This window comes from Alligator mississippiensis, chromosome 3 (assembly GCF_030867095.1).
Source record: "Alligator mississippiensis isolate rAllMis1 chromosome 3, rAllMis1, whole genome shotgun sequence".
In the NCBI taxonomy this organism is placed as follows: domain Eukaryota; kingdom Metazoa; phylum Chordata; order Crocodylia; family Alligatoridae; genus Alligator; species Alligator mississippiensis.
Window position 1 is genome coordinate 40,879,000 of NC_081826.1, and position 288,358 is coordinate 41,167,357.

Here is a 288,358-nt window from a genome sequence, read left to right on the forward strand (position 1 = left end):
TCCTCATCTCGAGAAACGGAGATGTGTAGGATTGGTAAGTCTTAAGCAGAAGGGGAGATGACTAATTTTATCTAGACCCCTGGGTTTTCTCTAGCTGAAAAGGTCAAATCTGCGTATGCTTGGCACACTTATGGGCACACGGTTAAGGCATGCCAATCCATAAGGACAGCAACACGTAAAGGAGCATTGCATCTGCCTGCCTTTGACTTCCTGGCCTGAATCACCAGCTCCCCATTTACAGCAGGGTCTAATAGGGGCAGCTTTGAGGAACAGCTTGGAGCAAGCCTCAGACTTACTCCTCTGGAGCTGCTGACTACTGCAGTTAAAGGGAGTGACAAAATAAAACTATTTAAAAGGATCAGGCTTATACCTTAAACCAATCAGAACATTTACTATCATACTTTGATTCTTTGATCAATATTTGTTTGTATTGCAGGACTGTCAAGAGGCCCCATCAAGTGGAGTTGTAAAAGGCGCTGTTTAAACACAGACATAGATGTGGTCCAGGTGATGAGGATGCTATACAATAAATGAGTTACACAAGGAGAGGGAAGAGCAGCCTATTGAAAGTAAGACACTAGGATGGATGGTCTAGACAGACAATCCTGCCTTGAGCAGGCGGTTGGTCTAGACTCTAGTTTAGATGACCTCCTGAGGTCTCTTTTAGGCCTACACTTCTGTGATTTTAGGATGACACAGTACATGAGTTGGAGACTCCAGAACATATTTTTTTAAATCCTAAAATCAGCAGTCTTGTGCACTGTCCAATCCAGTCATTGTTGCCCAAGTGAATTCCTCCGAGGCACCCTGTCAAGTGGGTGAGAGGATTGGAAGTGGGTAGCACACTCACAAATTACTGTAATTAAAGAGGGAGAATACGGGGATATTCTAGCCATAATACATAGCTTAGAAAAAAGGCATTTGTTGGAGAAACACACAGACAGGAATGGTGGAGCAGCACTGGATGCTGAATCCGGATTCAATATTCCTAGCCTTGAGCTACATGACCAGCCTGGGGGCCATAATAACTTCTATAGGCCAAGATCATTGCCACACCAGGGATGCTTTGCCTCATGTCATTCCCCACTTTGGCAAGCTACTTGTATGAGGCTTTCCCATCTCCCTTTAGTTTAAGGACTTCCAGAAACTATACATGTGCCCCAGTTCCTCCCAGCAAATGCCAGTGGAGCTGTGTGTCCTTTCCTTGGATATCTGTGCTTCTCATTCCCCTTCCCACCAGGCCATCCACGGTATTATTGGTCCTCCTCATTTCCCATCATGCTAGGTTTTCTGTGTCCTCTTATTTCCCCTTTGCAATTGTCCTTCATGCTTTACCATGTTCGGGATATAGGCCTTCTCCAAACACCCGGGTTTCCTTGCCAGGGGCACTGTGTATTCCCAATGTCCCTCACTCCTTTGTGCCTTATTCTCTCTTCCCTTTCCCACTCCCTTCAGATCAGAGTTTCCTTTTTTCCCAGCCCTAGAAGGGGTTGTGTACACCCCAATACCATTTTCATTTATTTTCTTTTCATCTAAGAGAGATGTTGTTCAGGGCATCTACATTTTAAAGTGCATAGGGAAGATGTCAGAGGTGACATGGAGCTGTTTTTATGTCAGGGGAGTTAATGGCTGCCATCAATCTGATTGCATTCTACAGACAAATACAGAAGTGGTTGAAGGTGCTAGATTACTAACTGGATATCAGGGGCTCTGCATGTCTCCTTCCTTGTTGTGCCCTCCACCTCCTCCAAAGCAATTGGGATCTGCTCCTTAGGAACATAGCAGTGGACATCTTAGGTCACCAAGTCCAATCTCCTGCCAAAGTCATTAACGAAAATATTAAATTGGACCCAAGATTAATCGCTGAAGAAACCTGCTAGTAACTGCTTGGTAGCTTGCTTCTTGCATCAATCTAGCACCATCTACCTTTGGTAAACTCCTGTTGCATTTTATCCTTTTTTTGTTTCCCTCCATATCTTTATTTTTTCCTTCAAGATTTTTTCTAACACCTTGTGTATCACTGATGTTACATTAATAGGCCTATAATTACTTAGATCTTTTTTTCTCCTTACAGACAAAAATGTAGATGCAAGATTTGCTCGTCTCTAGTCAGAAGGCACTACATCTGACTTGAAAGATTTATTTTAAAAAACCCAGACAACCCATTATTATAGCAGTGATTTCATATGCCAGTTCTGACAGAATTTTGGGATGCAGATTATTCAGTCTCTCTGATCTAAGAGCATTAAGCTCTTGGAATTTTGCTTCTACCTTAATTGTGGTAATTTCCATTTCCTTAACACTTGTTCTCATCACCTTTTCTGCCTTGGCCTCCAATTTCAAAATCACTGTCCTTACTGAAAAAAAGCAAAATATTCACCTAATTCTGGGGCTTCATCTTTAAGCATTACCTGACCTTCACTGCATAGCAATCCCATTTCTTTTATCCTTTATCTATTTTTATTTATACGGATGAAGAACCCTTTTGCTATTTGCTTTTCTGGCCTTTGCAAAGTCTAAGTCAGCTTGACTTGCCAATTTTCACATATTCCTGCATTTCTTGACCCTGCAAAAAAAGAGCTTTCTTTGATCAGTCTTTTTTTTCCATTTCTTGTAGGGGTTCTGCCTATTCTTAATATCCTTTTTAAATGAGTTTATGCAGTCTGTTAATTCAGAGCCTCTCTTTTACAGAATTTTCCTTGTGTTTGGAGTACAAACTCCAAATAAGTTCAGCAACTTTGGTGTAAAGAAATTCCAGTCTTTAAAACTCTTACAAAGAGTTTAGATTATAGATTTGTATGGGATGGTTTGGATAGAGATGATCCTGCCTCAGGCAGGGGGTTGGACTTGACCTCTGGAGCTCCCTTCCAGCCCTACTTCTCTATGATTCTATTATTTTAGTCCTCTTCCACATTCAACTCCCTGAGCTTCTTAAGTCTAGTGACTCTTACTAGCTGCTTCTCTTGAAAGTTTGCATTTTAAAATTATGAATTAAAGTTATAGGCCTCCTTTTTTAATCCTTCCATTTAATTTGAACTGAACTAACTCATAACCATTCAATCCAAGGTTATTCCTGTGAAAGCTGCCAATACATACCAAAACCAGATCTAAAATAGCATCACTTCTTTTTGTTGCAACGACTGCTGAAGAAAATTGTTGGCAAATGCATTCAGAAATTTCTGTGTCCTACCATTATTATTCTATTTGTTTTCTAACCTATATGATGCAGATTCAAAGCACTATTCCTATTTCTTTCTTACATACTGCTTTCCAAATTTAAATCTTACCCAGGTGGCCTATTCCAGGCAATATTTGGTACTCACTAGAACCTGTCTTGCCATCATTTCCCAACATGATTTTGATCCAAACAGAATTTGTTTCATCTAAGCCATCTATTTCTTTATAATCTAATCATATCATTAATGTACACTTACCTCTATTTCTATTTTTCCTGTGATACTGCAAGGTTGGGGTTGCCATGGAGACTGGCCTCAGCCATGCTGGCAGGGCACATGGCAGGGCAGGGGGCTGCTCTGGAGCCACTGGGATCTTGTGGTGGGGGCAGTTTTGTCAGGGCCGTGGCAAAGCCCCAGCTCGGGACCACGCTGTCAGTGCTGCAGGGAGCCAGGGCAGAGCCACAATATGCAGCCTGCATGTTCTGGGCAGACACATGTAGGCAGTAGATCGCAGCTCTGTCCCAGCTCATTGCAGCGGTGCCAGCATGGTCCTGAGCCAGGGCAGAGCCATGATCCGCTGCCTGCATGCCTCTGGCCAAAGCATGCAGGCTGCAGATTATGGCTCTGCCCTTGCCCCAACCAAGCTGCCCCCAGGGGGCTCCAGAGCAGCCCCCTGCCCTGCCCTGCACCCTGCCAGTGTGGCTGGGGCTGGTCTCTATGGCAACCCCAGCCTTGCACCATCACTACACAGGTGGGGCTGGGGTCTCCATGGAGGCCAGCCCCAGCCATGTGGGCAGGGCAGGTGGGAAATAGATTCCACTGCCTGCTGGATATGGCCCGCATGCCAGACTTTGCCCGCCCCTGTGATAGGCTGTTATCAAGTAACCCTTAACTCTGATGGAAAAACTGAGCTCCTGGATGGAGTACTATAAAGTACATTTGCCAATCCTTTGTTCTTTCTTGTGACACTTCTTTGAAACTTCTTGAGGTTTTCCATATTCTCCTTAAATTGTGGACACCAGAATGAGGTACAGTATTCCTATTGCTGTTTTAGCAAATAAAAAGGTAATATAACTCAGTTATCTACATATCGTCCAGTTACATTTGAGACATAATTCAGCCAGTTTTATATGGGTGCCAGGTTGTTTTGGACTTCTCGTTTCTTAATGAATAGCTCCATGTCCTGTCTCCAGCAGCCACTCCTGTGTAGAAATAAACCTGCCTCTGACATTGGAAAAGCATTGAACAGGGTATATTTAGAGATCTATCCACTGTTCATTATCCTCTTTGGCATCCATCATCATTGGTTTAGAGATGCCAGAGGAAACATCCCTGCCTGTTCTGTAGTCATATGTAGTTAATCTAATATTCTCTCTCAAGGCCCGTATAGTCTAATCATTTGATTATTCCCCAATCATTTCATTTTTAAGGGCAGGCAACCAAAGTATCAGGTCTCTGTTTTCTTCCAATCATATTGAAAATTATCTTATCCACAAGACAGAGCTTGTTGGAGAAAAACACATGTGAACAAAACCGATATTAATAACAGAATTGGTGTTACTCTCAGTTCACAGTAAAGACTGTCAAGTAGCAACAGAAGTCCAGAACCTGAGTAGCCTTCCTGATGGAGGAAAAGTCAGTAGTGCAGAGTCTGCATATTATTGTAAAGTTAACTTATTTTATTTTCATGGGAAAATAATCCCTGGAAGAGAAGTGGTCAGAGACATCTTTCAGGATCTCAACCAAACACTAATATCTGGTATCCAGATTAAGGCATTTATAAATTCCTAAATGGTTTGGTGTAGCATAGACCAGTAGTTTTCAACCTGTGGTCTTTGGACCCCTGGAGATCTGCAGAGTATTAATAAAGGGTCCATGAAAGATGACTATGGCCAATCAAAACTATATTAATACCTTCACTTACAATTCAAAAAGTTTTGCACCTCCAAACAAAATTCCCAAAGGGGTCTTCACCTCCATTTGAAATTTTTTAGGGGTCCACAAATGAAAAAAGTTTGAAAACCACTGGCATAGACTGTTAAAAAATAATCAATGAACAGGGCAATATTATATTTTTAAATGTGAAGAATATTAATCCCATGAAAAAGATGACTGGAGAAATGGTATCAGAACTATTTAAAATACTCCAAGATTGCCTGAAGCAAATGTTACACTGTTATGAGATACCTTAAATAAGGAGGTATGTTGTATTAGTAATGTAAAACAAGAAATAAACTATACACATTTTAAACTTGTTTTTCACACAGAAAGAGTCAGAACAGAAGCACAAAAAAGAGGAAAGGCCAAAGGCCTGCCTGAGCCTAGGTGGTCCTTTAGGTTAGAGTTTCAAAGCACACCAGCTTCTTTAGTCTACTGCACGCAAGGCTGAAGTAGCTAGCAACGTATCAAGACACCTTTGTCTCCCCAGCCTGAGTGGTCAGGCTCTCACCGATGGGGAATGCCTTCAGCAAGAATTCAGAGTGAGATTCAAATTCACACCTCTGGAATGTTTGAGGTTTAACTTTGAGAAGGAATATATTTTAGGGAAGTGCATTCCACCACCACACCCCTGCACAAAAACACAGAGTAAGTGTAATTATCAAGTATAAAAAGTGTGGTAACTCCTAGATATTCTTCTGCAATTGAAGTGAATGAAAGCAAATGAAAGCTGGTAACACTGTCACTCATTCTAATGAAATTGAAAGCATGTGAACACTGATATTTGTTATTACGAAAGATAAAATTACAGACCAAATGAAAACTCTTCTCCTTTAAAGAAAAAACAAATTGATTACATTTTTTTATCTATGATAACAACGAATGATAAGTTAGATACAAACCATCTGAAAGACATACAATTGGCATAAAATGATGGATGGATTCAAATATCATAAGCAGTGTTCTTTAAGCAGACATATTGCAGAATTCCCTCCACTTGTGATTCTACCCAGGTGCATGATGCCTGGATGGTAAGCCCGAGTTACTCAAAAGCAGTTTTGTCCTTCCCTTTTTCAAGCACCAGCTCTTATAGCCCTTCCTCTGACCTCTCAAGTAAGGTGAGTTGATCCAAGGTTAACCCCTCATTCACAGAATATGAAGACCTGGCCATGTGTTTGTCCAGACAAATAAAAGCTAAAGCTGTGTAGGAACATGTAAAAATGTCAATTAGGTGGAATCTAACCATTAGATTCCCAATGTTAAGAGTACTGAGTTTCAAACTGTAATATTTTGCAGGCTACTTTGTTTCTAAATTTGTTCATACTATCTTTGTAATACTTCACATTTTATATGAAGTATTATATTAAATATTTGACATTTTATATCACTTTATATGTTCAAATGTATAGATAGCTAATTAACAAAGAGAGAACTTATTATTAATACCAAGATTTGAATGGCAAGCTGAAGAGAAAGCAGCTAGGAGATGAGCAATGTTGTGTGTGTTTTATATTTTGAAAAGCTATAAGGAAAGAAAGTCTGAATTCTCAAACTGAAACAACATTCTTAGATGTTGTCTGGGCCCAGGCTCCTAAATGTCCACATCTTAAAGATAAATGTTTCCCAATTTAAAAAAAAGTATAGTTTGCAAATTAGTTTTAAAACAACAAAATGTTACATCAGCTACTGTCTTTTGCTAAAAGCAATCAAAGGCTTTCTGTTTATCAAAGGCAAAATGGTTTCACACAATACCAGGAAATTTAATTTGGCCTGTGCAACAGATAAAGTTAATATCTTTCGCTCTACTGCAGCAAAATAAATGAAACCAATCCCATTTCCTGATGGCTCTATAGCAAAAAGAATTCATGAATTGGCAGAAGATAAGCATTAGCAAGTCATTCTCTATCCCAATTCTATTTTCCTTAGATTTCTTGGTGCACCATCACCCATTCTGTCCAGCAGAGGGTAGCCACATTGAAAATCTTAATGTAGATCATGTGCTGGCATCCAGCAGTGATTTAATTACTACATTCAGTAATTAAATGATGAGATGACATGTTGTTAAAATGCTGGCAAATGCCTGGGGCTGTCCCTACAGTTGTGCTTCTACCATTACTATCATTGAGTTGAACCCCAAACTGGTGGTAACAACAACAACAATTTTAGAGGGAAAAATGTTGCAAAATTGAAAAGTTTGCTGTTGAATTATTTGTTTTGGAGTGAAGTGGAAAGGAATATCTGAAGGGTCAGTACTAGGATCCTTGATCTTTGCTACAAGCAAGACCAAAAGAAAGCCTTGGCTCAACATCCAAATGTATTCCCTAACCCATAAGAAAAATACCCTCCACCCTGTTTAGATTTATTAGCAGGATAAAATGAAGTGGATTTAGATATCCTTGTCTCTACTGGAACAAAGCCCTAACTCTTGGCCAAAGAGTTGTTTGTGCCCAAACCCTGCCATTCCTGACTAGTTAGTAGTTATTGGTGGATGGGAAATCTTACCAAAAGCTGCAAACCCATCTTTCTGCTGCAATTCTCTTTGCTCAGGCTGGCCTTACAGCTGTCTTTCACTGGCTAGCACACCACTCCTACTCTGGTCAACTACTCAGCCACTCCAGTTGCCTGATTTCTCTCTTTGCTGTTGTACCTGTTTCCTCAGATGCCACAGTTCATACCATATCAGCTAACCCTGCTCTGGTTACAAAGGTGAGACCTTTGATAATGTTCTGAATATTGACTCTTGAAAGGCTTTGATCCATTAAACACAAAACAAAACAAAAAAACCTGCACTTAACTTGTTCACTTAAAATAAATACCTGTTCTAGCTGATTGTCAAGGATCCAACGTATGCTTGCAGAACTGCCTTTCACTTTGAGGTAACTTTTTAGTCATTGGCTGAGTGACAATGGGGTTTTTTGCCCCTGCTGCTCCAAGATCCTATTCTACTGGAGGCAGACATAAGTTGCAGGCAGGAGGTCACATATCTCGCTTCCACACCCTGCTGAGTTATTCCTCTGAAAACTTGGCTGGACTGCAGAACCATTTTGGGTCAAATCCATGGGTGTGGAGACATCTTTTATAAGCACCATTTTTCTTCTCCAACAACACTAATCCTGCCTGATCAGAGCCAAATTTCCCTCTACACAGCTACAAATTTTTTTTTTTTTGTTTCTTGGGAGCTTTGAACTCAAAATAGTGCTGAAATATTCCCTTTATCTTAAATGTAGAAACTTTTTAAAGAATGTTGTATTACAATGTCTGATTGCAAATCCAAATTTTAATACATAAATATACATAACTGTGATGCATGTAAAGGATCTCCTTCAAAGTAGGAATATCATGGCTTGAATCTTTCATCAATACTGACCATGAGGCAGGAGTTTGCTGCTGGGTCTTAGGCAGTGGCTTAAGTCTTACAGTTGATAGGACCTAGGTGTCATGCATTTCAGTCCCAAAATTCTGCAACAGAACAAATGGTTTGCTCAAGGTTGTCAGAGAAAAAGAATTTAAAGGAATACACGTGCTTGCTTTGGTCTAATTATGGCAAAAGAGAAAGAAAGTATACAAACCAACCTGATTCCTATAATGCAGTCTTATCAATGCAAATATATTTTTGTGTCTTCCATAGGGGTATTTTTGTGTCTTCTACAATGGAATATCTCTGGGTGGGAGCAATAAGCCCTCATACATTCTGTCACCAATACCTTTTATCCTCTCTGTTTCCTCAACTCGGAAGTAACCACTTTCACTGCTTCACATGTAGAAATGACCGTACATTGTTCTGTTAATGTTGGTAAAAATATGTTAAAACTTTCTGTGCACTGTGCCAGATTAGCATTCTTCAAACAATGAATTTGTGCTTAAGAACATGTTTTAGAGGCATAAATTAGAAATTTATGAAATTAGAAATTTACCAACCAGAGCTTTTCCTAAAGGAATATCAACAAGTAGACCTAAAACTGTAGTTGTTAATAACTATTGCAGTATATTAGGAAAAAAAACCAGGAAGCAAAGGCATCTGTCATAATCAAGACACTATTAAAGTTTTTTTGCTTGCTGTCTACAATGGAATATCTCTGGGTGGGAGCAATAGTTGTCTCTGTTGTTTATGTGAATAAAGCAGGAATAATAGATCTGCAGTAAGAAAGGATCATACTTTAGATTTAGCAGGTGTAGAGTTAGAAGCCAGCCCTCTTTGATTTTTAAAAAAATCATAACATTTCAGCCCTGTCTCTACATATTTACACTTCTGGTAGAATCAGGTCCTAAATACTTAACTGGTAGTTCTGGCCCCATTTGTCTGATATTCCATAGTACTGTAGGTTTCTTTGCACTCTTCAATTACCGGGCTTAATTAGCAACAATCCTGACTAATACAGATTCATCTAAGAACATAATATGAAAAGCAGTCTGGAAAATATACTGCTGATTGTTGGGGGAAAAGCAAAGGGTATATTCAAATGGAAGGAAATACTTGGGAAAAGTACCATTAAGAGAAATTTTCAGTAAAACAGATGTGAACTTGCACAACATAAAGGGGGGAACATGCTGATTTGCTTTGAAACATTATATCTACAACATATGTTACAAAAGCATCAGATATGGTCCAGAGAGTTGACATCCTCTCTTTAGGAAACACCACTGAGGTGCAAAGTAGAAAATCCATATGTTTTTGGATATTAACCAACTGATTCAGTGCTATCTCTAATTTCCATTTTTGTATATGTAATGTTATAAGCCTATTATTCCTTTTTTGCATCTGTACATTGTGTTGCGAAGGAATGGGCACTGAATGCACAACACAAAAACTGCGGTCTTTATTATTTATTAACACCACACACCTGTCACTCTGATTGACAACACTGGGATTTGTGTGGATGATGTGCTAGTGAAGAGAAGCAAAAATAATTTCCATAAGCATGAAGAAACATTCCTTTTATTGTAGGGAGGTTGGTACACATAGTAGAGTCAGTGAGAAGTATGCACAATTGGCTTATTCTCAAAAAAGTCGAATGTTTACAAATTTCTAAAAATTAGCTGAGGGAAATAAAAATAATGGCCAGTCCAATCAGAAGTCTGGGCATACTATCCAAAGATTAGATTTAGTTCTGGAATTTAAATAGATATGAGGCCTATACTGAAACATATGAGAGTTACTGTGAAGAAAACAAAGGGAGTTTGCTACATTATCAGTGGACTGACTTCAGCACCTGGGCCACTCAAAGGTACTGTTTGGTCTGATCTTGGAGCGAGCAAGCAATGATGTAAAATACTGAGTGCCAGATTGGGAGCTGGCCTTGCACATGTATTTGGAATAGCAGTCTCTGGGAGCAAATCATCCAGACAGAGGCTGAGAGGACCAAGGCCTCCTGGCCCATACTCCGCATTAGCTCGTAGAGCAGTCAGTGCCCAGAGGAGAGAAATCTGTACTGTCTTCATGTATAGTGCAGAATTCCCATTCCAGGTCACCTCCAGGAGACACTGTGCCTGATGAGGGACAATTCCTTTTTGTGCTCCTCCGGTATCCGGTACAGCTCTGCATGACCCTTTACATACGGCTTTGTGCATGGTGCATTCTAGCCCCAACCTGTTCAGTCACCAAAAAACACAGGAGGTAACACTTGGGAAGAAATGAGAGGTAGAAATACATCCATTTATATCTCAGAGATGAGTAATTTCAAGTTAATCTTTTTAAAAATAGTACTTCCAACAAAAAGTTACCTGTGCAAGAGGCACTTCTGGGGAAAATGAGAGTACCTCACATACACATTCATAGCAGGGTCAGACTTAAATGGATAAATCCCATTAAAATGAATTCAAATGCTATCACTCATGTCATAAAAGGGAATCTAACATTCCCATATTGGTGCATAGAGGGTATGCACAAGAGGTATCTATTAAAGTGAGAGAAAGTTACGTGCATAAATTTCCTCTGGGCTAGGCAAATTTACACCAGAATCTGTATAACTTACTTCACACTCCAAAAAAACCCATTACCGCATTTACAGGTGCAATCCCAAGGAAAAACATTTACCTTTTCAATACCCAGGAGGCTTTTTTAGTCATGTGCCTTAAGAAGAACAAGTATTTCATAATCTCAACATTTTTGAGGTTCTTAGAAGGGAAAGGACTGTATAGGCAGGAAGGGCATATTATTAGAAGTGTGATAATTATTTTGTACAGAAGGGTGGTTACAAGATGGGACACAGCAGGTAGTAATTTTGAAGGCCTAGTCATTTTGCTTTCTCCTGCCCATTTCCTCCAGTTAAAGCCATTTCTCATTAATCTGATATATAAGAATAATATATAACCTCACTCCTGTTCCCTTAAATATAATTTCTTACAGCACACTATTTTAATCAGCTTTTTTTCTGGAACAGGAATAAAGTGGAATGCCACATTTTTTGGATTTACTTAGGGCACAACTGTAAAAACAAGTTATTGTAAGGTGAAAGGCAGAGGGGATTATCACACATCAGCTGCTTTACAGTAACTGTCCATGTGTATTCTCTTAACAGACAGTAAATGAAATCTAGCTCATACTTATTTACCATCAGTAAAAGGGGACTAGTCTTCTGCCAGCCAGCATTTACTTACACAAGCTGAGAGTGCACATAGGTAGTTACCAGGGAGCAGATGATATTCAGTAAAAACCTTTCCCTGTTTATATCTCAGAGTAACTTGTTTGCTTGTTTAATGATCTGGAAGCTTTATTGATAAAAACTAAATTTATACTCTGGACCTGATTTATACCCCAAAGTTCTAACTTCTGCAAATCAAAATATGATGAAAAAGGTTAATCTATGACTACTTAACATTAATCAAAAAGTTTCTGAAGCTAATTCCGCACACTATTTTAGTTTCAGTAAATTATTCAAACAATCTACAGTATTTTAAACATAATATCTATGTTTCAGTAAAACAGCAATACATAAACCTTAGAGGTTACATCCTGGAAGTTAAATAAACCTGCTATTGCTCAAATGTTTGACGGATAAAGCTATTGTTCTTAGGTACACTTCACACTCCTGCTTATGCTGACACATAAGGAGGTGGTGGTTCTTTAGCAGCTCCATTCAAAGGATCATCATAAGGCGGCAACAGCACCTGCGGAGGAAGAAGATTTTTTGTGATCTTGCTAAAAGGAACTTGGTGCCAAAATAATGACATGAACAAAATAGAAAACATCTCAAAGCTAATAGTTAGTAAACAAAACATTGCTGGTGAAATGTGCCTGCTACTGTGATTTCTTTTCGTGGTTACATTGTGAAGGACAAATCAATTTCTTATCAGCCAGAGTTTGAATTCAGCCATAATTTGCTCATACATGGTCAGAATTTGTACCGTGTGCCACTGACTGATTATGGTAGCTCTACAGAGCTATTAAAATTACCAAATTATGGTAGGTCTACAGAAATCCTCCCCACAAAAGGAATTAAATGCAGTGATTTGTCTAATTATGAGACACCTTGGATGCGTCTACATGTGCATTAATGTGCCATAATTACTGTGCATTAAATTTAGTACCTGTAAAAACAGGTACTAACTAGTGCTGTGTGAAGCTTCAGGTGCTAATTTGATTTGGAGGAGATTTGGCCCAATTCGGTGGTCAAATCTCCAAATCCAAATCAAATTAGGAGACCAGTGAAAAGGTCTGAATTGATTCGAAGCTCTCTAAGTTGATTCAGAAAAGATTCAAAGAGCTTTGGCGATTCAGGCAGTCCCCGCTTGCTGCAGCAGGGAGCTGGACCCCGACGCTGTGTTGGTAACTAGGGGGCGGGGGAGGGGGAGGCTGGAGGAGGGGGGATGGGACCATGAGGGGATCCCCTGCCTGGCCCCATCCCCTGCCTGCTCCCCCAGCCCCCCCACCCCTGAGTGCCTCCCGACCCCCACCTGCTATCCCAGACTCCCACATGGCTGCTCTGCCCGCCCCAGCTCCAGGCTCTTTAAAAAACAAAAAACAACCCCCCCCCTGGACTCACTGGCTGCTGCAATGGTCTTAGGGCTTCTAGGGGCTTGTGGCAGAGCCCCCCATGCAATGCGGGGCAATGGGGATCACCCCCTTGCCTGGCAGCAGCCAGTGAGTCAGGAATTTTTTTTCTTTTAAAAGGGCCAGTAGCTGGGCCAGATGGGACAGCCATGGAGGGAGCTGGGAGAGTGGGCGGGGGGCTTGTGGCAGAGCCTCCCATGCAGCATGGGGCAGTGGGGGGCAGCGGGGATTGCCCTCCTGCCTGGCAGCAGCCAGTGAATAGAAGCTTTAAAAAAAAAAAAAAAAAAAGAGCCAGGAGCTGGGAGAGGGGGTTGGGCAGCCATTAGGAGTGGGCATGGGGTGGGGCCAATTCAGAGATTCAGCTGATTCAGCGGTGGCAAATCAATTCGGGACAGTGATACGAATTGCCAAATCGATTCACTGTCCCCTGAATTGGCCGAATCCAAAGTGAATACTAGCCACTTCGCAAAGGCCTAGTACTAACTTAATGGGCAATAATTGGTGCACATCTTTTAAGTGATGCTAATGCATAGTAGACTAATTCTGCGCATTAATATGGCTTTTGCCGCAACGCACTAATGTGCAGTAGAATTTGTCTACTGTGCTGTTAGCGTTTCATGTAGATGCGCCCCCTTACTTCCTAGTAGAGTCCACAACCTAGAGTTAGATACCAAAGTGCCATATGCAGCATGAGATGAATTAGGCATCTAAAAATTTGGCACTATACAATGTAGATGTATTCTGACAAAAGATTGAGAAAGCCCCACTCTACTATGACCCTAGTGTGGTAGTTAAGATGTTGTCCTGTTTGGTGAGATATGAAAGTTGGAGTTCCCTAAGGCACAGGAAAGATTTTAACTCCATACCTCCCATATCTCAGGCAAGTAGTCTAACCCCTGGACTGACTGGTAAAATGGGGAGAGGCAACATCACCACCATATGGTACACCACAGGTGAAAAACCAGGGAAGTATTTGTGAATCTTGTCAAGGGTTCAGCATAAAATTGGTGCCCATTACTTAGTACTGTCAGGTCTTAGATGAAGAAAACATAGCTGCCTGCAGAATTAGGCAACAGCTGAAGGAGAGTGAAGGGGTAATGAGGACCTACACTTTTGACACAGGCACCTAAAGCAGGAGTAATGTGCCAATATCTGTGTGTTGCTCTAGCCTAGAATTTCAAGATCCTCAACTTCTGTTTAGAGAAAAAACAATAAAAACAATATTTATGTATTAAATTTCCTCAAATATAGCATATGCACATTGTGCTTGATTCACTAACAGAGTTACTATGTAAATATAGATGTGACTCTGTTAGGAATTACATGAGGAATAGTTGTCCAGGCATGATAAAATCTTGATATGTCAAGATGAACATATGTACACAAGGGAGGAAATTCTGATCCTTTTGAAGTCAGTGGGAATTTTGCCACTGGTGTCACTACAGCCAGGATTTCATTCATTATTCTTAAGGAAACCTTAAGGGAAACATTTCTGTAAACTTCCATGTAGGACTTCATCCAAAACATAGTGAAATCAAAGGGAATCCTTCTTTTGACTTGAGTAGATGTTGGATTGAGTCTTGTAGAGTAATTCCAAGAATGATTCGTATTATATATATGTAAACATGTACTCTTACATATGGGAGCACATGTGCACATGCCTCCATGTCTGTATTTGTTCAATTACAAAACAGATACACCAGCATCTTCAGTTCTGCACCAAAAAGAAACTCATTGTTCTTTAAAAAGGATATTATAACACGCTTGCCAAAAACTCCACTCTGGAGTTATTAATACCATATGTCTGTACTTGTACGTGCAATATACCATATAAACAGCAAGACAAGCACAAATTCCAGAAAGCATTTATCAAAGAAGCATTTAGTACTCTTGTCAGCAGTGTACAAACACAATTCTGGCAGAATATACAACTCATACTGAAATTATACACAACACACAGAACTTTAGGTAAATGTTATAATAAAATTGGATTTATGCTTTATTATAATTTCACCTCTTTAAACCATGCTTCACTACATCACACATCATAATTTATGCTAAAAGTCATTGGTCTTTCCACAGCTCTCAGCAACATTTTAATAGCATATATTGTAGTGAAGTCTTTTTGTTATAAGGGATACAAGAATTTTTTGGGGGGTGATATCTTTTATTGGACCTAACTGCTTGTTTGGAATAAGTTAGAAAAAGTTTTAAATGCAAGACATTCTTCATCAGGCTTTTGCATAATTCCTGGACCAACATAACTACAGTATCATACTAACAGTACCATGTTATTAGACATTTCATTTTTTTTCTCCAAAGTTACTACAGAGCATTTATTAGTCTATTGTAAAGCATTATCATTTGTAAATAAAACTGATTTACAATTCACACCATGAGTACATCAAGTATATCACGCAGGTTTCTAACCTGTGTACAGGACCTCCACCTGACACAGGAGGTACGTGGTCCCACTAGGGGGAATGCCATACTGGATCTGGTATTGGCAACGGGAGATGACATGGTAGCGGACCTCCAGATTGGTAGCCATCTGGGGGACAGTGATCACCTAATAATAGAATTCACCATAAGACGTCGAGTGGGTAAGGTAACTAGTAGGGTGAAAGTGCTAGACTTTAGGAAAGCTGATTTCAATGAACTCAGGCAATTAGTCAAGGACGCACTGCAGAGTAGGAGATTTGAAGAAATGGAAGCCCAAGAAGGGTGGCTGTGCCTTAAGGAAACGATCCTTTGGGCACAAAGCAAGACGATCCCCGAGCGAGGCAAAAGAGGGAAAGGGGCCAGGAGGCTTCCCTGGCTGACCAGAGAAATCCAGGGCAGCCTAAGGGCCAAAAGGGGAGCACATAAAAAGTGGAAACAGGGAGAGATCACCAAAGATGAATATACCTCCTCTGCTCGTGCTTGCAGGGAGGCAGTTAGACAGGCCAAAGCTACCATGGAGCTGAGGATGGCAACCCAAGTAAAAGACAACAAGAAATTGTTTTTTAGATATATAGGGAGTAAAAGGAAGGCCCAGGGAGGAATAGGACCCCTGCTAAATGGGCAGAAACAATTGGTGACAGACAGGGGGGACAAGGCTGAACTCCTCAACGGGTTCTTTGCCTCAGTGTTCCTAAGTGAGGAGCACGACAAGTCTCTCACTGGGGTTGTAGAAAGGCAGCAGTAAGGTGCCAGACTTCCATGAGTAGACCCTGAGATGGTGCAGAGGCGCTTGGAAGAACTGGATGCCTTTAAGTCGGCAGGCCTGGATGAGCTCCATCCGAGGGTGCTGAAGGCACTGGCCGGCATCATTGCAGAGCCACCGGCGGGAATATTTGAACGCTCGTGGTGCACGGGCCAAGTCCCGGAGGACTGGAAAAGGGCCAATGTGGTCCCCATTTTCAAAAAGGGGAGGAAGGAGGACCCGGGCAACTATAGGCCAGGCAGTCTCACCTCCATCCTTGGCAAAGTCTTTGAAAAAATTATCAAGGCTCACATTTGTGAGAGCCCGGCAGGAAAAATTATGCTGAGGGGAAACCAGCACGGGTTTGTAGCAGGCAGATCGTGCCTGACCAATCTAGTTTCTTTTTATGACCAGGTTACGAAATGCCTGGACACAGGAGGAGGGGTGGATGTTGTATACTTAGACTTCAGGAAGGCCTTTGATACGGTATCCCACCCCATACTGGTGAACAAGTTAAGAGGCTGTGACTTGGATGACTACACAGTCCGGTGGGTGGCGAATTGGCTGGAGGGTCGCACCCAGAGAGTCGTGGTGGATGGGTCGGTTTTGACCTGGAAGGGTGTGGGCAGTGGGGTCCCGCAGGGTTCGGTCCTTGGACCGATACTCTTTAATGTCTTCATCAGAGACTTGGACGAGGGAATCAAATGTACTCTGTCCAAGTTTGCAGATGACACAAAGCTATGGAGAGATGTAGACACGCCGGAGGGCAGGGAACAGCTGCAAGTAGATCTGGACAGGTTGGACAAGTGGGCAGAAAACAACAGGATGCAGTTCAACAAGGAGAAATGCAGGGTGCTGCACCTAGGGAGGAAAAATGTCCAGCACACCTACAGCCTAGGGAATGACCTGCTGGGTGGCACGGAAGTGGAAAGGGATCTTGGAGTCCTAGTGGACTCCAAGATGAACATGAGTCGGCAGTGTGATGAAGCCATCAAAAAAGCCAATGGCACTTTATTGTGCATCAGCAGATGCATGACAAATAGGTCCAAGGAGGTGATACTTCCCCTCTATTGGGCGCTGGTCAGACCGCAGTTGGAGTACTGCGTGCAATTCTGGGCGCCGCAATTCAAGAGGGATGCGGATAACCTGGAGAGGGTCCAGAGAAGGGCCACTCGTATGGTTAAGGGCCTGCAGTCCAAGCCCTACGAGGAGAGACTAGAGAAACTGGACCTTTTCAGCCTCCGCAAGAGAAGGTTGAGAGGCGACCTTGTGGCCACCTATAAGTTCATCACAGGGGCACAGAAGGGAATTGGTGAGTATTTATTCACCAAGGCGCCCCCGGGGGTTACAAGAAATAATGGCCACAAGCTAGCAGAGAGCAGATTTAGATTGGACATTAGGAAGAACTTCTTCACAGTTCGAGTGGCCAAGGTCTGGAATGGGCTCCCAAGGGAGGTGGTGCTCTCCCCTACCCTGGGGGTCTTCAAGAGGAGGTTGGATATGCATCTAGCTGGGGTCATCTAGACCCAGCACTCTTTCCTGCTTATGTAAGGGGTCGGACTCGATGATCTATTGAGGTCCCTTCTGATCCTAACATCTATGAATCTATGAATCTATGAATCTTGTGATGCATTAGCCTTTCTTTTTATTGTGCCCTCATACTGGCTAAGTTTCAAAATGCTGTCAATTGCAATGGATTTCAATCAGAAGAGTGCAGGAGATAGTGATGGGGAGTTTTTCATTCCTAAAGTTTCTTTCAGGAAACCAAAAAAGCAAGACAGGAGAAAGACTTTCAAATCATGCTGTAATCCTGTCCACTGCTAGGTATCCACTCTCTGGACCCCTTATGTAGGAGTGGACAACTGCCAATGATTTTCAGAAGATATGTTACCCCTTCATCCAGTTGTAGGAGGTTTGCAAAACTCCTGTTCAGAGGAGTCCTCAGCTAGCTTCCTAAATCTTGCTATGGAGATAGCTCCTGCTAAGACCTTTTAAAGTCTATGAGGGAGAAACAGATTTGGAAATACATTAAAAATCAATCTCAGGCTTGAAAGTGGGACAAATCTGGGCAAAAGCCTCCTCTGGACTCATGAGTGCACACAGAAAATTGTCAGTGTATCTGGGCTACAGACACTTTACCACCAGAGGTTAGTTATCTAAAAAGTAACTGATGAGCCATATTAACTGTGAGTCTACAAGGTTATTCTCTGTAGATTACTGGTTATTCAGAGGTCTCTGTCAGCGTGCCCATCCTGGGTACCTGCTTCTCCTGTAGCTCCCACAATTCCCGCCTGCCATGACTTGATCTAAATGCAAATTCTGGGGGAGGAAGAGTTGTTACACGCCGGTACCATGGTAAGGAACACGCTGGCCAGATCTTAGTCCAAAGTGCTTTATTATCATTAGCCTGTTATGCTCTCTCGGAACATCAGGCAAACAAAAAGAAGTTTGCCACGTGAGTCCTTGCCATCTGTCTCAAACGGTAAGGACTACTTGTTATCTTGATGATCAGTCGCTAGTTGCCTCGTTAGCAGCTGATTAACGCCGACACCGGGATTCCCCAGCTGTGGCTTGTGCCAGCATGCGAAGCGCGGATCAGTCACAGTTTTCCTTTTTACTTTCACTTTCTGTCTCCACGCTTCCCTTCACTCTCCGGTGAGGGATCGGGGTCCCATGCCTTCAGGGCAGGATCGGGTGCTCCCTCGCCCACTTTCTCTCTCTCTCTTTCCTTTTTTCTCTGACTTGGGGAATCCCGCCATGCTGTGCCCCGGAGCTGTGGGGTTTTCCGCGCTGCTGCTCCGTTTTTATGACTCACCACAGAGGCTGTCTTTCCAGGCAGGAAGCGACTCGTGGGGTATATCGATCCCCCAAAATCCCTTCGTCGTCTGAGAGTGAGTCCCTGTCTCCTGGACTCTCTCTGTATTTCTTGTCGCGGGGCTCCTCTCCTGCTTCTCTCAATCTGCAAGTGCCCAAAGGCAACTTTGGGAAATTTCCTCCCTCTATTTCTCTTTCTGGGTCCTCATTGGCTGCCTGGGGTATTACGTTCCCCATTTCCCGGATGTTCTAATCTCCAGCAGCTGCTACCCCATCTTAGTAACAGAGTCGCGGCTGCGACACTGTTACACACCTCCCCCTTCAGTTACGTAGTCCACCTGCTCTATAGATTTGGTGTCGTAATGATTTTTTTTTTCCAAGTCACCGAAACATCGTTGTATCAACTCGAGTGAGTCATTTCTTCCTCTGTGTTATCCCGTTGGTTTCATCTTCCATGTCTCTTGTTCCTGTTTGGAGATCCGAGCTGGGTGTATGATTTTCTGGTGTCCCGCTTGTTTGTTGCTGCATTCTTTTTTTTCTCTTCGGATCGTCTCCTGGACGTGATAGATCTACATTTCCACTCCTTCTCCCTGCTCGGTGTTCCACTGGAAAAAAAAAAAGGTTGTAAGGCCAACGACCACCTCATAAGCCTAGCATTACTTAATTTGGCTGTTCTTAACCACCGCAGGGGTGCATAATCTGTGATAAGCACAAACCTCCGTCCTAATAAATAATATTGGAATAATTCTATGGCCCACTGGACCGCTAGGCATTCCCTTTCTATAGTGGAGTATTGTGTCTCCACCGGTTTTAGTTTCCGGCTCGCAAAAGCTACTGGCCTCTCTATTCCTTGATCTTTCTGGAATAATATCACCCCCAGTGCTACTGCCGAGGCATCGGTCTGGAGGCAGAAGGTTTTCCTAAAATCCGGGGTGTATAGGACGGGATGTTGGCTCAAGGCTTCTTTTAAATGGTCAAAGGCTTGTATAGCCCCTGGATTCCAGGCTATCGCGTTTTGTCGTCCTTTCGTCAACTCGGTTAGAGGGGTTGCCTTCTCCGAAAAGTCCGGGATGAATCGTCGATAATAGTTGGCGAATCCCAGAAACAATCTAAGTTGTTTTAACGTTCTAGGAAGGGGTTGTCATTTTATGGCCGCCACTTTTTCTGTTACGGGTTTTATAGTTCCTTGGTCCACCATGAACCCCAGGTATTGTGTCTCTCGCTTCCCCAACGCACACTTTCACAGGTTTGCTGTCAGACCTGTCCGTCTTAGGCTGTCCAGTACTTGTCTTAAGTGTTTGCAGTGTGCCTCCCAGTTGGGGGAGAAGATAATAATATCGTCCATGTAAGCCGCGGCATATTCTTGGTGCGGAGCCAATAGGTGTTCCATGAGTCGTTGAAAGGATGCTGCTGCTCCATGTAATCCGAATGGCATTCTCCTAAATTGAAATAGCCCCCATGGGGTCCCAAACGCTGTCTTCTCTTTGTCCTCTTCCGCCATTGGGATCTGCCAGTAACCCTTTGTGAGGTCCAAGGTGGATATGAACCATGCCTGACCAATTTTCTCAACCATATCATCTACCTGGGGCATGGGGAATGCATCAAATCTTGCTACCTCATTTAGCTTGTGGTAATCCGCACACAGTCTGATAGATCCATCTGGTTTGGGTACCACTACTATCGGGCTTCTCCAGGGACTCTGGGACTCTTCAGTTATCCCTCTTTCCTTCATTTGATTAATCTCTTGGCGGACCACCGGCCATAAGTGGCATGGTAACCTCCGCCAATGATCCCTAATTATTCTTCTGGGAGGGGTGACAATGTGGTGATAGACTCCTTTTGCTTCCCCTGGCATCTCCTTAAACACATCTTGAAACTCCGTGATTAGGGCTTTCACCTCGGCCTGCTGGCATAGATCTAATTGGTCATCCACTTGGGGTGCCTCTGGCGTTCCCGTTAGGCGCCGTACTGTAGTAGCCTCTTCTTCTTCCTCCTGTCTCACCAACCATCCTTCCCCTCATTGCCATTTCCTCAGGAGGTTAATATGGTATATTTGCTTATGCCGCATAGGGTTGGTACATAGTACCTCATAGTTCACTGGCCCCATTCATGTGGTTACTTGAAAGGGTCCTTGCCATTGAGCTGTCAGTTTATGGGTACTATCGGGAAGTAGTACTACCACCCAATCCCCTATCTGTAACTCTCTCTCCACGGCCCTTGCATCGTACTGTTGCCGTTGTCTTCCTTGACTTTGGCTGAGATGTCTCTGGGCAGTCTCTAGCGCCTTCTGCAATCTTTCCCGGAACTCTCCTATCACCCGGTTTTGGGGGTCCTCCCTCAGTGTTTGAGTCCATCCTTCACATATTAGGTCGAGCAAGCCCTGTGGGCTATGTCCATAAACTAGTTCAAACGGGGCAAATCCCGTTGAGGCCTGAGGAGCCTCCCTTATGGCAAATAGCAAAGGGGGTAAAAGCGCGTCCCACTCACAAGCGTCCCCCTGAACGTATGCCTTAAGCATCTCCTTGAGTGTACGGTTAAACTGCTCGACTAACCCATCCGTTTGTGGGTGGTATACCGAAGTGCGTAATTGATCTATTTTTAGGACCTTGCACACCCCTTTCAGGATTTTCGACATAAAGTTTTTCCCTCGATTGGTTAGTATCTCACGGGGTATTCCCACCCAGGCTATCCATCGAAGTAGGGCTGTTACTATGGCTGGAGCCGTCACGGACCTTAGAGGGACCGCCTCCAGGAATCTTGTGGCATAATCTATGATTATTAAAATAAATTGGTATCCCGTCTTACTGTGTGAGAAAGGCCCAGCGATATCCAAGGCTATTCAATCAAATGGCCGGGCAATCAAGGGCATAGGGATCAGTGGCACTCGGGCTGGTCTTACCCCCCCCCCGGCATTCAGGACACTCCGCACAAAACTTCTCGGTCATTTAAAAAATTCCGGGCCAAAAGACCTGATGTTTGAGACTGGCCTCTGTCTTATCATGTCCCAGATGCCCCCCCAGGGGTAAGGTGTGGGCGACCTGTAGTAAGCCCTCCCAGTATCTTCGGGGTACCAGGACCTATGCTCTCTCGCCTCCCTCTTTTAGATTCTTCACTCTATAGAGCAGACCCCTCCTTACCTCATATCGTGGGTTCCGGGGGGGCTTTCGGTGCAGGTCCTGCTCCTCTCATGGCTTCTTCCTCCTGGGTTTTCCATAGATTCTGAAACAAGGGTTCTTGTTGTTGTTCTTGAGGGAAATTCCCCACTTCTATCAGCTGTTTGATATCTAACTCTTCCTCCTCATCCCCAAAGTAAAGTCCCCGGTGTTTCCTTTTCCTGGTCCTGGGGCTGTCTATCATATGCTGGTGGATTACCTCTCCCAGGTGAGGCCAATCCAACCCTAGCAGCATCGGGCAGGGGAGAGTCTTGGTTAGCCCCACCAAAATCTCCTCTGTTCTTCCCAATACGGAGAGCTCCAGCCTGCTCCTTGGGTAGGTATATACCGTCCCGTGCATACAGACCATGGAGACTGGTGTACTCGGGGCCCCTAAGTGTGGAGGTACCAAATTGCCACGTACCATAGACTGGGAGCATCCCGTGTCTATTATCGCCGGAATGATGGTATTGCCCATACGGACCTCCACCACAGGTTTATTCTTCTGGCCTGGCCCTTGATGTTGCCCGAAGCTGCAATCCATTTTTTCATCGTGTCCCTTGACCCGGGGAGACGAATCACGGGTAGTTCTGGGGCAAAACCGGGAGATGTGGCCCCTTTCTCCGCATCAATAGCAGATCACCTCCTAGGCATTCCCTGGGCGACCCTCCTTGCGGGTCGTCTCCACCCTTCTAAGCAGTGCTGCTAGGCTGTTTGTTTTATGTGTGGATGGTGGTCCTCCCCCTCTCTCTCTCTTGGGGTTCTTTCCTTCCCCTTCAGCTACCGTATAATCTTCCGCTAGATGGAGTGCCGCCTCCACTGTTTTCGGTTGATGGCGTCAAACCCATCTTTGGGTGTTGCCTGTAAGGTCCATCAGAAATTGTTCCAAGACTATCTTGTCTACTAGCTCCTTTACAGTGTGTTCCTCCGGCTGTAGCCACCACTCCGCGAGGTCCTGGAGCGTCTGTACTAGGAGCCGGGGCCGGCAGGATTCGAGCCCCTTCTTGGCCCTAAATTTGTTCCGGTTTGTTTCCGGCGAAATTTCCAGTACATAAAGGATGGCTATTTTCACCTTGGAACAGTCATGGGCCTCTGTTCAGTTAAGGGCTCGATAAGCCGCCTGCGCCAGACCAATCAGGAGTGGTCCCAGCTTAGCAGCCCAGCTCCCTGGATCCCACTTTGCAGCCATCGGTGCCTGCTCAAATGCCTCAAGGTAGGCTTCCACATCGTCCTCCCTTGTCATCCAGGGAAGTCCAGTTATGCCTCCTTCTCTCGACCCGAACATTTGTTGCTCCGCGAGTTTCTCACAGAGGTCTTGTTGTCTTGCCCACAGCTGTATCCAGGCCTCTGCCTCTTGAGTCCTAATCCTTATCATTTCCTCTAGCTGAGCCTGCTGGCCCTGTAGGAGGTGCAAGATGAGGCTATGAGCCTGCTGCCAATTTGTACGTTCTTGAGTGTCCATGGCGTCTGTTCGGTGCTCTGCGTTCCCGGCCAATGCACCACTTTGTCAGCATGCCCGTCCTGGGTACCTCCTTCTCTTGTAGCTCCCACAATTCCCACCTGCCACAACTGGATCTAAATGCAAATTCATAGATTCATAGATGTTAGGGTCAGAAGGGACCTCAATAGATTATCGAGTCCACCCCCTGCGTAGGCAGGAAAGAGTGCTGGGTCTAGATGACCCCAGCTAGATGCATATCCAACCTCCTCTTGAAGACCCCCAGGGTAGGGGAGAGCACCACCTCCCTTGGGAGCCTGTTCCAGACCTTGGCCACTCGAACTGTGAAGAAGTTCTTCCTAATGTCCAGTCTAAATCTGCTCTCTGCTAGCTTGTGGCCATTATTTCTTGTAACCCCCAGGGGCGCCTTGGTGAATAAAACCTCACCAATTCCCTTCTGTGCCTCCGTGATGAACTTATAGGCAGCCACAAGGTCGCCTCTCAACCTTCTCTTGCGGAGGCTAAAAAGGTCCAGGTTCTCTAGTCTCTCCTCGTAGGGCTTGGTCTGCAAGCCCTTAACCATATGAGTGGCCCTTCTCTGGACCCTCTCCAGGTTATCCGCATCTCTCTTGAAGTGCGGTGCCCAGAATTGCACACAGTACTCCAACTGCGGTCTGACCAGCGCCCGATAGAGGGGAAGTATCACCTCCTTGGATCTATTCGTCATGCATCTGCTGATGCACGATAAAGTGCCATTGGCTTTTCTGATGGCTTTCGTCACACTGCCGACTCATGTTCATCTTGGAGTCCACTAGGACTCCAAGATCCCTTTCCACTTCCGTGCCACCCAGCAGGTCATTCCCTAGGCTGTAGGTGTGCTGGACATTTTTCCTCCCTAGGTGCAGCACCCTACATTTCTCCTTGTTGAACTGCATTCTGTTGTTTTCTGCCCACTTGTCCAACCTGTCCAGGTCTGCTTGCAGCTGTTCCCTGCCCTGACGTGTCCACTTCTCCCCACAGTTTTGTGTCTTCTGCAAACTTGGACAGAGTACACTTCACTCCCTCGTCCAAGTCTCTGATGAAGACATTAAAGAGTATTGGTCCAAGGACCGAGCCCTGCGGGACCCCACTGCCCACACCCTTCCAGGTCAAAACCGATCCATCCACCACGACTCTCTGGGTGCAACCCTCTAGCCAATTCGCCACCCACTGGACTGTGTAGTCATCCAAGTCACAGCCTCATAACTTGTTCACCAGTATGGGGTGGGATACCGTATCGAAGGCCTTCCTGAAGTGTAAGTATACGACATCCACCCCTCCTCCTGTGTCCAGGCGTTTCGTAACCTGGTCATAAAAAGAGACTAGATTGGTCAGGCACGATCTGCCTGCTACGAACCCGTGCTGGTTTCCCCTCAGCATAATTTGTCCCACTGGGCTCTCGCAAATGTGAGCCTTGATAATTTTTTCAAAGATTTTGTCAAGGATGGAGGTGAGACTGAATGGTCTATAGTTGCCCGGGTTCTCCTTCCTCCCCTTCTTGAAAATGGGGACCACATTGGCCCTTTTCCAGTCCTCCGGGACTCGGCCCGTGTGCCACGAGCGTTCAAACATTCCTGCCAGTGGCTGTGCAATGATGTCGGCCAGTGCCTTCAGCACCCTCGGATGGAGCTCATCCGGGCCTGCTGACTTAAAGGCATCCAGTTCTTCCAAGTGACTCTGCACCATCTCAGGGTCTACGCATGGTAGTCTGCCGCCTTGCTGCTGCCTCTCTACAACCCCAATGAGAGACTTGTCGTGCCCCTCTCTTAGGAGCACTGAGGCAAAGAACTCGTTGAGGAGTTCAGCCTTGTCCCCCCGTCCATCACCAATTGCTTCTGCCCATTTAGTAGGGGTCCTGTTCCTCCCCGGGCCTTCCTTTTACTCCCTATATATCTAAAAAACAATTTCTTGTTGTCTTTTACTTGGGTTGCCATCCTCAGCTCCATGGTAGCTTTGGCCCGTCTAACTGCCTCCCTACAAGCGCGATCAGAGGAGGTATATTCGTCTTTGGTGATCTCTCCCTGTTTCCACTTTTTATGTGCTCCCCTTTTGGCCCTTAGGCTGCCCTGGATTTCTGTGGTCAGAAAGGATAGGCTGGCCCCTTTCCCTCTTTTTCCTCGCATCGGGATCATCTCCCTTTGTGCCCAAAGGATCATTTCCTTAAGGCACAGCCACCCTTCTTGGGTTCCCATTAATCCAAAACTCCTACTCTGCAGTGCGTCCTTGACTAAACTCCTGAGTTCATTGAAATCAGCTTTCCTAAAGTCTAGCACTTTCACCTTACTAGTCACCTTACCCACTCGCCGTCTTATGGTGAATTCTATTATTAGGTGATCACTGTCCCCCAGATGGCCACCGATCTGTAGGTCCCCTACCATGTCATCCCCCGTTGCCAATACCGGATCCAGTAAGGCATTCCCCCTAGTGGGACAGTGTACCTCCTGTGTCAGGTGGAGGTCCTGTATGCAGGATAGGAACCTGCGTGAACGGTGGGACTTTGCCGTCTGTGTCTCCCAGCAGATGTCTGGGTAGTTTAGGTCTGGGGGAGGAAGAGTTGTTACACGCCAGTACCGCAGTAAGGAACACGCTGGCCAGATCTTAGTCCAAAGTGCTTTATTATCATTAGCCTGTTATGCTCTCTCAGAACGTTAGGCAAAAAAAAAAAGGAGTTTGCCATGTGAGTTCTCGCCATCTGTCTCAAACGGTAAGGACTACTTTTTATCTTGATGATCAGTCGCTAATTGCCTCATTAGCAGCTGATTAACGCTGACACTGGGATTCCCCGGCTGCGGCTTGTGCCGGCATGCAAAGTGCGGCTCAGTTAGTTTTCCTTTTTACTTTCACTTTCTGTCTCCACGCCTCCCTTCACTCTCCGGTGAGGGATCGGGGTCTCGTGCCTTCAGGGCAGGATCGGGTGCTCCCTCACCCACTTTCTCTTTCTCTCTCTCTCTCTCTCTCTCTCTTTCCGTTTTTCTCCCGCTTGGGGAATACCGCCACGCTGTGCCCCGGAGCTGCGGGGTTTTCTGTGCTGCTGCTCCATTTTTATGACTCACCACAGAGGCTGTCTTTCCAGGTAGGAAGTGACCCGTGGGGCGTATTGATCCCCCAAAATCCCTTCATCATCTGAGAGTGAGTCCCTGTCTCCTGGACTCTCTCTGTATTTCTTGTCGCAGGGCTCCTCTCCCACTTCTCTCAATCTGTAAGTGCCCGAAGGCAACTTTGGGAAATTTCCTCCCTATTTATTTCTCTTTCTGGGTCCTCATTGGCTGCCTGGGGTATTACATTCCCCTTTTCTCGCATGTTCTAATCTCCGGCAGCTGCTACCCCATTTTAGTAACAGTCACGGCTGCGACGCTGTTACAGTCCCGATTGTGAAGGTGCATCACTGATCTGAACAGAATCAGTCAGTCATAGTCTACCTGAGTCTAGAAATCCCACAGGACCACCATCAGTAAGCCATGGCAGATTCTACGGCCAATGGCTCTGAAAGGAATGGTATGGTTAATGCTCATGTCCATCCAGGCACTTCTGACTCTTTTGTTCAATGACCAGGTACCTGTTTACAATTGGGTCAGCAGGTAGTTATTGTCAGCATGGGCTTGGACCATGGCTTGAAATTTTGCCTCTGGAACCAAAGAAAGACATCTTAGCTGTCTTGTCACCATGCCCATGAACAGAATAAAAAAACTAAAAATATGAGTAGCTCTAGCATCAGACAGCTGTAAAACTACAACCTTCATGTCCATTTGATAGTCAGATAGACAAAACAAATATGGGTAGGAAGTTATATACTGAAATAAGCAAAGAAAAATGAGGATAAGTATTATCTAGAGAAGAAACCAATGAGCAATACAGAATAGCTGAGTTACTCAACTTCTCAAAATAACTTAGTTAAATTTCCTCATTTGCAGAAGCACAAAAAAAGTCCTTTAAAGTCATTTCACTGTTTTGTGCCCAGTCACTCCAGCATGCAACAGTGCTTAAAGCCTGTTTAACAAAATCTTTAAGCTACCATTAATGTTTTAAATCGTTATCTATGCTACTAGCATTACTACACTATTAACTATGTCAAGCTACAAAAATAACAACATTGTGAAATTAGGGTAATTATAAGAATAAAATGCTATCTTCTTTTCAAAAAGCATCCCCTTTAACATCTGTCAAAGTTGCCACTGCACCATAAAAATCCTTCAGTTTTTCCTTAGTTATGCCAATTTAATTCAAAGGGAAAAAGTGATAACATTTGAAATATTGTAGTATTTACTAGTTACAAAACCTCAAAGAAAAAAAAGTCAGATTTTGGTCTCTATAGTTAAAATCAATTGATTTGTACCTGTATAGTGGAGATTAGAGTCTGACCCATAATATTTTAAGTCAGGTTTATCTACACATGCATTAAGGTGCTTTTTCTAATGCACATTAAATTTAGTACCTCCAATGTGAAGTACTAAAGAAATGTGCATTAGGCTGCCTTAATGCACATTAATGAATGCACATGGTTTTTAAGTGATGCTTAATGCGCAGTAGCCTATTTTACTGCACATTAGTGAAACTGCACTTTTTTATATGAAGCTTTAACAAGCAGTAAAATAGGCTACTGCACATTAAAGCACATGTGTAGATGTGCCCATCCTGGCACATCTTAATGGAAGCCGGTAAGTGAGTTGGACACAGTGCAGCTTAATTAAGAAATTCCTTATGACTTCCAGAGGTTACTAAACCAATACTGGACAGATGCTCTCTATTTATAACACCATGCGAGTATCTAAGAGAATGGTTAGGGATCCTGGTTTTCTCTGTTTAAAAAATACAGATTCTCTAATCAAAAACCCCGAAATCCACCTTTTTCCATGATTAAAATGAAACACCACTATGTCTATCTATTTATTTTCAACTGATACCAATATCAGTAAAATACTGCTTTCAACTGATTCCTATATCTATCTATTTATGAATCTAGATAGATAGATAGATAGATATAGGAATCAGTTGAAAGCAATATTTTATTGATATATTTACATTTAAAACAATTTGGAAGTCTACTAGTACATCAATCACTATAATAAAATAAATTCTAAACATCTATACATTTTGGGTTTTGATTTCGGGTTATCATGGAAAAATCAGAGGTCCCCCTGCCCCCTTCACTCACCAGCTGTAGCTGTCCCCCCACCCCCCAGCTGCTTTGTGGTACTGAGCAGCCCTGATATGCCAGTGCCCTGCCCATTCCATTGCCCCTCACTCCCCACCCACAGCCCCTCACCCTTTCCAGCCCTGTCAGAGGGGCCCCCCAGCTGCCAGGGCTATGGAGCCAGGGACCCAGGTCTGCAGCCCCCTGCCCCTTGCAGCAGTGCCCAAGCTCTGGCTACTGCCCGTGGAAGGTGGTTGCTGTGGTGGAGTGGAGCACAGAGCCTGGCTCCCTCTCCTCCATGGGTAGCACAGCCAGAGCAGATCCCACGGAGGGGGCTGAAGCAGATTGCCTACTGGGAGCTCGGGGCTCCCCGCCCTGCTGTCCTCCTCTAAGGACCTCTGCAGCCCAGCAGGCGGGACTCAGAGCAGCAGGGCAGAACAGGACCAGGTGGGGAAGCTCATTTGCACTGCCACAAGCCCTGTGCCACCATGGTGAGGTGTCCTCTGCCTGTCCAGCAGCAGCGAGAGGCACAACCCCATGTCACCATGCTCACTGCTGCTGGGCAGACAGAAGGCACGTTGCTACAGCAGTAAGGGGCTTGCAGTGGAGGCACTGAGCTTCCCCACCCCACTCTTCCCTGCCATACCAGGTTCCGCCCACTGGGATGCGAGGGCCCCTGAGGGAGGGCATTAGCGTGGGGAGCCTGAACCCACAGTGGGCAGCCTGCCATTGGTCCACCCAAAAATCTGGGGGACAGGTGCCTCCCATGTCTGCCCCAGGAGTGCATGTAGCAGCAGGGAGCCAGCCTCCTTCCTTCCACCCCCCCTGACATGCCACCCACAGCTCCGTCCTGCTCCCCATCTGAACCCTGCAGCTGTGTATTTTGGTCCCAGGCCCCAAACACCAAGCCCCATGCACTGCCCCAGCCCTGACCAACTCCCTCCCTCACTATGTAGGTCTCAATTCTCTGCCTCCCCTCCCCCTGGACTTAGCCTGGAGAACAGCTCCCCAAAGGTGTCTGACAGCCATGTGAATGTGTACACACACATGCACATGGCACCCCCTGCTGATCATGCTTCTCCCACTCCCCCCCCAGCCCCTTGCAGGCTGGAACTCTGCCAGCCTGCAAGGGGAAACCTACTGTTTCCCAAATTTTTCTCTTTAAAATAAGAAAATCCAGGTTTTATCCTGTTTTTCTGTGGAGAATGGAAAACCTGGATCCCTTATATTACCTATAGAAAACTCACTAAGGAAGATGAACACACAATGATACTGGAATAACACCTTCTCTGATCACCCACCCAGAATGAGCACTAAGGCTAGCTGTGTGATCGTTTGGGGCAAATCTTTTGGGCTTTCTTTGCCCCTTTATTGTAAAGTGAGTAAAATGTTTATTTAATTCTCACAGATGGTGGATGCTTAGAAATGTCTGTAAGATGCTTGAGAACCTCACATGAAAAAATACCACTAAATATAAATACAAAGTAGTATTCCAATTTAGTGAGCCCAGATTATCCCTATTTGCCGAGACACCGGCAACCCTCACCATTCGTGAGGGATACATTCCCATGATCCCTGCAAATGGCGAAATCTGCGGAATAGGGCACTGCATTTATGAATGCAGTCTGCATTCACGAACACAGTGCCCCCGGCGGCTACGGGGGTGTGGGGCATGGCGACGGTGGGAGCGCAGCAGTGACGGTGGGGGCGTGGCAGCAGGAGCCTGGCGGTGACAGTAGGAGCCCAGTGGCAGCAAGTGCAGAGCTCCCAACAAGCTCCAGTAAGTGTTTAAAGTGCATTTAAAATGCAGGTTTGGCATTTATGAATATTTGAAACCACAAACGCGGAACCCATAAATACTAAGGGTTTCCTGTACTAGGACATTACTAATGACATGGTGGGTGAATTTGGAAGACTGAATGAGTTTATATACGTGCTCCAAAAGTGCATGCATGTTGGGGGTGGGAGATGTGGTGCTTTAATTAGAGTGGCTCCAAGAGCTACCTAGAGCATCTCATGTATCAGAGTCTCCACCCTTAAAATGGTGGCGGGGGTGCTTTAACTAAAGCTTGTCGAACAAGCTTTAGTTAAAGTGCCCTGCCATTATGTTTAAGCATGGGGACGCTGATACACAAGATGTTGGAGTCTGCTGGTGTGCGATAATTACCATGCTCCAGCAGACTCAACTGAGTTTGCTCTAATGCGCTGTAATTACAGCGCATGGAGCAGCCTCACTGCTCATGTATAGGTGCCCTGAACATTCAAAGTTGTCCTAAAGGCTAAGTACAGACAGTCTAAAAGCCCCAGGCTGAATCAATTCAATCTTTGTAGGCTAGTCTAAGTTGTGTACATTGAACCAATAAGCAAGTGAATAGACACTCACTTCTTATTCTAGAAATGCAGCCACATGCCTGCAGTGGCTCAGGCCAGAAGCCAGGGGGTGCTGGATCACACCTCCCTGCTAGCCTGGAGCAGACAGCTTGGGCCAAGGCTAGCCCACCCATCCTGCAAGGGGAGGTGCAAAGCATCCTGGGATGCTCGGTGGCTGAGTTAACATGAATGTGAAGGAGATCTGGGACATAAGTTTAATAAATTGATTTAACCTAAATCAGTTCAGTCTGATACTACATCCACCCAGGTTTATCTTAACCAGCTTTGGCCATTTTGAAAGTGGTTTATGTGCACTGAACTTCTGTTGCGTTACAGATTTGAACCAGTTTCCAATCACTTTGACTGGTTTATGTGTAATTTCTGTCCCTAACCATAGCTGAAGCTGAATTCCTGCAAAAAACCTGATCTGAACTAAACAGCTCCGTACGGACTGAGCTTCACCCTGTGAAGCTAATAAGCTCTGTAAGTTTGACACAAATGACAAGATTTTAAAAGCAATCAGGTAGTTATGGAAAGCATTTAAATGGAAGCTGAGCTCTGGTCTCCATGTGATTGCCAGACCCCTTTGAGCAGTCTGGCCTAAATTCTAAGTTGTGGAGCTTCCTTCTGGCAGAGTCATTCTTGACTCTTGAAAACTCCTGATATATTTCTGAATGTCCTGACTTAACAGGAGGCAACCAAACTGTTTGGATAACTTGGATTCCACAGCATTTTATAAATCTATTTTTAATATAAACTGTATTACACAGTGCAACCTTCTATGGGAAAAATAATTCCATTAGTTCCTCATATGCCACTTCCTATTTTTCCTCCTCCTCTTTTTTGTGGGGATGCCAGATAACTGCCTTAAGTATTGTTTGCAGAGAACAGTAACAGAGGCAAATATTTATTATTCAGACTTTTTGGAATTAATCTTGGCCCAACACATACACTTGGGAATTGCATCACTACAGGGATCCTCCCACATCTATGCAGCTGTATGCACATTTACCTGAACTTCTAGTAGAAAATATTCCTCTTCCAACACACGTAATAACTCTCTTACGTTGGTGTATTTATTCCCAGTGAACATACAGAACTCCAGTTCTGTTCAGTTTCCAGTTCAGTTTTTAAGAACAAAATGTGCTCTGTGCAATATGGATAAGCTTAATAAAATGAACTAGCTCATATTTCCCATGACCTGGTTATGTTATAAATACAATATCTAATGAATTGCTTTATTCTTGCATCAGGGAATTGGTGGCTTGTCAGCCAATGCATTAGTTAGCTCATTTCTAAACTTTTTAGTCCATATCTAAACTTTTAAATAAGAGAATGCAACTTATGATGCAAAAATGAAGCTACAGATTAAAGACTGTCATTGAGTTGATTGCATTTTATTTGCTTTTCAGTTTTCCCTTTCTAAGAGATAGCACCTATTCTACCATCTGTCAAGAAATGTAGCTTTATATTCCCCTTGCTTGTAATATGTTTGATACACTGTGGGCACATCTACATGATACATTTAATGCATAGAAGACAAATTTTACTGCACGTTAGTACAGTGGGCAAAACCTGCACTAATGCACATTAACATCACTAAAAATCAGTAGCACTGATTACAATGCATTAAGTTTTGTACCTGTCAGTTTCATTGCATTAAATGAACATGTAGATGCACCCAGTTGGAGTTTTTCAAACAGATTAAATCAGACAGCATCATAAGATCCATAAAAGGTTTATAGTAAAAGAATTAAAACCACAGTTTTGACAAGTGATATAAATTAGAGTGAAACCAAATCTTCAGCATGAATTCCCAGGGGTCTGCCTAAAGACCTGAGTAGGACTCATGACTGGTTCCCACGGCTGGTAGTTTATTCTGTGACCAGACCTATGAATGATTTACATTTCAGCAAGTGAGCTTTGGAAAGAAGCCCCCTTCTTAGAACATAGTCCTTCCTGAGGTATTTGGGAGGAGCACATCTTTGGACTCAACTAGTAGGAGTCTGATCTCTTATTTATGAACTATCTTTATCTTGAGGAACATTTCTATTGTGTAGTAACCCCTGAATTTACTGCCAAAAATTCCAGCTGTGAACTAAATTTGAGACTATCACAGTACACACATCTACCTAAGCTCTTTTCAATACAAGTAGTAGCTGGAGGACCCAAACATGCATCAATTTATTATATTTAAAAAGTGACAACTGACAGAGCAGAGATTAGAAGACTGGAATTGGGAGTCATAATTTTTTGTTTTTGTTTTTCAGTTCTGGCCCTGTCACTAAATCACTACGAGTTTTTACAAGTCATCTGATTGTACTTCCGTTTATGTGTAAAACAAGTACAACATTTGCCTAACTGAAAAGGATGTTACAAAGCGTATAATAAAGTGTGTAATGCACTCTGGGATTACATGTACAATTTATTATTTCTTAAATAAGGCATCAAATTGTAGAAACATATTTATGAGCTAAAAACAATCTTGTAGGATACTTTTTATATTCCTGCAAACTTTAAGCTTCCTGTTAACAATGCAAGTTATAGATCACTTTTCTTCAACAACTACTGAAGTAGCCAAGTAATGTACAGGAAGTTTTAAATGGCACCAGGCAGCCTTGTGTGGATATGGTGGGAAGCACAAGAAAGGATAAAAGAACTTTCATCACTTTTACCACTCACATACAAAGTGCAAACCCTGCTCCTTTCCAATCAAGGTAAAGTCCCCTTTCATGCATACTGGTTTCTATAGCCAAAAAGGTAACATGTCCTGCATTTCACTCACTGGCTTTCACAGCTGGTTTCACCAGCAACAACCTTTGGCATGAATCTGAAGTTGGACTCAAACTTACACCTCTACAAATGTAGTGAGACACCATAATAGCTCAGCAGCTGTGCCCCCTCTTTGCTTTATCAGAAAGGCACAGGGAGCTGTAAAAAGTGAGTCAGTAGCCCGATGTAGAGAGGAAGGTGTGGTATACCCATCATAATACCAGTAAAATTGCTGCTGCTTTCATGCAGCCTAGAATGAGTTTTTAGTTTCATAGTCTGTAGGGTCAGAAGGGACCCTTACAGATCATCAAGTCCGGCCCCCTGCCATGGCAGGAAAGAGCACTGGGGTCAAACGACTCCAGCAAGGTGTTCATCCGTCTCCTCTTAAAGACCCCCAGGGTAGGAGCCAGCACCACTTCTCTTGGAAGTTGGTTCCAGATCCTAGCCTCCCTGACTGTGAAGCACCATGAATTCTGTTGGGAGTCTCTGACTGAATCTAGCCTTTTCTATGCAACTGTCAGGTGAACCTGCTTGACAAATGAAGGATGAAGAGCAAGCTTACATTTTTTATTCCTACCTTTCTTGTAGCTAGGCTTGGATAAGTTAGGCTGAAATTTGCCCCTCATCTGAGGACTTAAATAATGCACCATGCTTGTGCCAAACATTTTACCAGGAAAATTTCACCTTTACCAATTTTCTAGTTCAGTGAGGGATTAACTAGCTACCCTCTCTACTTTTAACAGGTTGGTTGCCAAATTTGCATATGTTGGAGAGGTGCAGTTTACATTTATTAATATGCAGGTTTATTAATTCCACATTTCTCTGGTCTCCTGTCATTCATCTGGCGAGAAACAAAAGAATTTCCTTCCACAGCTGTGGTGGAACTAGCAGCTATTAACAGCAACTGTAGTTACACTAAGCCAAATGCTGCAATGAAGCAAGCAGCTCAGGAGCAGCTCTAAAGGGAAGGTCATTACAATGACCACCTGCTTAACTCAGGACTTTCCCATTAACTCTCTTATAATTGTGTTCTTGACTATACAAACATTTTAAGACCACCCAGGGAAAATGGAAGATTTCTGCATGACTAACCAGCTCTATCATAAGCATTACTTCATGTGGCGTATAGTGCAAGCAGACAATAATTCACTCCTTGCAATTTTTTCCAGACAAGTTGGCAATGATTTTTCTCCACAAAGTCTATAATCACTGTTTCTGTGAGGGTACGGAGGGGGAGGAAATACAAAGTCTAGTATGGAAAAGCCTATATACAAGACTTTGTTTGGGTATCTTCATGAATTTTCAATAGTTAGTAGCACTGGTTGAAAATAGGGAATTTTGTTGCAATGGCATTTAAAAAAAAAATCCGTTTTGTCAACAGATTGTACTCTTTATACCAGCAATTCACAACCAAGCATCAGGGCAGCCTGGGGTGCCTTGAGATCCTTTCAGGGTGTCACACAATGTTAGCACTGTTATGTTTGCAAACATGATTCACAAGATAAACCCAAAGATTTCAAATAGAAATCAATAATTGTGGTCTTCTAGAGTTCTTGTAACGGAAAAACTGCTCTATTATTTTTCTGTAGACAAAAAAAGAGTGAAAGCTAAGAGCTCACATTTTCCAAGATGTACCTTGAGTCTACCTAGGAGTGTCTCAAGTCCAAAAAGGTTGAGAACCACTGTTTACACTAATCACCACATGGTAGCTGTATCCTTGGGAACTTTGTACAATGCTGAGCACATAATAATACAGCTAACTCTACTTATATGCTTAACTGCATAATACCGGGGTCCTCAACTTTTTGATCCCATGGGCCAGATAAGGGGTGCAGGGCCAGTCCATGAGCTGGCTTGGACCCCATGTACCAGGATTGGGCCCTGAGGCCCGATGCCTCCTCTGTCCACTGGTATCAGGCTCTGGGGACCCTGTGACAACTTTACCCAGTCTCATGTGCGAGGATCAGGCTCCAGGGACCCCATGACACTTCTGCCTGGTCCCATACGTGAGAATTGGGCTCTGGGGGTCCCATGCCACCGCTACCCAGCCCCACACACTGGACATGGCCCATTGGGAGCCCCATGGGTCAGAAGACAGTGCCAGGGACTGGTTCTGACCCATGGCCTGGAGGTTGAGCATCCCTGGCATAATACAATCCCAATCCCAATTTCTTGCCTATTGTTTATACTGTAACAAGTATCTTATCTGAATATCAGGTAAGTGCCTAAAACACTTATGAGTGTAGCATCTTTCAGCTTCACTGTCTGTTTGCAATATACCTGTACTCCGGTTAACTGCATAATATCTAGAACTGGGTGCATCTATATGTGAAATTAATGCAACACAAACTCTGGAACAGTTCAAGCCAGAGTAAACTGCTCCTGGGTGCAGTGTCTATGTGTGTGCCTGGGGGAGCAGCAATTTGAGGCAGGGCTGAGCAGGCCACTAGCTGGCTGGGCTGGCTGGTTGCAATTTATGACCCTGGTCTTCATCTACACGTATGTTTCAGCACAGGAAAGTACCCTTGTCGTAAGATAGTACTGTCCCCAACAGTACTATCCTATGAAGGAATTAATTAGTTTACTGCACCCTAATACTGCTGCACATGTAGACAGTGATGCTTTACTGAAGAGTTAATTAGTCTACTCTGCACAAGTCTCTAAAGCGCACATGTAGATACACCCACTAACTGTCTACTTTGTAACAAACTGTACTCTTTTTAACTTCCCCAGAAACAGTAAAGGTGTTCAGGGGCTACTCTTAGAAGCCTTCAGAATGATGAGAGTTTGTCCATTTTATGGCTTCTATCTCCCCTCATTTTCAGAGCATCCAATAGTAGCACCAAAATTGACTATTCCCCTGAAAAGGACAGGAACTAGTCAGTTTTGGGGCTGGTGGTAGCAGATAACTGACAATGCTGGAAACAATGCTCATTAGGTAGATAGCGCTGCTGTGCACTGAATGAGTATTGTTTACAGCATGTTTGGAAAAATGCACACTCTGTGCTACTACATAGCTTTTTTCAGTCCTAGGACTATATGCTTAAATGGAACTGTAGCAGGGAACCAGCTCTGGTTCCTGTTCTGGTCAATAAATGCTGTTGGGGCAGAGGCAGGGATCAAGCTTACCCCAAAGAAGCTGGGTTGAGCAGCCACCAGAGTGGCTGGAGGAGCTGTCCATGTGCGGTCCAGGGTGAAAGAGCAAGATCCCGGCAGCACACGGTCATGTGCAGGGGGAGCGAGCCCTCATTGGTCCAAGGGAATTCTAGCAGACTAGAAAGGAGTTGGCACACAGTTATCCTCAGAGAAGGGAATGCACAGTGGGCTGGGAATGTTGTGCACACCGCATAGACATACAGAGCCGGGACTCCCAGCTGCAGCATGAGAATCCAGTAAGATTGCTGTGGAATTCATCGAAAATTCATTGAGGAATTCATTGATAATTAATTGATCTTTTGTGAATCAAAGGGAGCCTGGTGATTTCACTAATAATTAATTAATCCCTTGTGGATTGAGTGAAACAGGGGGATTTGGGGATAACCAGTTGATCTTCTGTTATACAAAAAAGGGACTGTTGAATTCATTGATGAGAAATTGATATGCCATAAACCACAGGAGACAGTGAACTTGATGTTTGATTGAACTTCCATGGCATCGGGGAATAAAATAACTGGTGACCAGCCTTACCAACTAGACAGAGAATTAATCGAGGTACACTAAGAAAGGCTTGGGACTGCAGACTGAGTGGCAATTGCTGACGAAGGGGTTTAGAATCCCCAAGGTAAGGCTACAAATCTTGGCACCCAGCCAGGAGTGGTAAGGAACAGGGTGTAGCAGTGGAAAGAACCCTGCAAAGAAGATGCCCCTCAGAAGGAGCTCTGCTCTTCTCTAAACAACTAACCTCCCTTTGATTTTCTTAACAAGGCATGGCAGGTGAGAATGAAGGGAAGTGGAGGCAGAGACCTGGTACACTGAGACAAGAGAGGCAGTCCCTACCACACCCCCCTACAGGAATGTTCCTGTACTTCAGTATCAGAGATACATTAATAACCTTGCATGAAAGAAAGCAGCATACTAGTATACTACAAATTAACTTTCTTATACAAAATATGAAGAACTTGCCTGTATAAGTATTAGTCTTATACAGGACCACATTTTCAAAAGTCTCTCTTTGAGGGTCTAATTTGTAAGCCCTTAAATCAGTGATTCTTGATTAGGTGCTGTGGCATCCTGGGGTGCCTTGAGATTCTTTCAAGAGTGCTGCAAGGTGCAATGTAATGTTAGTACTATTACGTGGACAAACATCATTCACAAGATAAACTGAGAGATCTGAACTCCTTTGATTAATTTGAGTTCTTTGCAATAAAATAATTGCTTTATTATTTTTCTGTAGTCAAGAAAAACAGAAAAATAAGGGCAAGAATTTTTTGAGGTGCGCCTCGAGTCCTAAAAGGTTGAGAGCCATTGCCTTGAAGGGATCTGTAAGGCGGAGAGAAACTAATGCTCCTAAATCATTAGTCACTTATGAAAATGTAGGCAGTGGATTTTAACAGTTTTGGGACTAATCCTGTACCCACACTGAACACTCTGCCATCTCTTAGTAAATGTGAAAACCTGGATATCTTTATGGGAGAAATCTTGAATTATTGAGAAATAGGAAGTGACTAGAAAATTTGAAACTCTTAAGACAATAGCTTACTATTATTACTATTATTATTAGTAGTAGTAGTCATATTATTTCAGAGAATTGACAGAAAGCCCTACAAACAACAAACTTAATCCTGAACAAACCATGCGGAAAGAAAGGACATGAACTACTGAATTGTGGCTTTTCAGGAAAATGGAACGTGTGAAGAGAAAAATGCGGAAAATAACATTTACTCAAGTATAAAATGACCCTGTTATAAGATTACCCTCCCCCACAAATAATTAAGATTGTATGAATGGAAGATTTATACATTTGTTAAAATCTTCCCGGTATAGAATCTGCTTATTGGAAATTTGTCTTGATTTTGTCCCCCTCTCTCAGCTACAGCAGAAAAAATAAATCTAGGGGGTCAGGTAGTCGCTTTGCCTGCAGCCCCAACCCAAATTCTTTCGTCACTCCTTACTGTCAGACCCTGCTCTCCCAGAACATATGGAAGAGAGGGGCAAAATTTGTATACAGGTAAATTACTATAGGTACCCATAAATTTAGTTCATCCAGAATTGAGGCACTGTTTCTTTTTGAAACTGCTGCGAGTTTTAACACAGGTACTACATAAACATACTTTTAAGCACATGTTTATGCTTACTTATATATAGTACAAGGTACACATGATATTAATACAAAACCAAAAGACTCATGGATTCACTATATAATTTACTGGGGTGGGCCTCAGCAGAGCCAACAGTAGTTCAAGTCATGGTGACCCCACAGCTCAACACTGGTCAATATGTATGTGTGCTCCAGATACCCCCCAAAAATGATCCATGTACTAATTAGTCCCCCAACTCATGACTGGAACCTGGCATTCTTGTCACAAGTCCTGGCATGACTGGAACCTGGTCTGGCTTCACCTCATGGAGGGTGGGGCCAGTAATTGTATGCAACAGGCTGAGAGAGGGGGCAACAGAGGGATTCTGGGTGAACTTTTTTTTGTGGGGGGGGGGGGGCATTTGGTGATGTTTGCCAGATATTTAAGGCTGGTGAAGAAACAGGAATGATTAGAAATGGAAAAGAAAGGCACAGCTCAGCTGTGGGAGTGAAGAAGTAAAAGAAATGTATTCACTGTGGTAGCTCACCATGACTTGAAAAAGAGTCAGCAATGAGGGGTCTGTATGCAATGGACAGAAGAATATATTTTATTCAGATGGATTTAATTAATGTATTCTTGTGGTAGGTTCCCATCAGCACTGAAAGTCTGATTTATGCCTTAGAGGCAGAGGCAAAGGATCAATGGAGCATCAGGGTGTAAGGAGCAGAGGAGACAGACTTAAAGCAATGGCAGTGATGACAAGTGAGCATGAAGTGGAAAAATGAGTTGAGTGGAAAGGAATATTTGGAGAAAGATGGAGAGCAGATGAAGGAGGAGAATAAAGGAAGAAGAAGGTGACGCCAGGAGCAATGGCAGAGGCAGCAATGATGGAAGTGATGACACCAGAAGGAAGACAGGAACAGCAGGAGAAGGTACGTCAGGCGAGAAGCAGAGGATGGCACAAGCACAATGGCAGGCTGGCCCATCAGGAATGGCACAGTCGGAAAAACATGGAAGAGGCACCGAAAGAAGCTAGAGAGAAACGGAGGCTGTGGATAAAGGCAACTTTAACTGGTGATGGGAGGCACACAGAATTGATGATTTACAGATATGATTTCCTGGAAAAAGTACTGTTTGAGATTTTGGAGATGCAGGTGGAGCATCTCACTAACTTGATTGCTTTCTTGAACTGAAAGACTTGGGAACTGACTTACCACAATGGAGAAGGGTATGAGAACTTTTGGAAGAAATATGCAGAGAAACATGGGAGAGAGGAATTAAGAGGGAGAAAAGTTCATAGCAGGGGAAAAGTTGAGAGAAAGAGTGATTATAGGTTGAATGTACACAGATTTACTAGAGGACACAGAAGACACAGAAAGATGGATGGAAAAGTACATCCAAAGGGTCATGTCAGCAGAGAAAGTAAGGGACCAATATGGCATATGGATGGGGTCTTGGAGGGTATGAGTAGTGTTACAAGCAGATGAATTAAGCTCATCTGGCATGCTGCATCTCCTGCCCGTGATCCAGATCAGGGCATACCAGGGTCTTATAAAAGTACCACGGCAACCAAAATGGTGCAACAAATGCTGAAAGATAGGGCATCTGTCCGCATACTGTCCCCTCACAGTGTGCTACAGATGTGAAAGGATGGGGCATAGCGCAGCAGTGCCAGGAGTCCCTAAAATGCATTATTTGTAAGGGAGAGGGACATTTACATCATAGGTGCCCCAAAGTGTTCGCAAATATAGTCAAATCCCCTGAGGAATAGCAAAACCTGGAGAAGAGGGGTTGGACCACTGAGGTGGAAATGATGGAAGAAATCCAACAGGAGGGTGAAACAGAGAAGGAGGGGAGTGCAATTTCTGTGACTGAGGTAGCCTAGGAGGAGACAGGAGATGGAATGGCAGGGAAGGCAGGAACAGCAAACAGCTCAGATATGGAGGTGGGAGTAGGAAGAAAGAAGACACCCTACAGACAACAGAAGTGGAGATGGAGCAAAAGAAAGAACCAGAGAGACAGGCTAGGAAAAGAAAGAAAATGCAGGGCCTGAAGACCAGGAAGAAAAAACTTGGTATTAAAGGAGGTGAGTCATAGGAAGGGCCAGAGAGCAGTTTCCTGCCACTGTCACCTCTGGGCTCCAACCCAGAGTAGACACCCGAAGGTGGGAAGCGGTGGAGAAGCAGGAGTATGTAAGCCTTCCTAAATGTCAGAGCAATCCAGCAGCTTGCAAAGGCAACAGGAATGTGAGTGAGGGAGGAGGAGGAGTCAGCCACCTTGAGCAGTAGCACAGATGAACCTTAAAAGGGACAGGCACTCTTAGCTCAAAGCCAGCATGGAAAAGCCTTAAAGGGACAGGCACACACATTTTAAAACAAGCATAAATGGCATTGGCAATAGTTTTGCTTAATGTCAGGGGCATCTTACTCCGGCTTGCATCCAAAGATACTTCTCAAGTAAATCTCAGTATGTCATCCTCCCGCTGTACTCGGCCTTGGTGAGGCCACAGCTGGAGTACTGCATCCAATTCTGGGCTCCACAATTCAAGAGGGATGTGGAGAAGCTTGAGAAAGTCCACAGGAGAGCCACGCACATGATCAGAGGGCAAGAGAACAGGCCTTATGAAGAGAGGCTAAAATCCATGGGACTCTTCAGCCTGGAAAAGTGCAGGCTCAAGGGTGACCTGGTGGCAGCCTATAAGTATATAAGGGGTGTATATCAGGATCTGCGGGAATGCCTGTTCACCAGAGTGCCGCAGGGGATGGCAAGGTCAAACGGTCACAAACCCCTCCAACACCATTTTAGTCTGGACATAAGGAAAAACTTCTTTACTGTCCAAGCCCCCAAGGTCTGGAATAGACTCCCTCCAGAGGTGGTGCACGCACCTACTCTGGACTCTTTTAAGAAATGTTTGGACGCTTATCTTGTTGGGATCCTATGACCCCAGCTGACTTCCTGCCCATCGGACAGGGGGCTGGACTCGATGATCTTCCAAGGTCCCTTCCAGCCCTAACGTCTATGAAATCTGTGAAATCTTAACAAGGAAAAGATTGGAACATATTGAACCAGTGTTGAACCAAGTAAGGGCAAACATAATCTGTTTACAAGTATGTGGTATATGAGAGGTGAGGGATTCTAAACAGTTTGAGAAAAGGTGGAGATGGGGACCATCTTGATGGTCAGGGACAAATGGGAACAAAATGGCATGGGTCACAATATTATTCAAGAACCCAGAGCTGAGAGCAAAGCAGGTAGAAGAAATCACCAGTGGCAGATTGCAATGAATGATGCTATCAGTCAAGGGAATAGAATTAGAAATTTTCAATGTATATGGACCACCAGAGAGAGAAGGAAGGAATACATGGCTTAGAAAGTTAGCAGTTTATGTGGTTGGAGGAAGACTGCACATAATAGCAGGAGATTTCAACTGTATAATAAAAGTGGGTGACATAACAGGGGAAGGAGGAAATGGAGCTATAGGCAGCTTGTCCAGACTTAACAAATATAATAAAAGAAGAATTGCTAAGAGATATGTGGGCAGGGAAGAAAGTTTTCACTAGAATAGACCCCAGTGGAAAGAATCCGGAATTGACTTTGTGCTTGTATCAAAAGAATTAGGGATAAGGAAGAAAGAAACCATACATGCGGCGTTTAATGATCACATGATGCTGAAGGTGGATGTGAGTCTTGGGAAGAGCCCCATGAGATGGAAGGGACTATGGAAGTTAAATGTGCAGCTGTTACAAGATGAAGGGATATGTCAAGAGTACACAAGACAGTACGAGGGGTGGTGAACACTGAAGAAATATTTTGGGAGTACCAGAAAATGGTGGATGCTGGTAACAAAGAGGACAGGAAAATTCTTCAGGGACAAAGACTGAGGATGCACAGAGAAAAGGACAAAACAGCTAAGAGAGCTACAAAGAAAGATGCAGGAACTGCTATAGGAAGTTGTAGGAGGGAGACAGGTGCAAGAAAAGATAAAAGAAACAAGGCAAGAGTTAGAAACCTGGTTTAAAAGAAAGACACAAGAGAAAATTTTCTTAGCACAAGCACCTTGGGTGAGAGAAAACAAAGAGTGGTCCTGATACTTTTCGGCCAGAGTGAAGGCAGCAAAAGGAGAGCTTAAAGCAGTGTGGGAAGAAGGTGGTACATAGGTGAAAAAGCAGGAGAAGGTGTTGGAGGTGACAAGGAGATTTTATGAGCTACATCAGAAAAAGGAAACAGACAGAAATGATGAAAGATTTCTTGTAAGAGATTGAAGAGAAAATAGAGGAAGCAAAGAAGATGGAAGAAAAGATAAGCTTAAGGGAAGTAGAGAAGTGTTTAAAAAAATTTAAAACAGGGAAATCACCAGGAACAGATGGACTGCCTATGGAATTTTACAAGAAATTTTGGACATGGGTAGGAAAGGATACAGTGGAAGTGTTCAAAGAAATAGCAGAAACAGGAGAGGCAGGGAAAGATTTTACAAGAGGTGTTGTGATCTTACTCTTCAAGTAAAAGGAGAAGGAACTCCTAAAAAATTGGAGAATGATTACACTTCTTAATATGGACTATAAGTTAATGGCCATGGTGCTGGCTTTGAGGATTAGGAAAAACCTCCGGACAATAATACATGAAGACCAAGTATGCACAGTACCAGGTAGAAGGATCCCTGAAGCAATCAGAGTGATAATCAGAGATATGCTGCCCCATGTCCAAGAAAGGAAAACAAACACAGTTATAGCAAACCTTTATTTATAAAAAGCATATGACAGAGTGGATCATGATTATATATTCAAGGTGCTAGGAAAAATGGGGTTCCCAGACAAATGTATATGTTGGATAAGGTTACTGGATAGAGAAGCAGAGAGTCAGGTCCAAATTAATATGCATCTAAGCGGGGCCTTTAAAATCCATATGGGGTGAGACCAGGGTGACCTCTGTTGCCACTACTATTTGTACGCAGCATGGAACCATTAGCACAAAGAATAAGAAAAGACAAGGTCATAAGCAGAGAAAAGATATCGAGAGGGGCTGAGATAAAATGCATACTATACATGGATGATATAATGTAGTAATTAGAGATAGACCTTCAGTGGAAAGGGTGCTAAAGCATACATCAGAATATGGAGAAGCCATGGGACCTAACCTGAATACATAAAAAATTATTATAATGGGAGTGGGGAACTGGAGGCACTTGGAGAAGTTGGGCCTTTAATAAACAGAGAGAAATAAGAGTGCTAGGGGTCTTGATGGGCACAAAAGGAAAAGGTAATACTGCATAGGAAAAGGTGACGGCAAGGCTACTGCAAATACTCTGGTTATGGTCCAGAAGGACATTGTTTTTTGCCAGAAAAGTGGCAGCGTTTAAGGCTGTGTTACTGCTGAATATTCTATATACAGGAAATATATTCCCACAAACGTGGTAGCAGTTAGCAAAAATACAGAGGGGAATATGTGTTCTTTTCAAATGCCAAAAGAGAATGATTGGCTAGAGCTGAACTGTACAAAAGCAAGAGAGATGGGGCTACCAGACTTGGGATTGTTCATATACGCAAAATACGTAAGCACAATACACAAGGCAGTATCGGAGAAAGAGGGGAAAGCAGTGTGTACCACCTGATGTCATGCAGCTGCAATTTTGAAGGAATGGGGAGTACATTAGACCTCTTTGAAGAGCCTGTGGGTATGGCAACTGCTAATTCATTATGTCAGGATGGAAGGATTCATGCAGAGGTATAAAGTAGGGAAGGTAGGGCTGGAGGTCCTGAAGGATCATAAAAAATTGATGAAAATGGGAAGGAAGGTGGGAGGGAGGACAGGTACTAAGGTCCTCTGCGTGATTGTGGCAGCTAAAGATGATGGTGACAGGGATACAGATATGTGGGTGAGGTTATTGTAACGGGAATGAGAATGGTGTAATTGTAAAGATACGGTTTGGACTGTTGAGTGAACCATATCAGTCATGAGCCAGATTCATATATGTGTGTGTGTGTGTGTGTGTGTGTGTGTGTGTGTGTGTGTGTGTGTGTGTGTGTGTGTGTGTGTGTGTGTGTGTGAGAGATTTATTTTTGCCAAAAGAGTATGTTTACCCCATATGATCCATGTGTTTTATAGTAATGTTCAGTTGGCTGCATTTAATCAACTTCATAGTTCGTTTCTAACTCTGAGCACATGCTGCTTTTGGCAGCAGTTTAGTGATAGACAATATATTTAATGAATTTTCATTGTATACAAATGTAAGATGAGGGCTTCCCCCCATGATGATTGGATTAAAAAACCTTGTCTTTTATTTGAGTAAATCAGTAAGTGCAGTGCTATGAAGAAGAGCACCTATTAGATACTGATCATGGGGTTGATATCCCCAAGATTCTGTTGGAAAAGTTCAGCTCAAGGTATACAAAAGGGCTGAAATGCCTTACACATATTGAACAATTGTGTGATATTGAATGAAGCTCCTAATATGTCCACAGGTACAAAAGACCTTTGCATTATTCCTCATAGTAATACATGCACAACAAATACTTCGTTGCAGAGTCTCTTGCATACTTCTCATCCCAACAAAAAGAAAAAGAAACTGGGTCACTTTATCTGAAGGAGTTTGGGCCCAGAGCAAGAAAAGTCTCAAAGAACACATAAGTTAAATTATGGCCAGAGAGTGATTGCCTCCAGAGAGTTTAAAACAAATCTTTTAAAGGGAGGCATTTGTTCCAAAAATAAAACATTCACATTTCCTAGTAAATTCGTCATGGGCCTGAAGCTTGTCTTCAGAGCTAAGTTACATTTGTTGATAAAAAAGAAATGTTTCTTTTGTTTCATTCAAACATAAATTTGTTTTGAAAAAGGCTGTCTGAATATCACTGGTTAATAACTATTTGTTTAAGTGTTTCACGATTTGTTATCCATCAAGTAAATCCCAAGAAACCTCCCTCACAACATGGACAGGAAACATTTTAATGTTTATATGTATGCATTTCCATTAGAAACCATGCTAGAATGATTACAGATTAACTGGAAGCAGCACAGCCTAAAGATAATTTATAACCCAAGAAATGAGTGAAGAGGCCTGAACTGTGCAAAGTATCCTGTGCAGATGAGGGCTGCTATGTTTGTTTATCTTTGACAAAACTCACCATTTGTTCAAGCCACTATAAGGTCAATGTTAAGAAAATACCACAAGGCTTATGGATGTGTGTCACAAGAGGTATTAGCAACAAGAAATAAACACAATTTCCTCAACATTCTAGGCACACCCTTAAGCATATATATTACAAGGAGGCAGCAATATTTTTAGGGTCAGGTGATGGCCATTCTTGTGTAGGAGGAAACTTGGATTCAGGAAGCTATTTCCCTAGTCCCCCCTGAACACCCTTACAGAAATTGCCAGGATAATTTTGTGCTTACTCTGTATGCGAAGGGTAGATGGAGAATGCCATTGAAGCCTGAAGTGAAGTGTGCCATGGTCCCCTTGCTGTCATGCTGAACTGCCACCAGGAATGAAGGAACTGAATGCTGTATGCTTAAGAAAGGAACATGTGTATGTGCTCATTCAGCCTCCTCAGAGACCTCTTGCCTGTCTGCCTCCAGCAAAGGGTCACTTGAAAATGTACTTCCTCAACCCATCTCACATTGAGTGTTTTTTTTTTCTTTTTTCCAAAGGCTGTACTTGACCATAAGCCCCTTGCAAGTATTTAATGACAGATTTTGCTTAACTCTAATTAGTACTCATACCTAATCCATGTAGCCCTCTTCATTATTACATATTTATATCCTGCTCATGCTCAACCAACGCAAGGACTTAAAAACAGCCTGTAAGTAATTAGGTACTGGGATGGCTGAATCATTTAATTGGAGTGATATGTTACAGGATTACTGCTATCATGTGTGCCATTACATAATACAATGTAGAATGCCATTTCTTGTTAAATCTTTAATGGTTGTACAAACACCTGAAATGGCTTCCTTCTTTTCTTTATAGTTTCTGTTATGCTCCAGTTAACTTGTAACTGCATCTGGGCTATATCACTGCCGTCCATTTGCAATGACCTTTATCTTACATAAAGGGCCATTTTCTTTGTGTGTGCACAGTATTTTTTTTAAAAAATCGTATGAAATCTTAAGCACCACAGGCTTTTAATATTATACTAGCCAACTGCTCATCAAGAATGATGGGGAGATGGGATGGGACAGAGGCCTTTGTCCCTTCCCCCCTCGGGCCAGGGCTGGGGCCTGGGCTGCTCCCCACCTTCCCCACTGCCGCTTTGGGCTGGGGGCCAGGGCTGGGACCTGGGCCATTTCCTACCTTTCCCTGCTACTTTGGGCTGGGGCCAGGCCTACTCCCCAACTCCTCGGGCTGGGCTGTTCTGCACCCACCCCCACCGCTCCAGGCCGGGGTCGGGTTTGGGGCTGTTCTCCCCCTCCCCTGTTCCCTGCCAGCTGTTGTTGGGGGGGAGGGGCACCGGCCCCTGGCTCCAAGGAGCAGACCCGGGGGGGGGAGGCCAGTGCACTCCAGTCCTCATCGTCACCCTCTGCCTTCCCTCTGGCCCCTCAGTCCCCACTGTCATGCCAGTGCTCCACTGTCTGTCCCTGTCTGTGTAGGGCACTCTGATTGGCTGCTGGTTCTCCCCATCATTGTGCTGAACACTGGTGTAGAACAAACTCAAATGAAATAATGCCACATATTGAATCATCAGCAGCAAAATTCTTCCTCAAAGTTATGCCTAATGTCATTTCTGCCCCTGCTTGGTTTGTGATAGGAAGTTCAGGGAGACAGACTGTAGGAATTCAAGTGCACCATCTCCTGGCACTGCTCAGACAATGTGATTTAAGACCGACTTGCAGGGCATCTATATACATGGGGCTGGGGTCTGGTGCGTTTGGACCCCAACATTGAAGCCATGTCCATGGACCACATTGGCAGTGGCTGGCATGGAAGAGACTGGCTGGTGCTAGCACCAGTGCTGGTGCTGGGAGTGCTGGCACGGGAAACTGGATTCCCCTCTTCCACATCCCCTCACCTCTGCACTTCGGCCTCCCTAACTTTGTTGACCAGCACCTGTGTCCAGTGATCAAGGGTTTTGGGGCTGCCAGTGCACATGCTCCCCTTCACCCTTGGGTCGCACATGCCCACCATCATGTGGACTGTACTGGACCACAAGGCATCCGGCCATCTCTGATGCCCTCCTTCAGCCACCTCACAAGTGCCTGCACATCTGGTGACAGTGGCCTGTCCCAGCCAGGAACATTGATCCCCTGGAACTTCTCCATTTGGTTCTCCAGTTCCCTCACTAGGGGGATCACCTGGCTGAGGAGGGCATCTCCAGTGCCAAGGGTCTTGGTGGCCTTGAGGAAGGGCTTGAGAACCACCAACATCTGGGAGATGGTACCCCATTCAGCTCTGTTCAGGGGGGTGCTGATCCCTATCTCCCCAAACAAGGCCATCTCATGGATGGCCTTCTGTTGCTCCACCAGCCTCTTAAGCATCAGATATGTGGAGTTCCACTGAATCTCCGCATCCTGTATGATTCTGTGCTGTGGGATGCTGAGCTCTGCCCATTTCTCCCGCAGCATCTTGTCCCCCTTGATGCTGCGGTGGAAGCAGCCCGTCACCTTCCTGCATTTCAAAATCAGCTGGCTTGTAGCAGTACTAGTGGTGGCGCTGTCACTGGCAGCCCTGTCCCCCTCCAAGGCATCCCTCACTATTAGGTGCAGCCTGTGTGCCACACAGCAGATGCCAACAAAGGTGGCATCACAGACAGACTTCACCATATTGGCCCCGTTGTCAGTGACCATGAACCCGTGGGTGAGCTCGGCCTGCCCAATGAGCCACCCCTGCACCATGCAGTTCATGGCCCCCATGATTTCCCTTGCCGTGTGGGACTCATCCAGCACCTCAGCTTGCAGTAGAGCCCACTGATGGCCTGACTAATTGCACCAGTGCCCCGTGAGGAGAGGTAGGCGTGATCGCCACCCTGGCTGCTCCAGATGTTGGAGGTGAAGTGCAAGGCTACCTGCGGCCCTGCCTTGCATAGCTCCTCCCTCAAGTACTCCCTGCATGCCTGATACAGGGAGGGCACCACCGCCCTGCTAAAGATGGTGCATGCGGGCACTTTGTAAAATGGGGCCAGAAGTGCTACAAACTGCTTGAACCCTGGTTGCTCAAATAGGGAGAAGGACTGGCTATCCAGAGCAAGCATCTCCCCAATGCTCTGGGTGATCTTGCATACCTTGGGACCATGCCCCGCTTTCTGTCCTCTTTTCTCCTGCTGGTCCAGGGTGGCCTGCCTCTGCTTTCAGGATATGGGGGCTTTGGAGCGAGCGGGGAACTTCCCTTTTGGCACACTCGCACTGGTGCCAGACTTAGCAGCAGGAAGAAGGGCAAGGAGGTGGTGCCTCCTCACATGCAGCAACATGGCCATGGTGGAGAAGTGTCTCAAGTCCTTGCCATGGCTCATGTGCCTCCAGCAGTGCTGGCAGATGGCAAACCTGGGATCATCTGCCACCCCAAAATGATCCCACACTACACTATTCCCCTGCTTCTGGGGTGAGGGCGAGGATCCTGCCTTTTCCCCCTTCTCAGCAGGCTGAGGCTGAACAGCAGGAGGAGCTGCCTCAGCTCAGCCACTTGCCTCCACAACCTCAGCCTCCTCTGAGGTGCTGCTTTTCGGAGGAGACCTGGGTCTAGGGGAAACACGAGGGGTGTGGAGCACTAACTCTGATTCCCCCTCAGTCCTCAGAGTTGCCTGAGCCAGATCCAGCTCCTCCTCTGGCAGTGGAAGGCTCACACCGACAGCTGAAATTGGGGTGGAAGAGGCAGTGATTCCACTGCTGGTGCCCACTTCTGGACTGAGCGGAGGTGGTGCAGGTGCAGGGACATTAGGTGCAGACACTGCTCCCACCGCCTTGTTTCCACTGGCAGCACTGATGTCATGGCTGCTCGGGAATAGAATGCATCTGCGTTTGGGACGGGGGGGGGAGGGGGGGGGGCTTGCAGCTCTAGCTCTCTCCTTACCCCCTCTCCCTCCCCTGCCAGAAGACCTGACACCTGCCTTTCCAGCATGCTTCATATTGACCTTTCCTGTGCTATCTGGTGTTGTGCTGTGAATGAAATTATCTGTGTGTGTTCCTATGTCTCAATATATTATCTGTGCCTCGCTCTTTTGTAAATATCTGTCTGTCTTCTTCTGCTGTAATTTTTTTTCTATATTCTGGGTCTCTGTGTATGCGCATGTGTGTGTGCATGCAAGCAAGCAATCTGTGCCTCCCTGCACAGTGATAGATAACACTGGCTGGGAAAACACAACTGTCTTTTTGCAAAGCTTCCTAAACAAGTTCCCAAAAAAATAATTCAAAGAAATAAATTGAATTGTAATACTATTAATAATTGAATTGAATAGCTAAGCTAAACTAAGCTAAGTTAAGCTAAATCCTAACCACTCCTTTATAACGCAAAAAAGCAGCAGGCAGGTCTCAGTAGCAGCGTTCCTCTCTCTCACAGCTGCTGACAGGGAATGAGCTGCAAAAGGCACAGAAGGGCTGGAAACAGGGGCTTTTATACTTTTTTGAGTCCCACCCCACAGACGCTGCCATTGGAAAGGTAGCCAGGGAGAAATCCTTCTCCCTGGCTACCTATAAACGTCAGTCTTCCCACCCCCACTTCTACTCTCTGTCCCTCTCCCCTCCCTCTTCTAATTCCCTCAAAGTGGCCAAAGCAGGTCCGGAGCATCTGAAGCGGGTCCAAAGCACTTTGGATGCCCCTGACCTGCTCCAGACACCACTGCTTGTATCCTGATTCAATCCGGAAGTGTTGCTTCAGACGCTGGATCATCTGAAGCGGGTCCGGATCCGAAACAGGATCCAAAGCCTTGCACAGCCCTACTAATTAGCACACTCCAGCAGACTCTGCTTTGACATGTGCTAATTAGCACGTGTTGGAGCAGAGGTCCATCCATCACATGTGTAGGTGTCCACAGTGCCCACACCCAAAGGTAAAAAGTCAGGTTGAGTGTTTCCATCCATCTAATCCTTGACAACAAGGATACATATTCAATGGATTTCTTTAACCCCTTGGAATTCTAATTCAATTAATTTTTCAGAGACAACAGAACAACATCTATGAAATGTTAACTAATCAATTCTGTTAGAAAAGACCATTTAAAGGAACACTATTATTTTATCAACAATAAAGCTTTCTTTTCCTATGTTGTGACACACTCAATAACTGAGACAAAAAGGATTTGAAAGACTTAATTTACTTGTCACAATTTTATGCCTCTTGTCTGCTTTTTTATTTTCCTGATAATGAGAACAATCAGAACATTTCCACAAGGATTGTGGGTTAGGTTACATGGAGGTCAAGGAGAAAGGGATTTGGTGGTAGGGGTCTGCTACAGACCCCCACACCAAGGGGAAGAACTAGATTTGGGGCTCCTGAGGCAGCTCTCGGAGACCATAAAAACTAGGGAGGCGGTAGTCACGGGGGACCTAAACTACCCAGACATCTGCTGGGAGACGCAGACAGCAAAGTCCCACCGTTCACGCAGGTTCCTATCCTGTGTACAGGACCTCCATCTGACACAGGAGGTACATGGTCCCACTAGGGGGAATGCCTTACTGGACCTGGTACTGGCAACGGGGGATGACATGGTAGGGGACCTACAGATCGGTGGTCACCTGGGGGACAGTGATCACCAAATAATAGAATTCACCATAAGACATCAAGTGGGTAAGGTAACTAGTAGGGTGAAAGTGCTAGACTTTAGGAAAGCTGACTTCAATGAACTCAGGCGTTCAGTCAAGGATGCACTGCAGAGTAAGAGTTTTAAAGAGTTGGGAGCCCAAGAAGGGTGGCTGTGCCTTAAGGAAATGATCCTTCGGGCACAGAGGGAGACGATCCCGATGTGGGGAAAAAGGGGGAAAGGGGCCAAGAGGCTTCCTTGGCTGACCAGAGAAATCCAGAGCAGTCTATGGGCTAAAAGGGGGGCATATAAAAAGTGGAAACGGGAAGAGATTACTAAAGAGGAGTATACCTCCTCTGCTTGCGCTTGTAGGGAGGCAGTTAGACAGGCCAAAGCTACCATGGAGCTGAGGATGGCATCCCAAGTTAAGGATAACAAAAAATTGTTTTTTAGATATATAGGGAGTAAAAGGAAAGCCCAGGGTGGAATAGGACCCCTACTAGATGGGCATAAGCAATTGGTGATGGACAGGGGGGACAAGGCTGAACTCCTCAATGAGTTCTTTGCCTCAGTGTTCCTAAGCGAGGGGCAAGACAAATCTCTCATTGGGATGGTAGAGAGGCAGCAGCAAGGCACCAGACTACCAAGCGTAGACCCTGAGATGGTGCGGAGTCACTTGGAAGAACTGGATGCGTTCAAGTCGGCAGGCCCAGATGAGCTCCATCCGAGGGTACTGAAGGCACTGGCTGACGTCATTGCGCAGCCACTGGCAGGAATATTTGAACACTCATGGCGCATGGGCCAGGTCCCAGAGGACTGGAAAAGGGCCAATGTGGTCCCCATTTTCAAGAAGGGGAGGAAGGAGGACCCAGGCAACAATAGGCCAGGCAGTCTCACCTCCATCCTAGGCAAAGTCTTTGAAAAAATTATCAAGGCTCACATTTGCGAGAGCCCGGCAGGAAAAATTATGCTGAGGGGAAACCAGCACGGGTTCGTAGCAGGTAGATCATGCCTGACTAATCTAGTCTCTTTTCATGACCAGGTTACAAAACACCTGGACGCAGGAGTAGGGGTGGATGTCGTTTACTTAGACTTCAGGAAGGCCTTCAATACGGTATCCCACCCCATACTGGTGAACAAGTTAAGAGGCTGTGGCTTGGATGACTACACGGTCCGGTGGGTGGTGAATTGGCTAGAGGGTCGTACCCAGAGAGTCGTAGTCGATGGGTTGGTATCCACCTGGAAGGGTGTGGGCAGTGGGGTCCCGCAGGGCTCGGTCCTTCGAGCGATACTCTTCAACGTCTTCATCAGCGACTTGGAGGAGGGAGTGAAGTGTACTCTGTCCAAGTTTGCAGATGACACAAAACTGTGGGGAGAAGTGGACATGCCGGAGGGCAGGGAACAACTACAAGCAGACCTGGACAGGTTGGACAAGTGGGCAGAAAACAACAGAATGCAATTCAACAAGGAGAAACGCAAAGTGCTGCACCTAGGGAGGAAAAATGTCCAGCATACCTACTGCCTAGGAAATAACCTGCTTGGTGGCACGGAAGCGGAAAGGGATCTTGGAGTCCTAGTGGACTCCAAGATGAACATGAGTCGGCAGTGTGACAAAGTCATCAGAAAAGCTAATGGCACTTTATCGTGCATCAGCAGATGCATGACGAACAGAACCAAGGAGGTGATACTTCCCCTCTATCGGGCGCTGGTCAGAACGCAGTTGGAATACTGCGTGCAATTTTGGGCGCTGCACTTCAAGAGGGATGTGGATAACCTGGAGAGGGTCCAGAGAAGGGCCACTCGTATGGTTAAGGGCTTGCAGACCAAGCCCTACGAGGAGAGACTAGGGCACCCAGACCTCTTCAGCCTCTGGAAGAGAAGGTTGAGAGGCGACCTTGTGGCTGACTATAAGTTCATCACGGGGGCACAGAAGGGAATCGGTGAGGATTTATTCACGAAGGCACCCCTGGGGGTTACAAGAAATAATGGCCACAAGCTAGCAGAGAGCAGATTTAGACTGGACATTAGGAAGAACTTCTTCACAGTTCGAGTGGCCAAGGTCTGGAACGGGCTCCCAAGGGAGGTGGTGCTCTCCCCTACCCTGGGGGTCTTCAAGAGGAGGTTAGATGGGTATCTAGCTGGGGTCATCTAAACCCAGCACTCTTTCCTGCCTATGCAGGGGGTGGACTTGATGATCTATTGAGGTCCCTTCTGACCCTAACATCTATGAATCTATGAATTAACATTTACTAATGAGAGAACATTTTGTAGAAAAACTCTCCATTGGTCTACTTACATTACACCAATCTAGTAGTCATGTCTTGGATTCACTTACAAAGAATGAAATGAGTACTAAATACCACACACAAGAATGTTAATATGGGAGAAGGAAGGACAGTCAAAGGGCTCGGGCACTAGTTTGGAATGCAGGAGAACTGGCTTCAATACTGTACTCTACTATAGACTTTTTTTAGGACTAAGCAAAATTACTGTGCCACTTAGCCTCTCTATCCTCAGTCCTACATCTGTAAAAATGGGAATAAACAATACTTCCCTTCCTCACAAGGGTTTTGTAAAGATAAAGATTATGAGGTGGATACTATACTAATAGGGACTGCAGAAGTACTAAGGATACATTTGTCAACTTTTGAGCTGACTGATGTGTTGTATTTAATGCAGGATTTATAGAATTTCATTTGATGACTGGGACTTAAATTTTTGTCCAACTCAGGTGGTAAATTCAGGACATAACATTTTCTTGCTCCTTTCCTTTAAAATTTAGGGATAAATAATCTGAATAAAAAAAGACAGTACTGAAAACTGAAATCCTGTTTCCTCGAAGCACTGATTCCACCATTCTACTTGCACTTCATGCCAACATGCTTACCGCAGTGTCATTTGTAGTAATGTATACCAGCACATCAGAGTTGTTTCTGCCATTAATGTACCGGTAACAGTTCCACACACAGCTAATCAGGTAACCCTGAAAAGAAAAGAGAGCTAGTTATTGCTTAAATAAATTAAGCAACGTACATTTTTCTACAATCAACCCTATTTTGGTGCAAAACCCTGACTTCTGATTGCCTGAGACACATTATTAAGCCAATCAGAACAAAAGAATAAGAAAAACTGCTGAAAGTTACATGGAAGAAAAAAGGGGGAAAGTTTATACAAATATTAAAAATAAGGTACAAACAGTCAAAAGATCACTTTTACTTAAAAATAGATTAGCGGCTTCTGTCTATTGTGCTACTCTGACAAAAATGGTCACTTTCCCTACACACTTACATTTCTTGTCAGAAAAGGCAATGTCAGAAAAGCAGTGCAAATGATGTATTTAAAATTGGGAATGTTCTTATTTGCCTAAATCACTTGTGAGATGAAGTTGCCAAGACAGGAGGCAAAGAAGGAGAGGTCAGCACATGGGATACATGTATATCATGCTGATCAGGGCCATTTACAGGAACTGGAATAATTTTACATTAAAAATAGAAGAATAAGGACATGACCCTGAGAGGAAGTAGAGCAGCAGACCTTCCACTTATCACAATTAACTACCTTAAAATGGTCACAAAGGGGTTACTTCATTGATCTGATATCTTCACTTGAGGTGAATAATCCTGGGAGCCTCTGTTGGACAAAATGCTATTCAACTTAGGGAAAGGCACAACAACTTAGCTCCAATTTAGTTACCATATACTATTTCAATATTAAGGTGCAGTCATATTGAAACATAAAACATTTAGCATAAGCAAAGAATGTTTATGCTGCTTCAAATTTGTTCAGGGGTTTTAACCTATGCATATATTTACATTTTGTTTAGTATGACAACACTCTCATGATAACTCAATGATAATGGAATCCTGGCCCCATTAGGTGTCCTGGCTGTTGTGCTTTGGGTTTTTTAAGCTGAGGATAACTTATTGCCTTCTAAAGGGGAAGCGAGAGCAATTTTTTTAGTTAAGAAAATACAGGGAAATATTCATAGACCAGTAAGCATAGGACCAGTGACTGGAAGGCAGTGGTTAGGAGAAAGGATGACTGATAAAGCAAGAACTGGTCCCTTTTCTGCTTGCACTGTTTGCCTTTCATTGGCTAGGTTGGGAAGACCTGACTGGGGAGACAGTAGGAAGCACAAAAGCCAACTCTCTCTCCAGAAATTTAAGATACCAAAGTGCTACTAGCCATCTGTTTTTTTCTTTTAGTAGGTTCCATAAACCTACATAGCAGCTCTTGCAAACACAAGGAATTGAAATTAAAATGCCAGTGCTCATTTGGTTTAGCACACAAGTCATTATTAGTAAGTCAGATTTTTGTGACTCATTTACAATAATGACCTTTCAAAAGCCTCTTATCTCTTTCACCCACCCGACCTTCTTGCTTATAGCTGTCATACAGGAACTCTGTTTTTCAGGATGCTGCATGTTGGACTCATGGGATAAGAATGGGTTGGGTTTTTTTTCCCCCCCCCCACTGAAAAATTTATGGAGGGGTGCCTCAAATCCAATTAAGGGTGCCTTGGGTCCAAAAAGGTTGAGAACCACTGTTGAAGACTCTCCCGCCAGGGTGATAATATCTTGCTTTGCTCACTCATAGAAACGTATTAGGAGCTGTTACTCAGTGGGTGAGGTCCACCATATCTCCATAATAAAGGAATTGGCAACTAGTGCAGAACCAGCAATTGGATAATGAAATGCTAATTTGTGTTCATTTGAAAATAAAGGAATATCATATAATTTTGCTGGCCAAGACATGCTCTTGGCCTGTTGACCATGAGTAGGGACCTACCTAAATTGTGGTGGAAGTTCATGGCACAGTGGTGCCTTTAATCTTACTCTTTTCACTGCCCCCGTCCCCTCCCCCCTACTACTGAGTGGCTGAGAGGCAATTTATGCCATTGTGGTGGGGGGGAGAAGAGAGGAGCCATGTGGCAAAAATTGCGAGATGAAAGATACCACTGTGCCAGAAACTTTCATCACCATTTAAATAGGTCCCAAAACATGAGTAATGGAAACTCATTTTGCTTGACATGCACTGAAAGGACCAGCATCTTTTCTTTAAACTTGTCCTTCAGGCCTATTTCATATTTATGTACATGCATTGTTACATTAAGTCACTGACCTATTTACCAGTTCATTTTTTTCCCAAAAGCTTGGACTGAGCATTCATCCATGTACTGAGTCAGTTCTCCTGCACTGGAAGTTAAAATAGCCTGAGAAGTTCTCAAGCTTCCATTAAGACAGCTGGGTATTGTCAGGGGAAGCCTTGACCATGCCCATACCTGCAGTATGGAAGGGTGAAACTTAAAACAGTGGCTGCCTATACATGTACTCAGAGGTGGGAGAGGGGCATTTTAGAGTGGTCCCCAGGCAGCCACTCTAATTAAAATGCTATAGTGTCATGTGTATTAAGCCCCTGCATGTTTAAAAATGGCTGCAGGATGTTTTATCTAAACCTCATTTGACGAGGTTTAGTTAAAGCACACCACAGCCATTTTTAAATGCATGGGGGCTTAATATATGATACGCTGTGCTGATGCTGCAGCGTTCTAATTAGAATGAAGAGCAGGCTCAATTAATTGAGTCTGCTCCAGTATGTTCTAATTAGAATGCCAACTAACACGTGTAGAAGAAGTCATCCTCCCACTTTACCTGGTCTTGGTGAGGCTGCAGCTGGAGTACTTCATCCAGTTCTGGGCTCCACACATTAATCTTGGTATATGATCATCCAATAACAAAAATCTGCATTCTCTGGTAAAGGCATTGCCCATATTTTCTCTTCTGTTCATATTATTGTTTTACATATTTGCCACGGCACGGGGTCCTCTGAGATGGCCATGATCTCCCCAAGACCCCCTTCCTGTGCCAAGCTGGCCCCAAGAGCACCCTCACTTCTCACCCGCCACATCTTTGATGGAGAATAAATATATGGGAGGCTGCCTTATGTCCTCTTGGACATGGTTTGTTGTAATATCTGACCCCGTGGACTCCCAGACCCTTTAAGGGTTCCGCTTTGCAATGGGTGCTTCGGGGCACCCTAGCCTTATGGGCTATGCGTGGCTTCAACCACCCCTTTACCATACCCCAAGCCTCGCAGATGGAATTTATGTTGTTCAGTCAGGGCCTTGTTATAATGTGGCCCCCTTCTCCTCTCTGGGCCCTGCATTGCTCTGGTCTCACCCTGCGCCCTCTCTGGCACTCGCCAATGCTGCCCCCTCTCTGGGGCTCTTCACTGTCCCCTCTGTGGGGTTTCTATCGCCGCCCCTTCTCTGGGGCCTCTCCAAAATGCTGCCCCCTTCTCTGGAGCCTCTCCAAAATGCTGCCCCTTTCTCTGGGGCTCACCATACTTGCACTGGGGTTTCTCACCAACGCCCCCTCTCTGGAGCTTCTCAACTGCCCCCTTCTCTAGGGCTGGGGTCAGTGCACCCTGAATGCTGCACCCTCGCTGGCACTGGGTCCATACTGCTGTGGGTCCCCTATGAGGTTTCCGCCAACCCCTAATAGCCTCACCCAAACCACCAGTTTTAAACAGTAGACAAAACACAAACCCCTCCGCTATAACAAACTGAAGCCGCCCGGCTATAACCACGTTACTCAAAACACCCCAGGGATGCTCCATCCTTTACCTGGCTTGGGGCTGTACCTGCGGTCAGGCCTCTCCTCTCAGCTTTGCTCAGGGAGAGCTCCTTCCTCCCTGGCTGCTGGCAGGGAATTGCTAGCCTGGCCTCAGCCCTGGAGTTTGTGCGTGTCAGGCCCTGCCCCTCTCTGTCAGCTGACCGCTGGCAGGTGTGGGCACTAACTACTCTGGTTGCCCTGGTGATCAACAGCTGGGCTCCTTACTCACTGCTAGGGCTCTTTCCCTAGCAGTTTCCCCTCTTTAGGAGCAGGGCACCTAAGTGCTCTACAACAATATTATTATTGTACTATGTAAAGCAATGTGAACAGAAGAGAAAACATGGGCAATGCCTTTACCAGAAAATACATAAATTCATCTATGATACCAGATGTCCTCCTTTGTCTAGATGAGAATTTCCAGCATTTTATGGTATATAGAGCTCTTTTCATTTTTGGATAGATAAAATGCATGGAATTTTGATCAATTTTACTTCCTTCCATTACAGGAGACTCCATTATAGCGGGGGTGGGAAAAATGGTGGATCCATTTCCTGGCAGGCCCTGCTTGCGTTGCTATGGCCAGTTTCCATGGAGACCCCCCCAGTAGCCGCAGTGCCATGACAGCATGGGGCCAGGATTTCCATGGAGACCAGCCCCAGCAGTGCTGGCATGGCACATGGCTGGGCTGGGAGCTGCTCCAGTGACAGCATGGTCTGGAGCCGGGGAAAAGCTGAGATCCGCTGCCTGCCTATGCATTATAGTACGATAGCATGTAAAACACCCAGAAGCTACTAGAGGATCCAAATGAAAGTTGAAGGTTTCAGATTACTTGAGTGGTTGTCTTCCTGCCTTTCCCCATGTTTGCAAAGTACAAAGGAACAACAGCATTAAAGGTGATACTTCCTATCTCAATTGATCCTCTAAAATGAATTTGTTTTGTGTGTAGCACCACCCATATTAAAAGTTTCACAGTTGCCAAATATTTTTTCAGTGACTTAAGTAATTTTGTTTCCTACTTGCATCCATATGAGTTCAGCTCCTCCTATGGTGACATTTACTAGGTGATGGTGTTTCAATGCCCTTCTTTACTTCTAATAGTAGTAGGAGGAGAGAAGAGCTTAGAAATGTTTTACATACAGTACCTTTCAGTTTCAATACATAAATGGGGTAACATCTGTTATGTCTATCAGAATGATACATAGTGTGATGCATTTGATACTAGCCAACTTTCTTTTCATTTAGCAGGTTCCATAAATCTGCAGAGCAAATCTTCTGCAAACTCAAGGAATTTAAATTAAAATGCCAGTGCTAACCAGATTTTAGTATGTATCTCACTGTTAATGAGTCATATTTTTATGACTCATTCACACTAATGGTGTGTTGCTAGAATGAACATTAAAGGAAATGAGTTTCTGTAATAATGCCAAATCCAGAGGCATTAAATAGGGTAAGAAAAGACATTAATTGATCTCAACCTTGCTAGCCAGTTATACTCTTGGAAAAAATATACATTGGCATGTTAAAAAAGAATAACTTGCTCACCACTAATTTCATATCTTTAGGTCACTTTTTTCTAGTGGGCATGCAATTAAACCTCTCAGAAAACATATGAAAATGAACTATCATAAATATTATAAATTACCATGACATGATCCCCATAGTTCATACTAAGAAAATATCAGTAATGTCATTTGATATAGTTGCTACATTTATACACATTGATCAATGTACACTAAAATCAAACATTTCAGTATGCACACACAAGAGGTAGTGACAAATTAGGATGTCTTCCCATCACATGTGAAAAATGAATACCTCAGCTAACAGTCATCTTAAGGGTATTAAATATATACCCTTGTGTTTCCCTCTTTTGTTTTGATTTTTAAAGCAGCTGCAATTAACTAATGAGTCCCACCCTCTCTTTCCTTACTCTCAAACTCAAGTTGTTTGTAAGTGACATCCCAGCTGTCACACTACCTTTTTGGCCTTCATTACCTCAACAGAATAGAACTGCTCTTCATTAAAAGGGTGAGGACTATTATGAAGATATGGCATATCTAGGAGACAGATGTTGTATACAAGTATGCTTACCTTGAAAGCCAAGATAATACTTATAAAGAGAAGAATAATCACAACTAGACAAGTAGGATTCACTGACATAATCTCTTCCTTGTAGGGAAAATTGGCAGGCTGCAGAAGAAAAAAAACCACATTACAAATAAAGCTCCAGAATCATTAATGTGCTCTTCAATTAATAGCTTATGAGAAGGACACCCATTATATCTAATAGCTCTTTGGCCCAGTACTCCATTTCTGGCACATCTGAATAAACTGTGTTATAATTACAAAGGATATTTTTGTATTACAAAAGAAAAAAATCAAATTGTTCTATGGACATGAACGTTTCCAGTAAAGAGAAAACTAGAGGTCTGGGTTTTGGGTTGTTTTACTGTTATTGTATTCTTTGTTTCTTTTGTCATCTCTGACAATAATAAAGTTTTGCCAAATACGGTAAAGCAATCAGTACACAGCTTGCCATTCAGTTCAAGCAAGGAAAAATTGTTAGCATTATATAATACATGGACTGGTGGCAAGAATATAAAAGTGTAGGGCTCAGAAAATGTGGCTCTAACACGAACTTCCTTTGTGACCCATAACTTAACCACTCTGTGACCCAGTAATCCCATCCAGAAGACAAGAGATAAATAACACTTTTTCTACTTCACAGGTGGAGTGTTGTCAGGCTTTCTTAAGTCACATTTGTAAGACATATAGGCACTTTTATATATGCTCCGGGGATGTGGGGGGACAGCACTGTAATTAGTGTGGCTACAAGTGTGGCTCTAATTAAAGTGCCACTGTGTCCCCTGTATCAGCGTCCCCATGTTTAATAAAGGTGGCAGGGATGCTTGAACTAAAGCTCATTCAACAGGCTTTAGTTCAAGTGCCCCCACCACCATTTTTAAGTGTGGGGATGCTGATATACAAGACACAGGAGGCTGCTGGAGCGCAGCAATTGCCACACTCCAGCAGACTCAATTAAATCGCATCTGCTCTGATGTGCTGGAATTCCAGCACATAGGTGCCCTTATAAAGTTACTAGGATAAAAGGAGTTTTATTTGCCAAGTTATTTTAAAATAATAATTAAACCCCCAGTGGAAACCCTTTGTAAAGAAATATTTTCAAACTGAAGTACTGAAATGAATTGCAAATCTTGCTGGAATCTGTCTTCAAGAGAGAACCTCACTGTAAAGTAATTTCATCGTAAAATGTGGCTTAAACCTTTTCTTGTACACAAAAGTTTTCAAAATTCTTTTTCGGTTAATAATATTATTATTATTATTATTATTATGGAAAGAACTATTTTTACTTCCTTAAGGCATGAAAATGAACCAAACTGCCAGTTGCATTGGTGTATATCCAGAGTAACCCCCTGCTGTTACTTAAAGTCAGCCCCTAGCTCAGCAATTTCTTTTTTAACAGCTGCTGTAAGAAATGTTCTTTGGTATTTCCATAAACTGTTCTGAATACTTAAGATCCCCAGCTGGTGTAACTAACTGAAGATATATGTTACATAAGCATATTTTCTGGTCCTTGGTAGAAATGTTTTTGTTCTTGCCTTGAATTTTATGGCTGACATTTTAATAATTTTTTCATTATAAATTTACTGGGCTTTGAAGGAATACAATGAGAGAGCTGAAATTCACTAATTTCTGCCTGCGGAAAATTTATTAGTGATTTTGCACAGTATCTTTATCATTGGCACAGCTGATACAGTTACCCAAAGACCAAGAAAGCCAGAACTGTGTTGAAAAAAGACATGAAAAACAAACATATTCTTTAAGAAATGCAGCTGTAGAACCACTTATTTTTTAGATGGACCAGTTAATTGTTAGGTTGATGTTCAGCAGCCAGTAAAGAGCAGTTACAGTAACATATCCTGCATATAATTTCCATTAACCTAGTGGTAAAAATTAAAACTACTTTGTAAACAGAATGAAGACTCAGACTGACACAGGTCATGTTAAACTAGTGATTCTCAAACTGAGGTACCTTCAGATCCTTTCAAGGGTGCCACAGAATGCCACAAAACGTTAGCACTATTAATGTTCAGCGTAAACCCAGGGATTTCAAATAGGAATCCCTAATGTTGAAAGCATTCGGACCTGTTGTGCTCCGAGTTCTTTGCAGCAGAAGAATTAGTCTTGTATTTTTCTATAGTCGAAAATCATGTGAAAACTAAGATCTAACACAAGGTTTGGCAAACCCCAACATGGCACGTGAGGCCATTTTCCTCAGCACACCACAGCTGGCCCGGGCTCTGCACAGCTGCTGCTGGCTATGGAGCCCAGGCTGCATTGCCCCAGGCTTCTACCTGCGTCCAGAAGCACGCGTCCAACCACCACTACCATGGAGTGGGTGCTGGGGCTGTTGAGCCCAGCACAACTGTTTGCAGCCTCTTGGCTGCAGTCAGCCCCAACTCTGGGCAGCTGCAGCAGGCAGTAGGCAGGCTGCAAACAGCTGTGTTGGGCTCCGCAGCCCAGGCACTGGCTCCGTGGTGGTGCCACACACCTCAGGACAAATGGTGGGGGGAGGGACCAGGGTTGTGCTGTCCCAGGCCTCTTTCCAGCCATGCACTTGGAGGCGCTTGTGTAGCCACTGCTGCCATGAAGCTGGTGCCGTGGCTACAGAGCTCCGTGCAATTGTTTGCAGCCTCCCACGAGCCCAGGCTCTGGGCAGCTGTAGGAAGTGGTGGGCAAGCTGCAAACAGCTGCACTGGGCTCTGGAGCCCTGGCACAGGCTCCATGGTGATGGTGGGTGCATGCGTGAAAAACAGCGCACTGCAGGGAACAGGGCAAAACAGCTCCTCTCCCACTGTCTGCCTGAAGGCGTGTGCAGCCACCACCAGCAATAAGGATTGGGCCCTTCTGGCATGCCAAGTTGAGGCCTGGGTGGAAGCTGGAGTGCTTTTGGTACTCAGGCCAAAAACGCTGCTAACCCCACAGCTAACATTTTTCCAAGGGGTGTCTTGAGTCTAGAGAAGGGTGCCTTCAGTCTATCAGTGGGAGGGTGTGCCTCAAGTCTAAAAATGGGTGAGAACCAACCACTGTGTTAGTCTCTAATATCTGAGCAAAGTCACTGTTCTAAGACTGGACATATATCAATTCAGTATCTTGGTTATGGCCTAATGGCATATTTCCAGACTTCAGCTGAGCTGGCATTCACTTCTGCGGGGGTGGGGAGAAAAATGAGAGAAAGGGAAACAGCCAATAAAGTTCCCACCAAGTAAAAGAGCAGGAACATCTGCCAGAGCCATAAACAGTTAGCTTGCTAACTTCAGCAGCAGCAGGTGCTGGTGAGCAGGTCACAACTTGCCCCTCAGCATTACAAGCAATAGGAATTTCAGATAATATAGGAATAACCCAGCCAACATCAAGTAGTATAAAATTCAGTATTTTGCCAGGATCAAGCGCTAGTGAAATTGCTACTGAGTGGCCAGGGTTTTAGATGACACTTTTCTGGAGTGTTGACTCTACAGCCTCAACAGACTGGGCTGGGTCTCCTTCTGCATAGACTCAAGCCACATGCTGATACTTAAATTTGAGCTCGACAGCTGCAGCACTGTGCAGTCAGATCCTTGTCAACTCCTCATGATTAGTGTGAAAACTGAACTCATACTCCCTCTTCAGGGTTTTCCAAGCTACTGTGTGAGGAAAAGGGTTTCTGGAAGTTGATAGCACAAGGTCATGATGTCCATTTGAAAGAAAGACAGTTTTTTGTAACAAGGCAGTGACCTAATTAGCACCAATATCTCCATGTGTTAAAGGTAGGCACAGGGAGAGATTTTATATACTTTTAAGGAAACTATTCTCAGCCAGAAGTGACACTAATGCTGTATGTTATGCCAGTAATATGTGGAAGGACTGAAGTAATGTATGATATGAGAATAAAGGGCTATATCTTGGTGCAAAGCAAGGAAACAAAATAGCAGCATTATGAGACTCAAAGATTTCAAAGAGACTTTGCTTTTTCAGGATGACAGAAAGCCTAAGCAAACAGATGTCCATACCTCTTCAGTGGTAAAAAAATCTGCGTTGCTTTTGTGCTGTAGTTCTCTTTGTATTATGGGGGGGAAAGTGTTGGCAGTCCAGAGCTGCCTGTGTTCTTCAGCACATCTAATGTTTGGAATATAGTGTGATAACGATATGCTGCAAAATGCTGGTTCTCTGCAAAAGGCATGCCCCAAAATGGGGCACAGGAACACGTTATGCGTGCCCAAGCAGTCTCCTACTGGGGGATTTCTGGGGCATGCCTCTGCAACCAGGGGGATCCAGTTTCCCATTTGCAGTTGTCCCACAGGATTGGGCCCCTGAAGTCCGAGGACTGGCAGGAGCCTGACACTGCAGGACAATGGAAGGCATCTGGGTCACCTACTGAGGCAGAGTAGCTGTGCTGGGACATATCGTAGCACAGCTGTTCCCACTTCAAGGATGACATGTTTATAGACAGACTGAGTTTCTTTGGCTATCGCAACAATCAATCTTAGAACAGAGGGAAGCCAGCATGATCTTGCCTAAAATGCCAGTCTAGGTGAACCAGTGCAACCCCCCTCATGTGTTTACAGGTTACATTGGCACAGTGGAATTTGCCCCAGTGTAACAGGGCATGTCATTTTCACCCTACCACTCTGCACTGGTACATGTATCCCACTGGCTGAAATCCATTGTAGGAAAGTCCCAGGACACAAGTTTCAAAACAAGATGTTGGTGGATGTACAGCTGCTTGGACTAAAAAGTGGTTGTTATATAGAAAGTATTTGATTTGTCTACAGAAGTGTATCTGGGTGAGAACATATCAAGTCCATAATCTAAAATACAGGTGAACATCAATTTACAAGTGAATTTTATTCTAAAAATGTGTATGAACTTAAATGCATTTGATACAATAAGAAGTCCATATGTTAAAGCAGGGGCGGGCAATTATTTTGGGCAGAGGGCCGCTTAGTTTTGGCAAGCCATCGAGGGCCGCATGATAGTCAGCCAGGGGCAGATAAATATTAATTTTCTAAATTTTTTAGGGGTCCCACAGGCCAGATGGAATGGCCTGGCGGGCCGTGTTCAGCCCACAGGCCGCATTTGCCCACCCCTGTGTTAAAGCCATGATGCAAATGTTATTTATATAGTACCATGGACACTGAGTACTAACAGCACTATATAAATAATATTAATAATGAAAAGCTTTGGACTTTGTGCCAGCAAACTTTTAAATGTTTTACTATTCACTTTAAAACAACTTTCTTCCCCTTCTTCCAAATCTGTTTGTGTTTTATATTTTCTTCTCGATTTTAGAATTTAAAAATTCCATACTTAATATGGAGTGACTTCCTATAGAATGGCTATATACCTTGGAGTATAGAAGTCGTATATAATTTAACAGAAAACAGTAACATACAGGCAACCCTCGCTTAGCGTTATTTCGCTATAACACTCATTTTAAACTGATACCTGATTTCACTTAGCACTCAGAGAGTTTTGTTATAACGCTCGCAGTCACTATCTTGGGTCATTAAAAACACTTGTGGTCACCATCTTGGATTGTCAAATACTTTCGGTTTCACTTAACACTTGTTTCGCTTAACACTCAACTTTTCAGAAACCAATTAAGAGCGCTAAGTGGGGGTTGCCTGTATATGTCATTTCTAAGCCCATGCTTTGAATTTAGCAGATAATTATATCTTCAATTTAGGATCCTAGAAGATGGTTAAAAAACTATATAGAGATATTCTCTATACATTTTATACACTTTTAGAATAATTCTGATCTGTTTAATCCCTATTCCATTTTAGGGTTTTTACTTAAACATTTTTAATGAGAAAGGCTAACATAGCCTTAATTGAAATGACACAAAGCAACACCCTGATTAGTTTCACAGTAAAGCTATTTAAAACACTATTTGAAATACACTATTAAATGAGCTATAATATTTCCATACATTAATAAAAAACAAGCTTGTATCACTCTTTCTGAATTGCATGTTCATTATACATGCTTAGAGACCTACTCAAATTGAATTGCAATTTCATGGATTTTGAGGAAATCATGAAATCAGGCAATCAGGTGATCTCTGCAAAATCTGCAGGGGAAGAAAAAACAAGCAAACAATAAAAATTTACTAAAACTAAAATGCTGGCTCGGGACGGGGGGAGGGGGGGCAGCAGTCCTCCGGGTCACACAGTCCAGCATAAAGGGGGCTTCTGGCACTAAAGTAAGCAGGCAAGATGCCTGCCACCCCTGCCCCTCGTCGCTGATTGGCTGAGGAAACTGCCTGTTGTGTGGCCCCACCCCTCTCCACCAATCAGTGACGAGGGGCAGGGGCTGCATGATGGACAGCCCTCTCCACCAATCAGTGGTGGAGGACAGGGCCATCAGGGCCACTCAGCCAGAGGACCAGGGGAGAGGCTACCATGATAAGCCCATGAAAATGGCAGCTGGCCCTGCTATCTGCTTGCAAAATCAGGCAGAAAAGAGATATGCCTTAAATTAAACTCCTCTAGACCATTACTATTACTGGCAAAACAGCTACAGTATTTAATATAATTTGAAATATTTTCTATTATATAGTTATAGTGATGATGGTTAGGATACTGATGTAGATTAGAACCAGCATTTTGCAGCATATTGTTATCACACTATATTCCAAACATTAGAGGTGCTGTTTAATCTGCAATGCTTGTTTTATTATGCTGTGATGTTCTTGCATTTTTTGTCCCTTTTAAATGATATATTTTTCTACAAGTATGAGTTTTCACAGACACTTGAACGTATAAACATTTAATGCAGGTGATATAAGAAAACAGTAACCTATATATAGAAACATTGTTACACATTTCAGATAAATGGTACTAATAAAAAGTGTCCAGCTCCATTGTCCTTACATTAAATGGTGCTTTATTCTGTCCACAGTCCCACTGAAATTTTTTGGAACATATATAAGTCATGCCTACACTGTGTTGGACCATAGTAGGGAATATCACCCACCCACTTGTTCTGGGTATGCTGATCTTTTTTATTTTTATTTTTTTAAGAAGTCACATAGCTCCTTCTTATGTGCTTTAGGGCAGTTCTAGGGTGGCTATATGACATTTTTTGCATGTGGCACACGCAGAGCAGGAGTGAGTGATCCAAATATGTTCATGGCAGAACTCTTTTATACCATAGAATCATAGAAGTAGGGTCGGAAGGGACCTTGCAGATCTTCAGGTCTGACCCCCTGCCTGGGCAGGAAGAAAACTGGGCTCAAGTGATCCCAGCCAGGTAGGCATCAAGCCGCTTCTTAAACATCCCTAGGGTAGGAGCCAGCATCACTTCCCTTGGAAGCTGGTTCCAGATCCTAGCCGCCCTAACTGTGAAGTAGTTCTTATGGATGTCTAATCTAAACCTACTCTCCAACAACTTGTGGCCGTTATTCCTTGTTATACCGGGGGCACTAGGGGAAACAAGGTCTCCCTCAAACCCTTCTGGTCCCCCCTTGTGAATTTATAGATGGTCACCAGGTCCCCCCTCAGCCTTCTCTTGTGAAGGCTGAACAGGTTCAGGTCCCGTAGCCTCTCATTGTAGGGTCTGCCCTGCTGTCCCCGGATCATGCGGGTGGCCCTCCTCTGGACCCTCTCAATGTTGTCCACATCCCTCTTGAAGTGGGGTGCCCAGAACTGGACACAGTACTCCAGCTGTGGCCTGACCAGTGTCACATAGAGGGGGAGGATCACCTCCTTGGACCTACTTGAGATGCACCTGTGGATGCACGATAAGGTCCGGTTAGCCCTGCCAACCGTGACCTCGCATTGTCGGCCCATGTTCATCTTGGAGTCAGTGATGACTCCAAGATCCCTTTCTGCCTCCGTGCTCTCAAGAGGGGAGTTTCCCATCTTATAAGTGTGCTGCTGGTTACTACTGCCCAAGTACAGCACCCTGCACTAGTCAGTATTGAAACGCATTCTGTTTTTGTTAGCCCACCCCTGCAACCTATCCAGGTCTTTCTGCAGTCTTTCCCTCCCTACTAACGTGCCCACCTCTCTCCATATTTTGGTATCATCAGCAAATTTGAACAGGTTGCTTTTCACCCGCCGTCCAAATCGCTGATAAAGAAATTGAAGAGTGCGGGCCCAGGGACCGAGCCCTGGGGGACACCGCTGCCCACTTCCCCCCAGGTCGAATATGACCCGTCCACCACCACCCTCAGAGTACGACCCTTCAGCCAATTAGCAATCCATCTGACCATGTAGGCATCGATGCCACAGTTACCTAGTTTTTTAATGAGGATGGGGTGGTCGACAGTGTCAAAGGCCTTGCTGAAGTCCAGAAAGACTACATCCATGGCGACACCTGCATCCAATGCTTTTGTGACCTGATCGTAAAAGGCAATCAGGTTGGTCTGACATGACCTGCCCCTAATGAAACCATGCTGGTTGCCTTTGAGCATCATCCCCGATGCCGGCCCATCACAGATGTGCTCCTTGATGATCTTCTCAAAGAGTTTCCCCAGGATTGAGGTAAGACTGATGGGCCTATAGTTGCCTGGGTCCTCCCTCCTCCCTTTTTTAAAGATGGGGACCACATTGGCTATCTTCCAATCATCTGGCACCTGGCCCAAGCACCACTAGCGCTCGTAAAGCCATGCCAAGGGCCCTGCAATAACCCCTGCTAGCTCCCTCAACACCCTGGGGTGGAGAGCATCTGGACCTGCTGATTTGAACACGTTCAGCCCCTCCAGTAGCACTCTAACCCGGTCCTCCTCAACCTTAGGTCTTGAGGCATTCCCCTCAAGTCCATCTTGAATCACGGTGGGGGAGTACCATCAGATACAAGTTATGCAGGCCTACCTAGTAAGGTGTAATTCACTGTACATAAGGTCAGCAGATTTGTGCCCAAAGTGAGCAAATTAAGTAATGTGGCATGTTCAGATGCACAGTAAGGGAAGCAGCCAAAGTCTGATGTACTGGGCTTTAACCTAAGAGAGACCACTGGCATCAGAAGAAAAAAAAGAACTGTTTTAACAATGTGCTTACAGGACTGCCAAAAAATGCCAAATCCCAAAACAGCAGATGCATGCATTTTTTCCAGATGTCTATCACTAATTCTATCAGAAGGGTTGGGAGTGTTATCCACATCCTTGAGAAGAGCTGTATTCCTCAGTATCGCTTCTCAAATTTACAATGACATGGCAGAAATAGAAACACTGTAAAAATGCCTGAGAATAAACAAAAGCTAATCTTTTGCCTTACTTCTACCCCAGTAGGTTCTGGGTTAAAGGGACCAGGCCAAGATCCCTTCAAGACATAGTTACAAGTTATCTGGTGTGATTATGCTCTGTGCAACATGGCTCACTCCTCTACCTCACAAGGCTGAAGGTATGACTTAGGATTTTGTTCCAAACACAATGCTAAAAAATAATATTTCTCCAGGAAAAATCTTGAGTAAGAGAGAAAAACTCTTAGGGACAAAGTTAGTTCAAATTCAAACTCAAGATCAAATTCAAGCATTGCACTTTCTTCTACACTGCTGCTATCAACTAAAAAAAAACTTGTTTTTCATTACACCTTATTGTGTATCTGACACCAGCAGATGTGATCTTCACTTCTCTTCTTTTTGCTGCTGTCCACCCAGGTAAATTTACTGAATCCATACCTTTAGGTACAAATCTGACACACATGCATAATGAATCACCCCTTACGATGAAAATACTCCAGTTAATTTCAGGGGAACTAATTTTGGAATAGTGTAACTAACGCATTTCCCATGGACAGTTTCAGTGAATGTAATGCCTAAACTTGAATGTACTTTAACAACTTTGTACCTGAAGTAAAAATCCATAATTGCATTCTATCATTTTCTCAAACTTTTGCTATTAAGTCCTTCAGCTAAAAACTGTTCTGTGGTCTCCCTTGCAAAGAACAAATGATAATGTAAACATTTAAATACACGTTGAGTTGCTTTCAAAATCCTCCCTTGAAATTACTGATGTGCTTGTATACTTTGGTAAGTACTCAAAAGAACATAATATGCCAGTAATCTGCTGCTTGAACTGGTATTATGATCATTTTCAGAGTCCTGGAATTTGTTTGAAGACCATAAAACTGCCCCTGCTATTTCACTGCTTCCTTCTAGGTATTCAGGTTGTAGCTGTATTGGTCTAGAGGAAAAAGCAATCTGAGCTTATGATAGAGGTGATATCTTTTATTAGACCAATAAGATTTTTGCAAAAAAAAATTCTTTAATTGCAAGCTTTCAGGCACAAACACCCTTCATCAGGCATTGGAGAACCCAGAACTTTTACAATCTTTTCTCCAATACCTGATGAAGGGTGTTTGTGCCTGAAAGCTTGCAATTAAAGAATTTTTTTTGCAAAAATCTTGTTGGTCTAATAGAAGATATCACCTCTACCATAAGCCCAGACTGCTTCCTTCTAGTGTCACAAAGGTGATAATTGTCCAGCATGTCACAGGTGTAGACAGACTAACAATTATATATTTGAAAAGGGTGAAGGAATTTATCATATTTCAGATGAATCTGCGATAAGTTTTATCCATCTGCTCCTATCCCACAGTAATACATTCCTAATTAAATAGGGTTTGTCAGTAAATTAGCTTCACTTACATCAGAATATGAGTGATGGATTAAACAGTTACAGAAGTTTATCTGACGGGCTTATAAGTAGAAAGTCTCCTTTCTCTCTTTAAAATGGTATAGTTATTTGTCTGTCTACAGCTTATGTTTGTGTGTCTTGCTATGAAAATGAATCTGCTGGAAAGTTTATATTTTCATAGAGATTAAGGCTAGAAGGGAACATTAGATCCCACCAGATATATAATCTCAGTATTTTTAAGCACTCAGTGGGAGCATCTACACATGTGCTTTCCTGCAGTTGTCTAATTAGCTCCACAATAAAGCATCACTGTCTACACATGTGGTGCTATTAGGCCAGAATAAAATAATTATCTCTGCTGTAAAATAGTACTGTCCAACACAAGTATTATCCTACAGTGGAGTTATTTAGTGCACCACAACTGACAAACAGATGGCGACCAGGGCTGGCTGGGACACAAGGGTGCTACAGTATGGGGGCTGCCTGCTGTCTAGCCCCGTACTGTAGCATTGTCGTGCTCCAGCCAACCCCTCCACAGCATATTGAGCTGGGGTAGAGCAGCTCCAGCCTAGCAAGCTGACCCCCTGGAAACCCTGCCAGCCTGGGCTGTGCTGCCCCAGCTCAATGTGCTGCAGTCCCAGGTGCACATGTAAGTGCTGCACCTGGGAGCAATAAACTCCAGCACCAACAGAACAGACTAAAGTCTTTTAGTCTTTCCATGTAAGGCATTTCTTCCAAGGCTTCAGATGCCATTCCTTTCAGATGAAGTCCAAATTTTTGCCAGGATTAGGCCCCACATTCATAGTTTGTTTATACAGTGCCGACATGCAGCTGTCCTCTGCCATTGCTAGTGGGCATTGGCTGCCTTTACATACAATTACATTAATATTTTGAGTTTCTTTCTTTTTTTAATATTAAATGTCACTCTTCACCACCCTGGCAGCATAATAAAGGGACACTAAAGTATGTATAAATCTGCAGTCAGTTTAAGGCACCTTTATGCAGACAAGGCAGTGAAAAAAGGCCAGAAATTTAATATGCCGTCTAAGCTCTTCATTAGGTCTTTTTCATCATCCTTGGTCTCTACAAATACCACTTCTCTACACATATCTGTGGTTCAGATTTTTTTACTCTACTATAGCTGCATGGACTTACATTTACAGTAGAGGAAAATGTCCAAGTTGGCTAATATTTTGTTGTTTTCCAGTCATATTTCTAATAGAGGTGACCTTTAACTTATTCCTGTTCTTTTACTTCCAGTGTCAGCTGTGAATTTCATTAGTACAGTATGTGTTTACTGCATGCCGATCATTAAGGAGGATGCTGAATAAGACAAGATCTAACACAGCTCCCTAATGGCCTACTCTCCCACTCCCACTGACTTGACACACTGCTGCCTACTGTGATTTCCTTTATTAGTGTTCATCTATCTGCTGTTTCTCATTGCCTTTCATTTATAGTCCTTTACTTAGTTTTCCATCCATGTAATAGAGTTCGTACCAATGTCAACTGAAATTTGATTTTCAAGGTAGATGTTCAGAAAAAAACTTCAAAACACAAAGCAATGTGCAACTCTGCCTCTGTCCTGACTGGAATAATGGGGTAAGAAGGTAGCTCAGTGCATTCAATGCTCGTCTTCACTAGAAAAGGTTATTGTGTTTAAATGTGGTTTTGAAAACCACATTAGCTTACATGATGCTAACAATAACTGGAAGGTTGGACCATATCGGGGCAAAACATGAGCAAGTAGTCATGATTAAACCCTTCCTCTAGCTATCTTCTAGCTTCTCCATCCCTGTACTTCTACATTTGGGATTAGGGCTTTTTTGATGAACACACCTGCCTAATGAAATTTGTCCAAAAACCTTGAATAGGGAAGTTTAGGTTAAATATTAGGAAAAAGTCTCTCACTAGGAGGGTAGTAATGCACTGGAACAGGTTACCCAGAGAGGGTATGTAATCTCCAACCTTGGAGGTTTTTAAGACCCAGCTAGACAAAGCTTTGGCTGGGATGAACTAGTTGGGAATGATCCTGCTTTGAGTAGGGGGTTGGACTAGATCACCTCCTGAGGTCCCTTCCAACCCTGAATTTCTATGATTCAATGATAATAGATAAGAGTGCAGAACAAAATGCCAGTCTGAAAATTACTGTTAACATCAAACAATTTACCAGCTGCCGTAGATAGTCTTGAATGGTGTTTGGATAAACAAGGACACTGATGGCAACCAAAGTGTTCAGGGCAAAGTCAAAGATCTGGTAACAGAAGAATGGGATAATCCAGGCTGCATGTTGCTATAAATAAAATAGAAAAACAGAAGAGCTGTAAGTAAAAGCAGCACTGAATGTTTACTTCTGAATAAAGAAATCCTGACATCATGCAATGAAATTCTCTCTTGAGACTAAGTTTCACAGAGGGAAAATAACTTGCTAAGTCTGCTAAAAAAATAAAATATGCAGCCAATACATGTTTGGCAGCAAAGCTGACACAGACTTTAGGGTGCGAGTCTACACCTTCTACAGCTGCATGTAAAAATCAAACAGAACTACTTTGGTTTTCTAGGACACTAAACTATTGAGTGGGATTAAAATAAACATGTTCTTTAAAACCAGTCCTGGTATCGTAGCAGTAAGTGGGGAAAACATTTATTCATTTTTAAGGGAACAGGTTTTGGCCTTTGCATTCAATTTATCCAAAAGCATACTAACAGATTTACTATTTGAGACTGTGGACTGTGAATACAACTACCAGTAGATAATATTAGGCTTGTATTGCCCTAATTAGAATCACTTGGCACAATATGATCTAAACCAACAACCAGAAGGCTTTCTAGTTCCTTTAGTAGTTAAACAAATCTTAAAATAAAACAACTTTAATTTCCATTTATCAATCTTAAAAAAAATTATAACAAGTCCAATAACTAGAATCGTTAACCTTGTACTTAAACTAATTGATTACCTTATAGGCTCCATACGTAGCCATTGCACAAATCAGAATCATAAGAAGAGAAATTGCAGTTGCAATGCACATATCTGAAACAGATAAATAAATCAAAATGTAACAAGTAAACAGGGATCTTTGTTCTGTTTTTCTGCCTACTGCCCAGTGTAGTGGTTTCCAAGTTGGGGTGTATCTCCCTAGAGAGGCACAGAAGACTACTCAAGAGAGTGAGGGGGCAGACAAACCTGCCAGTTATCCTCTAGGGTTACAGCTGGAGCAAGACTCTAGATACTGTGGTTGCAAAGGAAGTCTTCCAAATATGAAGCAAATACAGGAGATCCAGTGATGGATGACAAATACATTAGGCAGCATAGCCCTGTAACACTATATAGTGAGGGGTTAGTGATAGGAACCTACTTTAAATTGTGGTTTCATGATTTTCACAGAAACTGCAAAAAATGGTTATCTTCACAAAAAATGCCATTGGCCATGATTTCCCAGGAAATCAACCAAAAAAATGTAATAAAAGTAAAATGCTGGCTCCCCAATGGGCAAGAGAAGTTTTGCTGCTGCTGTGGTCTAGCCTTGCAGCCTGCCTGGGAGGGGAAGGCACTGGCTGGCAGGCTGGCACAAAGGGCAGCAGACAAGATGACAGCTGCCCCCTTGTGCCAGTCCATCCATCAGCACCGAGGGGCAGGGCTGCATGAAGGCCAGTCACTAGCCAAGATGGTAGCCACACCTTCATCTCCTCCTCCCCAAGGCCTCTCCAAGAGACAGGGCCACTGTCAGTGCCAAGAGACAGGGCCACTGTGAAATAACCACAAAATCAGCTCTTCCAGCTGTGACCGTGCTGTGAAAACTGCTTTCTCTTGCTGCAAGTTAGGTAGGTCCCCAGTTATAGAGGGCATAACTAGTTTTATTTTCCTGAAGAGGGAGCTCCACTTCCAAAAGATGGGGGAATACCTGGTTAGCAAGGAATATGAAGCCTCTGCTGAGGCAACAGCTAATCCAAAGCCATGTCTACATGGTAAACTTCCTAGGCATGGAGGCATGGGTAAACCAGCAGCTTCTTGGGCAGGCTTTTCAGTCTGTGCTGAGCTCTGAAATGCCATAGCTATGCTGCTATCAGTACCTAATACAGTTAGTTTAGAGTTAGCTCGGGTATGTCTATGTGAGCTGTGAAAGCAGACCAAAAGAGCTACCAGCTCACAAAAATTGTAAAGTCAAGCTAAAAACTTATGGGGTAAAAGCCTAGCTCTAATGAAGAAACCAGCCCCTCAGACTTCACTGGGGCCAGTATTTCAGTACTCTGTGGGCATGTCTACATTATATGTTTACTGTGGAGCTGCCTAATTAGCTGCACAGTAAAATGTCACCATCTGCACGTACAGGGCTATTAGGATGCAGTAAACTAATCAACTCTGCCATAGGTTACTACTTGTCAACATAAGTACTATCCTATTGCAGAATTATTTACTCCACAGCAACACATGTGTAGACACTGACGGGGCTGGCTGGGGCACAAGGGTGCCCTGCTGGCTACCCCACACTGGAGCACCCTCATGCTCCAGGCAGCCCCTCCACAGCACGCTGAGCCGCATTGAAGCAGCCCTGCTTGACAGGTGGCTTGCGGGGTCCCAGGGGGCCTGGGAACTGCTCCAAGTTCAAACATCACACCCGGGAGAAATAAACTCCAGCATAATAAGCACCAGTTTATTGCTTCAAATTAATTGCACATGTAGATGCACCCTGTGAGAACTATAAAAAAAATGGCCAAGCTAAAGCTAGTCTTGAAAGGAAATAAAAATAAATACTGCAGATACTGTCTGTCTTAATGTTGCCGTCATCATTAATGTGCACCAATGATCAAGACTCTGAAACTTTACAAGAAGAGGTTAAACATCTTATAAGAACAGGCAAAATAGTTAAAGGCATCCCATAGCAGAAATAGGATCCTAAAATCTCTCATTCAGAACAAAACCACAACACAAATTAAGATGTGTATTTGAAATACCATTTATTAATGTAAGAGGCTTGATACAAATAAGCTGAGACTATCTGTGCATACAAGTGGGAAGTGAGGACTTTTTACATGATATCTTTTACTGGTTCAACAGTTTATTAGGAGAGATGTTAGATAAACCTTCAGGCAGAAACCACCCTTCCTCAGGTCTGAGAAAGAAGCAGGTACAGTTTAAGTAAAAAGTTTTAACTTATGAAAGGGCTCAAAAGCTTATTTAATTTCTCTTCCAGACATACAGTTGTTTTAATAAAAGATATCACCAACAAACCTTTGCTTCTTGCCATTTCCTGGATCACCACAGCTATGACACTGTGGCCTCATCTACACATGCGCTTAACTGCAAAGTAGACTAGTTAGCTGCAGAGTAAAGTGTCACTGTCTACACATGCAGCGATATTAATCTGCAGTAAACTAATTAATGCCGCAGTAAGATAGTACTGTCCCTAACAGTACTATCTTATGCTGGGGTAATTTACTGTGATTAAATGCACATGTAGATGCTGACCACAGGCATGAATTGCACCCGATCAGCCTAGTCAGCCAAGGATCAGACTCCTGCCTGCCGCATAGCCACACAGCTCTGCACTTTCAGCACCTTCATGCCCCTGCCAGCCTCTCCACTGTCCAATGCCACCACCTGGATCCCGGGGCTAACCCCCAATGCTCCTTGCCAGCCCAGGCCTGCTCTGCCTCAGCTCAAATTGCTGCAATCCTGGCCACGTGTGTTGAGGCTGTGCCTGGGAGTAGTTTACTCTGGCTTAAATTGCTCCAGGGTTTACTGCTTCATATCAATTGCATGTGTAGATGCATCCTGTGTGTACTTTAACCTTATGTGTAAAAGTAGCAGAAAATGTGGCACAAGAATCAGAAGTTTAATGTGTTTCAAGGTTTTGTTTAGAGTTGCAATGATATCATTTGTTATTTTGCTTCCCTTTAGCACTTTTGGTTTCTTTTAGGGCATTTAATTTACTTTTCATGTGCCCACTGGTATTTCAGAAAGATTAAAACAGGGGAGGTGTATGGACACAGCCATATCATAGTATCACATTATATTAAAGTAACTTTAAATAAACTTGATATGAAGACCAACTGAAAAATGGAATTATTTAAGACATAGCGGGCACGTCTACTTGAGACGCTTTACTGTGATGTAGTGTAGTTTATTGCACAGTAAGCATGTACATCTACACATGCACATGCTTACTGCACAGTAAAACTCACCCAATCACAAGTAAATTTGATATCTGCAAAAGCAAGTAGCAAATTTACTCGTGAGGAGTTAATGTGCAATAGAGCTTGCGTAGATGCCTGACCAGGAGCAAATCTGCTCCCAGTCAGCCAGCAGTTAGGGTGCAGGAGACTGTTCCCTGTCCCCAGGAGCTGCCTGCTGCCAGGGCAGGTTCCACCACCAGAGCCTGGGCAGGTATTATGTCCTCCTGCCCCAGCAGCAGGGAACTCGAAGATTGAGATTGAGCAGCAGGGGCTGGGAGATCCTTATCTCCCAGCCCCCTGTTTCACCATCATGATCAGAGAGTGGAGGGGCAGGGGGGGGAAGGAGGGGGCTGGGAGATCCTTGCCAGCTCTTCAGTTGCAGGGCTCAGGCAGGGAGATCCTTATCTCCCAGCTGACTGCAGGAAGATAGCCAATGTGGAAGATAGCCAATGTGGTCCCCATCTTTAAGAAAGGAAGGAGGGAGGACGCGGGCAATTATAGGCCCATCAGTCTTACCTCAATCCTGGGGAAACTCTTTGGGAAGATCATCAAGGAGCACATCTGTGATGGGCCGGCATTGGGGATGATGCTCAAGGACAACCAGCATGATTTCATTAGGGGCAGGCCATGTCAGACCAACCCGATTGCCTTTTACGATCAGGTCACAAAAGCATTGGATGCAGGTGTCGCCATGGATGTGTCGGGACCCAGGGCAGCCAGACAGCAGCTCTCCCTGACTCCCACCCCGGCAGATAAGGGTCCAGGGCCTTAGAAGGCCGTCAGGCGGGTACTTGTGACACTTGGAGTGGAATTAATTAGGCGGACGCTTATCGGTTGCAAAGCAAGATTATTTACTCACGCCGTCAAGGTGGTGAAAGACGGAGGTCAAAGATATTCGGTTAGTTACAGCTTAAGGTTCGTAGGTCGGTCTGCATAAGAGTTTGGTGGTCGGGCAGAGAAATGGTTGGGCCGGCAGGTCGTCGATTTACGTCTGAGAATTGGGTCAAGACGGGGGAAACTGACAAGTGATCAATTTGTCAGTTACTCTCACGCATACATTCAGAGGTTTTTCAGGTGTGTGCATGGAGGTCTCCCGTTCTTCACGGAAGTGAAGATGGGTTTTATTTGTGTAATAGCCAATTGCTTTTCGCCATGTCATAAATTTAATTAGAATCGCCAATTATCTAGCGGTCTTCGATAGGGTGTTATCATAGGGTTACTCCTTGTTTTCTTTGACCAATTATAATGATTTATGTACAGCACAGAAGGCTAAGTTCTATCTCTGTTAGTGGCGCAGCAATAAATTTCTTTTTGACATGCGCAGCAAAAAGGCGGTTACTAGAAAAACTTTTGTTAACCCTTAGTTAACTTAGTGTAAAACAAAACTGCTTTGAATGGTTTTACTTGCTTGTGACATGGGCACTACTTAATTGGGTTGTGATAGGATGTAGTCTTTCTGGACTTCAGCAAGGCCTTTGACAATGTCAACCACCCCATCCTCATTAAAAAACTAGGTGACTGTGGCATCGATGCCTACACAGTCAGATGGATTGCGAATTGGCTGAAGGGTCGTACTCAGAGGGTGGTGGTGGATGGGTCATATTCGACCTGGGGGGAAGTGGGCAGCACAGTCCCCCAGGGCTCGGTCCTTGGGCTTGCCCTGTTCAATTTCTTTAATCAGCGATTTGGACGATGGGGTGAAAAGCAACCTGTTCAAATTTGCTGATGATACCAAAATTTGGGCATGCTAGTAGGGAGGGAAAGACTGCAGAAAGACCTGGATAGGTTGCAGGGGTGGGCTAACAAAAACAGGATGCGTTTCAATACGGACAGGTGCAGGGTGCTGCACTTGGGCAGTAGTAACCGGCAGCACACTTATAAGATGGGAAACTCCCTTCTTGAGAGCACGGAGGCAGAAAGGGATCTTGGAGTCATCACTGACTCCAAGATGAACACGGGCCGACAATGCGAGGTCACGGTCGGCAGGGCTAACCGGACCTTATCGTGCATCCACAGGTGCATCTCAAGAAGGGCCAAGGAGGTGATCCTCTCCCTCTACACGACACTGGTCAGGCCACAGCTGGAGTACTGTGTCCAGTTCTGGGCACCCCACTTCAAGAGGGATGTGGACAACATTGAGAGGGTCCAGAGGAGGGCCACCTGCATGATCCGGGGACAGCAGGGCAGACCCTACAATGAGAGGCTACGGGACCTGAACCTGTTCAGCCTTCACAAGAGAAGGCTGAGGGGGGACCTTGTGACCATCTATAAACTCACTAGGGGGGACCAGAAGGGTTTGGGGGAGACCTTGTTTCCCCTAGCACCCCCCAGGATAGCAAGGAATAATGTCCACAAGTTGTTGGAGAGTAGGTTTAGATTAGACATCCGTAGGAACTACTTCACAGTTAGGGCGGCTAGGATCTGGAACCAGCTTCCAAGGGAAGTGGTGCTGGCTCTTACCCTGGGGGTCTTTAAGAAGCGGCTCAATGCCTACCTGGCTGGGGTCACTTGAGCCCAGTTTTCTTCCTGCCCCAGCAGGGGGTCGGACTTGAAGATCTACAAGGTCCCTTCCGACCCTACTTCTATGATTCTATGATAAGCATCTTCCAGCACCAGCCCCAAGGTCATGGAGCTGGCACTAGGAGCTCCCTGCTGGCAGGGGCTGTAGAGCCTGTTCTCTGCTCAGCTCTGTGAGCATGAAGCTGGGTGAGGAACAGGCTGCAGTGGGGAACAAATCTCCTGCCCCATCCACCTGTGGGACAGCTAGTAGTGAGCCCCCAGCTGTGGGGGGGGAATTCCCTCCCAGCCAAGGATTCACTGCAAGCTGCCCCATCGGCTCCTCTTTCCAAGTCCCGCACTTCTATGGGACCTGCCCCTCCCCTGCAGCTCTTTCCAAGACCCGCGCCTCAATCACCTGATTGGGGCACTGAGCTGGGACCTGCCCTTAAAATGTCTCTTGGCCCAGTGCTCCCTGCCAGCCCCTGGGATAGCACTCAGAGGGAGTCTTGAATTCCCCCTGTGGCAACAGGGGCCCATTGTGGGGCCGCAGGAAGTAGAAGCAGCTGGGAAGTAATGTCCCTGCATGTGTAGACACCTGCCTGGAAGTGTTAACTTGTGAGTTGTTTACTCACAAGTAAACTGATCTAAGATCAAATGTATGTGTAGATGCGCCCAGTGATTCTAACTTGTGCTAACCTTATTGGGAAAAAAGAAATATTTGTTTCATGATTGCACTTTTATCTGACTGATCTAGATCCAGCGGTGGTCACAAAGACTTTGCCTATCTCCCAAGGACACTGCCTTTTGTCCACTTGTTCCATTTGCTGGAAACCTTCTCTCTCATTCATTATTTAAGGAGAAAATCACTTTTAAGCCTTGGTCCATTGGTCATAATGATAGTGTCATTTCACTGGCACAGCCAGTTGTTATAAATTGTTATGAAGTTGACATTTCCATTTTGATCTGATGAACTTGTGCTTCCTCTCTTTCTCTCTCTCTCTCTCTCTCTCTGTCCCCAAGTCTGTCTTGCTGCCTGCAGCCCTCATTGGCTCAAGCTGTCTCTAACTCTTTCAGTGCTCATCAGTTCCTCTGAGCTCTGTCAGCTTAAATTAATTAAAACTGAAACTAGATACACAGCATACTAACAAGTACACTTGGGTGTTTTTACATAGCAGTTAACCATGCAGTGCATTCTGTTGTGCGTTGCTTGCAAGCTATGTGACCATCAGTTGAACTACGTTTATATTGCTTTAATGAACTTATTACCATTTGAAATGGATCTTGAAGGTTTTTTTAATAAAAAGTCAGAGATCCAGCAGATTGTTTTAAAGAAAAAAAATTACAGTTAGATCATAATTTCTCTTCCTGCTGGTCTTTGTTTCCTGTTTCAGTGAGAAGCGGCTGCTGATGCTGTGCAAAAGAGCAGGTAGCTTCGTGTCATGGAGCGTGAAAGCACACAAACAGCCAGAGTTTGCAATGCTACTGCTCCTAGGAGTGAAACCAAGAGAAAAATATGGGAAATAAAATACAACAGCAGCATCTTTATGAAGCACAGGTTTTGCAGGAATAGGGAAGCGTCAGAAGTATTAAAAGTCAAACAGCATCTAGCTTATCTCCCCAGAATGAGATCCAAAACAGATGGTTTGTCTACACAAGATGCTAACAAAGCAGTAGCCTAATAACACTGCACAGTAGCGTGCCGGGCAAAACCTGTGCTAATATGCTATTGCATAGTAGTATTAGGCTACTGCACAGTTACCGTCTGTACAAGTGTGTCCAGGTGGTGATGCTATTGTGCAGTAGTACCAATTACAGCACATTGATTTGGTACTTTATTATCCAAGTACTAAACTTAACGCGCTGTAACTATGATGCATTAATGAATGTGTAGACACATCACCCATGGGATGTTGTGGATGGGCAAACAAATTATACTGAGTTAAAAGGAAAGTCAGTTGACTTTAGCTACTTCATGTTTCTATCTTTTCGTGTGTGGAAGCTTAACTGTGGTAACTTAGTAATTGTTTCATTTAGGGGTAAACTCATCCAGCCTAGCTTCCATTTTCCATGAGATAGGAACAGACATGAAATAGCATACATCAGCTAATTGCAGTAACTAAGTCTTCCCCCTACCCCTATTTTCAGCCAATATAATTTGTTCACCCTGTCTACAGAAGGGTGACTGAGAACTCCAGTTCATCTTTTAACCAGCTGCTAGAGTCCTGGGGAGGAGGCTCTTCTCTGCCAGACTGGCTGACCTGCTCTACCGGGCTTTAAACTAAGCCTGCTGGGGGACAGGGGGACTACCACCACTGCTGGCCCGCTGAGCAACCCGTGCAAAGCCAGCAGGCCAAGGCACTTAAGGGAGCCCACCCCTGCCACAGCCCTGGAATGAACTGTAGGCAAGGCAAAGGCCCACATGGGGACACTTGTGTGCCTATACATAAATGCCAGGAGCCTGGGGAACAAACAGGAGGAACTTGCCCTCCTGCTAAATGCAAATAACTATGATGTCATAGGGATAACAGAGACCTGGTGGGACTCCACCCATGACTGGACCACAGGTATAGATGGCTATACCCTATACAGGAGGGAATCGAGAAGATAAAAAGGGTGGGGGTGTAGCTCTCCCTGTCAAGGAAAGCTATGCATCCCTGCAAGCCAACATTGGCACCCACGGCGGATGACTTGAGACCCTCTGGGTTAAAATCTGGGGGAACATGGCACAGAGGATACTACGGTGGGAGTCTACTATAGACCCCCTACCCAGGATCAAGACCTTGACTGCGAGTTTGCCAGGGAATTAGCTGAGGCTGCACACTCCTGGTATATGGTTGTCATGGGAGACTAACTACCCAGACATCTTGTGGGAGGAGCACTCAGCCAAATCCGAGCAGTCGCAAAGCTTTCTCTCATGCATAGATTCATAGATGTTAGGATCGGAAGGGACCTCAATAGATCATCGAGTCCGACCCCCTGCATAGGCAGGAAAGAGTGCTGGGTCTAGATGACCCCAGCTAGATACTCATCTAACCTCCTCTTGAAGACCCCCAGGGTAGGGGAGAGCACCACCTCCCTTGGGAACCCGTACCAGACCCTGGCCACTCGAACTGTGAAGAAGTTCTTCCTTATGTCCAGTCTAAATCTGCTCTCTGCTAGCTTGTGGCCATTATTTCTTGTAACCCCCAGGGGCACCTTGGTGAATAAATACTCACCAATTCCCTTCTGTGCCCCTGTGATGAACTTATAGGCGGCCACAAGGTCGCCTCTCAACCTTCTCTTGCGGAGGCTGAAAAGGTCCAGTTTCTCTAGTCTCACCTCGTAGGGCTTGGACTGCAGGCCCTTAACCATATGAGTGGCCCTTCTCTGGACCCTCTCCAGGTTATCCACATCCCTCTTGAATTGCGGCACCCAGAATTGCATGCAGTACTCCAACTGCGGTCTGACCAGTGCCCGATAGAGGGGAAGTATCACCTCCTTGGACCTATTTGTCATGCATCTACTGATGCACGATAAAGTGCCATTGGCTTTTCTGATGGCTTTGTCACACTGCCGACTCATGTTCATCTTGGAGTCCACTAGGACTCCAAGATCCCTTTCCACTTCTGTGCTACTCAGCAGGTCATTCCCTAGGCTGTAGGTGTGCTGGACATTCTTCCTCCCTAGGTGCAGCACTTTGCATTTCTCCTTGTTGAACTGCATTCTGTTGTTTTCTGCCCACTTGTCCAACCTGTCCAGGTCTGCTTGCAGCTGTTCCCTGCCCTCCAGCATGTCCACTTCTCCCCATAGCTTTGTGTCATCTGCAAACTTGGACAGAGTACATTTGACTCCCTCGTCCAAGTCACTGATGAAGACATTAAAGAGTATCGGTCCAAGGACCGAGCCCTGCGGGACCCCACTGCCCACACCCTTCCAGGTCGAAACCGACCCATCCACCACGACTCTCTGGGTACGACCCTCCAGCCAATTCGCCACCCACCGGACTGTGTAGTCATCCAAGTCACAGCCTCTTAACTTGTTCACCAGTATGGGGTGGGATACCGTACTGAAGGCCTTCCTGAAGTCTAAGTATACGACATCCACCCCTCCTCCTGTGTCCAGGCGTTTCGTAACCTGGTCATAAAAAGAAACTAGATTGGTCAGGCACGATCTGCCTGCCACGAACCCGTGCTGATTTCCCCTCAGCATAATTTGTCCTGCTGGGCTCTCGCAAATGTGAGTCTTGATAATTTTTTCAAAGACTTTGCCAAGGATGGAGGTGAGACTGACTGGCCTATAGTTGCCAGTGTCCTCCTTCCTCCCCTTTTTGAAAATGGGGACCACATTGGCCCTTTTCCAGTCCTCCGGGACTTGGCCCGTGTGCCACGAGCGTTCAAATATTCCCGCCAGTGGCTCTGCAGTGATGTCGGCCAGTGCCTTCAGCACCCTCGGATGGAGCTCATCCGGGCCTGCCGAGTTAAAGGCATCCAGTTCTTCCAAGTGACTCTGCACCGTCTCAGGGTCTACGCATGGAAGTCTGGCACCTTGCTACTGCCTTTCTACAACCCCAGTGAGAGACTTGTCGTGCCCCTCACTTAGGAACACTGAGGCAAAGAACTCATTGAGGAGTTCAGCCTTGTCCCCCCTGTCTGTCACCAATTGTTTCTGCCCATTTAGCAGGGGTCCTATTCCTCCCTGGGCCTTCCTTTTACTCCCTATATATCCATGTTGTTGCATGGATGACCTCTATCTGACGCAGGAGGTCTACAGGCCGATGAGACATAAAGCACTGCTCAACCTGGTACTGGCAACTGGGGATGACCTAATCAGCAACTTAACGATCGAAGGGAAGCTGGGTGACAGTGACCAAGAACTCATCACCTTCACCATCTGCTGTAAAGCTGGCAGGTCAGTCAGCAATACAGAAGTCCTCGACTTCAGGAAAGCTGACTTTGACAAGCTAAGGAGGCTTGTCAGTGAGGCCCTAAAGGGCCACAACCCAAAGGAGAGGGGAGTTCAGGACAAGTGGTTACTCTTCAGGGGAGGAATCCTGGATGTGCAAGCAAAGTCTATCCTGTCTCGGAGGCAAGGCAGCAAAAGGGCACAGCAGCCTCCTTGGCTCTCCAGGGAACAAGTGGACCTCCTGCGTCTTAAAAGGAAGACCTACAAAGGATGGAGGATTGGAACCACCACCAAGGAGGAATACTCTGCTCTGCTCCAGATCTGCAGAGAGCAAACCAGGAAAGCCAAGGCTGCGATGGAACTCCAGCTAGCTACAAATATCAAGGACAATAAAAAGTCCTTTTTTAGATATGTGGGGAGCTGGAGGAAAAGCAAAGGGCACCAATGAACCCCTGCTAAACCAGATGGGACAACTGACAACTGATGCCCAAGAAAAAGCAAACTTGCTAAATGGGTACTTCAGGTCAGTTTTTCACCAGTCCCATGGGATGCCCCTGCCCACTGTGGGACAGGTGAGGCAGATTTTCTACCCTCCATTAAAGCCGACTCTGCCCACCTCCTCTCGATGGTAAGCTCTCACACTGCCTTCACCCGAACCGCTGACCTGGCTCACCAGGAACCTTTGTGTAGATCCTGGAGGGTACCTCGGTTGTCTTTAGGGTGATCCCCAAACTCACCTGCCACGACTTTGAGTGCTACTTCAGTGGAGGGTGTCCCCTCTGAGGATTCCTCCAGAGCTGTCACGCATATCGGTGGGTGTTCACGGGGCTCCAACCTCCCCTATACCCCAGCCATGCGCCAACCTTCGAGATGGGCCTCCAAATCTTTTTGCGGCTACCCCCTGCTTATGCCTTCCCCGGTCCCTGCAGCTCCTCATGCCGATGAGCACCCTGGGCCCTGACTGGACCTGGAAGGTCTGGTGACTGTTGGCCTTTGGGCTTGTCTTCCTTGATGCCTTGCGCCATCCACATCTGAGGCCGTTGGCCTTTATGGGGTCCTCACGCAGTTTTGTTCTCGCTGTTAGATGAATTCCTGTCTACCCTGGCCTAGTGTCAAGGGCTCTGCTAACCCACTCTCACTAGGGGACGGAAAATAGCCCGACCCTAAAAGGGAATATACTTAACACCCTCACCACAAGCCCCTCACCCTAAGGTGACCCAGCATGAAGCAAAATCAAGAAGCTGCTAACACGACTGCCAGGGGAACATGACAAAAGAAAAAATACTACAAGAGGAACACCTATGGGAGGGAGTCCCACACCCTCCTGGACTCTAATGCCACTGACACCCCTAGGCTCACGCCCTCCAGGTCTGGATCCAAGCCTTTACCTCAACCGGGGTCTCTCTCCCCTTCTCTCCAGTGTCATCCTCTACCCTGGAGCTGTGGCACCCATTGCCTTTAATGAGGGCTCCCACACTGGCTATTGCTGCGGTCACTACCGCCCTCCTCGGTGGTCCTGTTGGTCCCCCATTGGTCCTTCCCACCATGGGGACTCCATGCAGCTCCTGCCACCTCAACCTCTGCCGGGCTCCCTGCTGGCTCTCTTGATCCCTGCCGGAACTCTGATCCCAGCGGGGCTTTCTCCACGGCTCTAAAGGTTGCAGCCGCTGCTCCTGCTGCTGCCGCTGCCGGTGGCTGCCGTGGCTGCACACCCTCCATGCCGCAGTTTCCTGTGGCTCCTCCGCTCCTCAGCTTCCTTTCTGTGCCTTTGGAGTCACTTTTGATTTCCGCCAGGTGGCGTCTCCTTGTGATGTCACCTGGCCTCAGCTGGATATAGGCGCAGCTGACAAACTGCATGGGCGGTTCCCCGCCATGCGTTGTCTCGCTCTTCCTGGCCCCTGCAACAGGTATGTTGTCGCTTTTTCTTCTTTTTACTTGCGGTTTGCCTCTGAGCGAGGCCTCCCCCTTTTCTGGGCCTGTGCCCCTGGGACACCGACCTTGTGATGGAACACCTTGACAGGCTGGATACCTTCAAGTCAGCTGGCCCTGATGGTTTACACCCAAGGGTACTCAAGAAGCTGGCAAGTATCATAGCTCAGCCCCTGCCATGGATCTTTGAGAACTTCTGGTGCTCTGGTGAAGTTCCCGAAGACTGGAAGAAGGCCAATGTGGTGCCTATCTTCAAGAAAGGGATGAAAATAGATCCAGCAAACTACAGGCCCATCAGCCTGACCTCTATCCTGGGGAAGGTCTTGGAAAAGATTATCAAAGCAGCCATCCTTAACAGACTAGCTGACGACAATATCTTGAGAGATTCCCAGCACAGGTTTGTTGTGGGTAGGTCTTGCTTGCCCAATCTCATTTCCTTTTATGACCAGGTGACCTGTCACCTGGACCAGGGGGAAGAGATTGATGTCATATATCTTGACTTTAAAAAAGCCTTTGAGCTGGTATCCCACATTCACCTCTTGGCAAAACTGGCCAACTGTGGCCTTGACCTCACCATGATCCGCTGGCTGGGGAATTGGCTCCGCAGTAGGACCCAGAGGGTGGTGGTTGATGAAAGTCAATCGTCGTGGTGCCCTGTGACCAATGGGGTCCCTCAAGGCTCTGTCCTAGGGGCTATACTTTTTAACATCTTCATCAATGATATAGACATTGGTGTCAGACGTGGATTGGCCAAGTTCGCCAACAACACCAAACTCTGGGGTAAAGCATCCACACCTGAGGACAGGAGGGTGATCCAGGCAGACCTTGACAGGCTCATGATATGGGCGGATGAAAACCTGATGGCGTTTAACACCGAAAAATGTAAGGTTCTCCCCCTTGGGAGGAAAAACTCATGGCATGCTTATAGGCTTGGCAGTGCTATGCTGGTTAGTACTACAGATGAAAGGGACTTGAGGATCATGATTGACCATAAGATGAACATGAGCCTGCAATGTGATGCTGTGACTAGTAAAGCGAGCAAAACACTGGCCTGCATTTATAGATGCTTCTCAAGCAAATCCCGGGATGTCATTCTCCCATTGTACTCGGCCTTAGTGAGGCTGCAGCTGGAGTACTGCATCCAGTTTTGGGCCCAACAATTCAAAAAGGTTATGGAGGAGCTTGAGAGTCCAGAGGAGAGCCAGGTGCATGATCAGAGGTCAAGAAAACAGACCTTATGATGAGAGGCTGAGAGCCATGGACTCTTCAGCCTGGAAAAACGCAGGCTCAGGGGTGATCTGGTGGCCACCTACAAGTTTATCAGGGGTGTTCACCAGGATCTGGGGGAATGACTATTCACCAGAGTGCCTCAAGACAAGATCGAACAGTCATAAACTGCTCTGCGACCAATTCAGGCTGGACATAAGGAAGAACTTCTTTACTGTCCGAGCCCCCAAGGTTTGGTATAGACTCCTGCTGGAGGTAGTTCAAACACCCACATTGAACGCCTTCAAGACACGCTTGGATGTTTATCATGCTGGGATCCTATGATCCCTGCTGACTTTCTGCTCCTGGGGCAGGGGGCTGGACTTAGATTCTCCGGGGCCCCTTCCAGCCCAAATGTCTATGAAATCTATGAAATCCCTGGCTCATAACTACTGTGGCAGAGATTCAAGCTGCTGATCAGCAGCCTGTGATACTCAGACAGCTTAGCCTACTCACCTAACTTTATTTATCCCAACCTAGCCACTCCCCCAGCTCATGAAGGATTACTTTATCATAGGCACTGCCACCTCCCTCCAGTTCTAAGAGGTCTGTATGAACTCTCTGGCTGGGTCTTTTATTTTGTTGCCCCAGTCAGGACAGGATTACTGCTATAAAGCTACTCAAGACCACTCACCAATAGCATTCCCCCACCACCACACAGGAAAAGAGGGAAGAGAAATTGTTAAGCAAAAGAGAAGGAAATTTTCCTCTTTAAGCCAATTCTGATTACTTATTCCAGCTAATATTACTGTTTAAAACTAACTGTAATTTCAGTTATATCACCCTTTACAAATATTTATATGTATAGATTTGCTTATACAATTTAATGTACATCATATGAAAGTAAGCTGGAGGGAATTCAGGAGGTCACCTAGTACAACCACCTGCTCAAGACAGTATCATCCTTGTCTAAACAATCCCAGACAAAAGGTTATCTAACCTGCACTTAAAAACTTCTAGTGACAGATATTCCACAACCTCTCTAGGCAATCTGTTCCAGTACTTAACCACGCTTTAAAGTCAGAAAGTTCTTCCTAGTATGCAACCTATATCACAGTCTCGGTATAATTTAAGATGGATACTTCTTGTTCTGTCTAGGTGGACATAAAACAATTCATTACCACCCTCTTTGTAATAACCATTTTTGTATTTAAAGGCTGTTATCAGATCTCCTCTTAGACTTCTCTTCTTCAGATTAAACAATTCCAATTAATCCAAGCTTTTCTTATGCATTTTTTAAAAACTGAGTAAATCTGGTTGCATGCATTACATTATAAAAGAACTTCACATCCACCCTGTTTTCACTCTGTCTCCCTACAACCCCACTCTTGCATAGGCATCTCGTGCTGTTCTTATTCCAACTTAGATTTATATGCATTTCAGTACAAAAGATTCCAGGTCTCTTACACTTCCCCCACTGAAGTTAAAGGTGAATTGCTAATAGAGCTTTATATGCTTAGTCTTTATATGCTTTGTAACACAGAGAGCACATCTATGCCATTACGTAGGTAATAAATAAATAAAAATAATAATTCATACCTTATTAATAGTTACAAGTATAATCATGTACTTAGAATCACAATATGAATGTGTCCAGGTTTTGGTACATGTAACTGACAATTTGAGCAGGGGTCTCAAGCACACAAAACCCTGTATAATTTTAGGTTTATTTACAGCTTACTCCTCCAGTTCCTTCATACAAGTCATCAGTCCTTTGAACATCAAAATACTTACACAGCAGATCTCATGTCTGCAATTTTTCTTGTTGTGGTTCTACTTTGCAAACTATTCTGTTCCAATGGACCCTAAGGACTGGAAACTCTTTAAGGTTCTGGGGCTCACCAAATTCAAATGATTAGCTCAAATGCAACCGCAGAGTATAGGACAGAGTTTGTGCCAGTTACTTTCAGCTCAGGGATGTATGGGTGGACGAGACTGCCAAGCCTACCCTGTGATATCCTTCCAGTTTGCTATCTTATCAGACATCCTTGGCTTGGCAGTTTTTTTGGCTAGTTTCTCTCTTCAGAGCAAAAGGAGAAAACAATATTTCACCAGCCTCTCCAGTACTTGATGGGGAAAAACTTATTGTGTATGATGTCACAGTCATTTCAAACCCTCCAGCAGCATTATGGGAATCATCCTTAACAATCCCACTGTTTATTAACACTTTCTCTATTCACTGAGTTTAGCATTTACACAGGATGTTTAATGTGTGGTAGCAACTCTCCCAATAACTGTATTGAAAATTTGAAAGCTGTCCATAAGCTAGATCTACTCGCAATTACACATATGTAAAGTTTCAGATCCATGAACAATAACTGCAAAATTCAAATTATTTCACTGAAGCAAGACTTTATTCTGCAATCAATAAAAGGGAATAGATTTGTTTTAATCTGATATTTTAAGGCTTAATTTTCAGACACAGCCCCTATTGTTGAAGGCAGGAGGGAAATAACAGTTCTGCACCAATAACTTGTTCCTGAGTTTGTTGCTATCATAAGACTGGTCTCAAATCTGAGTAGCTAGAGCTCTATTAATATTTTTGTCAATATTCATTTGTCAGCTCACACATTCACAGGCAATAACTTTGGGATGCAACATTTTACTCACGAAAGCTGGTTGCAATCCAGCAGAAAGTGAGGTCATACATTTTATCATTCATAAATTTATACTCTGAATGCTCAGTTGCACATAAGAAATCAGCAGTCTATAAAACATGCATATATATGAAACATATTTCTTCTGCAGAAGACAACAAAAAGTGCAGAGAATGATAAGAATATTAACATGAAACTTTGCGTGGCATGTAATCGCAAAAAGAAAATGTTTAGTGAGATTTGAAAAATCCATCATAAATTATAATAAAATCTCTCTAACCAGCAAACAGGAAACAATTTTAGTGGCCAGGGGACTAATTTAGAAGCTCTTACTGAAGAAAGCATGAAAATCAACTAAGCAAAAGAATGGAATGAAACAAAAATTCAGGAGCTTATTCATAATTAGGGAGCATTTCACAGTTAGTCATTCTCAAATGGATGTGAATCACCTGGTCCATGAACCACCCTTTTAATCTTTTAGGGTTCACTTCAGAAGACCTAATAACACACAAAACTACAATTTTCAGATCTAGATGGAAATCTTAAACACACTTGATCTGACAGATACAGCATTACAAAACAGAATTACTATTTTAAAACCTCCAGTACGGCAGGCCTCTGATGTCAGCTATATAAAACCCACACTGACAGACAGTCATTACCAAGGTTAATCTCTGAGAATTAGGACAAGGCAGTCAGTTTTAATATGTCAATTTCAGCTACGGTTCTATCTGCATATATGATAGCCATTACTTTCTTAAAGCCAATTACCTAAAAAGATTTGGAGATGCAAGTGTCTTCCAATTAGAGAGAATAAAAAATATGCAAAACTAAGCATCATTTTGACATGTAATTCAAAGTGACATCTACCGACCTCAATGCCAGCTATTTGTCAGACCATAAAGGAGTCTGTTCCTGCTATTATTAAGTCAACAGAAAGATTCAAAGGACTTTAACAGAAAGACAGGCAAGAACCTAGGACTTTTACTATAGGCACTCTGAGCAGACAGGACGAGGTATAGAAATGGTATGAAACAAGCCCCCTGCACCCCCTTCCGACTGCAGGGAAACTGTTGATTGCAGTTAATCCTTATCATGAAAGTCCAGTGAATTTTTTTATAAATCAGCAGGAATATACCTGTAGAACTATGGATACATGGACGTTGGTGTTTTTTTTTTAAATTGATATGTATTAGGCCTGTGTGAAGTGGCTAGTATTCAATTTGGATTTGGCCGATTTGGGGGACAGTGATTCAAGTTGGTGTTTCAAATAACTGTCCCGCATCAATTCAAATGAATCCGATTCAGAGATTTGGTCCCATCCCCTGCCTGCTCTCCCAGCCTTGTCAATGGCTGTCCTGCACCACCCCAGCATTCTGGCTCTAAAAAAAAAACCAAAAAAAAAACCCAGGAGCTGGAACTGGAGCTGGAGCTGGGCAGGGCAGCTATCAACAGGGCTGGGAAAGTGGGTGGGGGTTGGAGGGCTCATGGCAGAGACCCCTGTGCAGCACAGGGTAGTAGGGGGCAGCAGGGATCACCCTCACCTGGTAGCAGCAGTTGAGTATGGGGCTTTAAAAAAAAGAGCCAGGACGCTGGGGCCAGGCAGGGCAGCCGTCGACAGGGCTGGGAGAGCGGGCGGGGGTCAGAGGGCACTCAGGGGGGCTGGGAGAGCATGTAGGAGATGCAGCCTAGCAAGGGTCACCCCATGGTCCCCTCCCCCAGCTCCCTCCAACCCCCTACTTACAGGCACGGAGTCCGGGACCAGCTCCCTGTGGCAGTGAGTGGGGACTGCCCAAATTTCCGAAGGTCTCCAAATCTTTTCCGAATTGATTCAGACCTTTTTATTGGTCTTCCAATTCGATTTGGATCCAGAGATTCGGTCGCCGAATTAAGCCAAATCTCCTCTGAATCGAACCTGCACCCAAAGTTTCACACAACCCTAATACATATCAATGAAGGTAAAAAGATTTTGCACTAGTTATTTAAAAATCAATGAGAAACCCCCTCTCCTCGAAATATTAATAGAGGGGGGAAAAAGTTTTCTGTCATAAGTATATAGAAGGTTGGTAAGACACACGGATTTGGATCCTACTTTTGAGGAATTCCATGGAAATTTTGCTAAAGCCTTTACTGGGAGATGAAGGCAGCCCAGTGTTATCACTAATAAGTTAATTATGTGCCATCTGTTAGATATTATGGTCATATGGAAAGTATCTGCGGACTTTTAGATCTGTTATACAAACATAACTCCATGTATATTATATGTATCCATTACAATATACATATACAAATTATACTATATGGGTACATGTGCATATGTATGTGCATATTTGCACATAAATATGTGTATATTTGCTTTCATACCACATAACCAGTTCCCCCAAATCAGCCCCTCGAAAGTTCATGTCCATCTCTCTAAATGGGGAAGCTGATTTTTTTCACTGGAATAGAAACAGAGAGGAAGAGAAGTAGGCCAATACTGTCCTTTAGTGGCTACCATGATAGCTCTTGTTTCTCTCTGGAGAAGGGGCAGGGTTCTGTGTTAACCCTTCCACAGCCATAGTTGCTATTGGCTGAGCACTGAAGCTTGTACCAGAAGGAGCAATTGAGCTGATTTACAGCAAGTGAGCTGCTGCGTGCAGTCTGTAATATCTTGATGAGGCTTGCATTGTGGAAAAAAACACTTTATTATTGATAGGAACTCAAATAAAGAACTATTTACAATAAGGAAGTAAATTGTACCATGCCTGCAAAAGGGTAGGGCCTAGTTTTGTAGCTGTCCTGACAAACCAGGAAGTTCCTGATACCTTCCCTGGATTGTCTCCTGGAATGCCACACTTCCTGGACATTCTGTTTCCAGGGGGACTTACTCTGGGCCTTATTACACTGTAATTTTGAGTGGCTCCTGGAGCTTTTAACTTCTGGATTGTCTTCACACTAACACCAGAAACTAGTTTTAAGCACTTGTTATGCAGCTTAAAGTTACACCACTCCAAGGCAGGATTATCTCTGATCTGTGTTATCCAGCTTGGATTACATTAAAGTGTAGCCACTCTACACTACACATCAATGTAAACAACCCACCAGCCAGATTGAACCCACTGCTTCCCTCACTCTCCCCAGCACCTCAGATCCCTGCCCACTGCCCCCTACACCTGCTTATTTATGGCTGCTCACACTGTCTGTCCCAGGGAGCAGGCAGGGAAAGGTTAACCTGCCTGCCTGGCAGCTGTTGTTGCTGCCCTCTGGACAGGCTCAGCCTAGAGAAGGGCATCAGCCTAACAGCAATGGCCAGGCAGGCAGGTTAACCCTTCCTTGCTTGCTCCCCTGAGACAGACAGCATGGGCAGCCACAAGTAAGTAGGGGAAGGCAGGGGAAGGGCAGTGGGGAAACCTGGAATGGGAGAGGGGTATTCTTACCTTTTGGTCCTCCAGACCCATGCTGGCCTCATGTGTGACTGCTCCAAACTCAAGCTAGCACTAACACCGATCAACATTTGTGCGGTTCACAGTGTAATGTGTAACAAACCCCCAAGTCACACAGTCAGCCATGACTCTGGAAAAATCTTTTTTCTACATTCTACCTTCCAAAAACAAAGTCTCCCTCTTATTTGGGAGTTGGTTTGCAAAAAAATGTGGTATTAGGTAGGTGTATGATTTCAGAATCAATAGCATTCATATTGTTTTAATTTAGCTGTGTTTCAACACTAATTAACATGCTGTATTGAAAGCCTATGGATCGCGGTCTACTCTAAATCGAGAAGGCAGCTGGCTGATTTCATGGGCAGATTGTGGGACCAGCTGCCAGTTTCATGGGCTTATTAAGGTGGCTCCCCATGCCCCTGATTGGCCAAGAGGCCCTGTGGCCCACCCCTTACTGCTGATTGGTTGCAAGGGCTGTCTGTCATATGGCCCTGCCCCTTGCCACTGACTGGCTGAAAAGGTTGCCTATCATGCAGCCCCACCTCTCGCCACCAGTGGTAGGGGAAGGAGCCACATGACAGGCAGCCCTCTTAGCCAATCAGCTGTGAGGGGAAGGGGCACCCCTCTTGGGCTCCCCTTCGTGCTGGCAGCCCCCCTTCCCCTGCTGCACCCATGAGGGATTTGAGTAAGTCCCTACCTATGGACTCTAATTCTCTCCTTATTTTCTGAACAGCTCCATCACAGTCAATGGTACTGAAAGCTTTTCCCCACACAGCCTGGAAAATAAGTCTCAGTACCATTTCAGTTTTGTTTTAGATGTGCAGGGGAGCTTAGTCTGTGTGACTCTTCAATTAATGGTCAATTAGATGAGATTGCTGAAAGAGTAACTAGCAGGCTTCAATTTGGGGGGGGGGTTGTGTTGTAGATATGCTGTTCAAAATGAAAGTATAATTGCTTGAATACGGCATTGAAGCAATATTTAAGAGACCTCACTATTACAATACCTGCCTAAAACACAGCAGTTTCATGAAAAGAAATAACTGATGAATGCTAACAAATGTTTTGTACTTACTGGCATCATCCATAAATTCAAATTCTCCTCCTAATTCAGCACTTGTTAAGTGGTACTGGTCAGGATCAGTCAGGGCACTCAGGAGAATCAGCAGTACCACTGAATTGATGATCTACAGAACACAAAAAGGGAAAGGTCAGGATGTGTAATTGCTTAATGAAACTACTCTACAGTCAGATACACTAACAGTATTTAAGGCAATCACCGCAGAAGCCATGTTCCTATTGTGAAATTCTTAGCATTTAATTGCTACTATAATTACTTTCTCCCTATATGAATAAACTGTAGGTTTACTTTGTACCAGTCCCAAATTGTAGGATAATGAAACAAAGCACCCCCTTTCTTCTTTATTTTTTCCCCTCACAAAAAAAAACAAATCATACAAACAACAGCAACAAAGCCAAACAAATCACCCCGAACAAGGTCACTTGGTCCGTCTCAAAAAAACTGTTTTTATTATTATAGAATATGATAAGCATCTATCTATAGTTCATTCAGTTCCAAGAATTAAAGTTATGTTTTTAAAAAGTCAGTAATAAATTACTATTCTCCATTCACAATCTGGAGAATGATGATGAGCTGAAACTGATGAGATCACTTCCAAGTGAGTTGCTAGATGGCTGAAGATGTACTGGCCTGCTGGAAGCAGCAGAATTCCAAGAGAGTTTATTGTCAGAGCTGATTCATACAAGCTGCTGAACTGGAAGAAATGGAGGCCCAGGATGGGGACATGTTGCATATGAGTAGGTTACTGACAGCAAATAATCCTGTGCAGAGAGAGAAATTCACACATGCTAAGGAGTTGGATGTGCGAGAGAACAAGTTGGTGCCACAACAGAAGGAGACTGGGTAAAGAATGGAACAAGCAATGGACAGTAAAACATGCTTATATGCAGGGTATGAAGGACCAAGAATTGGAAGATTATAAGGAGTATAAAGTGTCAGATTGTGACACCTTTACTCATAATAAGGAGTTCCTGAATACCATTTTCAAATGAACAGTGCTACTTGTGAATGTAAGGGCATAAAACTGGGTTCAAAGTAAGGAAGGGAAAACATTACAAAAAACAGAATCTCCAAAACTGCCAACAACCTACATTTTTCAGTTATTTTTAATACATCTTATCATTCAATTATTTCCTTTTTACTCTCCTATAGATGGAGAAAAGAAAGCTTCTAAAAAGAAATATGTTACTCAAGAGAGGAGTTTAAAATTGAACAGGCTGAAAATAAAGCAAAGGATCAAAAATTTTTAAATGTCTGCCGCTTAGTGCTGCTTTTTAAAAAAAGTACACAGGCATCATCCTCTTGTATAGACGTACGCAGGAAGATTTACACATTACCATTTAGATAGCTCTCTGTTTTCTTCTTCATCTGGGCATTTTTATATTTCATGCATGATGCCACAACTCCCTGTGCTTCTATAAGAATGTATTGCCAGATCCAGGGCCTACTGAAGTCCATGAGACTCTCCACTGACTTCAGCAAGTATCTCCCCTACATCAGTTCTTATATTCTGCTCATCACCCTGACCTAGTTATGCCATTTGGCTCCTTGAAGGCCAGATCCAGACACAGGTGTGTTGGCTCAGAAAACCCCAGGGATTAACAGAGACATTGCTTGCCATTCCATGCCCCAATAGGACTTGATACCCAGATTTTAGCGGCAGGCCCCACACCTGCTCACCCTGCCCCAAATTCCCATCCCCCTTCAGAAACCCCATGGGTTGGGTGTTGGTCACCCCTGGTATAGGCAGTTAGTTACTGATGTGAAGGAACATTAACTCCTTGCTGTATTGGGCAGCAGCTGAATTTCTGAATAGATTTCAGATGTGGCTCTATGTAGGTCACATTACAGTAATCTAGTCCCAAGAAAATAAAGTATGGATAACTGTAGTCAACCTTTCATTATTAATTCAAAGTCTGTATTAATTCAGTATTAATACTGAAAGTCAGCCTTTGAGTATTAATTCATCCTCCTCAAAACTGTGGGGAGAAGTAGACACACCGGAGGGCAGGGAACAACTACAGGCAGACCTGGACAGGTTGGACAAATGGGAAGAAGACAATAGAACACAATTTAACAAGAAGAAATGCAAAGTGCTGCACCTAGGGAAGAAAAATGTCCAGGACACCTACTGCCTAGGAAATAACCTTCTCGGTAGCACGGAAGGGGAAAGGGATCTCGGAGTCGTAGTGGACTCCAAGATGAACATGAGTCGTCAGTGTGACCAAGTTATCAGCAAAGCTAACTGCACTTTGTCGTGCATCAGCAGGTGCATGACAAACAGAACCAAGGAGGTGATACTTCCCCTCTATCAGGCGCTGGTCAGACCGCAGCTGGAATACTGTGTCCAGTTTTGGGCGCTGCACTTCAAGAGAGATGTGGATAACCTGGAGAGGGTCCAGAAAAGGGCCACTCGTATGTTTAAGGGCTTGCAGGCCAAGCCCTACAAGGACAGACTAGTGCACCTGGACCTCTTCAGCCTCCGCAAGAGAAGGTTGAGAGAGGCAACCTTGTGGCTGCCTATAAATTCATCATGGGGGCGCAGAAGGGAATTGGTGAGGCTCTGCTCACCAAGGCACCCCTGAGGATCATGAGAAATAATGGCCATAAGCTAGCAGAGAGCAGATTTAGACCAGACATTAGGAAGAACTTCTTCACAGTTAGAGTGGCCAAAATCTGGAATGGGCTCCCAAGGGAGGTAGTGCTCTCCCCTACCCTGGGGGTCTTTAAGAGGAGGTTAGATAGGCATCTGGCTGGGGTCATCTGAACCCAGCACTCTTTCCTGCCTATGCAGGGGGTCTGACTCAATGATCTATTGAGGTCCCTTCCAGCCCTAACATCTATGACTCTATGAATCCTCCTTAAATGCAGACTGAGAAAAATAACAGAAACAATGATATCCAAAAAGGCTAGAAGCAGCCAGCTATACCTGAAGAAGGGTGACTGCACCCAAAAGCTTGCTAAGAACTCTTTCCCAACTACTCAGTTGGTCTAATAAAAGATATCACATCTACTCAAATAATCTTGCCTGCCTATGTCCATAGACTAACATGGCTACAACCAAAAACTCAGCGATACAAAAGGAATTTGAAGAGCTCTACCTTTCAGAGGCTCTGGAATGAGCCAGTTGGAACCCATTGTTGTGTTGAATAGCAGTGGTCTCAGCTCAATGGCAGTGGAAGAATAGAGTAAGTAAAACCACCACCAGAGTTTAAACTGTGTAGAGATGTTGAGGGAAACTGGGGAAGGCTCAATTAGCACTTTATATCTGCAAATACTGGGCCCCAGTATTCAAAGGTAGTTGTATTTCTTACAATACATTGCTCTGAAGTTGATAGATAGATAGATAGATATATATATATATATATATATATATATATATAAAACTGAGTATATGCAGAAAAACTGAGTACACATTTGTGTAAAGTCAATGCCCTTTTTGGGCAACTTAGTGTCCCAGGCTGCCATTTAGGTTACGTTTAGCACCAAAGATGTTTTGCCAACATGTATAGAGGATTTTAAGGTCAACATAGATAATTTTTTGATTTGGAAAAAAACTAGAGAAAAGCATGACAAGCTCTGGGCAGCTTTAGAAAGACAAGAAGCTGCTGGGCTAAAACTAAACAAACAAAACTGGTGTCCAGTTTTGGGTGCCGCACTTCAGGAAGGATGTGGCCAGCATTGAGAGGGTCCAGAGGAGGGCCACTTGCATGATCAAGGGGCAGCAGGGCAGGCCCTACAAGGAGAGGCTACGGGACCTTAACCTGTTCAGCTTCCATAAGAGAAGGCTGAGAGGGTATCTGGTGGCCATCTACAAACTGGCCAAGGGGGACCAGCAGGCAATGGGAGAGTCCCTGTTCCCCCAAGCACTACCGGGAGGAACAAGGAATAACGGCCATAAGCTAACTCGGAGTAGGTTCAGACTAAACATCAGGAGGCACTACTTCACAGTCAGGGCGGCTAGGAGCTGGAACCAACTTCCAAGGTAAGTGGTGCTCGCTCCTACCCTGGGGATCTTCAAAAAGAGGCTGGGTAATCACCTAGCCAGGGTTGTTTGACCCCAGCATTCTTTCCTGCCCATGGCAGGGACTCGGACTTGATGATCTGCTCAGGTCCCTTCCGATCCTACCAACTATGAAACTATGAAAAATAAGATATCTAAGATGCAATGAGATGTTCACACAGATCACACAGTAAGGATGATGCAGTCACCAACATTCATGTCCCAAGATGAGAAAGGGATACAACAGTGAACTGTGTAGGGAAACAATGTGCCTAATACAGTTGCCCAAATCTTAACCGAAAAGAGCTATTGTGAAAATATGTTCAAAGGACATACAATATAAATCTCCGAGTTAGAGAAACTCAAGGACTTAATTAAAGAGGCCAAATCATCAGGCACTATGACAGTCAGTGCAAAGCTAAAAAGTACATTATTGCAATCCTCACAGTGAAAACTGAACACCAGTGGTTTATACATTAAAGGTGCTAATAAAAACTGAATGCCAGTATATTCAAATAGAGAGAGGCATTGAATTATAAAAATAATTCATGTTTTTATTAATGAGAACTGTTAACTGAAATTGGACATTGCAGAAAGCATCTTTAACCGACCAACACAAATACAGAGATTTTTCAGCTATAAATACAATGTGCAGTACGAATATTATCATAGATACACTCTACTTTCTACAGTGTTTGACAAAATACAATGCAACAAAGTCAAGAGCTAGATTATATCCTGTAATTCTGATTTAAAAAAAAAGAAAACAACCTATCTATTATCAGATGAAATGCGGACTGTAATTGCCAGAGCTACTGCTAAGGATGAGACACTGAAAGAACTAAGCGAGGCTATTAGCACAGAATGGCTGTGATAGCATATCCACAGCCCTATGATCGGTCTAAGAGAAAACTTTAAATAATAGATTGGTTTTTATTTAAAGGCACTACAATGATAATTTTGAAGATGCTACAGAAAAATATATTTAAAAGGATATATTAAATTAATTTAGAAATTTAAAAATCTAAGAAGGCTCAGAGACATTTTATGTGGGTTTAAAATGAAGAGTGACATTCAGGAAATTATTCAAAGTTTTCACATTTAAAAGAAAAATCATAGATGAAATAAAGTTTAACAGCCCATGTTATTGGCTCCCTAAAGCAAAGTAGGTATACTGAGAGCAAAGATGGCATTTACTTGTTTAAGGCTTCCCTGAGGTAACCTTACTTGAAGATACTACAGCTGAACAATCTTACATACAAAATCCATTCTTTCTAGATATGATATACCTTACATCAGAATGTCTGACGTGGATCCACGGTTTAGTGAGAAGGGGTTTAAACAGTGTACAGTGAAGTACAAGTTCAGACATGTAACTGTTAGCCCACATTATCACCAATCTTACAGACTGGTGGAATACTTTGTTACAATAATTAAAGCATTTATTAAAAAAGGAATGCGGAGTAAGACTCTGATCTCTAAATAGCAATAGCAAATCACAGAAGTCAGTGAACAAAGAATAGTTTGTCATTTAATGACATTTGGTTCAGCAGAAAACTGAAAAGAAGAATGCCCATTCTATTAGAAACTGATGCTAGAGTCCGTGAGACCCTACAGCTGTATAAAGAGGCTTATAAGGCAAAGCAAAAATCCTCAACATGATTGAGTCTACCCCAGGAGCTGCTACTACTTTGTGAAAATGGTGCTGCACATATCCCCTATGGAAAACAATGGTAGCATATAGTACTGATGTCATAAGAAGTAGCCTCGCATCTGTATGAGGTTATCAATGCAGATGGGTAGGTACACTGGAAGAATAGATGGCATCTTCCCCAAATTGTAGGAGACACTGAGTCAAGCATCTTTCCTGAGAAGATCTCAGGCAGGCAATCAGGACAACATACTGAAATATTCCTAAGGCCATGACTCAATTGGAATGTATGGACTTATCAACACCTGGTATGACTGGTGTTAACAGCTCAGGGGAGGTTCATCCAAAAGCACCCAGCACCTCTAGGAAAAACTAAAAATTTCTCCTTAAATATCTGAAGTTCTGAAGCATGTTAATTATTTTTTAATTGTCATTAAGTTTTTAATAGCGATTGTCAAGAGGTAAACTGGGCCCTTGAGCACCCTCACGGTGGCACAGTACCAGCTTCCCCAGTTCAGCTGGGGAACAGGTATGAGGCCCTGGTGACACTGGAGGAAGAGGAAGGTGAGAAGAAAACCTCTGCTGAGGAGGTCACTCCACGCACAGAATGGACTGAAGGAGGCAAGTTGACCTGGAAGAAGAGATGCCGGGTACTCATCATAGGTGACTTCATCCTGAGAGGAACAGAGGGTCCCATCTGTCACCAAGATCCCATGACACACGAGGTTTACTGTCTGCCCGGAGCGCAGATTCAGAACATGACAGAAATGATCCCAGCCCTCATTCGGCCCACTGATTACTACTCCATGATCCTAATCCATGTGGGCACTAATGATGCAGCCAGGAACAGTCCAGATAGCCTGATGAAGGACTACCAAGCTCTGGGGAGCAAGGAGATAGGGGCACAGGTTGTCTTCTCATTGATCCTTCCAGTGAGCAGAAGTGGAAGACGCCATGAGACCTGCATCTGGGACATCAACTTGCGGCTTTGGGAATGGTGTCTCACAGCAGGCTTCGGCTTTCTGGACCACGACCCACACTTCAAAACAAGAGACATGCTCGGGTGGGATGGGCTCCACCTCTCCCCCAAAAGTAAGCGTGTGTTCTCTTTCAGGTTGGCTGATCTCCTCTGGCAGGCTTTAAACTAGGCTCATTGGGGGAGGGGGAGGGGGAGGCAGAGGACCAAGGGAGCCACAGAACACCAAACCAGAAGACACCTTCAAGAACAGCCCAGTCAAGACAGGCGACAAACACAAGAAATACCCAGGTAAGAGACAGGGCCCTAGATAATCCTGGGATTGGGGGGAAGCTGCATACACCCTCAGGAGGCCTTAAATGCCTCTACACTAATGCTTGCAGTATGGGGAACAAGTAGGAGGAACTTGCCCTCCTGCTAGCTAACACAAACCCAGACATAGTGGGGCTCACTGAAACTTGGTGGGATCCAATGCACGACTGGGAGGTAAACATCAAGGGCTATAGGCTGTATAGGCAGGATAGAACGGGGAGGAAAGGTCAGGGTGTGGCGCTCTACGTCAAAGAGCAATACACATCCTCTGCAAACAGCACTGGGTCTGAGGTAGGGCAGATGGAGGTGCTCTGGGTCAGAATATAAGGGGGTCAGGGGAAAGGGAGCTAACGGTGGGGGTCTACTATAGGTCACCTAACTAGGGGGAAGAGCTGGACCGGAAATTCTCTGGTCAGCTCACGGAGGCAGTCAAGTCAAGGGACGTGGTCATCATGGGTGACCTAAACTACCTGGACATCTGCTGGGAAGAGCAGTCAGCCAGGTCTGACTACTCACATTTCATAGATTTCATAGACATTAGGGCTGGAAGGGACCACGGAAAATCGAGTCCAGCCCCCTGCCCAAAAGGCAGGAAGTCAGCTGGGGTCATAGGATCCCAGCAAGATAAGCATCCAGTTTGCTCTTGAAGGTGTTCAATGTAGGCGCTTGAACCACCTCCGATGGCAGGCTGTTCCAGACCTAGGGGGCTCGGCCAGTAAAGAAGTTCTTCCTTATGTCCAGCCTGAAACGGTCTTGTAGTAGTTTATGACCATTCAACCTAGTCATCATCCCTTGGGGCACTCTAGTGAACAAATGTTCCCCCAGATACTGGTGGTCACCCCTAATAAACTTATAGGTGGCCATCAGATCACCCCTGAGCCTGCACTTTTCCAGGCTAAAGAGCCCCAGGGCTCTCAGCCTGTCATCATAGGGTCTGCTTCCCTGACCTCTGATCATGCGCGTGGCTCTTCTCTGGACTCTCTCAAGCTTCTCCACATCCTTTCTGAATTGTGGAGCCCAAAACTGGACGCAGTACTCCAGCTGCGGCCTCACCAAGGCCGAGTACAAGGGGAGAATGACGTCCCGGGATTTGCTTGAGAAGCATCTATGGATGCAAGCCAGCGTTTTGGTCGCTTTACTAGCCACAGCATCGCACTGCAGGCTCATGTTCATCTTGTGGTCAATGATGACCCCAAGTCTCTTTCTTCCTTAGTGCTAGCCAACATAGCACTGCTGAGCCTATAAGGATGCTGCGGGTTTTTCTTCCCAAGGTAGAGAACCTTGCATTTATCGGCGTTGAACATCATCAGATTCTCGTCCGCCCACTTGCTGAGCCTGTCCAGGTCAGCCTGGATCACCCGCCTGTCTTCTGGTGTGGATGCTTTGCCACAAAGTTTGGTGTCATTGGTGAACTTGGCCAGTCCGCTTCTGACTCCAGTGTCCACATCATTAATGAAGAAGTTGAACAGTATGGGTCCAAGGACAGAGCCTTGGGGGACCCCACTGGTCACAGGACACCATGATGAGTGACTTCCATCAATTACTACCCTCTGGGTCCGACCACGGAGCCAATTTTCCAGCCAGTGGATCATGGAGGACCCAAGGCGACAACTGGCCAGTTTCTCCAAGAGGTGATCACGGGAAACTAGATCGAAGGCTTTTTTGAAGTCAAGATATATGACATCAATCTCTTCTCCCTTGTCCAGGTGATAGGTCACCTGGTCATAAAAGGAAATGAGATTGGTCAAGCAAGACCTACCCGCAACAAACCCATGCTGGCTATCCCTTAAGATGTTGGTGTCGGCCAGTCCATTAAGGATGGCCTCTTTAATAAACTTTTCTAAGATCTTCCCCGGGATAGAAGTCAGGCTAATGGGCCAATAGTTAGCTGGATCCACTTTCCTCCCTTTCTTGAAGATAGGAACCACATTGGCCTTCTTCCAGTCTTCGGGCACTACACCAGAGCGCCAAGAGTTTTCAAAGATCTGTGCTAGAGGCTGGGCTATGATGCTTGCCAGCTCCTTGAGTACCCTGGGGTGAAGATTTTCAGGGCCATCTGAATTGAAGGTATCCAGCTTCTCAAGATGTTCCTTCACGAAGTCAGCATTAATGGAGGGCAGGGGGTCACCCTCACCCGGACTTCCCCGTCCCGTAGCAGGCATGGGCGTCCCATGGGCCTGATGAAAGACTGACGCAAAGTACCTATTTAATAGGTTGGCTTTTTCCTGGGCGTCAGTTGTCAGTTGCCCCATCTGGTTCAGCAGGGGTCCAATGTTGCCCCTGCTTTTCCTCCGGCTCCCCACATATCTGAAAAAGGACTTTTTATTGTCCTTGATACTCAAAGCTAGTTGGAGTTCAGTTGCAGCCTTGGCTTTCCTGGTTTGCTCCCTGCAGGACCGGACCAGTGCAGAATATTCCTCCTTGGAGGTGAATCCCGTTCTTCATCCTTTGTAGGCCTTTCTTTTTAGCCTCAGGAGGTCTGTTAGATCCCTGAAGAGCCAGGGGGGGCTGCTGTGCCCTCTTGCTGCCTTTCCTCCGAGATGGAATAGACTTAGTTTGTGCATTGCGGATCACTCCCTTGAGGAGCAACCACTCTTCTTGAACTCCCCTCTCCCCATGGTCATGGTCCCTTAGAGCCTCACTGACAAACCTCCTGAGCTTGTCAAAGTCGGCTTTCCTGAAGTCAAGGACTTCCGTGTTGCTGACTGACTTGCCAGCTTTTCGGCAGATGGTGAAGGTGATCAGCTCGTGGTCGCTTTCACCCAGCTTCTCATCGATCACTAGGTCACCAACTAGGCCATCCCCAGTAGCCAGTACCAGGTTGAGCAGCGCTTTGCCTCTCGTTGGCCCATAGACTTCTTGAGTCAGGTAGAGGTCATCCACGCACGAGAGGAAGCTTTGCAACCGCTCAGATTTTGCTGAGCGATCCTCCCACAAGATGTCCGGGTAATTGAAGTCACCCATGACAACCATGGTCCTGGAGCATGCCGCCTCAGCCAGTTCCTGGGCAAACTCCTGGTCAAGCTCAGGACTTTGGGTGGGAGGTCTGTAGTAGACTCCCACCATTGTGTCCCCTGTGCCGTGTTCCCCACGGATTTTAACCCAGAGGGTCTCCAGTCGTCCACCCTGGTCGCCAATATCGGCTTGCAGGGACGTGTAGCTTTCCTCAACATAGAGAGCTACACCCCCGCCCCTTTTATCTACACGATCCCTCCTTTACAGGATATAGGTTCCTAGCCAAATTACAGGACCTCCATCTAACCCAGGAGGTGCACAGTCCCACCACGGGAAATGACATGTTGGACCTGGTCCTGGCCACAGGTAATGACCTGGTGAAGGGACTGTGGGTGCTCGACCACCTGGGCGATAGCAATCATCGCCTACTGGAGTTCACCATCCAGCGCAGTGTGTCAAAGGCCTACAGCAAGGCAGCAGGCCTGGACTTCAGGAGGGCAGATTTCAATGAGGTAAGCAGACTAGTCAGGGTGGCACTGAGGTCCCAGAGGGGAGGGGAGTTGGGAGTCCAAGAGGAGTGGTTGTTCCTTAAGGAGATGATCCTCCAAGCCCAAAGTGTGACAATCCCCATGTAGATCAAAGGGGGCAAGAGTGCTCAAAAGCCCCCATGGCTCACCAAAAGCATCCAGGAACATCTCAAAGCCAAAAAGGATGTGTACATCCAATGGAAGGGAGAGGCCTTCACCAAGGAGGAGTATACCTCCATTGCTCGAGATTGTAGGGGGACTGTTAGGAAGGCTAAGACAGAGATGGAACTGGGACTAGTGACCCAGATCAAGGATAATAAGAAGTCTTTTAAATACATAGCGGGTAAAAAGAAGGTACCCAGTAACGTGGGGCCTGTGCAGGACATGCTTGTAATCTGGTGGTAGCACCAGGCGACAAAGCTAATCTCTTTAACAGTTTCTTTTCTTCCATTTTTCTGAGCAGGGACAGGGACATCCCCCCCACTGGGAAGCTGGACGGCCCCAGGGGAGGCACAGCCAGGCCCAGGGTCAGTGAGGACCTAGTCAGGGAACTTCTGGAGGGACTAGACATGTTCAAATCAGCAGGTCCCGATGATCTCCATCCCAGAGTGCTGAGGGAACTGGCAGAGGTCATTGCGGGACCCCTGGCACAGCTTTACGAGCGCTCATGGTGCTCTGGTGAGGTGCCAGAGGACTGGAAAAGGGCCAGTATGGTCCCCATTTTCAAAAAAGGGAGGAAAGAGGACCTAGGAAACTATAGGCCTGTTAGGCTTACCTCAGTCCTGGGAAAGCTCTTTGAGAAAATTATCAAGGAGCACATCTGCCAGGGACCAGCAGGGGAGATTATGCTTAGAGGCAATCAGCATGGGTTCATTAGAGGCAGGTGCTGTCAGACCAACCTGGTTGCCTTCTACAACCAGGTCATAAAAGTCCTGGATGCAGGTGTCGTGGTGGACATAGTCTTTCTGGACTTTAGGAAGGCCTTTGACACCATCTCTCACCCCATCTTCATTAAAAAATTAGGAAACTGTGGTGTTGACACCTACACAGTCAGATGGGTCGCAAATTAGCTGACGGGCCGCACCCAGAGAATGGTGGTGGACAGGTAATTTTTGACCTGCAGGGACGTGGGCAGTGGGGTTCCCCAGGGCTCGGTCCTCAGGCCCCCACCGTTCAATATCTTCATCGGCGACTTGGATGAGGGGTTGAAAAACACCTTGTTCAAGTTCTCAGATGACACTATAATGTGGGGAAAAGTGAGCACACTAGAAGAGAGGGGCAGGCTACAACTAGATCTGGACAGGTTACAGAGGTGGGTGGATGAAAATAGGATGGGTTTCAATATGGACAAGTGCAAGGTATTGCACCTGGGAAGGAAAAACCAGCAGCATACCTACAGGCTGGGGAACTCCCTTCTTGTCAGCACGGAGGCAGAAAAGGATCTTGGAGTCACTATTGATTCCAAGATGAACATGGGCCCCCAATGTGGGAATGCAGTCAGGAAGGCTAACCACACCTTGTCATGCATCCATAGATGCATCACGAGCAGGTCCAAGGAGGTGATCCTCCCCCTCTATGCGACACTGGTCAGGCCGCAGTTGGAGCACTGCGTCCAGTTCTGGGCGCCACACTTCAGGAGGGATGTGACTAGCATCCAGAGGGTCCAGAGGAGGGCTACTCATATTATCAGGGGGCAGCAGGGTAGGCCCTATGAGGAGAGACTATGGGACCTGAACCTGTTCAGCCTCCACAAGAGAAGGCTGAGAGGGGATCTGGTGGCCATCTACAAACTTGCCAAGGGGGACCAACAGGCAATGGGAGAGTCCCTGTTCCCCCAAGCACTACTGGGAGTAACAAGGAATAACGGCCATAAGCTGACTGAGAGTAGGTTCAGGCTAGACATCCGTAGGAACTACTTCACAGTCAGGGAGGCTAGGAGCTGGAACCAACTTCCAAGGTAAGTGGTGCTCGCTCCTACCCTGGGGGTCTTCAAAAGGAGGCTAGATGAACACCTTGCTGGGGTTATTTGACCCCAGCATTCTTTCCTGCCCATGGCAGGGGGTCGGACTTGATGACCTGCTTAGGTCCCTTCCGACCCTACCAGCTATGAAACTATGAAACCCTGGGCAGCAGCCATACATAGGGCAACACCATTGGCTGTGCTGCTGCTAGCATAGTGACAGCTACTTTTGTTTTGTGCCTCTAGGGGGCCCCAGCTGCTCCTCCTTCATTATGCTACTTGTTATTATAATGTCTGTAACATAAGCCTCTGCACAATACACAGATGATTCTCAGTTATAACTTGGACCCTGAAAGAAGCAGACCTCTGCCTGACTGCTTGGCCCTGAATGATTATTGAATTCCGGTTCTAATGCAGAATAATAAATGACAGGCATATTTTTCTGTCGAGAAAAGTAAAATCATCTCTCAGTGCCATTTGGACTAAGTGCCAAATTGCTCGGCTTCCTTAAGGTATAATGCTATATCAGAATAAGTTTGATTTTTGTAATAGGAAAAGCACTAAAAAGTATTAACCAAAAGAGGTAATAAGGGAGTCAAGAAAGTGTGCCTTAATGAAGGATGGTCATTCTGGATCTTACAAAAGGGGCCTGTATTTTCTGATTCACATAGAATAGTTTTAATGAATTAAAAAGGATGATTTATGGGTATAATTATCTATGAAATTCCTTGATTTCAAGAAAGCTTGTTATGATATACCAGAACAATATTGGCCAGCAGATGAAAGAGAAGATGCTTATAAATGAAAGTGATTCTGACTAAACAGTAATTAATAGTGGAATATTACAAGGCTGAAGTCAGAAAATTCCTAGGTAATATTAGCTGAAACAAATGAATGTATAGCACAGTTCTTAACATTACCTTGTTAAAAGCAACCACAGTTCTATGATACATAACAGCAGCAAACCCAAATGGTAAGATTCAATTTCGCATCTATCCATAGTATTACTGGAATAAGTCTTGCCTTATAATGTTGTTAATTAACAATTCTTAAACATTTCAAAAAATCTGAAGAACATTTCAAGAAGAAAGGAAAAATTTAAATGAAGTTATACCTCTAATTTTGCATCATTTGGTTAAGAGAAAATGCCTTTATATTTTGTAGTTTGGAGGATTTTTTTCCCCTCAAGAAAAAAGCCTTAATATGTTTTGTAACACCCTAATATTCAAAGTTAATATATCACTGGGTGTATCCACACATGCATTAATGCACCGTTGCTGCTATGCATTAAGTTTAGTACCTCCAATATGAGGTATTAACTAAACGTGCAATATCTGGTGATACTGCGCAGTAGAAACGGCACATGTTCTTTTCATGACGCTTAATGTGCAGTAGACTAATTCTACTGTGCATTAGCACGGCTTTTGCCATGATGCACTATTGTGCAGTAGAATTAGTCTACTGAGCATTAAGTGTCTCGTGTAGATGCACTCACTGAAAAGTATCTGTTAGCCACAGCAACTGACCTGCTCAAATTTGGCTCAAGAAGATGGGTGGTATTGTGCCTCTGAAAGACTTCACTATGAAAGAACCCAGGGTTACTAGGCACCACCCGGGGTTACTAGGAATAATGGCCACAGATTGTTAGAGAGAAGGTTCAGGCTGGACATCAGGAGACATTACTTTACAGTTAGGGCTGCCAGGCTCTGGAATGGGCTCCAAAGTGAGGTGGTGCTATCTCCTACCTTGTGGGTCTTCAAGAGGAGGCTGGACAGACATTTGGCTGGGGTGATATGACTCTGGCACCTGCTCCTGCCTGGGGCAGGGGGTCAGACCTGATGATCTGTTTAGGTCTCTTCTGACCCTAAGCACTATGATACTATGAACCCAGATAAGGCAAGATAAGTGGAGAGGGGATTATCCCCTGTAGAATTAGGCAAGTTTTTTAACTTTATGCATCTAGAAAAGGATTGTCAGAACTAATGGGAGGCACACATATCAAGGACAGGAGGTATATCTGAGAATGTGTCATTCAATAGTCCAAAGTCCTGGGAAAAGCAGCAGCAACAGGATGCAAGAGCCACAGGTTGAACTGGTTGCCAGGAAAGATATTTCTTGTTTCTCTTTTCCACTGTTTTAGCCATCTGGCTTATGCTGATTAAAGCTTATTGTTTCTTTAGACACAAAGGAGAAGTTCATGCTATAGACTAATTGTACAGTAAGGCATATATGATAGTGCTATGCAAAATAATAAATGTTGCAGGAAAGGTAAGTCAGTCAGTCACACCTACCATTTCCCACAACAAAAGCTGAATGGTATGTTCAAGTCTACTGAAGTGAGATCTAAAGTTAGCAGTTTAAAGATGGATTAATGCAGTTGTTCTCAACCTTTTTAGATTAAAGGCACTACTCATTAGACTCAAGACACTCCTCCATAACTTTTGTGAATTAAGCAGCACCTCATTTAAAAACATTAAACTTATTTATTACAGTGTTTATTACCTCCTTGCTGAAGGGCTGGGCAGTGGAGTCAGAGGAACAGCTAAGCACAAAAGAGCATGACCCTGTGCTTATCTGAACGTCTCCTCACATTTCTCTCAGCACCTTTCAAAGGATCTTGCAGCACCCTTGGGTGCCCCAACATCCTGGTTGAGAATCCCTGGATTAACAGAAAAACTCTTTTTTTCTAATAACAGAAAGCTAATCTGTGAAAGTCATTGTCACAAGATATTACTGAAGCCACAAGCCAGGCAGGATAGAAAAAGGATTAAATATTTTTACAGATAATGTATATCCTTGGTCACATTATGTATGTGCCCTCATACTTGAGGGCATAAGCCAACTTTTAACTAACAGTGGGTTAAGACAAAACTTCTCCAAAAGGACAGGTTTTTCTAAACTACTTTTCTATGGGTTTTCTTACAGTATCTGGTTCTAGCCACAATCAAGCGAGGCTATGCTAAACTTAGCAGAACATTAGTCTGATCAGAAGTGGCACATACATTCTTACATTTTCTAACTTGGAAAAGACAGGCCAGAATTTAGAATTCCTGTCACTTAATTTTTACAGATTACTCATAAGATGACAGCAAATGACCCTAGCAGTTTCAGACTGGCATATTAGAGAGTTGCAGAAAATATTTTAGTTATACTTTAAATGCATCTTGACTTTGATTATTATAATGATACTAAGTATTGAAATGTAAAGTCTGTGTATGCTGATTAAATTGATGGAGGAAGTCTAGTATGATTTATCACTGCTCTTCTTTGCCCAATCTCATCCTCCCACAACCCCGAGTCCCCTGATCCTTTCCCCACCTGGACCCATTCCTCCACACCCACCGAGCACCCTGATCCCTTCCGTGCCTGGCCCCCTCCCCAGCCCCCTCAAACCCTTCCCCACCTGGCCCCACCCCCCATTCCTCTGAGCCCCCCCCATCCCTGCCCCCCCCAGCATTGGGTAGGAACCCCCCCCCCCCCAAAAAAAAAAACAACAACAACCCCAGCACTTACTGGGAAGGGGGCACATATGGAAGTAGTGCTGCAAAAAGGCCAGGCTTGCAGGCTTGCTGGCTGCAGGTTTTTTAGACCTTAGGTAGGCTAAAATATTTGTCCTTGAATCTCAGGCTTTGGCAGTTCACTGTCTGATTATTAGGACTGGCAAATTTGGCAGGAATGTTGATCTCTAGGGCTAGAGAAAGACATTCAGAAAGCCTGACCCTGCTGTACCTGCAGCCTCTGCCAGAGCTCCAGCCAGGGAGCAGAGGGGAGTGGCCAGCCCAGCTCTCTGGAGCAGAAAGCCCCGTCCAGCCCAGAAGGCATGCCAGGATGCTAGGGGTGTCTGATTTAACTTAAACCAGGAAGGGTTTTGGGACAGACATTACATAAGCCAGTTTGACCCAGTTAAGTCTGATTCTACATTCAACCAGGTTTATCTCAAACCAGTTTCAGCCATTTTCAAACTGATTTATGTGCATTGAACATGTTTTGTTACAGGTTTAAACCATTTTCTGATGATTTAAACCAGTTTGTGTAATGTCTGTCCCTAGCCTAGAACTCTGGCAAGGACTTTCATGGAAGCCTAGGGGTAGCCAATTGAGAGGGTAAAAATCTGTACCTAGTTTTTCTTTTCTGCCTCCAAACCTACGGTCTGTTTTATTTGCACAAGGAGAAAAACAGCAAAAGGATTTATTACATTGTACAGTTCTTTTGCCCTATGTAATGAATCCTTTTGCTGTTTGTCTCCTTGTGCAAACAAAACAGACTATAGATTTGGAGGCAGAAAAGTGAAATGAGTACAGATTCTTACCCTCTCATCTGACTACCCGTAGGCATCCATGAAAGTCCTTGCCAGATTCTAGAGTTCAACACTGTCCTAATGGAAAGACTGATTTCAGGGAGAATGATATTCCAGGCTGACACTCTCCATAGAAAGGGGATAATTTCTTCCAGAATTCAAATGTGGGGGCCACTTAAGGCTGGCAGAAATCCCTCACTGGAGCTCCAGAGTCCAGTATAAGGGCAAAGGAACTGAGGTGCTGGGGCAGGGAACTATTTCAGGGCAAACTCAGTTGGTTCCTTCAGGTGAGTGGCAGCACAGTTGGATAAAACCTCTCCACCCTCTCATGTATAATGCATGTAAAGTTTGCTCCTCTAATAATCAACCATCTGTTTTCTTATAAAAAGGATCAAACTATTCCCTGTCATTCCTGGGTTTATTATGGACTTTATAAGTGTCATTTTTAAAATAGAGTATTTTAAAATCATTCACCATTTACATTTTGAACTTGCTAAACAATTATATTAACTGACTAAGACAACATTGTCTCATTATGTTCAAATAAGAATAGCCTTGACCTGTGTTACAAGTGTCATCCTTTGGGATTCATCCACTAGAAAAGAGTGATGAATGATTCCAGTCATGTGACCTTTCCCCAGGGAAGTCATGCAGAGTCAGGCTATCCTAATTCATGCACGGGCCCTCTATGATCCCTTGCAAAGGAATTGTTGGAGGGACCTGTAACTGGCGGAGCCCTTGACTCTAAGGCTCCAATGGCATAACTACCAAGAAATGCAAAAGGCATCATGGTTTTTGCAACTAGCACTGAGGCATGTGGCTTCCACCTTGACTGGCTTTTTCTCTTGGGAATTTGATAGACTAGATAGACAGTGCATTCCATGTTCCTCAACAGCCCATTATGAAGAGCAACCCCATGGGAAACCTTCATTATCATTTATTTCCCTCAACTCTTTCCAACAAACTTTATGAGAGAGAGAGAGAGAGAGAGCGCGCGCGAGAGCAAATCTAGCCCTTCACCATCTCTCAACAGCTTTCAAGAGAAGCTTTCCCCTTCCTTGACACTATTTCTATGATGTAAAATAAAGAACTCCATTTTAACTAAAGTGTATGGTCCCAGTCTTGCCTTCACCAAGCAGCAGAACACCCACAGATTGGCACTGGGAGTTCTAGATGGTGGAATTATTCTGTATCTCCTAACATAGGACATTTTACTGTGATAATCATTTAATATCCAGAACAACCCTTGATTTACAAATACTAAAGCTATTTATTATGTAAAATTTCATTTTAAGATTTCCTGTTTTTTATTTTCCCTTAAAAGTAATTTTCACCCTGCTGTGATGTCAAGACTCTGGATCCTTACTACTGAAAGCCATGTAATGATTCCAGAAATGGGCACACAGATGCTTGGAAAGTTCTCTACTACTGGGTATATTTTGTTCAAATTAGAGGTTGTTACTGAAGCTATTATACTCTTTATTGTATAACTTAGCACTTTCAGTTTTTTTAAGAGAAAAGGACAATGGGACTCTTAACAGACACATGGGCACAGGATCATAGGTCAGTCATACTATTCTACGCTGAACTTGGAAAAAAGAGAAAATAAAAGTGAAATGGTCCACTCTCAAAATAAATGCTCTATGTCTTTCATTGCTGTGCTATTTAAGATGAAAATGCCCTTTTGATCTTGATTGGGAGTGTTCAGTTGATCATCCAATGGCAAATGTGGTTTTGTGAGAAGTACCTTATTTCATCTTATAAATACAACTGCCAGTAAATGTTTGGTATATTTATATTATGCTTTGTTATTAAAAAATGATGCTGAACTAGACAGAACTTCTCTGATTGTTCAACCATGTACTGTCTTTAAAACAAGAATAAAATTTTTAAGGTTGGCAATTTATATCGACTCTTTCTTGCAAATAACAGAGTAAGCATAGCTAAGAACACGGGCTTGTTCTATTTAGCTTCTTATTCTGTGTCTATCACTATGGTATTGAAGCAATTTAGTAGCTAGCTTTTAACAAAATGCTATGGTTTTTTTAAAGATGTATATTCTCATACTACATTTTCCTCTTTAAAAGTGAAATCACCTCTGGCATACACCACACTGGCATAGAGAAAGAAAAGACTGATGCTGAATTGCTGGACAGCTCCTTCAATGCAGTGATGCAACCACCTTAACAAAAAAAGAACTTTGACATGAAGAATGAAGTATAGCAGGGATTTTCAACCTTTTTGGATCAGTGTACCCCTGGTGGCCAGACACAGAGAAGTGTGCCCCCAGTGGCTGGACATGGAGCGAGGGGGGGGGGGGGGAGGGAAGGGTGGTGCGTGGTTGGATGTGGAGCAGTGGCAGCTGCCGCATGTAAGCCCCTGCCCCCCATGTACAGCTGGAAGGGCAGTGCCTGCGTGGCAGCACGGGATAGTGTGTGGCAGTACTCCATCCCTGCCCACCTGCACATGGCCCCTAGTGCCTTCTCAAGTACCCCCAGTTGACAACCCCTGAAGTATAGGATGGGGACCAGGGAGAAGAATGCATTCATGTTACTGATGGGGCATACACAAGACTGTAAAATGGTAGGAAAAGAGGGAAACATATAGTTCTCATCTTCTTATTTTCCAATACAGATTCAGAAAAACACTTATTGTGTACTTGGGGATGTATTTGGTAGCTGTGTTGGTGTGGGACAAAAAGAAATACAAAACTCCAGAACTCTTGGTTCAGAAATTATATCGTTTATTAGCCAAACTAAGAAATTGCAAAATATATATTTCCTGCAAGCTTTTGGGTGCACATGCCTTTTCTCAGGATCAGGGAAAATTAAAGATGGTAAATTTTGAAGTATTACCTTCTGCCATTCAAGTGAACAGAAAAAAAAATTGCACTGCTTGAATGGCACAGGCTCAGGTCTTTTGCACTTACACAGATATCCATCAGTATGCATCTAGGTAATGGAAAATCCTTCAAGGAGATCATCAACACATCTGACATCATTCCCTGTTTGTTTTTTAAATAAAGAAAACAGAGTCCAGTTACTCAGAAAGAGGATAGCTTGGGTTTATAAATGCTGCTGCTGAGCATTTCAAAGCGAGGATATTATTACTAACTAGTCAATATTAACTGGACACCCAGAAACAAGTATAAAGCCGTATCATTTTATTTTAACATGCTATGTTAAAAAAAAAAGATAGACACCTACTTTATTCCTTCCTGATACAGCTTTGAACAACTTACCTTCAAATAATTTCATTGAAAACAATTATCTGGGGGCATTTTTCATATTCCTCTTTTCAATTTTAATATATAATATTTGCAATTTAGATAAGTTACCATGGGATTATCAGTGACTTCCTACTTCATGTGTGATATTACAGGTGAAAGATAAAGCAACACCATTGCAAAAACCTGAATAGGTATCATTCCCTCCTGCTCCATTCAACTGGTCAAACTACTGCCATTTTTATTAACAAGATGATGTCTGTATTCAACATCTTAGCACCTATTGCAAGCATTGTCTCCCCTCTACAACAATCAATGCATGAAGTAGAATCTACTTTCACCTGTACAGATCTCACTGTCAGGAGGTTTTTGGAAGTCATCTCAGTGTTCTTGACAAGGCCATTGCTCCTTGAAAGTTATATTTCCTCAATACTTTCAAGTGGTATTGCATATGGCTTTACCAGGAAGAAATGTCTATAGAAACAGCATTCACTAACCCACAGTATTCAAAATAATAAGGCTAAATTAAAAGTTCATTTAATTGCTGTACCTACTAAGTAACTATTTTAAATACTTGGAAAGCAGATTCCTTCTCATTTATGCATTAGGAATATCTATGAAACAAACTACATTTATCATATGAGTCTGTCCACCCATCTGTATTTTGCTTGCTTATTTCTCTACCAGTGGGCTTCCACATGTTCCAAATTCCTGAGTAACTTTAAACAACCAAAGAGGATACAGTATGAAAAGGGGTCCTTTCTACTATGTGGCAGATAGACAAATGGCTCAAAAACCACAAGCAACTGGTAATTACAAATGGATCCATGTCAGAATGGCGGGAGGCTTCAAGTAAAGTCTCTCAGGGGTCTGTCCTGGGCCCACTGCTCTTCAACATAATGATTTGGATGCTGGAATTGAGAGCTCCTTGAGCAAGTTTGCAGAAGACACAAAACTGCAAAGGACTGCAAACAAGCTGAAGGACAGGAGTGCAATTCAGAGGGATCCTGATAAATTGAAAAGCTGAGCCCGAGCTAAGAGGATGAAGTTCAGTGCTGAGAAATGCAAGGTGCTATACCTCGGGAAGAATAAAAAAATACAAATACAAAACAGGTAACACCTGGCTGGATGGCAGCACTACAGAGAAAAATCTGGGAGTCTTGGTAGATCACAGATTCAAAGCGAGTCTGCAATGCAATGCAGCTGCACAAAAGGCAAATGTGGTTTTGGAATGCATCAGCAGAAGAAGCATTAGGTGAAAGACATGGGAGGTGATACTTGGTACTGGCTAGGCCTCATCTACAGCAGTGTTCTAGCGAAGGTTGTGTAGGTGGGATTTCAACTCATTGTCTACTTGAAGAAATCAGTTGCTGGCACTTCAAATAGATGAATCAACAGATATCTTGAACAATGCAATTTTGTGGGGTTCTAAACTTCTCTGTTAGAACAGTGAGACAACGGAATAGATTCCCTAGGGAAGTTGTGGACTCTCCATCACTGGAAGTCATTGAGAAGAGGTTGGACAGGCATTGGTAAAGGATGATTTAGGAGTAGCTATGCCTAGACTCTACTATGGATATCTCCGGGCTTTGTTTGTTGCCACATGAGACCAGGAGGGAATTTTTTTTTCTCCTTCTGATGTTATGTGTGTCAGATTGATTCTTTTTACCTTCACCAAGGCTGGAGATTGTGACTTGGGCATGCCAGTGCTCCTGCTGGGACTTAAACCCAGAGGTTCCTTGCTAGAGGGCCTTGCCCCTCCACTCAGGTCAGACTGACTGCCATATTTGGGGTCAGGAATTAATTTTGCCCTATGGTCAGACTGGTACAGACTGGAGTTTTTTACCTTCCTCTGTGACACAAAGCATGGCCCTCTTCCTTGAATCTCTCAAGTCATTTTTGGCAACCTTGCAACAGCAGGACATTGGCTGCAGTGGTCCCTCTGCTTTACCTGTGGCAGGTTAGGGTACTGTATCTTGTGGTTTTGACATTGTTGCTTGTGTGGTTTTGTTGTTTATTTGGTTAGTTAGACAATGGATTTGTGCAGCATGGTTTGACTAGGGGTAGTCCTGCCTCAGGTAAGGGGTTGGACTGGGTAGCCTCTAGAGGTCCCTTCTAACTCTGCTTCTCTATGAACCTGTGATTCTACCATCTTCCTCATGTTGCTTTCTAAAATTATCATCATTTGAGGCTCATGATATTTTTTATGTATGAAAATATTAGTTTAAGAAATTTCCAAATTGTATTTGGTGTCACTGCTCTCATATTATGAGAATTCTATACAACTGACCTCACATAATACTAAGCCATCTGACTACAGATGGAGGGATATGAAAAATAATAACAACAATGCACCAATCTCTAAGTTATTTCTAAAGCCTTTTTCTATAAAGTATGCCAGCAGACAACTTGAAGAATACATAAGCATGTGGTGAAAATGTAAAGGTTTTTCTTACTTGATCTTTAATTGGATTGACCTGCCTAATTCACTTGTGGCTTTACTGCAGATGAAGCAATAAAACCTTAACCAGAAGACCATCATCTATTTTTGCTCATACCCACTGACACTACTGTAGGTTATAAAATTACAATCAATATCTTAAGACAGGGTTGTCCAGCTTCTAAGCAGTCATGGACCAAATGCCCTGTGGGCCACTCCAAGGCAAGCCACAGATTCCCCAGGCTGCATGTCATGCACATATCCACTCCTACCACTGCTTCACTGGCCTCCTTCCTGCCCCACTGCTGTACCATACACCTGAACCCCCAACACTTGCTGCACTACATTGCTTCGCAGGCACTCCTCTCACTTGTGTTGCACCGCATGCATGTTTTCTCTCCATTTCCTCCTCCACTGCACCTTTTGTGTGGCTTCAGGTTCACCCATAGCTCTGTGAGCCATGCTACACCACACTGCCCCCTAGGATGGAGGTAGGCAGTAACAGCTGAAGGAGGGAGAAAAAGCCCAGGAACTCTGTTGTTGCAGCTGGTGAGATAGGAAGAACAGTGGCCAGGAAGGAACCTGGGGGCCACAACTTAACCCCAATTGGACACGTGAAGTCTGTGGGTTGCCAGTTAAACAACCCTGCCTTAAGATACAAAAAGTTTTCCAAACATGCACCTATAAACTTGTGCCTTTTCAAGCCCATTAACTGCTTACTGAAAAAATATGTCCACCATTTGTTAAGTATTTTGTCTCTGTAGGTTTGTGAGAAGCAACTTTCTTTGCATATTGGTATCCGCATTCGTCCAGATCTCCATTCCTTTACTGGTCCTACAACTTAAATAGAAAAGGCTTTTCACCAACAGAGAAAGAAAGAGAAGGAAAAATAATCTGTACTCCATGAATATCATGATTTCTAGAGGTGCACCAATAGAGATCTTGGGGGCCGATAGCAATAGCCAGTTTTTAAGGAGGCATATCAGCTCATACCAATCCGATTTCTGATACAACTGTGTGCAGCTGGTAGGGCTGTTGTGGTAAAAGGGGAGGGGAGAGGGAAGGGGCATGGGGGGGGGGCAGAGCAACGTCTCTCACAATGAGGGAGGAGTGGGGCTGGGGTAGGCTTTGCCCAGCCAGGGTGGGGTGGGTGCAGGTGCAGGATGGAGCCATGGCTGGTCCGGGTGGTGGCAGCTTCCACCGCTGCACACCACTGGTCTGGGAGAGGCTCATCTGTTTGTTCAGCAACTACTACTGCTTGTCCAGGAGGAGGGTGGTGGCGGATGTGCCTCCAGATCTGAGCGGGGCAGGGTGAGCTGCAGCTGTGGGCTGGGGGCCACGCTGTGCTGTGCTGGGAGTGGGTGCTGGCAGCACTGGGAGCACGGCCCCAGCCTGCAGCTGCAGCCCACGTTGTGCAGTTCCAGGGACACATCCCCCGCCCCTGGATGAGTGGCAGGAGCAGCGGCAGGAGCTGCTAGACAAGCGGACGAGCTGCTCTCAGACCAGCGGCGCACAGCAGCAGGAGCCACCGCCCCCCCGCCCCGCACCCTCCGTCCTGCACCTGCCCTGCCCTGGCAAAGCCTACCCCAGCCCCACTCTTCCCTCACTGTGGGGGGCACTGATCTGCCCCCCACAACCCTTCCCTTCCACTGCAACAGATTTACCAGCTGCACGCAGCTCTCCATGCTGCCAGGCTCTGCTCCTCGCTGCCTACATGCTGCACTGCGGCTGCGCACAGGCACAGAAATTTATCGGCCAAATTATCAGCCACATCAGGCCAATTTCCGATACAGTCAATTTTCTTTATATTGGTGCCAATCCAATACCGGACCAATGTATCAGTGCACCTCTAATAATTTCAAATCATTTTGAAGTAACTCAGATTCTGTAAAAGGAAAAAGTTAGAGATAAAGATACACAATGCAAATTAAAGAGTATTTTATGCTATAAATGGGGAAAAAACATACTTAGCAACAAAAAAAGTGATGTTCTTGTGAGTTTTAAGATGACATTAATATATCTGGCTAATTTAGCTGACTATTTTAACTTAATTTGAAATTACCAGTATATCTTTATTAACTAAATTGCAAGAAAAACAGAATACTAAAATGGAAGTCACCCCTGAAAAGTGAATTCCAACCAAGTGCTATTTCAAAAGTTCCAAGTTAGCAAAGCAATTACATACATCTGTAACATTAGACATCTACTTAAATCTCAATAAAATCAACTTAATGTTAGGCCTGTACTTAAGTGTCTTTCTGGACTTCAACACATATTTCTGTGTTTTGCTGAGCCAGCTTGTTAGTATGGGGACATCTGCCTTGACACAATGTAAGAGATAACTAAGATACTGATATATATATATTTATTCATATGACCATTCATCTAACATATTAAGAAATGAGAACTAAACATGTTTTCTAAAGAAATAATCTTTTCTAAAATGCAAAGTAGTATTATCTCAGTCCTTTGTAGCCAATCTACATAGGTTTCATTCAACCCTGTGCAAGATAATACAGCCAAGCATCCTGAAAGAAATGCTCAAAAGCCTAGAGGACACGAAACTAAACCTAGATGATTACAATGGAGGTGCAATAAAAAAGAACTCTTTCCAAAACTATAAATAGCCCAGATACCTGACTGCATGTCTGCAAATGATTTCATTTAACATTATTATATTAAGCTAAAAACAATACATAGCTAAATCGATGCACAATTTACTCAGCAGTATAATATTTGTTTTATGGAACATTGACTTGTTAGAAGATGTATTTAACCGTCCATGTCAACTTCACCTTTTAATTACATTGATACATTTCTCTCTCAAGACACTCTACAATCAAGTGGATCTTTATAGTTTCTAGTTGTTTTCAAACATCTCAGTACCTAGTATATAAGCCTGGCTTTAAGCTATCTTCAGAATCATGTATTTGAAAAATTATACTTGCTGGACAGCTCTGCATAGTTTGGAAGTCAGATGCATGCTGCGTACCAAGAGATGGTGAAGAGTGAATGCGGAGTAAAGTATATCTGCACAATCCAAAGCAACAAACCAGCTTTTTTTCCTTTATTATAGAAACATGTTTGCAAGTATGTCAATTCTGATCTCTGGGAAGCTGATTTCTCTATATTACTACTCAAGGTGGAGAAATTATAGTTAGAAATTGGACAGAAATCATGCAGTTTATCCAACGCCCACTGATATCAGTAGGAGACTTTCCACGGATCTTAAAAATTGATTGTCAAATGGCTTCTCTCATAGGAGAGATAAAAACTCATTAAAACTATGTGCCACACATGAGTTTCTCACTTAAGTCCTATAAATAGGGAAGAACTCTTTCTGGTACACTAATAATTTAATTTAAAAAATCCCCAAACATATAAAACATATCAAAATATCCTGAACACATAAATACAAAGATATATTACAAACAACTTAAAAATGTGTGCAAATGTTGTATGGGTTTTGGTGGTGGCAGCTGTTTTGCACTACCACCAGTACATTCAAAAGGAAGACTTCTTGTTTGTTTGTTTAATTATTTGTTTGTTTCCTGGTAATTATTTTAGTGATTAGCAGACAGTCATCCCAGCCCTAAATTAAAACAGGAATTCTCTTAATTAAACATGAATTAAATATGTAATGTTTAAAACAGCATATTTATTAAAGTCCTTAACACTGTTTATTTTCTAAATCATAGTCTATATGCTGTCCTCTAACTTCATTATGATCTGTTTAGGAAGTAAACTGCTTGCAGATTTACAGACAGTGATGGCCAGAGGGAATTACTGTATCTTATAAAGAATTATGTTGCTAATAATACAACTCCTTAGACAGTAATCTCCAGAAATATCTTATCTCTTGAAGAGCAGCATTACCCGATGAATTGAGCATTGCACACCAGTTAACAGAAACATTTAAAGATGCAGAGATGTTCTAAAAGACAAAGCATGAAAGTGCTGGAATTAAACATGGACCGAGAAAGGAGAGTAGTAATTAACCTTTACATTACACAACAGTGCTCACAGCAAGCAAGGTACTTTCCAGACATTTTTAAGAACAGCTCTTCCCCAGTTTCAAATGCAGCATTTTGCAGTGGCAGGAAATGGTCAAAGAGAGGCAGAATACCTTCCTTTGCCCAAGAGCTCAACATCTGATAAAACAAGTACCATAAGAAGGACAGGAAGAGAAAGAAATCCCACCATTTTAAAATAAAACGTCAGCTATTTTATCTAGCCAACCATCAAGCCATTAAAGGTCAGCAGTTTAGGATATTTTAACTTTCTATTGAAAAACTGCAGTGGAGAGAATTTCCTCCCATTTTCATGATATATTAAACAAATCACGACAAGCAGCACTTAACCTCCGATGCTCTTTTCCCTTTTGGACAGTGATTGCTGTGTGAACCGTCCCAAGTGAAATGGGAGGCAATGTGGACAGTCTTACCTGAGCATATCTATTTATTGCACTGCTTCCCCTAGACAGCACCACAAGCCTGCTAGTTACTTGGAGCATGATTCTCCTTTCCTTCACACAAGGAGAACGTGAGCAGCAGTGGAGCATCTCCTGCACCAGTGTAACTGGATGGAGAATCAGGCATAACTATGCCCTAGTTATTGAGGGAGCATAAGAATTGCCTTTTGTGGTTCCCACCCAAAGAAAGCCAGCAAGCCCTGGGTGCTGGCAGACCTGACAAACCTCACTTGCCCAGCAAGAGGTGCGGACCGAGCAGGTTAGCCCTAGCTGGGCACGGACTGGCAGTGAAAAACGCAGCAGAGGGGAAAGACAAGCTGGATCCTGATGGAGTTTGAACCCGGATGCCCTGGTGCTTGGACAGAGGACGGGGGTTGCTGCCGCGGCTATGCCCACACCCCCAGGCCCTGAGGCAGCAGCACAGTTGCCCCCTGCGCCAACTAAGATGCGGCCCTGGTGCTGAGGTCTCCAGGGGCTGAGAGGGGACCTCAAGCCTCCCACAGCCACGAACCTGCCTCTGAAGCTGCGGGACCCAGGGTCAAGCGCTGCCACCCCCAAGACCAGCTGCTGTCCTCTCGCTCAGGGGCACAGGCAGGCTCAGGCTCCTGAGGGAGGTCCAGCCCTCCTCGCCCCGCGTGCTGGAGGCTCAGCACATGCCCCCGTGCTGCGGACGCCTCCCTCAAGCCAAGCCCCATGGAGCAGCTCGGCCCCCGGCCCCGCCAGCGCCGCTCACCAGGTACCAGACGCCCAGGATGATGGTGCCGGTGCGGACATGGCAGCACAGGCAGCAGCTGTTGGAGTAGAAGCGCGCCCAGGGCGAGTTCATCTTCATGGAGGACCGCGGCCGGGGAGCGGAGCACGTCTGCGCCCGCCCGCCGCGCTGCCTCTACCGTTGCTGCTGCTCCCGGCGCCTCCCGCGGCTGCAGAGCCGGAGCCGGAGCCGGGCCGGCGGGGCGGGGCGGGGCGGGGCGCGGAGGCACCACGTGGCAGCGCGCGGCTCAGGCTCCGCGGGCGCACGCCTCGCTGCAGTAGAGAGACGCGGGGGAAGTGGTTGTGAACACCAGGCTCCCCGGGGGCCGCTCGCTGCCCTGGCCCAGCTCTTGTGGCCCCGCGGCTGGAAGCGGCCTCCGACAGGCGGGGTGGAAGGGGACCCTTGCTCACAGCAGGACCCTCCCCAAGTAGATCATCCCAGCTCAGGCTTTGTCTACCTGGGCCTTCAAAACCTCCAAGGATGGAGAGGAGAGTCCAGCACTGCCCTGGGTAGCCTGCTCCAATGCTTCGCTACCCTCCTCCTCAGAAAGTCTTTTGCTGATCTCTAACCTAAACTTGCTTTGCTGCAGCTTGAGCCCACTGCTCCTTGTTCTGTCATCTGCCACCACTGCGAACAGTGCAGCTCCAGCTCCCTTGGAAGCCCCACTGTCAGGCAGCTGTCAAATCCCTCCTCAGTCTTTTCTTTTCCAGTCTAAATAAGCCCAGTTCCCTCAGTCTCTCCTCATGAGTCATGTCCCCCAACCCCCGAACCATTTTTGTTCCCCTCCACCAGACTTTCCAACTTGTCCACATCCTTTCTGTAGTGGGGAGCCAAAACTGAACACAATACTCCAGATGTGGCCTCGCCAGTGCAGAATAAAGGGGAAGTATCACTTCCCTCAAACTGCTGGCAACATTTCTTCCAATGCAGTCCAGTATGCCATTAGCCTTCTTCATGCAAGGGCACACTGTTGCCTCATATTCAGCTTATTGTCCACTGTAACCCCCAGGTCCTTTTCTGCGGACTTGCTGTTCAGCCTGTCAGTCTCCAGCCTATACTAGTGCATGGGATTGTTGCTGGGTCACATCCCTCTCTTGTCCACCCTTGCCAATTGTTGGCACTGGATTTGGACCCAGCACCTGTCTCTTTGTTCTGAGCAGGCACAACCCTCAGACCAACCACAACACCTGCCAGTTGATAATAGGCGAATTTATTGATACAGAGTAAGAACAAAAAAGTAACAATACAAACAATCAAACACTTCTATATCTACCAATCCTAGAGCTGTCATCAGAGTCAAAGTACATCTGGTTAAGATGCAGGCTCCACTCAGAGGCTCTCTCTGTTAGGTGTCAGAAGTCTGGAAGTGGGATGCCGAGGCCCACAGCCCCTCTCCAGTGGTGTGCATGAGACGGACTACTGGTATGCCCTCCATCCATGGTGGCCTCGGGGAGACTTCCCAGGGGACAGGGATGGGGACCCCTCTCAGGGAGCAAAACGGAGGGACAGGACAAAGGCAGGGACCCTTTGTTAATCTCAAGTCTCTGTTTTTATATTCTCCTTCCCCCTTGATGACTCCTAATGACTCTTCATCATCTCTACTTGGTTGTCTCTCTGTCATCCCATGTCCACGTAACCTTCTGGGCCTTCTAATTTGATCTGTTCTCCCAACACTGGGATTTAGGCCCTCCTGCTCTCTGAGGCCTTGTTGCTGGTATTACTTATGTTATGGGCCAGTATGGTACATACTTCTTTGGTTCCCAGGCTGCATGTCCTTGTTGTGTTACACAACCTGTCTGCCTTGAAGGCTGTGATCTCATATTATGGCATGCCCCACATCATTTTCAGGTTGTGTCCATCCATTGGCCTTGTTACGTCCCAGCTCTGTGTTCTTGGGGAACCCTAGTTCAGTACACAGCCTGTCTGACTCACAAAGGACTCACCCCCTCCTCACCTCTGCCTGAACAAGAACTGATTAGAGTAAGGACTTACAAAAGACAATGAAAATGCAGTGGGAGACACATCTAAAGCCCTCTAGACAAGGGTGATAAGAGTGAAGCAACTACCCTGGTCTCATTTACATCAGAAATGGAACCAGATGATCTCATTTACCTGGGAGATGTGACAGGAAACCACCTCCATTAGCATTCAGGATGGAGAATAGAGATTCCAAGGCAAGGACCGCACTGAATTCTGGGACCAGAGAAGCAGGGAAGCACTGCATGATGGGGATCTCTGCTCCAAATGCTAACCAACCCATGTCTTCACACACCCAGCTCAGCATTTATCAGACCAATTCTAGTAATTACTCCTTTATTAGTACCCAAAACACTGAATCTGCCTGTCTGTATTGTGAGCTCCCTCAGAGTAATGCTACCCATAGTCAGGAGTGATCAGTTCCTGTTATCCAGCATATGAGCCATTGTTTACCCATAAACAAACCTAGTGTTCTCCCTTGAGACATTGTAAGTGCTCTACAAAAAACCCTACCCAAGCTCAAGTTTCTGTCCTGGTGCTTGGATCCAAAAGCTGCACCAGTTCCACTCCTTTTCTTCCTGGAACCCTTTCATCAATCATGCTGAGGGCTCTGCCTGTCTGCAAGCTCCAACAAACACTTGGGAACCTCGACTGGTTCAAGCTTTGCTGAGTGGTGAGACCCCAACTCTCACTCTCTCTCTCTGACTCCAGGAGCCTGACTTTTGCTTTCTTACTCCAGAGACAGCTTTCTAAACCTGACTTTTGCTGATCACTCTGTCTGACACCAGGAACCAGACTTTTACTCTCTTACTCCAGGCACAGCTTTCTAAACCTGCCTTTTGCTAATCATATTTGAGCTAGGCTTCCCCAAATACCTAATTGAAACTATGTAATATTGTAACTTTTATTTGTCTCTCTTGTATGTCTATTGCTACTGGTGTCATCATAAGTTTATACACCCAGCAATAAATAACTTTTATGACTAAGTTGGTTGCGATACTCTCTCTCTCTGAAACTCACTTATTCTTCCTTCCCCTTGACCTTCCCATTTGCTCTGCAGCAACGCTTCTTTTACCTAAGCCAAAGACCCCTGTAATGCCCAAAATTACAGTGGGGTCTGCTCATCAAGGGACTTACTACTAGGACAATTGTGACAAGAGATTGGGGCGTGCTGAGTTTTGAGGTGCATGAGGGTATCAGCTGAAAGTGCTGATTGGACCCAGCCTGCTCAGACGTACTCTGTTAGTGTTGTCCTGCTGAAATAAGGGATGAACTGAGTATAAGGCACATAAAGGTGTCAGTCTGTCAATGCTGAATAACCTAGCCTGGTTCAGACGTGTCCTGTTAATCTGTGTGTGTATGTGGATATATGTGTTTGACTGATTCAGTGGTTGGAGGAACCCAGCCCCATTGAAACAAAGTTCTGCAAGATAGCTCTATTGGGGGTGAGGACTTGCCAAAGGGAGCAATACATCTCCATATAGAAACACAAGTAACACAAGAAGCACATTGATAGAATTACAGAGACCCCAGAAATGTACCCCTAATAAATGAGCACACCCCAAAGTGACAAGCAAATCTGGTAACAGCCTTGTTATGTTAGATAGCCAGTGTGTTTTCAGGGCCATGAGAAGCTATGTGTGCATCTCCCAAGCTCTTTAGAAATCCAATTAACTCCTGCTGCCCATCTTGACCCCTTATAATGCATATATCTATACCTATAAGCCAATTCCCAGAAAAAGAGACCTTTAAATACCATTTCTAAGCCAACATATCCCCTCCTTGAAGATATATCTTCACACTATACTAGTGCATCACCTGGAATGTCCATGTGATTTGTGGGGAGGACTTCCACCAGTCATCCTGGGAAAAGTATAACAACATTCGTGGTCATGGGCTCCAGTGGGCTGGACGCTGTAATGAACCCTTAACTGTTGTTCAAATGTCACCCATACCCCCTCTAACTTGGTCTCTTGCCTTAGCACTCTGAAGCCCAGCAACCAAGTTTTAGCCAATTAGGTTTAAATAGGCCTCCCATACTGGGACCAGGGAATGTATGGCCTGAGATGCCTACCAAATCTTTAACACAGCATTTCAGGTAGCATGTCACTCCACAGTCAGTGTCTTATCTGATTGTCAAGATGACTATTCAGATCAGAAAAAACATTTCATGGTCAGAATCTCTGAGGACCAGACATGTTCTTGGCAACTTTACCCCTCCTGTATACTGGGCAATGCTTTCTTGTTGTATCAGCTGGACACTTGATGCCATTTTAGCACTAGCAGCATCCCTCCAACCTGTAACAGTCTGGAGAAATGCCAAGGGTTAGGACTTTCCCATTCCAAGATGGAAATCAGGTATGCTGTCTGCACAGGAAAGCCCTGGTTTTCCTCAGGAGTCCATTATTTTACTCTGTGTTGCCAAACTGCACAAATTCTGGGAATTAATAAAACTATGTTACATTACTATTTCTACTGTACAAGCTAAAATACATTAATTCTAACACAAACAAAGCAAAAACAAGTGCAGGGGCGGGGAGCGGGGAGGAGGAAAGGAAACAAAAGGATGACAATAAAACAAACAATCCAGCCTTCTCGATCCTTGGCATGACTGAACTCTGTGAGGTCTAGGATGCGAAGCTCTGCGTGATGCATCATTTTTTGTAGCCACTCTGAAGGTATTTTATAGCCTATCGAGAAATTTTGCTTTACACTTCACAATCTAGCACAGTTGACATTACCATTGCTTATAGCAATTGCACTTTACAAACACAGCAAAACACAATTATTACACATAACATAGTCAAGCTTGATTCCCCTCTGTACCCAGCAGACTTCATGATGCTTCAGTGGTGGTTTCATCCTGTAAAACATAAAGACAAAAAGGGAGGGGCTCACTGCTCCAGGTTAGTTTACTCTCAGCTGGTACACTGTGGCTGGCTTTGCTTGGCCTATTGCCAGGCTGGCACTCATCCAAAAATGTCTCCTCTTTTCACTGGCGGCTTTTACACCAGTGCTCTCCTCTCAAAGTGACAGGTTCAAAGTGTATTTCTGCCACACATCTCTTTCCTTGGCCTTCACCAAGGGTTTTTCTGTCAGGGTATGCTCCCCCTAGCCTTTTTCTGATGAAGGGTAACCCACAAGGCAGTGGGAGCTAGGGTTTTAAGGCACCTTATATTCACCCCTGCCCATTCCTCAGGGTGGTTATTATGAAGCATTTTGCAGAACCTACCCCACTACGGGTAGCTCCATCACACTAACCATACCCAATAGAGTGGCAGTTTCAGGTCATACCCAGGACAAACTCTCCACTCTCCTGCTCTGGTCTTCTTTACTCCTCATGGGCACAGTCTCTCAGTTCTGGGCTTCCAGGCCAGTTGAGATCTCAGGCTCCTGACTCTGGAAGCTTTAACTCTTTTCTCTGTGTCCCTTCTCTGGACTGCCAGATCACTTGGTCTTTTCTCTGTGCCCCTTCTCTGGAATCCAAGTCACTAACTCTGTCTCATACACCTTTCAGACGGAGTCCCTGGCTTTCCATGGCTCTGTGACCTTGATGTATTAGACAACCTGTCTGCCTTGAAGGCTGTGATCTCTTGTTATGGCATGCCTCTCTCAATTTTTAGGTTGTGTCCATCCATTGGCCTTGTTGCGTCAGATAGCCCGTGTGTTTTCCGGGCCATGAGAAGCTGTATGTGCATCTCCCAAGCTCTTCAGAAATCCAGTTAACTCCTGCTGCCCATCTTGGCCCCTTATAATGCATATATCTATGCCTATAAGCCAATTCCCCAAAAAAGAGACCTTTAAGTATTGTTTCTAAGCCAACAACATCCTTCTCTTGCCCATCCTAGCTGCACTAAGCCAATGGCCTCCTGAGCTTGGTGATGGATCTTTTAGGCACTGCCACAAGATGCAGCTCCTTTCCATTTTAGTGGGCATGATGTTCATTGGTGTTTTCCCAGCCTTTCCAGCAACAGAGCGGGGTGATCACAGGGCTCTCTACAATGGCTGGATCTAGGATTTTGAAAAGCGGATTGCAAATGTTGAAGGGTGTCATCACCTATGAAACATCTCATATTTTTTCCAGTTAAAGGAAAAACTAGAAGCTCTACTTATAGGCAAGGAGGCTAGGGCTGTATTATTTAGTTTAAGAATTAATAAAAAACAAATATAACTTCATTAGAATGAGTTAAAAAGTCAGCTGTGAAATAGGAAATTTGTTACCAGGAGCAGCTAACAGGCAGCAAAACTGCAGAACAAAGGCTAGGTTGACTGGTAGAACATCAAGACCATTGAAAAGAAGAGAGGGTCATTAATGCCTGTTGAATGATGAGTTTAGAAGGGATCAGGTAGATTACAATGAGCCATAAAATCAATAGATTCCCTCAGCACTGCCTGACTAGAAATGCTGGTGCTTCTGCTGCCATGCAGTTGGTTTTAAACTTTAGGTGGAACAGGAATTAGAGGTGGGTATAAATGCAACAGTACACCTGGGTATAAGTGCAACAGTATACCCTCCTGACCCCACCCCTGTCCTCTTCAGCATATTTCATTCCTTTCAAGTGCCCAGCTATCAGACATATTTGTTTTAAATCCTACAGATCCATGCTGCATGTTACATATATTATACAATTAACTGGTCAATCACACAATAAATTTAGACCAATTACACATGCAAAAATGACTATCCAGCTCTAAAAGGAGCCAATCAGCTATAAAGTTAATTCTTGAAAATGTGTAACAACTCTACAGTTGGTTTCTATCCAGCTTTAATTTGAACATGGAGCAAGGCCTGCAGACATGTCAACTCTCCTTAGTTAGGAAAGGGAGATCTGGGTTTTAGAAAAATACTTGGTATCCCCCTTACCCACAGTTCTTCCGGAAGTCCTTACCCCAGGATGGTCAGTGAATGGAGTTGAATAATGCATCTTCATATTATTCAGGTGTTGTCAGGTCTGGTTATAATTAGAAATGGGTCAAAACAAGTATCTGTGAACTTTGGTGTCTTCGAAAGCTAAATAAGGATCCATATGTGATGGCACTGCCTCAGTATGAGTTTATTTCTTATTGTAGTTTTCTTATATGTTCTAAATTTGCATTTCTGTAGCAATATTGGGGATCTGTGGATAAAAATTGCTATTTTTATTATCAGAGGTGCAGTGAGCTGGTTCAGCACCAGGGACAGGACTGGGGGGTATGTTGACCACTGTAGAGGGAGGGGGAAGTCTTACCTGCTTAGGTTCTCTGCACACTGAAGGCAGCTACTGCTGCTGTAGCAGGGTCAGCTCTGGTGGCAGTAGCTATGTGGTGCAGGCTCCCTGGGAGTTGCACCTGGTGCTATGCTCATTTCCCCCAAGACCAGATATGCAATTGGACACAGGGCTCTGCTTGCTATGGCAGACTCCCTATGGGTCAGGGAGCACCATTACACTCGCCCCACTCACTCCCACTGCCCAGATATACAGAGCTGCCCCTGCCACAACAAAGACTCCTGGGGGAGATATTCTGGTGCCTCCTCATAGTTATCACCTGGGGTTTGTGCCCCACTTGCCCCCCGTACTTATGCTACTGAGTATTATTCCAGTTGTATAGATGGGGGAAACTGCAACAGTACATGGAAGAAAATCAGTTGCTTATCTGGAAATTAAGTCTGACTTTCTGATTCCCACACCGGTCAGTTAATTATTACATGACTTATTTGTAGACAAGTAATGCTTAGAAGGCCTCAACTGAGACTGGAGTACATGCACATAAATAAAGTGTAGTTTGTGCTTTGAAGGACTTACATAACAAAAAGCAGGAAAAGGGAAATACCATTCATCTCCATCTTAGATGAGGGAAATGGAAGCAGAAAGAGATTAAATTACTTGTCTAATGTAGCACATCTGCCAAACAAGAAATTAAATTATTTCTTATTCTAGCTCTCTAGATCATACGTGTGCACCAAATTTTCTTCATGCCTGAGGCACTATTTAAAATGATCAAAGATACTTCATTCCAATAGTACTACTAGTGTACTGAAGTCACAGTTGTGCAGGATGAATTATTTTTAAAACACAGGCCTGGAGTGAGTTAAGGTGTGTCAAGGAAGTTTTCTAGAAAGCTCTGCTTAGCGGCCACTTTTATTTAATAGAGATTTCAGGAAGTGTCATTGACAAAAGTCTCTGGAGTTTTCATATGAGCTGTGATTTCTTAATTCTCACACAACAGACCTGAAAATTAGTTAAAAAGAAACTGTGTCACTTCTTTCTTGGCAATAGCCCTCCCATTCCATACACACTACTAGACAGACTACTAACAGATTACTAGAGTATGAAAAGAACTTGTCTCATAACAAAAATCTATAGAATAAAATCAAGGTGTTTAATGAAACAGCATTTCCCCACTTTGAATTTTAAAGCTATGAACATTTATCCTGTCCCATACCACCATTCTTCCCAAAGCCACAGAGCCATACAGAAAACTGAAATAGCATTTTTACTGTATTAGATGACACATTAACTAAAGTTACCTCCTTTGTATTCCTACCCCAGTTCACATTTAGAAATTTTTGTGAAAGAAATTAAAAAATGTATTTACTCAGATTTGTATCATGATGAAGAAAGTTGTACATTAAGTGTGTATTCTCAGCCTGATACTAAAAATATCACCTGTACTGGTGTCTATGTTAGCAGAGAACCAACTTCCACAATTTATAATCCAAATATAAAATTGAAAAGTACTTAAGTATTTCCATATGCAAGTGCCCAAGCTTTTTCTTTGCTACAAATATCTGCAGAGAACAGTGGCTCTCAGATAAAAAGCAAAGTTGGCACAGAGGAGCACTGCTATCTATAGCCAAACATGTAAATCCACTGTGCAGAGGCTTGAGCCAAGATGGTAACAAAGGCTGAAAGCTCACCTGGCCTTCTGCTGTACCTGGAATTCTTAAGTGTCCTCCAGCTTGCCTCAGATCCTGACTTTCCCATGGCTAGCTTTGTTCACTGTGACTTAGTTGCATATTGTTAACAAAGAGAACAGGCCCTATTGACAGTCATCATGCCCCTTTCTTGTTGAAAACACTGACTTTTGGCAAGTTGATTTTGACTTACCATATTGCTTCAGGACCCTTCTGAACCAATTTTGTAGTGGCCATAGCCAATTTTGTAGTGGCCACTGCCAGCAGACAGAAATAGCATTTTGGGGATTCTCCAAACAGCAGGTGTGGCTGGGTGCGGGTGACTTGTATCACAGAGATCTGACCCCTAACTAGATCAGGGCCAGATCCTATTCCAGTTATTAGGCACCTAAATCCATATACGTGCCCAAGTGCAATCCTATCCTACCCTACTTGAGTTCCTGAAAAACCATTAATGCAAAAGATTTGTGGGGCAGTGGTACACTTTTCCTCTTGACTCCTTTTTGTGAGTGTTTAGACTAAGATGACTATGTTTCAAAAGTAGATGTATTAATGAGTTTTTAGGGACTTGAACAGGGTGAGAGGCATGAAGTAGGTGGAACAGAGTATAGCCCTAACTGTGCTCAGTTCTGCTATGCAGAGTATTGAGGCTTGGCCTGGCCAGATTTGTGTCCCTACTAATAAGAAGCTCATTTATGCATGGTATTCCTTTGGTAGGTAAGATCTTGTACATGACTTCTGTATTTTTAGCTTATCCCACTTCAACATTTGTTTTTTCACCAGGCATAAGGAAAAAAAACAACTATTTGACATTATTATTTGTCTTACTATGACTATTTTGTTTATTTACATATGCAAATACAATTTTTAAAGAAAAACATTAAAGAAAAGGTGAAAACACAGTAATGAGATGCTCTTATTAATCTAAATTACAATGTACAGAAAACTGAGATACTACTCAACAGAAATTCTAGACTACACAGACAAATCAATCCATGTCCTTACACAACTGTGACTCATCCCATTACTCAGTTTCTTTGCTTTTCATTATGTTCTGTAGCTAAGCTATCTTAAATTTCTCTTGGCTGTTTCTAACAGGAGAATAATACACAATTCTTCTCTAAGCTCAGTATCCTCTACCAGTGGGTTTGTTTTGAACGCCATAAACAAATATATAGACTGTCAAGCAGAATAAAGGTAAAGGGGTTCCTGCATAAATTAACGTATTCTGATTCAAAAGATTGGCTCAGAAAGGTCAGCTTTGTTTGAGGAAACATTAAGGTTTGCACTGTATAAATCAGGCCTAACCAAAACCAATAACATAGATCTCATGTAGAGCTGGTCAGTCAGTCTGCTTCATTTACTTATTATTTATGTGAAATACTGGGCACTCTACAGAAAAAGAAATAGTCCCTGTCTTGAAGTATTTGCAGTCTTGGGAGCTGATCTCGCAACTGGCAGTGTACAGGCAGACTCTTATATCTGTATACCCCCACAGGATTCAACAGGACTCTGCGTAAGTGGAGCAGCTCACTTGCCTGCTGTCCATTGAATGACTAGAGCCAAAGATTAGCTATGACTGTTACATGAAAAGGGATGAATACAAGAGGGTAAAGAGAGCGAGGGTCACAACACTGAGACAGTGGGATGAAGTTTGCTTACTGGTTTGCTTACACATGGAGAGGTAGTTAGCCATGTTAGCTTGAAGTCAATCAGATGGTAGGGTTGGTATGTACCTTATAGACCAATTAAATAAGATATCTAGACTAGAGCATAAGCTTTTGTGAATTTGAGCTCAATTCATCAGATGATGTGAAAGGATAAGCAAAAAGCAACGTATAAAGTGGAGTGAGCATTTTGAATGCAAAAGGTGAGAAAGGAAGATGGAGAGGAAGGGTGTGGGAGAAAGGCAGTGCTAGGAGAGGCAAACAAGCAAAGAATCCATAGAAGCAGAGGGGCCACAAAAACTAATCCAGGTAATGGGATAAGAATCCATAGTCCATGTTTAGACCACACATAATCCAATCTGCGGACAATTTTTTTATGCTATTTCCCATTCAAATTGGTTTAAAAAATTTTGCTGCCTGAAAACAGTGATCCTGAGGTCAGTGATGGAATATTCTGCCACAGGCCTTCATGTCTTTCTGCAGCCAATGTCAAATCAGTGTTCATTCATTTTTACATGTAGAAATTTCTCCTTCTGTCTGATGTAGACAGCAGCAGTACACTGTATGCAGGTGATGGCATATATGGCATTGGTAGAGTTGCAGGTGAATTACCATGATTTTTTAGGAACTGGTTTAAAGAAACTGTCCAAGTAGAAATGTCAAGATTGAAGTGATGTAGTTCTTGCTGGAGCATATGTTATATTCCTTGTTATTTGATCCAGTGATTATGTGGTATGTATTAATGTGAAGGCATAGCTGGCATTTGGGTCCATTACAAGGCCTGGTGCCTTGGTGATGATGGGAGTTAGTTAGTCTGTGGCTTGATAGACATGGTTTGAAGTTGGGTGTACTGTCTGTAAGCTAGGATAGGTTTGTCCCCCATGGCTACCTTGAGAAAGTCATCATTTTCCAGGAAGCGTTAGATGTCATTAGTGATTAAGGTGTTCAAGCTTGGGGCTGTAGATGACAACCAAAGGTATTCTGTTGTCCTTGTCCCAGGGATTTTTTTTGTAGCAGGTTAGAGTGATGTCTGAGTTTGTCTTTGTTGATTTGAATAGATACAGTTCTGGAATTGTATTGTAATTGTAGGAATCCCTGCTCCAGATCCTTGAAGTGTACATCCTAATCAGTGGGATCAGAGCAGATCCGGTTGTAACATAGAGCTTAACTGTAAACGATGGATCTAACGGTGTCCTTAGGTTGAAAGCCAGGGACGTGAAGGTACCTTTGGTGGTTGGTTCGTTTCTGATACAACATGATGGCAGTATGTCCATTGCAAACCTTCACTGTAGTGTCTAAGAAATTAATTTGATGGGTTAAATATTCCAGAGTTAGTCTAAGGGAGGAGTGGATGTTGTTAAAGTCCTGGTGAGGTTTCTTTAGAGATTCCTTCCCATGTGTTCCTGTTATGAAGAAGTTGTTTTTCATAGTGTAGAAGCAAGTTTTCAGTCTCAAAATGGCACATTTTAAAGTTATTATAAATGCAAACAAAATATATGTTTGCAATCTTCATTCCCCCTTACCATTAGTTCGCACGTGGAAATGTGGTACAGAAGCTAAATGTGTTATCCTCACTTACAGTGGTAAGGATACAGTGGTCCTGTATAGAAATAAAAAACATGAAATAAGTGCTCTAACCCACAGAAATACCCAGGAACTGGAACAGTTTAATTATACAGCCTAGTATAGTAGGTACCAATTAAAGCATAGTATAGTAGGTCTCCATTAAAAGCTTCTCTAAAGTGCAAATTAAAACCTCCTAGGGAATTTTTATTGTAATAGTCATAGAAATAAAACATTAGAACAACTAATAGCCATAATACCCACCCAACAACTACCATGTACCTGTAGACTCCCTAGTCAAACAGCAGTAAATAAAAATTACCTTGATTTTTAGGAACTGGTTTAAAGAAACTGTCAAAGTAGAAATGCCAAGATTGAAGTGATGTAGTCCTCACTGGAGCATATGTTAATACAACCACTGATCTGTGTATATAGAAATCATACAGAGGCTTGTTAATAGCATGAACCAAAGTCGGCCTCAATAACAGGATGAGCGATAGACATTGGTGAACAGAAAGCAGACCATGCATGATATAAGTGGAAATACTTGGAAAGTTAGGAATATTCATTTTAGGACATCTCAGAAGGGCAATGTATGGAAAACAATGGATAAGATGTGTACAAGACACCAAAACAGAGAACAGAGTGAGCTGGTAAACAGGTCGTCCCTTCTGATGGGAAAGCTACAATGTCTGGTTAAAACTGGATGTGGGTGATGTCACCTAAAGATGTTTTAGCATTTGGCAAGCAGTAGGGTGTATATGCTATAGACATGAAATTGTTTTGATCGATGCATAATAAAGGGCTGGGAACCCTAGATACTTTGCACTGAGCTAGGGGCTGTGTTTTATACTGGAGCCGTGTTTGCAGATAACCTACTTAACACCATGTGTGAATGGGGCATGACAGTTAGTGCCTAGGCTTGTTCATGAGCAATAAACCCTCTGTTGCTAAGACCCAAAGTCTTTGGTTTCATTATTATAACTAACAAGGTTGTTATGAGTATTTGTAATATAATATCATGAGTGATATCCTGACAACATGCACACAGCTCATCCAAACTGAGAGAGCCTGTTCTGACCAGTACTACTTCACCCTTCACCGCACCTAACTGGCAATCAGCAGTAAGGAAAAAAGCAAGCGCACCATTTCCCTTTGATGTGTCCTTTCTACTGGAGGGTATTTTCTTTATAGATCCTATAACAGGGAGCCAGGGGGTCCCTGTTACTTTAAGGGGAAAAGCAGCAGCAGAGAGTTCCTCAGGTGGAGGGAAATACTGCCCTTAATGAACTGGCTGCAGGGGAGTAGGCAACCAGAGGCCAAAGACTACAAGCAGCTATTGCACGGGCAGGCAATTATTTCAGGTGGAGGGCTGCTTACCCAGTTTTGGCAGGCTGTTGAGGGCCATATGGGTAGCCCCACCACTTGATAGGTGCTCCGCCCCTTGACTGGTGCCCCGCCCCCTGGTCACCGTCTTGGGACCAATGTCCCAGTGTTTTGGGACCAATGATCCAGGGCCAGCACTGGTGGGGCCCAAAGCAGAGCACAGGCTGGCAGGGGTCTGTGGAGCCAGGCTGAGCTGCACCAGCAGGGAGAGGGGGGAGCTGGCCCCACTCCATAGAGCCCCTGCCAGCTGGGACCCCGCGCTCCTGCCACCCTGCTCTGTGTGTCCCACTGGCACTGGCCCTGGGACACTGGTGCGGTCCCTGTGTTCCTGCTGGCTCCCGCGCCCACTCACACCCAGTGCCCCCCAGCCCTGCAACACAGGTAGGGGGCAGTGCACAGCCCCAACCCCATGCTTGTTGGCAAGGAAGAAGCTGGTGCTGAGTGCAGGGAAAAGCAGCCCCTTGCCCGCCCCATGGCTAGCACTCCCTGCTGCAGGCACTCACAGCCCATGTGGGGCTGTCCTGAGCAGGCGCAGGCAGCCCCATGAAGGCTGCAAGCAGGTACAGCACAGGGTGCTGGCCATGGGGTGAGTGAGGGGCCGCTTTTCCGCATGCTCAGCACCAGCTTGTAACCCGCCCCGCTGCCAGCCTGGGCTTCAAGCTGGCTCTGGGCTTGCCCATCAGCAGTAGCAGCTCTGGCCCCCACTGCTTACCGTGCCGGGCAATGTTGGCTGCTACTGCCCACCTGGAGCTTGCGCACTGGGCAGTGCACAGGCGACAGTGGCAAACACTGCCCAGTGTGGCAAGTGGGGGGGCCGCAGCTGCTGTAACCACACACAGCACCGACAGGCAAGGACTGGAGCTGGTGTGGGGCCCAGGCTGGCTGCGGGGGGGGCCAGGTTACAAGGTGGTGCTGAGTGTAGTGGGGGTGGTGAAAGTGACCTCATGCCCACCCTGTGCCCAGTGCCCCATGCTGCAGCCACTTGCAGCCCACCTGGGGCTGCCTGTGCCTGCTCCAGACAGCCCCGCATGGGCTGCGAGTGGGTGCAACGCACCGGCCATGGGGCAGGCGAGGGGCCACTTTCCTCTGCATCGGGAAGGAGCCTGGGGAAAAGCTGAGCATGGGGAAAAGTGGTCCCTACCCTGCCCTATGGCTGCTGCTCCCTGCTGCAGCCACTCGCAGCCCATGGGGCTGTCTGGAGCAGGCACAAGCAGCCCCATGTGGGCTGCGAGTGGCTGCAGTGCGGGATGCCGGCCATGGAGCAGGCAAGGGGCCGCTTTCCCCCCACCCATGCTCAGCTTTTCCCCGGGCTCCTCCTCTGCCCTTTCCCCCACTTCCACCTTACTTGAGGTCCTGGCACCATTGGGGCAGCCATGTGATCCCAGGCCAGAAGCCCCTGCTAGGGCTTCCAGCTGCGGGGGCAGGGCCAGGCAGGCCCTGCTGTTGTGGTATCCCACCATGCTTCCCCTGGGTCCTACTGCCCTTGGTTCCTGTATTAATTTTCTAAATTTTTTAGGGGCCCCATGGGTTGGATAGAACGGCCTCATGGGCCAGATCTAGCCCATGGGCCATATTTTGCCCACCCCTGACCTATTGCAATGTTAGCCTCTCTGCAGTAAGACAATAGGGCAGAGCCCTGCTTGGGCAGCAAGAGCACTGCTAAAACAGTCAAAGCAGCAGTGGCAAGCTGCCCTGGCTCTAATTGTAAACCTCTGTGGGTGGCTGGAGAACCACCTGACCAGAAGGGGCAGGGCTTGGGAGGCATATAAACCCAGGGCCAGAGCCTGGGCAGGCAGCCTGGCCCTAGATACTACAGGGGGAAGAGTTCTGTAGCAAGACAGTTTTGGCTGAGCTAATGTCTGAGATCCTGTTCCACTTGGGAACTGAAACTAAGGGGCTGAGGCCTTGTACGGAGTAGGGACTCAGGATGAGGGGGATTTTGTTATACAACCAGTGGGCTTAGAATTTTGTTACAGCCAGGGGGATTATATTTTGGTTTGTGGTTTATGCTGGTGGACTGAATGTGTCTAGAGAGGGAGGAAGGAGATCACATAATGTCAGAAGGGCACATAGTGTTTTGATCTCTGCCAGGGGCTGGGCTTACAATGCAGGCATGTGGTATTGCCTTGGGGGTGAGGTACCCCATGTAAGTGATGACTAGTGACATCTGTGAGACATGGGGTTCAGAGCCCACTAAACTAGCCATTAAAGGAATTAGCGTGAGAGTGAAGACAGGCTGGGAGTGCCCTACCTGATGCTTGTGAGCAGGGTGGGGACCAGTGGGGTTTGGGAGGAATCTATAGACTAAGAGGAGACAGTCACTCTGGGACCCTGGGGGCAACCTCTCTTTTTTCCAATAAAATATTAACAGCACCTTGAGGTAGGCGAGGGAGCAAAAGCTCAGAGAACAAGTTGCGAGGTTACCAGAGCACAACACAGCCACCTCATGATGTGGTCCTGCTACAGACCCATTTATTAACTATTAAATACAGATGCCAGTGGATCAAGTTCCAAGTTGAATCAGGAACTCTACCAGGTTCAAGGGTCCCCCATCTTTGAAAAATGTGTCCTATCCTGAAGAAAAAAAATAAAGCTGTTATCCAAAAGCAGCTGAGGGGGTATCTGCTGGAGCACTTTCTAGAGGTCATCTTTGAGCATGTGAGGCACACTTCTGTTCCGGCTCTGTGTGCTTCAGAGGACAGAATCCTTAAGGGATAGAGACCAGGACCTCATTGTGCTGCTCTGCTCAGAACCATCCCTCTTCTCCTCCACTAGTGATGCTCCAGCATTCAAGATGCTTGCTTGCAGCCCTACCATGTCTGACAGGATGTTTCCTTGGCAAGACCTACCCTCCTCTCCATCTATCTCACCCAGAGACATGCCTACACACACAGATCTAGTACAGGGGTCTATCTGGCTCCAGCCTCAGCAGAGTGACATCTCTCTGTATTCTACAACAGCAGCTCTCTTTACACTGCTGTATGGTTACAAGCCATAAAACAGTCATTACCTCTATTTATTACAGGAAAGGGCATTTTTTCCCCAGGAGCACCTCTTTCTTTTGGTTCATGCTATTGGGTGTGTCGAGGAAACTGGTGGTTAATAAACCCATCCCTTAATGTCCTGTTTAATCTTGTGGCCAGGGGCAAAGAAGGCTGAAAATTCACATGGAGCTAAGAGTCATTCTGGGGACAAACAGACAGGCTCTGAAAGGGACAATTTGTACCTACTAGAGCTTGTTTCCTAGTCCTTACCACTGTTCACTTGCAGGAACTGCACCTGGCTTTGGCTGTCTCAGTTCCCAAGAAGCAACTGGCTGTAAAAATGTACACATCTGGGTTGGAGTTCCCATCTTGGTTCTTGCCTTCCTCCTCTTCTGAAATAGTGTTTTCTATAGGAGAGACCACTCATGATCCTCATTTCTTGGGTGTCCCATAGGTTCTCTTGCATCCTCCTCTCTCTCCCCCACTGGAACTGGAGGGGTCTGAAGGGACTAGAGCAGTGGTTCCCAAACTGCAGCTCATGACCCCAAATGGCACCACAACATCAGCAGATGGGGTCACGATAAATGTGCCCCCTGAGATTTCTGTGCCCACAGCAGGATGCAGGGCTGCAGCTGGGTGGACTAGCTCCAGGCAAGAGCTGCCTCTGTGGCCCAGCAGGTAGGACCCATTGTGGGAGGGAATGCCGCACCACCATGGCCACCAAGGTGAGGCATAGCAATGGTGGCAGTGCAGAGTTGTGTCCACGCTGCTGCCAGCAGGGGACGCCTCAGCTTAGCAGCTACGGTGGTGTGACATGGCATGGTGCTCCTGCCCTCCCATGTCAGGTCCTGCCCACTGGGCTGTGGAGCCCCTGGGGGGAGGGTAACAGGGCAGGGAGCCCAAGCCTACAGCGGAAAGCCTGCATCCTCCTCCCCAACATGGGCTCCACTCCAGCAGTGCTGCCCACAGGGGAGGGGACCAGGTGGGGTGGTAGAAGTCAGGATCTGCACTCTGCTCTGGACACAGCAGCCACTGGTTTCCATGGGTGGCAGCCAAGGCTTGGGTGTTGCTGATGGGGCCAGGGGACTATGGGCCCATGCTGAGGAAATGGGGTCATAAATGGGGTCACACTGAGGAAAAGTTTGGGAAGCACGGACTAAAGGCTGAGGAGCTGCAATTCCAGTTCCAGTGGCAAATGCCTTGGATCATAGGATCATACTGCTGCACAGGGGCCTCATCCCAGCAGGGCAGGGAACTGGGGGCTATAGCAGGGCCCCAGGAACACCCTAAGTACTGGAAATGGCTGGGGCACCAGGAACTACCCAAGTAGCAGGAGCTCCAACACTGTAGGTGGTACTGACACCGCTGTTCCTGGCATTCAGGGGTGGATGACAGAGGCAGTCTGGGGGACAGAGGGGTCTACCTGGCTCCAGCACTAGCAGGGTGACATCTCTCTGCACCTTATGACATACAAACCAGTGGTCCATAAGAATGCTTTCAGAAACAGCATTAGTGTAGTACCAATTTTCTCAGAACAAGCCATGTACTTTGGAATGAGAAAGTACTTGCAAATTACTATAAATTAGGGCAGATGAAAAGAACAGGGTAAAATTAGCGTTTACAAAGTGAGTATAAAAAAAGTGTTATATTTTGTTCATACTCACAATGGAGAAAGAAAATTAGGAAATTCAGGCAAAATACGTTTTAAAAACGGCTCCATCTGCATCCGTTACTAATATGGTTAGAAACTGATTCAGACTGATTTAGCTTTACATTAAAAAAAACAAAACAGTGTTCTTACCTGGGTTGACATCTACATAGCATCCTCTTTCTGAACTCTACTTATAAGTATTTGTGAGCATGGGCAGAACCAGGATTTTGAAGAAGGGAGCGCAGATGGTCTGGTGCGTTGTCCTATAACATAGCACATATTTTTCTCCAGGTAAAAAGAAGCTAGAAGAGTTCAGAAGGCACTAGGTAGATTTTAACAAGTCATGAATTCAGGTAATGCTCTCATTGCTGCCCGAACAGAAATGGTGCTGCCACTGCTGTGCAGTTCGTTTTAAACTTTGAGTGGAGCAGGAATCAAAGCGGGGTGCAAGTATACCAGTGCAACCCCCTGGATCCACCCTTGGTTGTGACAGGTTAAACTGTATTTAAAATAAGTTAGTTTCTAGTGGTCCTACATTATAACTCACAACCATGCATGTGGTTAACAGAGTGAAGGATTTTTTAAAAGCTGATTTTTTAAAAAAATTGTGACTCTAGTTATTTTTTCCTATCATTTATGCCACAGTGACTAAACATCATCCAATAACATTTTACGACTGCCAGAATTCAAGATGGATTTAAAGATCATTAATTTCCATCATAGAGCAAACATCAAGGCATTTTTGAGATTTTTTTTTTATCATGCAGAGATGATGTTAGAAACTTCTAGACTTGGCATGATAAAGCAGCCTTCTCTGTGACTTCTGAATGCTACAGTTGAATACACATGTAATTAGGCAAGTTCTCAAATTCCAGCATTTCACAGTGAAGGATAAAAATAGGAGAGGATTGACCTGTTTTTAATTGTCTTCTGTTCTTTGAGAAGTAGTTGAGATGCGTGCAGGCCTCTATCTGTCCCTACTCTTGGGGTTCATCGTTCATGGGTGGCCTGATGGCAATCAGTAGGATGGCTTTTCTGAGTAAAGTTACTAGTGTGACTGAGTTGCAGAATGGAGTCCATTGATTCAGAAACCTGTCTACATGCTTTAAAGATGCTTGCTACTTTTGGAGCACCACTGTGTAATGGGTTTTAAAACACTCCAGATTTGAAAATCCATCTTGTTAAAATGTTTTACTCCATTGACACAAAGCTATGGGGAGATGTGGACACGCCAGAGGGCAGGGAACAGCTGCAGGCAGACCTGGATAGGTTGGACAAGTGGGCAGAAAACAACAGAATGCAGTTCAACAAGGAGAAATGCAAGGTGCTGCACCTAGGAAGGAAAAATGTCCAGCACACCTACAGCCTAGGGAATGACCTGCTGGGTGGCACAGAGGTGGAAAGGGATCTTGGAGTCCTAGTGGACTCCAAGATGAACATGAGCCGGCAGCGTGACGAAGCCATCAAAAAAGCCAATGGCACTTTATCGTGCATCAGCAGATGCATGACGAATAGGTCCAAGGAGGTGATACTTCCCCTCTATCAGGCGCTGGTCAGACCGCAGTTGGATTACTGCGTGCAATTCTGGGCGCCACACTTCAAGAAGGATGCGGATAACCTGGAGAGGGTCCAGAGAAGGGCCACCCTACGAGGAGAGACTAGAGAAACTGGACCTTTTCAGCCTCCACAAGAGAAGGTTGAGAGGGGACCTTGTGGCTGCCTATGAGTTCATCACGGGGGCACAGAAGGGAATTGGTGAGTATTTATTCACCAAGGCACCCCCGGGGGTTACAAGAAACAATGGCCACAAGCTAGCAGAGAGCAGATTTAGATTGGACATTAGGAAGAACTTCTTCACAGTTCGAGTGGCCAAGGTCTGGAACGGGCTCCCAAGGGAGGTGGTGCTCTCCCCTACCCTGGGGGTTTTCAAGAGGAGGTTGGATGAGTATCTAGCTGGGGTCATCTAGACCCAGCACTCTTTCCTGCTTATGCAGGGGGTCGGACTCGATGATCTATTGAGGTCCCTTCCGACCCTAACATCTATGAATCGGTTTTGAAACACAAGCTCTTCCCCATAGAAATGTTTGTCTGAGAAAGTGATGCCTGGAACTTCATGAAGTTCACCTTGCTGTTGCCTTCCCTTGTTCCCTGGCTGGGATGACATTTAATTATTTCCTGAAGATACAGCTTGTAAATCCTACTGAGCTCTATGCTGCATTTCAGAGATCCAGCTTCTTTACCATTCTTCCTGCATTCCTACCCCCAGAAGCAGCACCTTTTAGAAAAGCCCAACTATGCTGCATTTATTATCAGTCTCAAAAAGGTTTTTTTTGTTGTTTTTTTTTATCATGGGTGAGTTTTAATCAGCAGTTATTTTATATTTCCATCTAGATCATTGATGAGAATGTCAAACATCATCAGGTCCAGTACCAGTCCTTGCAGAATCTCCCCATTGATGATGATTATTTTGAGATGTGTTGTTCAGCCAGTTCTTAATCAATGCAATACTGATCTTGCCCAAGTCTCATTTGTAAACAGTATTGTCATAGAGAGCTCAGTGAAATGCCTTACAAAATATCTCATTTTATTCTACCCTCACAGTTATCACTAATCAGCCAAACTGCTGATCTTCTCAAGGAATGAAATCAGATTTGTTGGACAAAACCCACTGTTCATGAAACGTTGATTGGCATTAATTATATCTGCATTCTTTTAATCACTATTTATTGAATCCCATATCAGTCTTCACATTATTTTTGTCCAGCCTTGCTGTGAGACTTACTGGTACATAATTATACAGATGACACTGCATTCCTTTTTTGAAAATTGATAGTACTGTAGTGGGCCAGTAGGGGGTGCTCCTGCACTGATCCACCCACCTCACTGTGCTGGAACACCTTCCAGGCTCCGACTGCCTCCCTGGGGGTGCCTCATGTCCGGCCGACCCCCTTTCTGGAGCACACCCGCTAGCCTGGGGGTAGAGCTGCCATCACCCAGGGACGGGCTTGATTCTGGCTCTGCATACCCTGGGAAACACAGGCCTAGTAGCCCTTGAGGGTACTTGACTCACTTCAAGAACCTGGGGTGCTTCCCTCAGTCAGAAGCACAAGTAGTGGTCTCCCTTAGTCAGCTAAACCAAGGGGATCCCAAGGCATAATCTAGACCCACTCCCAATAAGTCTCCCATGCTAGGTACAAAGGAGAACTTTATTGGTTACAAGGAGTAGGGTTGGAATAGGGTACAGAGTTGAGTAGTATCAGAGAAATCCCATAGAGCAAACAGGGTGGCTGGAGTAGCCTTTGATCACACATCTGAGTTTCTGCAAGCTATACATCTAGTGAGATATCAGGTAACTTACTCATAAGTATCATCCAGAGGCAGGTGGAGGTTCCCTCTGGAGGCAGGCAGCTCCTTGATCATGAGTTTTGAGAGAGAGCAAGTTCCAGATGGTCCAGATCCTCTCTCTCTGAGTTTTCATCATGGTTACTGCCCCTTGCTCCTGGGCAGTCCTTAACTTATATAGCCCTTATGACCTCATTTACCTGGCCCAATGGAGGCCAGCACCTGTTGGCGGTCAACCAGCTAATTTGAAATGCATCACTGGTTGTTGGGCAGACTGGCAATCTCCAGCCCACCAGGAAGCCCAAGCCTCTCACCCAGGTATGTGATGCCAGTCACGTAGGCAGAGGGAGCAGGTTTCCCCCCTCCCTCAGGAATGTATCCAGCTCAGATTACCTAAAGAGATAGGGTAAGGCGTGTACCCTCTGCAGGGCCTATACTAACCAAATTGTCACAGAGCAGAGTTTTTGGGGAGAAACAGAGGTGGCCTTCTGCCACAAGTATATTAACACTTTTCCAATGTTCTGGAATTTTCAAGTATTGCCATTTTATTAGAATGGAACAAGAATAGGCTAAAGATTTCCTTTGCCAGCTCTAGAGACTTTGGGAAAAAGTTACCTGGGTCTATCTAGATGCATGTTAACATTCTTCTTGCTCAGTAAGGAACTGAGAAGTATTCCTTTATTCTCATGTGATGTAAGCAGATCTTCTAGATATTACCAAAACCAGAAAAGTATTTGCTGTATGTATGTCCATAGTGCCTTTTCTGCATCATCAATTTTACCATCCCCCATCCAGTAAGGACCCTATAGTTTTGCTAGAATTTTTGTTCCTAATACTTTTTTTTAAAACTCCATCATGCTGTCCTTAGTCTTGACAGAAATGCCTTTAGATCCCCCTATCCATTTTCTATACTTTGTAACTTCTTTATATATAATTGTTTCTCCCATTTATTATGCAACTCTTCTGCTGGGCATTGGTTGGCAGCAAGAAGGGTCAGGTTCACATTTTGGGGTACACCATAGATTATACCACTGGCCCGAGAAATCTGGGAACACAAAATTTGCTGGGGCGTCCTGTATACCTACCCTTCAGCAATGGGCTGGAGAGGGGGTCTAACACCAGAGAGGCCTATAAGCTGCTCCTTGGGTTCACCATGCCATGAGGAGATGCTCGAGAGTGTGGTCCTTCTGCATTGCAAGGGGCTTTGTTGCTCCTGGAGAAATGGTAGAGTGCAGATCTTTGCTCCCAGGGAGAGGCTGTGTGTGTGTGGGGGGGGGGGGGGGGGAGGGGAGAAAACTGTGGCTCCAGCCAGCATGCATGCACCCCAAATTCAGCTGTATTATATGGCCTGCTAAAATGAAAACTGCAGGACAAACTCAAAAGGGAGCCAGGTTGATTACTGGCTGAAGCTGACCCAACCACACAGCTTGACTGCAGCAACAGACCATCAAAAGAAATAAAAGGGAAAATAAAGGGGAAAAGCCAGGCCTACCCTGTAGGCCTGGGCTGTAGGTAGTTTGGGTCACACTGCTCCACTGGGAACAGAAAGTTGCAAACTTCAACCCAGGCCCAAAACTGGCAGGGTTAGAAACTCCTGGGTTTCAACTCTGTTTAAACTTGCCAGATGTATTTCCTGGTCAGTCAACCCAAGGAAACAATACCTTCCTCCCTGGTAATCACTTAAAACCTCAGAAGAGGGGGAAGAAAAGGAAGAGAGAGGAGTTCCCAGGCACTGGGACAATTCTCCCTCTGTCTCTCTCTTCTACCTGAGGTTCCCTTTTTGCTGTCTGCAAATTTCTTCTCCCTTGGAGAAGACTTTACTCTTCAGCAGCCCCGAGGATCTCCACCTTAAACCAGCCTAGCTCACTTTACATCCCTCTGCATGACATCATCCTGGCCTTGTCCAAATCAGTGAGTACCACACTCCAGCCTCTCTCTTAACCAGTCTGCCTGAAAAGTCTTTGCCCTCCCTTGGCCAATCAGGCCAGAGGATTTTACATATTTTGCCCATATACAAGGCCCTAACTTTCCATGAGCAGAGCACATGGCCAGAACAACAGGGGTCATCTTGCCCACACACACACACACACACACACACACACACACACACACACTATACAACAACCAAAAGCACACACTTTGCCATACACAGCCTCAAGTGTGTGTGGGTGTTACAATTAAATATAGTTTATTTCTAATTGTTGCCTTCATTTAACAAGGGGAAAATGGTGGACTTTTAATTAGCATTGTCCTCTTTCTCAATTGTAAAATTGTAGCTTTTGGGCTAAAAAGCTTCCCTGTAAGACCTCTTAATAGTCATTCAGTTTTGCGCATGCTTTTTCACAGCATTGGGAGCTTAATTCACCTTTCTCCGTCATAATAATATACAAAATAGAATTAACTTGTGCTAACTGAAAAAAAAACTTTTCTGTAAGTAAATCTAGTGATCTAATTTTTAGAAAATAATGATGTTTTATTACTAGCCACACGGGACCTCCAGCATACATCTCCCACCATGAAGTTTTTCCAACACAATTTTTCCCTAAGTATTACAATCAGCTATTGAAGGAGTTATTTGTCTTGTTCTCTAGTTTCATATAGTGTCCTAAATCTTTCACTTGTATCCTCTCCTGGGCTTTATTAGCTAGCACATTGATCCATGTGCATGCAGGAGCTAGTAGACCCGAATTAGAAGTAACTAAAAAATGAATAACTGTGCTCTGAGGAGTGCTGCCCTCCACCTGCTTTTCCCCCCAACTCTATCTTTCCTAAGTAGGTTACGGGCATATTTCCAATGTTCCAGTCATTTGGATTGTCCCACTAGGTATTAATAAGCCAGCCACCAGAATTTCAAGAAATTTCCATATATTTTTGCTTTTTACACAGACTTCTAGCATTATCAATAAGTTATAGAAAAAAAAAATTCCTATTATTTGCCAAAGTGGTTCAATTTGCTTATGACATGCTGAATAAGTGCTTGTACTGTCCTGACCTTCTTAATGTGCTCCTTCTGAATTGCTAGTCAAGCATCCACCTGGCTAAATCAAACCTAATATCAAAGCAAGAAGCTTGTATGTAGCAGGTCACCCTCCCCTGCGCCATCTTCCCTGGTAATCCATGCCTTACGTGGGGCACCCTTGGAGCCTTCTTTGGAGTTCTTATTTCCCACCCTATACTCGTCTGCCATGTCTTGATGGGAATTATTATGATGATGATGTTCTTGCTAGTGGGAGACTGCTGATTGTATTGTGTATGTTGGGGCCTTTCACCTACATGGGCCTGACCCCTGTTTTTCTCTAGCTAGGCCTCCCCGTCTAAGTCCACTAAACAGGGTTTGACTCCAAGGCTCTAGCCTTTTCTAGTATCTTGAGGCTTATGGCCTCCTTTCTTTGCTCCTGTCTAGAGCCCATCCCCCCTGGCCCAGAGGGCTGGGTACCAGCCCTACAACCAGGGGGTCCACAAGTTCAAAACCAGAGAATGACCCTGAACTTATACCCTCTCAGTCCAGAAGAAGCAAAACCAAAATAAAATTGCACCCCAGGTATACCAGACCTCCCTAGCCTTTTTAAGATCACAACCTCACTGGCACCAGGGTCCCAACTCCATAGTGGTTCCCTAAAATGAAGCCTCCTCCTGTCATAATAATCATAATGATTTCATCATTAATCAAAAAGAAAAAAAACAAAAACAAAACAGTCCCATACATGGGTAATAACTGCCACCAGCTAACGTGATAAAGAAAAGCAGCATGTCAGCTTACAGTCACATGGTCCATGCTTCAGCTCATGTCCTTGTTATGATGTGGCTGCTGTCTCTCCAGACTTCTGTGGTTCCCCTCTTCCCACCTTTGGATGCTCACCCAGCTTCTCCATGGAGCTCCCTGAGGTACTTCTTCCCCCTTCAACTACCCTCCCCGTTCTCACTGCTGCTCTGCCCAGGGTTTTTATAGTCCTGCCCTTTCTGGTCAGCTGACTAGCTGGCCAGACTCAGCATTTAACCCCTTCTTTACCAGCACTCTGTGCCCAGAAAGTTCTGGCCTTAAAGGGGTGGATGTGCCTTCTGGTGACAGGGCTAGGGCCCCCTGTTACATTGTCTCTCTGGAAATGTTGGCCATCTCTATTGATCCCACTCTGATTGGAATCTGGCCCAAAGTTTCAGAAAACCAAGACCTTTAGCTTTGTAACTTTGATAAAGCCAATGCTAACCTCTAGCATTTCCAGTCTTCTCTCCCTTGCAGGTATGAAACAATCACTTGGACTTTCCTTTTCAGCTCTCTTCCAAGATCCCCGGAATCTTCTGTAATTTTTGTAATCATCGCATGATGCCCTGTCATTACCAATGGAGAGTGGCCACAGATTCTTGATAATCTTACCTAATCTGCAGCTACATATTGTGTTTTCACTCCACAGAGGCAGCACACAGTCCTTGTGTTCTTTGCTGAATTTGTTTTTTGTGAACTGCTTGATACAGAATTGCCATTGATTACTTACTATGTTAGGATGGCTGAATAACCTCTCCTTTGGTACCTGTTTTCTTTATACTGCAAGGTATATATTGTGTAAACCCCTGTAACTTTCTATGACCTTTCTCCAGAGATAAGATCTTTGGTAGCTGATTGGTGGATCAGATGATAACGACTCAACACTTCTAGCTAATGGTTCTCTTTGTCTTGTACCTTGCAGCATACCTAGCTCATACAGGACTAACTCAACAGGTGCATGAATGTGTACCATTACAGGTCATGATTTCTCCCTTACTGAGTATCTCTCTCTCATGAATTCTTTACTTAGTTCAAAATGATAACAAAGTATTAATTACTGATGCTGACTGAAGACAAAGTTTAATTAGACAAAGTTTGCTTAATCCTTAAAATTTCCAGTGTCACATCAGGAAATGTAGACAGGCATATAAGATTAAAAGGTACCAGTGCTAGAGCTTCCTGTTCTGAAAGAAGAGATTGACATCTTCAATTATTTTGTATCATTGTACTCTTTCTCCCCTTCTGAGAAGAGATTGATTAAGCCACTAATGCTATTTTTCTGCTTATGGGAATAGAAGGAAGTTTTGGCTTCTCTCCACCAAAGCCTGATTACCTCCAAGGCTGCCTTCTAGGATCCCTTTCTGTCAGAAAAAAAGATTGATGATTTAAATAGGGTGTCTAATTTTTCATCCATTGCACTGTTCCACTATAGCAAACTATAAATTCTGTTAGAACCCTACTGACATCACATTTTATTTTGCAGCTGATCTTGAAATCCATTATACATTAAGGAAGTAACATTTATAACCATGCATTGCTTTATTAACAGAGTTTTGCCTCTCAAGTCATATAATTTAGAAAGCATATTATTAAATTTCCAATATTAAACATTTTGGAAGCAAGGTTCACCTAGTCCTCGACATAACATTTCTTTTTGATATCCTGAAGGAAGTTTGATAATGTTGTCAAATAACCTTGGGAATCATGACATTTTGAGATTTGACTTGCACAAGACCAAAGTAGTGGATCACCAGAAAAATAATGAACTTTGCTGATGGTTTCAGAAGGGGCATTACAGAGAGGCACATGAAAGAAATCACAGACTGTTTTAGGGAAAAGAGGTCAATGTTTGTACTATTAGCATATCAGAGAAGAAATGTTCAGTGGTGGGGAACCCAAGAGGAGAACAATAGGACCTTGTCCTAGGACCTGGACAGGTTATAGATGTGGGCTAACAAAAATAGGATGAGTTTCAATACTGACTGCACTTGGGCAGTAGGAACCACCAGCACACTTATAAGCTGGGAAACTCCCTTCTCGAGAGCACAGTGACAGAAAGAGATCTTGGAGTCACTATTGACTCCAAGATGAACATGGGCTGACAATGCGAGGTCACGGTCAGTAGGGCTAACCGTACCTTGTCATGCATCCACAGATGAATCTCAGGCAGGGCCAAGGAGGTGATCCTCCTCCTCTATGCAACACTGGTCAGGCCTCAGCTGGAGTACTGTGTTCAGTTCTGGGCGCCACACTTCAGGAGGGATGTGGACAGCATTGAGAAGGTCCAGAAGAGAGCCACCTGCATGATCTGGGGACAGCAGGGCAGACCCTATGAAGAGAGGCTATGGGACCTTAACCTGTTCAGCCTTCGCAAGAGAAGTCTGAGAGGGGACCTGGTGTCCATCTATAAACTCACCAGGGGGGACCAGCAGGGTTTGGGAGAGACCCTGTTCCCCCTAGTGCCCCCCGGGGTAACAAGGAATAACGTCCACAAATTGTTAGAGAGTAAATTTAGACTAGACATTAGAAGGCACTACTTCACAGTCAAGTCAGCTAGGATCTGGAACCAACTTCCAAGGGAAGTGGTGATGGCTCCTACCCTGGGGGTCTTTAAGAGAAGGCTTGATGTCTACCTGGCTGGGGTCATTTGAGCCCGGTTTTCTCTCCTGCCCAGGGCAGGGGGTGGGACTTGATGATCTACAAGGTCCCTTCCAACCCTACTTCTATGAATCTATGGATCTTCTATGAATCCATTATTTTTGTCATTCTTCCTTCAAAATACTTCTTATCCTCCAGGAATTTTCTTAGTAACAGTCAAAACTCAGTACAACTCTGATTAAAACAAGAGTTCTGTCAGCTGAAATCTTACAGTAGGGAAAGAGAATAGCACTTAAGGTAATGAGGAAATGAATGCTTGAACATCAACATTATAGCACTGCCTTGTAGCAGGAAACTTGTCAAAATTCACAATGTTAGAAGGTAGTCTGTAAGGACATATGAACATATGCAGACCTCTACAAGAAATGGGCTGGTGAAGGTATTGCTTTCCAAAAAAATGGTGCTAGTTTAGCAGCAGAACATCATAATGGTGATTTAAAAAATATTCAGAATAGTAACTTTGCTAGCTATTAGGCCTATTGCTGGCTTTAAAATAGATTTTCAGGTCAATACTACTTAATGCTCTGAGTTTTGGATTAACAGCTCAAACCACGTTTATCATGTGCTGAGTGGAAACATGAAGCAGATGTTTAATAATTCCTTATGAAAAAAAGTATCAGAGATTTCAGTGTTACATTGTGTTGCAGTGTGCATAATGGAACAAATCTTGCTCTATGAAGTCGCTCCCCATCAACATTGAACCATACAAGCATAGAAAGGTATATCCATGACAATCTCAAGTTTTTAGCATTGGAAGTCATTACACAAAAGACAACACCTGAATTCCTGAAGACTGCTGACATGAAACAGAGATCACTTCCAACCTATTCGCTTTTTTCTTTCTTATTCATTTTCTGTAAATAAAGCTTCCTACCCGATTACTCTGGAAACTTTTGATTGACACATCTCTTTCATGGCTCATGATACTATAGTTTGTGCAAACTGAATTTCTTTGAGAAACTAATAAAAACAACAACTTTACAACTTAGATTTTTAATTACTACTGGTAGAAATTTTTTTTTTAAAGTATGGAAATTAACAGTTATGGTCAAGTAGAAGGGATCTTCCAAGATACCCAGTTAACGGTCACTTAAGAACAAAAGTGTAAAATACCACAAAATTGATTTTTAGCTCAATTTTGCAGAATGCCATGCCATCTGACCCAATTCCAAAAAAGCACTTAAGCATGTGTTTAATTTCAAGAAAGCATGCATTTAATTTCAAGTAAGTGGGTATATTAATATCAGTTGGCAAGATTCTCACTCATGCCCACATAAGAGGACTAGAACTGCATTTAGCTTTGGGGCCTTAAATGCCTCAATTCTACCTGGGAAGTATTCTCTCTGGAGAGAATACTCAATTATCACTGTGGAAGACAGCAGTAAGCTTAATTCCCAAAGCCCCTCTTGCAAGTGCTGATAAGAGGACAGATGAAGACGGGACCTTAACAGTATAGAAGTTTTGGATAATGCTGTAGTTCATAAATCAATTAGAGGAAGATGCCATAATTCAGAAGGTCCTTTGAGGCAAGTCTAAGTTATGCCAGGAGCTTCTACACTTCAGGAAAAGGACGGTGACTAGGTCTTGCTCCTTCTTCCCCCTGGACTTCAAGTTCCATGATGTGCCACAAAAATAGCACCGAGTGGGTCTGCTTACGTAACTGAAGTGTGTGCTTAAGTGCTTTGCAGTACTGAAAGCAGATAATTATGTTATTAAATACTATTTTATTAAGAATTATTACAATTTTTTTAATTCATGGAATTTTAAGGCTAGAAGGGCCACAATGGTCAACCCCCTACTAAGGGCTGAATCACCCCTGCTTAAACCACCCCAGCTGAATGCTTGTGTGTAACCTGCACTTAAAACTTCTAGTGAAAGTGATTTTACAACCTGTCTAGGTAATCTGTTCTGATGCTTAACCACTCTCAAGTTAAGAGATTTCTACCTAATATTAAACTAAGTCTGCCTTGTTGCTATTAAACCCTGTTATTTCTTGTCTGTTCCCTATGGGCCTAGGAAACAATTGATCTCTGTCCTGTCTGCATTTGAAGATCATTAATCTAGAGAAAAGGTGGCTGAGGGGATATCTGATAACAACTCATTCTTCCAACTTTTTCTCTACTGCAACTTTTTTCTAGACCTTTTATCTTTTTTGTAATCTCCCTCTGTACTCTTTCCAATTTGTCCACAGAAAGATGAAGAGCCCAAAGCTGTATAGAGTACTCTAGATAAGGCCTCATCAATGCTGAAAAGAGTGGAGAACTTGCTTCCTATAATTTGCATGTGACACTCCTGTTAATACATTCTAGTCTGCTATGAGCTTTTTTTTTGAGCATTACATTGCAGACTTAGAGTCCCTTTGAAATCCACCATAGCAGGGGTGGCCAACTTGAGGCTCTGAAGCCATGTGTGGCTCTTCATAAGTTAATATGCGTCTCCTTGAATATTTGCACAAGCACACAGTGACCAGCTTCCAAATGGTGCAGAGGTGGGAAGCTAGCCATCGTGATCCACATGATGCTGGCCCAGCTGGTCACCGTGTGCTTGTGCAAAGATTCAAGGAGATACATATTAACTTCTGAAGAGTCGCATGTGGTTCTGGAGCCACAGGCTGGCTACACCTGCACAATAGCCTCCATATCCTTTTCTGCAGCTCTGTAGTCTAGCCAGTCTTTCTGCTAGTTTGTGTTTTTACATTTGATCATTCCTTCCTAAGCATAGTACCTTGTACTTATTATATTTCATCCTATTTAATTCAGACCATGGGAATGCTGTTCCAACAGGAAGGGGAAGAGCAGGAGGCAGTGATCCAGATAGGGGATGGAGCATCCTACAAATGACAACCAGGTCTGAGCATGTACACTGTTTTGGGAGGTTTTATACAGCACGCTTCCTTTTCTGCTGTATGTATTGGCCTGCAGTACAACCCACATCTAGTGGCACAGTGACAATCTATGTAGCTGCCAGATGTATTTCAGTAGATCTGACCTTTAGAGAATAGAAAGTTTGAAACTAGGGTCTGTCTCTAAATCAGCAATTATCTGTGGTTGCAAAAGGAAGAGGGAACATACACATGAATCATTAGTAGTTCCTCCATTCTGCACACATGATGGATGGTTAAGATGGTTGTCAAAGCCTCCTCTGATGACTTTTGGAAGAAAGAAGGAAGAAGAAGAAACGTCAACAAGTTCCTGTAATCATGTGCACATCACCTCAAATGCCTCTGATTCTAGTCCTGTCTGCTATGATGTGATTCATAGGGCCTCTCCATGGATTGGGCAGAATGGAGAATTCTGTGTACACTTGGGGAAAATAGGTGAGGAATCACAACAGAGTGTTTTGCTAAAGGCAGAATTTAAAAAAGCTAAATATAAGTAGAACATTCTGGTTATGGTACTTTTGTGCATTAGTGCTTTGGAGTCTTGGGATTTGGTATGCATCCACAAAATCAGGCACTGACCACTGGGAGCAGAGCAAGTTTGCCTCCAGTTTCTTCCTCCTCCGATTCACTTCTACACCTGTAATCAGTACAGTTCCTGTCCTCTCTTCTTCTCTCTTATCTGCCAAGTACGAACCATCTGGCTCCCTAATTTCCTGAATACTCTTTTCCTTCAACAAGTGTTAAGTAATTCTATTTTTGCTTGTTTGCCTAGTCCCACTCAACAGTACAGACACCTCTCTCCACCTGTCACTTTTTCATGGCACATAGCACCAGGACGAAGCTTCTGCTTCCGTCACTAAGAAGCAACAGAGCTGGGCAAGGCAAACCTTCCAAAGATTAGAAGGGAGAGTGCACCAAGACTGGCTTTCCCCATGAACCCATCCCCTACCAGTTGCAGCTGATTAATTTTTTCTCCCTGGCCTGATACCACCTACAGACTTGCCTCAAATCCAAAGAAATAGCTAACTCTGGTGATGTGAAACTTCAGGGCCATTTGCTGCCAGGGCAGTCAAGTTACAGTTACTCTGGAAACTGCACATTTACTTAGAGGTGATCTGCAGTTTATAATTAACATTGCTTAAACTCAAACAAACCTAGAGAACAGTTGGAAGAACAGTTCTGTTGTATCAGGTATTTAATTTTCTTACCCTCTATTACTGTTATCACTTCAGCTAAGAGAGCACCTGGAATCTACACTTTTGGCTCCTGCAGGAAGCAGTTCAGCAAGAAAGGAAGAAAACATCTGATATTCCAAATATTGCTAAGGTTTTAAAAAAAGCACAATTAAAAAACACATTCATGGCTCTACCAAAAAGAAGCAAAAAGGTGCATAAAGCCAATTTCTCCCTTTTTCAGATAATTCAAATTAAAAATCTGAAAGATGGGATATACTTCTGGCAGCTGTGACAGAAATGATCTCTGTATTTTTTCCTAAGGCCTAACAGTTTTAAATGTGACCTATTTTAGTTCCAGTGTTTGACCACAACTTCTCTGGGTAGCCTGATCCAGTGCTTTACTACCCTCCTTGTGAGAGTTTTTCCTAATATCTAAACTAAACTTCCCTTGCTGCAACTTGAGATCATTGCTCCTTGTTCTGTCATCTCTCATCACTGAGAACAGTCTAGCTCCATCCTCTTTGGAACCACCCCTCAGGTAGCTGAAGGCTTCTATTATATCCCCTGCTCTGTCTTCTCTTTTGCAGACTAAATAAGCCCAGTTCCCTAAGCATCTCGTTAGAAGTCATGTGCCCCAGCCCAGCCCCCTCACCTTTTTTGTTCCTTTCCACTGAACTCTCTCCAATTTGTCCACATCCCTCCTGTAGGTAGGAGGGGGAAAGGGGCAGGGATGACGCAAAACTGGACACAGTACTCCAGATGTGGCCTCACCAGTGCTGAATAGAAGGGAAGAATCACTTCCCTCAATCTGCTGGTAGTGTTCCTACTAATGCAGCCCAGTATGCCATTAGCCTTCTTTGCAAGAAGGGCTCATATTCAGCTTATTGTCCACTGTAACCCCCAGTTCCTTCTCTGCAGAGCTGCTGCTTAGCCAGTCAGTCCCCAGTCTGTACATGTGCATGGGATAGTTCAGTGTCCTAAGTACAGGACTTTGCACTTGTCCATATTGAACCTCAAGAGATTTTTTTTAGTCCAATTCTGCAATTTCTCAAGGTCTCTCTAGATCCTAGCTCTACTCTCTTGTGTATCTACTACCTCCCCTGCTACCCCCCCCCCTCCAGCTTGGTGTCATCTGCAAACTTGCCAAAGCCATCCCATCTTCCAGATTGTTAATGAGGATATTGAACAATACTGGCCCCAGGACTGACTGACCCCTGGGGTACTCAATACCAGTTGCCAGCTAGACATTGAGCCATTGATTAATACCCTCTGAGTCCAATGATCCAGTCAGTTTTCTATCCACTGTACAGTCCATTCATCCAACCCATACTTCCTTAGCTTGCTTGAGAGAATGTTGTGGGAGACTATATCAAAAACTTTGTTACAGTGAAGGTATATCGTGTCCATTGCTCTTCCCGCATCCACAGAGCTAGTCATCACATCATAGAAAGCAATCAGTTTGGTCAGGCATGACATGCCCACAGTGAGTCCATGCTGACTGTTACTAATCACCTTCTTCTCCTCCAAGTTAGAAATGAATTCCTTGAGGACCTGCTCCATGATTTTTTCAGGGACTGAGGTGAGGCTGACCAGTCTGTAGCTCCCCAAAACCTTTCCTTTCTTAAAGACGGGCACTATATTTGCCCTTTTCCAATCATTTGGGACCTCTCCCAAATGTAATGATTTTTCAAAGATAATTGCCAGTAGGCCTGCGTGAGTTGGAAGCGATCTGATGTGGCTTCAGATCCAGCCGCTTCAGATGCCAGGGATCTGATCCGGAGCTCCAGACTGGGTTTCTGCTTTCATCTGGCCGAAGCGGCTCTGAAGTTTCGGAGCTGCCTCGGAGATCCGGCCATAGGGTATAATGGGGAATCAATGAAATATCTATACCTTTGTTTTTTGTCTGATTTGGATGAAACTTGCAAGAATGGTAGCCTCTGCTGAGAGCATGAAGTCTGTCAAGTTTCAAGAAGATCAGTGCAGCAGTTTGGGGGAAACTGTACCCCAAATTCTTGAAAGGAAAACTTAAGTCACATCTATGTGTTACACCACAAGGGGGTGAAAACTACAGGGATGGTAGCCCCTGGTGAAGCTACAAAGCCTGCCAAGTTTCAAGAAGATTGGTGCAGGGGTTTGGGAGGAACTGCACCCCAAGCTGTGGACAAGCAAAACTTGTGACATGGGTGACACCGTGTGTGTTAAGGTGCAGCAGGGTGAAAGCTGCAGGGATGGTGGCCCCTGCTGTGGCCACAATGCCTGCCAGCTGTCAAGGAGATGGGTGCAGGGGGGGTTCTGGGGCCTTGCACCTCCAGCTGCTGACAGACAAAACTTGTGACATGGGTGCTTGTGCAACTGACTATCTCTGTCTTGGGGCAGTTGATTGTCTGTACTGATTATTTCCTCTCTGTAATCTCTGCTTTTGTAGGTGTTAATTGATGGTAATTAACTAGTTACATTAGCTAGCTACTGTGTATTGACCTGGTCCCTTAGTGAATCAAGATTGATTGGTAACTGGTAACACAGTAGCTTAGCAGCCAGGCCTGCAGTAGTGTCTCCCACCCCCCAAGACAGAGACAGTCAGTCCCACAAGCACCCATGTCATGAGTTTTGTCTGTCAGCAGCTAGGGGTGCAGGGTCCCAGAACCCCCCTGCACCTATCTCCTTGACAGCTGGCAGGTTTCATGGCCGCAGCAGGGTCTACCATCCCTACAGCTTTCACTCTGCTGCACCTTAACACACACACTGTCACCCATGTCACGAGTTTTGCTTGTCCACAACTTGAGGTGCAGTTCCCCCAAACCCCTGCAGTGATCTTCTTGAAACTTGGCAGGCTCTGTGGCCTCACTAGGAGCTACCACCCCTGCAGTTTTCACCCCCCCCCCCTTGTGGTGTAACACACACACGTGACATGAGTTTTGCTTTCAAGAATTTGGGGTACAGTTCCCCCAAAACCCCTGCACTAATCTTCTTGAAACTTGATAAACATTGTGGCCTCACTAGGGGCTACGACCCCTGAAGTTTTCACCCCGCTCTGTGATGTAACATGTAGGCGTGACATGAGTTTTGCTTTCAAGAATTTGGGGTGCAGTTCCCCCCAAGCCCCTGCACCAACCTTCTTGAAACTAGGAAATATTTGTGCCTCAGCAAGGGCCATCACCCATGAAGTTTTCACCCCCCTGTGTTGTAACACCTACACATGACATCAGTTTTGCTTTCAAGAATTTGGGGTGTAGTTTCCCCTGAACCGAACTTCCTGAGACACAGCACACTTCATGCTCTCAGCAGAGGCTACAATCTCTGCAAATTTCATTCCAATCAGACAGAAAACAACAAAGTTATAGATATTTCATTGTTTCCCCATTATACCCTATGGCCGGATCTCTGAAGCAGCTTCAAAACTTTTCCGAAGTGCTTTGGAAGCTCTGAACTGCTTCAGAAAGCCTAACAAAGCCATCGCTTCGATCCAGACATGCTGCTTCAGATGCTGAAGTGTCCAAAGCTTCTCCACATCTGAAGCTCTGTCCAAAGCCTTGCACAGTCCTAATAGCCAGCAGCTCTATAATCACATCAGCCAACTCCCTCAGCACCCTTGGATACATCAAGTCCAGCCCCATGGACTTGTACATGTCCAGCTTTTCTAAATAGTCCCTAACCTGTTCTTTTGTCACTCTTGTCTGCTCACTTCCTCTCCAAACTGTGCTGCCAGGTGCTGTAGTCTGGGAGCTGATCTTGCCTGTGAAGACTGAAGTGAAAAAGGCATTGAGCACTTCAAACTTTTCTGTATCCTCTGCCACTAGGTTGCCTCTCCCGTTTAGTAAAGGATCCACACTTTCCCTGATATTGTTTTTATCCTTGGTATTGTTGTTGACATACTTGTAGAAACCCTTATTGTTACCCTTCCTGTTCCTTGCTAGCTGCAACTCCAATTGTGCTTTGGCATTCCAGATTTAATTCGTGTATGCCCAAGCAATACTCTTATACTCTTTCCTAGTTGTTTGTCCAAGCTTCCATTTTTTATAAGCTTCATTTTTGTGTTTTAGCTCACTGAGAATTTCCCTGCTAAGACAAGCTTGTTTTCTGCCATACTTGCTAGTCTACCTGAGCTTCAGGATGGTTCATTCCTGCAACCTCAGTAAGGTTTCTTTAAAATACATCCAGTAATCCTGGACTCCTTTTCTCCTCAGACTGGGCTCCCAGGAGATCCTGCCCATCAATTCCCTGAGTGAGTCAAGGTCTGCTTTTCTGAAGTCAAGGGTCCTTACTCTGCTGCTTGCTCTCCTTCCTTCCTTTCCTCAGGAACATGAACTCAGTCATCTCATGGTCACTGCTGCCCAAGTTGCCATCCACTATTACATTCTCCGCCAATTCTTCCCTGGTTGTAAGCAGTGGGTCAAGAAGAACATGGCCTCTAGTTGACCTCTCCAACAGTTGCACCAAGAAGTCATTTCCAACTCTTCAAATATTTTCTGGATTGCCTATGCAATGCTGTATTGCTCTCCTAGCAAATATTATGGTGATTCAAGTCCCTCATGAGAACCAGGGCCTGTGATTGGAAAACTACTGTTAGCTGTTTGAAGAAAGCCTCATCCACCTCATCCTCCTGGTCTGGTGGTCTATAGCAGACACACACCATGACATCACCCTCATTGCTCTCTCCATTGACCCTAACCCAGAGATTTCAACAGGCCTATCTGCAGTTTCATATTGGAGCTCTGAGCAATCATATAGCTCTTTTCATGAGGTACTGAAGAACAGGAGAATTGGTGAGATGGGAGTCCAGGAAGGGTGGTCATTCCTAAAGGGAGCAATCCTATGGGCGCAGAAGGAGACAATCCCACTGCACAAGAAAGGGGGCAAAGGGGCCAAGACACCCTTTTGGCTGAAGAGGGAAATCCAGGAAAGCCTCGGAGCAAAATAAAGAGGCATATAGGCTGTGGAAGCAGGGGGTAGCTACCAAGGCGAAGTATACCTACTTGGCCTGCACTTGCAGGGAGGCAGTCAGAAAGATCAAAGCAGAAATGGAACTTAGGCTGGCAACAAAAATTAAAGACTACAGAAAGTCCTTCTTCAGGTATATAGGGAGAAAAAAGAAGGCACAGGGCAGCATAGGCCCCCTACAGCACAAACTAGGGCAGCTAGTGACAGAGAAGGGGGACAAAGCTGAGGTCTTCAATGAGTTTTTTGCTTCTGTATTCCTGAACTTGGATCCGGACAAATCTCCCAACTGGATCATAGATAGGCACAAAAGGGAAATCAGCCCACCAACTGTTAGCACCGACTTAGTGAAGACACACTTGGAGGGGATTGATGTGTTCATATCAGCAGGCCTGGATGAACTTCATCCAAGGGTGCTGAAGGAATCAGCCAGTGTCATAGCAGAGCTGCTGGCACAGCTGTTCAAGTACTCACGGTGCTCCGGTCACGTCCCAGAGGACTGGAAAAGGGCCAATGTGGTCCCTATGTTCAAGAAGGGGAGGAAAGAGGATCTGGGTAACTATAGACCAGTTAGTCACTCCTCCATCCTTGGGAAAACCTATGAAAAAATTATTAAAGATCACATTTGTGGGGGTCCAGCAGGGAAAGCAATGCTAAAGGGCACCCAGCACACATTCACAGCAGGTAGATCCTGCCTGACTAACCTTGTTCCTTTTTATGACCAGGTCACAAAGTGCTTAGATTCTGGAATTGAGGTAGATGTCATATACTTGGATTTTAAGAAGGCCTTTGATATGATAGCTCATTCTACTTTCACAGATAAGCTGAGCGGCTGTGGCGTAGATGATTGCATGGTCAGATGTTTGGCAAATTGGCTTAGAGGTTGCACCCAGAGAGTGGTGGTAGATGGATAGGTATCAACTACTACTTGTGTACCCTATGGATGTGTATGCTGACTTCTAGACCCAAAGAGTTGCAAGTTCAAGTCTTGATGTGTGTTCAGACTCCCAGCTGGACCCCCACATCCCAGTTCTGCCATTCACATGATTAGTGGCCTCCATGAAAGACCCTATAAGGGGAGGTTGAGAGATCTGGATCTCTTCAGTCTTTACAAGAGAGGGGTGACCTTGTAGCTGCCTATAAGTTTATCAAGGGAGGACAGCAGGGAATTGATATGCTATTTACCAGAGCGCCCCAGGGAGTTACTAGGAATAATGGGTGCAAAGTAGATTTAGGTTAGACATTAGGAAGAAATTTTTTAAGGTAAGGGTGGCCAGAATCTGGAATGGGCTTCCAAGAGAGGTGGTACTATCACCTAACTTGGAGGTCTTCAAGAGGAGGCTTGACAGTTGCCTGCCTGGGGTTGTCTGACCTTGGTCCTCTCTCCTGACAGGGGCAGGGGGTTGAACATGATGATCCATTGTGGTCCCTTCCAATTCTGTAATCTATGAATCTACGAATCAACCTGGAAGGATGCGGGCAGTGGAGTCCCACAGGGCTCAGTCCTTGGACTAGTACTGTTCATTGTCTTCATCAGTAACTTGGATGAGAGTGTGGAAAGCACTCTGTCCAAATTCGCAGATGATACCAAATTATGGGGTAAAGTTAACACTCCAGAGGGTAAGAAAGAATCCAGGTGGATCTGGACAGGTCAGAAAAATGGGCAGAACAGAATAGGATGCAGTTCAATAAGGACAAATGCAAGGTGCTGCACCTAGGGAGAAGGAATCACCAACACACTTACATGGTGGTGGAGTACCTTCTTAGCAGCACAGCAGCGGAAAGGGATCTCAGAATCATTGTTGACTCCGAGATGAACATGAGTCATCAATGTGGCGAAGCGATCAGTAAAACTAACCACACTTTATCATGCATTAGTGGATGCATGACAAACAGGTCCAGGGAGGTGATACTTCCCCTCTATGTGGCCTCGGTTAGGCTGAAGTTGGAGTACGGCATCCAGTTTTGGACATTGCACTTCAAGAGGGATGTGAACAACTTTGAGAGGGTTCAGAGGAGGGCCACTCATACAGTTAGGGGCCTGCAGGCAAAGCCCTATGAGGAGAGATTGAGGGCCCTGGATCTCTTCAGCCTTTGCAAGAGAAGGCTGAGAGGTGGCCTTGTGGCTGCCTACAAATTCATCAGGGTGGGGCAGCAAGGAATAGGAGATGCTGTGTTTACCAGAGCACTCCTTGGAGTAACGAGGAACAATGGCCACAAACTGACAGACAGCAAATTTAGGTTAGACATCAGGAAGGAGTTCTTTATGGTAAGGGTTGCCAGAATCTGGAGTGGGCTTCCAAGGGAGGTGGTGCTTCAACAAGACCGTGGGGGTCTTTAAGAGGAGGCAAGACATGTACCTGGCTGGGGTTATCTGACCCCAGTGCTCTTTCCTGCCCAGGGCAGGGGGTCAGACTTGATCTGCTAAGGTCCCTTCTAACCCAAACATCTATGAATCTATGAATCTTTTATATAAAGAGCAACTCCTCCTTTTCTTCTCCCTTGCCTAGCCTTCCTGAACAGTTTATACCCATCCATATAATGGTGCTCCAGTCATGTGAGCTATCCCACCAAGTCGCTGTCATTCCAGTCATGTCATAGTTCCACGACTGTGTGAGGATTTCCAATTCTTACTGCTCATTTTCCAGGCTCCATGCATTCATGTACAGACACCTGAGGTAACTAATTGATTGCCTTACTTTTTCAAGAAGAATGAGAAGCCCCCAGTCCCACATTGCCCCCTCCTGCTTGTGCTTCCTCCAGGTCACCCACTTACCTCAGGGCTTTTATCTCCATCCCCTAGCAAACCTAGCTTAAAGCCCTCCTCACTAGATTAGCAAGCCTGTCTGTGAAGGTTCTGTTCCTTCTTTTTGTCAGATGGATCCTATCTCTTCCCAGTAATCCTTCTTCTTGGAACAACATCCGGTGGTTGAAGAAGCCAAAGCCCTGCTGGCAACACCATCTGCACAGTCACGCATTGATCTGCAGGATGCATCTGCTCCTGCCCAGGCCCTTCCCTTCAACTGGAAGGATCAAGAACACCACCTGAGCCCCTGTCCCCTTCACCCTCATGCCCAAAACCCTGCAGCCACTTTTAATCTGCTCAGGGTCACCCCTGACAGTATCATTGGTGCCCACATGGATGAACAGCATATGGTAGTAGTCAGAGGACTGGATGAGTCTCAGTAATCCTTCTGTGACATCTCAGACCTGGGCTGTGGGCAAGCAGCAGACCTCCTGAGATAACAGGTCAGGCCAGTAGGCAGATACTTCTGTCCCTTGCAGTAAGGAGTCTTCAACCACCACCTTCCATTGCTTCCTTTTGGTGGCAGTGGTCTCAATCCTCCCAGCCTTGGGAGGCGTTTTCTACCAATGGACTGTGCTCCCTCTCCTCTGTTGTTAGTGCTCCATGTCTGTTCTTCAGGTAAACCGCTGCAGGTGGGGATGAAGACTTCTGCTTGCTGCCAGAGGTCACAAGTTTCCAGCGTCCACTTTCCTGGGAGTCCATCTCCTTCTCTAGCACTGCCTTTGGTAGACCTTCCTCCACAGTCCTAGAAGTTTCCTCCAGCATAGAATCGATGAATTTCTCATGGTGGAGGATGGTTCAGAGCCTCCTCCTGTAGTTCTCTTGCCTGTTCCTTAGGGGACACCACTAGGAAGCGCCACTCACATCGCAGGCACTCCTCCACCTGGCTGTCACTGAAAGGAACCTGCAAAACTCAGTTTCCACAGCACAGGCTGTCAGCAAAACATTACTTAGTTTCATAGTTTCATAGTTGGTAGGGTTGGAAGGGATCTAAGCAGTTCATCACCTACCGACACCTGCTCCACTACAGGAGTACTGTGGGCCACTGGAGGACTCATGGGTTCCTGTCCTGCTCTGTAGAGAATACGCACATAATAAAACACGTCTAAATCATACCTCATTATCACACATGCTCTTTTGAAGCTCTTTGAATATTCTTGAGGCACTTCAGAGGGTAAGTCATTCAGACACACACACAGACACACACTTGAAAATGTGAATGTGACCTTTGTCTGCAGTCATTGTCTCCTGTTAATTCTGATCCATTCTTCATGGACTTCCTTTTGGGGTCATTTAATAAAGTGTGAGAATGCTTCCAGCCATTGGGATAGGATACTTTTCTGATAGGTGACGGGACCTAGGTTTAAATCTATAATTTAAAGCAAGGATTTGAACCAGTGCATCTCACTTGACTGTTCTAATCCTTAATCTAAATCATTCTATTTCTTTCCCTTTCTAGGGACTACCCCCCAGATGTACAAGTGAAGGTGCAATGGGATCTAATGCATTGATGTACACTCACAGCTGGGACACTACCTCAGCTATAGTTGCTCAGCCACAGGAGTGCAGGGGCCCCTGGAAACCTTGTCAGCTGATGGGGCTCCCAGGTATGGGTAACTGGGAGCCAGCATCAGCTGGGAGCTCCCAAGCTGGAGGAGGAGGGGGTGCACATGGGACCCCCAGCTGGGAGCTCCAATCAGCTGACAGGGCTCCCAGCCAAAGGGATCCCTGGCCACACAATGAATGGCATGAAGGAAGCAGTAAAAAAGTTATCGCACATTTTGTGGAATAATTTTATAGCTTATTCTTCTTTATATCACACTGTTAATTGATGGCAGGGTGACCACTTAAGATGTGATTAACTGGTTAATCATGCCTTAAATGTAATGTGTAAATGGGACCAAGGAGTAGTAAGTAGTCTGTGCAAAGTGGAACAGCATGTCCAGAACAACCTGTCCCAGGACACCTAATAACCTCCTGGGAAGTTAGAGATGTGTGTTTAAGTCCCCTCAGGCATGGGATGACTTTAAACAAGTGTCATTACATTATTGAAAAGGGGAAACCACTGCCACACCATTTTTCTCCTGCTTTTCTGAATCCATTTCCTTAGCTGTTGTTGCAACATTCGTGCCCAAACCAGCCCCTCCACAGCACATAGATTTAATAGATTTCATAGACATTAGGCCTGGAAGGGACCTCATGGGATCCAGCCCCCCCTGCCCAAGGGGAAGGAAGTCAGCTGGGGTCAGATCACCCCAGCAAGATAAGCATCCAAGCATTTCTTAAAGGTATCCAGACTAAGTGCTTGCACCACTTCTGGGTGCAGTCTATTCTAGATTCTGGAGAATCAGACAGTAAAAAAGTTTTTCCTTATGTCCAATCTAAAATGGTCTTCCAGCATTTTGTGATCATTAGACCTTGTCTTCCCTTGGGGTGCCATGGGTTCTCACAGTACCTGATGCACGTTCCTTATATACTTATAGGTTGCCATCAAGTCCCCCCTGAGCCTTCGCTTCTCCAGGCTGAAGTGTCCCATGCTCCTCAGCCTGTTCTCATAAGGCCTGTAGTCTTGACCCCTCATCATGCACATGGCTCTCCTCTGAGCTCTCTCAAGCTTCTCCACATCCTTTCTAAAGTGTGGAGCCTAGAACTGGATGCAGTACTCCAGCTGCATCCTCACCAAGGCCAAGTAAAGTGGGTGGATGACTTTTTTTTTTTTTCATAGACATTAGGGTTGGAAGGGACCTCGGAAGATCATCGAGTCCAGCCCCCTGCCCAAAGGGCAGGAAGTCTGCTGGGGTCATAGGATCCCAGCAAGGTAAGCATCCAGTTTGCTCTTGAAGGTGTTCAATGTAGGCGCTTGAACCACCTCTGGTGGCAGGCTGTTTCAGACCTTGGGGGCTCAGACAGTAAAGAAATTCTTCCTTATGTCCAGCCTGAAACGGTCTTGTAGTAGTTTATGACCATTTGACCTAGTCGTCATCCCTTGGGGCACTCTGGTGAACAAACGTTCCCCCAGATACTGGTGGTCACCCCTGATAAACTTATAGGTGGCCATCAGATCACCCCTGAGCCTGCGCTCTTCCAGGCTAAAGAGCCCCAGGGCTCTCAGCCTGTCATCATAGGGTCTGCTTCCCTGACCTCTGATCATGTGCGTGGCTCTTCTCTGGACTCTCTCAAGCTTCTCCACATCCTTTTTGAATTGTGGAGCCCAAAACTGGATGCAGTACTCCAGCTGCAGCCTCACTAAGGCCGAGTACAAGAGGAGAATGACGTCCCAGGATTTACTTGAGAAGCATCTATGGATGCAAGCCAGCGTTTTGGTCGCTTTACTAGCCGCAGCATCGCACTGCAGGCTCATGTTCATCTTGTGGTCAATGATGACCCCCAAGTCTCTTTCTTCCATAGTGCTAGCCAACATAGCACTGCCGAGCCTATAAGGATGCTGCGGGTTTTTCTTCCCAAGGTGGAGAACCTTGCATTTATCAGCATTGAACACCATCAGATTCTCGTCCGACCACTTGCTGAGCCTGTCCAGGTCAGCCTGGATCACCCGCCTGTCTTCTGGTGTGGATGCTTTGCCCCAAAGTTTGGTGTCATCGGCGAACTTGGCCAGTCCGCTTCTGACTCCAGTGTCCACATCATTAATGAAGATGTTGAACAGTATGGGTCCAAGGGCAGAGCCTTGGGGGACCCCACTGGTCACAGGACACCATGATGAGTGACTTCCATCAATTACTACCCTCTGGGTCCGAGCCCGGCACCAATTTTCCAGCCAGTGGATCGTGGAGGACCCAAGGTGACAATTGGCCAGTTTCTCCAAGAGGTGATCATAGGAAACAAGATCAAAGACTTTTTTGAAGTCAAGATATATGACATCAATCTCTTCTCCCTTGTCCAGGTGATAGGTCACCTGGTTGTAGAAGGAAATGAGATTGGTCAAGCAAGACCTACCCGCAACAAACCCGTGCTGGCTATGCTTTAAGATGTTGGCGTCGGCCAGTCCATTAAGGATGGCCTCTTTAATAAACTTTTCTAAGATCTTCCCCGGGATAGAAGTCAGGCTAATGGGCCTATAGTTAGCTGGATCTACTTTCCTCCCTTTCTTGAAGATAGGCACCACATTGGCCTTCTTCCAGTCTTCGGGCACTACACCAGAGCACCAAGAGTTTTCAAAGATCCATGCTAGAGGCTGGGCTACGATGCTCACCAGCTCCTTGAGTACCCTGGGGTGAAGATTGTCAGGGCCGGCTGACTTGACGGTATCCAGCTTCTCAAGATGTTCCTTCAGAAAGTCAGCATTAATGGAGGGCAGGGGGTCACCCTCACCCGGACTTCCCCGTCCCGTAGCGGGCATGGGCGTCCCATGGGACTGATGAAAGACCGACGCAAAGTACCTATTTAATAGGTTGGCTTTTTCCTGGGCGTCAGTTGTCAGTTTCCCCATCTGGTTCAGCAGGGGTCCAACGTTGCCCCTGCTTTTCCTCCAGCTCCCCACATATCTGAAACTTTTTATTGTCCTTGATGCTCAAAGCTAGTTGGAGTTCAGTTGCAGCCTTGGCTTTCCTGGTATGCTCCCTACAGGACCGGACCAGTGCAGAATAATCCTCCTTGGAGGTGACTCCCATCCTCCATCCTTTGTAGGCCTTTCTTTTTACCCTCAGGAGGTCTGCTAGGTCCCTGGAGAGCCAGGGGGGCTGCTGTGCCCTCTTGCTGCCTTTCCTCCGAGATGGAATAGACTTAGTTTGTGCATTGAGGATTGCTCCCTTGAGGAGCAACCACTCTTCTTGAACTCCCCTCTCCCTGTGGTCATGGTCCCTTAGGGCCTCACTGACAAGCCTCCTGAGCTTGTCAAAGTCGGCTTTCCTGAAGTCAAGGACTTCCGTGTTGCTGACTTGCCAGCTTTTCGGCGGATGGTGAAGGCGATCAGCTTGTGGTCGCTGTCACCCAGCTTGCCATTGATCACTAGGTCACTGACTAGGTCATCCCCAGTACCAGGTCGAGCAGTGCTTTGCCTCTCGTTGGCCCATAGACTTCTTGAGTCAGGTAGAGGTCATCCACGCACGAGCGGAAGCTTTACAACCGCTCAGATTTTGCTGAGCGATCCTCCCACGAGATATCCGGGTAATTGAAGTCACCCATGACAACCATGGTCCTGGAGCATGCTGCCTCAGCCAGTTCCCGGGCAAACTCCTGGTCAAGCTCAGGACTTTGGGTGGGAGGTCTGTAGTAGACTCCCACCATTGTGTCCCCTGTGCCGTGTTCCCCATGGATTTTAACCCAGAGGGTCTCCAGCCGTCCACCCTGGTCGCCAATATCGGCTTGCAGGGACGTGTAGCTTTCCTTAACATAGAGCTACACCCCCGCCCCTTTTCTCTACACGATCCCTCCTGTACAGGGTATAGCCATCTATACCCGTGGTCCAGTCATGGGTGGAGTTCCACCAGGTCTCCGTTATCCCTATGACATCATAATTATATGCACTTCTTGGGTCTTGCTTGAGGTGCATCGGTAGATGCAAGCCAGGGTTTGCTTTGCTGGCTGCAGCATTGCGGTGGTGGCTCATGGTCATGTTGTCGTTAATCATGACCCCCAAGTCTCTTTCAGTCACGGTGCTAGTGAGTATAGCACTGCCAAGCCTACAAGTATGGTGTGGGTTTTTCCTCCTGAGGTGGAACACTTTGCATTTCTCTGTGTTGAATGTCATCAGGTTTTGATCCGCCCACCTTGCAAGCCTGTCCAGGTCAACCTGAATTGCCAGTTTATCCTCTAGCATGACTGCACTTCCTCATAATTTGGTGTCATCTCTGAACTTAGCCAGTCCGCTTCTGACACCTGAATCCAGATAATTTATGAATATATTAAAGAGTACTGGTCCGAGTACCACAGTTTCCCAATTTTACCACAAGGACATCATGGGAGACCAAGTTTTAAATCTATGACATCAACCTCTTCTCCTTTGTCCAAGCAATGCATCACCTGCTCTTAGAAGGAAATGACGTTGGTCAGGAAAGACCTAGTCGCAATGAAGCCATGTTGGCTGTCTCTCAGAATGTTGCCTTCCATTAGTCTGTTGTTGATTGTTTGTTTGATGATTTTTTCCAAGATCTTTTCAGGGATCTCTCTTGTGAGCCACAAGTTCTCAAATATCCTCACCATTGGTTGTGCTATGATGTCAGCCAACTCTTTTAGCACTCTTGGGTGCATTCCATCCAGGTCAGCTGACTTGTGGATGGCCAACCTCTCAACCTGTTCCCTCACAAGCTCTTCGCCAATTATAGGTGCATGATCACCCCCACCCTTGTAGTCCTACACCTTGTCAGGGCACACTGAGCAGTGCTAGCAGGCTGACCCCCCTGGATACCTTATAAGCTGAGGCTGCTCTGACCCTACTCAATGTGCTGTGGTCCTGGAGACCAGCATTTATTTAGATGAATTAACAGCACATGTAGATGTGGTCATAGTATACTATTGTGTGAGGCTGCTATTACATTTGAGTTACTGTATTTGGTTTATGCTTTCAAATCTGGGTGCCATTGTAGCAAAACCCCGTTTTTTTTTTTAAATTTTAAAATGCATTCCCCCTCCCCTTCCCCAACCATTTCTGACTCCTTCTCTCCCTCTCTATTCCCTATAGATAAGTATAAGTGAGCTCAGACTTAGGATAAGCTTTAAACATTTTTATTTTTGTAGCAAGTTTTTGTATATCCAGTTTTATATTGTATAATTACTAGGTTTGTATTGATTTTTACTGTTGTATATTGTAATCTTTTTTGTATTGATTTTTATTGTTTCATATGGATATTGTATGGTTTAGGCCTGTGTCAAGTTTCCATTTTATATGTCAAGCCTCCATCTTCTATCCTCTGCCTGGGCATCCCACGTTGCAATAATATGATTCATTGTACCCCTCCCATGTAAATTGGTTCCCCGACAAATGAGAATGATTGGGAATGATTGAAATACAATGGTAGCAGGCCTTTACTGAATGGCCTGTAATGACTGGGCCATCACCTTGCATTGATTCATTCAGGAACCACAGACCTCACCCAGGAACAGAGACAAGAACCCAGCATTTGAAAGACAAAAGACCCTGCAGAACCAGCAACTCTCACCATTACAGACTCCTGAAACTGCACATCCCTGTATGGAGCGCACATGCTCAGTACGCCAGGGGCTGACCTTCCCTGGGCATGCCTCCTGTCACTAGGATCACACAAGGGCTGTCCCTATAAAAAAGGGCAGTGAAGACAGACCCAGTGGGAACGCCATTTCCATCTGGACCAGACCAGTTTCACGTCACCTATCCACCCAGAGGCCGTGCCAGTGATCCCCTCTGGACAACCCAAGCTGAAGGAGACCCCAACTGGCCCTCGACGATCAATTTCCAACTTGGAATAGGTAGATATTACCTAGCAGGCACACCTCCTTCTACAATTTGGACCCTCTCTCTCTGTCTCTCTTCTCCTGGACTTCAGCCCCTGCACCAAGCCTCTCTAACCCCCGCTGCCATTGTGTGTGCGTGTGTGTGGGTGCAAGGGAACCAATAAGACATTGTGTCACCATCTCCCCTGTTCAATAAAACCACTGCAACCCTGAGTTGGGTCATGTTTTACTTAATCCCAGTCCCTTCCCTATCTTAAATTCCAGCCTCATTCTCTCTCTCTCAGCCCCAGTCCCCACCCTCTCTGTTAGTTTCCCAATCTCCTCCCAATTCCATCTCCCCTCTTCTGCCACCTCTCAGCTTCTCCTTGCTTTCTTGCTGCCCCTGCTGCCTTTCAACCTCCCATGCCATCTACTGCCTTTTTCCTGTTTCTGCTGCCTTTCTCTGCTATCCCACTGTCCTGCCCCCTTTCAGTCTGTCCTGCCACTTTTCCTGTAATTTTCTGCTCTCTCTCTGTTTTCAGGCTTCCCCCACACCTTCTGTAGTCATCCCCCCCCATCCCCCCCCCCCAGCTTCCCAGCTCCTTGTGGCTGTCCTGCAGTTTTCTCCAGCAGCTAGAGCCATTCTCCAGCTCCCAGCATCTACTGCTGCTCCCTGCAACTTCTCTAGCTGCCCCGGAGCCATGCTCTGGCTCCCCACACCCACAGCCCCTTTACCACCCACACTTTCCCTTAGTCCCATTTTCTCTCTCCCCACCTACCTTTTCAGCTCCCCTGTAGCTCTGGCTCGTCCCAACCTCTGTGCCAGCATGGCTTCCCTGTTCTGCAGGCTTTGTCTTTTAATCAATTAAGATCAATTAACCTAAAGTTATCCCCAAGCCTCAGTTCTTCAACCCAGGCCCCTGTAATCTACCGGTTCTAATCCCAGTCCTGGTAACTTCCATTCCCTACACTTCTACTTTCTTACCTTAACCTTTCCCCAGGTATCCCAAGTACACCAAGCACATACATACATACACATCACAACACCCAACTTAGGAACTCACCTGTGTGTATGTGTAGGTGGGTGGTGTGTGAATTAGTGAATACATTTATATATACATATATAGATATCATTGTGTGTGTGTATGGTACTAGTAATCCACGTATGTGCATTGGATGTACAGGTGTTGGTAACTGGTAACTGATTCTGTCTAAATTTGGTGTGTGTAGCATGTATGGGCTTAAACTGGTGATAGGTGTGCATGAACCTAGACTAGTTATTTTGAACGTGTATCTGAGGTGCTAGTGTGAGTGTGTATGCCTAGTAGGGGTGTATGCACCTAGTGAGTGGATGTGTGCTTGATTTTTATGTGTGCATGTGCAATTGTACACCATGCTCTCCTAACAGTGCAATATTGAGATCCTGAGCGTTGGCCTGACCCCTCAGGGCAACACTATGGTACAGTCCAGAGGTGCACGTATGAATTCTACCTGTTGTGACTACATGCATAGAGATTTTTGTTTGGTGAGTATCATATTGATAAATACCCAAAGAATTTATTGTTACCAAACATGAGGGGAATTACAGTATGGGTCAACTCTAATGTTCTATTTAGAAATGTGACAACTGCTAGACACTTCAGAAATGCTCATGGCTGCTGCCATGACTTGCCAGGGAGGATATTGAATAGGAGACTGATCACTTTAAAGCCACTCAGTTTGGTGCTTTCCCTCTATGGCATCCATTTTTGCCACTGTCAGAGGCAGAATATTAGGCCAGGCAGACAAATGGTCTTATGCAGTATGGCACTTATGTGCAACATGGATGGGAGAACTCTGTACTAGAAGTGCTATGCCCACTGCAAACATAAAAACACTTTCTCCAAGCAGGGTAAGTAGAAATTCTCCATTCTTGGGATAGTTTCACAAAATGAGTTTGCATTTCTAAGGAAGAAATGGTCTAGTATTAGAATTCTGAATGAGCTGAATGAATGTATGGAGTTATCTTAGATCCAGAACAGCTGCCCAATCTTTAGCAACTTGCCTGACCAGAAGTCTGAAACTGGAAGGCTGTCTGATCCCTCTTTGGAAGATTAGGAAAAAGCAATATAAGCTATTTCTCTTGAATCAAAATGTACTAAAAACCAAGGTGTTCTATAGTTGTGTTTTTCTGGGTTGTTTGTTTCTTTTGAAGGGGTCCATGATCAAGGAACAAATCAAAGTCAGAAAAGAATAAGGACAATACAAAAAAAAGTGAGGAAAATATACTAGTCTGGATACACAGGTCCACTGAAATATTATCCTACCCACAAAAAAGAGATTGCCTCTAGAGGTAGGGGAAATTTTCCCAACACTTGGCTCAGATAGGACTCAATAGGACTGTCCAGCTGCAGTCCATTCATGAGGAAGGAGTATGAAGATGCAAACAAAGCAAAATCAACATCTTCTGTGGAAGCATCATTTCTTCCTTGCTTGTCTGTGGTTAACCTAATAAGGTTATGACAGCTGTCTTGGTTGCATTATTGTTTGAAGAGAATCATCTCCTACTAACTGGGGTCGCATTAGTCCTGGGAATTCAAAATAGCAGTTTGATCTATAAAGCTTTGGAGAGCAGATCTTCAATAGGATTTGATATTTGCATAGGGCACCAGAAGGATTGTATGCAATGTAGCATGATAAGAGACTGCAAAGGAAGTGTAAATGTCCTAAGCTATTTTTAGTATCTGAGAGAAAGGGCTACATTTTACAGGTAGGCTTTCTTGTTCAGTCAAGAAAGCTAACCAAGAGACTTCCTAGCTACAGGCAGATAGAGAAAGAGCAAGCTTTGGGAAACTCTCTCTTTACAGATATGAAATACAATAGCTGGACTTACATTTGAAAGCCAAAGAGGGAAAACTAAAAACCATAAAAAAAAAAAGCAAGCACAAACCACACGCAGCAGAATACAGACCAGTTCTCAAGTAAAAGGTTAGAATCCAAAACTGGATTGTATTTTCTTTTAGCTACTTATATGTTAAAGTTAAAGTAGCATATGGTAAGTCTAAAAGAAATCTCACTAAGCCATAAAAGGTGTTGCCAATGTTCCTAGGTCACAGCAGCCTCCACCATCTAAATGCGCTGGAGCTCACAATTACCCTTTTCATAAATGTGTGGAATAACCACATTTAGTTGTTTACAGTGAGCATCAGATTGGCAAATATCCAAAGAAAAGTACTGGGGCCATGTACAACACGTAAACATTGTGTAGCAGGGATTGCAGCTGCTGTGGTATATAGCTTAATTTACAGCCGACAAGCACATAGGCAGAAGCAGGTAACAGCCCCACTGTGTTTTAGGGTGACGCTAATATGCTGTTTATAAGAGGTATCGACTGTCATGATACAGAGAGCGCTGCAGGGTACAGACATGGCAAACCTTGCATTCCTGATATACAGATGTCTAACTGCATCTCATGCTTTGCTTAAATTCAGTTTGGCTCAGAAAGCTAAACACCCCCCCCTCCCAAAATAAACAAAACGGAAGCGGACTGGCCAAGTCCACCGATGACACCAAACTTTGGGGCAAAGCATCCACACCAGAAGACAGGCGGGTGATCCAGGCTGACCTGGAAAGGCTCAGCAACTGGGCAGACGAGAATCTGATGATGTTCAACACCGATAAATGCAAGGTTCTCCACCTTGGGAAGAAAAACCTGCAGCATCCTTATAGGCTCAGCAGTGCTATGTTGGCTAGCACTATGCAAGAAAGAGACTTGGGGGTCATCATTGACCACAAGATGAACATGAGCCTGCAGTGCGATGCTGCGGCTAGTAAAGCGACCAAAACACTGGCTTGCATTCATAGATGCTTCTCAAGCAAATCCTGGGACGTCATTCTCCCCTTGTACTCGGCCTTAGTGAGGCCACAGCTGGAGTACTGCGTCCAGTTTTGGGCTCCACAATTCAAAAAGGATGTGGAGAAGCTTGAGAGAGTCCAGAGAAGAGCCATGCGCATGATCAGAGGTCAGGGAACCAGACCCTATGATGACAGGCTGAGAGCCCTGGGGCTCTTTAGCCTGGAAAAGCGCAGGCTCAGGGGTGATCTGATGGCCACCTACAAGTTTATCAGGGGTGACCACCAGTATCTGGGGGAACGTTTGTTCACTAGAGCGCCCCAAGGGATGACGACTAGGTCGAATGGTCATAAACTACTACAAGACCGTTTCAGGCTGGACATAAGGAAGAACTTCTTTACTGTCCAAGCCCCCAAGGTCTGGAACAGCCTGCCACCAGAGGTGGTTCAAGCGCCTACATTGAACACCAAGAGCAAACTGGATGCTTATCTTGCTGGGATCCTATGACCCCAGCTGACTTCCTGCCCTTTGGGCAGGGGGCTGGACTCGATGATCTTCTGAGGTCCCTTCCAGCTCTAATGTCTATGAAATCTATGAAAACCAAAAGCAAAAACCCAAAGTCTTTAGCCAAGGTAAAATAGGCAGATACAAAGAAAGTGAAAGATAGTCTCATTACTAGACAACTCAGTGATGACCATCGTAGAGATGGGCCTGTAGCTGCTCATGTCTTCCAGGTGAAATTGCCCTAATGTTCTTTTTGGGCCCAGAAATCTTTTTGATATTTAAACCAACTGAAAAGGATTTTCTTTCACAAAAGAATTCAGGATAAATTTATGGTAGGAAAGAACTATAGGAACTTGGCTTGAATGTGGCAGAGAAGTTACTAAACTGGGGTCAACACTTACCTAGAACTCAGATTATTTTGCCCTACTGAGAACAAAAGGCTCTTGGGACATAAACAACCAGCAAACATTTTGCTTAGAAACTTCAAGACTAAAGCAAGGATTGGGTAATACAAGTTTTTGTTTGCTTTTTTACTAACTAGGCCTCCAGACATGCCACAGCATGAAAGCACAGGAAATAAATGTATACTACTTGTAGCATACTGCATATTTCCTACTTAAAGAAGCCCTTACCTCCTCACATACAGCTAATACTCAAAATATTTTGCAGATGTACCAGTAAGTGAAATTGAGGCCATCACCACTAGAGTATTGTGCTCAGTCCTGGTGTCTGCAAATCAAGAAGAATGTTCATAGTTTGTAGGAGTCAGAGAAGAGCCATGAGGATGGCTAAATAATTAGAAAACAGAGCTCAATCTACTTGGAGAATTTGATCAGTTTCTACTTTTCTATAAGTACTGGCATGGGGAACAACTTTGATAATGGAGTGCTCTGCTATGAAGCAGACCAGTAAACAGCTTTCATTAGTGACCAGACCAATTTTTTTTTTCAGTAAGCTGAAAACATACACATCTTTGTACAACAGGCGAGTCTTTAAAAACGTGTTTTCAATAGGTATGTATCTTTGGAAGGAGGGGAAGGGGGGGGCCGGAATTATGCAACAAGACTATGTATGCATGTGTGTGTGGGAGGAGGGGGTGTTGAGATCAGCAAGGGTGACTACAATCAAACAAGAACAGTTTTAAAATGAACTGAGATTCAGCCAGACATTGATTTGGGGGTTCTGTGTTTATAAATTGACTCAATACAAGACACTCCAACAATGTTCAAAGGGCTTCTGCTGACAGAGTGCCCCTGTCCCCCCCCCCCCCCCCAACGAATTTCAGCTGACAAGGTTCTAGCAAGATCCACAAGCCACATGCTATCTTTCCCTTTTTTCCTCCTGATTTCAGTCTATGCCAGTTAAAACTGGAAACTCAGCTTGCAGATATGGAGCAAAAGCAGCAGAAGAGACTCTGTACAGGAAGTACAAGTGATAGGCTACAGCAGAGGTAAGTTAAGGGATCCCTTAACTAATGAACATTTGAAAAACTGAAAACTCAAACTCTGCAGCTCAGAGATGGAAATTATTCATTTGCAGGGAGAAATGAAGTTGATTGAAATAGTCTGTCTTGTATGCCAAGAACAAAAGTCTTGTTTTCCTACCTGCATCATTTGTCCATTATGCAAACTGAGCTATGTGAGGAGAATAAATTAAAGTAAGAGATCTGCCATTTCAACAGTATGATTATGTAAGAATGGATGCACAATATATGTGAAGAGACTTTAAAAAGGTTTTTCCTCCCTTCATCTTCTAATTCTTATTTAACTCAAAGCCTGATTTGTTAAATCACTTAAATGAAAAGCACTCTATTTTTAATGAACTTTGATCTGCTAGTCATATACGTTCAAATGTTCACCTAGGTCCTAGTCATCAGAACAGACTTCTAGCTGGGAACTGGAGCAAAATGGTAGCTTCCAATGAAAATCAGTTCAGTTGCAAAGATATCAATACTAAAGGTATTCCTATGAAACATTTTGAAAATTTGTTTTTAATGTATACATTCTTTAGTAAACATTTAAGTAATGTTTATCTACTGTACTTTTTCTTTAGGTTTATAAAAGGAGCTATCCAAAAGTTTTCATTTGTCTCAAGTCAACTCAGATTACTAGCTTTGTACCAAGCACATGAATCCTGTACACTTTCCCAGAAGAAAAACAAAAACTGAGAGCGCACAGTAACTATCTAATTACACATCACAACCACACTTTCCATACAGTTGTGTAATATAAACCATTTCAGAAAAATTACAAAAACATCATATTATGAAAATATTTCATGCATTTAAGAAAATGAGACTTAGTTTCTTTAAACAGTATTGGTTTCTCTTTCTGTTGAAGGTACCTATGCATGAAATGTATTTTATTATTTTGCAAATTAGCCATTCCTTGCCTTGGGTAAAAGTAAAAGATGACAATCTAAATAGATAACTCAGTTTCCATTCATGGATAAATTTCATTATTACTGTTTCCTTTGGAGCATCTGTTGAATAAAAACAAATGTCTAACTTTCCAAGACACTCAATCCATACACAAATGAAAAAAAAACAACACACTACAAGTAGATGAACAACTAAATGGATGATATTTGAAAGGGAAGGCTGGAAAGGTTCAGATTGATGTGCAAGCTAGAAGCAGCAGCTTGCTGCAAGTAAAACACACATAAATTGCTATGTTGAACAATTCAAGGACTTATACTGGCAATCCTGAACTGTCAATACCCTTCCAAAGGCAAATCCTAAATCAGTTTTTATATAGTTGTAGTCAACGCATCATTTTGTAAAGGTCTTTAAGTCCTTTTTCAGAAAGCCACATCTAACAAAATGTACAGGGTGGGACCACTATTAAACATTTGGAAGTTTACTGTACATATGAATTTAAAGACCTGCTTCTGTCACACTGAGAAGTAAGCAAAATGGAAATCTAATTTACAAGAAGCAATGCACATTACATGACTATGTTAAACATCTTAGAAATCCTTGTTGTAAATATTTCAGTTCTGAAGTTAGTTTACACGGAACTGATATGCAAAGCTTTTGTATTACTCTCTCCTGAGTGAGTAAAACAATACTATCAAATTGCTCAATTTATCATTCATAACAAATTTAGAATAGAATTGAACAAAATTTCTGAACATGTAAACAAACTGCCATGTTCCTGATGCAGGTATTAGCATCTGCATAAGTTAGTATTCATTTATTAGGAAAGTTCTCAATAAGGCATGTCTTTAGCACAATTCAAACCAGCTGGTTTCTTTAACTATTATTTCTGCTTTGCAAGCAGAAGACAATATTGGATGGTTGATCAGTACCATTTGTCACAACTGTTACCATTTCATTTCTCTGCCACAAAAATGAAAGCCAATCATATCAAATAAACCATGGCCTTTCTTTTACAGAATTCATCAAGTGACATTAATGATGGTCCTTACCAAACATAAAAGTTTTGTAGAGCATATTTACAGTGTACATGGATGAGCATGGACCATTTATAGATACAAATATACTTGCTAATTTTATACCATGTAGTTAACACAGTGCCTGAAAATAATATCTGAAAACACAATTTTAAAAAAATCAATAGTTTAAAGTGGGAATAGGTTCTTTATTTTACAATTGCTATAACTGCATGAAATTTCTTATAAAAACACCAATCACCTTCAAGAAGTTTAGATGCATATTCTATAACTATAGGTTAAGGCAGTAAAAAAAAGAAAAGAAAAAAGTGTACTCCTGATAACCTGTGATCTTGATGATGTCGATTAAAAGCAGTCCAAAGCCATTTTTCAATTTGCCACCAAATGCTTGAATTAGTGTATAGTTTGTGAATGAAAACGGATTATCTTGCTATTTTTTGTTTTAACCAAGAAAAAGGGAAGAGAAACAGGTAAGTTAGTAAATGCTAAAGGAAAAGGACATTTTGCATTTATAGTTCATTTTTAAGTGTTAAAGAAAAATCAATCAGGAGAAGAGTTTAGCTGTGAATCAGAACCCACCAACAAAATAAAAAAAAAGCTATATGCTGAAGCAGAAAACAGTGGAATTAATTTTATGCACATTACTGCATTCTTAAAAATATACTGTTACTTTGAACAATTCAAGTAATGTAAGAGACTATCAAAAATAACTTCATGAACCACTCAAGCTTTAATCACATTCTCAAACTTTTAACCAAAAGCCATTTTATTATGTTAACTTTGTATAATAAACCATAAAGGTTTAACTGTACAAATGATTTTAATGATTTTATTTGCACTTGTGATTCCTTTAATGGTTAGCTGCTTTGCTAACCAACATATTGTAAAGATATGGCAGATTACGTATTTAATCAAAGCACTTTGATTTAGGCATGAAACAGATCCAAATGGTAGACATTCTGTGTTTCCATATACCACTCAAAAGAGGGTCAAGAAACATCCACTATTATACAGACAACTATTTTACAGAAAACCCTTCCTTAAAATTAATCCTTTATTCCCAGCTGCAGATGAGATAGGACATAATCTATTGTAAACAGGGCACTGTGTTGTAAAACCAGTTTTTTTTTTAAGTTAACATCTTTCACCATAAGTTGGAAAAACAGACTCTTCAAAGTGTCTCTCCAGCATGTAGCATGTTCTGCTGTTTTCTATAATCACAAAGTTACTTTCCTTGGATTCCTTTTTAAAGATGGTTGTGTTCACAGCAGTTCTGTTTTAAAAATCAGTTGAAATTTATATAAAATTCTGTACATGTTCACAAATTATTGCATAAACAGCATAATCTTCATGACAGTATTTCAGCAACATATGTCCATCTCAGGAAATTCACGTTTCCCTTCTTGCTTTTTTCTTCTTTTTAACTTGTTTGGGGGACTCCCAGCTTTCTTCAGACTTGGCTAAAAAAGTTGCAATAAAAAAAATGTTCCTTTAGCTTTGTAGAAAATAATTTGAACACAAATTGCTTAAATATTGATCAGTACATTCCATATTATTGCAAGGTGTTATACAGGAATATAAAATAAAGCATGTTTTTAAAAGAACAGCTTTTTAAAGTTATACTTGGCTATCTGTTACAAGGAGACGTAACTCCTCTGCTAAATTAAATATTGAATAACCCAAATTAACATACAGTACTGAAGCCCATCATGGTAGAGAGTTAACCAAGCTATTTTTTTTTTTTTTTTTTTAGTAGCTACAAAACGGATCTTCGCATACTAAGAAATACTTACTCTGTAAAGGAGGCACACTGTTTTGCTTAATATTAGAACTGGAAACATCTGTCTCTTGTAGCATCTGTGGCACTTGGGTAGCGATCTTGTCAGAATCACTCTCTGATACAATTACAGATGGCTCAGTAGAAACAGCAAGTGAGGGAGCCTCCCCAGGCTATTTTAAAAGGCAAACATTTTTTTCAGGTTAAGCTAAAAAAGTATCTTTTTCACAGCAAAGATTTTTATGCAATTTTGTTGTATACTTAGTCTGTTGAAAAATCTTTTACCAGAACTGTAAGACTAAGACTGCCCTCTAGTGACAAAACTGACTACAAATTCAAATCAAATCAAATCCAGATTAGACTCTTTAAAAGCAATTCTCAACCACAGTGCCCTGGCACCCTGGGGCACCCTGACATCTTTTCAAGAGTGTTTTGGAGTGCCATGCAATATTAACACACTTAGGTATGCAAACATCATTTCACAAAATACCCAGAGATTTCAAATACAAATCTGTAGTGTTAAAACAAAATAAAACAAAACAAAAAACAACCCAACTCACATTTTGTGGCCTTTGAGCTCTTTACAGAAGAAAGGCTGATGTGTTACTTTTTTTTTTTCCATAGTCAAAAAATGTGTGAAAATAAAGACCTAGTTAGCATTTTCTAAGGGGTGGTTCAAGTCTAATGAAGGGTGACTCGAGGCTACTGAGGTGGAGAACCATAGCCTTAAAATTTAGAGCAAGAAAAAGAATCTACTGAAAGGAATCCAGCAAGATTATTAGGTTCTATCATTATGATGAGAAATAATAAAAACTCCAATCAGATATCAAAGAGTATTTTAAGCATATAGGACTTGAGAACGTGGAAAGATCACAAGAAATCTTTTATTATAACTTTTTTTTTTTTTTTTTTTTTTAAAGAAATGCCTAATAACTTGAGCAGTATTGAAAGTCTATATTGACCCCTGCTTTCCACATTCCTATGATGGATTTTTTGGTATCTATTACCAAGTCTCCATATTCTTCACTTCTGTTATGTCAAAACAGGATTTACAACATTATCCTGATTCTTTTTGTTCCCTACCTCAGCTGGTTCACTAGTGCTCATGGTCTTCAAAGAAAAAGCTATTTCCTGTTGGGGTTGAGTTTTTGAGGTATCCTCCTGAAATTCATCTCCAACTTCTCTATCCAGTTCTTCAGCATCCTACAAAGAAGACAGGGGTGAGCCAAGAACTGTAAAGGGAGTCCCATGCTTTTGTACCTGTAACTCTCAGTTTTCTTAAAATTAACCAAATTAGCTTTCATGACATTAAGCTAAAGGAAAGAAATAAACATTCCCAAAAGTTTAAAGAAAATATTAATATAATTCAGGTGGACATCCACTGTATGCCAGCATTATATACAGTTTCTAGAATGCAGCACAACTATTGAAATAAGATTCAATAGTGAACTATTCAACTATTGAAACAGTTCAATAGTGAAGGCAGTATCTTAGGCAAATTTACTGTAGACAAAATAGTTCAATCTCTGCAATAAAACAGATTTTTCTCAAGGCTTCTCAAACGGTTAGCTACAAGGTGACCTCTGGAACTTCTATCCCTGCCAGATAGCAACTAACTTCTTAGATTCTCCTAGCTGTCTCCAAGTCATGGCCACTTAAGATTTTACACACACTAAGCTACTTCTATACCTTCAATATAAAGTTAAAACAGCCTTTCACAATATTCTGCTGCAGACCTGCCAAAAGATTTTCCATCTCTTTTATTTCTTTAGCTATTAAAATTTTCCATCAAGAAGATGATCTTCAAAAATATAGGGGTGAGTGGGCTTCCTTTGCAAAGGAAACCAATGATTGCTAAACGGCATCCTTAATGGAAATAAGGATCCCAATTTATTTGAAAGAAGGATATAGTTCAGATTAAACAAAACTGAGTTTGAGACCACCACCTATATTTTCCTTATGTTTCATGAATTCTGCTGATCAATTAACTTGCACTTAAAATGAGGGACTATTCAACAGAATTGAATCATGTTGACAGTAAAATAGTCATGCAACTGTATGTAGCTAGCATTAGGATTTATGACAATCAAACATTTTAAGAATCGTTATTTATTTTATTGCTGGTTGTTAAGATTTGAATGCTGAGAAACAGTGCATCTTTCAAAATTTCCAAGAATTTTGCCCGATGAGTCAGTATTAAAATGAAAAGGGATATGTATATTTTTGTACCTGTGCAGGAGAACAAGCTTCTTCACCTTGCTTCTTCTTTTTCTTCTTCTTTTTCTTGGATTTGCCACTGGCAGAACTCTGAAGAGTTGGCTCTGCTTTTTCTCTCTCATCATCTGAAGCCTTAATATTTAAAGCAAGAGACTGGGTCTATAGTAAGCATTTCACTACTTTTCATTGACATAGACTAGATTGTGAGCAAGTACATCTCTTGTATAAATTGTATTTAATGATACAAGTGGACAGATTAAATTGAAATAGTAAAATTAAGGCCATTTTGGAAAGAAAGCCATTCTTTACAGGCTCTGGCAAGTCATTTGCTTTATGTGATTAAGAACAAAGACATGGTAAACACTATGATGACAGCTCTTGGTATTAGCATAAGTTATTTTGTGTTTGTTTGTTTTTCCTACAATGAATACCCTTCTCCTTTGTAAATTTTTTTCAGGGTTTAGAGTAGATTCAATAAGCTATAGTGCAGAGTTTAAAAATTATCTCATCCACCTGGAGCTGTATGGGGTAGGGCTTGCAGAAGCTACATGTAAAAACAGAACACATGGGATCAGCAGTTCCCTGACCATACAAATCATGGGCTACATACAGGGTAAAATACTGGCAAGAGGGTATTACAAAGAAAGATTTGCATCCAATAGAGAGCAACAGTGAGCTGGTTTCAAAAGTGAATACTTCATGCACTGTGACGCCATAATTGTTTGCTAGAAAACTAAACAGATGAAGAGTGGAATCTAATCAATTACTGAAAATACTTGATGTCTTCCTTCTTGATTACATTTTTGCCATTAATAATAATAGCATAGTTATATTTAATAACTGATGGGTGCACGCAACCTGAGAATTAGACTCTGTGTTCCTGCCACATGCACTATACCCAGCGTGGCCAAACTATGGCACAAGTGGCAAGGGCAGTCTCTCTGTGTGGCATGCAAACGGGGACAGGCAGCACAGCAACAGATAGGGCAGGAAGCAGAAGGCAAAGCAGGAAATCAGGTAGGAAGCAGGGGTCAGGAAGTAGAAAGCTTAGCTGCAAACTGGACAAAGGAAGGAGACCGGGGTAGTACATAGGATGGACACTACAAAAATGCAAAAAGTTGGTAAAGTCTAAATAATAGCATTTTGTAGGGAATAACTTAGGTTGTCATCTACCTTCTGAACATCAGATGATAATTCTTCAGGTTGTGCAACAGAAGCAGCCTTTTCTTCATCTACCCAATTTCCCCATTCTTCTGCTGGTGCATTCCAATCAGAGCTGGGATCAGCAGAAGACAGTCCATCTACAAAGATTAGAGAGACAGATTTTAAGCAGAGGTGCTTGTTTTACTGATCTGGTTTCCATCCCAAAATTAATGTACTGATATTCTTTCACACTATTTTTATCCAAAACGTGCAGGCCTTTGTTCCATTTTGCCATTGGTTTATTTCAGCAACGACTGCACAAATTTATGATGATGGTCTATTATCATTACCTTGAGTGTAGTTATTGGCAAACAGTATGAAAGAAGTCTATAGCCTATAACACCGTATGCCAGGTAATTAACAAGACAAAGATTCTCTTATTCTCAGTATACCCAGCATAGAACAAAGAGATATAAACATCATCTGAAGAATCAACTATGGCAAGGTTTAAAATAAAATTAAAAAGTTCCTATCTACCTTTCACCTAATTTAAAAAAAAAAAAAAGATGAATATACTGAACTCAGGTAAGTGACAGACCAATGATTAGGAGAAAGTTTACACAGAGTATACAATCTTTTCCTCTATATATCCAATTGTACCAGTATTATGTACCGTCAAGACTAATCTCCTTCCTACCATGGGCAATAAATTGGCTTATAATTGATCTATGGTCCAATTACTGACTGACGAAACTAAAAAAAATATCTTTACCAAAAATACTGGCTTCTCACTTGCAGGTCCCCAGAAAAATCTATTCATTCTTTTCTATCATTAAAGCTCAGTTTTGGGTATGCAACAAACTCCCTTATTTTCATCTAACCTGAATTAGAGAACATAAGTGTCCACAACCTATAGGCTGAGCTCTGGCTTCCATCACCACTGTGCTTCTGTTGCTTGCCATTTGTGACAATATGACCTTGTTAAGCTTATAGCAACAGTCAACAGGATAACATTTTCTGGGCAGCAGCACAATGTAATCACTTTCTAGGCAAATGAGCTAATACCATGCACTATGTTGATAGTGAGAGCTACCATATTTATCTTACATTCATATAAGAAAACTTCATTAAATACACTCTCCAACACTAAACTGTTGCCAAAGCAGCATGTGCTCAGTAATGGAAACCAACTATGAAGCTAATTAAATGCAACCAACAGTAAGTATGACTATACAACATGTGGCCCATAATGGACAAAAATACTGAAGGGAACCCACCACAAGAATAGGTTACTGCAGCCCAAATGAATATCATAGGTGGTACTGCCCTTAGCTTCCTGCAGCACCAATGCTTTTTCAAGTTATTGCCAGATACTATATCAACTACATTTTGACTTCCTCTTCACTCCCACAGCTGAGTTGCACCTCTTTCCTATTTCCAATGATCCCTGTTTCTTTAATAGCCTTAAAAGTCTGACAAAACATCACCAAACAGGGGCCCCAAACAGTTCACCATTCATCCTTCTCCGTTACCCCCTCTCACAGTCTGTCACATACAATTAGCGTGGCTCCATGAGGTAGAGCTGGAACACACTGCCCTGCGCCTCACCTTGACCGCTACATTGACTGCTTCAGGGAAAGAATGAACAATGAAATAATCAGCAACTCGCACCACCACAACAACCTCTCTCTACCAGAGAAAAAGGCCACAGAATCTCTAAGACCTAACCACCAAATAGTAATAAAACCAGCAGATAAAGGAGGAGCCATAGTCATCCTAAACCGTGAGGATTACATAAAGGAAGCCAACAGACAGCTCTCTGACACCACCTACTACAAAGAACTACAAGAAGATCCTACACCCCTTTTCACCAAAAAACTCAACAATACCATCACATCATTTCCACCAAGATTACAAGAAAAACTACAGGCCTTGATCCCCCTGCTACCTAACCCAGGGACTTTTTACATGCTCCCTAAAATCCACAAACAAGGGAACCTTGGCAGACCTATCATATCCAACCACGGGACCCTAACTGAGGAAATATCAGGTTTTGTTGAATCCATCCTAAAACCGCTTGTCACCCACAGAACAAGTTTTGACCAAGACACCACAGACTTGCTACGGAAACTTAAAAACATAGACCACCTTCCCAGCAACACACTCCTAGCCACCATGGACGTTACCAGCCTATACAACAACATCCCACACCAGGATGGCATCCATGCCTGCCTTACATATCTACAGGAACAAAATTACAACCCAGAATACAGACCCAAAGATATCACTGAGCTTATACACTTCATCCTCACACACAACAATTTCACTTTTAATAATCAACACTTCCTTCAGATGATGGGAACAGCTATGGGCACTAAAATGGCCCCACAGTATGCCAACCTTTTTATTAGCCACCTGGAAGAAGACTTCCTTAAGAACTGCACCATCAAACCCTTGCTGTACTTACGATATATCGATGACATCTTCATCATTTGGACTGAGAACCTGGAATCTCTGATTGAGTTCCACCAGAAATTCAACAGTCACCATCCCTCCATCCGACTTTCTTTAGAATACTCCAGCACCAACATCTCCTTTTTAGACACAATGATCAGTATCCAGAAGGGTACAATACAGACCACAGTATACAAGAAACCCACAGACCAACATACATATCTGCACAGAACCAGCAATCACCCGAAACACACCAAAAAAGCTGTGATATACAGCCAAGCCCTCAGATACCACCGCATCTGTACTGAAGAGAACACCCGGGACTGCCACCTCACCAATCTTAAAAAGGCTTTCACCTAGCAAGGACACTCCTCCAGAGAAGTAGATCGCACGTTTGAAAGAGCCACCTGGATACCACGTTAAGAACTGCTGCAGTACAGAAGAAAACCGCCCACAAATCGCACACCGCTGGTTATGACCTATCACCCATCCCTTGAACCTGTACGGAAAATCCTCAAAAAATTGCAACCCATATTAGAAAAAGACCCTATTCTTAAAAAGATCTTCCCAGAGCCACCCATCCTAGCCTTCAGACAAGCACCAAACCTTGCCAACCTCATCACCAGAAGCAAACTTCCTCAAGCCTAGAACACACCAAAAGGATCCAGACCGTGCCATGACAAGAAATGCAAAACCTGCCCCCACATCTCCACCACCCCCACTATTACTACACCCCACAACAGAGCCATCAGCATCCCAGGATCTTACAGCTGCACCTCTAAGAATGTAGTATACCTCATCCAATGCACCAAATGCCCTGATGGAAGATATGTAGGAGAGACCAGACAACAACTGCGCACCAGAATGAATGCACACCAGAAATCCATCAAAGACAGAAACACCCAATTACCGGTGGGGGCACATTTCTCACAGGAGGGCCACTCTCTCTCCAATCTCTCAGTCCTGATCCTCAAGGGAAACTTACACAACACTTCCCAGAGGCAAGCCTATGAGCTCCATTTCATCAACCTGCTGGATACTAGAGATCAGGGACTAAACATAGACACTGGATTTTTGATACATTACAATCTGCCTGGCAACTGACTCCCCAGCCCAGCCCCTGGCTTGTTTACTTTTCATTCCATCCAGGAAGAGCACACACCAACTGCTGCAGTGTCCTTAGCCTGACGAAGGGTTTTTGAACCCGAAAGCTTGCTTAATAACTATTCTCCAACCATTTGGGTTGGTCTAATAAAAGATATCAAATTCACCCAAGGAACCTTGTCTGCCTATATCCTTAGACCAACACGGCTACAACCTAAACCCCTGCCTCATCTAAACATACATTTTTGGACGCACAAACAACAACTCCCAGTTCAAGTCCTGAGTGGGGGGCCAATTAACACATGGTTCCTTTGTGGGTATAGGGGGGCGGTACCTGGAGTGCGCACACCTACTGAGCAGGTCTGAGCCACCCCTTGCAATTCTATTGACACTGGTGGGGCCTGGCCCAATGAACTATGCGGTAAATCACGAGCCTTTGGCTTTGGATTAATATCATGTGATGTTTGTACTATACATAAGTAGATACAGAAGTGCTGCTTAGAAGTGTGTTTAAGGAATACTTTACTAAAGCCTGCAGCAGTCTCAAAAAAGGTAAAATGCATCAATTCGGGATGAACTACATCAATGGGTACCTGTAGTAAACTGCCTATATGCAAATTACCGTAAAATGTTTACTTCAAGTGTTTTTAAATTTGCCCCCTCACTTCCATGTGCTCAGAGAAAGCAGGATATGACAGTAAGGGGGCAGGGAGAGCCTGCAGGGGAAAGAAATTGGGAGGGGGGGGGCAGAGGCATTACCTGAACCCCTGCATTTTTCCTGCTGCAGCATTCCGAAGGAGAAGAATTCAAGGCAAACCTCCATTAATTAGACTTTATACCTGGAAAATTATAACAAATCTATACATTTTCCATATATAGAATCTAATTAATTGGGATGTTGTCTTATAATATCCAGGTAATTTTATATTCTAATAAATACGGTATTTATTTCAATTTGATCACGGCAGTAAAAAGAAGAATTTTAAGCATTTATTAAGAAAACAAACTAGGAATATGTGAATTTGTAATAGAGAAAACTCTACAAAACACTAATGAGGCCAGTGTTGTACAGATCAGAGTGCTGGGCAGCGGACGAGCAGCAGCTGTCCATGGAAAGTGACAGAGGTGAGGATACTGGGGTGGATTTCTGGAGTCAGCAAGAAAGATCACACAGAAAAGAAATACCACAGTAGGTAAAGGTGATACGAACAGTGAGAGTAGACAGATGCTTGGTCACATAGCCAGAAGGCCTAAGGCAGGGGTAGACAACCCCTGGCACAGGTGCCAGTGTGTGGCACACGAAGGCATTTTGCTTGGTATGCATGCCTCGGGGCAGGTGGCATGGAAGGGGCCAGGGCTGCACTACTACAACAAGAATCAGGCCCCCCCGCCATCTGCTCTTGGGTCGCCAACCTCTTACAAGTCAAGGCTGCAGGTATTTTTGGCACTCTACCCAAAAACGTTGCTGAACCCTAGACTAAATGTACTTGTGGGAAAGGAAGTTCAGGCCATGAGGAGTTGGGAGAAGGAGAAAGAGAGATAAGACACAACACAACATAGTACAAGTACATGAAACACAACCTGAGAACAGGTGAGGTTTCAGGAGAGATCATGATAATGAAATGGCTGCTGATCATAAGGAGTAAAAAAAACCTAGTAGGAAACATTTAGAACACTACTAAATGTTTTTAAAAATTTAAAGTACCTGATAAGTTTGCTTCACAAGCATATATGGAATAGCAGGGGACCAAAACATAAAGGCATCTGTATTAACACACTAATTCTGATCTGTGCTAACTGTGCTTTAAATCTACAAGAAAAGCTCAAGAGAAAAGGCAATCAGCTTGAAAGTAAATTTCAAGGTCTGTACTTTGCCTTTAGTAGGCGTACACTGATATAATCGGTTGGCTATCGGATCGGCACCGATAAAAGGTGAAATGGCGTTATCAGTTATAGACTTTTTTTGTTCGTTGTAGTTGATAATTACGGCTGTGTGCCCAGAGCACCCTGGCAGGTGTAGTCCAGTCCCGATGCTCCCCGGTGGCCAGAGCCCAGGGAAGACTACAGGTCCCGGCAAGCAGTGGGAGGAGGAAGGGTGCTAGGGAGCTGACACAGGGAGCTGTGTTCAGCAGCATAGGGACCATTACTGGCTCCTGCTGCCACCACAGCAACACTACTTGCGCAGCAGGGGCCGGAGCACCAGGGCTGCCGCAGAGATGTTGGGCTGCGTACTGGCAGGGTAAGGCAGCATGAGGGACATTGTTCCGCAGGGCACCAGGTGCCTTTGCAAAAGTGGTTTCTCCCTGGCAGCCGCAGGAGTTTGGCAGTGCAGGGCCCACTGATGCTTGAGGCAAAGGTGTGCTCTGGGGCTCCAAATGCATCCATTTCGTGTGAGGGTTGTCCCCACCCTCCCGGGACAGCAGCATGGCCTGTACAGGGAGCAGGTAGGAGCTGTGGTTGAAGGGGCGATGTGCACGGGCTGGAGCAGGCAGGAGGAATGTGTATGCGCGCGTGCGTTAAAAATGCAAAAAAAGCAAACAAAAAACGTTTATGCCAGTAGTTTAAAATGCCTTGCACTATTACTAAATATCGGTTATCAGATTGGCCTTCATAGATTTTCATAGACATTAGGGCTGGAAGGGACCTCGGAAGATCATCGAGTCCAGCCCCCTGCCCCAGGGGCAGGAAGTCAGCTGGGGTCATAGGATCCCAGCAAGACAAGAATCCAAATTTCTCTTGAAGGTATTCAATGTGGGTGCTTGAACCAACTCTGATAGCAGGATTTTCCAGATCTCGGGGACTCGGACAGTAAAGAAATTCTTCCTTATGTCCAGCCTGAAACGGTCTTGCTGGAGTTTATAACCGTTCGACCGTATCATCCCTTGGGGCGCTCCGGTGAACAATTGTTCCCCCAGATCCTGGTGAACACCCCAATAAACTCATAGGTAGCCATCAGATCGCCCCTGAGCCTGCGCTTTTCCAGGCTAAGAGCCCCATAGCTCTCAGCCTGTCATAAGGTCTGTTTTCCTGACCTCTGGTCATGCGTGTGGCTCTTCTCTGGACTCTCTCAAGCTTCTCCACATCCTTTTTGAATTGTGGGGCCCAAAACTGGAAGCAACACCCCAGCTGCGGCCTCACCAAGGCTGAGTACAATGGGAGAATGACGTCCTGGGATTTACTTGAGAAGCATCTGTGGATGCAAGCCAGCGTTTTGGTCGCTTTACTAGCCGCAGCATCACATTGAAGGCTCATGTTCATCTTGTGGTCATTCATGACCCCCAAGTCCTTTTCATCCATAGTGCTAGCCGGTGTAGCACTGCCGAGCCTATAAGGATGCTGCAGGTTTTTCCTCCCAAGGTGGAGAACCTTGCATTTTTTGGTGTTAAACACCATCAGGTTCTCATCTGCCCATTTCCCGAGCCTGTCAAGGTCAGCCTGGATCGCCCTCCTGCTCTCAGGTGTGGATGCTTTACCCCAAAGTTTGGTATCGTTGGCGAACTTGGCCAGTCCGCTTCTGACTCCAATGTCCACATCATTAATGAAGATGTTGAACAATACAGGTCCAAGGACAGAGCCTTGGGGGACCCCACTGGTCACAGGGCACCATGATGATTGACTTCTGTCAACCACCACCCTCTGGGTCCGACCACGGGGCCAATTCCCCAGCCAGCGGATCATGGTGGACCCGAGGCCGCAGTTGGCCAGTTTTGCCAAGAGGTGATCATGGGATACCAGATCGAAGGCTATTTTGAAGTCAAGATATATGACATCAATCTCCTCTCTTTTGTCCAAGTGATAGGTCACCTGGTCGTAGAAGGAAATGAGATTGGTCAAGCAAGACCTACCCACAACAAACTCATGCTGGCTATCCCTCAGGATATTGCTGTCAGCTAGTTTGTTAAGAATGGCCTCTTTGATAATCTTTTCCAAGACCTTGCCCAGGAAAGAGGTCAGGCTGATGGGCCTGTACTTTGCTGGATCCACTTTCCTCCCTTTCTTGAAGATAGGCACCACATTTGCCTTCTTCCAATCTTTGGACACTTCACCAGAATTCCAGGAGTTCTTGAAGATCCGTGCCAGGGGCTGAGCTATGATGCTAGCCAGCTCATTAAGTACCCTGGGTGTAGATTGTCAGGGCCAGCTGACTTGAAGGTGTCCAGTCTCTCAAGGTGTTTCTTCACGAAGTCAGCGTTGATGGAAGGCATGAAATCTCCCTCGCCCGGGCCTCCGTCTCGTAATAGGCATGGGTGTCCCGTGGGACTAATGAAAGACTGATGCAAAGTACCCATTTAATAGGTTGGCTTTTTCTTGGGCATCGGTTGTCAGTTGTCCCATTTGGTTTAGCAGGGGTCCAATGTTGCCCTTGCAGCAAGCTGGTTGGTTAATCATCGGCTACTGGCAGTGGCCAAGAAAATTTTACAGGTGCACTCCTAGCGTTTAAACATGTCTCACAAATCACTACATGTTAGGCATTTAACAATCTAGGCTGACTACAAATGTCTTCCTATACTTAAAGTTTGCAGTGTGGTATGAATACAAACAATTGGAGTGCAAAGGCTTGTCATACATTTCATATACTGGAATATAAACACTCCATAAATTAAAACTATTCGGCTTACTATGGGAGTGAACAAGGCTTTCTACCACAAGCCAGATGAAACTGGACATTTGTAGACGGGCAGGGGCTTTATTTTTCCCCCCTTAAATACCATATCTGAACTAGGTAAATTCTCCTAACTAGTTATCTTTAAAAATCCTAAAAAAAATATTATAATTCTTTAAAGTAAGAGTTGTAGACATATTATTTCTTAGTATCAAACATCACCTTTAGGTATACAAATGTCCCAGAAGTTAAAAAAATTAGCCAAAAATGATCACGTAAAACCAGAAAACAAGCTAATCATGCTGAGTAACTAAAAAAAAAAGTTGCTCCTCCCCACCCTCCAAAAAAAATTAGGAACATACTTAACCCGGACCATTCATCATCAATAGGGGATTGGCTGTGGCTTAAATCCCACTGGAAGTCAGAAGTACCAGGCTGAGAAACTGGTTCACTGCTGGATCCTAAAGGGCAAGAAATTGCGCATTTTTATTCATAAAAACATGTAACTTTTTTTAAACTTTGGTCTTGTGTTGCTGAGTTCCATCGTTTAAAAATACAAATAAAAGTGTGGGGTAAAAAGAAAGAAGAACAAGACCCATGTTTCCAAGGGGTTTATTGGTACAGGAATCCTGTCTCTATCACTTGGGAACACACATCAGCTGTTATGCTGTAACAGTAACTTGTGTCTGCATGTTCCTACATACAAGTTAGCTAAAGCAACTACAATTTTAACCTCATTTTATTTAGGGTTAAAGTTCCAATGGTTTTAATACTTTCCCAGGCTCACTCAAAAAACTAAGACACAGAATTTGGAATTTTTCATATATAGCATTTTTAGATTGTATTTTAATGTTCCTTGGTCAGGTGCCAAAAGTTTAAAGAGTGAATGTCCTTCCCTGGACAGCAAGCTTCATATGTGTAGCCTGAGATAAAGAAATGACTGAATGTTCTTCCCAATAAAGGTAACTTTTCCTGAATACCAAGAAGAAAAGGAGGACTGGAAAAGACAAATTTACCACCTCTTATTTAATTTACCCTTTTTATCCATTTGAAAAGGTAACTTGGACTCAGAGGGTGCTGGCCAGGCTCTGCGCAGCAGAACTGCTGCTGCTGCAGCCCCGGGAAGCCCCCGGAATCCCAGTGCTGGCCCTGCACTCCCCTACCCCACCTGGGGTAACCTGCTGCATGCCAAAGCACGTATGGCACGGGCTTTCCCCTGGGACAAATAGCAGTAGTGCAAGGTACGCTGCCGCTACTTGTCCCCGGGGAACCAAACATCCATGCTTGTGTGGCTATGGCCAGAATGTTTAATATATCAAAACTAATTGCAGGTTGACAAAATGATTGACAAATTATTTTCCACAACTTAGTCTTGATAGCTACAATGTTTATATAGAACCCTGCTGCATTGCAGAAGTGTGTCTAGTTCAAATTCCTTTTTCAAAGTTTTTTCCCCCTAAATTTAAGAAGTTAAACATACCAGAAACTGCAGCAGCTAGTCCCAAGGAACTGAAAGAAGCAGAATTTTGTTCAGAAGTATTGATCCTTCCATCCACATTCCAGGCAGCTAGAAGAAAAAGTGTGATAAAAACTTTCATTTTTCCATTTTGCTATGTTGCAGGCCACTAGCTAGTTACCTAGAGATGTAGAAAGAGGATCAGTAAAGAAATTCCAACTATATACAACTTATCATTACCTAGAGCAGTGGTCTCCAGCCTTTTTAAGGTGAAGATCACTTTTTGAAGTAAAAGGGCAATCCAGGATCTACTGCCCTCCCCCCCTCCCGCAGGTCAGTCAGTCGGGGGAGGGGGGGAGAGCAAAGCCCCCATGGTTAGGGAGGGAGGGAGTGGGGGCAGGGGTGAGGGGGGCCCTAGCCGGCTGCTCATACATCCTGCCACTCCCAATCGTGGAGCCTCTGACAGTTGATCTACGTCAGAGATAGACTGTCAGGGGCTCCCTGATCGACTGGTTGATCGAGATCAGCCAGTTGGTGACCACTGACCTAGAGCATTCTTTCACCCATTGAGTGTTTCAAAGGGACAGCCAATGCAGAGAGGCTCTAAAATTTGTACTCCCCCTCAGTTACAGTTGGCAGAGTTGAGCCAGATTTGTGAGGGCCGCTTTCACACTTTCCAAATGTTGTAGATTTGGGAATAATGGGCTGGCTGCTGTTCAACACCAACAAGAAACTAAAGCAAAACCACCAAACTAACATTCACATTATAATATGCATGTGTATATAAAAATAATTGAAATAAAGAGAAAAAACATTCAGTAGAAAACTATTTTCTAGATTAATACTGACAGGGAAAGGCTTTTTAGAAGCAAAAGTTTAAGTTATTTCCTTCACAGAAAACTTCTTACCTCAAGCCTCAAACACCTCAGAAGAACCACACAACAAAAAGTTTTGGAAAGAAGTATTTAAGGCAATAAAAATAGTTGTCTTTATTACCAAACAGAAGATGCCTTGAATTACTAATAGTTTAAACACACTGAAACTAGATGTAAAAGGCTCACAGCCAAGTGTGGTTACGTTTTTTAATTCAAGGGACCCAAGAACATTCTCATAGAGCAACTTACTAATGCCGTGGAACAAAGGACGCTCTCTCCAGGTCCTGCCCACTAGGGACACACCCCAATCCTTTCCATTTCCATTAGCATCTCCAGAATCCTGACCCCACGCAGATGTCTCAGTCTTCCTCTTCCCAGTTGCAGCTGACGAAACCGATGCCCATTTCTCATCACCTGCACTAATCTGGGAGATTTTTACAGACTTCTCATTCCAGCTTCCTCCATTTACAGTAGGGTTTTCACTCAATCCTGAAGAAGCTTAAAACATCACAAATAAAGTAACTGGATGAAGTGTTTAAATACAATTTGCATATGTTTGTTATTCAGTTAGTAGCAAGAAAATGAGAGGTATCACCTGTTAGATGAGCTGTTAATGCAAGAATCATCTGTTGCAAGACAATTTCCATTAGCTCCTATAACCTCTTTTTAAAGGTTTTTTTAAGCCACTGGTGGAAAAATGATGAATTGTTTTGAGTAAGATTTACAGAACCACTTATGTAAAAATGTACATGTCTAGATCTTTCTCTCTCACTTCTTTATTACATTTTTGGGAAGGGAACAAAAAATTCCAAAATTCTTCCTATGACCACTGATAGAGAACAAGATTTTTTTTTCTTTCACCAGCTCTCCTCAGGGCAGTAGGGGCTTTGTTATCCACTTTCATCTTTACCGTATGCTTTCTTCACTTTCTTCCTACTGGAAGCAACTAAACACTCTTATCTGAGATCAAATTAAGGCTGTTTTAGTCAACTAGTACCAATGCCAAGTTCCACATGTGGCAGGGAACCAATAGGTGAGATATGTCCAGATGATTCCAGGATGCAATTCATGCTTCATGCCACAGAGGGAGATTAATATTCTTCTCATTATTCCCCTGGCTCCCAAGGTCCTCACCAATATGACTTGTGAAAGAATTCTGATTAGCTTTGGAGTTGAGAATCAGTATGAGCCTGAACTAAACAGGCACTGATAAGGACTATACCACTTCAGAGCACTGGTCCCTATAATGCCTATTCAGTATCTTATAGCCAGCTGGACAACATGATAATTCAGAAAAAAAGCAAAAAAAAAAAAAAAAAGCAGCAAAATTTTATGTTATGGGGAAAAAATGCTTTTTGATCCCTAAAAGCTAGACTCCTGAAGCACAATATGATCATCTTACATTTATCATCATATTCCATTACCCTTCTCATGCATTTTCTTTTTTTTAAGCAATGTTGCACAGGAATACTGCTTTTAAGCAATGTGAAGCAATGACTGAAACTTCTGTTGGCCATGACACTTCTAATAACTCAACATACACCCATTACCTAAATTACTACTTTTCATAAACTTAGGTCAGTTATACCACAAGGCATAAGAAGTTACTGTCTAGGTTTGGCAATGCCAAACTAAAGTTTCTAGTTTTCTTGGGCGAATATCTTTTCTGAGAAGACGCCAAACCCTAACACACACGCTGAAAACAAAAGGTACAGCTCAGAATCCTACATTCTGACAAAATAGAATTCTGTTTCGTTACAGAATTAATTAATATGTTAGGATGCAAAGCAGTCTAACTCTTACCTTGTTGAATTGCTGAATCTCCTTTCGCAGGTTTAGAGCTGCTAACTTGAACATTCAGAAGTGTATCACCTAGTTCAAGGAGAGAAACTCTTTACAAACTATTGTATGTGTCACTATTCACTGTTGATATAAAAACATCTTTGTAAGATATTTCAAAGGATTATCTTTTTAACAATATGCAAAGCATATAAATATCTTATGACGTAGAAGCAAAATTAAAATTAAAACTGTGGGTATTTTCTTTTTATTTTACATAGATTTTAAATACCAATACACCCGTACGCCTTTGAAATTAACCCGGATTAGGGCAACATCTGAAACAGTGTGGCACAATATAGGATGTGCAGGTCTGAACCTACATGGGGCAGGTGGTCATGAATGGCAGTTAAGTACATAACCCAGCTAACAGATTGATTTTTCTTGAAGTGTTTGGTTGCTTTCTTTCCCACATCCCTACAGAGACAAACAGAATGAATGACTCAATAGTCAAGGGCAATGATGGTATAGTCAGTCAGGATGGAAGCCAGCGGTCACAAGCAGCAGTGATTCAAGGCACCAAGGTGTCAAAGTCTGAATGTGAATTTGCTACAGCACAGCACCTATGAAAAGCTAAGCTGAAGCTTTTTGCCACTTTATCAAATCACTCAACACATTTTTTGTCTAATTAGCCACACGATTGGTTCCCAACCAAGGCAGAGTAGCTTAGAAGTGAGCTGGCATCTTGAAGTATCACAGTGTCTACTTAAAGAAGTTATTCATCTAGCAGAGAATAAGGCAATGAGTTTTTCCCCCTTCTTGAGCTACCAGGGCTAGCTAAAAAAGAAATGATGTAGCACTGGGAGCAAAAAAAGTTTTTTACTTTAATACAGACGTGAAATTACTACATAGAGAAGTGAAGGAACTTCCACAGGTGGAGTCAGAAAACAACAAAGGGGGCAGGACATTCAGGCAAGGTACCACACACAAGTTGGTACCAGAGGTACTGAACTGTAAACCTTCTCATCTGCTCTACTTAAAAAACACTGGCTCAACAACAGGGATCTTATAATAGGCCACGTATCTTTTGGGAAACAATTGTTTAACAACATTTGGGATTTTGGCTCTCAAATATGATTGGCATCCTTTTGTCTACAAGAGACTATGGATATTGCAGCCTATAGTGTAGATGGCTTGCAGCATCTCATGTGACTGAATAGTCCAAATCAAGATTACATGATCTGTGGCAATGGTTGCAAGTGTATACACCATGATTGGGTGGTTTGGGAGCTGCTTTCTTTGTGCAGACTTTTCTCTTCAAACTGTTGAAGCCAATTCCTGTTGTGGACTTTAATGCCCTGGTGAAGACGGTAACACCACTTGCTCTGATTGCTTGCCAAGGTTTGCCATTGGTCAGGATCAATTCCAAATGCCTTCATATTTCACTTGCAAGAACTGAAGTGATGCTGATGCCATTATGATAAAAGATATCACCCACAATAAGTCTTGTTTTTCACCTATTTCTAAAAGTAGTTCTTAACATTATTTTGCATTTCTAAAGCACTGCTTTGGTTTTCAGTCTTTCTTCCCTCTTCCCATTTTCATTCTCATACCTTTATTTTTTCTGAGACCAACTGGAAGAGATGGTGTAGGTATTAGTTGTTCAGGGGATATGGTAACTACATCCAACCCAGGGAGATTTGATTCTACTGAACCAGTGTCGGTCAATACTTTATCGCGTTTACGCTGCTGTCGTTTCTCTCGGTTACTGATTTTAGTTTCCCAGGCTCCTATAAACAGTGTGATAAGTAAAAACATTGTTAGATTAGTAAGATATGGTAAAGAAGTGTTCAATTAATTAATCATGTATGTGCCACCCTCCCATAAGTCTGGACCTAAACCAATTAAAATTAAATTTGATTTCTAGTTGAATTTGTTTATAGGCTACAGGTATGGTAGATTCAAAACCAATAGGCGAGAAAAAGGTGAGAAGAGGAGCGTAGAACTAAACTTTGCAAGTAGTAGGTAAATGATGCAATTCAGATTTTAACATGTCCTTTTCTGCACACGATAACTGTAGCAGGATTTTTTATTTTTTTTGAACAATCTTGCACCCTACACAAGTCACAACACTCCAGGGAGGATAAGATAAATGCTAGACTACTAAAATATATCAAGTTATAGTATTCAAAAAATGCCCTATTTCAACATTCACAGATCAAACTGCAGTACCACAGTTGTAAAGCTCTCATCTTAAATTTCTCTCTCAGACATCCTTGATTTTCATATACAACATGCAATAACTTTATCTTTAAATATTTAATTTGCTATAAAATGCCTATTGAGACAGAGTGGATTTAGGAAGAAAGTAGCTACATTTTTACCCACATATGTAAGTCATAAATAGCACACAGACCAACATATAGTTCAACTGCATTTTTTTGCTCTTGGTACCTTCATCAACTTCCTTTCCATCTACACGTGACAGGTCCTGAACTGTTTTAGAATCTCCCTTTGATTTCTTTTTTTTCTTTGACTAGAAAAAAAATAAAACAAGAACTCAGTTTTATTTCAAAGAAATCAAATAATTCTAACCTGAGATTTACAAAATGTATGTCAGCAAAAGTTTAAGAATTATATATTTATAGATGGGAAATGACAGTTTAATCTACGTTTGAAATTAGTTACAAGGACAGGTCTCACAGCTACTTAAACTGATTGGTAAAACTAAGCCCTTAAAGAAAAGAATTAATACAGTATGGTGTACGTCTTGGAACGAAAAACAGGCCATGCCTACAGAATGGGGGACCAGCATCTGCTAACGCAATGACTAAAAAGAACTTGGGAGATGTAATGGACAAGTGGGGAGGGGAGAGGAAAGGGCAAGAACCAAAACTAATTCAGAACAAAACCTATTTTACTTCTCTGTTATCCTTCTGCATGCCCAAACCTTTCAGTTTCTATATTATCAAAAGCAAAGAAGGAATATGCTAAAGGTAATCTTCAAATTACTGAATGAAATCTGTCAAATGACAAATATAAATAGCAAAATAAGGCCTAAATATACACATATAACTTGCATAGAGATCATCCTTTTTGTTTTTTTAACATTATTGAAGGAGTACTGGACACTAATATTTATCATTCAATAAAGCCTTGAAAAAAGGGATTATCTGCTGCCAAAAACAAGGATTAAGAAAAATCAATACTTCAGAATTATAAATTTGCTTTACTATCACCCTTTACCCGGATTCAGTGGGTCTTCCTTACCACCTGCCAAACTGTCTGTGTTTGCAACAGTCACTATCATAATGACATCACTAACTAAAAAACAGCCAGGACATACAAGATGAATATACAAAACAGAAGTCAGCCCTTTCACAAAAGGCTCTCTATTCATTTTAAGTGATCATCTTCTGCAGCACATAAGGCTGCCAATCTTGGCTCTGCCACCAGCTGCACAAAACATCAAGAACTTGGCAGACATACCAAAAGTCTAAAGTCTGTCATATGCACTGGCCCCTCTGCAGAGAAAAGTGAAAAAAATCCCAAACCCTCTCCTACCCCCTCTCCACACACAAAATGTAAACATTTTGCAAAAACAGTGCTATATGTTCATTCAAAATACATTTTGAGGTGCAGAAGTCTCAGCTTTCAGTTTACATGCAGTTTTTATATGTGAAATAACCACTTAATTCCAAGACAGCTACTCGCTGTCCTAAACCACAAAGAAACATCACTTTGACAAGGCTTTCAATATTTTACTCAGTAGATACAATCTATTAATGGTACAAGCTATGTATGAAAAGAGGGTGATTTCTCCAGGTGACAAACATGGCTGTCTACCTTATTATCTACACAAAAGCTTAAAGAGAGTCCAGGGCTCTGAAAAGTACCAGCACATACCTGAACTCTACACTCTCTAGCTATACTTTTCTTTTAATGAGTTGTGCACAGACCCACAGGGATCCATCCTGGAACCAGTGCTGTTCAACATGTTCATTAATGATTTGGACACTGGCATAGAAAGCTGCTGGAATAAATTTGAAAATGACAAAAAACTGGAAAGGACTGTGAACATGTTGGAAGACAGGAGCACAATTCAGAAGGATCTCAATAGATTGGAAAGCTGGGCTGGAACTAATTAGATGAAGTTCAATGTTGATAAATGCAAGGTGCTACACCTCAGGAAAACCAATCAAAAATGTGTAATACCTGGCTGGATAGCAGCACACTGGACAAGGATCTGGGTGTCTTTGTAGATCACATATTTAATACTGTATTTGTCTTTTGTGGTGCATGATGCAATGGCATAAAAGGCAAATACAGTTTTGGGATGCAGTATTTGAAAGACATGGGAAGTGACAGTGCTTCTTCATTTGTTGCAGGTTAGACCTCATCTACAGTACTGTGTGCAGTTTTGGGCACAACATTTAACAAGAACATGGAGAAGCTGCAAAGGATCCAGAGGCAGGTGACAAAACTGATAAAAGGCTTGGAAGTTGAGTCATAGAAGGAGAGACTGAAAGAGCTAGGTATAATTCAGTTGCTAGGAAAGGCACTTAAGATGTGATAGCCATCTTCTAATATCTGTAGGGCTTCTATAAAGATGAAGGAAAACATCTTTTTTCTCTTACTGTGGAGAGCAGGATGCAGACCAATGGCTTGAAGTTGCAAAGCAGGTTTTAATTTGGATATCAGAAAAAGCTTCTTTATTGTGAGAACAGTGAAACAGACTGCCTAGGGAAGTTGTGGCATCTCTATCACTGGAGGTGTTCAAGAAGGTTGGACAGGCACTGGTCAGGGATGATCTAGAAGCAGCTGTGCCTATATTCTACTATGGGTATTTCCCACATGGGTGAGCTTTTCTGGTTGCCACATGGGGCCAGGAAAGAATGTTTTCCTCTCTTGCTTCTGCATGTGTTAGGGTTCCCCCTCAAAAAAATCTTCCCCAGAATCACTGGATATTGGCTGCAGCCAAGGCTGGGGATTTTGACTGTGGTGTCCCAATGCTCCTGCTAGGAGTAAAGCCCAGAGGTTCCTGGCTTCCCCACCCTCCAGCTCAGGTCCAGACCAATTACCCTATTTGGGGTCAAGAAGAAATTTTACACCATGGTCAGATTGGTAAAATTGGGGGGGGGGGGGGGGGGGGGGGGGCTTCTTTTGTAGCAGGGGGCATGGCCCTCTTACTTGGATCTCAAGTGTTATTTTAACAACCCGTACAAGACTCTTTAACGTTTGCAGCAGCACCACATTGGCAGGTTAGGATGCTACGCCTTGTGGCTATGGTTGCATCAGGGTTGACTGCGTAATTTTGCTAACTGGTTAGATCAGAGGTTGGCAATGTTTTTCAGCAGAATGCCAAAAACACCTGCAACCTCAACTTGTGTAAGATGTTGGTGTACCAGGGGAGCCAAGAAGGGCCTGATACTTGTTGTGGCAGTGCAGCCTCAGTCCCGAATGCCAAGCAAAATGACTTTGTATGCCACACCAGGCCAGGGGTTGCCTACCCCAGGTTATATAATGGATTTGTATTGATTGGTTTGGATGGGGAAGATCCTGCCTCTGACTGGATGACCTCTGGAGGTCCCTTTCAGCTCTGTTTTTCTATGAAACTATGATTACTCTGATGAGTGGACACCACCACAGACAACAGCGCCTGAGCATATTATAGTTTAGGTTGGGACATTTTGTAGTTTTAAAGCAAAGCTTCAGGTTGGTACATAATAAACCTCCTACTTAGAGATTTATATATAAAAGAAAGTAAACTAATCCTTCTTAAATCATTTATCATGTAACCCAGAATTAAGAAGTAAGTGCTCCATTGTGCTCTGTTCATGGCAGGGCAAAGTCAGACTGATGTGTGGAGAGAAAAAAAAAAAAAAAAAAAAAAGGAATGAGAGAGATAAAAAAAAATTACTATTTCACACCAAATGTCTTTAACACAAAGATCTTTGGCTTCTTTTAGAATCCTTAATAGAACATTTCTTATTATGCAACATAATATACTACAGAATTTATTGCTGCAGGAATTTTCACTAACTTAAAGACTCAAACCAGAAAAACATGAACAGCTTGGAATTGGCAAAGATATACAATGGTCTTTTACCCTATTGACAAAATATTTTTAATATATACCATGAACTTGCATTCCAAACGGTTTCAGTTTAATTAAACTGATAGCAAAGAAAAAAACCCCTTAAAAAGCAACAATATACTTGTAGCCAGAACCAATATTTTCCAATCTTCTCTAAATCAGAGTATTATGCCAGTCTATTTGACTTGAGAAATGAAGCCAGAAGATATTTACATGTATTTTCAGTTGTACAACTCTATGGAAAATTTGATGCAGTTTGGACCAAAAAGAGCCAAGACAGAAACCTGTTTTAACCATATGCCTATTTTTTTTATATATATGCATTTAAAATTGTTGTTCCTACAATAGAATAGGTAGTACTATTTTCTTTCTTCCAGTTTTAAAGAATCTTGTACAGTCAGCAAACAAATGGTCAGTTCACCAACAAGATTATGTGTGTGTGGGTGTTGGTGAACTGACTATTTGTTTGGTGACTGTACAAGATTCTTTAAAACTGGAAGAAAGAAAATAGTACTCCCTATTCTACTGTAGGAACAACAATTTTAAATGCAACAAAGTATTACATTTAAAAATACACTTCAATTCTTTTAAAGAACCAAATTTACATTTGGTTAAGTCAGTAGTAAAATATTCACGTAATTAATTGCATAACAAAAAGTTGAAAGTTGTATATTCTTTGTTTGCCAAAATTAGACTTCAAAACTATGTACGTGTCTTCAGAAATTAAGAATATCAAGATCATCTAAAAGCCAGATCTTGTAAGCCTTAAGCCCATGACTCCCTTTCAAGCTGCAGGATAGGGGTGTGTCAAACTCATCTGGCCAATGCATGGCCCAGAGCCTGCTCTACACAAGGCAGCCACTCTGGGATGCAAGCTGAAACAGGCACTGCAGGCAGGGCCAACTGGTACACCTTACGCATTGCCTGCAGGTCATATCGAGACTGATAGACAACACCAAGGGGGCCAAATTATGTAGCTCCATGGACCATATCAGGCCTGTGGGCCTTATCTTTAACATCACTGCCCCAGGACATGTGGAAGCCATGTACAAAAATGAAAATTGCTGTGGATATATTAAATTTTTATGTAGAGAAGTAACTGTTCACCATTTTAAAATTAGTTCATACAAAGTGCAAACATTCCATAAATCAGGTGGGTTCTGAGTATTTTAGATATCTCTAACCAACAGCTGGATTTTTTTTTTAAAGTAAATTGAATCAGAGCTCTCTATAGCATGGAGAACCTTCTGTCTGCTTATATACAATCCTGGTTGGGGTCTTCAGGTATTACAAACATAAAAATATGAAAAAATAAAAGTTTACTGCAGTTTCAAATCAGGAACTGACCTTCTCATTCTTCTTTTCTGCATCTAGTGGCAGCTTCAGATTCTCTTTACGAGCAGCCTGAATTATTTCATCCTCAGATACTTCAAGAAGAGACCGTCCATTAGGCTGCATATGTAACAAAAATTAGAATCAGATTAAATCTGGAAAAAGTCAGGTGAAGAAAAGCTTAAGTTATGATTATAAGTACAGCAAGCAAGTTGAAGGCCAGCTGTTCTCTAGAAAGGGGGTCCTACAACCCATGGAGCCATTTGATCTAGACTGTGGACAAAGGGATTCAGTGGCAGGAAATTTCCCCATGCCATCACAGGGAAAAGCAGTGGTTGTGGCTGGGTCCTAGTGCCCAGCCTGACCTGAACGAGATCCAGCCCACAGCCTTAAAAGGTTGCCAGCCACTGGTCATGTATATTATGTGGGGGAAAAAACCCAAGTGCCAGCTGATTAATCATCTTCTAACATAAAAATGAATTAAATTCTTGACATAAAACATTTGCAAAATTTAAATGCACGCTTTCAGGAGAGAATCAGTTGGCCTTGTTTACTGTATGTTGTCTAGAAACAAGTATACCAAGGAGTAAATATCATTCTAAGAGCAATTTGATAACATCAGACTAGCAGTTTATATAGGCAATACCCTGAATAGCCACCGTCTTGCATGCCATACACAAGCATATTCAGAAAGGCATCCAAAGGAAGGAAAACCAAGATTGAGAGCAATCTTTTCCCTAACTTGTAACAACCAAGTACTCCATGGCATTCTATACAACTTGACTATTTTTACAGAAGACGAAGTGCACTGGTAGCATTTGAACAATCTTCTGCCTAAAAGTATTATATGTTTAGTTTCTTACTAACAAAATTTGAACCTGCCAAACTTGCAGGAACCTTAGCGTGCTGTAATCTAATTACATGCATTTTGGATTCCAGCTAGGTTTTGCTAAACGTAACAATATTTAAGAAGTTTGCTAGTTGGGTTTTACAAATGCACATATGAAACTGTCTAGCCACTGAACTTGCATATAAAAATAAATAGGATTATGCATGTTATTTCTTTACAGGCATGCACATGAAAGCAAGCACATATTGTATAACCTACATTAAAAACTGTACAAACATGAAAGAACTTTAGCACCCAGCCTTCTATAGCACTGTTTCTCATCCTGTGGGTCACAACCCAAAACTGGGTCACAAGAATGTATGGAAGTCATGAACAAACTTTAAAAATGGATTCTCCTTTAAAGGAGAAAAAGGTGAGGAACCATGGCTTTTCCCTGGCAGGCTGGCAGAGCTCCAGCCTGCAAAGGGCTGTTTGGGGCCCCCCATACCCCACACATACCTCCTGCCCCACACACTGGGGGAGGGGGGAGGGGCTGGGGCCTGGAGGCAATGGGTCAGGAGTGAGGGGCATTGGGTCAGAACTGGCCAATGTTTACAAATGGGTTCTGGTACAAAAAAGGTTGAGAGCCACTGTTTTATAGCAACATTTCTCAACAGGTGTCACAAAACAGATCCAGGCCAAGGGGATGCAGCACCATGTGGGCATCCCTCTAGCATGCTAGTTAGAGGACCACAAGGGATGCAAGCTGTGGTGACATACATGGGCTTGGGGGAGGTGGGCTATAGGATTGAAAGAATGGAGAGTCCCTGCTCTACAATATATTATTGTAACAAAACCATTTTATATAGAATTCTAACAGTATTACTGATTGTACGAGTACAAACTCCATCTCTGTTGAAGTCCTGGAAGACCAGCCACAATTTTTTGCCAAGCATACGGAATGAGGGATTAAAAACTGAACATCCCCCAACCAAATTTAGGAATGATTTTTCAGTACACCCCATCAGATACCAAGTCTTTAAAACTATCAGCTGTAGATGTTGTGGATTACTGATTTCAAATAAATATACTTAGATCTAAGCTATTCAAAGAACAAGGCTGGATTTTTAAAAGCAACCCCTCAAGAAAAGTCTCTACACTTCTACTTCAAACACTTTGCTCCACTCTTAAGTGTTCAGGTTGATCGTTCAACTCCTAAATACTGTACTAATACAGAGCAGCAACAGGCCATTCTTGCTCTTTTACTTCTTTAAACCTATAGACATATTACAGTCAATAACCTATATCAGGGGTGGCCAACCTGCAACATGCATGCCAAAAAGTGGCATGGGCAGCTGTTGTGTTTAGCACAGCAACAAACTGGGAAGGGGGCAGAAAGTACAGCAGATCAGGGAGGAGGAGAAGCAGATCAGAATGGCACTTGGGGAGGGGATGGAGCTTAGTTAGCGCCTCTGTAACTATTCCAAATTACTTGACAATGGATAAAATCTGAACACTGTGTAACCTCTGGATGTATTTACGCTTTTCAAAGCTAAAAATATACACGTATTCTCTCTTACAATTACTTTGAACTTTACAGAATGTACAACCTACATTCCATACAAAGGACGTGGTGAAGACTAAGTGCATCTTTTAGGTGGGCCCTGAAGTGAATTAAGGGAAGGCTGTTAAGCTGCACCACTGTCACTTGGATGAGGTTCTATGCTACCTCACCTTCAGGAGATAGATGAAAAGTGAGAAAACAATTTTAGGAAAAACCAGGATTAAGAAAGCTTTATTAAGAAGTTCTATTAGAGAATAGAACCTTAACAGCAAATTGAAAGGTACAATTTTAGCTTCAAGTCACCTTAAAAAAAGAATTAAGGTTCTGCATGACATTTGAATAAAAAAAGTCGTTTTTTATGTTCTTTTTGGTTACAGCCTATTTAGCAAACTTCTGAACTAAGCTCTAGGTCACAAAAATAATTCAACTTGTACTTTTTCCAAGCCTCATTAGCCATTTACCTTAAAACAAGACTATGTCAGAGCTCAATTATTAAAGATTTCCATAAACTCTTACACTCAATTCTTCATTTAAATGGTGCAAGGAGCAAACCTTGCTATGTTACATTATGCTTATTTTGATGTTGTGTACCATTGATATGATTTCCCTAACTGCAGAACACTCCGCATTACTTTGTGTTACCTTAGCTACCTTAGCTACCACGGCAATTTCTAAAACTATTAATAGAAATGGAATCATCATCTATTAGAACATCTAGTCTATCCTCTGCGGCAGTCAACATGCAGCTTAAAATGAGAGCTTAATATTGAAGCAACTAAATTTTCTGTCAGAAAATGATAAAGTCAGAATATCTTTCCAAAAGATTTAAGCAATAAGACCTAAATTAACAATATATCTTGGATGTAAAGTACCACTTCCCTACTCTCCTTGCCAAAACCAGACTGAAAGATTATTTTTCTTCCTTCTTATAATTCTAGTAACGTTTTACATCCCTTTAAAACCTGCTCACAGATATCTGTCAGAACCACAATCCCACTGCAACAATAAAGATGTTAGTTAAATTTCTTGTAAATAATATTCCCCATAATATTCTTTGAGCTCTCTCTTAATAAAAGTCCCCCACACTTAGAAGGAACATCAACTAGCATCTAACTCAGGTGAATATCTAGAGTTTAAGATATCAGGATGTAGAAAAGAATTGGCCCTATCTGTGTCATTCTTAACCTAAAATGTTTAACAATAGGGGTCAGTTTCTTAATTTAAGGTTTTGGAAAAAACTATTCTGATACACACTCACTTTACTTCAAATCCTCACTTTCATCCTTTTAAATGTTACTCTAGCCCAACTGTACATTTGTAGATAGAGCTTTGATTATAATATAAGCTGGCTTTGCCTCATTTAAACTTAGCCATCCAGTTCCCATAAGTCCTTCAAAATACTAATTAAAAATAATTTCAATTGAAATCTGATTCATCTTAAAAAGTTGTTAAGGGGGGTGGGGAGGCAGGGAAATCAGACAGTGTATGTCAGACCAATTTAAAATCACCAGACAGAAGCAACAGAACACAGGCAATGTCAGGGTGGATTTGATTTAAATCAAATCAATTCAAATCATGATCCAAGTCACGGTTTAAATCACTGGTCAGAAAGCCTCAATTTGCACTTTTTGTAGAAAACAATGATTATTCTTGTTGTTTGATATAACCTTCATTAAAATATTTCTAAACAGGGTCTCTTTTACAGGCTGGCAAGCCTGTTGACATGACAGGTTTTCCCTTCTACCATACTATTTCTTCACTAGATCTCAAATCAATGGACAGGCTATACTCAGAATCTTATTCCTCAAGACTTCTGGAATGGCCTGCTCAAAATGTTTCTTTTCTGTTTCTATTGCCCCTCCCTCCTTGCATTTATGTCCAGAATCCTCCTCCTTGCCCAGATCTATTCCACACCCAACAATCCTCTATTAAATTTAACTTCTGGAAACTTTGCATTTTTAGAGAGTTAAGGGCTACAGATGCACTGATACACCAGTCTGATATCAGATCAGCATGGGTAGAAAGAAAACTGACTTTGGGAAATTGGCTTTTTTTGCCTGATGAGGCCAATAAATGCCCCGTGCATGCACACAGCTGCAGCGCAGCACATAGGCAAGGAGGAAGACAGCCAAGCAGGGCAGAGAGCTGCATCCAGCTGGTAAGTCTGTTGTGGTGGAGGGGGGGGGCAGATCAAGGCCCCAGTGGTGAGGGAGGTCATGGGGCAGGTGCTGCCCAGTCACAGCGAGGTGGGGGTGGCTCCCACCCTGCAAGGACATGAGGGTGGGGGTGTGCTGCTCCAGGCTGTGTTCGGGGCAGGGCAGGCAGCAGCACTGGAAGCAGGAAGCTGAGAATTTTGGGGAAGCTGCAGCCTCCCCCGCTCTGCTCCCACCCCAACTGCAGCCTGGCCCAGCCCCTGCCCCAGCCTGCAGGGGCAGCCCACCCCACCTTGCACAGATCCGGGGGCACATGCCCCTCCCCCAAGGTGTGTGCAGGGCGAGAGCTGCCCACCCCCCACACGAGCCATTGCTCCATCCCACACCCCACCTTCCCAGCCCCAGCCCCCCCCTCCCTTCTTCACCGCAGGGGCCTCAATCTGTTCCCTGCCCCCATACCTCTTCCTTCCCCTCTCCTACCACAACAGACGTGCCACCGAGCTGCGTATCGGAAATTGGATTGGTATTGGCCAATATGCCTACTTAAGAATCAGCTATCTGCTTTGGCCTTAAAAATCTCAATCGGTGCACCCCTATGTAAGGGCTTGACTGTGTACACAAACTTGCAGAGACACAAGAGGGCTGCTGGGTAGGTGATCAGGTCTGTTATTTCTCATCTCCATATACTGTTGTTAACAAAGATGTTATGTCTGGAAACACAAATCCAGTTTGAAAACTGAAACTAAGCATCACAGAGACTCTTAATGGGATCTTCTAGACCAGGGGCAGGCAATTATTTTGGGCAGCAGGCTGCTTAATGAGGGTTGGTGAGCTGTTGAGGGTCACATGGGTAGCCCTGCCCCTTAACAGGTGCCCTGCCCCCTGGCTGCCAACTTGGGACCGGAAGTCCCACACCTAAGCCCTAACCTTTGCCACCAAAAGTCCTTCTCCTTGCTGCCTGGAAATACTCCTGCAGGGGGTGGAGGGGGTTGCCATCTTAGAACCAGAAAAACACAAATCCTTCTAAAAGTCAAACACCTACTAACATACTTGAATTATTTGTTATGATTTGTGTTGGTGTACTGTCTATAGAGGTAAGCACATAACAAAAAAATAAATCATTTGTCTTGTGTATTGTGGGGGTATGTGTGTGTGGCTGTGTGTATGTGGGAGGGCTTTGGGTATGTTAGGGGGTTGTGGCATTTGTGGTGTGTGGGTATGTGGCTCTGGAACATGCATGTCTCTGAAACACACTGGACTCTCCTGCAGTCAATGCAGGTAACACTGGGGGAGTGGTGTGTGCGTGTCTCTGCATGTGGTTTGTGCAGTGTGAGGGAGGATGGGAGGGGTGTGGGCCCCTCCCCCCTCACACTCACCCCATGGTACAGCAGCAGGTGGGGGCACTAGTACCTGGCTCCTGTGCCCCGTGAGTATGGGAGTGCTGGGGAAACAAATGGCCCAGTGAAGGCTATGCTCCTTGCAACGCTGGCCAGAACCAGACACCAGCACCGAACACAACAGAGTACACGCCACTGCTGCTGCCTGCCAGGGCTGCATGCAATGGGGGGTAGGGGAGGCAGAAGTGTGGAGGAGTCCCCATACCCCCCCCCCCCCCCAAGCTCTGCGCTGCTGCCACCCCCCTGGGCAAGAGCTCTGTGCTGCAACCAGCCACAACCCCACCCGTCACTTTCCCACCTGCTGCCTAGAGGGAGCCAAACACCTGGGAAGCCTGCAGCAGCAGCCCCTCCCCATGCTAGCCACACCGGCTCTTCCGCCCATGAGGGTGGGAGCAAGACATAATAGGGTATGGTGGGGGCAGGTGGAGGTGCCTCCCACCCTCATGGGCAGAAGGATTGGGCAGGGCACAATTTGCTGGGGGGCTCCACAGGCTGGATGAAAGTGCTTGGTGAGCCAGATCTGGCCTATGCGCCGTATTTTGCCCAGCCCTGTTCTAGATTGAGTACAGTCCCATTGGGTAGAGTGATTTTCTTTAATCTTTACCAATCTATAGAGGAGCCTCTATGACCCCCATAATATCAGCTGTTGTGACCTATTTATAAAACTTTTCTAAAAAGAAGTTACATGAATATATTGTTTCAAATAGTATAGTTAGAAGTTATAATCCCTATTCCATGATGGTATCTTTGAGCTCCAACATATCTTAAATTAAAACTATTTAAAAAAAAAAATCAAATATGAATCAAATGCATTTAAAAATCCAATTAAAAAAAATCCATTTAATTTTTTTTTTTTTTAATTTTTATCCACCTTGACATGCGTTCACATAAATGTTTTAAAAAGGAGTAAGGGAGCCTAGCTAAGTAAATAAAAAAATGATAGTGCAAATAATCACACCTACCTAGTATGTTGTAAAACCCAGTGCACCAAAGAAGGGTAAATCTAAATTCAGAGCTGTAGAACTGCCAATACATATCTACATAGTTATTTCTTATTTTACCAGATGTAAAAATGCCAGCATATACAGTGACTAAATTGTATAGACATAGGAATGTGAATACAAGACAAAGTAAGAAATAGCTATGCAGGTCAAAATGTGCAATTACAGTAAGAAGCACAGCATGTGTTGCAGTTCGGTCACATGACCACACAAAAATCTCAGCTCAGGCTGTAAATGTAATTTTTGATTTTTGCCCAAAGAAATTATAAAAATTCAATCAAAATTCCCTCATATAAGAGATGCACAAAAAAATTATGTTATTTTAAAAAGTCTTCTAAATTTAATATGCAACTAAAGCCAAAATGGCTACAGTTTGAAACTCAGTGTGAACATATTCAATTTACTCTGAAAATGTTAACTTAATAAATGGCACAAATATGATACATTTCATTTTTATTTTCATTTAATTTCATTATTTCTCAGGAATAATGCTGCCAGAGTAATCTCCATTTTATTTTTATTTTTTGGAGGAACAGAGGGAGGATAATATATACAAGGTACAGGTAAGGCAAAACTGATTTATCCTATGCAGGATCTGCTCTAAGAATGAGATGAACTTTAATCTATAGAACACACACCCCTTTTTTATCTCTATTGTGATACAATGTTCACTTAACAGTTCATAAGTATGTAGGCACCAGTTTCAAAGTTAGAAAAAAATACAAAGCATAAAGTTCAGCAAGCACACTACATATGTGAAGTTTTGGCTTGAAAAACCCACTCACTTAGACCACATAGGAAACTTTCCCAAATGTGTAGTAAATGTTGGCACAATGTAAACTTATTTTTTATATAAAAGTTTCTCTCTAGTTCCCATGGTTGAAAAAAACTGTATTTGGACGACTGAGATTAAACCAATGTTCTGTTATCGTCTTAAGTCTACAAACAGATGGTTCTAGAGCCACTGCTGCTCTGAGCCTTCCAAACCTTCTGTAGGCCAAAAAACTGGCCAAAGCGTGTTTGTACTTTTTTCCCCCCTCATTCCCTAGGAAACTGGCAAGAATCTTCAATTTTGTTTTGCTGCAAGTTTAGAAAGTCTCTGATCTGCAACAGAGGCAGGCACAGGGGAAAGGATTAAGAAAACTGAATACTGCAGCAAACCAAAACAAACATTCCCTTCACAGCACCAATAAAGCTGAGAGGTGTTGCAGAGAAAAAAGCTCCGTCTTTGTAGAGAAAAAGCTTTTAGCCATATTATTCTGAATTCAGGCTGAGATGGGAGAGAAAAGGAGAAAGAATACTTGTGCTTCCTGTCAGCACCCAGAAAGTTTATTACACATCTAACTAGCTAAAAGAAAATAAGAAATATCCAGCTGTCAGTCAAGGTCTAGGTACAAGATCCCACTATATAACTCCTTTCCAAGGAGCTAGTGAACACAGGAATTCACTCTTCAACTGGGCATTTCTGGGCAGTAAGACACCTTGGTACCACATTTTACAAATCCAGCTAGAGCTAGTAAATTTAATCCTCCAGCTTTTGGTAGAAGTATTGTAGAGATTAATGCCATAAGTGTGTTCAATAAGTCCAGTAAATACTTATGACTATTTGACTAAACCCAACATGGAAATATATTAAAACATTAGATTAAGTAACACACAATTGCTTAATTCCATTAAATGCAAGGGGCATAGAAGCAGCAGCAAAAACATCATTGAAACTTTTCAAGCTAGTCGGTGGTAGCATGAGCTGAAATTTCCTGTTACACAGCAGGCTCAGTAATTAAATAAAATTCTAATATTCATTTTTCAAATGCACACTGTCAATTCATTCCTTATTAAAATATATCACCTTGACTACGCCGTATCATCTTGTATCACCACTTTGATCTATTTGAAAACTAACACTGAAATACAAAGTTGTTTAACCAAATTACAAGGACAGCTGAACAATCTACCAGGACATTTTCTTAATGAAACTAGTCCCCTGGCACTTAACTGGACTAAAGAAAAAGGCCCACTGGACTGAAGTCAATAAATGTGCATACAGATACACTATTTTTTTGATTTCAAGAATGTTTGTTCATAACAGTTAAAAAAATATATTATTTTTACACAACATTCACTAAAGAGGCTCAGTGTTCATGGCTTTGGACTTTACTGATCTTGGCTAACAAACATTCTGTACAGTACATTTCATTTTTTCTAGCATATTTTACAATGCTGTATAGTATTTAATGAATCAAGAAACTTCACTGCAAGTTACCACTTAGTACACACTTAGAAGGAAATCACTGGTAAACTTTTTGGTTTTTTCCACAATTTTGGGGCCACATCAACCTGAAAGTATCATTTTTACTCTCTCCTTGAAGTAGTTTTAAGAATGCCTCAAAGGTGACCTGCAAACTTTGTGCTTTCTGTGCATGCACTGCTCTCCCACATACACCCTTTTTGCCTCTTCATGGAAAAAGCCTTAAAAAAAAGTTTTATTATTATTTTGATGCTGTTTTCATTTTTCTTCTGAATAATAATCTTCAGTCTCTTTTTTGGACTACCAGGGGCCCAGATGTTTACTGTGTGCTGCTTTATAGAAAAACAAGATGCTGCATGTTTAAAATCTAAATATCTTCTCTCTAAAAATGGTTATGAACCAAAATCTGAAAGTCAAACTAAAACCCATCCTCCTTCCTCCCAGGTGCTCAGCTTTCATGCTCTTAGTTCTTGACAATGCAGTATTTCACCAGCTCTAGTTTTTCAGTACTCTGACTGCTAAAAAGTTTGCTCTCTAGCCCCACATACAGCAGGCTAAACACTATCAACACAGACTGATCCCTACAAGGGATTTATAAAGGTTTTTCTTGGGGAAAAAAAAGCAAAGAAGCCTTTATAATAAACGGTTACTTCAGACAGAGCGCTCCTCACAGGACACCACGCCTATCAGATGGCTGCAGCCCCTCAGAAGTGTCCCTCTAATGATTAAGGACTTCACTGCATCTTTTCACCGACAGGAAGCACCTCCAAAGGAGCTGCAACTGGGAACCTGTTGCAATGCCCGGCAGGCGCTGGCTGCATTAGCCTCCCCCACCCCCGACTTGGGCAGCGCTACCACCGGCCCCGTGGACCCCAGACCCACCCATCTCGGCCCCACCCGGGGTTTTGCTCCGCAGCCCCTCAGCCTGGAGACCCCGCAGCAGCCCCAAGCCAACAAGGGCTGCTGCGCTGCCGACAGGCCAAGGAGGCAGCTCCGCCCGGGGCGTTGGCAGCTCCTCTCTCGGCGCCACGTGAAGCCCGTGCCCGGCCCTGTCAGCGCATCCCACGCCCGGCCCCGCTCACCCGCGCCACCTTCTCCGCCGGTCGCTTCTTGCTCCGCTTCTTCTGCTCGTCGCCCTTGAGCAGCGCCAGCCCGGCCGCCGCGCCCCCCCCGGCCGCCGCCGCCGCCTCCTTGCCGGGGCCGCCGCCCGCCAGGCCCAGCGCCGCCACCTCGTCCCTGTCGGCCGGACCCCGCGGCTGCTTTCGGCGGGAGGCCGCGGCCCGGAGCAGCGCGGTCAGCAGCAGCAGCCCCAGCGCGGCCGGCACGAGCAGCGCGAGCCAGGTGGGCAGGCGCTGCGGCTCCAGGCCCAGCTCCAGGCCCAGCTCGGTGCGCAGCAGGCCCAGGCCCAGCGACAGCGCGTCCCGCACCCGGGCCGACGCCGCCTCGGCCTGCTGGGCCAGCGCCTCCTGCCAGGCGCTCGCGGCCATGGCCGCGCTCCCCCGCCGGCACCGGCACCGGGACCGAGACCGCGCGGGGCGGGGCGGGAGCTCAGACCGAGCGCATCTCCCTCGCGCGCCGCTACCGCCGGGCCGGGCCGGGCCCCGCCGCGAGGAGGACTCGCTGGGCCGCTGCCCGCTTCGCCGCGCGTCCCCTCCTTCGGGCCGAGCGCAACGTCACCGCTCCCGCACGTCGGCGTCGCGGCGCACGCGGGGCGGAGGGTGACGTGGGGGCGTCGCGGCGATACTGGGGGGGTGGGCGCGTGAGCAGCCACTCTCCTCCCCCACCCCTGTCACGTGACAGCGCGGGGAGCCCTGCCCCTGCGAGCCACCCGGGGGCGGGGCGAGTAACCTCGACGTGGCACTGCGAACCCCGGCTCGGGGGTGGGGCCGTTGGGGGCGGGCTAGGGTCGCGTGTGACGTTGCCGTTCTCTCCTTCCCTGCGCCTGCGCAGGGGGGCTGGGGGAGGCGAGAGGACTGTCGGAGGCACAATAATGAGCTTAGTTGTAATGTCAACCTTTCACACTGTACAATCAATAATAGTAAAAGTGTTCAAAATGTAGGATTCGTAGTAGAGATGATCTCTCTTATTAGACCAACGCGGTTTTTGCAAAAAAAAAAAAAAACTTTAAAAAAATTTTTCTAGGAATTTTTTTTTTTTTTTCAAAAATCGTGTTGGTCTAATAAGAGAGATCATCTCTACTACGAGTCCTGATTGCTTTTTCCGCTAGACCAATATGGCTACAACCTGGATACCTGACAAAATGTAGGATCATTTTTGAGGCAGCTCATGGACGCGGGCACTTGTAAAAGCCAAGTCCCTCTCAGGGCGTCTTAACCCAGGGTTGGGTTTACTGTCAGCACTTTCTGAGGATGATGACTGCTTGTCTCCAAATAAATGCTTCAATTTTGACCCAGTTCTCAGTCACAGCCAAAAATATATAGTAAATAAGACTTTTTTGCATACTTGCTTGCATACTTTTTCAGTGTATATGATTATTTCATATTTCAGACCTGGCAATGCTGGGGGTGGGGGCAGCAGGGCTCTTGTCCCTGCGGGTGGAGGCGGCGCTGCACTGGGGTGGCTGCCTCAGATTTGCATCCTCTGCCCCTGTCTGAAGCTCACAGCCGAGTCGACCAAGTCCTGCTTCACGCACGAGACTAGCTCAGGCCAACCAAGCTCTGTACTTAGGGCTTGATGTTTTCCTGCCTCTTCTGTCATAGTTTGCCCCCATGTAAAGTAACTGTGGGATTGAGCCACGGAAGAGGCGGATGCTGCAAATGCCCAGCTTGCTACATAACACATAGGAAGAATGAGGCCATTTTGGAATAGGGGATTCACAATATCCTGATAAGTAGGAAGCATCCCACCCCCAGTCCCAATGGAAAGCTACTGAGATGAATGCTTCTGGCATCCTGTCTTACTCTGGGTTGCAGGGATACAATTCCCTTCTCTTCAGATTTACAGTACTGGCTTGTCTTCTGAGTATGGGTACATAATGCCTTTCTGCCCCCAGAAGAGTAGGTGCGTGTCCTTTCTTCTGAAACGCCACCAGTAGCAGTGCTTCTGCTTCTGCCCTTTGTCTAATAGTTGCACCATCAATTCACTCACCCAAGATGTGGATTCAGCCTGTTCAAACCCCTCTTTGGCCTGAGGAGATTCTGATCAATTGCAAGACATGGAAGGGATTCGTCCACCTCCTAGGGATGAAGGCTTGGCCCTGGGCACCACCTTGGCCTCATGTGCAACATGGCTCCTCATTCAGCCATCAAGCCTTCTGTGGGTTGGTGGTACCTCCCTCTCACTCCTATTGAGCCTATTCCAATCTGTTTCACTGAGCTGGAGAGAGAAAGCAGAGATTAGGGATCTCATCTGGGAGAGGCGTAACCCCAGTTTCAGTCCCTGCTCCAGTTATTTTGTTTGTTAGCTGTTTAGTAAGCTAGAGAATCAAAGTCATCCTTGCCTGATACAACTTTGATTATTCCATGTGAAGGGAAGGAGGGAGTAAGAATATGGTGCATTTCTAAAAGATTGGAGATGCAGGCTAGTATCTCTCCCAACAGAGGAAGAAACTGAACACAGGAACTCTAATTATTTTTTTTGGTTGGGAAGTCTAATCATTGAGCCATTAAGTAAAAACAGTGGCACAGGTGTCATTGTCATCATCTCTGGCTGACTTTGTGCTAAGCCTGATCTATTAGGCATGCTGTGAGAATACCTACTAGTTGGGCTCAGGCTCTGGCTGGGCTGCAACCCTGCACCCACCATCATGTATTAATCGGGGGGGGGGGGGAATGTGCCCACAGGCACCTGCAGCCATGGCTGGAGAGGACCCAGGAAGGAGTTGTGCACTGCCAGTGCTTTCTGCATAGCGTGGGGGGCAGGATTCCAGGGGGCCACATGCTGCTGCCACCAGCATTGCCTGGGGACTTTCTCTGCTGCAAATGGCCTGTGCGGTATTTGTTATTTCATGGTGTAAGTGTAGCAACACTAGGTACTTTCAGTAAGTATCTTGTAAAAAAATTAATGACTGGGTAAGCCAGTTAGTAAAACAGTGATTTTTAACCAGGATGCCAAGGTACGCTGGGGTGCTGCAAGATTCTTTTAAGGCTGGTACAGGGTACCGTTTAGACTTAGCACTGTTAGAGTTGCAAATAAGGTGTGCAGACACCTACACATGATTCACAAAATAAACCCAGAGATTTCAAATAGGAATCCATAGTGACAAAGCCATTCTGATATTTTGTCGTCTAAGTTCTTTGCAAAAATTGTCATTTTATTTATCTGTAGTAAAAAAACAGAGGGAAAGCTAAGACCTGCATTTTCCAAGGGTGTTTTGACTCTAATGTGGGTGGGGTGCCTTCATTCTAAAAATTTTGAGACCCACTGAAGTAAAGGCTAAATTTATCTGCGAGCTTAACATTCACAGTCAGGACCACATTTTTAAATGAGCTCAGTATGCTGGGTTTTTTGTTGAAGCTGATGAGGTTTTTTGAAAATATAGCTGTTAAGTCTCACAGTGGGAGTTTCATGTTACTGAACACTTTGGGAAGTGTTTCCCTTATTTGTATGCTTTAGCAAAAGTTGACTCTAACTTGGTCCCAGATTTGGTGGGGCTAGTCTCTTAAAATATCTGGTTACCAAAGCATTATGAGTCCTTTCAGAATTTTAAACTTTGGATTCCTAAACACTGATTTTGCTGTCCATCCAAAGCCACCTACTTTCCAGTGCTTTTAAGGGACATATTTTTAGTGAAATTCTTCTAAAGTCAGTGGCATTGTGCCAGATATTAATTTAGTATATTATTATTTCAGTTTGAATCCTTATTCGTCAAGTTTTCCTACTGCAATCACCATATTCTGCAGTCCTTTTCCTTAATTTATTAACTAAATATCTATTTTCATGTACAGTGTTTTTGGTAAAAATGCATTGGATATTTTTGTCATGAATTTAGGGTATATTGTAATACTAATCAGCTTTTCATTTGTTTTAACAACATAATTATAATCTCAGCCACTATCAAATACCAATGTATTTGCTTTTATATTGTAAACACAATAGCTCTTTCATTTGCAAGTATTTATTTGCTGTAAAAGTTCTAGCAATAATTTTTGGCAACATACTTCCAAACCTTAATTTTTCATATTACTAACTCTTGACTAGCAGCCAAATGCTGCTTCATTATCTGTAATTGATTTCCACTGAAACAATGCAGCTTGCAGAGATAGATATCTCAGGAACAATAATTTTTTTTAAATTTCAGTGGGCTTTAAAGAGTAATATTGGTATTGCTGAAAAAGTGACAATTCTTAATATTCTATAAACCTTTGATGCTTGGGAAAACTTATTGTGTAATTTACTGTTTACCATAATGTTAGTTGTGGATCTAATTCAGCTATCCTTACATGCTGAATAACGCATTGCTCTGTGTGTAGTTCTGTTGCTTAAATCCTGTTTTTTTCTATAGCGGTGGCAGAACTGGGCTTTTTATAGTAGTCAATAATGGTGGAATTTATCAGCAAATATTAACCAACAAAACCAATAACATTTTAAATTAAAATACATTATCAGAGCAAAATGTTTTGCTTGCATCAGAGGATATCATTCTGGCAACAACTAGGAATGTTTTTAAAAGCATAAGATATTTACAAGCTAGTTGTTATTATGCATTATAAACTAGCATATTGAAGGCACTGCTGCAAGAATCCTAGTGAAGACTGAATTCCAAAATACAATCTATTAAATTTAAGAGCAGCTTAAACACTCTAAAAGCAGCTCAGTGGCACCACCAAGTGGTAGCATCATTGATTTCAGCACAATTCAAGGATATAGGTCTTGTGTAGGAAAAAAAAACGGTTTTAAAATCATGTTAGCTGCCTCGGGTAACTAATAGGGCTGTGTGAAATTTTGCCGAGTGTTTCGTTTCAAAGCTGTTTCGATGTGTTTTGAACTCAAAACAGCAAAATCAAAATGAAACAAAAAGCTTCGAAACAGCTTTAAAACAAAACGAGGTCACTCAAAATGTTTTGAAAGTTTCGGAACATTTTGAGTTTCGAAGCAGCCCGGTGGCAGGAGGCAGGGGAGAGCCAGGGCTGCGCTCCAAGCGGTTCTGCAGCCCCATGGAACTCAGCCTGGCGGCAGGAGGAAGAGCAGAGCCCTGGCTCTCCACACCTCCCACCGCTGGGCTGTGCTCCATGGGGCTGGGGAGCTGCTCGGAGCGCAGCCCAGCGGCAGGAGGCAGGGAGAGCCAGGGCTGCGCTCTGTCACCCGCCGCTGGGCTGAGCTCCATGGGGCTGTGGAGCTGGTCGGAGTGCAGCCTGGTGGTGGGGAGGGCCAGGGCTGCACTCTGACCAGCTCCACCAGCCCCACAGAACTCAACTTGCCCTCCCAGCGCTGCTGGACTCCTCCTGGGGTGTGGCCCCCTGGATCTGTGTGCTGGATAACAGGAGGCTGCTGCTGCTGACAAGTGTCATGAGTTTTGCTTTAAACAGTTTGAGGTGTGGTTTCCCAGAAACCTCTGCACCTATCTGCTTGAAACCTGGCAGGCTTCATGCCCTCAGAAGAAGCTGCTTTTCCTGTAATTTTCATCTGATTCAGGCAAGAAATTACAAAGTTTTAGGCATTTTCATGATTCTTTGGGTAGATATGATATCTTTTATTAGACTATTTCTAAATAATTGGAAAAATTGTTATTTGCAAGCTTTTGGTCACAAACACCTGCCTTCTGACATAGGGAGAATCTGCTGGTGTTTGAGTGCTCTCTTGGGTGGTATTCCTAGTATTCTACCCAGGAGAATAAACAAACACCAGCAGACTCTCCCTATGCCTGAAGAAGGGTGTTTGCGCCTGAAAGCTTGGAATATTTTTTCCAACTATTTAATTGGTCTAATAAAAGATATCACATTTACCCAAAGAACCTTGTCTGCCTATTTCTGTGACCAACACAGTTATAACCAATACCTAAAGTCAATGGCATTGTGACAGATATTAGTTTGGTATACTGTTGTTTCAGTCTGAATCCTTATTTATCAACAGTTTTCCTACTGTAATCACCATATTCTGTCTGGTGAGGCCAAGAGAACACTGAGGCTAGGAGAACCCCAAGACACTGGCACAGCCCTAGACCCCTGGTACGTGCACACTGAGCCAGGGACCCCTGCACCCCTGGACTTGGGCACAGCCCTGTGGACCCAAGCACACCCGGACTCAGACCACAGCGAAGACCCACCTACCTGAGCAGGAGCTGGTATACGTGGTTAGGGTGGTGGGGGCAGAACTTTGGGCCTGGCTTGGCATGGAGGCAACCCTGTCATCTCCATGGCTCAGCCACTGCCAGAAGGTACCTGGACTGTGTTGATCTGGGGTGCTGGCAGTGGTTTTGGCTGCAGCTGCATGTTCCTAGAGCACTCATGCCTGTGGCAGGAGCTGCAAGTATCCAAGCCAAGATAGATAAGTGAATGTCTCTAGAAACTTCAGGAGCAGGCAGGACATGTCAATCCACCTCGGGTTTAACAAGCAGAAACCCCTGTGCATTTCCATATCTTGGGTCCATCAGGTGGGAGCTCCTGGAAAATTTGAAGTCATGGGCCACTGTGAAGCAGGCCACTCTGGCCCAGTGAAGCAGGGGCCATGGCCACTGGCCACTCTGAAGCAGGGGCCATTTCAAATTGGAATGATATGGAGAGCCATGCACACATCTATCTCTTTGCAGCCTAACCCTCACTCATTGGCAGACACCTAGACCCCATGAGCACTGCTATATACCATGGCAAAGCCTGGTCTGTCCTCCTCCAACACGCAGCCCATGGCACACAACTGGGCCAACACAAAGATGCAGGATTTCCTTTCCATCTAGGGCAAGCAGGAGATCCAGGAGCAGCTCTGCAGTGGGCACCTCAACAGGGAAGCGTTTGAGTGGCTTGCTGAACAGATGCAAGTGCAGGACCACAACAGGGACTAGGTGCAGTGTTGGGTGAAGACCAAGTGAATGATGCAGTAAAAATGTGTGTCAGAACAACATCTAGTGCCAAAAACCACACCATGCTCTTCTTTGAGGAGCTATCTTGCTTCTTCATCATCGTTAGGGCTATCTCCACCCTGCACACTTATGGCACCACTGGGGAGATGCAGAAGCAGTCTCTGGCAGGGCCCCACCGCAGGTGGTGGTACAGGAGGGCCCTGGAAAGATGGAGGGCTGGGTACCCAGGACCAAGGACCCTGGGGCAAAAGGTGTGCTGGTGCTAATCTCCAGCACATTGGAGGAACCAGAGCTGGAGATGTGTTTGGAACTGAACTTCAGGTCCCTCAACCTTTTCCCAGGTGTCATTGAATCCATGGACTCTACTGTAGAGGGCCCCAGGGCCAGCTCTGACAGCATGTTCATCACAATCCAGGACCCTGACACCATGTCCTCCACCTTGTGGGCACGCTCACTATAAGTATCACTCTCCACTGGGTACTCAACCCCACTAGCTGCAGGTGAACACATGGCACCAGGGACAATGTTTCCTGCATTGATGCCATGTGCCACATACCAAGGGTATTCCACACCTGCTCCTCAGACATCTCTTCAGTGGCCCCCTCACAGATGTCCAGAGCGCCTGTCAGTTCCTCTGGTTCCAGCACAGTAGGCCCCACAGCACCTACATCCAGTCCTCTTATGGTTCTGGCAATGACTGTGGCAGTGAGTCACCGAGTGACCAGAGCCCACTGCCTGGCAGGAACAGCTCTACTCAACACCTCATGGCTGTGAACATGACCCAGCTACTAGGGGAAGTGCAAAGCCCCTGGAGGGAAGCGGTGATGAACATGAGTGGGCCATGGCCAGCAGGGTGGGGAGATAGCAGGCTGATGATGCCCTGCTGGCCCTAAGCCCTCTATGTAAGCCTGTCTCCAGACGGTACCCAATTGGACCTAACACCATTCCCTCCCACTTGGGGACTGCTACTAAGCCATCATGGTGGAACACCCCAGAAGGGGAGTCCCGGTGTATGGACAGAGGGAGGTAGGGGATGATGAAACACCACCACCCCAACTGCTCAAAGCACAGGACCCAGGCTACTATTTGGGCAACATTTTTCATTCATCATTGGGCAGGAGACTCCCTTCTCCCCTCCCCTCCTTGAACACAGACCAGAGGAACCCAGTCCTCCTGCTTGTTCTCACAGATGTTATGGAGGACACAGGCAACTGCAATGAGATGCAGCAGGTACTCTTTGTCCACCTTGAGACGCCTACTCAGAGCCCACTAACATGCCTTGAGATGGCGAAAGGATACATTTGCTCAAGCATTAGTTGATTGTTTCTTCCGAAGGTCCAACTGCCCTGTGTAGGGCTTCAAAAGCCAGGGCAGCAGTGATTACGCCAGGTCTGTGATAATGAGGGGTGGGATGAAGACTTCACTGACATCAATACTGGAGATCCTGGGACTGTAGCATCTGTTCTCTTTTGGGAGGAAGGTGGGGAGTTACAGAAGGGGAGTTACATGTGGGTGCTACTCACCCAGCTGGCAAATTTGGGGGTGAAGTGGTCCTAGTGGTCAACGACATTCTGCAGGATGATATAGAAGAAGCTCTTCCAGTTGATGAATTCCTTGGTGTCTTGGAGTGGGCAGAGGAAGAGGATGTATATACCGTCCATGGCCCTAATGCAGTTTAATGAAGCCCATATGGCAAAAGTCAGCAGCCATCTCCTGTAGGTTGATGAAGGAGATGAAATAGTTGGCCAGGATGTTCAGAGGCAGATGAAACGTTGGCCACCCCCCAGCAGCTGTTCCAGCCATGGATTTACCCATGTCAAAATGGTCAGTGGCAGAGCAGTGGGTGTTGGGGTAGCCAGCTCCCAGATGACAATGGCCACCTGCTTCACCAGAGGGAAGGGATTGCTTGCTGCTGCTGCTGCCTGCGGGTCAGCTGAGCAATTATGTCCGTGAAAGTGCCCCAGCACATCTAGAAGTTCTGGACCCACTGTTCACCATCCCAAGTACCCAGGGTGATCCACTTCCACCAGCTGTGGCTGGTGGCTGGGCCCAAATCTGCTACTTGATGGTCTGGAGGTGGTGCCAGAGCACCTGGGAGTCTGTGGTATCCTGGCATTCTGACCAGCCATAGTGAAGGCACTGGACCAGTTCAGGATTCTTGGCAGCTGCAGGGTGCAGTAAGTAGCCACATGTGGGACACATGGCTTCTAGCTCACGGACATGAAGGTGTATACCATTACAACCATCTGCCTGGCCATCTCCAGTCAGGCCCATGTAATGTAAGGCTTATAACGCATTCATTGTTAATTAATGGTAGTGTCACATCTGCATTTGTGTTTTACAAAGTGAAGGCATGAACCCAACCCCACAGAGCTCCTAATTCTGGATGCACCTAAACTGTATAGGCATCTCACATTTTGACCATAAAATTTCCTAAGCAACTAGAATTGTATTTCAGCATGACCCCAGTCAGGTGCTAAATTGCTCAATCTTCTAATTAAGTTTAATTAGGATCTAGAAGCTAAACAGTCCTCTGCCTAAGTCTCCTCAGAGGCCTGATCCAGTAAGCACTCTCAGAACAGACCTCACACACACCGACAGGAACAGCTCTTCCCAAAAAATGCTCTAATTACGTGGCTTTTACTTAAAAGGTTGGCCCACAGTTACCACATTTTTTAAAAGAAAAGCTTGATCCTCTGTGAGTTCTCTTAAGGAATTCTCATGACAGGATTTTGGACTGTGGATCCCAAGGCATCTTCCTGCAGACACGAGTAAGATGCTTAAGACCAAGAGACGGCTGGGATTTCAGACGCACCTTGTCCTCACCATTCTCCTATTGACTTGTTTGGGGCAGAGCTGTGTCCACTTGACATTGTCTCCCCTCCCTCTCCCCAGCTCTGCACACAGGATATTTAGGATGCCATTCTATGGCACCTCATTTTCCTGCTGCACTGTGTAGGGAGTGTAGGTACCTCACACCGGATTCTGGATTCTACTGTAAGAGCCAGCTGCCTGTAAGTTAGGTGCTGCTGTGCCTAACTTTTTTAGACAGGGCTGACCCACCATTTTTTTTGAGCTCCCTGCAAGAAATGGTTTTGGGGCCCCCTGCCCCAAAGAAGCCAGTGGTGGCGAGCAGCCGGATGCACCCTCCCCCACCCAACATTGAAAAGTCTGAGGGGAGAGAGGAAAGGGCCAAGGGTGGGGGAGCGGCATTGCTTGGTGCTGCACTGCCCCAGCCACCTCCCGGCTCCGGCCCTGGCTGGCCCCGGCCCTGGCTGCGAGGGCCCAGAGCCAGGGCCTGGAGTGGGGTCAGCCTTGGCTGCACTGCAGGACTGGAGGGGATGGAGCCTCTGGGACCCCTGTGCCTGCCCTGCCCTGCATCATCCCCAGGAAGAGCCCAGTGGCTCCTTCAGAGGCGTGGTGCCAGGCAGCCAAGGGCGGGGAGGGCATGTGGCCCCTTGATCTTTGCACAGGAGAGGGCGGGTTGCAGTTGCAAGCTGGGCTCTGCCTCTGCTCCATTTCTCCGTGCGTCATCGCCACTGCTTTGAAAGTGGCAGGTGCCACCATGTGCATCCTGCCACTGGGAGGGCCGGGCAGTGAGGCACATGGCAACGGGCGCTGTTTTTGAAGTGGCAGCAGCAAGTTTCAGAGATACAGAGCAGAGGCTGAACCCAGCTCGCAGCTGCGGCCTGCCCTTGCCCGTTCAAAGATCAGGGGGCCACGTGCCCTCTCCCTGCTTGGCTGCCTGGCGCTGCGCCTCTGGAGGAGCTGCTGGGCTCTGACTGTCCCAAGACCTGGCCAGGCTGGGGCTCCAGTCACAATGAATGGGGGCTGGGCCAGGTCGTGGGACAATCCCTACAGTGCAGGAGGGAGCGGGCCAGGGGCAGGGGTGAATGATTCGCCCTTCCTCTACCCCACTCTTTCCTACACTGTGGGGGTCTTGATCTGCCCTCTCCCCAAGTCCATGGAAATAAAAAAAACAGATTAAAAGAAAGTTACCTTTCTGTGGCTGGGCCGGCTGCAAGTGTACAGGGTAGCTCAGTGTGCCTGCCCTTCCCCCACCACTATATGATCCTGCAGCCAGGCTGCCCTAAGGCAATGCCTGCTGCTACCCTGTGTTTCGGGGGGGATGAGCCCTGTTAGCCCCCCCACTTCCACTGCCCATGTGCAAGGGGCCCCTTAGCTTCGGGGCTCCCTGAGGATGCAGGTTTCACAATATAGGATGGGCTGGCCCTGCTTTTAGATGTTTTATTCCTTTATTAGATTTAGCCCTAAATTCCTGATCCTTCAGCCATGGAAATGGACCACTTTGAAGTGGTAGTCATCTCACTGAAGTTAGCCAGACTAATTTTGTATTAAGCATGTGTGTGAATTAATCCAACACTTGCCACAAATCTTTTGGTTCTTCTCTACTTAACGGCTGCTGTTGTTATCACACTCTCCTGAATACTAAGGTGGTTAGGGTGTCTTGCATCAGAGATGGGATTTCAAGCTCTACTCTGGATTCATGCCAAAAACGACCCCCAGTTAACCCAGCTGGAGTTATATGGGCTGGAGGGTCAAAAGCAGCCTGACATGATGCAGCCTGCTACGTTGCTGTCTGGTGTGCTGTTGACTACAGGAAATGGTTCCCTTATCCACACTAACCTGATGGCTCTGGAGGACCTTTGACTTGAGCTTTTACTCAATGTTAGCAAAACATTTCAAAACTTCTGTTATTTTTCCTTTGCTGTTTCCTTACATAGTCATACATAACAAATCAGTTTTAGGACCCCTACTGAGGTTCCCCAAGCCTCTTGCTGGGCCTGTGTGGCTGACCATGCCCTGCAGGGCACCTAAAGCCTTAGGGGATAATTGCATGGCTCCAGTCCTCCCTTACACCACACGCAGGGCCAAATTAAACCTTTGTCTAGGGCTCTAGGCAAACATTCATGGGCCCTGGGCCGGTCAAGACCCACCTCTTCACTCCAGCACCGCTACCCGTGGGGAGTGGGGCTCGGAGCTGCTGCTAGGAAGCAGCTGCCATGGCAGCGAGGCCTGCAGAGGGGAGGGGAAGAGAAGGGAAGCAGAGGTGGACGGGGCCATCCATGCCACTGCAGAGGGAAGGACTGGGGGCCCTAGGCATGTGCGTAGTTTGTCTATCTATTAATCTGGCCCTGACCACACCCCAACCCTCATGGGTGTTATTGTAATGCTGATCTCCTGTTGGGCTTTGGCTTCCTTGGCCTCCACCCCTTTCCTTTCAGCTAGGCCTTCTAGCCTGGGCCCACTGTGTCAGACCTGGCTTTGAGACACTAGCTCTAGTTGCTCCCCTCTCAGGCACTAGGCCCTGTCTGATGGACCCCTGGCCCCTGTCTGGCTGTGTGGCCATGCTCTCTGCCCACTCTGGGCTCAATAGCTGTTCAAGTCTTGAGCCTGCCCCTGGCAGGGCTCAAGGTGATCGTGTGCCCCTCAGAAATTAATGGGAGCTCCATATACTGCCCCTACAATCCCAACCCAAATCACTGGTGTAAAACTAACTCAAACCATAAGCCCCTGGGCTTGAACATAAACACCAAACATACCTCCCAGCCTGGGCTGCTTGTATGCTCCCTGAGCCCCACTGTTCCTAGAGCCAGCAATGCAGTCAGTCTAGCATCCCTGGTAGCTCTTCTGGGCAGGAGCTCCTAAGCCTGCAGCCAGCAGGGCTAGACTAGATTGCCAGCCCAAGCCCTAAGCTTATATTCTCCCAGGGCCCTGCCCCCTTCCAGTCAGGAGATTGCCTGAGCTGCTTGCAGGTTTCTACTAACTGGTTTAATTTGCCATGGCAACCTGCAGCTGCTGCACCCAACCTAGCCTGCAGTGCCCTCTCGCTCAGCTGTTTCTGCCTTAAAGGAACAGAGAGACCCAGGCTCTCTGTTTCATACCTCCCCCCTTACTTATGGTCCATTAGGCAAGGGAGGGTGTCAGGTGCTCAGTCTTTGCCAAGTTCTCCTAATCTTCATCTTAGGTCAACGGGCACAGATTTTCCCATCTCTTATTGAGGGGTTCTCCTAACCTAGGATCCCAATCTACCCACCTTGCCACCCCGGTGTGTTCTGGCAACTCTAAGGCTTCAGGGACCTCCATTCTCTATTTCTACTGCCCCTGAGAACTTCCTGATCATTCTATCTTCTCCCCCTATTGGAAGTCCTCCCTTTGAGGTCCAAGTAGTCTATGACCTCTACTATTTCCTGGGCAGTCTCTTCATTTTTATACTTGACCACCCCTCGGCCACCGGGTCTCCCCCCCCAGAGTCTTTGTACAGTTCAACAAATGTAACGCACCCTGTTTCCTTTTTCAGTTGGTCCTTAATAGTCCACCAAGTAACCCACTCAGGGAGGTTATTCATAAGCACCCTCCTGCTGCTCAGAATTGTCCCAATCTCAGTTCACCATCTCTTACCTCCTGAACTAGTGTAGGGTTCACTTCTCTTATCCTGGACTGTACCAGCTCTTGGTTCATTCCCGGGCATGGTGAGTGATCTCTGCAGTCTGCATCAGTGGCTCTTGCCTGAGTTGCCATGTTCCTCTTATAGATAGCAGGACCTCTGATATATTCTGCAAGTCTTCTGCTCCCCTGCTTACCCAGATACGGCTGTTTCCCGGGTTCTCCTGTACCCCAGGGTATTTTCCTCTGCAATAGCCTCTCGGCCTCCATACTAGGAGTACAGGTTTTCTTCTCCCCCTTAAAGGGTGTGTCTGCAGCATGGCCATATATGATATCCAGTACAAGCACAGCAACATGCCCACTGACCTCAAACCCCACTGTAGAAGCCCTCACCCCATAAATTTCTAAGGGTCCTACCTGGAGTTCCTGGGACTGTGTGCTTCACCCTCTGGCAGGATCTATTTTTCCTTTGGCCAGAGTCCTGCTTCTCCAAAGCAGGTTCGGACTCACTCTGGGCCTGTTTCCCTAGCCAAGGGCTGTGCGAGATGGCTACATTTTGTTTTAGTTTCAAATTCGGCCATTTCAGAGGACAGTTATTCATTTCAGTGTTTTGGATCACTGTTCCATTTCAATTTGGCTGAATCTGTTTTGGAGTTTTGATGCTGTTTCGGCGCTGATTCGGAGATTCAGATCAGCCAGGGAGAGACAGGCACAGCCAGGCAGCTGCAAGTTCTCCCACAGCTCTTCTGGCTGTGCCTGCCTCTCCCTGGGTTGGGGGGAGCTTGAGGAGAAGCCACCATGGCTGCCCTGCCCAGTTCCATCCCTTGCCTAGACCCAGCCTTCTGACACTTAAAAAAAAAAAAGCCCTGCACTAACTGGATGTAGCAGCAGTGATCAGGGCCTCTGAGGGCTTGTGGCAGAGCCCCCCATATAGCGCGGGGCAGTGGGGGGGGCAACGCAGATAGCCACCCCCCTGCCTGGCATCCATGGGGCAGCTGCCTCATGGTGCATGTACAGCATGGCTTGGCAGGATGTTGTGCACTGTCTGGGAGCTGGGGCCTGGCTGACTGCTGGAGCTGCCCTAGCTCCCAAACAGCATACGGCGCCCTGCTGAGTCATGCTGCACCTATGTCAGCTACCATGTGGGTGTCAGGCAGGGGGGGTGGTCCCTGCTGTCCTATACTGTGCAGGAGGGCTCTGCCATTAGCCCTCAGAGGCCCCGATAGCTGCTGCTGCAGCTGGTGAATGAAGGGCTTTTTTTTTTTTTGTGGCTACCCTACTCAGCCCCATCCCCCACCGAGCCCTAGCCTCCCAGCACTTTAAAAGGAGGGCTGCAGGGCTGTGCTGGACTCTTCCTGGGGGTGCCTCCAAAACATTCCAAAACATTTCAGATGGTTTCATTTTGAATTCGGTGTTTCAGGTGCCAAAATGGGCTGAAACACCTCCAAAACAGAACAGCTGCCAAAAATTTGCATAGCCCTACTGTTCAGCCTTCTCTGGGGTTTCATTCTGATGCCCTGGTACCCATGAGTGCCATGTGCTCTCAGAGGCTGAGGTGACATAGTTTCATAGTTTGTAGGGTCGGAAGGGACCTTGACAGATAATCAAGTCCGACCCCCTGCCATGGCAGGAAATAGCACTGGGGTCAAACGACCCCAGCAAGGTGTTCATCTAGCCTCCTCTTAAAGACCCCCAGGGTAGGAGCCAGCACCACTTCTCTTGGAAGTTGGTTCCAGATCCTAGCCACCCTGACAGTGAAGTAGCGCCTCCTGATGTCTAGCCTGAATCTACCCTCTGCCAGCTTGTGACCGTTATTTCTAGTCACTCCTGGTAGTGATCAGGGGAACAGGGTCTCCCCCAATGCCTGCTGGTCCCCCCTGACTAGTTTGTAACAGGCCACTAAATCCCCACTCAGCCTTCTTTTGTGGAGGCTGAACAGGTTCAGGTCCCTTAGCCTCTTCTCATAGGGCCTGCCCTGCTGCCCCCTGATCATGCGGGCGGCCCTCCTCTGGGCCCTCTCAATGCTGTCCACATCCCTCCTGAAGTGTGGCGCCCAGAACTGGATGCAGTACTCCAACTGCGGCCTGACCAGTGCCATGTAGAGGGGGAGGATCACCTCCTTGGACCTGCTTGAGATGTATCTGTGGATGCATGACAAGATGCGGTTGGCCTTCCTGACTGGGTCCCCACATTGTTGGCCCATGTTAATTTTGGCATCAATAATGATTCCAAGATCCTTTTCTGCCTCTGCACTGACAAGAAGGGAGTTCCCCAGCCTGTAGGTATGCTGCTGGATCTTCCTCCCCAAGTGTAGCACCTTGCACTTGTCATTGTTGAAACCCATCCTATTCTCTTCTGCCCACCCTTGTAACCTGTATAGGTCCAATTGCAGCCTATTCCTGTCTTCTAGCATACCCACATCCGTGCAGGTGGTGGCAGCGCTGTCAGTGGCAGGAGTGTGGCAGTGGCAAGCGGTGAGATCCCGCAGTGCTGTTGGCAGTGGGGGGGCGGGGGGGGGTGTGGTGAGCACCGACCAGCAGTCAGCAACCATTCACAGATGCCACCGGCAGTATTGGCAGCAGTCAGCGGTGATTGGGGAGTGCCCACAGACATCGCCAGTGGTGTTGGCGGGGGGGGGGGGGTAGGGGTGGCGAGCAGCAACGGTGCGCAGGTGCCGCTGGCAGAATGTTTTTGCAGGGGGTGCACCTGCATGCACCCTGTATGCATCACCAATGGTGGCACCCTTTGGCTTATTGGCCTCTTCTCTGACTGCTGTCATTCCGGAAACTGCCACTGCCTCCTCTTCCTTCGGCAACCCTTTGGGTTTCAGGAACCAGCTGTAGGACCCAGCTCTTCTAGTTGTGATACAGGGCCCCAGAGACCAATGAAGATTAAAAAAACACCCCCACAAAATACCCCAAAAACTTGCATGGAGGAGGGAGCATGAGGGACCTTGTTAACTTGAGGATCCATAAATGATTGAGGGGAGAAAAGTCCTCAAAGATAGAGCTGGGAAGAGAAAGATCATTCCTTTCCACAATTTAAATAATTCAGAACTGGTTTTGTTTTGATTAGGAACATAAATTTTGAAGATCTGCTCAAAAATAAGAATCTTGGCTTCAAGGCAGCTTGTTGTGGCCCTTGGAAGATGAGAGGCTGAAAAGCTGGATAAGCAACTTCACAGAAATTGTATAGATTTCTGACCAAAGCCTACCTTTGTTCAGCCAGAACTTTGGTAAAAGAAGCAACTCTATGCAGGATTCTGATATCACCAATTTGGGACATTTCAGTGAAACTGTTTCACAGCTTCTGACCAACTGGGCCAGATCTAGGCTACACAATCCTAATAGTGACAAGAAGGAAAGGAGGGATCTTAAGGTCTGTGGCAGAAGCAGAAGCTGGAATATAAAGAAAGAATTAGCCCATTAGCTCAGAAAGGTTGTCATACCACTAGGATTTGTGGGTTTGTACAGAGGAAGAGGGGTATCTGAGAGCCTGGATGGAGGAGGGCCACTTTCTGACTAGACAAATGGTATAAAGTGCTAAATATTCTGAAAAAGACCAAGACCTTGGCACATATGGAATTTGACACCAACAGTTATCTGACACTTGAAAATTTGGCCTCAGTCTCTGCGCCTCTGGTCCCAATCTGCAACATTGGAAACAATAGCACTACTTCATTTCACATGGTTGTTTTGAAGATAAGTTCATTTATTTGTGTAAAGCAGTGAGGCACTTCAGTTGGAGAACCATAAAAGTCCAGGAGGAAATTAGTAATACTGCATTCATTGCAGTGTTTGAAGTGTGCAGCAAATAAAATGTGGAACCACATAATGGTTGATGAGGATCATAATAAATAACGGCTAGCCACCCATTCAGTGAGCACTATTCATTCTGTGCTCTAATGAGGCAGGAGTCCTGTAGAAAAACATAATATGTATTCACATAATTGAAGTTATACTATAAATGCATATAAAAAGGGGGCTGAATTAAGGTTGTAACACTAGAAATAAATTTTCTTCATTGACTTCCTACCTTAATGTCATTTTAACACCATTTATTTGGATATATTTAATAACAAAAATCTAGGTTAAAACTGTAGAGTCAGATGATCTACAGTTATTCATTTCTAGGTCCTATTCCTTTGTGTATATTGTAGAATGATGGAGCTTTTCATTTTATATAATCATATACTATTTTGGTGGATCAGAAGAACCAAGAAGTTTCATTTCAGGTCAGTCCAAAATATTTTGTTTCATTTTGGGGTCAACTCTTTTATTTAACTTTGTTTTCTTTTAAAATTTAGCTTACTCTTTAAATACAAACTGCTATTTTTATTTTTTGTTTGGCAGTATTTTGGCATTTCTGAACAAAATACTCAACCTAAATCTAAAAGATGCACACACTGTTTTCTGCTTAAAATTTTCCTTTCTAAATTCCATCAAAATGGATGGAGATAGCATTTGGGGAATCATGACCAGATTGTAAGAACCATATTATAGTGTACTATTATAGGATAACATCCATAATATATGTGGCAGGCAGTAGGGGGTGCTCCTGCGTTGAGCCACCCACCTCACTGCGCCCTTCCAGGCTCCGAGTGCCTCCCTGGGGGCACCTTACGTCTGGCTGACCCCCTTCCTGGAGCACACTTGCTAGCCTGGGGTAAAAATTGCCACCGCCCAGAGCTGGGCTTTATTCCGGCTCTGTGCGCCCTGGGAAACACAGGCCTAGTAGCCCTCAAGGGTACTTGACTCACTTCAACCACTTGGGGGTGCTTCTCTCAGTGGGAAGCATAAGTAGTGGTCTCCCTTAGTCAGCTGAACCAAGAGGACCCCAAGGCATGATCTAGACCTACACCCAATAAATCTCCCACGCTAGGTACAAAGGAGAACTTATTGGTTACAAGGGGTAGGGTTGCAACAGGGTACAGGGTAGAGCAATATCAGAGAAATCCCATAGAGCAAACTGGCATGGCTGGGTAGACTTTGATCACGCATCTGAGTTACTGCAAACTATATATCTAGTTAGATCTCAGGTAGTTTACTCACAAGTATCATCCAGAGGCAGGTGGAGATTCCCTCTGGAGGCAGGCAGTTCCTTGATCATGAGTTTTGAGAGAGAGAGAGCAAGTTTCAGATGGTTCAGCTCTTCTCTCTCTCTCTCTCTCTCTCTCTGTCTGAGTCTTCCTCATGGCTGCTGCCTCCTTCTCCTGGGCAGTCCTTAACTTATATAGCCTTTATGGCCTCATTTACCTGGTCCAATGGAGGCCAGCACCTGTTGGCTGTCAGCCAGCCAATTTCAAATGCATCACTAGTTGCTGGGCAGACTGGCAGTTCATAGCTCCCCAGGGAGTCCAAGCCCCTCACCCAGGTATGTGATGCCAGTCACGTAGGCAGAGGGAGCAGGTTTCCCCCTCCCTCAGGAATGTATCCAGCTCAGGTTACCTAAAGAGATAGGGTAAGGTGTGTACCCTCTGCAGGGCCCATCTTAACCATACTGTCACAGAGCAGAGTTTTTGGGGAGAAACAGAGGTGGCCTTCTGCCACAATGTATACACACTATTATAGGGTAGGTGCTGTGGGTGTGAAGGCTGGGAGGCAACAGACAATTAGAAGTTCCTTATAAGACCATGGAATGAGGTTAAAATAAAGATTACAATGATCTGATATGCCAAAGTTCTACTGGCAACAAGGCATACTCTTTGGCTCTGAAATCTGAGTAATCATTTAACTTGTTTTTATTTACGTAAAATATTTTCTCCTGAAGCTCCTCAAGAACCACTTTATTTACATGAATCTAAGTTGATCCTGAATTTAAGATGACCCCCTAATAATTAGATTCCATATATGGAAAATGTATACATTTGTTATAATTTTCCAGGTATCGAATCTAATTATTGGAGGGTTAAAGTCTTTAATTTATCCCCAACTCCCATTGCTACAGCAGGGAAAGCAGTGGCGGGGGGAGCTGCCCCCCACTTTTCCCCTTGCTACAGAAGGCAAGTGGAGAGGGGGTAAGAGGCTGCTGTGGGTCTGACTCTGGCTCCATCCTGGGCTCAGGGCCAGTCAGAGCCACAGCAGCCACCTGGCTCCCCTCCACGTTATATGCGAATAAAACACAAGGGTTTCCACCCCACCCCCCCATTCTGACTGGGGAGAAAATACCTTATCTTAGATTAGAGTAAATACAGCAGATGCATATAAAACTTGGTAGTGCATTGAGAACACCTGTGATTGTCACCTCACAAATTTCAAAAGGGCCTTCACTCAACAAGGACACTCCTCCAGAGAGATAGACTGCAGTTTTCAAAGAGCCACCCAAGTACCACATGAAGAATTGCTGCAGTACAGAAGAAAAACCCACATAAAATTGCACACCACTAGTTACGACATATCCCTCCCTGGAACCTATATGGAAAATCCTCAAGCAATCGTAACCCATACTAGAAGGAGACCCCATTCTTGAAGAGATCTTCCCAGAACCTTGCTAACCTCATCACCAGAAGCAAACTTCCTACAGCCCAAAGTACACTGAATCGATCCAGACCATGCCGTGACAAGTAATGTAAAAACTGTCAAAATATCTCCACCACCCAACAATTACTACACCCCACAACAGAAACTGTCAACATTCCTGGATCTTATTGCTGCACCTCCAGAAATGTAATATATCTCATCGAGTGCACCAAATGCCCTGATGGAAAATATGTAGGAGAACCCAAACAACAACAGCATACCAGAATGAATGCACACCGGAAATCTATAAAAGAAAAAAATACCCAGTTACTTGACTTCTCACAAGAAAACCAAGCACAATTCTCACAAGAAAACCACTCTCTCTCCAATCTCTCAGTTTTAATCCTCTTAGGGAATTTACAAAACACCTTTCACAGACAAGCCTATGAACTCTACTTCATCAATCTACTGGATACAAAAAATCATGGACTAAATATGCTAAATATAGACATGGATTTATGACACACTATAGCCTACCTAACATCTGACTCCCCAGGTAAACCCTCCACTTTTTGCCAGCTAAATTAATTTTCTTTCTCCCCTTCCACCTCCTGTCTCTTTGAGTACAGCTACATTCATTCCCCTATTCCTTCCCCCCGCCCCGACCCCCGTCTCTCACCTATTGACCAGCCCAATTTACAGTTTAACTGACTGGCTTTCTTGAATATGTACTCACCTCTGGCTGCTTTACCACTCCATCCAGAAAGAGCACAGGCCATCTGCAGATGCTTCCTCTCCCTGACGAAGGGTAATTGTACCCAAAAGCTTACAAAGAAGAATTTTTCCAACTATCTGAGTTGGTCTAATGAAAGATATTGGATTTACCCAAAGAACCCAGACTGTTTGCTTCACATTGGAAGCAGGATATTTTTCTTCTCCCTTGATTGCCCCTACTTCACAAGGCATCTGTTGACACCTCATTATTCTTCCTTACAAAATCCCATTTGTTCATCCTTTCCCCTCTCCTCACAACCTCCAGTTCATCCATTTTAGTATCATCCTTCTATTCTTGTTTTTTCCTAGTACTGTTCTCCTACTAACTCCTCCCTTCCATTTTTTCAATAAAGCCATCCTACATAATATACATGAAAACAATAAAACCAAAAGGATAAAACAGAATTATCACAATATTTCTGAGTGTTCACCTTGATTACTCTATTTCTATGTTGTCTTAATGTCTCCTTTTTTCTGTCTTTTCTCTTCGTGCCTTGTATCACTTGTTTGCTCATGTAACCTGGGTGGTACTCCAAGAGGTACCCCCTCTCCAATTGAAGGGATCAAAGCAGGTGCACAAGCGCTGTGTGAGGTGTAGGGACTCTCGTACCCCTATAGAGCAGAGCCAGACAACCAATGGGGACTTAAGTGTCATTACCCAATGATTGTGTGTGCGCTTCGGCACTGCAGAATTATTTCCCGCCACATGGAGCTTTCTTTGCACGGTGCAATTCTCAGCTGCAGAGAGAAAACCCTGGTGCAAAGGAGTTCCCGCCGCTCGCATGCAAATTTGTTCCCCATTATTGGCTGTTTCTAAATTATTCCCACGTGGCGGCTAGCGATTGGCTTGCTAGCCGTATAAGAGGCTTGAGCAGTTTCCGCCCAAGTCGGAGATCTCTGGGGAGGACCTCATTTAGGGGGACTCCACATCCATCTCGTGGAGAACTCTGGGCCACGTGGTAGAGCCTAGCAAACTCTGCGCGTGTCTCGGAGCTGACCAGTGGTTTGATTAGCCATCAAGAATCTCTCCCCGTCACCGGACAATCCTTGACGTACCCCTGCCCTGCGCGCTCGTTGAGAGTCACAGTATGGACTCTCATATAGGTTTAAAGAACTCTCATTGTTCGAGTTTTCTTCTTTTCTTCTGTCTACAACTGTAACCAAGCAAGTTTTCCTGCCTGCACCATGACCATCTACTGTGTAAGTAAAATAATCTTTAATCAACCTCCACGTGTCAGTGCCTAATTCTAGTTCGCCATGCCGACTTTCCCCAGCCCGCGTGCCCGGGCTGCTGGCCACAGCCCCTTGGCCCCGACATTAGCCATATACCTTTTTAATGAGAGAACAATACTGGGAACATAACCAGTATAAACCAGGGGGTATAGGGGACACTACAATGCCCCGAAGGGGCAGGATTCAACAAAGGTTAGACACTTACAATCATAGGCATATTCATCCAGTTGACAAAAGACAGGGTTAACCAAAATGTAAAACACGAACAGTAGAACAAACAATACTGGTTGGTGAAATATAAAAGCCACAAAATACAAAATGTCAAAGGACAAGGAAATATAGGGCCTAGGTACCTGGAGGGGGAGAAAGGGGGAAAACACAATGGCCCCTTTCCACTGTAAGAAGAATTTCCCCCTGTTAACTCACTTACCCCAAGTCACCCCAGCTAGGACATGAACTCAGATCTCCCCTGTGATAAACAGAAACTCTACCGCAGAGCCACCAGTGTTAGTACTATAGCAAACTGCTAGGGGCCTTGACCTTCCAGGAGGCCCGGCCTCACATTGAGCTGCCTGGCCTCATATTGGAGGAGCTAGAAGCAGAGCTGAGAACCTCTCAGGTCGCTGCTCAGATCCTTACTGGATCTGGGGAGCCTTTCCTGCTGGCTGCAGCCTCTCATAGGCAATCCTAGAGCCCAGGGGGAGCCTCTCCTGCTGGCCACACACGGCAGTGCTGAGGGTCCAACTGCTGCCTGCAGGTCCCCCTCCTTCAGGCTCTTCTGGGGCAACTGTTCCCACCCCGCTGGCTCAGCTCTTTGCCAACTCTTTGAATCTCCTTCCTTGTGGTCCCTCACTGGTCTTCCCTGAGTCAGCCGTGCTGCCCCTTTTATCCCCCTCCAGGTGACCCAAGGGGCCAATCAGGGGACATGGAGGGTGAGTCTCTGGGGCCTGATTGGTGAGGAAAGGGAATCCCAAGTCCTCCAATCACCTTTTACCCCTTCAAAACCCCTGGGCCAAATCATTACCAGATTGGTGTGGAAAGGGAATCCCAAGTCCTCCAATCATCTTTTGCCCTTTCAAAACCTCTGGGCTAAGTCACTGCCAGCTAGCCCGTCACACTCAGTGTCTAGAACAATGAAACCCTGATTGTGTCTGGGGCTTTGGGCAATTCTTTTATTTTGCTACTACTACTAATATTTTTGAGGGCTTACAAATCTGGATGAAGCATTCTTCTGCCATTTAAGCTAGAATAAATATGTAAGATTACTTCATATACCATATGCCTTGCAAGTTGATTGGTGCAGAGAGGGATGAAAGACAAAAGTCTTGAGATAAGGAAAGAAAACTTTCCCTTGTTTGCTACTCTGTTTTGGCTGTTGTAGACAGAATGACATCCTGACTAGCAGCTAAGGAGCATTGGCATATTTCCAACTTGGTGAAACATCCTGTATAAACTGGTAACTTGCCAAACTTTACATAATTATAGGAGACATAAAAGCAGCTTTTGCAAGTGCTTTCTCCTACAGGAGTTAGAGCAGGAGCAGTTAATTCTCAGGAGAAAAAAGGAGAAAAGAGTTACAATATCAGAGAAATGCAGATTTGGAGAGATTAGAGGTATATCTATACTGCTTCCATAAAGCTCTTTTGAGAGTTCTGCCAAAATGGCTCATCTCACCCACCAGCTCTCACTCTGTATGTACTAAGCCCTGAAATGAGATAGTGTGGCTTTTGTGCTACCATTCTGATCTCTATCTTTGACGTACTTGAGAGCAGCAGTAGGGGCATTTTCACAACAGCTTCCTACCTCATTTTTTGGGCAGATCTCAGCTCCTTGTTGATTAGCATATTTTAAAGAAGTATTGGCAGATAAGAATACCACACTTTTTCAGTTGATGAGTGCGGGATGTTATCAGGATGTCAGCGTTGGCTTCTAGCACTGATGCATATTGGAGAGGTGTTGGGAGTGGTCTGGAGGGCATAAAGATGAAGTGACAAGAAGCAGTCATCAAACAGGCAGGGTTTGGAGAAGGGAGCTCAGTGCGGAGGGATGGATAAATGTCTTTCTCCCAGAAGACCTGTGCTCCAGGCTATATTGAAAGAACGGGGGAATTTCATACTGCCATCAGAGAATGTGTGCAATTGTGCTGGTTTAAGCCATGCAAAAAATTAGGAAATGCATATGATCTCTTCTCTTCATCTCAGTCTTACTTTAGCCTATACATCTTTTTCTGGCCCTATTTCCTCAAATAGCAACTCTCCCTGAATGTTCCTCAGAGTCGGTTTCTGCAGCGCTGAGCAGGTTCCTAAAGAAGAGTAGGTGAGCAGTTTATGCATGTCCTAGGATGTTCTAATTCCTCAGTACATTTATCCTGTATGTTGAGGCAGTGCCCAGGAGCCCCAGTCAGGGACCAGGTGCTGCTGTGTTAGGTGCTATACAAACAACAAACTAAATCATGGGCCCCACCCTGAAGAGTTTACAATTTCTGTAATTAATCCTGTTAGATGATTTATCTTTGCTAGGTTTGAAAGTCCCTTTTTGATGCCTAAACCTTTGGCCACATCCACAAAGCACAAATATAGAGTCATATCCAAAAGTACACCTGGTCCTCTCACTCACACCTTTGACTCCAGAGGGGCACACTCCTTCCTACTTTTATACCTATGCAGCTCTGAAAATGTTGGCCCTCTTTTTTAGCTCCTGACAAATGGGGGTGTCAAACACAGAGGAGCATTGAAGGACTGGGGAATTTACACACCTCCTAACTGAGAAGCCAAACCCATGAGGTAATTTTAGGAAGAAGTGCCACAAAATCTGACCAATCACAGCATGGGACTTTTTACTGGCATGTGCATGTGAACTTAGATGCAGAGAGGCAAGAGAAAGCTCCAAGTCAGTCCCAAAAGACTTTCTTTTATTCATTTTAATTACATAGCCATCTTGGTAGACAGGAAGGGTGGGTGGGTGGGACTTTGTTCATGGGGAATAAATACAAATTTGCCAACACATTTAAGCATGTTTCCATTACTTGGAGTATGTCTAACACCAACTAGGGAAAGTGAAATCACTTTGTGACTCTAAAATGCTCTTTTAATTTTAATCATCTCAAGTATTTATATTTGTTTTTTGTTGGGCCTGACACCAAATAGTAACAGCAGCAGCACTCAGCGTGATGATTTCTCAGCAATGGGCAGCAATACAACAAAGCCTTGCACACACTCACATTAACCCAACAGAGGAACAGACCATGATAGACTGAAAAGATTAAAGAAAATTACTCTAATTTTAGAAGAAGTTTAAAACATCTGTTTTCAATCACTTGGAAAAGGTTTGGTGCCTGACAGCCTCTGCCACCAGGGCAATACAAGCCTTCATACCTATACATCAACATGTTAGTTTAAAGGAGCACACTGAATGGTCTTTCAATCCAACCTCAAAGACTGAAGATTTATTATGACAAGATTAATAAGAAAAACTATTACAATTTATACCCCAAATATACAAGAAACATTTAAAAAACATGAATCTATTTTTATGTTATCACTTGTGCAAGTATTAGTCAAATTACCCATATAAGGTATCTTAAAGAAATCATCAGTACAATTTTTCAGGGGGCACGTCTACATGAGATGCTTTACTGTGCAGTAGACTGACCTACTGTGCAGTAAAGCATCACCATCTACAAGTGCACACCATTTATTGCAGAGTAAATTAGTCAACTGTGCAGTTAGCTACTACCTGTAAATACAGGTAGTAAACTAACTGCACAGTAAAAACTGTGCAGTAGCACATGTGTAGATGCTGACTGAGAGCAAATTTGCTCCTGGTCAGCCCCAACACCAGGGGACCACAGGGGACATGGTACTCCCTTGGCCCTGGTGCTGCTCAACTCCCAGCTCTCCCCAGGAGCTGGGAGCTGAGCAGCGCTGGGACGAGGTAGCTCTCTGTCCCCCACCCCCACCCCCACCCACCTGGGAGCTGTCCCACTTCCCTCAACCAGGAAGCCAATTTTCAGCCTCAGGACCTGGGCTGTCCTGGTTCCCATACCGATGCTGGCAGTCAGCCAACTGTCAGCACTGGGATGGGGGTGCTACACATTTAATTCATGGTACACCAAAGACGTTCACTTTATGGTGCTATGAACTGGCTGAACATGTAGCATTTACCATTTATAGTGTGGTTAAACACATTAATCACACCATAACTGTAATGTGTGCCAGGGACCCAAAAGCCAGAACAGCAGAACCTTAATGAAGAAGATATTTGGAGGTCATTGTGAAAGCGATGAGAGAATAACTACAACATTTCTAAAAGTGACAAACAAAGAGGCTTCTCTGGGAGATGAGGGAACAATCAGGTGTTTTGAGGGATGGGTGGAGAAGAAAAGATATAGGGGGAACACTGAGGATTCAGCAAGAATGTGGGGTATAGAAGCTGAGAGTCAGCTCTGTGGAACAGACCACAGTTTGGAAAGTTTGGAAACCTCAGGAGAGACCTAAGATATAATGACAGGTAGAAAGGATATCTGTAGATGAGAGAAAAGCAGATATGGATCACACGTGCAAACATTCCTGTTATGGAAACCAATGTATCTCCAAATAAAGTATTTCAGCTTAGCCAATACAACCCATTTTGATGAAAGGAAATATTTGTTTTAACTCTCACTAAAGCTGATATGGATTTCACTGTTGCCTTTCAAGTGTGTTCCTTTTGCACCTTCCAGCTTTGGCAGGAAACAAAGCAGTGATCTTATAAACTAGCAATGTTAAACTGGATCTGTACTGTGGGGCTCACTGTGGCCTGGATTCAGCCTGGGGCATGCGGCAGTAGCAGCAGGACTGGTATGGACAGTAGTGGGATTGGCATGGATGGCAGGACTGGCAGTGAGGATGGTAGCACGTATGACGATGAGACAAGCAGGGGTGGCAAGCAATGGCACACCAAGGGCTATAGGATAAGGAGAGCTGTATCTGCATAGCCCTTGCTCATCTTCCTGCCACTGATTGCCATGTCCTGGAGCAGGCCATCTGGGAGCCCTGAATTCTGTGCCAGGCCACTTCCCCTAGTCACTCCCCCAACTTCCAGTAGCCTGTTGGGCAGGATGAAACAGCTCTGATAGCCAGGTATTTGACACCCCTGTTATAAGCAGCCTCCTTTACTACAAACCTTGATTCATCCCCAGGTTCACCTTGGTTATTGAATGAAGCAGAAAACTGTGAAAAAAATATATCATTATGAAAGTTAAAAAATATCATCATGCATAGGCACAAGGGGCTCCAATTAAGATTGCACCAACAAACTTAGTTCTGATATTTTCTAATTTTGCGGGCTCAATCTTTTTCTTTTCTTTTTTTTTACTGTATGTAACAGGAAACTCCTACTGGCCTGAGAGGGCAGGAAACCTGGGCCAGGAAAGGCAGTTAGGAGTAGCAGCCCTGGTGGGCAAAGCCCAGAACTAATCAGGCCAGGTGTCTAATGGAGCAACAAGTTGCACTTGATCACTGAGTGCAGCAGACCTGGTCACATGACTGGAAGGACACTGGATTTGGGAGATTTAATCTCAGCCTCTGGCTGTGCAAGGGGGGCCCTACCTGCAGCAAGGAGAGGGGCTCTCAGGAGTTAAGGGCTGCTGGAGATGGACAGACAGGCACCCAAGCCACCCAGGAGAACTGGGGGAAAAGGTTCCTATGAAGGCAGGGCCTGTGGGCAACAGTTATGCTGAGGAAGAAGACTATTCATTTTATGAAGCAGCTGGCTTGATTTTGTTTGTTTGAACTTGCTGTTGGAGGACTGGTTGTAGCTTTAGGGGAGGAGGAGGCCATGAATAGGGGTGCTCTATAGGGACCAGAAGTCAGCCCAGGCTGAGGGGCAGGGACTAGCACACTGGGACTGAACCCCAGGAGGGACTGCTGTCAAGGCAGGGCTGAAACCCAGGAGCTGATGTCTTAACCAGTGGACCAAGGTGGAGAGCAGAGAGAAAAAGGGGGCCCAGGCAGCAAAAACTGAAGCCCTCACTGGGATAAATGAAGGGAGCAAGATGAGTTCCTATTGTTGCTACTGTTTGGCTTGGGGCTGTTTCCCATAAGGCTTGGTTAATAGAGCAGCAGCACCTTTATTATAAGCAGGTTATCACACCGTCTTTTTGAAGCTGCCCGGTACTTCCATTGCTAAGATCCTGATGTTCACTGCTTATAATTTAGCCAAACTTTAATAGTTTCCAGATGCAGGGAAACTGGGAAGAAGCAGGTAAGCGGGGTGGACCCCTATAGGTCTTAGTCTGTAGTTTAAAAAGACAAATGGGAAGACAGATCAGAATTTCCATCATATGATTTGCTCTCAGTATAGATACCAAGACATGGGCCCCAGGACAGCATCAGCAAAAGCTGAGAGCTCTAACTGCAGGGAAGTCCTACTCAGACCCAGGCTTAAGCATGTCCAGTGCACATGGAATATCTGGAGAATTTAGCTGCGAAAATATCAGATCATCTCTCCTGAGCATCTACAAACTGATACTTACAATTTGGCTAAACATCAGGGAATTTTCAAGGGGGTAGCTAGAGGCACACTGCTGGCACCAACGCCTTCTACTTCCAAACTGCAAGTCTTCATTGCAAAACATAAATGTTGCAGAGCAGGGGTGCTCAACCTTTTTGCCTGGTAGGCTGGATTGACAGCACCCAGTCCATCTAAGGGCTGGATTCCAGCCAGTGTTCCTGATCTGGTGCCTGGGCAGGCACAGTGGGCACCATCTGGCTGCATGGAGGGGAGTGATGGGCAGGCTGGCCTCAACACAACTCTGCAGGGTAAAGGAGCTTGACCTGGCCCCATGGAGACTGAATGGCCAGATCCCAAATAGGCCCACAGGGAGGGAGGACAGCATGACCCAGTCCTGTGGGGCCCCACAGAAAAGCAAGCAGGTATAGGTTGGCCCTGAGGGGTGGATGTAGGCATTGCCTAGTCCGATCCAGAAGGGCTGGTGTGTCCTGGCTTCATGGGGGAAGGGGTTACAGCCTGACCTGGTTTACAACACGGGGCCTGAGAATTTGGTGGGGAGGGGAGTGTGGCTGTATTAATGGCCATTGCTCCTCCATAGCCAAATTTCCTGACCTATGGGGAGCCCTGTGGACCAGATGTGCTGGCTTCAAATGGGCCACATTTGGATCATGGGCCGGAGGTTGAGCACCCCTAGACCTCTAGAGCACCTCTAGAGCTTTGTAAAGAAAAGGTGAACATAATTTCTGAACATGGGAAAGGAACTGTAGCTTTCCTCAGCTTAGTGTTTATAAGCAACTGAAATACTTTACAAAATATTAATCTGAGGCAGACACCTAGCATGGGAAATTTCAGCTGGGAACTATTAACGTTTGGCAAAATTATAAGCAGTGGACATCAGGATCTTAGCATGGGAAGTACTGGGCAGCTTCAAAAAGACAGTGTGATAACCTTCTTATAATAAAGGTGCTACTGCTGTATTAACCATGCCTTATGGGAAACAGCCCCTAGCCAAACAGTAGCAACAATAGGAACTCATCTTCCTCCCTTCATTTATCCCAGTGAGGAGTGAACCTGTCGGCATTAACTTACTTAGTGAGGTGTGAAAATTAGTGCCTAATTGGGACTATTTATATATATTATTAAACATAGACCACAAAAAACCACCTTCCCTTCCCCTCCACCCCCCCAAACAGACAAACAAAAAAACCAAAAAAGCCCTCAAAGGAAACTGAATGCAAAAGTCTACATAGCAATATGGCTAAACTAATGTGACTGGAAGAACTCTGTCTATACTACTTGGTGGACTTGGTGTTGGCTATGGGGGATGACCTGATAGGGGAGCTGCAGATCCGTGGTCACCTTGGGGACAGTGACCACCATTTAATAGAATTCACTATAAGGCATAGAGTGGGTAAGATAACTAGTTGGGTGGAAGTGCTTGACTTTAGGAAGGCTAACTTTAGTGGCCTTTAGCTCAGGAGTTTAGTCATTGACACACTGCAGGATAGGGTATTGGAGAGATGGGAGTCCAGAAAGGGTGGTTGTTCCTGAAGGAAGCGATCCTTCGGGCACAAAGGGAGATGATCCCAGTGTGAGGGAAAGGGGGCAAAAGGGCCAAAAAACTTCCATGGCTAAAAAGAGAAATCCAGGGGAGCCTAATGGGCAAAATAAGAGACATATAGGCGGTAGAAGCTGGGAGAACCTACCAAGGAGGAGTATACTTACTTGGCCCGCACTTGCAGGGAGGCAGTTAAAAAGGCCAAGCAACTACAGAGCTAAGACTAGCAACTATATTAAAGACAACAAAAAGTCTTTTTTAAAATATGTAGGGAGTAAAAAGAATGAGCAGGGCAGCATAGGACCTCTACTGAATAAGCAGGAGCAATTAGTGACAGATAGTGGGAACAAGGCTGAGTTATTCAATGAGTTTTTTGCCTCAATGTTTAATAGATTTTCATAGATTTTCATAGACATTAGGGCTGGAAGGGACCTCGGAAGATCATCGAGTCCAGCCCCCCGCCCAAAGGGCAGGAAGTCAGCTGGGGTCATAGGATCCCAGCAAGATAAGCATCCAGTTTCATCTTGAAGGTGTTCAATGAAGGCGCTTGAACAACCTCCGGCGGCAGGCTGTTCCAGACCTTGGGAGCTCGGACAGTAAAGAAATTCTTCCTTATGTCCAGCCTGAAATGATCTTGTAGTAGTTTGTGACCATTTGACCTCGTCATCCCTTGGGGCGCTCTGGTGAACAAACGTTCCCCCAGATACTGGTGGTCACCCCTGATAAACTTGTAGGTGGCCATCAGATCACCCCTGAGCCTGCGCTTTTCCAGGCTAAAGAGCCCCAGGGCTCTCAGCCTGTCATCGTAGGGTCTGCTTCCCTGACCTCTGATTATGCGCGTGGCTCTTCTCTGGACTCTCTCAAGCTTCTCCACATCCTTTTTGAATTGTGGAGCCCAAAACTGGATGCAGTACTCCAGCTGCGGCCTCATCAAGGCCGACTATAAGGGGAGAATGACGTCCCGGGATTTGCTTGAGAAGCATCTATGGATGCAAGCCAGCGTTTTGGTCGCTTTACTAGTCGCAGCATCGCACTGCAGGCTCACGTTCATCTTGTGGTCAATGATGACCCCCAAGTCTCTTTCTTCCATAGTGCTAGCCAACATAGCACTGCCGAGCCTATAAGGATGCTGCAGGTTTTTTTTCCCAAGGTGGAGAACCTTGCATTTATCAGCGTTGAACACCATCAGATTCTCGTCCGCCCACTTGCTGAGCCTGTCCAGGTCAGCCTGGATCACCCGCCTGTCTTCTGGTGTGGATGCTTTGCCCCAAAGTTTGGTGTCATCTGCGAACTTGGCCAGTCCGCTTCTGACTCGTGTCCACATCATTAATGAAGATGTTGAACAGTATGGGTCCAAGGACAGAGCCCTGGGGGACCCCACTGGTCACAGGACACCACAATGAGTGACTTCCATCAATTACTACCCTCTGGGTCCAACCCCGGAGCCAATTTTCCAGCCAGTGGATCGTGGAGGACCCAAGGCGACAATTGGCCAGTTTCTCCAAGAGACGATCATGGGACACCAGATCGAAGGCTTTTTTGAAGTCAAGATATATGACATCAATCTCATCTCCCTTGTCCAGGTGATAGGTCACCTGGTCATAGAAGGAAATGAGATTGGTCAAGCAAGACCTACCCGCAACAAACCCGCGCTGGCTATCCCTTAAGATGTTGGCGTTGGCCAGTCCATTAAGGATGGCCTCCTTAATAAACTTTTCTAAGATCTTCCCCAGGATAGAAGTCAGGCTGATGGGCCTATAGTTAGCCGGATCCACTTTCCTCCCTTTCTTGAAGATAGGCATCACATTGGCCTTCTTCCAGTCTTCGGGCACTACACCAGAGCGCCAAGAGTTTTCAAAGATCCACGCTAGATGCTGGGCTATGATGCTCGCCAGCTCCTTGAGTACCCTGGGGTGAAGATTGTCAGGGCCGGCTGACTTGAAGGTATCCAGCTTCTCAAGATGTTCCTTCACGAAGTCAGCATTAATGGAGGGCAGGGGATCATCCTCTCCCAGAGCAAGAGTCAAGATAAGTCTCCTAACGGGTTCTTAGTTGGACATCAGAGGGACACCAGCCCACCAACTGTTGACACTGACTTGGTGCAGTCACTTGGATGGACTGGATGTGTTTAAGTCAGCAAGCCCAGATGAACTTCATCTGAGGGTACTGAAGGAACTGGCCGGTGTCATAGCAGAACCACTGGCACAACTGTTTGAGCACTTGTGACACTCAGGGCAGGTCCTGGAGGACTGGAAAATGGCCAACGTGGTCCCTATTTTCAAGAATGGGAAGAAGGAGGATCGAGTAAGTATAGGCCAGTCAGTCTCACCTCCATTCTTGGAAAAGTCTTTGAAAAGATTATTAAAGATCATATTTGTGCATGTCCAGAGGGAAAAATAATGCTGCAGGGCAACCAGTGTGGATTCATAGCAGGCATATCATGCCTGACTAATCTGGTTTTGTTTTATGACCAGGTCACACAACGCTTAGATGCAAGAGTAGAGGTGGATGTCATTTTCTTAGATTTTAGGAAGGCCTTCGATACCATGTCTCATCCCTTTCTTATAAATAAATTAAGAGGCTGTGACTTAGATGCTCACACGGTCCAGTGGGTGGCAAATTGGCTTGGGGCTAGCACTCGGAGAGTGGTAGTGGACAGGTCGGTATCGACCTGGAAGGATGTGGGTAGTGGGGTCCCACAGGGCTTCGTCCTTGGACCTGTACTCTTCAATGTCTTCATCAGTGACTTGAATGTGGGTGCAAAGTGTACTCTGTCCAAATTTGTGGATGATACCAAATTGTGAGGGGAAGTGAACACTCTAGACGGTAGGGAATGATTGCAGGCAGACCTGGACAGGTTAGAAAAGTGGGAAGAACACAGTAGGATGCAGTACAACAAAGACAAGTGCAGAGTGCTGCAACTAGGGCGTAAAAATAGCCAGCACACCTACTGGCTGGGGAATGACACTCTCAGCAGCACAGAAGTGGAAAGCGATCTTGGAGTCATAGTGGACTCCAAGATAAACATGAGCCGTCAATATGATGAAATCATCAGCAAAGCTAACTGCACTTTATCGTGCATCAGCACATGCATGACAAATAGAACCAAGGAGGTGATACTTCCTCTCTATGCGGCATTGGTCAGACCGCAGTTGGAGTACTGCATCCAGTTCTGGGCATCGTACTTTAAGAAGGATGTGGATAACCTCAAGAGGGTCCAGAGGAGGGCCACTCATGTGATTTAGGGTTTGCAGGCTAAGCCCTATAAGGAGAGACTAAGGGACCTGGACCTCTTCAGCCTCTGCAAGAGAAGGCTGAGATGTGGTCTTGTGGCTGCCTACAAATTCATTAGGAGGGCGCAGCAAGGAATGGGAGATGCTCTGTTCACCAGTGTGCCCCTTGGGGTAACAAGGAGCAATGGTCACAAACTGACAGAGAGCAGATTTAGGCTAGACATCAGGAAAAACTTCTTCACAGTAAGGGTGGCCAAAATTTGGAATGGGCTTCCAAGGGAGGTGGTGCTCTCCCCTCCCTTGGGGGTCTTAAGAGAAAGCTGGATAGGCATCTGGCTGGGGTCATCTGACCCCAGCACTCATTTCTGCCTAGGCAGGGGGTCGGACTCAATGATCTGTTGAGGTTCCTTCCAACCCTTGCATCTATAAGTCTATGAATCTACTTGGGCCTAGGTTATACAGCAACATTTTTCTGGGAACTCTTATGTCAACACCCACAGTTTCTGCATAGCAGCAGCACTTTCCTTACTGTTAGCAGAATTAAATCACCTCTTCTAAGTGAAGCAAGGCTTTTGTCACAGCCCAGAAACCTGCAGAAAGTTCATGGTGGAGTAGACTCTCTCATACCATTTGCCAGCTGCCACGGCCCCTGCAGTAGCTAGTGGCTTCCCAGGATTCACTTGATACTCTGGCGACACTGCTACTGAATGGAGCTGTAGAGAGCCACAAAAATCACAGGCATGGATGTAACCTTGGTTTGATTCCCCTCAGACTTACCATGTTGTGGCTTCCCAGACTTTACTCCTCAGTATACAATAGTAGCAATAGAAAAAAGAAGAGAATCAGGCCCTTTCATTTTAGAATCATCTGTTTTCTTTTTTTGGTTAAACAATGGTTGAGCAGTGCTATTTGCATTTTTTCTAGCAAATAAATGCATTGTGGGCACAGGTAGATTGTTTTGTTAAAATGCTATGCAGCCATAAGCAATTTGGATTGAAGAGTAAAGATATATTTTTTAGGGCGGCCTACTCATAAGAGTACAGGATTGGGACTTAGACCTGGGTTCTATTCCTCTTTCTGCCATTGGGTTGCTTGTGATCTTGGGGAAATCATTTCACATCTGTACCTCAGTTTCCCCATCTGTAAAATAGGGAACTCTTTGTAAAATGCCTAGGTTACTATATAAAACTTACAGTAGCACAACTAGGGATGGCTGAGTGGGGCACCAGCTCTGGGTGCTGATTTAAAGGTGTATTAGAATGGCAGCCCTAGGGAGCTTGTGCTGTGAAAGTAGTGGCTCAAGCATGGAGAGTCTGCACTGTGGCAGCTGTAGCCAGTCTTTGAGTCTCCAGGTCATATAAAAGGTGCAAAAAGTCCAACACTTGGCAGACCCCTCTCCCCCCTCCACTATCCAACATCTCTGCCTAGGACTGCAAAATTCCTAGCTATGCCTCTGCTCTGTTACCTCAGAGATTAATTTTTTTATTGTTAAAAGCCACTTTAGCATTTAGGTTGTTATCTAACAGTAATCTTTTAGGAGATTCTCCCTGAACCTTCTTAGTTCAGACTTGTTGAGATTGTGTTTACAAGCTGGCTGGTTAGCTGATGAAAACACCCCATTGCTTGGCATTGGTGCTAGCATATATATTACCAGAAGATGGCAGTTATTGCTTATCCAATAAAGTCCTGTTACTCAATTTATAATTCAACTGCAGGACCTCAATATAAATAGGAACTAACCAGCTAAATAAAATATGTAAACAATATATGTTTGGTATGAATCATAATTAGCATGATTAAAGATAACTTATATGACTGTATAATACTGTACTTGACAAAGTATTAGATGCAAATTTTCCTGTCAAATCTTCTGTTTTAGTGCACTTGCTAAAGGCCTTTCTGGAGAAATGCTTATAAATGATGTGAAGTAATGATAAGTGATTGAAATGATTAAAAGCAAGGAGTTCTTTTCTCATTTGTGAATGTATTCAGGGCATCTGAGGAGTATCATTTCCTGTTATTGAATCACATGAATCACTGCTGATAATATGAATTTATGAGTCTAAATTATTCCAGACCAGAAGTCAACTGAACATTTTATCAGGGAGAAGAGCTAATACAAGTCTAGCCAATATAGACACAGATTTAAAATCCTGATATAGTTTACAGTAAATCTTATACTCTAGACTCTATTTCTATTGTCAAGTCTCCTATATAGGACTCATTGTGTTAAATTCATCTCTAACATCACTTCACTGGAGTCTATGCTGTTATGAGAGAGGGAAGTATAAAATGTAATAACTGGAATATAGACTTGATTTCACTCTTATAGGCTTGACTCTATTGTTAGGACAACAAATTTAGATAAAAATGAAAGTTATCTAGTTATGAAAAATGGAGGCAAAGAAAGTATCATGGATTGCTGTCTAGAAGTCCTTTCCCACTATACGCAATTCTCATTTCTCATCTGAGATTTGAAAAGACTCTTTTGTAGGAATTATATCAACTTCACTTTTCATAATTTTTGTTTGGCATTTTTCTGAGCCATAGCTGGCTAGATTTTATGGGGTGAAATGTGGGACACCTATACACATGCTCCAGGGTGGGGGAGGGTGGGGGTTTAATTAGAGCAACTTGTTGGACAAGCTTTAGTTAAACCACCTGCCACCATTTTGAAACGTGGGGATGCTGAATACGAGGCATTGCAGCATGCTGGAGCATTCCAATTCGATTAATCGAGTCTGCTGGGATGCATTCTAATCAAAGCACAACAGAGCATGAGTAAGAGTGCCCAACTGATGTCTAGATTTTTATTCATTAATGTGGCAGGCTGGCCAGTGGGCTCACCAGCAGCCCAAATCGTTAACTTGAGCCCGAAGAGCTTGGGCTCCCATTGGTGGAGGCAGTTTTCCCTCCTCCACCAATCAGGGGAAGGCAGAAAGAAGGCAGCCCCACCCTGACCCAGGGGTGAGGCAAGAGAGAGGACCTGAGAGGGAAATAACCTTTTAAGCTTCCTGACTGATCCATTCCCAATCTGGGGCAGAGCCTCCAGAAGGAATAAAAGCCCGTGTGCTGAGCACATGGGTGGTTTCGATGCGGGATGACGAAGATGAGGGCTGCAGAAGAGTTAGTAGAGCTTGTGGCGGTCGAGTAGTAGGCCGGGCTGTGGCTAGTAGCCCCGAAACGGCAGGCAGGTACTTTTGACCGATGGAGCGGAATTAGGCACTGAAGCATATTGGTTGAACAAAGAGATTATTTACTTACGCCGTCGGTGTACACAGCGCAGGAAGAAGAACTGACATAGGTTACAGTTGCAAACGTGAGCTCTCCGAGTCAGACAAAATTACACGAATGGCTTATCGGGCCAGCAGAGCACGGGGGTACGATGGGACGGTTGGCGACGGGGAGTCGTTGGTGGGTGATCAGTCCGCCAAGTTCACTCTGAGATGTGCGCGGAGTTCTCCGACTTGGGCGGAAACTGCTTTAACTTTTATATGACTAACAAGCCAATCGCTAGTCACCAAATATGAATAATTATAACCGACCAATGGTGGTGCACGTATTTGCATAAAGTTGGCGGGAACTTTTACTGCACCGGGGTTTTCTACCGTAGCGGAAAATTCCACTGTGGCGAGAAATTCCACTGTGTCAAATCAATGAAACATTCCACTGTGACATGGGCACTCAACTACTGGGTTCTGACATGCCCCCCTGCCTATGGCACAGTTAGAATTAGACCACATGTAAGCTGTTTAAGTTGTCATCATCTCGTTCGGGAGGTTCACATGGCAAACGGGTATACACATAAACAGACAATGAATCAAGTTAATTCTCAATAAACTGGAGTAAACAATAACCAACACAAGCAAAAATACACATAATTAGATTAGTTACAAAAAGTTCAACTATAAGGGCTTCGGTGGGTATCATGGCGACGCCACACATCGGGCTCCTGCATCTCTGGTGATGTTCCCTTTCTCTCTCTCTCTCTCTGGGTCTGCCACCGTCACGTATCTCGGATCTCGGACCTGTGAAGAAAAATTTCTCTGAGCAGTTAATTTATTAGCTGTAAACAACAGAATAGCTAATCATGGTGGACAAAGATTTGCCGCTGCTTCTCGTCCTCTTTACAGCACACGATATAGGTGCTCGGAGATGGTTTCGCTTGGTTGATCCTTTTCCTGTACACTTGTGGACTCGTTCTTTGTCTCTTCGGCATGTTGGAAGCCTAGCTCGTATGCTAGTTGCCATTGTCCCGCGTCTCCTAGGATGTACAGCTGTTGCTTGGTGAGTTTAGAATGATGTAGGAGAAATCCAAACATGGCCCGTTCTTCCGGTGTTCTCTGTGGCAACAATTGCAATGTTCGTCGAGAGTCAGACTCATGACGTCTCGTGTCCTGGGCCTCGATCAGGTATGCAGAGGGTTGATGCTCTGAGTCGCTGGAGGTTCTTGTGTCCAATGTCATAAGGATCCGCAGTCGCGGGAGTCGACTCAAGAGATTCAACCAGGGACTCAACCTGTGGGTTGGCCAGCTACTGGGCTGAGAAAAAGCCGGAGTGCTACGATAGTCTCTCCTCCATAGACTTCTACACAGTCCTCTATAGCTTTGCGGGTTACTGGGATGGCTCTAGGGTTTCTCAAGTGGCAGTGGGGCCATCTCTCGTTGCGTTGGGCTTGTTTTAGTCCCAGCTGATACACTCTTGGATTCCAAGAGCAGTATGAAACCCCTATTATAGCCAGGAGAAGTTGTTCCGCACTGGTTTTTCCTGGTTTACCGTCATGCCACACATGAGACTTGTGGCTGACTTGGCCTGCAACGAGCGCTGGAAGCGGAATGGGCCAATGAACATTACTCGCCACCATGTCCAGGTCGGTGGCGTGCCCCCCACTCCATGAGGCTTGACGGGTTAGAAAATCAGCCTCTTCCAGGTTCAGCAAGTCTGATCCGAACTCCACGACTAGGCATCCCAGCCACACAGCTAATAGTTCTTCAGGGTCTATTTGTGATTCTTGGCACAATTCCTGCAGTTCTTCTTGCGTGCGGGTGCAGTATGCGGTGGTGGGGCGGGTTGCACCCTGTGCCTCAATGACTCGTCTTACTAAAACCACGGGGTGAACGGCTACTGAGAGAGCATATGTATCTAGTGGAAGGAGTGGATACAACCCCTCCCCTCCACCAGGGGGCAGGAAAGTCGGAGATGACGTCACCTCGGGGGCGGGGCCACGGGTCGCGTAACCACCCCTTCTTCCCCAGGACTTTCCACGTGCTTCTCTTCTTTCCCAGCGCCATCTTGGAATGGCGGCGGCTCAGGGTTTTCTTTTACCACTGTCTCTTTGGCCGCCTGAGCGGTGTTGAGCAGTTGGGCCTCTAGATCGGAACATTTTTCCCCTATTCCATTCTGGGCCTGCCCACCGCGTCGTGATGCGGCCCTCCGTCTCCAACTTTTCTCGGAGATCCGGGAGAAACTCATGGCTCCTTGACCCGGGCGCCAAAGCCGGGGGATTAAACCGGTCGGCTGGCGTCGGCTCTCCGCCCTCCCGTACATATCTTATACACCGGGCGTACTCCCGGGCGAGGGTTGGGTCTGCTCCGCCCGCTGATCTGACTCCAGCGAAGGATACGGTGCCTACTTCACCTCGGGGCCTAAATAGGACCCGCTCGCTACTCATCACGCACCCGAATGCTCCGGGGTGAAGATGTGCTTCCCACTCTCTTGAAACTCCCTCTTCCCCTTTTATCGAAAGGTAGCCGCTGACGGGCCTCTCACTCGTTCCATCCGCCTGGTGATAGGCAATGTGTGTCCACAATTCTTTAGCGTTCGACACACAGTGTTCCCCACTGCACCAAGGGCAGTTCTTAACTAGTTCCAAATCCATCGCGTCTTCCCCAGATCCTGTTCGTGACGCCATGTGGTGGTCGAGTGGTAGGCCGGGCTGTGGCTAGTAGCCCCGAAACGGCAGGCGGGTACTTTTGACCGATGGAGCGGAATTAGGCACTGAAGCATATTGGTTGAACAAAGAGATTATTTACTTACGCCGTCGGTGTACACAGCGCAGGAAGAAGAACTGACTTAGGTTACAGTTGCAAACGTGAGCTCTCTGAGTCAGACAAAATTACATGAACGGCTTATCGGGCCGGCAGGGCACGGGGGTACATCGGGACAGTCGGTGACGGGGAGTCGTTGGTGGGTGATCAGTCCGCCAAGTTCACTCCGAGATGTGCGCGGAGTTGTCCGACTTGGGTGGAAACTGCTTCAACTTTTATATGACTAACAAGCCAATTGCTAGTCACCAAATATGAATAATTATAACTGACCAATGGTGGTGCACGTATTTGCATAAAGTTGGCGGGAACTTTTACTGCACCGGGGTTTTCTATTGTAGCGGAAAATTCCACTGTGGCGAGAAATTCCAGTGTCAAATCAATGAAACATTCCACTGTGACATGGGCACTCAGCTACTGGGTTCTGACAGAGCTGACCAGTGAGGCAGAGCCATTGCCCCAGAAGTGCCCTGAAGACACCTCTGGTGAGGGAGAAGTGGTGGGTAGCTGCATCCCAGCTGCCACATGGAGATGGTGATGCAGTGATGGTGCACGGGTTGGTGCATGGAGGGTCTGGAGGGCAGAAGGGATCACATGGTCACACGAGGAAGCGTGGGTCCCCAACCCTGCATTAGGCAGGAGCCCTCAGTGCATGGATCAATGCACAGGGCTGGTGAAGCTGAAGGGACCTTGGTGACTGCACACAGCAGCATGGGTCTCAAACCTGCATGAGGCAGACACCCCTGTGGTGCATGGGCAGTGCATGGGGGACAGAGAGCAGAGTGGTAGCTGATGGGATACTGTGGTTGCACAATGCAGCGGGGGTCCCTTCCCCTCCAGAGGGAGGTGCCCTCCCTTCTGTGCATGGGGCATGGGCTGCCAGGCTGGAAGGCTGAACAAGGCAGCTTGGGCCTTCCCGCAGTGAGTGACATGGTTCGACCACCCCATCGAGGGAGGATGCCTCACCCCAACCCACCATTGTAGATGCTAATTCTCCAAAAGCTGCAGGAATCATGAGTTACTTGAGAAGGGGATTCCCACAGGGGAGGTGGGGCCCTCCCCACTGTAGGTGACTAAGGGGAAGCTCCTAATGGGAGGGGATGATTCGCCCTTGCACACTGAAAGGAAACTAGGCCTCCTGATTGCCAAGGAGAGGGCATATGTTTACTGGCCATTCCAAGTCTGATGACCTAGGAGAGGGTAAAGCTGTTCTTTTAGGTAATGGGATCCTTCCCTGGGTGCCATCTCTTCTTTGGGCACAGCTGCTGTGCCATTGGTTGGAGTCTGATTACTTATGTTAATGGGATTTGGGTTGTAACCCTGTGCCTTTATAGTTGTACTAGCCAACTGCATGTCAAGAATGATGGTGGGGAGTGACCAAGGACAGTGGCCTACGTTCGGCCCTGCTCCCCACCCCACCATCAGGGCTGGGCCCACTCCCTCCTCCCCCTCTGCCACTTAGGGGCTGGGGCCAGGGTGGGGCCAACTCCCCTGCTTTGTCTGCTGGCCTCGCCCCCATCCGCTCCATTGCCACCGCCTGAAGGGCCGAGGGGCATGGCCAGTGGCACTGGCCTTGCCCCCCTGTCCTCTGTTTTCATGGCCTGCAGGGAGCAGGGGGATGGGGCCAGCAGTGCTGGCCGAGCCCCCCTCTGTTTGCTCCGTCACTGCTGCCTGCAGGGTTGGGGGGCCGGGGTCAGCAGCACTGGCCTTGCCACAGGGGGGGCGTAGCCAGTGCCACAGGCTGATCCAATCCATTGCCTGCTGGGGGAGATGGGGATGGAGGCCCAGGGCCGGGCTTGCTCCCCCCACCTTTGCCTCCACCACTTTGGGTCCAGGGCCACTCCCCCCACCCCAGCCTGGTGAGGCGGTGGGGACAGAGCTCAGTGTCTGGCCCTGCCCCCCCCCCCCCCAATTTGGGTCTAACCCTGTTCCCCTGCTCTTTCCCATTGCTTCAGGTCCGACTCCATTCCTCCCTGGCAGTTCAAGTTCGGGGCCGCTCCCCCTGTCCCCCCCTCACCGTGGCAGCCCCAATCCTGTTCCCCCTCTTTCATGCTGCCACCTCCTTCACAGAGTGTGGGGGCGCTCCTACTTTCTCCCACACAGCTGCAGGACCGGGTCTGGCCCCACCACCATCCTTGCTGCCATTGCAGGGCTCAATGCACCCGCTGTACCTTCTGTTTTGGGGCCAGGCCAGGCCTGCTATGCCCCCCCAAGCCCTTCCTGCCACTGTTGTGGGGCTGGCACTGGGCCTGCCCCCCCACCCTCTGTTTCAGGGCCAGGTCAGGCTGCTCCCCCCCACCCTCTGTGTTGGGGCCGGGCTGGGCCTGGTGTGCCTCCACCACCCTCCCTGCTGCCATTTTGGGGCTAGGCCTGCTTCTCCCATCCCCCCACCCCACCACATCAGCCCAGGGTCTGCTGCATCTCACCCCCTGCCATGGTGGTGAGTCAGCTTCTCGTCCCCATCAGGTCCACTCCTCCCCTCCCCCCCACCGTCACTGTGTTGGCCTAGGCCAGCTGCTCTCCTCTGCATTGGGAGGGAGCAGTATGGGAGAGAGAAGGGGTGATGCCAGTAGCGCTAGCCCTGCCCCCCTCTTCTGTATTTGCCACCTGTAGGGAGTGAATATGCTGCTGGCCTTGCCCCCCACCACAGCGTCCTGACCCTGATCCCCCCTGCGCTGCTGCTACCACCTCCAAGGAGCAAGGGGAGGAGCTCTGCTGGTCTTGCCCCCCCCCCCGTTCCATCTGTTTCATTGCTGCCACCTCCAGCGAGCAGGGTGAGGGGGGCATGGCCAGCTGCACTAGCCTTGCCCCCCCCATTCTATCCCGTGTCCCCACCATCATGGTGGCGCTCCACCACACTACCACCTCCTGTTCAAATGCTGTATTTGCACCCTGATTGGTTGTTTCTGTCAGCCAATAAGAGTGCAAATAAAGCGTTATGGATAGACAAACAGACTGCATCTTTTATGTATGTATATATGCAAGTTTATGGTTATAATTTCAATATTATGTTGCATCATTAAACCTGTAAATAGTTAAATACCAATAAGTGTCAGTGATTTCTGCTTTGCTCTGTAGGGAAAAGAGGTGAGCTGGCCTGCAGCTAGGCAGCTATGCTCCCACAGAATACACACACCAGTTGGCATCCCTTCAATTAGAGAGGGGGTACACTCTTTGTACCACCTCGGTTACATTAGGAATTTAGTTGAAAAGAAGGATGTTCTTCTTGCTTGGTACCTCAGTTCTTATCTATCCTGAAACACTCTTTGGAGAACATGGCATCACAGGAAACGTCACCAGATTAACTGAAATAGGAAGGCTGTTATATAAAATGCTCTTTAAACAAACTGAAAAAATATCTTTGGAGTAATGATCCATTACTGCTGCCTTTTCAGTTAATACGTGAAAGCACACTGTCTGGGAATTTACCCAACTAAACCTGGTAAAACCAGATTAGATTTTCCTGATTTTTTTTTTTTAAGGTTAAAAAAGCAGAAATTTATCTATACGCAATAGACAGGCAATTCATTTCACCTCAAAACGTCAAAAAGAGGTCATAAACCCAGGTTTTCTGTGGGAATCACATTTCAGCTGTGTTCTACCATAAGCCTGAATGACAAACCATTGATGACTTCTTTGAACTTTAAAGTTAACCTGTATAAAAGCTACAGGATTTAACTGTTCATGAGGGAAGCTTCCTATTAGATATGTGCAAAAGTACGAAATAAGATTTTACATCGTTTGTTAGCAAGTCAAACCAATCTTCTGCTTTGAGTAACACAGGTAAAATACTTTTAACAGAAAGTTAACATTTAGCAAAGGCCAGTTTTCATTCCAATGTGAAATATGACTTGTGGTATTCAGTAACACTTCCATCAGTATGTAACATCATATTGTCAGACTTCAAACCTAAATAATAATAATGGGATTGGCATTTCCAAACCACATATTCAATTATTTGTGGTGAAGAGGACTCGCTCAGTGTCAGCGAATTCATATCACATGGTATCATTTCTACATTTGCTTACCAAATATGGTAATTCTTTTAAAAATATTGCACTCCTTTGTTATTAATCTCATACTGATTAGAGACCTAGAATTTATTTGAGTTTGACTGAGTCAAAATACTGCATGTCTACTAAGACCTCATTGTATTTTTTTTTTTTTTTTAAGGCTTACTTATTTGGGAAGGAGAGGGGAGACAGAGTAAAGACTGATGATTTATGTTATGAAACTCCTGCCACCAGAACTATGCCATTATAAAGTCCCCAGATGAGAATCCACCTCCCTAACTGACAGAAGCTATACCTGCAGAAGCCCTTCTTTGTCAGCATGGCAGACAGGATGGTTGGAGAACTGTGCAGATGGAAGATGAATCTGCCTTTCTTGGCACTTCTGCTTATCTTACCATCTCTCCCTCTCATTGCAATCAACATTTCACTTATTGTGAGGTGAGTATTTGTGTGTTTCTCCAGCAAATGGATATGAAGAATGAAAACAGAAGTTTAATTTCTAAAGCCTCAGCCTTAGAGAAGATAAGTTTCTTCCTTTTCTCTGTCAAGACATGATATGCCAGATTCAGAAGTGATAGAAATGGTGGCACATGAATAGTTTGGTTAATTGAAACAGTTTACATACCATGATGGAGTATGAGGGCTGTAGGCTAAAATAGGAAATTTTGCAGCTGGTTCAATAAGTTACATTTCTACCTCCCCTCTGTTTGATTTAAACCAACACCCATGTACACATTATTTCATTCCACTTATATTCTCCCCTGAATCTGAAAACCAGTTGTACCGAAGTAATGTTATATTCCATGGCAATGACCTACCTGGTAATGCTGACCCTGTCCTATTGGATTCTGCTATGTGTTGAGCTGTCAACATCCAGGCTTCCTTAGGAACTGATGTTGCAAAGGATAGAGTAAAGACTTAAGAATCAGGCATTCTATTGACACAACACAGCACAAATCAGGATTCAAATTGCATTGTTAACAATAAAAGGCAAGGATGGTCTTGTAGGTAGAAGTAGTAGGGGTGTGTAACGGGTTTCCCCTTCTTTCGCATAGCTCAGGAGCCAGTGTCCTCAAAGTTCAGTCAACTCTTAGTTTCAGTGCATTTATTTTACAGGGGAAATGTTCATCACCACAACAAACAAGGGAAGCAACAACATAAATGACATGCAAATCACAAACAAAAGCAAAACCTCTGGTCTTTCTTCAGACTTCAGGAGAAAAGAAACCCAGGCTCAGTATTTATTCCTCACCATACCAGCCTCCTCCCTCCCCTAGCCACCTTCCCTGGTAGCTTTTAACTTCCTGTTGGGTCAGTCAATCATACAGGTTAGCTGACCAGGGCTCTTCACTCTAATCTCCTGCAGCTGGGCTTCAGTCCCTGAGTCGTGCATCTCCTTACAGGGTGCTTCTATTCCTGGCAGAAACCAGCAGCTTTCCCACCCTAAGACATGCACTCCAACTGGGGGGGAGAAGAGGATAGAGGAGGGGGGTGTTTATTTTTGGTGAGAAAATGCATGTGGGATGTGCATAAGTACCTATTAATGGCTTCAGAATTACCAAATTGTGTATAGAGTTGAATTAAATAAGTGCTTTCTGTTAAGGCAGAGCCCTTTTTTTCCTGTCATCCCTTTCACTGTTTATTGCTCTCGGCATTTCATTTTGTCTCAAAATTACATTGTAAGGGATTAATGGGGCCTCCCTACACGTGGGTACATGACCCATCACAACAAGGTGCACCAATCACCACAACAATTTTAGTTAATGTATGAAGTAGTACAACAGTTATTTTAAGCCTTTGCTTATGTTTGGGCATTTCTTAGGAAACACCACCCCAATGACAAATGTAATAGTATAGCTTTTTATTGTATTGTCTTATAACCTGACTGAGCTTTTAAATGAATCATCTCCATTTTAAAGTTGGATATGCCAGAATATACATAATGCAGTCAAACTGAATAATTTTTTATTCAAAACAATGAGCCTTGACAAGAATAGTATTCATAAAATCCAGCTTCATTCTCTTTTCACCCACTATGTTTATATTTAGAGCTGATTTAAGCATCTAGTGCAGCTGCCACAGTTGTAGTAAAATCACAACGTGATCTAATCCTATCAAGCATAGGAAAGGAATAATATAAATGTGAGGGTTGGAACTCTGCTCCTGGGAGAAGAGAAATGTTACATCTTGTATCACAGTGATGAAGACAGCCCGTGGCTGTTTTAGGAGTAGTGGCATATTCTGGATGAAGGAATGATTAATGTTTGTCGCAGAATCTGCTTTCACTTAAAAAAAAGACACGACAATATAGAAAAGCATCCCGAAAACTCCAAGGCTGTAAATAGACTTCTCATTCGAGGCGGCCCTGATTGATCAGACTCAAAACCTGGGCTAGGGCTGAAGGGAAGCGGAACAGCCCTTTACATACATACCTCTTCCAAACTGCATTTCTGCTTCTCTTTGAGTAGGTGGTGAGGAACAACATCATAAAGCCTAACAGGCCTGCCTCTAAAATGATTGGCAATTAACTTGAATGAGCTGCCAGTAGCATTATTGAGTGGGGCAACCAGAGCAGCAACCCCAGGTGATGGCTTTTTGGGGGGAATGCAAAAGCATCTGTTGTCACACCAGTGGCTAACTGCACCACTGAAGTCAACATGGCAGGAGCCTGGGGTCCCCTGGGTATACCGTGGCTGCCTGAGGTGTGGGGTTGCAGTGTTAGGCCCTTGTGAGCTGTGATGAATGTACAGACTATACAGCACTGTCTCTGGGGAAAAGTGTTAGCATATTTTTTCTCTCATGTTTGCCAGGTATTAAAGTAGGACAATGGACCTCTGTAGGATCCCAGGACAAAAGGCTTTCTCCCAGGAGAAATGCTAACTTTTCTTGCATACAGGGGAATCAGCTGTTCATTCCTGAACTGAAAGGGTGGGATGAAGATAGTGGGAGAGGCTGGGAGCACAGGGACACACAGAGAGACCTGAGAGAATCCAGAAACCAGTTAAAACTTTACATCTTCCAGTTCTTTTTCCAGACCTCTCCCTGGCACGTAGGGAGCCACTCGAAGAACGCAGTGGCCTCTCCATTTCCACAAGACAACAGCTGAAGGAGCCTTACAGGATCTATCCAGAAGAGACCCTAGCTGCCCGCTGACATCAGCAGGGACATTCATTCTTTCTAGCCTCAACCTGACTGCCATCTTTGGAGCCCTCTGCCCTTCTGACATTTTCAGTTTTCTTTGCTTCAATTGAGGGGGGCGGAGGGTCTGAGTTTGAGGAAATTCAGCCATATGTCCACCCTAATGTTGTCTAATGTTGTCATCTGATTTACTGATTAATCCATCTCATTAACTAGGCTACTAACATCATCATAGCATCCAGGTCTCCAAGCTTGCCCCTTTAATAACTGACCACTTTTTATTGCCCCTTCACCATCTGTCTGTTGCTACCATCCTGTCTCCTCTAAGTTCTGTTCACACAAAAAAGAAAAATAAATTTGAGTACAGGTGTTTTTATATAAAAACTATAGGCCTGATGCTCTGTATAAACTAACTGTCTTTATGAAGAAAAAGTCTATTGGATTGCATGCAAGCTAAAATTTACAGTATAAATATTAGAAGCTGTTGGACTTTGAAATATTGTTAAATGCCTGCTATTGAGTGCACTTCCTTCTAAGCCAATGGTCACCGACCAATGGATCTTGATCCACTGGTAGATCTTGGAGCCTCTTGCAGATCTCAGAGCCTCATGGAGTTGATCTGAGGCTGGGGTGGGGGCTGAATGCCTGTGTTCATGCACACACATGGCCTGGCCCAGCAGGTCAGTCCGTGGGGGAGGGAAGGGGTAGGGGCCAGATGGAGGCCTCCGTGGTGAAGGACAGTGCTGCAGTGGCAGAAGCAGGGGCAAGTTGAGTGGGGCCCTGGCCAGGTGGGACTTACCTGCTGGGGAGGCACACCCCCAAATATTTTTTTCTCCCTCTGCCTTGATCTGTGCCCCCCGTCCTTCCCTCCCCACAGACTTACTTGCTGGATGGAGGGGGAAGGGGTGTCTGTGGCACACAGTAGATCTTGGGTTGCTTTTAAATGCCAAAGGTGATCTCCTACTTAAAAAGGTTGGAGACCACTGTTCTAAACTTAAAGCATATGTACCATATGATGAAATCATTGGATTCTTGCACATAAAATTCAACCCCAAATAATGACATTGCCATGTTCTAGAATCCCAGCTTTGTGGTTATACTCCATATTATTTCTAAACTTAGGTCCAGAACCTGGAAATACTTATGCTTCTCAGTAACTTTACCCATGGAATAATTCCATTGAATGTTGTGATCTTAAATGCAATAGACTTCTCACTCTGTAAGGAAGCTTAGCCTGCCCATCTTATAAAGACTGATATAGGGGCTTAACTTTAAGTCCATTGACTACAACAGACTACTCCTAATACCTCAAGTGAAGCATGTGTGTAAACTTTATAAGGATCATGGCCTTACATGTTAAGTATTTAAAGAGCATTTGTAAAATGATGTGGCATTGTATAAAAATGATCTGACCCTGATCCTGGCCAGGAGCAGATCAGCAGCAGGGGTATCCAGTGGCACAATCTCATTCCTCATCAATGCTGTAGCTCATATGGTCATGACTTCAGTTCCTCATAGCCTGGGTCTTCTGTGGACTCCAAGGCATGGCCGGATCTTGAAGATATGAGGGGGATACCTGGGTGGGATCAAGCAGGGAGCAAGGGAGGAAGGGGACACCTCCTTGCCACTGCTATTGTTCCCAGTTAATCAGGGGTGGGGGAAATACCAAGATGCTTACAGAATCATACAAAATTAGGGTTGGATGGGATCTCAGGTGGTCACCTAGTCCAACCCCCTGCTCAAAGCAGGACTATCACCAACTATATCATTTCACCCAAGGCTTTGTCTAGCCATGTCTTAAAAGCCTGCAAGGATGGAGATTCCACAACCTCTTTGGGTAACATGTTTCAGTACTTTACTACTCCCCTTGTGAGAAAGTTTTTCCTAATATCCAATCTACACTTCTCTTGCTGCCACTTAAGACCATTGTTCCTTGTTCTGTCAGCTGCCACCACTGGGAACAGTTCATAGATTCATAAATAGTAGAGTCGGAAGGGACCACAATGGATCATCGTGTCCGACCCCCTGCCCCTGGCAGGAAAGAGGACCGGGGTCAGATGACCTCAGCCAGGTGACTATCTAGCCTCTTCTTGAAGACCTCCAAGCTAGGTGATAGCACCACCTCTCTTGGAAGCCCATTCCAGATCCTGGCCACCCTTACTGTGACATTTTTTTTCCTAATATCTAAGCTAAATCCACTCTCATCTAGTTTACACCCATTATTCCTAGTCACTCCCTGGGGCGCCTTAGTAAACAGCATGTCCCCTATTCCCCATTGACCTCCCCTAATAAATTTATAGGCAGCCACAAGATCTCCCCTCAGCCGTCTCTTGTGAAGGCTGAAGAGATTCAACTCCCTCAACCTCCTCCCGTAGAGTCTATTACAAAGGCCACTAATCATGCAAGTGGCCCTCCTCTGGACCCTCTCCAGATTCTCCACGTCCTTCCTGAAGTGTGGTGCCCAAAACTGTACACAGTACTCCAACTGTGGCCTGACCAGTGCCGCATAGAGGGGAGCATCACCTCCTTTGATCTATTAGTCATGCACCTGCTAATGCACGACAAGGTGCGACTGGCCTTGTTGATGGCCTCCTTACACTGCTGGCTCATGTTCATCTTGGAGTCAATTATGACTCCAAGATCCCTCTGCCTCCGAGCTGCTGAGAAGGACACTCCCCAACCTATAGGTGTGCTGGGGATTCCCAGGTGGAGTATCTTACATTTATCTTTATTAAATTGCATCCTAAGTTCAACTCCATCCTCTTTGGAACAACCCTTCAAGTAGTTGAAGGCTGCTGTTAAATCCCCTCTTCATCTTCTCTTCCCCAGACTAAATAAACCCAGTTCCCTCAGCCTTTCCTCAGAAGTCATGGCCCCATCCCCCTAACCATTTTTCTTGCCCTCTGCTGGACTCTCTTCAATTTGTCCATACCCTTTCTGTAGCGGGGGGCCCAAAATTGGACACAGTACTCCAGTTGTGGCCTCACCAGTGCACAATAGAGGGGAATAATAGCTTCCCTTGATCTGTTAGTAATACTCCTACTAATACAGCCCAGTATGCTGTTAGTTTTTTTTGCACCTAGGGCACACTGTTGGCTCATGTTCAGCTTTTTGTCCACTGAAACTCCCAGGCCCTTTTCTGTAGAGCTGCGACTTAGTTAGGCAGTTCCCAGTCTGTGCCAGTGCATGGGATTGTTCTGTTCTAAGTGAAGGATGTTGCACTTATTGAACTTTATGAGATTTCTTTCAGTGTCATCTGTTGAGGTCTCTCTGAATCCTAGCCCTACCCTCCAGTGTACCTACTATTCCTTGTAGGCTGGTGTCATTTGTAGACTTGCTGAGGGCACACTCCATCCCATCTTCCAGATCATTGATGAATATATTGAACAAATCCAGCCCCAGAACTGACCCCTGGGGCACTCCACTTGATACCAGCTGCCAACTAGACATTGAGCCATTAGATGACTACCTTTTGAGCTCGACAGTACAGCCAGGTTTCTATCCATGCCCCACTTCAGCTGGGGTCTGCTAGGATTAGGTGCATGGGGTACTGCCCCCTCTCTAAGATTTTCCCTGAAGGCATAGGGGCTCTACATGGAGTGTCAGGTTTGGCTAGGGAAGGCAGCATTAGTGCTGCTTCTAACCCATAGGGGACCTGGTAGGGAGTAGGAGCTGTATCGGGGTTGGATCTACCTGCTATTGCCATTGTCCTCAACTGAGCCTGACTCTCCATGCAGCTGCTCACCTTAGTTCACACCTGAAGCAGGGCAGGAGTTGCTCTGGTGCTTCCTCCATTTCAGTGGCAGCAGCGGGTAGGATCCCCTTCCTATGGCCATAGGCAATACCTTTCTAAGAGGGGGAAATGGGAGGGGAGGTGGAGTCATACCTGCTTCAGGGACTCAACAAAGGACCCGGCACATATTGCTGCAGTGACTTGTGCTGCCAGCCCTATCACTTGCACCCATGTTCAAATCAGCAGGTCTTGATGATCTCCATCCAAGAGTGCTTAGGGAATTGGCTGAGGTCATTGCGGGACACCTAGCACAGCTTTACGAGCACTTGTGGTGCTCTGGCAAGGTGACAGAGGACTGGAAAAGGGCCAATGTGGTCCCCATTTTCAAAAAAGGGAGGAAGGAGGACCCAGGAAACTATAGGCCCATTAGTCTTACCTCAGTCCTGGGAAAGCTCTTTGAGAAAATTATCCAGGAGCGCTTCTGCGATCGACCAGCAGGGGAGATTATGCTTAGGGGCAACCAACATGGGCTCATTCGAGGCAGGTCCTGTCAGACCACCCTGGTTGCCTTCTAAGACCAGGTCACAAAATCCTTGGATGCAGATGTTGCGGTGGGCATAGTCTTTCTGGACTTTAGGAAGGCCTTCGACACTGTCTCTCACCCCATTCTCATTAAAAAATTAGGTGACTGTGGTGTCGATGCCTACACAGTCAGATGGGTCACAAATTGGCTGGAGGGCCACACCCAGAGAGTGGTGGTGGATGGGTCATTTTCGACCTGGAGGGATGTGGGCAGTGGGGTCCCCCAGGGCTCGGTCCTTGGGCCTGCACTGTTCAACATCTTCATTGGCGACTTAGACAAGGGGGTGAAAAGCACCTTGTTCAAATTCGCGGATGACACTAAGATGTGGGGAGAAGTGGGCACTCTAGAAGAGAGGGACAGGCTACAACTTGATCTGGACAGGTTACAGGAGTGGGTGGATGAGAATAGGATGGGTTTCAATACTGACAAGTGCAAGGTATTGCACCTGGGGAGGAAGAACCAGCAGCATACCTACAGGCTGGGGAACTACCTTCTCATCAGCACAGAGGCAGAAAAGGATCTTGGAGTCACTAATGACTCCAACATGAACATGGGCAGCCAATGTGAGGATGTGGTCAGGAAGGCTAACCGCATCTTGTCATGCATCTACAGATGCATCACAAGTAGACCCAAGGAGGTGATCCTCCCTCTCTATATGACTTTGGTCAGGCCGCAGTTGGAGTACTGTGTCCAGTTCTGGGCGCTGCACTTCATCACGTATGTGGACAGCATCAAGAGGGTCCAAAGGAGGGCCATTCGCATGGTCAGGAGCAGCAGGGCAGGCCCTACAAGGAGAGGCTATGGGACCTGAACCTGTTCAGGCTCCACAAGAGAAGGCTGAGGGGGAACCTGGTGGCCATCTATAAATTTGCCAAGGGGAACCAGCAGGGAACGGGAGAGACCCTGTCCCCCTGAGCACTACTGGGAGTAACAAGGAATAATGGCCATAAGTTGACTGAGAGTAGATTCAGGCTAGATATCAGGAGGCGCTACTTCACTGTCAGGGCGGCTAGGATCTGGAACCAACTTCCAAGGGAAATGGTGCTTGCTCCTACCCTGGGGGTCTTCAAAAGGAGGCTGGATAATCACCTAGCTGGGGTCATTTGACCTCAGCATTCTTTCCTGCCATGGCAGGGGGTCAGACTTGATGATCTGCTCAGGTCCCTTCCAACCCTACCAACTTTGAAACTATGAAAATATCTTTTTGAAATTGTAGATCTACCTATGGTCCTGGTATTGCTGTTTGTGAGGTAAATATAATTATCTAATGATCTCCACACAACTATACCATACTCTCTGGACATGCTTTCAAAAAGCATCCTGTATTGTAAACATGCAGCACATTGCTAATTTTTCACAGAAGAGTGGCTAGGTGTGGAGGGGTTTGGGCAATGGGGTTAACAGTCAAACTGGTGTTTTAAGTCCTATAATACTACCTCCATAAACATGAAAGGCTGGTGTGTCCTTGTTCTGTGAATCATAAGCTCATGTCTCAACAAGGGAAAACAGATGTTTAGATGAAAAGAGAGAAAGAAAAAAAATCCCAGGAGGAATAAACCCCAGTTCCTTTGGCCATTGCCCATGAGTTGCATCAGCTGAGCTAATGGATCATGTGGAGAGGTGGAATCTCATTGGAGTGAAATAATTTTTCTACAAGCAACATATAAATTTGCCTTATTTAGTTAGTCCTTTTCGACTGAGGACTATGCATGGCTATAGCAGACTTCAATTAACCTATTATGAGAAAGATGGAATCCTAGAATCATAGAAAATTAGGGCTGAAAGAAACCTCAAGAAGTCATAAAGTCTAACCCTTTAGTCAAAGCAGAATCATCTCTGTGTACCCATCCAGTCAAGTGTTTGTCTTGCCTTCTGTTAAAAACTTAGGGATTTCCACAACCTCTATAGCTAATCTACTCCAATGCTTAACCACTTCATAGTGAGAAAGCTCTCCCTAGTTCTCAAGCTTAAATTTACCTTGTGGCAATTTAAGGCTGTTGCTCCTTGTCCCTAGCAGCCACAGAAAATACACTATCACTATCATCTGTATAACCCTCAGGTATTTGAGGATTGTTATCAAATCCCTCCTTAGTTTTCTCTTCTCCAGACTAAAAAAAAATCTTAATTCTTCCAACACATGTCATTTTTCCTAGACTGCTAATTATTTTTCTTGGTCTCTTCTGTACTCTTTCTAATTAGTCCACATCTTTCGTGAAGTGTGATAATCTAAAATTGGACACGGCTCTCCAGATAAAGCCTCACAGTGCTGAATAGAGTGGAAGAATCACTTCATTTGAATTGCTACACAGTATGCTATTGGCCTTTTTTTTTTTTGCAAGAAGAGCATACTTTTGACATTTCAGTTTACAGACCACTATAACCCCTGGGTCTTCTTCAGTACTGCACTCTAATCAGTCATTCCCCAATCTGTATTTGTGCATGTGATTGTTCCATCCTAAGTGAGGGACTTACACTTGTCTTTACTGACACTCATTCAGTTAATTTTAAATTCTTCCAGTTTCTCAAAGTTAGTCTGAATTTTAATCCTATCCTGCAAAGTGTCTGCAACTTCACCCAGCTACACATCTGCTGTCTATGCATTCAAACCCATTCTCCAAATCAATATGAGAGTACCAGGCCCAGGCAGGCTTCTGCGGAACTGCACTCCTCCCAGTTAGACATGGAACTGTTGAAGATTACTCTTTGAGGATGATGATCCAATCAGGTAAGCACCTTACAGTACTTTCATCTAGACTGTATTTCCTTAGCTTATCAATGAGACTGTCATGGGAGACATTCAAGAGCCTTTCTTATGTCAAAGTCTATCAGATCCCCTGCTCTCTCCCCGTTCACCAAGCCTGTCACCTTATTGGAAAAGGAAATCAGGTTGGTCAATCATGAATTGCTCTTGACAGTTAAAGAGGCTTGGATCCTTTCCCTGTGGATGAAAACATTGTAAATACAGTTGTGATAATAGTAGAGAACTGCAGATATGTTTATGACCAAACAAAGAACTTTACTAGGACAAGGAAGACGGTATTATTGCTGAATCTATGTTGTAATTCTCATAATCAGTTTCAGGTTTAATAATAGTCTTTATACCTGCACTTGACAAGGTGAAATGACCACTCAAGGTACACGGCACTGGAGAATTACAACTCAGCAAGCTATTCATAAGTGCTGTCCATAAGAAGATCCCAGGAAATAAAATCAAAGTGAGTAGTGACAATCTCTCTGGTTCTTTTGTTTCAAAAGAGATGGTCCAATGTCTTTCAATTTATGCATTTCTCTTGGCTTGGCCAAGCCTATATGCCCTGTGATTTCCTGTGTCAGTGTAATCCCATACTCTTTAGGAGCCAAGTTGTAGAGGTTTATTCTCCTTTTCTATTTATTGAATCATGTTCCCACTACTTTATTGCAAGTTGACTTGCACTTTCTTTTCTAGATGCCCTGATTGTTCTACCGTTAGATCCCATCGATTACTTCTCTTGTTTAAAATATCAGCATCTTGGCATAAGGACTTCTATTTAGTTGGTATCTCCAGTTATGTTTTTGGGTCCGTCCCTATGGTGATGGCTACTATACTGTCTGTGCTGTGGTCTCTTTTAAGTGCTTCCATAATTCAGATTAATATCTTGCTATAAAATGGTACAATGTAATCAATTATCTGAGGACTCTTATATTTTGAGTTTTATGCAAAAAATATGCTTAGCATCTTGAAAAATATTTATCCACAATATGGAAGTGACTGTTTAAAGCAGGGGTGGCTAACCTGTGGCTCTGGAGCCACATGCAGTTCTTCAGAAGTTAATATGTATCTCCTTGAATCTTTGCACAAGCACACGGTGACCAGCCACATGTGACTCCGGAGCCGCAGGTTGGCCACCCCTGGTTTAGAGTCTGTGGTACCTTAAAAGTTATGATGCGAAATAATTTGTATTTACATACAACAAAATAGTTGTATAGTAATGAGATGTAAAGCCATCTTTAGCTAAGAGATATGTTTGTAACATTACATTAACTATCTTTCGTTGCATTGATCTCATCATTGAATAATTTCTGCCCAAGACTTTTCATACAGAACTTAAAATAAAATGGAAACAAATACTGAAAGAAGAAATAAAAGGCAACAGGGGAGAGAACAATGTATGGTTTTCATCAATCAATAAAAAAAAAAAGATTAAGATCTAGATCCTCAGTTGTGCCAAAAATATGCTTGACACAGCTGAGAAGTGTGGAGAAAGGTGGCTTCAAACCACCTTCTTGATTCTTGATCCTGGGAAGAAATGGCTCCCAAAATAACTTGCATCCAATAATTAAGCCAGCCCTGCCTGCCTCTTCTCCCTCTCCCCTAGCATGCCACTTCCACACACTGAGGGAGGGATATAGGAGATATAGAAGAGATTATACAATTTATATAGTTCAAGAATTTCCTCGTGCTGAGCTCCTTGCTTGAGAATCCTTGAAGAGCCCTTTTGCCCCACTGGTTTCACACAAAGAACACTTAGTGAAGGCCAAGAAGCAGACCCTACAAGTCTTTGTAATTTAAGAGTTGCATTGGTTTAATTTGTGTTGCATAGGCTTTATTGTCTCTTAAAGCCATATGATATCCGGACACCACTGACTTCAATGGGAGTTCCATCAAAGACTTTTCTTGACCCAATTCTTACAATGTTTCTTCATGAATCAGATTTTTTAGTTTTCTGATTATTTTGGGTGCTGACCCCTGAATTCTCTCAAATTGGTCCACATCTTCCTTAAAGTGTGATGTCCAAAACTGGATACAATACTTCAACTGAGGCCTTACCAATGATGACTAGAGTGCTACAAATTACACCCTTGTTTATATAGTGAGCAGACGAGTAGTGACTCTTCTAGTGATTTAATTTTATCCTGCTGGGATAATATCCAATGGACTCCATGTTGTTGGCTAAAGACAAGTTCAAAAGGTAGAAAGTCTAGGACTGCTTCTCTACATGCAAACAGAAAAATGGCAACACCTGAAGCTGTTGGACACCAGCCTACAAACAATTTTTTTTCTAGAATGCATTTCAATATCTGATCAAATCTTTCCATAAATCCATTTGTTTGAGGGTAGTATAGGGTGTTTCCCCACATTTTATAACTTGTTCTCTATAGAGCTATCTTTACATATAACATTTGCCTTCTAGTCAGTTTGTCAAAGCTTTCTTCTTTTGCCCTTTGTTCTGGCTACAACCAGTGCCTCACCAAGTTAATTAAACAAATCGTAAAGTCCTAGAATCATAGAGAAGTAGGGCTGGAAGGGACCTCCGGAAGTAATTTAGGCCAACCCTCTGCCTGAGGCAGGATCTTTCCCATCTAAACCATCCTCTATAAATCCATAATCTAAACTCTTTGTAAAACTACCATCAAACCTGACACAAACCAAGACAAAACACCTTAGCCTGCCACATGTAAAGCAGCGGAATACTGTATCTCAATGGGAGTTTTGCCTGGAGATATGCCCAATCCCTGGAACTTCTTTCATTATATGTCCTGACTAATCCAGCATCTCTGTACTTCTGTGCAGTCATTTAGTAGCTCCTCACTCATGGCCTTATACTTATTCAGATCCTTTCTTGTTAATGGAGGGAACAAATAAATGACTGTTTCTGCTATGGCCACGCACATGTTGTTGCCATTCATTCATACCTGTTGATAAAATACTCTGTGCCTTTCCCAACAACATAACAGTAATGTAGGCTCTCTACAAACCATCCTCTTGGAGGCCCTATCAGTCCAGCAAAGTAACTCTGTCCCACGAAGGGTCTTGGTGCAGAGGCTGATACTGTTATACCAGGTGCTCAGAGTAGGTCCTTCTCTTTGATCTCTAGAAAATTGCACTGTCACAGGATTTCTCTATTTCTCTAAACTGGAAGTGTAGCATTCCAAGTTTAGTCTTCATACCTCTATTCTTTTTTCCTGATGACTCCAAAATTGTTGTGAAAGGATGCTAAAGTCATGAGTAGCCTCCTAGGCCCTCAATGATTTTGCTTTCTTGCCAAAATTTGTTTCAGGCATAGAATTTTCTTCTCTTGAGTCTGTAGCCCAGCTAACTCAGGTATATATTCCCCTTCTCCGATTGAAGGGGATTGTTAGCTGGCAGGTGTACTGTGGGGGAACTGCAGACCGCTCAGTTTCCCTCCGTCCCTATAGAACCGGGCCAGGACAGTCAGGGGACTTAACAAAATACAAATGTATTTACTTTAACTTATCACAAGGAAAAGAACCATGGATATAAACATATGTACAATATCTATCTATACACACACACACATATATATATCTAAACAAATAACATAAACAATACCCTCTGGGTAAATGCTATAAAACCTTATACCAGTGCTCCAGATACAGGTAAGTCACAGGTAAGTATCTGGTCTGAAACAGATAAACCCCAAAATAAACATAGATAGCCAACAGATAAACTATAGATAAGTATGGGTGAACAATAAATAAGCCACAAATAAATACAAATAAACAACAGGTGAAATAATAGCAAAAGGGGGTCCCAGAACAGCCCTAGGACTCTACTCATCTACTAATTTACAAACACAAGAGATCACAAAATATAAGGCATGACATCACACCACTTGTGGTGCAAGAACCCCAAAGATAAACTTAATCCCAAGGGGAAACCCCAATACCCTTGGGCTTTTCCCAAACCCTACAAGGAAGCTAGTAACTTTAGGGGGGCACTCCCAGTAGGACCTCCCCTTTCAGGAGCCCTTAACTAACCAGGGGGGACTCCCTCTTCCCTGTGGAAATCCTCTTTTCCCTACAACTCTGGACTCGCAGGCCTGGAGGGTGGCCCTTGTCCTCTGCATCAAGCTGCTCTCTCACCTGCAGTGGGCTTTGGGGAGGGTCGCTATCCCCTGGAACAGGGCTCCTTTACGCAGGGTTTCTGGGGCCTCTCGCTCGGCCCTGTCTGCTGGCTCAGTAGCCCGAGCACTGTCTGGCTCCCTGGACTCAACCTTTTGCTATGGGTCAGAGGCCTGGGCTGCCCCGTGCTCCCCTCATACTGTGCACGCAGCTCCTTTTATACTCTCCAGGGCTCTGCCCCTGAAGTCTTCCCGACCTGACTGTTGCAGGTCTTCAGTCAGGCCCTGGGTGTGGGGGGAGACTCCCCTCCCCCTCCCCTCAGGAAAGGAGTGTGACTTAACTCCTCTTGCTGCCTCCTGATTGGGCTCCACCAATCAAAACAGCAAGACTTCAAGCCTGGGACTCAACCCAAGCTCCAAAAGGCAAGCCTGCTACAAGTCCTTTTCTCTACTCTCTTTCTTCTGCCCCCTTCTCTGTCCTGGAGTGGAAAGGGTTCTTCTAGAATGAGATCCAGCCTCCCTCTTATTATTATTCTGGCTCATGCCCCCTGTTCAGGGACAACCCCCTACCTCCTGACACCACATGTCATTAAGCTATTGCCTAATGAGTCAGGATGACTCAGAGGAAGAGGAAGCAGGAAGCCAGACAAAATGTAACACTTCATTAAAACAGGTGTTTTACAGTACTTAGTTTTCTGTGCCCAAAGTCTTCTAGGCCATTTCTCCATACATTCTGGTATCTCTCCAGAAATCCAAAGTCTCTTCAGAAGACAGGCCCCAGCCTCAGCCTAACTTTCCCTACTGCTTTTTTCCAAAGGTGTTTGGAACTTGCAAACATTTGACAGCAAATGGCAAGCAGTCTGACACTCTGGATCAGAACACAATTGATGTCAAACAGCGATTTTAACTGCCTGTAAGGAGAAAGTACTGACAGAATTGGGCAAATAATTGAATTTTTAGTTCACTAGCCAAACCAAAAAATAAAAAAAATGTTTCTTTTTGGTTCAATGCAAATCCCCTGTATTCCATGAAACACATCCTCATGAGGAATCTGTATAGCTAGGAAGTAATTTAGAGAGTGAGAGAAATATCTCAGTGCACCAAAACTATGCAAATCCATTGACTATTGTTCGTATCAGAGGATGCATGCTGACTGCACAGGGTCTTCCAACCATGAACTTACAGACTGCTAGGAAAGAATTCCTTTTTCCCTAGCTGCAACTAATTGTTGAGTACACTGTACCATGAACAGAGGACAGAATTAATTCCTAAGTGCTAAAATGAAAAGCAGTGAAAATCTACTCAGCTGGCAGTGCTAAAGGGTATGGATTATCAGATGGCAGAGAGTGAATAAATAACAAGTGCATGGTCAGTTTAGAAGGAAATTCATGACCCCTTTCTTTCCCCACCGTGAGTAAGAGTAATCAGCTTTTGTGGGGAAAACAACCTAGAAAAATCTTCTTCCATTCCAACTTGAGGAACACCTGCTGACATGAGCAGCTCATTCCTATTGAGAATGCCCCTGTAAAATATGGCTCTAGAATACTTAGGTTACTGTAGAGTCCTCTGTCTAGACTTCCTGCCTTGCAGCCCCTCCTCAGGGAAAAGGAGCTATGATTTTCCTGATTCTTCCTAGATGTCTATGGCCACAAGGTTGTGTGGGATATATTATAAAAAAATATATATACTATTATTATAACACACACACACACACACACACACACACACTAATATAGGTGTGGTTTTCATAAACGGATTAGAGAACTGGGGCTCCTGACAGTGAACAAGATCGATCTTTTCAAATACTTGTTGCAATATTGATCTAATTTCAGTTTTCTAGAGATTGTATTTCTTTATTGTGTGTATAACCCATATTCTTTTATACAAGAGTTCCAGTCTTTTATTTAACAGCACATAAGTCTGAATTTAAAACCAACAGCTGTATTTTTAAAAAGCCCATAGGCTAAAGAAATTGGATATAAAAATACCAATCATGGCAAATATTTAATTGGCAAAAGAAGAATCATATCTAGAAATAAAGTGGTGAAAATATGCAGGAACTGTCTGATCAGCAACAATAGTATTTGAAGCACCCCATATGGTGCCATATAGTGAAAAAACTAAAACCTGCCAAGGATTATCTTACACATACTGGTTGAAGTTTATGCCTATGGACCAGCACATGTCCTATGTACTGCTTAAGACTGATATGAAGACTTATTTGAAGGCTTCAGTAAAACGTATAAGATGCATGGGGCTCTAGCTGAGATCTCAACAAAGGAGTGACCTTCACTTAGTCTGAGTCTACAATCTAAGGTTTTGCCAGCATGGTTATGTTGGTTAGGAGTATGAAAAGATCACACCCTGCTTCCCAATGAAGGGATGCTACCAAACCACTGCCTCCCATCTACATACAGCTTTGGTGACAGAAAGGGACTTCTGTGGTACAGATTGTTCAGTGAAGTGGAGTGGCTACATGGACGGAAAGATCCATTCTGCTGCCATACAGTATGTCTTCACCAGGGGTCTCTGCTACTATAGCAAGGCCCATAGAGCTATGGCAGCACCAGCGCTCTAATGTAGATAAGCCCTGACAAATCATCTGCTGTCTTCTTTCTAGAGATCCTTTCATTTCAGTTACTTAATATATGCAGGGGGGAGGGGGGAAAGAGAGAGAGAGCACACTAGCTTGAGTTCTTAAGAATAATGTTTCTTATTTTATTAACAAATAATACCCATTAAAGCAGCCAGTACTGTAATACTGACTAATAATTGAAGTGATACATCTGTATTAATACCCCACTGTAATGTACTGTTTGGAAAAAAATGAAAAATATTAATTGAAGGATATATGGTGTACTGTCAAGCTGCAATTTATCTGGCTTTATGTTGTCTTTGTACTGCAGCTTTGTTGTTTTATACTCTACTATAATTTCCAAAGCATGATAGACGAGAACGTTACCCAGTTTGACAGGTTCCTTACAGTACAGAGAGCCACAAACTGAATTAATGATGTTCCTAGGTATCATAATCAAGGTGATCTCTTGATAAAGTGGAAAAACTTCTAAGTGAGTTTATTGGACTCTTGGAAACTGCTATATTATGCAGCACATGGTAATAGGTCTTCACAGTTACCTTAGAAACCACCCTTCCCACCTCCCACTCCCCCCCCCCCCAAAATGTGTATAAGATCAAGGTAAAGATTCTTATGAAAAATATTTTTATTCAAGAAGCTTTATCATGCCTAGAAGAACTCTATAAAGACATTTTTGATAGAATGACTACAGAAAGGGCTGCTGATATAGTTACTGGCTCTAGGGGCTGATATTCTAATAGAAACACTGCAATTTATTTATTTTTTTGCACCAAAATTTGTCTCCCTTGAATTTCCTACTATTAATATTCAATAAATGTGAATTCTTGGTGAAAGTTCTCTCCAACAGGCCCCTGCACTCCTGACCTGAACTCACCTGTTTCAAGGAAGCTTGGGTGTAAGGGGCTGATAGAAAAGAACAAGAGAGGCCAGCAACGCAGTGGAGTTGACACTAGGTTCCCAACCAATAGAACAACTTCAGCCTATGTTTGTCTGCTTTTAAATGGACAGTATCAAGATTACTGAGCCTAAATTTTGACCTACAGACTTTACCATGCACTAGATCAATGGTTCTCAACCTTTTTAGACTTAAGGCACCCATTGGAAATTCTGTTACATAGAACTCAGAAAGGCCACAACAGGTCAGGATGGTTTTGACACCATACACTCCTATGGGTTCATCTTATGAGTCATGTGTAGGACTAGGGACAGAAGTTACACACAAACTCATTTAAGTGATCAGAAGCTGGTTTAAATTTGTAACAGAACAGAAGCTCAGTGCACATAAACCAGTTTCAAAATGGCTGAAACTTATTCAAGATAAACTTGGTTGAATGTAGTATCAGACTTAACTAATTTGGGTCAAACCAGTTTATGAAACTTCTGTCCCAGTCCCCTTCCTGGTCCAAGTTAAATCACAGTCCCCAGCAACCCAGCATGCTTTCCAGCCCAGAGAGCAGGGTTGGCCCTGCCCCTCTGATCCCTAGTTGGAGGAGTGAGGGTGGGCTGACAAGGTGGGGGGGGGGGGCAAGCCTGGCTGTGGGTACAGTTCAGTCTGGAGGGGGCGGGGTGGAGAGAACTGCCCCAGGAAAACCTTGGCTGGGGCCTGGGGCCAGGGAAGGGGGTTAAACACCCCTTCCCATGCTCAAACTTATTGCTGGTTACACCTGTAGACTACAAATCCCAGAGATACCTGGAAGCAGGAAGAGGAAGTGATGAGCAACCCTGCACAGTCCTGCTGCTGTAATTCTGGACTGCAAATCCCAGAGACCTCTGGAGGCAGCTGGAAGAGGAAGTGAACACACAGCCAGACAGCTGTGCTCTAGTGACCCCCAGCTTCTGGCCTGAGCCACTGCAGGCATGTAGCTGCATTTCCTGAATCAAAGATAAACGTCTGTTCACTTCTGTTTCAATTTAATCTGTACAGTTTAGTCTAACCCACCAAAGACTGAATCAATTCAGCCTCGGGCTTTTTGACTGTCTGTACCTAGCCTAGGTGTTTGCACATAGATTCATAGAGTGTAAGGGGCTGGAAGAGACCTCACAAATCATCAGGTCCAGCCTCCCCACTCTAGGCAGGAAGACAACTGGTGTTAGGCAACCTCAGCGAGGTGACTGTCTGGTCTCCTCTTGAAAACCTCCAGAGTAGGTGAATGCACCATCTCTGGAGGGAGTTGATTCCACAGTCTGGACGCCCTAATTGTGAAGGAGTTTTTCCTGGTATTAAGCCTGAAGTGGCCTTCCAGGAGTTTTTATCCGTTGGTCCTGGTCTTCCCCAGGGATGCCCTAGTGAACAGTTGTTCACTGAGCTCCTGATGCACTCCTCTGATATAGTGGTAAGCTGCTATCAAGTCCCCTCCCAACCTTCTCTTCTTTAGGCTAAAGGGGTTCATAGAATCATAGAAGTAGGGTCGGAAAGGACCTTGTAGATCTTTAAGTCCGACCCCCTGCCTGGGCAGGAGGAAAACTGGGCTCTAGTGATCCCAGCCAGGTAGGCATTGAGCCACTTCTTAAAGACCCCCAGAGTAGAAGCCAGCACCACTTCCCTTGGGTTAATATTCTGCAGCACCCCATGGCACCCTTTAAAGGATTTCATGATGCCCCAGGGTGCTGCGGCACCCTGGTCAAGAATCACAGCACTAGACAGTCAGGTTACAGCAACTGGAAGATTTTGTTAAAAATCAATAATCACTGATTTTAAAGACCTGACAAAACTGAAATGTTTATGCCCACCCAGGTGGTGATGTAGCAGCAATTAACTATTGAAATGTAAATCCATTCTGGAGCTAGTTTTAAAGAAGGTAACAGTCACCTTTTCTATGGATCTTCCAAGATATCATGAATCAACTTTATAGTCCTTGGGAATTGCTTGGAGTTTACATCAGGAATGAGCTCTGCCCAGGTTTTTTATTTTCTGTGTGTGGCCTGTGCAGCATCAGGTAGCAGCAGTTTGTCTTTGTTCGTCATTGTCAAAGAAGACTACATTTTATCTCCTGGCTAAGGTATTCTGTGATGATTTCTCTGGTGGCCAATCAGACTGTTAGAACACATGGTTAAAGACTGAACAAGTGATGGTATTGTGTTGTGGATGGCTGGGAGGGCTGATCCTGATGCAGAAACTTTTGTTGTAGGCACCTGTGTTCTGCATCCCTGATGCATTGGTTATTAAAGCGAATTATATCATCACAGACCAGACCATGCTATGCCACACATTCATGGGCTTTTTTTTTCCCCCTCAACTTTCAGGCGATGTCTAGACAAGCACGGCCATGCAGTATGTGGTACATACTGCACATTTAGCTGTTCTCTGCACTGTAAGGAATCACCATGGTGGTTTTTTTTGACCCCTAGATACAACAGGTCAAAAAACCCATGCAAAAAAAAAATTAAATAAAAATAGAGCATGCGCCTCTCAAAACTGGAGCCTGGCCAGCTAAAGCCACACTCCGGCTGCCAGCCAGGCTCCGAGCGGCAGGATTGCCACCACTGCAGCCTCAGGAGGCCTCCATGGGCCAGCCTAGTGCTGGCTGCAGCCTCCCCTACCCCACCCTGGGTAACCTGCTGTGCACCAGAGGGCATGTGACACAGGCGTTCCCCGGGGACAACTACTGGCAGCACAAGGTGTCCTGCTGCTAGTTGTCCCCAAGGAACCAAATGTCTGCCCCATGTGGACACGGCCTCAGTATCAACACTGTATTGATTCAGGGTTCTTCTTTCAAACCTAGCCTTGCATCTTGTCTGTTGCCCACCACATGAATGTCCATCAAAGTACAGTTCTCCAGAAAAGATTATTCTAACTACATGGTCAGAGCATCTTAGCTTCAGGTGGGTTTTGGGGTCCTTTGCAAACTTCTTGTATTGCGTTCATATGCAAGAACAGCTGAGGCATATGGTTTTATTGTGCAACTTCGCCTCCCCACATGAATACCCATGAATTGTTGAAATAAATTTGAGTAGTATATTCGTATAAAACAGCCTGCAGAAGCTGACATTCATTTTATTTTAGATTTATATTTTCTTTTTATTTTATTTTGTTTGCTTTTATAAGCCAGTTAGATGAGGATTAAGAAGTTCTTACTGGAACACAACAAATGTCTTGTGTTACAGCTCTGTAAAAGCTCCTTGGATATTTACCATGCTGAAAAGTAACATTATGGTACCACAGATGGATTTAATAATAGTGATTATTAATCAAGAAGCCTAGCTTTGAGGAGACTGGAGGTTTAACTGTCTTTAAGACCGATGTTACATATTATGCTACACTTCAGAGGAAGGGTGTTGGTTTGGGCCAACGTGCTCTCTTGAAGAGACTCCTAACATCAGGTGCTACTGGAGAAAGGGGGAAATATCCTTAAAAATCAGACCTCACATCCCTCCAAAATCTGTTCTGGGACAAGACAGCCAGTCCACATATATTCCTGGGAGGCAACTTCTGATCACAGATGACCACTAACTGCCAGTGGAAAGAAGACAGTAGAGGTGAGAGGTCATCTCAAAGGGATGGTGGTATGAGAGATAGTCATGAGGGCTCTATGCAATCCTTAACAAGCTAGTGACTTACTTATGCCTGATGTCCACCATGACTACCACTGGTTGTAACTATCATAACTTATCTGATGTGCATCCTTCTCACATCCTTCATGGCCTCCAAGCCAGCAACCAGCAGGCAGCTTAAATGGGCTGCTACTGACTTTTGACCTCATAAATCTTTTAGAAACCTGATGCTGATTCATGAATTGTTGAGTAGTCCTGCATGATGTTAAGAACCCTCTACAGCCCCTGGCTGCAATATATCTTCCAGGACTGAGTCACAGGAGAATGTCAACCCAACTCCAACAACAGTCAACCCAACCCAACCCCTTCTTTGTGAGAGGTACAAAGAGCCGCTTCCTCCAATGGCTGCAATACTAAAATAACAGAATTGTGACACAGAAGAAAAGCAAAGGGCATTCACTTAACCTCTAACACGGTGCCTGCAATTTAGTGCATATAACGAAAGGCTATTTTAAAACCTTTGATTCTACATAAAGTATCTCATAAATCTATAAATCTCATTCATATTTTCCCAATCCACCTCTCAAATTTTCTCTATAGTATGTAAACAAAAAGCCTGATATCATTTATCACTAGCATCTTCTCATTAAAAAAGGTACATTTTAATTTTTTGGCTTCCTCTAGTGACACCTGAACTAACTGTTACCATATACATGGCGTGCAGTCACTGGAAATGGAACTAAGCCACATTTATTTTCGTAAGATCCAGCCCCCCTGCAGCTACCTTAAAGAAAATATTCTACAGAGAAGATTGTGAAGTTGCAGAAAGGTCAACATCTAATTTACAGGAGCTAGGAACACAGTCAGGTTTCTATATAGATAATCTATATAGTAATCTATATAGAAACCTGTCTGTGTTCCTAGTTTTTTATATTGGGCCAGGCTCAATGTAGTTACATAGCATCTGCAGAAACAATCTGGTAATTTGTTGTCATTGAGGTCGTTTATATAAAACACTTTATTGCAAATTGGAATGAACATTTCAGCTAGTACAGCAAACTCTGTGTAAGACTGATCTGATCCATGTTGTATTGCTGTATACTATGGAGTGTGATTATTATGAACTACATCACCACTGAGAGCAAAGCTCAATAATCTAGAGTACTCAGAAGCAGACTTAGAGTCTCCTAGTAAAGGTGCACTGTATCCTTAGCCTACTGGATTTTAGGAATTGGTCTGTACAAATGTTGGCACAGTACAAATGTTAACTGCTTACAACAGAATGCAGTGTTTGCTCTCTGTTTCTTCTATCACTCTCCAACTATCCCTTTGGATGCAGGTTAGGCTTTCATTGCCATGCATCACTGGAAAACACCAGTATTTTCATCTTAAAAGGGCTGAATAATGACTCCCCCTATTTTTTCCCTCATACAAAAACCCACATCAGGATAAAGCTTCACACTTTATTTTCCAAAACAGTATCATGGAACCATAACCTGACTGGTCAAAGGGCTGTGTAATAGCAGCTCCCATTGGTACCAATTCAGGGGAAAGGATGGGAGGGAAGGGGGGAAAAAAATCAAGCCCCTAATACACTAATGCAGATTATTTTAATGTCCACAGCAGAGAGAGAAAGAGAGCTCAATGTTCTCCGAGGATGGGCTTTAAGAGAGCATGTCAGCCCAGATTTGTGGAGATTGTGTTGGAAGGGTTTCTGAATTACCCTGTCCTCCATGCAGTCTGGGGCAGATCTATGCTAAGGAAGAACAAGAGGTGTTGCTTTTGTTGCACTTAGGATACAGGAAAACTAAACAGGTCAGTGTGTCTATTGCTCTGCAGGCAGGGTTTGCTTCTTAAAGGCACATCCAGCCCAGCTCAGCCATGCGGTATGTGGTGCCGCAAACACGTCTGCAGCACCACATACCGCACAGTTGGGTGTTCTCTGCACTGCACAAGCATGTTGCCCATTCATGTGCTGCTCTGGGTTTTTTTCAACCCAGGACCCCAAGTAAGGCTGCTGAGGCCAGCACAGTGCTAGCCCCGGCCTCCCCTACCTCCCCCGGGGTACCTTGCCATGCGTAAAAGTGCACATGGCACAAGCATTCCCTAGGGACAAATAGGTGTGGTGCAAGGTGCACCGCTGCTACTTGTCCCCAGGGAACCAAAGGTCCACGCTCCTCTGGACTTGGCCTAAGAGTCCTTCAGATAACCCAAGCAACAATCTGAGTAGGATTGAGTGCCTGCAGCCTCACTATCTATCATTACTCCCTTGGGAGCCCATCACCCAGTCCTTATAACACAAAACAATAATCCATGGTCCAAATAAATGAGTAAGCAAACTTTTTAGCCTTTTCCCAGGCAACAGGATAGGCCCCCTTCAGCTCTGATACTTCCCAGAGGAGAGCTACTCTAGGATTCAGTTTGCTTCCAGCCAGCAGACAGCTCCTTCCCAGCTCAAGGTACTTGCTCTTTCTCCTCTCAGGCTTTTAACTCCCTGCTAATCACCCACAGCTGAGCTCCTACACCAGGACTGTCTGCTTCCATTAAAGGGCCAGATTGCCCTGTTACAGAGACATTTTAGGTTCAGAAACCATTTAAGTGCTGTTGTTAAGAGGATATACTGGATCAATATTTCCCTAACTTTTTTGGTCATGGGCCCTTGCTGAGAGAAGCCGCCCCTTTCTGGTTTGAATCTGTGGCAACTGCTGCAAGCTCCCTTCCTGGAGACTTTGTGCTTCAGAAGTTTACTTTGGCAGAAGCTGACATTGATCTTGGCTGTATTTAGATTAGTAAAAATTTACAAAAATTAAAAAGACCTTGAAACATGTTGTAGAATGATGCAACTTGTTCGTAAGCTATAGTTTCTTCACTTCTGGAACAGTAGTTAGTTGCCGTAGTTTGCGTGAACTGCTGTTTCTGCTGAAAATCTTTCCAACTTACATACTGTGTACACAAACATTTCACAGGCCAGCTCAGGTTGCCATAGCATCCATTACCTCTCTGTTCACCATCATTCTGCACTTCTGCTTTTGTTCTGTTACTGAGCCTCATCAACATATCATTTTCTAGCAGTTTTGTATCACTTGAAATGTACAGCGTCGAATACTTTAAGGACCTAATAGGAGCTCAAAGAAATTCCTTATCTGGCACTATTCAGAAACCAGCCTGATTCCTGGCACAGCAAGTATACATTAGAGTTCACTCTTCATTAAAAAGAGCAGGCGACCACAGCACCAGGATGTGGGTAGTCTTAAAGATTAATGTGTACATTTATGCAGATGCAGTCTTCTGAGAACGAGCATGTTTTTATCATAAAAGAACCCTTCAAGTAATTTTAATGAGGAGTTAGTGGAAGAATTTATTTTAAAACTTTAAACTAAGTGTAAATTCCTGAGGATCAAATTAAGTTAAAGGTAAATAATGTTCAAAATGGCATTTCAGTCAAGGCAGCTTTACAGTGAGCGACCTAGAGATCTTGCTTAGAGAACATTTCTGATCCAACTAGTATCTTCCTTAAGGAGCCCAGACAGATGCCACATGCTGGTGATAAAACAACATCTTTCACAACTTGGCATTTGGAGCCTGCTCAAAAGATCAGTCATTTTATCTTTTCTAATGTTGCCACCTTTAAAATAAATGACAAGCAGTTATGAGGTAGAAAAACAAAAATAGACAGGAGTTATTTGTTGTCATCAGTGATGAAACACCCATCAGCAGATGTTTTGCTTTACATACAAGGAAGTTCTGAGTAGAAACATTAAAGTTAGGGGCTGTTGTTTCAAGGATGCTTTGAAGAACATTTTAGCACATATTGTCACAATATTATGCACCTAATTTAAGGTAACCATATGAAGAAATCCTATACTCTCACTGGGGGCTGGGCTTTGTCAATATTGTACTTTGGAAAAGTGGGACATTTTTCTAATAATATGTCATTTAATATTGAATAATTGATTTTGAACTCCAAGTCAGAAGTACTAGTGATAAACACACACACACACACACACACACACACACATTAAAGAAGAGAATTATTTTCCCTCCACGTACTTTCCTGAATTTCCTTGCTTACCTCTTGGAAGATATTGGTAATATACTTTATTAGAAAGCTGCTTTTGTGTATTATTTTTAAATATGTACAGAAAAAAATATATTTAAACACTTATGCAAGTTTGGCATCTTTATTATAACTAGCCAAATATTTTCTAACGTGATCAGATTCACACAATAAGCTAATTAAACAAGTTAAGGCTAACCAAGATTATTTAGAATCAAGTTATATATTAACCTGGAGGCTAATATTCAGCAGGGTACCTCACGCTCAGTGCTATATCTGCTTTTAATGAATAACCCAATAATTGGAAAGAGAGGTTAAACAGAAGGATAATATTTTAAAGTAGAACATTGTTGAGCTGTATGTGGAAGGAAAATTAGATAGAGATCTAGACAATTAGAGAGACAGGCAGGTCAGAAATGAATTACTTACATTTGGTTGTTAAAAGAATGTGTTTCCTCTGTTTCTGTACATTCAGGTTATATACATTTGATTTGCCAGTATATAGTTAGCATGTTCAGACTGTACTGTTTGTGCTTTGCTGTAATTATTTTATCAATGATTTTACTGGATTCAGAACTGTTCTTTCTACTTTAGAGGAGCGCACAAAGAGGAAAGGAGCCTGATCCAGATGGAGGTCCCCTAAGCACTGCCACTTAAGTATTGCAACACCTAAAATTCTAGGTACCTGGTTCCAAAAGGCAACTCAAATAAATGTGCTTAGTTATCCAGGATCCCTATGTAGTCAGTGGAAATACTTGGGACCTTTAAAGAGTGGTCTAGATGGACATGGTTAGGTGCCTAAGATCTCTATATAGAGAGCAAGGACGGGGAAGCATCTCCAGTTGCTGACAGGCATGTACAAGACAGCCAATAAGAAACACTAAGTAGAGTAGTACGCACAGCACAGCTCTGCAGGTCTATAGTGCTTGCACATCTGATTACAGTGCAGATTAATATGTGCTTTTATTCACTTGAGCTCCAGAAAGCTTAGCCCCTTTCCTGAGGGTAAGTACCTTACTGACTAAGAGAGGGGAGGGAGGAGTCCGTCTTCTGCACAATAACCTAGTTGTTAAAGCAAAGAAGGAGAACTGGCTCTAGAACATCTTTAGAGCCTGAAGAGACTCAAACTTATGCTGTAATCACTGGGCTGTAGAATCGCAATGGATTTAAACTGCAGTGGAATATATTTAGATTAAATCTCGGGAAAAACTTCCTAGCTATAAAATCAAAGGAACAAAATGCCTATGGAAGTTGTAGGAAATTTTCAAGAAGAGGATGGATAAATGTCCATCTTGGATGGGTTTAGATCTTGCATCTGTGGAAGGGGTTTGACTTGATGAGTCTTGTTTTCAGGATTCTATGAGTGTCTGATTCTAGGAACAATTTTAAAAGAAGCCAAGGCAAAGAAATGGTAGAGGAAAAGTAAGTGCTTTTTTAGACTGCATACAAATGTGGATTCTTTCATGAAAAGTACCTCATAAGGCAGTTACCACATCCAGAAGAAGCCTTGACTTAGAGTCTTGGTTTTCCTGGAGTATGGCTGTGTATGCTTTTGAACAAACCATACAACCTTTCTGTATCTTATTTCCCTTATCTGTAATACTTGTCTGCATACAGTTGGTCAATGTTTTAAGCATTGTGAGAGTATTCAAACATCGGTCTTGCTGAGACTTCTACTAAGAGCAGTATTTGTAATGGTAGTTTTGTAACATGGGTACCTATGAACTATGTTTACCAATGTAGTGAATACCTGGAGGAAATATGGTTAGGAGGATTCTGTCTCTGACACTAAGGGTGCATCCACACATGCAAGCACATGTGCTTGCAGCAGCTCAAATAGAAGCAGTGCAAATTTGAGCCGGGGCTTTTAGCCTCAGCGCATGTGCTTGGACATGCATTTTGTTGTGGAGCAAATTGTGCCACTTGGGGCAAAATAACCCTGCCTGGCTTCTCTCGGGTCTGCAGCCAGGGGGAGCTAGAGCCTGGGGCCAGCACCTGTGCTGTCCCCAGCAGTACAAAAACCTGCCCTGGCCAGCAGTTCAGAGTTACTTGACCTCAGGAGCTTCTGGGGCCCAGGCAATTGGTATCTGGGGACACTAACCCTTTGTGTCAGCTAGACTGCTGAGGCAGCATCCCAAATTCACTTTTTAAAATACCCCAAAATCCACATTCTTCCATAATTAGAACAAAAGAGAGAGAGAAAGGGGGATTGATCAAATGGGCAATGGTTTATTGTTATATTTACAATGTTAAAGCAATTTGGAAGCCTATCAGTGTCTCTAGCATCATAATAAAATAAATCCTAAATATCTATATATTTTAATGTTTGCTTTGGGTTTCCTTATCACATGGTGGGTGTGTGATGGGGGGATGTGGGGTTTGCAAGAGGGGGTAGGAAGGGGGGTGGGGGGATGTGGGTAGGTGTGAAGGGATGTGGGGGGATGTGAGTCACTGTGTGGGTAGGTGTGGGGGATGCTTAGGAGGGGGGGTGCCCTGTATGAATACCGCATGTTCCCAGCGGTTCATGGGGCATGGAGGCACTGGCAGCAGTGGGATCGTGGTGGCAGTGGTAAGCGAAGAGCTCCCATAGATGTTGCCGGCACTGTTGGCAGCAGGGGGACGGGTGGTGAGCGGCAAGCACCCACAGACACCACTGGCAGCAACAGAGGTGGCCGGCGGCGATCGCTGACTGCCCACAGACACCACTGGTGGCGGGGGTGGCACAGGGCAGAGCCCCTCCCACAGCACATGGACTACCCTGCCTGCAGGGTATCAGGCCCCCCCAGGGGTGACAGCTCACCCCCACCACTGGTCTCCAGGCCCCTGCTCATTCTTCTGCTCTTCTCCAGCATCTGGAGGCTGGAGATGAGCAGGAGAACAAGCAGGAGGCTGGAGAAAATAGGGGAATGAACAGGAGGCTCATGCCCTCCACCCCTGTTGGTTCCCCCAGCTCCCTATTTGTTCTCCTGCTCCCCATTCATTCCCCCATCCACCATTCAACCCCTCGACCCCTGTTCATTCCCACAGCTCCCCATTTATTCCCCTGCTCCCCATTTATTCCCCTGCTCCCCACTCATTCTCCCTTCCCCCTGTTCATTCACCCCTTCCTGTTCTTTCCCCCAGCTCCCCGCTTGCTCTCCCAGCCCCACCAAACTCACTAGCAATAGCAGAGAATGAGCAGGAGGCTGGAGACAGCAAGGGAATTCTCCAGCTTATCTCCAGGGGATTGTCTCCAGTCTCCTGCTTGTCTCTAGTCTCCTGCTCCTTTCCCTGCTTGTCTCCAGCCTCAGGAGGGAGCAGGAGGCTGAGACTGCCCCTGGAGACATTACCTTGCTATCTCCAGCTCCCCTGCTCCTTCCCCTGCTTGACTCCAGCCTTGGGAGTCTGGAGACAAGCAGGGGAAGAAGCAGGAGGCTGGAGACAGCAGAGAAATGTCTGTGGGGCTGTCTCCAGGCCCCTGCTCCTTCCCCTGCTGTCTCCAGCCTCCCGAGATCTCCCCCCAGACCCCCAGCCCCCTGCTTACCTGCCAAAAGCTGGGTCTGGGTTCCTGCAGCTTGCACAGGAATGCAAGCATGGGCAGGCAGCGTGGGCAGGCAGCATGGGCAGGCAGCGTGCTTCAGGAGAGGGAAAAGGGCCAATCATAGAGACGCTCTGACACTCTGCCAGAGCGTCTCTGGGGGACTGAGCCTCCGGTTGCCTCAGGGCACGGTCTGGGACAATGCCCTGACCCATTTTTTTCCCCCAGGTTTTTGTTTGACCCCTGGTCTAATTTTCTCCCCACACTGCATTTTTTCACTCCTGCACATGCCTCTTGCCCCACCTTAAAGGGGTTTGAGAGGGGCAAGAGGCACGTGTACACCCTAAGTGTAAGGATACCGATACTTTATCCTCTCAGTCACTGGGTTGCATCTGTCTCAAGCTGAAGTTTGGTGGCATATTTGGAAGGGATTGGTCTCAGTCCAGGTCCTAAGAGATGCATGCATTACCAAGCTGTCAACCTTGCCTGTCTTATGAAGGAGTTACAAGATCTCTAACATTCTCACCACTTTGCCAATCTCTGAACAGAGTAATGCAGGACTAGTATGGAGTCTCCCTCTAAATTGTCCAAAGAATGAAGAAGCCTTTCATTGTCCTTCAGAGACAGCATTGCTAACGTGGATCTTAAGTGAAGTGGAAATCTTTGCTTGGCCCCGCTTCTTCAAGCTGACTTTCATCCCACTACAGAGGGCCTATGTGTTGCTTTAATGAAATAATGGATTTTACCCTGCTGAATGATTCTAATATTTTCTTACAAGAAGTAACTAAAGAATGTGGCAATAATATTATGGCTCTATGGCTTCAGTGCAGGGTATTTACTACTGCTTAGTTAAACAGGGATCAAAATGGAATGAATATTTTATGGCATCACTAGAAGCAAAAAACTAAAAAGAAATTGACTCATCACACTTTAAAAGTGTTCTGATTTGTTTTTGATGTTTTCTGGTTGTTCCTTATAAATGAGCTCCAGTTATGGTGAGGCACTGAGATGAGTTAATTGCTACAGTTGAGAGGATGCTGTGAATGATCCTTCCTGGGGCTGATTTAATTAAAACACCTGCTTTCTAGTTTGTTACCTTTCTCATGTTAATATTGTTCACATTTATTTTGTGGGAACACAAAGAAAATACTTATAATAAAAGAGTCTCCTGCTTTTGGATCAATTCTGACTCAGCAGGGTCTGGAAGTTTTAGGTACCAGTCCCACTGTTAATTAACAAGTGTGTCTTTGGAGTTCCCAGGTTCTGCTTTAGACATTACTCTGTTATAAATGTGCCTAGTATAGTACTAGGAAGATACATCCCCATTACAAGGAAATTCCTGCATAAATCTAGTTTCCACTAATCTTGAAGTTCCTATATTTGAAGGTCACCTATTCTAGCACGTGATATTCAGTGCTGAAATATTCAGTGCAAAGGTCACCTATTTTAGCACCCGATCACATAGATTCTATAGAATTTGCTAATGATTTAAAAAAAACAAACACAAAAACGAAAAGCAACCTCTCCAGCAAGCATTTCTATTCTCTTGCAGATATCAGCCGTGCTTCTAGGTATGTAATAGTACCCCTATACAAAAGCAGGTGTGTCTACGCCTCTTTCTAGATTAATTCCAAAGTCTGTTCCCAGTTGACTCAGCTGTATACAGGCAGCTGGTCATCTAGGCTGGGGAGCAAAAGGTAGCTAGTGTACACATAGTGTGGGTGAAAAAAATAGGCATTGTCTCTGGACCATGGGGGTTTCCTGGAAGTTGCTTAGCTCTCATCTACTTACCTTCTAACATCCAATATGAACAAGGTGTCTCAATATTTGAGGCTCAACATCTCTGGCACCTTGCATCAGGAAACAACAGTTCACGTTCTGAGTGACCAAAATTTCAAGTTTTATTTCTGGATTCTTCAATGAAGGGAAACAGAGACCCTGATTAAGAGCATCCATTGCACCTCATTAACAAAAGAAGAATGTTAAAAAAAATCTGTTTAAAATAAGCATGCATGCACATTGTCATATGTATTCATATACCCTGAGAGCTGTAACCCACCCAGCTGGCAATGTATGGAATAAACCCATCTCCTTTTGGGGCGATTAAATAGTGGAATTCCAATATTGGCAATATGTACACCAGTGTTTTCAAATATTAATGAGAGATTTTCAATTGGTTTATCTTAACTATAAAGATGGAGGCAAAAATAAAACATAGTTCAATTATCTTTCCTTTCACAGCTTTCATCACCATCTTCATTTTCCTCCTGTTGAGGTCTTTTTTGATCAGAGAGTTCTTCATAAATTACCACCATGTGCTTTTCATAGTTGCCAGGTGGCTTTTATTTTCACATTTTCATCCATACTACTCTTCCTGGGTTTTGAATCAAATTCAGTGCTCGAACCTTTGAGAATCTTTTTGCTTTCTTTCACAATAAACAATAGTAATGTTTTACGCTTAATGGAGGCATCATAATTTGAGAGAGACTTCCATATTGATATCTGATGCTGGCCTGAGGTAGACTATTGGTAGCTTTTTGAGATTTCTCTTGTTTTTCATTTAGATTTAAGAAATCCTTGTTAATTTCACTGCTCCCAAATTTGTCCTTTAGGGAAGCCTCATCTTTTCTTTGTATGCTCATGACTTGATCCTTGTGAATATTGAAACAAAGAGGGCTGATTAACTGTGATGGGCTCCTTCCATGTGCCTGGGAGGGAAAAGTATGATGAGTCATATTAATTATGGCTGATTGGGTATTTTTTAACAAAACTTTTTTTGGGGGTAATGTAGTGAGTGGTTTCTTGTTCATAGCAATGTACCAGTTTTGACAAATCTCTTATTTCAAAACAATTTTGACTTGGGTTCAATATTTTTTCTGCTTTTTGGTTCTTGGGACTTTTCAAGATTTTGGGTATTTCATCCTAATTCTGGATAGAAGATATTTTTCAAAATCTCAAAAATTCTGGTATCAACAGAGAGGATGATTTCTACTTGCAAAAACTTTCTTTAACTAGCATATCCACAGTATCACACCTGTCCCTTTTTCTGACATTCACTCATAGGGCACCTTTTGTTTTAAAGTTCATTTGTCTCAGTGTTTTGGTCATTTAATTTGAGCTCCAGTTCATTCTCTGCTAGCTCCTTACACATTTGTGTGCATGTTTCTTCAAATCTGCTTCTATTTCAGTGACAAAAAGTCTGATCCTGCCCCCACACCAATACCAAAGCTCCCATCAACTTAAATGGTGCAAGAATGAACCTTCAGTCTGTTAGTTCTTCTACTAGATTTTTAAGATCTTGAATTGCTTCCTGATTTTATTATTTATGGATTCCAACTCATAAAAAACATCCTCTGCCAGCTTTCTGGAAGGGACACACTTGTCTTCTCATTTTATTCTGTCTGTTGTCTGCTCACTCTCAGCCAAAATCAAGTAACTCCTCCACTCTCTTTGGAGAAAAAGTTTTAACAGTGGAAACCCTTCTTGAGCAGCAGTTGTTTCTTTTGGATTTGGATATGTTATTTTTTTCTGTCCTGTTTATTTTAATGTTTTGTTCTTTTAAAAGGAGAGTTGATGAAGGCAGTCTTAACAGATAAGAATGCATCCTTTGTTGTTCTTAATTTTTCTCCAGATGCTGAAAAAAGGAATGCTTTCTTCCTCTTGGTTGTAGGTAGTTGAGATAAAGAAAGGTATTTGTAGCTAAGCTGCAAGGGAAATAGAGCAGCCTTTACAGACCTTTCAAACAGCTTCCTCATTTCCTAACACAATGCATTTTCTTTCTTTTTTCTCCTTCATTTTCTTTCCCATCCCTCGT

The 288,358-nt window shown here is 44.6% G+C and overlaps 2 protein-coding genes and 1 long non-coding RNA gene across 6 annotated transcripts; all 3 read right to left on the reverse strand.

Moving 5' to 3' along the window:
• Positions 1 to 10,034: 10,034 nt before the first annotated feature.
• LAPTM4B (lysosomal protein transmembrane 4 beta) lies at positions 10,035 to 122,758 on the reverse strand. Of its 3 annotated transcripts, XR_002092870.2 has the most exons (8): positions 122,558 to 122,756; positions 95,001 to 95,112; positions 74,118 to 74,191; positions 73,331 to 73,453; positions 60,609 to 60,707; positions 54,791 to 54,886; positions 12,052 to 12,221; positions 10,035 to 10,701 (listed from the first exon to the last, which is right to left on the reverse strand). XR_002092870.2 is itself a non-coding variant. In XM_006273235.3 (7 exons), the coding sequence occupies exons 1-7, from the start codon at positions 122,654 to 122,656 to the stop codon at positions 12,147 to 12,149; spliced, it is 678 nt and encodes a 225-aa protein (XP_006273297.1). In that variant the 5' UTR covers positions 122,657 to 122,756; the 3' UTR covers positions 10,035 to 12,146. The 3 variants fall into 3 exon arrangements, 2 of the variants coding, with proteins under 2 accessions (XP_006273297.1, XP_059579840.1); XM_006273235.3 differs by having other exon boundaries at positions 10,035 to 12,221; XM_059723857.1 differs by lacking the exons at positions 10,035 to 10,701; positions 12,052 to 12,221 and adding an exon at positions 18,652 to 19,707 and having other exon boundaries at positions 122,558 to 122,758.
• Positions 122,759 to 132,194: 9,436 nt separating this feature from the next.
• On the reverse strand, positions 132,195 to 140,994 carry LOC102569958 (uncharacterized). Its single transcript, XR_002092845.1, has 3 exons — positions 140,849 to 140,994; positions 135,000 to 135,100; positions 132,195 to 134,714 (listed from the first exon to the last, which is right to left on the reverse strand). It is a non-coding gene; the product is annotated as an uncharacterized LOC102569958 (long non-coding RNA).
• Positions 140,995 to 175,925: 34,931 nt separating this feature from the next.
• MTDH (metadherin) lies at positions 175,926 to 213,144 on the reverse strand. Of its 2 annotated transcripts, none has more exons than XM_014611607.3 (13): positions 212,482 to 213,144; positions 202,223 to 202,327; positions 197,233 to 197,314; positions 196,392 to 196,568; positions 194,803 to 194,871; positions 193,249 to 193,488; positions 192,149 to 192,235; positions 191,031 to 191,129; positions 182,538 to 182,665; positions 181,377 to 181,496; positions 180,231 to 180,350; positions 179,164 to 179,320; positions 175,926 to 178,830 (listed from the first exon to the last, which is right to left on the reverse strand). In XM_014611607.3, exons 1-13 carry the CDS (start codon positions 212,884 to 212,886, stop codon positions 178,760 to 178,762), a joined length of 1,860 nt encoding a protein of 619 aa, XP_014467093.2. In that variant the 5' UTR covers positions 212,887 to 213,144; the 3' UTR covers positions 175,926 to 178,759. The 2 variants fall into 2 exon arrangements, with proteins under 2 accessions (XP_014467093.2, XP_059579841.1); XM_059723858.1 differs by having other exon boundaries at positions 193,249 to 193,497; positions 212,482 to 213,142.
• Between the last annotated feature and the right edge of the window lie 75,214 nt (positions 213,145 to 288,358).

Excerpts from the sequence above, each read along its gene's own strand:
- MTDH (XM_059723858.1), bottom strand. The coding sequence starts at position 212,886 with ATGGCCGCGAGCGCCTGGCAGGAGGCGCTGGCCCAGCAGGCCGAGGCG. Across the intron at positions 197,315-202,222 it reads CAGAAAAGAAGAATGAGAAG|TCAAAGAAAAAAAAGAAATC; the intron begins GTCAGTTCCTGA and ends TTTTTTTTCTAG. Across the intron at positions 180,351-181,376 it reads AAGCTTGTTCTCCTGCACAG|GATGCTGAAGAACTGGATAG; the intron begins GTACAAAAATAT and ends TCTTCTTTGTAG.
- LAPTM4B (XM_006273235.3), bottom strand. The coding sequence starts at position 122,656 with ATGAAGATGAACTCGCCCTGGGCGCGCTTCTACTCCAACAGCTGCTGC. Across the intron at positions 60,708-73,330 it reads AAGACTATCTACGGCAGCTG|CCTGCCAATTTTCCCTACAA; the intron begins GTAAATTGTTTG and ends TTTCTTCTGCAG. Across the intron at positions 12,222-54,790 it reads TTACTACAAATGACACTGCG|GTGCTGTTGCCGCCTTATGA; the intron begins GTAAGCATGTTG and ends CTTCCTCCGCAG.